Genomic DNA, 216,143 nt, shown 5'->3' on the forward strand with positions numbered 1-216,143 from the left:
ATGCCAGGCAGCCCTCGGGCGGAGGTTGGACTGCGTGTCCTCCCCAAGGGCCCCTGGGCCCGGAGTTCAAAGCTCCTCGGTTTGCAGACGTGCTCAGTCTCTTGTTTCAGCATTCCTACCACATTCTAGATTGTTACTGCTGTGTAAGCGCCTAAAATAATGATGATAATTGGTTTTGTTTGCTATGGCCCAGATGTGTCCTAGCGTTAACTCATTTAAGTATCAAAACAGTGAAGGAGGTTCTACTGTTATTTCCATTTTATAGACAAGGAAAGTGACACACAGAGAGGTAAGTGATTTGGCCAAAGATGCACCGAGGCTACCAAGTGATGGACCAGGATTTGCACCCTGTGCCAGCAAGTTCACACTGCACTGTTTCTAAAACAAAGTGCTGATGGTTAGTCCATCACGACAGAGTCAAATTAAACAGACCACGCGTGTTATCCTTTCTTTTTCATTTTTGTAAAATGGGTAGACTTACCAGTTCAGATGCCTAATGAGTTTTGCTTCTATCTCAGAAAGGCATTCAATTAAGTCTCCCAAAGAAAACAGAAAATGTGCGTTGCTAGAACAGTCTAGATGGGGGTAGAGTGTCCCTGGCACCACGATAAGGCAAGATGATTGCAGTCAGCACCAAACAGAGGCACAGCTCAGTGGAGGCCCCGGCCCCTGGGCGTCCTCCTCTTTGGAGAACGTTCAGTTACCGCTTTTCCACCAGCTCAAGGTGAGGACAGAGATTATACACTGTATGATAGGATTAGGCTTCTGAAATACCTGACAGGCTCACCAAAGAGGTTAATCAAAACTAACAAACACAATGTAATAGAAACAAATATACTGCACCTAGATTTTAAAGAACCAAATAGCTAAAAACCGCAGATCAGGAGAAACCAAGAACAACTGCACCAGTAGAGACTGGGGAGATGGAGAGATTTTTGCGGACTGAAAACGCAGAGTTGACTGAGAACGTGACGTTGGGCCAGGAAAGGCTAGTGAGCGCTTCGGCTGGATGCACAGAGGTATGTTGTCTGGAGAGGGGAGGGGGATGGGCTCGTGCCACTCTGCACATCACAACCACGGCACAAGCTCTGAAGGGGCAGCCGCGGTGGAGCTGGGGCTGGAAATTTCCTCCCATGAAGGGTTAGGGGCCGGGAAGTATTTAGCCCGAGAAATCATACATACCCACCCACACTCAGACCTATGTGACCCAGAGGCTGGGCACTCGCTGTGGGCCAGAGAGTGCCGAGAGATTTCCATAAGCCGCCTTGTTTGCTCATTTATTGTTCAGTGTTTCCTAGAGTTGGAGGGCTTCTGTGTTAAAGGGGTCCTCCACCTAGTTCTGCCTCAGCAGCTACAATATCCATCCCCAGGGGGCAAATGCCCCGCCACCCAGAACAGGTTCTGCTCAGCCTAGGACAGACTCTGTCCGGAAAACACGGGACAGCCAGCGCCCAGAAGCCATCACTTTCTGGGGCAGAGGTGGCCTTTCAGGGACAGAGGGGTGGCCAGGCTCTGATATTCACTGAGTGTTTCTATGAAGAAAAAAACCTTCTTTCCAAGGTCTCGGTGTCCAGGCTCAAGCTGGAGAGGAACATCTTCGTCGTGTAAATGCACACGTGAAACAGCCCCTCACAGAGGCCGTCAGGATCCAGGACACACTACACACGCATCTGGCAGTGCCGGCCCGCAAAGAGCAGGCTCTCCTGGTGACCGGCCGAGCGTCTCCAGACCCCTCAGGTGCCCTTCCTCCGGGCTCTCGCGACCGCGCTCACTGGAGAGCCCCTCGCCTGCCCCTTTCCCGCAAGGGCCGCTTCCGCGTGTGGTTATGGAGGGGGCGAGGGTCTCTGCGCCTCTGGAGCCGCCCCTGCGTCGGTGGGCGCGGGGCGCAGATCGGGGTCCGCGCCTCGTGCGCCCCCGAGAGTTCGCCCTGAGTGGACACGTCCCTGGGCTCCCGGCCGGACCGCCGCGCCCAGGGGTCCGCTCGCCCTAGGGACACGCGGCCGGGCGCGAGGGGGCGCCGCGCCACAGCAGCCGGGCGGATCGCCGGGGCCGGGCCGGGCCGGGGGCGGTGCGCGGGGCGGTGCCGGACTCCGCGGGCTGCGGGCTCCAGAAACGCCGCGCTCCTCCTGGAGGAGGCCGCCGGCCCGGCGAGCCGAGCGGCAGCCCGCGGAGTCGGGGGCCCCGAGGTGAAGCTGCGCGTGCGGTGGGGCCGGGGACCCACAGGGGAGGGTCCCGGGGCCGGAACGGGGCCGGGGGCGCGGGCTTCCACACTGGAGGGTGCCGATGCCGGAGCGGGGCGGAAGGGCGCGGGGCTTCTGCAGTGAGGGCTCCGGGCCGGAACGGGGACAGGAGACGCAGTAGGACCTACACCGGGGGGTCCCGAGGTCAGAGGGGAGACGGGGGGCGGGCGCGGCGGGGAGAGAGACCTACGCTGGAGTCTCCCGGGGCCGTAGCGGGGACAGGGGGTCTACACCGTGAGATCCTGGCGCGGGGGCGGGAGGGGCGCGGGGGTCTACACCCGAGCGTCTGGGCGGGCGCAGGGCAACGGGGGCGCAGGCACCTGTCCCGGAGCGGCGACAGTCGGGCGCGCGCGGTCTCTGCTCGGTTGCGCAGGGGGCTGGGGCCAAGGAGATTGCGGGAGGGACATTTAAGCGCCCCTCCCCCACCCCCCGGCCACCGGAGCGGCGGGCGGGGCTGGGCTGGGCGCCGCCCCCGGCCCCCCGTCAGGCTCCAAGTCCCGCGCTGGGCCGGCGCCCGGCCGCAGGCGCGCGCAGGCTCCGCCAGCTTCGTGCGCTTTCATGGAGGTCCGGACGGCCTTGGCCGGAGCCTGGTTCCAGCTGCCGCCCCGTCTGTCTGTGTCGGATCTGCAGGAGCACAGGTGAGGGGACGGAGGGGTGGGACAAAGCGGCGTCCGCGACCGGGAGCGGGGCGGTGACCTAAGCGGAGACCGGGGTGGGGGCACCCGAGTGGGATGACCAGGGATCTCCCAGGCACCCTCCCTGGCTGGCTGTGGGCGCACCCGGCCCCGCGAAGAGGGCGCGGGACGTGGGCGAGTCCCCGGCGCGCGGGTGCCCTTTCCTCGCCCCTTCCTGCCGCCCCTGCTGTGCAGAGGGGAACGTCACCCCGTATACACAGCGGTGCGCGCAAGGGTAGCCTTATACACACACACACACACACACGCGCGCACGCACGCACGCACGCACGGCCGCCCTCCCAGCATTGCCTTCTCTGGCCCGGGCGCGGAGCCGGGGCGCGGACCTGAACCCAGGAGAGGGTCTGCGAATTCTGCCAACTAGGATCCTAAGCGCTCCCTGCGCCCTTCCCGTCCGAGCCGAGCCCAGGGGGCTCCCACACTCGCCCTCTGAGCCCAGATCGGGCGCCGGGGTTGGGGGGCTCAGAGAGCAGCCCGGGGTCCGGATAGTGGCTCTGGAAATGAGGGGGGCGGGTGCTCAGGGGGTCCTGGGCTTCGGCAGGGATGAGAAGGACGTCCAGAAGGGCGAGCTGGGGTCTCTCTGCGCCCCTAATGCTCCCCCAAGCTCCCGAGTCCCTGGGGACCCTGCCGTGTCCCTGCGCCCACGCGGGTTTGCTCTCGAGGGGTTTCGGGTGACCTGTGGAGCCCCCTCCCAGCCCGCTGGTCCCAGCAGACTCGGTTTCTGATTTCCGACTCTCCGGGCAGGGCTCTGATCGTGGGCTGTGTCTCCTTTTGTCACCGTTTGTCACCTCATCTGAAACTCCAGGCCAATGCTGGGTTTGAGCTGGGTGGATTCTACTTGGCCTTTGGAATTCCCTGACTGGGCCTCCCCTTCCCTTCCCTCTCGCTGGGCTGCAAAGATTCCAGTTTCCTGAGTCCTGTACTCAAGGCCAAGATTTGGAGCCAGTGGCAGTGACCCCGCTGGGAGGTGGCCTCGCGGAGGCTGCGGTGGCAGCTGGTTTGCCCCCACTCGTTCCCTGGGGCAGCTGCCGAGGGGGTCAGTTCGGAGAACCCCCAAGGTCTCCCTGTCCACCAGGGGTGAGAGCACAGAGACTCTCCGTCTCTGCGGTGACCTCCAGGGCGATCCCACAACCCAGGCAGTTTAAGCAGAAGAGGGCGCCGTCCTCCCCCCACCGCTAATCTCTAGATGGTGCGGTGTATGCAGCAGGCCTCCCGAGGCTTCACTACATCTATGATTCCCCATTAGTCAATGGATGCACTCGTTCTGGCTTCCCTTAAACTGAATGCGGGGGGAGCACTGTGTCTCATCTGGGGCTGGAATCCCCTTGCTGTGGATCCCCGTTGCTTACCAGCCACACACACTCAGGATGACACAGTTTTGCCAACGAAAGGCTAGTATATCAGCACCTTCACTGGGGACAGGTTAGGATAAAACTCCCAGACCCCTTCCGAGGCCAGGGCCAAGTGTCCTGATCCTTTTCATCTTACAATTGTGTGTGTTCCCACTTTGCAAAAGTTTTTTTTTTAATACCTTGAGATTTCCATAATTTAAGAAAAAAATTGGATGTTTTTGTAGGCATGAGAGAAAAGGAGGGACACGAGCTCTTGCCTGGCACTGAGGCCTGCGCACGCCAGATGCTCAGAAAATATGTGCTGGTTGATTCATTGTTTGAGTTTAATTAAGAGTTTCTACCCAGAGTATGGCTGGGACCCGCACTCTCATAATTACAGGTGTATGTGCGGTGATTAATAGGTCGTGTGGAACACATGGGTTGGTGGGAAGTGATAACATGTTGGGTTTTGCCCTGGCAAAAGCAGGTGGGGTCTGTGTCCCTGGAGGATTTGACAGCCAGGGGTGCGGGCAGCCCCGCTCCTGCCCCAGCTCTCCCACCCAGGCACCAGGAGGGCAGGGCGGGCTGAGGGGCGTTTGGAGCCGGGGGTGGCCTCTCAGCTTCCACGGCAGCGTGGCTGTGAGGGGTGGGGGTGATGGGGGCAGATGAGGCGGCGCCAGATGCGAGGGCCCAGGGGGTCCGGGAACAATGGCCACGTGCGTCCGAATATCTGAGCACCGTGTCCTAATGGGCAGGTTCCCGAGGAACAGGGACATTTTAGGAGTGAGGCGCGGAGCCCGCACTGCCCGCGAGGTCACTCCGGGTCAGACTGAAGAGGGCGTCACTGGGTAGCTCCAGGCCTAGGTGGAGGAGGGTGCCGGGTGAGAGCCGCTCACACCCCAGCACCCTGGCGACCCCTCCCCCGCCGCCCCACGACGGCCTGGAAGCCGCAGCGTCACCCCCGGAGCTGGTCAGGGCTCAGGCTCTGGCCCCAGCCGGCCTTTCAGTGGGTGATTAGTCTGCACGTCACAGCTGAAAGGGGGTCCGCTTGGCCGTTGAAGAAACAGCCGTGTCATATATACAATGGAATATTACTCAGCCATAAAAAGAAACGAAACTGAGCTATTTGTAATGAGGTGGATAGACCTAGAGTCTGTCATACAGAGTGAAGTAAGTCAGAAAGAGAAAGACAAATACCGTATGCTGACACATATATACGGAATTAAAAAAAAAAAAAGTCATGAAGGACCTAGGGGTAAAACAGGAATACAGACACAGACCTACTTGAGAATGGACTTGAGGATATGGGGAGGGGGAAGGGTAAGCTGTGACAAAGTGAAAGAGAGGCATGGACATATATACAGTGCCAAACGTAAAACAGATAGTGGGAAGCAGGCGCACAGCACAGGGAGATCAGCTCGGTGCTTTGTGACCATCTAGAGGGGTGGGATAGGGAGGGTGGGAGGGAGACGCAAGAGGGAAGAGATATGGGAACAGATGTATACGTATAGCTGACTCACTCTGTTATACAGCAGAAACTAACACACCATTGTAAAGCAATTATACTCCAATAAAGATGTTAAAAAAAAAAGAGAGAGAGGTTACTCCAAAAAAAAAAAAAAAAGAAAAAAGAAAGAAAGAAACAGCCGTGTCTCTGTCACCTCCCAGCGGCTCTCCTGAGAGCTTCAGCGCTTCTCAGCCGAAGCAGACGAGACAGAGGCCTGCTCCCCGCTCGGCGTTGCACCTGTGGGCACCTGCCAGGTACAGACGGTTACTCGGTGCCCTGTGCCATTAACGCACGCAAGCAGGAACGGGTGCGCGTCGCTGTGAGGTCAGACACACGCGTACTGGGCCTCCTCGATCGTGAGCCGGTGGGCAAACGCTTCAGCTGCTGCTGTTTTATCTCTTCTGATCCTCCCGTGTCAGACGAGAAGGCTGGACTGAACCATGCCAGCTCTCTGACTTTCGGGGGAAAACTCGTTTCCGTGAAACAGAGCCGGGCACACATTCATGCAAAATGAAACTCCCAACACTTTAATTTGATTGTCTGTTTAGAAAGAAGACAAATTGAAATGTCACGTATAAATAGTACAGGAGACATTACGTTGTTTTTTAAATTAATGAAGCTAAGAAGTAAGAGCAGACGGCGCACACCGGGGGGCAGACGGTGCCCTGGGCCCCCGACGCCCTGCGCTGCTCCCGAGGGGCTCAGGCTGGGCCACGGCGCCCTGCCCCCACCTCACCCACCCGACACCTGCTCTGTGCCCCCGCCTCGGCCTCCCTCCTCCCTAGACAAGCCTCCTGGGGAGGGAGCAGATAAGCTCCAGTGGCGGCGGAGCCAGAGCCCTGGGCTGCAGTTCCCAGAATTTAATGACCTTCCTGGATATTTTTAACCTTCTCAGATATTTAAACGATGGAGTTTAAACCTTAGATTAGACTTGGGAAGGGTTGGGCCCATGAAAATCGAGGCTAGGATTATGGGGCCCAGCAGAGCCTCAGAAACCCTCAGGCTGATCTGACTGTTGGGTTTTTACTAACTTCTAGCTTGACAGAGGCAGCTTTAGTTTGGTAAAGGATTTGAGCCTTTTCCGGTGGGAACGCTGTGGTCTCCGTGTTCCTGACTCAGTCCTCACCGGTCTGCAGCCACCCGGCCCCAGCAGGACTCAGGGAGGGTGTGTGCGGACGGAGGGCCTGCCCCTCGCTGGCGTGGCCTCCTGGGGCCTCCGCACTCCCAGCCGGGGGTCTCCACATGCGCCCTCACCCCTCCCATCCCCAGAGGGTGCCTGCCTCCGTCCGGGGTTCTGTCCGGGGGCTGACATGGGGCCTGGGGTTCGGAACCTCAGCCGGAGGCCAGGTGATTCCTATCACTAGGACAGGGGGAAGCTGGTGTGTGGGTTGTGACTGGCGTCTTTGTAGCAGGAGTGGAACAGAAGGTACCGGCATGTCACCTATTATGAGTGCAGTTCTCTGAGTTCTGGGTCACGACGTTAAACGGGTTCAAAATAACGGAAAGGCCCTGCCCAGAACGTGTGTCTAGAAGCCAGATCTCCCCGCTGAGCTCAGCGTAGCCGGGCAGCGGAAAGGCCAGGCTCACAGCAGAGCGCAGGGCTGCCCACTGGGGTGGGGCCGGCCCGGGGGGGCGGGACGCTGGCTCAGGCCCCGCCCCTTGCTAAGCAGGCACCTGCCGGACTCCCTGGTCCCGGAGTCCCATCCCCAGTGCAGGTCGAACTCAAGGGTGCCGCCGCCAGCCCCTGGGGCAGAGTCCCCGTGCGCTGTCTGAGCCCCTGACCTCCAGGCCAAGCAGATTTCAGGTCATCTCCTTGAACAAACAGCGGCCAAACCGGGTCTGGTAACAGCCAGGAAGAGGGTTCCCTTCCTTTCCGGGGGTCGAGGAGGCGTGTAGATTAACATGGGAAAAAGTGCATGACAAGTGTTAAATCCGAATGTTTTATGTAACATCATAGCAATTAATGCAATGGAGTGTAACGCTTCCGTGAAATAAAACGCATTAAAAATTAATGCCCGTTATGTAGATTAGCTACTTCGTCATGGGAAGGGAACAGTCTTGCTTCTCAGCCTCTGATGTTTGATTGTGGTGCTGTAATGTTGTGAGGCCCCTTTCTGGAGAATTTAGCTAGTTCACAGTTACTTCAAGAAAATGACCGCTTCTGACTGTGAACAAATTTCCTTGATTTTTTTTCCACCAAAAGAAAAAAAAAAGACATCTTTTAGATGAGGAAAGATAGGAAATATGTATCGTTGGCTTCTTGAATACTCACCAAATTGGAAGTAGAAAAATTCTAGAGTCTCAAGAAAACGCAGAGGTGTGCGGGGCGACAAGCATGATGAGCGAGGTAGATTTTTATCTTCTGGAATCCCGACGTGTTGTTTTAACAAGAAACCTACAACTGGGGGGCGGAGGCTTGGCGAGTAAGAGGCTTCCGAGGGGCTGTCACTCCCGGGAAACACCTGCCGGCCTGCTGGGGGTCGCGACGCATCTGAGCCCACACCTGGTCCCCGGGGAGGGGGGGGTGCCCGGTGTGTCCACCAGAGCAGAGCTGCAGGCAGACAGGCCGTTGGGAGGGAGAGGGGCCCGCTCTGCTCAGAGGCGTCATGGGTGGGTCACGTCTGGGCTAACGCCCTTTTATGTGAAGAGATTATTTCACACCAAAGGGAACGCGACCAAAGAGAAGCCCGCTCCGAGCCCGATACATGTTTCCAGATACAACAAATGCAACTAAAAATACCTGCTATTGCTTTTCCTTCACCGTGGAAGAAGTACATTTTTATCATAGAGGAACTGGAAACATAGATTAAAGAGAAGCCTAAGTTTAAGAAAAAGCTTGTGTAATTCCACTCCTAGAGGGAACGGCTACTGATTTGTTAGGATATGTCCTTCTTTCAGGGTTTATATACAGAATTACCACCCACATGCCCATGTACACACACTCTCACACAAGTATTTGGGATCATTTTATGTCTTCATGTTTTCACTTGTTAAATTGAATGTTTTTGGGTGGATTTGTCAAAATGTGTTTGTGTTTCCTTCTATTGTTGGCCACGTGGGTTGTTTCTCATTTCTCAATATTCTATAATAGACATCTTTATCTTCAAAAAGCGCTTCATTTGGTCACAGTGCATGAGCTCTCTCTCAGGCTTTTTTTTTTTTTTTTTTTTGGCTATACGCGGGCCTCTCACTGCTGTGGCCTCCCCCGCCGCGGAGCACAGGCTCTGGACGCGCAGGTTCAGCAGCCACGGCTCATGGGCCCACCCGCTCCGCGGCATGTGGGATCTTCCCGGATCGGGGCACGAACCCATGTCCCCTGCATCGGTAGGCGGACTCTCAACCACTGCGCCACCAGGGAAGCCCATCTCAGGCTTTTGATACAGGACACCAAATGGTTTCTCGGGAAAGTTGTGCCAGAGTTCCCAGCACATCCCCTTGACTCTCATCACATCTTGAATCTCAGTCTCTACGTTTCCAATGTCAAGGTCTTTCTGTCGGAAGGTACAACGGGGTCGTTACAAAACACTCGCGCAGGAGAAAGTGTGAATCAGGACGTGTGCTGCCACCGAGCTGGCCGGCTCCTGGGCTTTTTGTCACGCATGTCCCTGCATGTCCTGCACCGGGAGACGCCTGGTTTCCTGCGTGTGTTTTCAGGGATCATTGCTGCCTCGGTTGTCCCGTCTGTCTCCCAGGAAGGCTGAGCTGCTTCCCCCGCTGCTTTTTCCTCCTGTCCTCTGTTTCTCTGTGGCGGCCTCGCTTCTCCCATTTTTGGCGTGTGCTTCCTCCCGGACCACCGTTTGCCCACGCTGTTTGCATTTACCTCCAGCCCTGCAGTGGGCCACCAGCCGTGTGAGCACCAGCACTTGGGTGCCCACCCTCTGGCCTTGGCCACATGGCTGTGTCTGTGCTGCAGGGCCCAGCACGCATTAGGTCAGCAGACATCTCTGAGTGTTCACAGTAAGCTGGGTTCTGTGCTAAGCATCAGAAAGTATATCTTGAGCCTCTAAAATCTGGAGTCTAGTTGTGGAGGAGGAGGTGTATACAGATACAGAAGGATGGACGCAGCTCCACACACATGCACATCCATACACACGTGTACACACCCACATATACACCTACACGCATGCACATCGACACACACGTATACATGTATACACACATACATACCCGCCCACATGTGTACACACCCACATATGCACGCATTCACACATACACGCATGCACAAGCCTGGCGGGCAGGGGAGACCCTTAGAGAAATCTCCAGGCAATGCCCCGTGAGCCATGCGGCCTGGAGACCTGGAGTGGCGCCCAGGGGTTGGGGGGTCTGAGCTGGGTGGCCCGTGTGCGCTTGTCTTGCTCACAGACCTCTTCTTGGTGTCGTTACGTGGGGGAAATTTAGGCGACTTTGAGACGTGTCCCCACTGAGCGGCATGCGGCCGTCTTCAGGCCACACGCCTGCCCTGGGGCTGCCCCCCGTCCCCCTCCACTCCGCGCCCCCAGTGCAGGGCGGCTGCCCGGTGAGGCCCTTTGTCCGCGCTCGGGACTCAGTCGGCCTCTCGCGGCACCTGCCCTGCAGCCCTTGCGGCCCTGGGCCAGGTGTGGGCTCCTCCCCGCCCACCGCTGCGGCCCCGGGGAGCAGGAATCATATTCTGTCCCCACACACACAACGCGTCGCCTAACTCGGCCTGGAGGAGAAGGACCCCAGAATCGGACGTCTGTTGGCGCCATTCATGGCTGCGGGGAGGAGGCCTTGGCATGCGGCTCTCCCACCACCCGGCCTGTGAAGAGATGTCCCGCTGTCCCCTTGGTGGTGAGACCAGAATAAGGGCTCACAAGCCTCATTTCAGGCAGGTGAAGGCAATGCTAGTGGAGGGCAAACAGCACAGTTGTGGGCATCTGTCTTCAGAACTGCCATTGGCTCGGGGCCAGAGTTAGAAGTTACTGACCTGAGTTTTGCAGCGTTTTCTTTCTTCACCCTCCCCGTGGGTCTAGGCTCTGTGTAGAGTCTCAAGGCTGAACTCCCTCGTCTTTTTTCATGTTTAAATATTAGAATTAGCCCCAAACCTGGGCCACCTGAGACTCCCAGGTGTTGACCTGGAAAGAACTCGGGGAGACTCACCCTAAGGACAAGGAAGCTGACCTGCCCGCGATCAGTCACGGCCCTGGGCTCAGACCTTGACCTTGGGTCGGCGCCTGGGGTCTGCAGGCAGGCGGGCGACCCTTCTCTGCTCACTGTCCCCCAACAGCAGGGCCTCTGGGGGTGTGTTTTGAGAGGTCTGTGCCCCCCGGGGCTTGTCTGTCCTCACCGTCCATGTGACTCCTGCGTCTCGGGGCTCCGTCTGCCTGGGGGTGTCGTCACCCAGATGTCCTCTCGCTGGGGGGACAAGCCCTGCCGCCAGAGTTCCTTGGGTGGGTTGTTTGCTCTGTTGCATGATGAGAAACATCTGAGTGATGAGCTCAAGGCCACACAGCTCCCAACTGAGGGGCCAAGGCTCACATTTTCTGACTCACAATCCTTTCTAGCCTCCGTGGTTGCGAGGCCCCAGACCCGGGCTGGAGTCTGCGCTTGAGAGCCTGGTGTGCGGCCCCCAGCCCCATGCAGACACCCCAGCACACGGGCACCTGATGGGGCATCCCTGCCATCCCTCCCTCACAGCAGGGTGGGCACTCAGACCCACTGATGACACCTCCAGATGGCACCTCTAGGCTTCCCAGCCTAGAACAGAAGCCTTCACTTCTCCTAGTCACTGTTAATAGGAGTCTCGCCAAATGCCTGCTGACTTGGGGCCCAGCCTCCCTGCCTCTGTGATTCACTGCTGTGGTTTCCAACCCTTCGTCCTGCATCATGGGCGCCCAGCCTCCAGGAGTCATGAGGTCGCTGAGCTGGTGGCCAGTGTCCATGTCACTCAGGCACCTGTGGTTGGGTTCAGTCTGGTCCCACACGACTGCTGTCCCTGTCTGTGGCATGGAAACAACCCCCATGGCCTTGTGGGGAGGAGAGCAGGCAGGAAGCACCGTCGGCACCCAGTGTGGAGCTTCTCAGGTAAAAGGCCTTTCTGTCTTAGGGCAGAAGCTGATATTTCAAAAAGAGGAGGAACTTGGAAATAGTCTAAAAGAAAAAAATCAAAGTGAAGAGGGACAAAAAGAGAAACTTAGAAAGGAAGCGTTGGGAAAGAGACAGGAGAGGCTAGAGAAAGACGCCCATGTCGGCAATGTGGCATTTGTGATGGGGCACAGGATCTCCTGGGACATGGGGTGGGGCTCCATGCAGTGAGGGAGGCTCATCCTGGCACTCCAGGGAGCAGGGCAGGCTGACCAGGACGCTGGGACCGTGGCTCAGCCAGTAAGAGGAGACCGACTTTGATGTCATCCAATACCAGATACTGAGTAGAGGCAGTACATACTGAAATCAAGCATTTTAAAACAAACTAGAAAAATCTAGAAGTTACTATTTGAAGTCTCTGGAGGGACAGGACTTTCCAACCTCAGAAGTGGTGGGTGATATCCATCAGCAATGACTGTAATAAAAACAAACCAGAACTTAAACAATACTCAAAAGCTGGTTGTGTTTCTATACACTAGCAGTGAACAATCTGAAAAGGAAATTAAGAAAACAACTCCATTTATAACAGCATCAAAAAGAATAAAATACTTAGGAATACATTTAACCAAGGAAGTACTTGTACACTGAAAAATACAAAGAAATTAAAGACCTAAATAAATGGAGAGACATCTTGCGTTCATGGATTGGAAGGCTTAATATTATCAAAGTGTCAGTACTCCCCAAACTGCCCTACAGATTCAGTATGCTCCCTGTCAAAATCCCTGCTTCCTGTTTGCAGAAATGGCTGGTCCTAAAATTCATATGGAATTGCAAAGGACCCAGGTAAGTCAAAAAAATCTTGAAAAAGAAGAACAAGGTTGGAGGACTCACACTTACTACTTATTGAAACTTACTTCAAAGCAACAGTAATCAAAATGGTGTGGTCTTGGCATAAGAAGAGATGTATAGATTAATGGAATAGAGTGGGGAGTCCGGAAATGAACCCCCAAATCTGTGGAGGTTGATTTTCAACAGAGGAGCCAAGACCATTCAGTGGGGAAAGAATAGTTTCTTCAACAAATGGAGCTGGAACAATAGGATTCAACATGCAAAAGAATGTCCAAAAGTGTCTCTGATACAAAAAAAAAAAAAATCACTCATCATACCAAGAACCAGAAATATCAAAACCTGACTAAAAAAAACCATCAATAAACGCTGAGATGAATCAGATGTTGGAATTACCTGACTAGTCTTCTAAATCAGCCTTCACAAAAATGCTTCACCAAGCAATTATGGGTTTTCCTGAAACAAACAAACAAACAAAAAACAGAAAATTTCAGCAAAGAAATGCAAGTTATAAAAAAAACAAAGAAATTATAGAAGTGAAAAATACAATAATTGAATTTAAAAACTTGCTGCATGGGGTCAAAAGTAGAGAGGACATAACAGAGGATAAAATCAGTGAACCTGAGATTAATCAAAACTGACCAGTCTCAACAACAGAGAGAAAAAAAGACTGAAAAAAAAAATGAACAGAGTCATAGGGACCTGTGGGAAAATAACAAAAATATCAACATTTTTATCACCAGGCCTCAGAAGGAGAGAAGAAAGGCAATGGGACTGAAAAAGTGTTTGAATAAAGGATGCCTGAAAACCTCTCAAACTTGGCAAAAACTACAAACCTACAGACTCCAGGAGCAGAGTAGAAAACGACAGAAACATCTCTAACTTCTTGGGAATTAGAGAACCACACACACACAAGTCACATGTCACAGAGGAAGCCTCAAAGTTTAAAGTATATAGCACCGAAAGGACATGAAGACACAGCAAATCAAAACATGTGGAGTGCAGCCAAAGCAGTGCTGAGGACAATGGAGAGCACTAAAATGCTTACATTAGAAAAGAGGAAGGATCTCTCTATATGATACTATATCAATAATATAACTTTTTAAATTGTGTTAATTCTTTAAGAACTCCTAAAAAAAAGAAATCTCCAGGTCCTGGGGGTTTCACTGGAAAATTCTACCAAACATTCAAAAAAGAATTAATCTTACCAAATATTTAACAAAAAAGAGGGAACACTTTCTAAATCTCTTTGAGGTTAGCATTACCTGGAGACCACATTAGACAAACACAACACACAAAAAAGAGAACTACAGATCAATAGCATTCATGAACTTGGACACAAAATCCTAAACAAAATATTGGCACTTTGAATCTAGTGATGCATAAAGTTACTGGACCAACTGAGATTTAATCCAGGTATGCAAGTCTGGTTCAACATTCAAAAATCAGTCAGTACAATTCACCTTATCAACAGAACAGATATATAATCACATCAATTGATGCAGAAAAAGCATTTGATAAAATACAACACCCACTAATAATGAAAACTCTCAGAAAACTAGAAATAGATCCTCAACTTGATAAAGAGCACCTGAAAAAAACATACAGCTAACATCATACTTAATGGTGAAAGGCTGAATGTTTTCCCCCTCAGATCAGGAACAAGGCAAGGGCGTCCCCGCTCAACCTAGTACTGAAAGTTAAATAAAGCAAGAAAAGGAAATAAAAGGCACACAGTTCAGAAAGGAAGAAATATAACTACCCCTCTTTGCAGATGCCATGATTATCTGTGTAGAAAATTCCAAGGAATGTACCAATAAAGCTCCTAGAACCAATAAGTGAATACAGCAAGGTCACAGGGTAAGATATTAATACACAAAAATCACTCACATTTCTGTATACCAACAATTAACGTGCGAAACCAATTAAAAACACAAGACCATTACAGTCACTTGAAAGAAAATTAAATACTTAGGTATGAATGATGCACAACACTTACAGGGTCCATATGCTGCAAATTATAAAATGCGGATGAAAGATATCAAAGAAGACCTGAACAATAGAATGACATACCATGTTCACGGATTAGAAGGCTCTACACAGTACAGTTGTCTATTCTCCTCAAACTGATCTATGGGTTTAATACGATTTCTATCAAAATCCCAACAAGAATTTTTGTAGACATGTACAGCTTATTCTAAAATTCATATGGAAAGGCACAGGCTCTAACATAGCTAAAACAATCTTGAAAAAGAAGGATAAAGTGGATAATTACTCTACCCAATATTAATGCTCACTATATAGCTCCAGTAATAAGAGAATGTGATGCTGGCAGAGGGACAGACAGATGCATAGAACAGGGAACCCAGTAGTGGACCCACACAGGTACACCTAACTGATCTTCAACGAAGTTACAAAACCAATTCAGTGGAGGAAGCGTAGCCTTTTCAACAAATGGCAGTTCAGTTGGTCATCCACAGGAGAAAAAAAGAACTCATCCTTAACTTCACACCTTCTATAAAAATCAACTCAAACACAACACTGTAAATCAGTTATACTTCAATAAAATAAATGTTTAAAAAATTAACTCAGAAAGGGATCACAGACTTTAAAATGTAAAACCATAAGACTTTTAGAAAAAAATAGGAGAGAATCATCTGGATTTAGGCTTAGGCAAAAAGTTATTAGACTTGACACCAAAAGCATGGTCTGTAAAAGGCAGACTTGATAAATTGGACCTCATCAGAATTAAAACCTGCTTTTCCAAAGACCCTTTGAAGAGCATGAAAGGAAAAGCTACAGAGTGGGAGACAATATTTGCAAACCACACATCCAATAAAGGACCCAAATCTGTAGTATATAAAGAATTCTCAAAACTCAATAGCCAACAACAACAACAAAATCAAAAATATCCAATTAAAAATGAGCAAAATATATGAACAGCTGTTTCACTGAAGAGGATATAAAGATGGTAAATAAGCACATGAAAGGTGTTCAGCATCATTAGCCATTAGAGTAAAGCAAATTAAAGCCACAAAAAGGTTTCACTACACACTTATCAAAATAAATAAAAAATATACACCAAATGCCGACAAGGCCGTAGAGAAATGATCTCTCATACATCGCTGGTGGGGATGTAAAATGGTACAATCACTGTGGAAATTTGTTTGGCGTTTTTTTATGAAATCGAGTATGCAACTACAATATGACCCAGCAGTTGCACTCCTGGGCATTTATCCCAGAGAAATGACAACTTCTGTTCACCTAACAGCCTGTACATGACAGTTTATTGCAGTTCTGTTTGTAATAATCAAAAACTGGATACAACCCAGATTCTTTCTATGGGTGAATGGTTAACAGTGGTCCATCCATACCATGAAATACTACTTGCAATAAAATAGGAGTGAGCTATTGATACACGCAGTGGTTTGGATGAGCCTCCGGGGAATTTGCTTAGTAAAAACACTTTTTTTTTTTTTTTTTTTTTTTTGCGGTACGCGGGCCTCTCACTGTTGTGGCCTCTCTCATTGCGGAGCACAGGCTCCGGACGCACAGGCTCAGCGGCCATGGCTCACGGGCCCAGCCGCTCCATGGCATGTGGGATCTTCCCGGACCGGGGCACGAACCCGTGTCCCCTGCATTGGCAGGCGGACTCTCAACCACTGCGCCACCAGGGAAGCCCTAAAAACACTTTTTACAATGAAAAATCTTTGTGTGTTAGTTAGTAATATCCTTTAATATATATTTCTCGTGGGGGTAGGGAAGCTTCTCAGAGAAAATGACTTTAATATGCAAAAGGGTGTTCTCTGCAGCCTTCATACAAGTGTCTAGCTGTAAAGTAACAGTAAAATAGTGTCCAGTGATAGGGCAGTGCTGAGGGAGGGGTAATGGCCCATCCTCGGGATGAGATGCTCCCCAGTGTCCACCCACACGCTTACAGGCAGTCAGAAGAGCGTAGGTAGGGCTTCGAGTGGTGTCAAAGAGCCAACGTCCTATTTCCATGGGGTTCCAAGGGCCAAGGAACCACAATTTAGCAAAACTGTGGGCGTTTCCTTACAGCCCTCGCTGCCCACCGACCCCGGCCCACCAGCCGGACCTCTGCGTGGAAGCCTTGCTCAGCCTTCCTGTCTGACTGGGACGGAGCAAAGAGGAAAACTGTGGAGTCTGAGGACGTGTGAGCTCCAGTGCTGCCCCGGGGGCTTTCTTGCCTCTCCTGCTGTGGACGCGGGGCCTGCAGGCACACACCCGTCCATCTCCCTCCCCGCCGGGCACCATGCCCACCGCAGCTGGCAGCAGCCAGAGGTCAACTCAGCCAACTGTGTCAGAATACGGAAAGAAAGTGGGGGAGGACCCCCGGATCTACGTAGGTTGTCAGTGGTGATGGGATTAAAGGTAATCCTTCCTTCTATGCTATTGTACTGTCCAATTTTCCACTTTTCCCATGGCTTAGGTTTATAATTGGAACATTATTCTTTATGAAGATGAACGTCTAAGACTCATTTATGCAAATTAATGTAGAGATGAATAAGAAACATCAAAACATATCCTTCTTGTGGCTGAAAAGAAAAGTGTTGCGTCCGTGGTGGGAAGTCTCGTCCCACGCCTTTCTGACAAACCTCCTCCGCACCCAGCAGCTGACCAGTGACACCTGGGGCTTTTGCGGGGTGGACGAGGCACAGATGCCTCCCTCATTGCTGGGAGCTGGATCGCAGTGGGATCCTAGTGCTCTGTTTGGGCGAAATTAACCCTCTAGTGCCGTCGAAGCAGCTGGACCGAATGGGGCGGGTTGGGCGGGAGCTCAGGGGCGGGGCGTGTCGTCTCGGGGACTCGGGATGCCGGGAACTACGTACATTCACATCCTCCCGTGAAAAGTTCGGAGCCTCCTTAGGACCCTGCGATGCTCAGGATGCCACGTACCTGAGACAGGGTCCAGCCGCCCTGCGTGTCCCCCTGGAAGGCGGCTGCTGGAAAGGCCCAGTGCCGGGAGAGCTGCCAGGAAGCTGCTAGGATCAGGCTGTGTGGGCTCTTCCCTGACGGAAGGTTCTGGCGGGAGCGGCCCCCAGCCCCCTACCCCCTCCTGACCGGGGCTGCTCCGAGGGGCCTGCTCGCTGCCTCTGCCACACACCCCCAGGAAGACTTGGCCGCTGCTTGGCCGTCATCCCAGTCGTGAGTGTGAGGGGCAGTGGACCCCCATCTGTTCTCCCACCCCAGGTCCATCCGGGCCACCCTACGGAGGTGCCGACGGAACCCGCTGGGTGGGACCCACAGGTGAGGCGCCCAGGTCGTGGAGTCCCCTCCCTCGGGGCTGCCCTGGGCCTGTTGAGCCCCACCCTGCTTCCTCCTCGTCCCCACCCCCCCACCAGCTCTCCCGCCCTCTTAGAACAAGTATGCATTGTTAAGGTAAGAAACTATTTGGGGGCTTCCCTTCCCTCGCCTGGTGGCGCAGTAGTTACGAATCCGCCTGTCAATGCAGGGGACGGGTTCGAGCCCTGGTCTGGGAAGATCCCACATGCCGCAGAGCAACTAAGCCCGTGCACCACAACTACTGAGCCTGTGCTCTAGAGCCCGTGAACCACAACTACCGAGCCCACGTGCCACAGCTACTGAAGCCCATGCGCCTAGAGCCCGTGCTCTGCGACAAGAGAAGCCACCGCAATGAGAAGCCCGCGCACCACAACGAAGAGTAGCCCCCGCTCGCCACAACTAGAGAAAGCCCGCGCGGCAACAAAGACCCAACGCAGCCCAAAATAAATAAATTTTAAATATATATACATATATATATTTTAAAAAGAAACTATTTGAACTGAAGAGAAAATGTTCTTGAAGCAAGTGGCACAACTGTTTATTTTGGGGACTCTGTTAACGGCAAGCTGTATAAAAATTAAATGATACCAGTTCACCCCAAGTAGATCATGGTGTGCGGCAGCCCCTCCCCAGTCAACAGTTTCCTGCTGTGCGTCCACACAGCCTCACCTGATCTGGACGCCTCATTCAGAACTGGCCCCAGGGCCTGGGTACCCCTGGGCCATCGGAGAGCAGCTGCCCATTGGCAGGACCTGCCTGCAGTCCCACAGGCAAACACATGGGCTTTGTTGTCATCGTTGAAATGGTCACATCTGGGCTGCAGGAAGGTGATGGCACTGCCTGAAATGAACAGCAATGGCCTCGCTGGTTCCTTACCCAGTGACACGGGTGCTGTCACTGCCCCTCGCCGTCACGGGTGGAGAAACGGACACAGGGCAGGCAGTCGACTTGCAATGTCACATAGCTCTCGAGGAGCAGGCCTCGACCCTCGGACCCCGGGCTGGAGACAAGAGCCCTTACGTCCTTCTTGGCTGGGTTTCTGGAACCGAGCGGCAGGTGTTGACCTTGATGGGAGGAACACCAGGTGTGACGCCTGCGGAGCCGTGGCAGCCCAGCTTTGGGAGCAGACAGGAGGGTTGAGACTCGGGGCCTCCGGTTTGTGTGGCTCTATCAGCTGCGCTCCTTTATTATTTATCCTGAATAATTTCAAAAGAACAGGGCACTTGTGCTCTTGTCACTGATTAGTTACTCAGACTGTAGGGGTCGTGGTGAAGGGGCTGACACGTTCATCTGTGGATGATCCCACGGGTTAAAGCTCAAGTATCTGGACAGGTGCCCGACCCTGGCAATTCCCCAAGGGCCCCTGGGCACAGCCTCAGTGGGAGCAGGAGTGTGACCTGGGGAGGGGGACGCAGCTGGGAGGGGAAGGAGGGGGTCTCGGGGTGCACGCCAAGGAGGAGCCCAGGGACCGGAGCTGAACCTGTCGGCAGGCTGACCCCTGCGGGAGACCCTGAGGCCTCCCAGAATAGCCTCCTTTGTGCTGAGTCCAGGTCAGCCTCCAGCCCCGGTTCCCACCACCTCCTGGGAGAAGTGGCACAGCTGCCAGCTGTGGTCCCACAGGGATATCCTCGTGCCCCTCAGACGCCGCAAGCTTGCGAGGCCCCCAAGAGAACAGGCGGGGGGCCCCCTAGGGAGGGGGTAGTTGTCAGTTTCTGGGAAGCTGAGAGTCCCTGCTTGTGACCTCACAACACAAGACAGCGGGTTTTTCCAGCGAATCTAGCGCGCATCGCTGCGAACGTGAACTGTGCACAGTCTGCTCTGGGTTTTCTGAAGCAGTCTTCTGAGAGGGACATTTTAGCTGAGAAAAAAGAATGGAAATAGGAAAGCTTGCGGAACCACCGGGTGTACCAAAACGAAAGTACAGCTGCCACGGCCAGGGCTCCTTAAACATGACCAAAGTGTCACGTTTTGGGCGTCTATAAACAGTGCTTTCTTCATGATCCCTGTAATCTGAAAACTAATCAGTGATAAGATCTAGGCAACTACATGGCTCATTGCAGTAAACGATACATAACGTAAAATTTACCATTTTAACCATTTTTAAGTGTACAATTCAGTGGCATCAGATGCATTTGAATTCCTGTGTAACCATCCCCATCCTCTGTCTCCAGAACGTTCTCGTCTTCCGGTTGACGCTGTCCCCGTGAAGCACTCACTCCTCTCCCCTCCCCCGGCCCCCGGCCCCATCCTGCTTTCGGTCTCTGAATTTAACTCCTCCAGGGACCTCCTACAATATTTGCCCTTTTGTGACTGGCTTCTTTCACTTAGCACGTGTTCTCAAGGTTGGTCCACGTTGTAGCGGAATTTCTTTCCTTTTTGTAACGTAACATGATAACATTCCCTGTGTCTGTCACCACCTGCTGCTGATCCACCCGTCGGCTGATGGACACCTGGGTTGCTTCCACCTTCGGCTGTTGTGAACAGCGCTGCTGTGAACGTGGGCACACAAGTATCTGTTCGGGTCCCTGCTTTCAACTCTTCTGGGTAGATACACAGAACTGGCATTATTGGACCATACAGTGACTCTTTAATTTTTTGAGGGATCCCTGTACTGTTTTCCACAGTGATTGTACCATTTTATATTCCCACCTCCAGTGCCCAAGGGTTCAAATTTCTCCACATCCTCGCCAATACTCTTTTTCTGTTTGTTTGTTTTCTTTATAATAGCCACCCTAATGGATGTGAAGTGGTATCTCGTGGTTTTGATTTTCATTTCTCTAATGATTAGTGTTGTTAAAGCATCTTCTCATGTGCTTATTGGCCATTTATATTTTTTTCTTTGGAGAAATATCTATTCAAGTCCTTTGTCCGTTTTTAAAATAGGATTTTTAGGTTGTCCTTGAGCTGTAGGAGTTCTCCATATATTCTAGATACCAGTCCTTTATCAGATATGTGGCTTGAAAATATTTTCTCCTTATCATCTGATCTGTGGGCTGTCTTCCCACTCTGTTGATAGTGTTCTTTGGTGAACAAAATTATTTAATGTTGACGAAATCCAGTTAATCTACTTTTCCTTTCTTTACTTGTGCTTTTGATGCCATATCCAAGAAATCATTACCAAATCCAATGTCATGAAGCTTAGAAGAAAAGCTCTGTTTTCTTCTAAGAGTTTTATGGTTTTAGCTCTTATGTTTAGGTCTTTGATCCATTTCGAGCTAATTTTTTTATATGGTGTAAGGTAAGGATCCAGCTTCCTTTTTTTTTTTTTTTTTTTTTTTGCATACAGATATCCAGTTTTCCCAACACCATTTGTTGAAAAGATGGTCTTCCACATTGAATGGTCTTGGCACCATTTAACCATGTATTCAAGGGTTTATTTCAGGGTTCTCGATTCATTCTGTTGGTCATAAATCCGCCTTTATGTCAGTGTTTGCTACAGTTTTGTAGTAAGTTTTGAAATCAGGAAGTGTGAGGCCTCCACCTTTGTTCATTTTCAAGATTGTTTTGTCTATTTCGGGGCCCTTGACGTCCCACATGAACTTCAGGATGGCTCTCCTATTTCTGCAAAAAACCTCATTGGGATTTTGACAGGGATTGCACTGAAGCTGCAGATTGCTTTGGGTAGTGTAGGTATCATAATCATATTAAGTCTTTCAGTCCATGAACATGGGATATATTTCCAATTATTTGTGTCTTCTTTCATTCCCTTTAACAACCTTTTGTAGTTCTCAGGGAACGGGCTTTTACCTCCTTGGTCGGGTGTATCCCTAAGTATCTTGTACATGGAAGTTTCTTTCATTTACAACGGCCGGGCCTGGATACAGCCCAGCTTGTAAAGCAGGGGCCGCACCAGCAGCCCTTTCAGGCACTGTGCCCCCGCCCCCGCCCCCATCCCCGGCCCTCCCCACACACGCCCCCTCTCCTGGGGCCCTGCTGCCGAGCCTCCCTCCCGCTGCTTCTGCCCGGAGGTCCTCTGGGCTTCCGCTGCAGATGGAGCCCCCCTCCACCTCTGGTCTAGCCGTGTCCCCGGTGAACTCTGTCCAGTGAGGTGGGACCACGATTGGGACACATCCTTACTGCTAGTGCCCTTTGCCTCCGAGGAACTGACTTCCCAGAGGAGAAAATGTAACCAACACAGATGTTTCCCAGGAAGGGATCTCCTATCACTGACTGATGCCTGGTCCCTTCAGGAGCCTCATGGCTGGCGCCCCATTGAAGGGGGGCGCACGGGGCCTCCACATGGCAGGGGGCCTCCACGTGGCAGGGGGCCTCCACGTGGCAGGGGGCCTCCACGTGGCAGGGAGCCCTTGTGACTCTGCAGGAGCAGGATGTCAGTTTTTACTTATTTTGACCCATTTTTATCTGTAGCAGCTGTGGATAAAGGAGAAGGGGGAAGACGTCTTCCCATCGCTGACAGGAAGCAGCATTTCTTCTAAAGATGTTGTTTTCTGAAGGCTGAAGTCACAGCGGGGGCTCCCCCACAAAATCGCTTAAGGGCTGCGCAGGCACCTCCTAAGGGTCCTCATCACGGAGAATGCGGGTTGCTGTCAGGGCAGCTAAGTCGTCACCTCTGGGGACGTGCGATGCTGAACCCGCCCAAACCTGCAGAGCCTCTGTGTCCCCAGACAGAACCTCGTCCTGAAGACTCCAGAAGGCTGGCGTGGCGCTCTGCGTGCCGCTTTCAGGGTGAGCCGCTCCCAGGGAGCAGAGGTGGGCGTCCAGCAGCCCGAGGTCTGGCCAGGCTGCTGGGATCACCTGTGACTCTCGGTCCAGCCCCTCGGAGCCCAGGGCCCAGCCCGGTGCCTGGCGGTATAGCACCTCAGCGAACGTGTGTCAAACAAGAAACTGAGGCATCTGCAAATACTCAAGAGATGAAAGAGGCAAAGTAAGAAGAGCAGAGAGGTCACAGCCATGGCAGAGGGGGGTGTAGGTGAGACGCCCTGGACTCGAGGCCAGCGAGGGGCAGTGGCCACGTGGGGAGGCCAGCGGAAGAGGCCACATGCCCACAGGGCACTGGCTATGGGAGAAGCCGGCAGAGGGACGCTGGGCAGGACAACGCAGGCCGTGGCCACCTGGGACGGCTCCTCCGCCGGCACCACCTGGCTGTCCCGGGCACCTGCCCTAGGGCAGGACACTTGGCCTCACTGTCCTGGGAACTTCCTTGGTGGCCAATCGGGTACAGCTGGGACTCAGGCCACAGCGTTGTGAGCAGATGGGGAGGGCTCCTGCATACACACCCCAGGTCCCATGACTCACGGATGTGAGTCCACCCCGGGTACCACGCTGAGCACATGGTCTACACAGGCACTGTGCAGCTGGCGACTGCTACCTGCTCTGGTGGGGCTGCATCGGGGCTGTGTCACCGGTCGGGGTCACGAGTCAGCTCAGGCCACAGCTGGAGGCTCCCCACCATGTAAAACGTAGACTTGGCTGTTTAAACCATTTTAAATTGTACTATTGTGGCATTAACTACACTCACCATGTTGTGTGACCATCACCACTATTTTCAGAATTTTTTCATCACCCCAAACAGACCCTGTGCCCATTAAGCAATAATTCCCTATTTCCCTTCTTCAGCCCCTGGTAACTTCTTTTTTTTTTAAATTTATTTTTATTTTATTTATTTTTGGTTGCGTCGGGTCTTCATTGCTGTGTGCAGGTTTCTCTAGTTGCGGTGAGTGGGCTTTTCATCAAGGTGGCTTCTCTCGTTGCGGAGCACGGGCTCTAGGCGTGTGGGCTTCAGTAGTTGTGGCTCGTGGGCTCTAGAGGGCAGGATCAATAGTTGTGGCACATGGGCTTAGTTGCTCCACAGAATGTGGGATCTTCCCGGACCAGGGCTCGAACCCGTGTCCCCTGCATTGGCAGGCAGACTCTTAACCACTGCGCCACCAGGGAAACCCCATCCCCTGGTAACTTCTAATCTACTTTCTGTCTATACAAATTTGCCTCTTCTAGCTGTTTCATACAATATTGGTCCTTTTGAGTCTGGCTTGTTTCGCTTAGCACAATGATTTCAAGACTCATCCATGTTGTAGCAGGTGTCAGTACTTCATGTTTTCTGTGGCTGAGAAATATCCCCTCGCATGGATGGACCACATTGTTTATTTGTTCATCTGTTGAGGGTTGCTCCCAATTTGGCTATTGGGAATAATGCTGCTGCAAACATTGGCTGACATATAACTGTTGGAGTCCCTTCTTTCGATTATTTTGTTATATACTTAGGAGTGGAATTGCCGGGTCATATGGTAATTCTGTGTTTACTTTTTTGAGAAACCATCAAACTGTTTTCCACTGATTGAGAAACCATCAAACTGTTTTCCACCGAGGCTGCACAGTTTTACATTCCCACCAGCGCTGTGTGGGCGTCCAATTTCTCCACATTCCAGTCAGTGCTTACCACTGTCTGTCTGTCTGACTAAAGTCATCCCCATAGAATCTCACTGTGGGTTTGGTTTGCATTTCCCCAGGGACTAAGGATGTGTGGCATCTTTTCATGTGCTTTTTGGCTGTTTGCCTTCTTTGGAGAAATGTCTATTCAAGGGCTTTGCCCATTTTAAAACTGGATTTTTTATCTTTTTGTTGTTTAATTGTAAGAACTCTTTATATATTCTCGATATTAAACCCTGATGAGGTATGTGATTTGCAAATATTTTCTCCGGTTCTGTGGGTTGTCTTTTCACTCTGCTGATAGAGTCTTTCAATGCACCAAAGTCTAATTTTAATCAAGTCCAATTGATCTATTTTTAGATTTTATTGTGTATGTTTTTTGTGTCATATTTAAGCATTGCCAGATTTAAGATCGTGAAGATTTGACCCCATTCTTATTTAATTTTTATAGTTTTAGCTCTTAAACTTAGATCACTGACCCATTTTGAGTGAAGTGTTACATGTGGTGTAAGGTAGGGGTTCAAGTTCATCCTTTGGCACGTGACTGTCCAGTGTTCCCAACACTGTTTGTTAACAAGACTGTCCTTTGCACATTGAGTGGACCCGGCACCCATGTCCAAATCAACTGACTGTGATTGTGAGGCTTTGTTTTGGGTTCTCGATTATGTCCATGTGCCAGGACCACACTCTTAGTTACTGCAGTTTTGTGGTATGTTCTGAAATTGGAGTGTGAGACCTCCAACTTTGCTCTTCTTTTGTAAGATTGGCTGTTCAGAGTCTCTGGTGTTTCTTGTGAATTTTAGGATGGTTTCTGATTTCTGCAGAAAGCGTTGTTAGGATTTGATAGGCCACACTAGAAGTGGGCTGAGCGTCTGGAGGTTTTGCCTTTGAGGAAATCCCAGCGCTGATACCTGGGGAGGGGGTGTGAAGGCTTAAGTGAAACTCATCAAATTCAGACTCAAGGTGCTTTTCATTCCAGTGCCTCAGGGTTTAAACAGAAAAAATTAGATTAAAAAAAACCCTTCTTATTTGAACTATTTTAAACTTCCAGAAAAGCTGAAAAATTAGCACAGAGTTTTCCTGTATCCCCACCGAGCTTCCCCTCATGTTAAGATCTTCTGCAAAAACACAGTGAAACCAGGGAATCAACCCTGGTCCTGCACGGTGACCGCGCTGAAGCCCGTTCCGGCGTCGCCCGTTCTCACTTGCGCTCCAGGACTCTCGGATCCCCCCCACGTCTCGGTTGTGTTTCTCCTTCATCTCCTGAGTCTGCAAGTTCCAGTTTTTCTTTGCATGTCGAGTTGCTGGCCCTTCAGAAGGATGTTCTCAGCCTGAGAGTTTACCTACTCGACACAGCCTTTCACGCCCAGCTCTTTTGTCTGTGGCCTCACAGCCATCAGTGCTGTTTCCCAAGGCTTCTCGGGCGGTTCGTGTCCTCCTCCCACCCCTGCTGTGAGGCTCTTACTGTTTTCTCTCCCACCTGACTGTTGGTCGTTGGTGGCAAAGGGAACGTGGAGCGTGTGGCTCTGGGAGCTCAGGGGAGGCCTCCGCCCTGTCCTCCCCACCTGCCCAGCCGGGGACCAGTCCCTGTGGTTTCTGCTTATTCTTCCTAAATGTCTCCTGCCCAGGCAGGCCCTGTGCGTGTTACGTTATATGCCTCGGTCTCACTAGCCTGTGCGTCTCCCGATGTGCCTTTGAACACACGTCCCGGAAGGCATCACGCCCGGCTGCAGACATCGTCCTCGTTCTCTTTGCAGCTGCTGGTCCCTCACGGTGTGGACCACGGTAGTTACTCGGTCACTCTCCTCTGTGTGGGCAGTTAGTTGGGTTGTTTCTGATATTTTGCAGAAACACCGCGGCTGAACCGGAGAGAGAATTTCTGGTGCGTGAGGTCTTCGCAGTAAGGCAGTCGCTTCAGACTTGGATCGAAGACTTATTTCTGCAGAGTAGGCAGCACCCCCTCTCCTGAGGTGCACTGCTCCTTCCGTGAGGGGCTCGGGGTGCACAGGAGTCCCCTGCTGTCGGGACTCCCTGGAGAAGGAGACAGCACAGCGGTGTCCCTCAGCCTCGCAGGGGCTCACACGGACGTCCAGTTACGTGCATCACGTCCTGTTGCAGAAGGTGTGGGAACGATTAATTACTTGTTTAATAAAATCGATTTGAAGAAGGAATTACCAATTAAGAATTGTCCTGACTAAAAAGTAAAAATTCAATTATCTAGAAACTTTGCTTTGTTCACTTCCTGCTCAGGGAGCTGAGATCTGATGTTTGGAGCCTGTGAGGAGGCCGCCTGCTCTTACTGGGATCACTGGGGGCCTCTGGTCTTTTATGGGGATGCAGTGGAGGCCTTGAGCCTCCTTCTGGGGACCAGCCTGGGGACCCTCACTTAAGGCTCCAGAGCGTCCAGGGGCCCCGGAGCTGGAGTTGGAGGGTCTGGGGGCTGGTCTGGGCCAGCCCTGTGCCCTCGAGCTGCAGCCCCTCCTCTCAGGTGCTGGGGATACTGGTCCACACAGGGATGCCCCCCCCCGACCCCCTGTGTGATGGGCAGAGGGCGGTAGCGGGTAGCGGCCGTGACCCACGAGAATTTCAAACCATCATCTTTCCATTCACTGCAGTTTCAGTAGCTCCGTCCTATACAAACATCTGCTCTGGGGTCGGTGTCCAGGGCCAGGCTGGACCGCAGGCTCAGGCTCTTAGCTCAGGAAGCCCCCCGGGGCCCAGCGAGAGCTCAGGCCCCCACCAGCGGGGCAGGGCCAGGGGCCTCGCTAGCTCAGGACAGCGGCTCTCAAACTTCGGGGTCTATTTTAGACCATTCAAGAGCTTTTATTATGTGGGTTTAGAAATTGATAGGGGTGGGGACGAACCCACTGGGAGCCCCTTGACACACTGAGGGTGCATTCATCGTCCCCGAGAGATGCTCAGGATGGATTTGGGAAATGCTGCAGAGAGACAGAATGCCAGTGTGAACCCCTCCCACGGGGCGATGTTTCCTCCAAATCACAGGCTGGAAACCAGGAAACCACGCGTAAGGGATGGGGCAACTCCCTTCTCCCCGCTGGTGCCGCAGCTCCGAGGCTGGGTGGAAGCCCCTCTCCTCTGGGCTCCAGAAGCAAAAGCACCTATGCAAATAGCTATTTCAGAGAAAAAAATGGATGTAACGGACATCTGCATACAGATGTACTAATTATAATCCTCTCAGCTACGCACTGAAGCAGACTTAGCAGTTACGGTTGTCCTGGAACACAAGACGCTCTTCCAGCCCATAGGCTCATGGCACAAGGAGATGCACTGAAGCCCGTAAGGAGGTTTGTGCTGAGGATCCAGAGACCCTAACCCTGCTGAGGGTGAGGCCCGGGCCGCCTCTGAAGTGACCGTTCGTCCTGTGAATCACGCAACAGAGCCCGGGGCCTGAGCGCGCCCAGAGGCCTGGGCCACGGGCAGGTGCTGCAGTGCACACAGGGGTCAGCTGGGCTCCGGGCGGCCGAGAGCGGTGGGCAGGTGGCCTGAGCCCTGGTGACCCCTGGGCTTTTGCTCTGGCGGCTCCTCCACTCGGGGCCAGCTCATTTACAACGTGCAAGGGCATAGCTCACGGTCGTCCAGGAGGGCGTCGGGCCTGTGGGGGCAGCGGGGAGAGCCGGGAAGCCCCAGGTGGGCCCAGAGAGCAGAGGCTTCCAGAGGGACGCGCTGCTCACCCGCCGTGCGCTCTGGGGGGCGGGGGCAGGTGCGCGTGGTGCAGACTCTCGCCCAGCAGCGAGGGCCAGAAGCGGCTGTGCTGGGGGCAGGGGTGTCCATCTGTGAATTGTTCTTCTGCTGATTAGAAAGAGCCCACGGGGGGCTTGGAAGAGGGAATAACTGGGGGGGGCGGGTGAGGCGGGGTGAGGACACAGGATGCACACTGGCCTCCAGAAAGAACCCTCGCCCTGAAACAGGGAAGACGTGCTCAGGGGCCTGGCGTTTGAGCCTGGAGATGACAGATCCTACATTTATAGAGCGATACGCCGAGTGTCTGTCTAGGTCACTGATGGGAGACCGAGAGGAGGTAAGAAGGGAACGAGTTCTGAGAAGCGATTATGTTTCCATTTGTCTTGTCAAAGCCCTGCACTCAGAGCATCTGCACACCTTGGAGACGCGAGTGAGAACGCTGATTGGGGAAAAGTACAATAACCATCACGGTGTCACTAAGTGGGTAATTGGAATAAACATAAACATTCCCCTGGGATCGTGGGGCCCTGTGACCACGGCAGATTTCAGAGGGTCCTCAGAACCCCAGACTGACCGTGTACTTTACGAGGCAGTGAACCGTGCTGCCTGGATTCTGTAAGGAGTCCATGACCAGCCAAGGTCCGGACACAGCGCCCTAAAGGAGGGCCGACCTGTCGTTTCAGGGGTTGGAGAAGCCCCGGCAGACGGCCTGGGAGATAGCAGCTCTGGAAGAGGGCTCCCTGGGGTGAGCCCCGACGCGGGGAACCCAGCCCACGGTAAGAGGGTCCTGCGTGTGGCCCAGACGCCCCCGGGGAGAATGGGCTCATCGAATTAAAACCATCGCCTAAAGAGTCTCAACATGTGGACACCTGAAAACAGCGATTTCCTCAGAGGTTAATGCACAAGAGGGAGGAGGATAGAGCTTTGGGGAAAGAACCAGCGGGTGGGCTGGCCGCTCGGACGCCTGTCCCCGCCGGACAGCTCCCCGGAGCCTGAGGCTGTGCTGGGGAGGAAGGAGAGAGACGGAGACAGAGAGAGAAAGACAGAGAGAGAGAAAGACAGAGTCAGAGACAGAGACAAAGCGAGAAAGACAGAGACAAAGCGAGAAAGAGACAAAGCGAGAAAGACAGAGACAAAGAGAGAAAGAGACAGAGACGAAGAGAGATGGCCACGAGGAGCTCTGAGTAGAGAAGAGTGGGGTGGTGGCAAAATGAAGAACTCGGGGCCCCCAGAGAGCCTGTGTCCACTGTCCCATCCCATCCTTGTCCCCTGGGTGCCCCAGGCCCCAGCCGACCTCATTCTCCTCGGGGCTGCCTTATCCCAGGACACAGAGGCCACAGGGGAAACATCATTTCATCCCAGGACACGGACTGAAAGTTGGGCTGGTGGTCGAGGGTGCTAGCCCCCCGGTGGAACTGTGTCCACCTTCCCCCAGGTGTCCCCCACCTGCCCAGGTCTCTCTCTTCTTCAGGTGTTGCTGCTACACGCCCCCTCCATCTTCCCGCTCTCTTTTGCTTTTTCCCAAGAGGCCAGGCTTTCCATCTTTTCCACTCTTATCTGGTATTTATGGACCTTGAGTCTGGAAGAGGCCTAGGGATCATCTCATCCAATCCCTTGATTCACCAACCGGACCCTGAGACCCTGAGAGATTTTAAGTAACTTTTAAGTAACTGGCCCGGCCACCTGGCTTCTGGCTCCGTCCCGGGTTTTCCCGCCTACATGCGGGAATCTCGCTGTGTGCAGCACCTGGCAGGCTTACGAGGTGTTCACACATTTATGTGTGTTGTTTTCAAAGAAATACGGTCTTGGCTTGTCCCCTCATCGCAGCACGTGCCGGCCCTGCAAGAGCTGGGACGGTTCCACCTCACCTGCTCTCCTGCCAGCTGGCACCTCCCCGTTGGTGGAGCAGGCATAGGCCTGATTTCCCTCAAACACTGGCCGGGAAGGATGTTGTATGACTTTTCTCAGTGTTTCTCAAGCTTATAATGAACTGAGGCTGTCTCACCACGTAACCTAACTCTCTCCTGCTCCAGTTGGATGTGACTGTTACGGTCCTTGGGAATTTCCATTGTGATTCTAATTGTTTTTCTTTCGACACCCACGGTGTAAGTGATGTCTGCAAAGTGAGAAATTAGTAAGGACGAGTTTATAGAACAAAACCCAGATCTGTGGCCACCATACCTTAAAAGAAACAAACTTTCACGGAAATCCCCATGGACGGACAGGAGCCATTAGGAGTAGGTCAAAGTGTGCTGTAAAAGTGAATGAATAATGGACAAGTCAATATATGTAAGAGAGTCATTTGGCCCATGTGGTCAAGACCAGTGTGGTCGGTTCTGAGTGATGGTTCTGACTGAAACAGCACAAAGGCAGATCCACACAAGCAAAGCTGAGTCCTTGACCGGGGCCTCTGTGTCGGAGGGTGTGCAGGCTCTGTCCTAGCGCAGTTGGCAGACGCCAGGAAGGGAAAGGAAGGTGGGGTGACCCACAGCCGATGTAAGCTGCCAGCCCAGAAGCGCCACCAGCAGCAGAAGCAGGGTCCCGGCGTCAGGCGTCGGTGGAGCAGGGACCTCGCAGGGCTGAGAGGCAGCGGGCTTGGCCACATAGCAGGGTTCTTATCTTTAAAAACCTTCATGCTAAGACATAAGATGTAAGACACCCACGTCAGGGAGGGCAGTCTGCTTTACTCTACAGATTAGATGTTAATCTCATTCAAAAACGCCTCGGTGGAAACACCTGGAAAAGTGTTTGACCAAATATCTGGGCACCCCGTGGCCCAGACTAGCTGACACAGCATAATCATTATTAATGTTTCCATAAATAAAAATGGAGGTGTATGTTGTTCTACGTCCTGCTTTGTGAGGAGAAAAGTAATGTCATTAGAATTACGTTTTGTTGGTTTTGGCAGGGGGCTGCTTTTTCCTAGCTCCTTTTTAAAATGTATTTATTTTATTTTATTTTTGGCTGCGTTGGGTCTTCATTGCTGCACGCGGGCTTTCTCTGGTTACGGCGAGCAGGGGCTACTCTTCGTTGCGGTGCGCGGGCTTCTCACTGCAGTGGCTTCTCTTGTTGCGGAGCACGGGCTCTAGGTGTGCGGGCTTCAGTAGTTGTGGCTCGTGGGCTCAGTAGTTGTGGCGCATGGGCTTTGTTGCTCCGCAGCATGTGGGATCTTCCTGGACCAGGTCTCGAGCCCGTGTCTGCTGCATTGGCAGGTGGATTCTCAACCACTGCACCACCAGGGAAGCCCCTTTCCTAGCTCTTTTTAAGTGAAAAATTTCAAACGTACAAAGAAGTTGAAAGAGTAGTACAGTGAAAACCTAGCCATCTGTGTGGAAGTATATATATATATATATATATATATATGAAATGTGTGTATACATATGTGTGTGTGTCCATATATATATGAAATGTATGAACCATTTGGAAGTAGTTTACAGAAACCAAGACAATTATCCCTGAATAGTTAAGCATGCATCTACTAAAAATAAGGTCATTCTCTTCTGTAACCAAATTCCACTGTAACACCTAAGAAAGTTAACAATAATGAATATATCAGGTCCAAATTCAGATTTCCCCAGTTGTCCCAAAACTGTGTTTTGTAGGTTTTTTGGATAAAATCTAATCAAGGTTTATGTACTTCATTTGGTTATGTCTCTTGATCTCCTTTACCCCACATTCTAGAACATCCCTCCCACCTTTTATTTTCCCTGGTCATTGACTCTGAAGACCCCAGTTGTCTCTCCCTCTTCCCGTATCCTCCAGACACAGGGACTTGGGTCTGGACACCTGTTGGAGCTCGTCCTTGCCCAGGGCAGAGCTGGACGGCTGCTGGAGACTCTGACCGCTGCACCTTCACCACAGCCCAGACCCTTGGCACCAAGTTCGGCTACAGGATTAGGGGTGGACATGGTTCGCACCCGTCGTGAAGCCCGCCCCCCTCTCGATGACCTGGTAGCCAGCACCGTGCAGATGTCTTGTTTTCCGACGGTGAGTGTTTTTCCTCTTTCTTCCTCTCTTTGTCACTGTGTAGACTGTATGTACCATAGACTCGAGGGCTTTACTGCTCGTGTTTTAAGTCCAGTCACTATGTGTTTAGACTTTCAAAGTCTGCCTGAAGGACTGTGCCACCCTCGACCTTTGACACATGCCCTTTCACACTGGAGCTCTGCTTTGCTTTCTGGCACATGGTGTCTGATCTCACGTTGGACCTGGCCTGTTCCCATCAGAAATGAGCCGCTTCTGGTGAGAAACGGTTCTTCAATGGGAAGAAGTGGTCCCAGGTGCTGAAGTGTGATTGCAGTAGAAAGAGAAAGCGTTTAGCTGTACGAACCTACAAGATATGCTGGGCGTGTTCATGTCCACGCTCTGAGCAGATCAGATATTTCTTTCCTATTTATTCAGTAGAACTATCTGAGCTTAATAAACACTTAGAGGTAAATTAACCCAGTCTAGGCTTATTGATTTCAAATCCCCAAAAGGCAGAGGTTGAACAGAGGGGTTTGAGTGAGAACTGGCACATTACTGCCACCAGGTACCGGTACAAGGTGGGTGGCGGGTGTCACAAGCTGCTAGAACCAAGGCCGGATGTTCCCTCAGAATTGGGTAGAATGTAGGTGAAGATTGCTATTAAAATTCTGAGTCATCCTGGGGAGACTAGAGCCACTTTCTGTGACTGCTCGTCTAAGAATAATTTTAGAAAAAATATTTGTCTAGAAATCAGAGTCAATGGACACCTAAAACATCTGTTTACATATTTATATTTAGACGCAGCTTCCAAAAAATTTGTAAGATACTGAGCACCTAGAACATGAAGACACACTAGATGCTCCATGCATATGATTTAAGTAAATTGTAAAATTTTTAGAGGAAAAATTACATTGGTTTTATTTTGTTGTAACTTGTTTCCAGAGCTGGCAGAATTTCTTCAAAATGACTCTATTATAAGTCACAAGATTAGCGAACATTTTATAGCTTGCTTTCAAAATCTTTGGGGGCTTCCACTTCTGGGAAGTTGGTGTAGATGTCTTTTCCTGCTGAGCACCTAAGTCCCACACCTTATACAAAAATTAAGTCAAATTAAGTCCAACTTAAACGTAACATGTAAAACGATTTACTTTAGAAAAATAACAGAAAATCTTGGGGATGTTGGATCATGCACATCATTCTTGATACCAAAAGCACAGTGAGGAAAAAAAGAAATGTAAATTAGACTTTATCAAAAGTAAAAACTTTTGCTCCACTGGCTATCTAACCCAGAGAGGGGAAAAAACCTTTATGGAAATGTTCATAGCAGCTTTGCTCATAACAGCCAAATCGTAGAAGTAACCCAGCTGTCCTTCACCTCGTGGGCGGTTAAGGAGCTGTGAGCATCCACACCACGAGAGCTCGTGGAGTGAACTGTTGATACAGCAACAACCCGGTGAATCTTCAGAGAATTATGCTGAGTGAAAAGAGCCAATCCTCAAAGGTTACATAACAGTGCGGGTCCTTTTATACACCATTCTCAGGATGACAGGAGTACAGGGACAGAGAACAGACCAGTGGTGGCTGGGTTAGGGTGGGGCTGGGAGGGCTGGAGGTGGGTTGGGGGGGGCCGTGGTGGTGATGGATGCTCTGTGTCTGGACTGTGTCCGTGTCTGCACCCTGCGGTTTTGCGAGATGCTACCACTGGACAAATTGGGTAAAAGGATCTCTACAAGCTCAAAATTGAAAGTTTAATTTTAAAAAAATCTTCAGGGCATTATATGCAGCTCTGCTGTATATATACATCATGCTTTGTGAATAAGAGTTATTAGTTACCAAATGTCTATGTGTCTCACAGATTTGGAGATTATATGTGGTTCTCATAAGTCATAACTGAAAAATAATCCTCCATCTTTGTGTCAACAACACGGCTGAACAGTGGATCTAATCAGCAAGTCTGAGCTCTGTTCATACACACACTTTAGAAGCCTTTTGTAATTTGTGTAACTTTGACATATAGAAAATAAATGCATTTCGAAACAAAATAGTTGAGCACACTGGAGTTTAACAACTGGAAAGAAATTATAGAAATGGTCCTAAGAGTACTTATCTTTAAGGCTGAAATTTCCTAAGAATCATGTTTTATTTAAAATTAGTTCTTTGCCTTTGGATCTTTGTTTTTAACCCATAGATGATTTTTATCTTAATTCATATGATGTTTGTCTTGGTAGGACAATAAGAATTGAAAAACAAAAAATGCAGTGGCTCACCAAATATTAACCTGTGTTCTCTTTATTGTCAGGAGGTTAGATGCATTTTTATTTTAAACTAGCTCAGCCACAGTCATCTGCTAGTTGGTTGGTTGGAGAAAAGCATTTCTTATTTAGATCACTTTTTCCATACTGTCACATGGCCTGTTTTATGTGTTCGTTCTCGTGAACCTGTGTCAGCTCAGAGGTTAAGCGTTTCAGCTGTAAAGCAAAGCAGGTACCTGGAAGGAGAGACCAGCCGAGAGGCTGGAATGGTCTTTGTGGACGGGCCAGGTCACAGCCCCCTTTTCCTGCAAACCACCGGGCGGCTGACGGTGAGAAGAGGTGAGGGAGGAGGTGGCGTGTGAACTGAACTAGTAAAGATTCCGAACCAGAACTGAGGCAGGGAACAGTTTATCAGAGCCTTTAATCACTGGATTCACTATCTGGCAACATTTACGGTGTGAAATAATGTTTTAGATCCTAAAGCCACTGGCTTTTAAGCTGAGATCAAACGCCCACCTTTTGGACGCATCTGGGGGCCTCCTGTGCCCTCGGGGCGCCTGGTCCCCCCACCCTACCCCCATGCCTCACCCTACTCCGATGCCCCACCCCTACCCCAGTCCCCAATCCCCATCCCCACCCCCTACCCCACCCTACCGCCCACCCCACGCCCCACCCTGTACCCCAGTCCCCACCCCCAGTCCCCAGCCCACCCCATGCCCCACCCCCTACCCCACCCCACGCCCCGCCCCCACGCCCCACCCCTACCCACACCCCCACACCCCACCCCTACCCCGGAGTCTACACTGAGGCCCCTCCCGGGACCGGGGGCTCAGGGGCTTCATGTCACCATGGCAAGAGCTGCCCCGGGGAGCACGAAGGCTCAAGCGTCTGTGGCCTGTGCTGGGTAGGCAGGCAGAGGGAGTCCGGCAAAGAGACAGGTGCTGACAGCTGGGAGTCCACCAGTGTGTGCACAGGCCGGGGACGTGGGGGCCACAGGGGGTGCGGAGTGCCCAACAGCATGGATCCCTTGTTTCACGTACAGCCAGGGGTCTCATTTTAAAGGTCACCTTCTTCAAGTAAGAAGCTGTCTGTTTTGTACAAGGAAAGAAATCTCTCCTAGAGAATACTTCGCTTGGTGACACCCAAAACTTTATCTTTGCTAAAGAGGTTTTAGTCTGTTCCAGTTCATGTTTTTAAGCCTAAATTGGTAAATTCAGCTACAGAATAAATATTTCCTCCACTGTGGGTTGACCTTCTGGTATTTGGGAACCCCTTCCTAATCATGTGTGTTTTTCCCCCTTTTCAGTTTCATTCACACACGCCCCTCTGCCGCACTCCCTTGCAGGCCCCCCAGGAGACGCATCCCTAACCAGCCTCCCTCCTGCCCACAGCTCCAAGGACCCAGGGACGGAATGCGGGGGTACCAGCTGGGGCAGGACCCGATGGGCGCACAGTTTGATGGGCAGACGCCTCCCTCTCCTCCGGCCACAGCTGCCTTGGAGGCAGTGGACCAGGCCCCTGGCCCTTTCTGCGGTGACCGCTGAGTGTGTCCAGCCCCAGTTACAGTGTCACGGGGCTTTGAGCTGAGAGAGCGGGAGGGAGGCTGTGCCGGACACGGTGGCGTCTTTCCCTAGAGTAGCTACGAAGCCAAGTCCCACAGCACACATTCCTTTTGAGGACTAAAGCCCCCAGGTCTCCCTGTAAAGCGCCAGGCATGGAATCTCCTCGTCCTGTTGGTCACTGAGCCTTTGCAGCTGGATGTCTTCCATCTTCACCACATTTTCGTCACTTGGTTTATTTTCACCTCTTCTCTGGGATTCCTAGTAAACAGAATTGATCATTTTCCTTTCTCCTTTGCTTGCTTTATGTGTCCTTGTCTGTGATGTCTGTCTTCCATTGACCCCTTTTGGAGGGTTCCTGGGAGAGAATGCCTCCACCTGACCCAACCTGACCTCAAGCTGACCCAACCTGACCTCAAGCTGACCTAACCTGACCTCAACCTGACCCAACCTGACCTCAACCTGACCCAACCTGACCCAACCTGACCTCAACCTGACCTCAAGCTGACCCAACCTGACCTCAACCTGACCTCAAGCTGACCTAACCTGACCCGACCTGACCTAACCTGACCTCAGCCTGACCCAACCTGACCTCAGCCTGACCCAACCTGACCGAACCTGACCTTAACCTGACCCAACCTGATCTCAACCTGACCCAGCCTGACCCAACCTGACCTCAGCCTGACCCAACTTGACCTCAGCCTGACCTCACCCTAACCCCAACCCGATCTCACCCTGACCCTAACCTGACAGACTCTACTTTCAGTCTCATCTGTTCACCTCTGGAAACTACTTTCTTATTCAGATCCTCCTGGACTTTGTGATAATGTCTTTCTTCCTCTGGGGTTTTAATTCCTTCTTTGATGTCTGTAAAGATTTTTGATAATCCTATCATCTCAAATTCCCAGGAGCCTGATCCTATTATTCCTGTGCCTGCTGGTGTTTGCTCCCGTAGGATTTTGCCCTGTGTATTTTATAATTTCGGTTTGTAAATTCATCTCAGTTGAGGCTTCATCAGCGGGAAGCTATGAGGCTTGAGTGGCGAGTCGTCCCTCCAGACCAGGGGTGATGATGGCATTGGGCTGGGTCTGCCCTTGTTCTGGGGTGTCCTGCACGTGCGCTGTAGGGTTTCATGGCACCCCTGGCTCCTTCCCACCAATGCCAGTCACACCCAGTCACGACAACCAAAAATGTCCCGGGCCTTGCCAGGTGTCCCAGGGACAGAGTCACCCCAGTTGATTATGTGTGTCTCCAGGATATGGCCAACATGGGACCACCTTTCACGGGGGATAATTTCCTAGCTTTGAGTTTCAGAGACAAAAGTTTCAACCTCAAATCCATTGTGCAGGTAGGCTTTTCGACACATATTCTTGTAGAGCCAGGCAGAGAAATCTTGTAATCCTCCTATCCCATAGGCAGATGTTTTTCTAGTTTACCCTTTCACTAGGGTGTAGGGGCAAACATTGGTGCTTCCTGTAGGATTAGTTCAAACCCTCCACCTCCTGTCATGATGGTTTACCAGTTTACTATCTACCAGAAATGAACACGTCCAAGAGACCCCATATCCTTGGCAATAACGTGTGTCATCAAACCTTCCCACCTTACAACGTGGTAATTTGAGATGTTTATTTTTGCTACTAGAAACGAACTGGAGGGACTTCCCTGGTGGTCAGGGGTCAAGAATCCGCCTTTCAATGCAGGGGACGCGGGTTCGATCCCTGGTCGGGGAACTAAGATCCCACATGCCGTGGAGCAACTAAGCCCATGCGCCACAACTACTGAGCCTGCGCTCCTCAACTAGAGAGAGAGAAAACCCGCGTGCCACAACTAGAGAGCCCGTGCGCCACAACAAAGCCTTCTTGCCACAACAAAAGATCCTACGTGCCACAACTAACCCCCAAGGCAGCCAAATAAATTAATAAATTTAAAAAAAAAGGAAATGAAGTGGAGCATCTTTTCATATATTTAAAGTCTGTGTTTTCCCTTTACTGTAAACTCTGTGACAATTTGCCCATTTTTTCTATTGAGCTGTCAGGTTTTTTCTTAAAATCCACGGCACTTGAATGCCTCTTATGCCCCACACAGAAGATAGGGATGCACTTCAGGGCTCTCAGCAATGACTGTCAGTCTCTTAAGAGAGAACCTGACTTAAAAACATTTAGTAGGGCTTCCCTGGTGGCGCAGTGGTTGAGAGTCCGCCTGCCGATGCAGGGGACACGGATTCGTGCCCCGGTCCGGGAAGATCCCACGTGCCGTGGAGCGTCTGGGACCGTGATCCATGGCCGCTGAGCCTGCGCGTCCGGAGCCTGTGCTCCGCAATGGGAGAGGCCACAACACTGAGAGGCCCGCGTACCGCAAAACAACAACAACAACAAAAAAAAACACTTAGTAACATGTAAGTTATGTTTATATTTGTAAACGTATATTCCGGGGAAGAAAACCCTTTACAGGAAAGTTGTAGGATCTGGCTGATTACCCAGTTATTTTAATGATCAGTCATCCCTACCTACAAAGAATTCGAAGCACACATTTGATGTGGCTACAAAAGGAGTTGATTAACCTGTGCTACAGACTTGTCACGTGGCTCCACGGGGACAGGAAGACGTGGAGGACCCCAGTCTAGCGCAGGCAAGGTGGGCTTTCCCACTCCATACTTGTCTCTGCCCCTCACGGTATTCCAGGCAGAAGCTGCCGTCAGCTCTGGTTCTGACAGTTACGGGAAAAAGACGTGAGGTCACGTGGCACTTTCCCTCGGGCACACCTCGGCCTCAGCCCAGAAACTTGTGAGCCTGCCCTGGGGGCTCCATCCTTCCCGGTGGCCTCGCACAGCTCCGGAGAGTGGGGCGCCTCCTGTGAGGACCCCCGCCTGCCTCCTGGGCAGATGCTGAGTCCCCTCTGAGCTGCCTGGGAAGGAGGTCGGCTGTGAGCCGCTGGTGTCCTTGATGTGGAATCCCGAGCCGCTGTCCCTGGGTCTTTGACGAAAAGCGGCAGCCTGGGGGATCTCTGCAACAAGTTCCCGCGACCTGAACAACTGACTGCATTTAGGAAAGTAGGATCTTCCTTTTCAGCATAACCTCCTCAGATTTCCCCGACCTCCTGCCCGGCCAGCGAGCCTGCAAAGCCCTCGGGGCAGCCTCTCCTCTGCACAGAGCCCGCCTCGCGGTGTTGGAAGTGCCGGTCGTCCTTGTGCCCCGGCTCCCCCGCCATGAGCTCCAGCATTGCGTGTCCAGCACCAGCAGATGTTACTGACATTTGCTGCATGAAACGCCGATCCTGAGGCATCAGCAACACAGCTGGGCCCTGAGCGCCTTCGCCCTCAAATCCTGCAGTGACTGCGCAGGCACGCTGGCTCTCTCCCCACGACCCCTTCTATCTGGTTTTCTCCCCCTCCCAAATCTCAGGGTCAGTGGGCATCCGGGCTGCATGCCGAACACCCCTTGGGCGCCCCCCGCTTTACGGTTTGTGAGTCGCCCTGGTGGTAGGTTTGCCTGGCAGTGGTTAGAGCATCAAATCCTTAACAACAATGAAACGTCTTGATTTTGGCAGTTGAAGCAGTGGTTCTCAGGCTTTAGCGCACTACACCTGCTCATTGACATGCACAGAACCGGATGTCAATTTTTTTAATTGAAATGATAATGTCCATTTTAATGTGTACAATTCAGTGTTTTTAGTATTTTAACCCTCTCCACTACCTAATGCCAGAGCATCCTCATGACCACAAAAAGAAACCCTGTCACCATGCATCGGTCACTCCCCCACCCCCCAGCCCCTGGCAACCACTAACCTACCTTCTGTCTCTGCAGATTTGCCTGCTCTGGACAGTTCCTTTCTGTCCGGCCTCTTCCACTTACACCATGTTTTCAACGTCCATCCGTGCTGTGTCCTGTGTCAGCACTTCATTCCTTTTTGTGGTTGATTGTGTCCCAGTATGTAGATGGAGCACATTTGCTTATCCATTGGTCAGCTGATGGACAGTTGGGTTGTTCCCACATTTTGGCTATTGTAAATAACGCTGCTGTGAATATTCACGTACATGTTTTTGCGTGAGCCTAGGCTTTCATTTCTCTTGGAGTAACATTGCTGGATGCCATGGTAAGTCTATGTTTAACTCTTTGAGGAACTGCCCAGCTGTTCTCCACAGCAGCTGCACTATTTCACACTCCCACCAGCAGCGTACGGGGGTCCTGAGTTCTCCACGCCCTCGCCGACACTCCTTTTTCCATTTGTTTGGTCGCAACCAAGCTGATGGACGTAAAGTGGTACCAAGTCGTTTTGATTAGCGTTTTCCTGATGACCGATCACACTGAGCATCTTTTCAAGTGTCTATTAGCCATTTTTGTATCTTTTTTGGAGAAGTCCTTCAAATCCTTTGCCCACGTTTTAATTGGGTTGTCTTTTTGTTTTTGAGTTGTAGGAGCTCTTTATATATTCTGGACACTAGACCCTTATCAGATATATGATTTGTAAATTTTTTCTCATCCCATGAGCTATCATTTCATTCGCTTGATAATGTCCTTTAACGCACAAAAGAGTTTAAGTATGACAAAGTCCAGTTTATTTATTTTTCTTTTGTTGCTTATGCTTCTGTTGTATTTCAGAAACCATTGCCTACTCCAAGGCCATGAAGATTTACTCCTGTGCTCTTCTAATCAGATTCTTCCCCTCCCCAGGGTTTGGTGTAATTGCTGCTGTTTGTTTGACTTTTCTGGATGAATTAGGCAAAGTCTATATGTTTTTGTCTTGTGTGGCCACTGATATCTCTGTCCCATTAGCTTAATGGTCAGCAAGTGACTGGACAGAGATTCTCACATGCCTGGAACAAAAACAAAAACAAACCAGTCTTTGCAGACGGGCCCTGTGTGTCAGGGCCCCCTCAACACACAGCAGGGCTGTCCCTTGCCTCCCCCTTTCACCTCCAGCTTGTGCAGAGCTGCAGGTCAGCTGGGGTCAGGGCATGGGGAGAGTGTAGGGCCTTCTCAGGTCTTTCCTGAGCATGTACACGGCCCCAGGCACATGAGCAGCACTCTAGATTTCGAGCAGTTTGTTGGAGCATTTCCAAAGCATCTCATTCCCCAGCCTCTTCTCCCAAGCTTTCTGGTTAGTCTATTTTTTGCCCCAACTATAATGTTCATCCATTGCCTCAGCAAACATTTTTGTGTAAGTGATTTCCACAAACTGCCCGGGTGGCCACTTTAGCCCTGGGAGAGTCCCGAGTTAGGGGAGGTACAGGCAAGCCTTCTGACGGGTCTTTCGGGGGAGCCACCAGAAGGGTCCAAATAGTTATGGTTCCTCCTGAATCGGGTCCACTCTCCTCTTCCAGTACCAGTCCTGGTACCAGGAACGCAGGCTGTCATCTTCAAGGTGAACGCTGAGCTGGGAAGCAGGTTAAATAAAATGCTAAGAGCTCACTGTTGTTACCAAGATTCAGCTGTTTTTTTTTTTTTTTTTTTTTTTTTGCGGTACGCGGGCCTCCCACCATGGTGGCCTCTCCCACTGCGGAGCACAGGCTCTGGACACGCAGGCCCAGTGGCCACGGCCCACGGGCCCAGCCGCTCCGCAGCATGTGGGATCCTCCCAGACCGGGGCACGAACCTGCGTCCCCCACGTCGGCAGGCGGACTCCCAACCACTGCGCCACCAGGGAAGCCCTCAGCTGTTTTTACTCAAGTGTTCCCCTGGGTGCTGCTCCCCTTTGGTTAGTGTCCAGAGTTCCAAAAAAAAAGTTGATTCTGATGGTTTTTTACCGGTTTTCTCATTGTTTTAATGGGGGGATATTTGGGGGTCCTTACTATGCAGTTTTCCAGTCACTCAGAATTTTAAGTGTAGAGCCAGGAATATACTTTTTTTTTTGCAGGTTCCCTTGATAATTTTGGTGCTGTTGGCCCTCAGTCTACACTTTGAGAACAAAACTGGAACTGTGTCCCTCCGCTCCAGATTACTGCCTAGCCGATGTCTAAGATATACTCCCTGGTAAATGGGACCTTTGGAGTTTATGTCCCCGGATTGGTATTTGCCTGTTTTCTCTGCTCTGTCACTGTTGCCACAGGGCAGAGAAGTGCGTGGTGCCAAAGCACTGACCCCATTGTGTTAACAAGTCAAGGGGGACCATCCTGAGCAGGATTTGGAGGAGGAACAGAACCGCCCTCCAGCGGTGTGGAAAAGAACCCACAGGAGTCTCTGAAAAGGACAAAGTCATCAGTGTTACTTATGGACCCTTTTTGATGTGGTTCCTGAGTCAGGGACCCTGTTTGCAAACGGATACATAGATGTTAAGGGGTGACCCAGCACTGGGCAGAGGAAGGAATGTAAGGTGCAATTGTGGGTAAATACGCCACGAAACTTTAAATGTCCACATTCAGGACAAAAATGATTTTGTCTCAGTAACATATTTTGTGACACGTCCTTTTAACAAGTGCTAAGTAAACCAACACATTTAGGAATTTTGGTTGCTGGTCTATGCACAAGCTATGATGAGATACTCATTAAGAAGAAGAATATGGGACTTCCCTGATGGCGCAGTGGTTAAGAATCTACCTGCCAATGCAGGGGACACGGGTTCAAGCCCTGGTCCGGGAAGATCCCACATGCCGCAGAGCAATTAAGCCCGTGCACCACAACTACTGAGCCTGTGCTCTAGAGCCTGCAATGAACACCCAACGCAGCCAAAAAAAAAAAAAAAAAGAAGAAGAATAGGATTTCTTTTGTGAGTTTCTTGAACCCTGGTCAAAGAATAAAACAAGTAATCATTCATATAAGAAACTCACCTGGAATCTTACCTTTGCCAAGCATTCTTAAGAAGGCATCCGACAACAAATGCCAAAGTGCACATGCCCACCAACCAGTGTGGGTGATCCATGTTCAAAATATTTTAAAGGAGATCCGGGCTAGCAATTCCCACTACAAAGGTATTTCCCTCCCTTATATGTTTGGAACTGTGAGCTTCATTAAGCTTTGGAGCCACAGATCCCTTTGTGACTCTGAGGATCCTCTATTGGGAAAATGTGTACACACACAAGTTTGCATCTAAGTTTAGAAGGCTCATAGATCCCTGAAGAATTCCCATGGCCAACAAATAAAGAACCTCTGGTTTAGAGAATCAAGGCAACCGAAGCATCGTGAGTTTCTCTACATCAGTGCCTCCCAAACCCCGCTGTGCAGGAGAATTATCTGGAAGCTTTTAAAAAGCAAAACAAACCCGTTTTTATTAGGGACGTTTGTAAATGTACATAAAAGCAGAGAGAAAGTATAATGGCCCCACTGTTCTCATCACCGGGCTCCAGCAGCAGGTGAAGTGTTTTGTCTGCCCACCACCTTGAGAAAGATTTGCTTAACGAAGATCCAGACCTCATTTCACGTGAATACCTCACTGTGGACCTCTAAGGGGTCGAAACCCCCTGTTTTTCACGAGTGCAGTACCAGTCTCATGCCTTTAAAAAGGCTTTAAAATCATAGATAGTGCTGGGATTTTCTTATTTACTCTTAGATGTCTTTTTATAGTTGGTTCCCTCTAATCCGAATCCAAATAACGTCCACAGGCTGTTCTGGCGGTTTGGCTGGCGCTTCTTAAGGATCAACACATCCACAGCAGCCCCTCCCCCGGCCCCCGCTTGTTAACCAGCCGGAAACCCCCCAGGTCTGGCCTGGCCATCATCTCCTGAGGCAGCATCTCCAGGGCGGCCCGCCCGCCTCCCTCGTGCTGCCCCGCGCTGGCCGCGTCCCTAGTCTCCAGGCAAGAAATTAAGGCGGGTCCCTTGTAAGCGGGGCCTGCTGGAAAGCTGAGTGGCGGGCTCCTGGGACCACCTGCAGGCGTCAGGGATGCAGGAGAGAGGAACCGAGCGGCCGGGCCAACGGAGCCCTTGGTTTGGTTCGCTCCCCAAGCCCCAAGGTCGTGCGTGGGCGGCGGTGTCCCCGAGCTCTGCGGCCTAACGCGCGCTCCCTTCCTTCGCAGGCCCAGCCTCCGGACCCTGGTGCGGCGCATGGGGCCACGGCCCTGCTCCCCGGGCATGCGGAGCCCCCGGGCCCCGAGCCCCTGGTTGGCGTTGGCGGCGGCGGCGGCGGCGGCGTTGGCGGGGCCCGCGCCCGGCACGTTATCATCAACGTGGGCGGCTGCAGGGTGCGCCTGGCCTGGGCCGCGCTGGCCCGCTGTCCCCTGGCGCGCCTCGAGCGCCTCCGCGCCTGCCGCGGCCACGACGAGCTGCTGCGCGTGTGCGACGACTACGACGTGAGCCGCGACGAGTTCTTCTTCGACCGCAGCCCGTGCGCCTTCCGCGCCATCGTGGCGCTGCTGCGCGCCGGGAAGCTGCGGCTGCTGCGCGGCGCATGCGCCCTGGCCTTCCGCGACGAGCTGGCCTACTGGGGCATCGATGAGGCGCGCCTGGAGCGCTGCTGCCTGCGCCGCCTGCGCCGCCGCGAGGAGGAGGCCGCCGAGGCGCGCGCGGGGCCGGCGGAGGGCGGGGCCCCCGGCAGCCCGGCCTGCGCCCCTGGGCCCGGCGGCGGGCGGCTGGCGCGCGGCCGGCGGCGCCTACGCGACGTGCTGGACGACCCGCGCTCGGGCCCGGCCGGCAAGCTCTTCGCCTGCGTGTCCGTGGCCTTCGTGGCCGTCACGGCGGTCGGCCTCTGCCTCAGCACCATGCCCGACATCCGCGCCGAGGAGGAGAGGGTGAGCGCGGGGCGGGGGCGACTGGGCCGGGCAGGGCTGGGGGCGGCTGGGACGGAACCGGGGAGGGGCGGCGGCAGCTGGGCCGTGGGGCGCCCGCTGGGTGGTGGTCTTAGGCACCGCGCGACCCCATTGGTCGCTGAAACTGCAGGCCCTGGACCCCCCTGCACCCGCCCTGGGCAGGTTCGCCGGGAGTGAGCCCCTGGCGCAGCTGCCCCGTCAGGCCGCCCACTGTGCGCTGCCAGCAGAGGCTCCAAATTCCAGCCAGTTTCAAGAACTCGGCAAGGCTGCCAGGCGGGCGGGCCTTCTCACTGAGCCTCTCTGACGGCCAGGCCTTGAGGCTTGGACAACTTGGAGTTAAAACGCCCAGTCTAGAGAGTGCTGTGCTCTAAACTCAAGTCCCGTCGTCCTGAACCACAGGGACAGGACCTCTGAATTCTTCCAGGCGCCCAGCTGTGGCGCACCCAGGGCCGGCTTTGTGGAGGCGCTGGGGCTCGTGTCTGAGCAGACGGTAGACTTCCTGCCCCCTCTGTCGTCCCGGGAGGCTGCGGGCAGAAGGGTCATCCTGGGGTTAGGATGTCACCCGAAGCTCAGCAGCGTTTGTGCGATGCACACACTACGGAGTGTCTCGGAAACACTCGGGGGAGGCCCGAGTGGGTGTCGTCCGGGTCGGGCTTAGACGAGAGGAGGTGCGGCGGTATTTGAAGGATGTGGCTGCGTGTTGCCCTCAAAGCGTTGCCTGTGTTTTCTCACGGGGTGGTGGCAGGGGCGTCCTGCCTTAACCTCCGCAGCTCCAGCTTCCAGGGGTGGCCGAGGCTCGGACTTGAACCCCACGGCCCCAGGCAGAGCAGGGCAGAGCTCACGTCAGCCTCTCAGTGAGAGCCCCTCCGCAGTCCGGGGTGGTGCCCGAGCTCGCCCGCTGCCGTCAGCTCTTATTCAGAGACACAGAGCTCGGTTCTTCTGGAACATTAGCTGTGAGAGGTCTCGACCAAGAGCCTGGTGATCCTGACGGCAGATTAAATTTAAATGTAAATTTTAGGAACTTGGTTTGGCTTCCTTCATTGTTTGGGTGTCTGATTGCTGAGCTGCCATTTCCAGTTGTCTTAACTAGGCCCCAGCTGGGGATTCTGCTTGTAAAGACACTCGACCTGTTTGGACTTTCTCAGTAGCAGTAACTCCATACAATCCGAGGAAGGAAATCACTTACACAGGAATCAGGGAACAGAAGTTAGGGCTGTGTCAACTAATGACAGCGTCACCGGAGGTCGAGCTGACCCTGAGACTCCTCGAGGCGTCATCTGGCCCCCACGTCACCCACCATCACATCCGTCACCCACCTCTTCCCCATATCCAGAAACACTGCTTCACACCACCCAGACGCTGTCTCACCAGATCAGTCATCAGATTAGGAAGTAAGGATCCCGGTGTTGGTGAGCACGTGGTGAGTGTGGCCATGTGCTTGTGAGGGGTGCTTACGAAGCCCCTGGCCCACTGCACACAGTAGGTGCCGAGTAATAGTAGGTGTTGTCACTGCCACAGGAAGAAGTTTTATGTTTCATCAACTCTGGGTGTGTGGTAAAAAAAAAAAAAAACCATAAAATTCACCATCTTAGCCATTTTTATGTGCAGTTCAGTGGCGTTAAGTACATTCACAGTGGTGTGCAACCGTCACCACCCTCCGTCCCTAGAAGTCTTTCCTCTTCCCAAACTGAAACTTTGTCCCCATCAAACACTAACTCCCCAGCCCCTGGGACCCAGCCTGTACCTTCTGCCCCTGTGAATCCAGCTACTTCAGGGACTCACTTAAGTGGAATCACACAGGCAGCATCTTTCTGTGACTGTCTTGTTTCACTGAGCACAGTGTCCTCCGGGTGCATCCGTGATGCAGCAGGTGTCAGACCCCTTCCTGTTTAGGGGCTGAGTAACACTCCCTTGTATGTATCGCCTCACTTTGTTCATCCATCATCCGTCCGTGGACACTTGGGTCGCTTCCTCCTTTTGCTGCTGGGAATAACGCTGCTGTGGACACGGCACAAACATCTGGTGAGTCCCTGCCCTCGGTTCTTTGGGGTTTATCCCAGGGGTGCACTAGCTGGATTCTGTGGTGATTCTGTGTTTACTTTTGCGGGGAGCCTCCCTGCTGTCCCCTGCAGCTGCACCCTTGACGGTCCGACCACAGAAGTTTCCAGGCACGAGGCCATGAGGGATGGAGGGCAGAGAAGAGAAAAACTTGGAATCCTTCATTATTTTCTTGTTTGTTGGGGTTTTTCCAGTAGAAATTTTTTTTTTATTTACTTATTTCTTGTCTGTATTGGGTCTCTGTTGCTGCACACAGGCTTTCTGTAGTTGCCACGAGCAGGGGCTACTCTTCATTGCAATGCGCAGGCTTCTCATTGTGGTGGCTTCTCTTGTAGCGCAGCACGGGCTCTAGAGCGGAGGCTCAGTAGTTGTGGCACGTGGGCTCAGTAGTTGTGGCTCACAGGCTTTAGAGCGCAGGCTCAGTAGTTGTGGTGCACGGGCTTAGTTGCTCCACGGCATGTGGGATCTTCCCAGACCAGGGATCGAACCCGTGTCTCCTGCATTGGCAGGAGGATTCTTAAACCAGTGCGCCACCAGGGAAGCCCTCCAGTAGAATTTAGCTTGAAAGTCACAAGGCTCAAGTATTATCTCTGTGTGATCTCTGATATTAATTAAGTGGCTAAATAATTTCTTTGTGAGATTTCAGGCCTTCTCTTGAAGGCTCCAGAAAGCAGCCTCTGAGAGGCACGGCACCCACAGCTCCGTGGGCCTGAGGTCCTCATCCTCCACCAGTGACAAGCAGGGACACTTCCCCAACGCATCCACATTCTAGTTGGCACTCCAGTTAAACGCGCCCAATTCCCTCCTGAAAAACGATCTTGGGGGAGCAGGGGGTGTCATGGAGAATCAGGGGTGAGCTGGTGCGGCTCCGTTTTCATCAGTCTGTCTGGTGACATCTCTTGTCATCTCTGGCAGCATTGGCATTGGTGGTTATTTTTGTGTGTTGGTGCAGAAAAGCATCGAGGGAGAAAAGAGATTATTATCCTCCGTTATTCAGGGGCTCAGAGGAAAGCTGATTCCTGCTGCCGATCCATGAAATGCCCCTTGAGGGGCCGGGCCCCCGCCTGGGCTGGAAGGAGGTCCCCACTGCACAGAAATCCCAGCCCCCGGCTCCAGGGTGGCCGGGACGCGGCCTTTGGGCACAGGGACCAGCTCCCTTCGCCTTCTTGTCTTGGCCCCAGGGCAGACTCTGCAGCCAGACGTCCAGGTCCCCTCTGGCTGGTGACGTGGCCTGAGCCCCAGGGTGGCTGCAGAGCTCGACAAAGCCCCTGTGCTCCCGAGGCCACTGAGGCGCCGTGTGCTTGTGGGTGGGCGTCCTTGCGGTCCGCCCTCCCCTAGAATCCAGGCTCTCACTGTCCAGCGCTGCCCCTGTGTCTCCTCGGTGCCCTGGAAGTCCCCGTGCCCGGTGGTGGCTCCATCCAGAATCTGCTGTCATGCGTTGTAATTGAATGAGAGCTAGGTCTCCACTTTCTACGGTTTATAGGAAGAAGGATGGTAAAAGCATAACCTGCGGGATGAATCTTGAGGACGTTTTGCCGAATGAAACAAGCCAACTGACAGTTCAGTAGGATGAATCCTGTCTGATTCCACTCATAAGAGGCACTTAGAGCCATCAGATCCGTGGAGTCAGAGTGTGGACGGGACGGGCAGGGGCCACAGGGATCCGCAGGGCGCAGGCCATCCCAAGTCAAAGCAGCTGGGGCTCCGGTGCGTCCAACCGACTCAGGAGGCCCCGAGGACCCTCGGCCAGGAGGGGCCCAGGACTCCCCCCCATGCTTAGCGAGAGCAGGGCAGCCCCAGGCTGAGCAGACCCGGCATGGCTGCGGCAGGAAAGACCACGGGGCCCACAGCCACACCGGGACTGCTTGCTGCCTCCTGCGCCCCCGTCAAGGTGCAGCGGGGGACCCGGGCAGAGCCGCCCCTCCGACTCCATGGCCGTTCGGTGTCCAGGTCGGCGCGCAGGTGGGGGCTGGGTCCCCAGGAGCGTCTGAGGGGCAGCCCAGGGCTAGGACCCTCACGGCCCGTCCTCTGGCTCCTGCCGTTCTGAGGGTGACACGGGAGCAGTTAGGCCTGCTCCTTGTTCGCGGTGGGGCCTTGATGGCTCCGGCTCCACCGTGGACCGCGTGTGTCCCCTGCTGCCGTGAAATAAACCACCATGAACTGCCTCATGAAACGGCACGACTCGCCCTCGAGGTCCCGGTGGGACCCGGGCCTCACGTCCAGGGCTGGTTCCTACGGAGGCTCCGGGGGACCCGTCCCCTTCCCTCGTCCCTCGGCCCCTCCTGTGTCCTCCCAGCACGTCTCCTGGTTCTCCTCTCCCACCACTGTCCCCTCCTCGTGATGGGCTGTAAGGACCCTGTGATGACACTGGCCCCGTCACCAGGATGCTCCCGGCTCTGGCCTCGCTGTCATCCCACCCTCCACAGCCCCTTCTGCCATCAGAGGCGACGCAGCCGTGGGCCCGAGGACCAGGATGTGGACGTCTTCCAGGCATTATGAGGCTGACCACCGTCATGAAACCACTTGAGGGAGAAACTCCTGCTGCATGTCCCCAGGTCCCCGCCCCGGTCGGGGCCACGCCGGCGCTGCCCAAGGAGCTGTCTCCCTCCTACACTGAGGTCTCAGCCAGGAGCTGCTTCCAGCGCTCAGCTCTGCCCTCGTGGACGCCTGTCCTCAACCTTCCGTGTCGTGTGCATAACCTCAGAGCCAGCAGACGTAAGGATCCCACCCCTGTCTGAGGGCTTCCGAGGGTTCGAAACCCCAGGTGACATCAGAGTTGTCCATGCAGAATCTCCAGGCCCGGATGCTGGTTTTGCTCTGGAGATGAAGACAGGTGTTTGCAGGGCGAGAAGCTGGCCAGCGGGAGGGAAGGAGACCGCCACCCGGAAGCCCCATGGAACACACGCCAACCCTGAGTTATCTTAGCACAGCGTTCGCTGTGTGTCAGCAACAGCTCTTAGGAGCATTGCTCTGGCGTCTCGGGTGTTTACTGGGTCAGGAGCACAGAGAAGAAGGACCAGGGGCCCCCCGGCCCCCCGACTGCTGCACCGGTGTCTCCCCAGCCGAGTGAGACTTCTGGGGCCATGGCTGCTCTTACCTCCGCCTGCAGGACCCAGGGGCAGGGGTTGGGGGCGTGCACGCGGGACCCGCTCTGTCCTGTCCAGGGAGGCCCCCGCCGGAGTCGGCTCAGTCCCCAGTGTCTGGTCCATGGCAGGACCATCCATGCAGGAAGGAAAGGCTCCCTGGCATCCAGCGGGTCTCATGTCCAGGCCTCAGGGCTATCTGCACAACAGTCCCTCCTTGTCTGCAGAGATGAAGATTAGTAATACCAAACCTCTAAACACCGTGGCCACAGAAAGTTACCGTGACTTCTGAGCCAATGCACTGCCTGGTTCCTGGGAGAAACGATCACAGCAGTCACCACCCTGAGATGCCCCCCGTCTCATACCGGGCTGGACAGTCTCCCCTTGGCACGCAAGCAGAAGTTTTAATGCCTGGCTCAGAGGGAGAGGGAGGGGTCTGTGCCCCCCGACCTGGTGAGGTGAGACGGGGGGCCAGTGCTAGAGGGATGCCCCCCAGCTGCTGCGGACGGCCAGGCAGCCCCACCTCCAGGGCTGACCCCAGACCCCACCTGCAAGTCGCTGTGGGAGCCCCAAGCCCGACGGGAGGCGAGGCCCCCGACCCGCTGCCTCAGGGGGCTCCAGTGGGCCTCCGGCCTCACTCTTAGGGTACTGGGGGCTCTGTGAAGGAGACAGCGATTCTCCAGCCCTCCCCACCCCGCCCCCCATCGGGCAGCACGCAGGCCCAGGCCCTGGGCACCAGGCCAACCCAGAGCCCACGATGGCTGCAGGATGATCCATCCTCCTGAGGCTGTGTCGGGCGTGGTTAGGTGACCGCGGGGACAGGTCGTGCCATCGGGGCCCTCCCCGTGCTGGACGTCACCCCATGGCGCCTGCCCAGCCATCAGATGCTGAGGACAGGCCTTCGGAGCCGCTGGGAGGATGGGACGGAAGCCTTTGTTTCAGCAAACAGCTCGCAGATTCCTTCACGCGGTGGCGGCCGTCGTTGCCTGGAGACAGGGCTGAGCCTGGCGTTGGGCTGCGAACCGGCCTGGGGGGAACAGCGCGTCCTCACGCAGGCTGCGCTCAGAGCCAGCGCTTCCTTTCCACGGAGGCTGGTGTTTGGCTTGCGAGTCGATTTTTTCCTTTAAGCTCATATGATTAAATCAAGACCCACATAATTAGTTATGGATTTCATGACTGGGGCTTCAAGTATTGAATTCACTAAGACATTTGGCAACAGCATCGGAAGCTGGTGACAGAGCTTCTGCTGCGTGTGGGCACAGACACACGCGCCGAGATTGCCAGCCTGGAGCTGGGGTGAGAGCTTCGCTGCCTCCGTGCTGTGTCAGTCAGGGTTCCCGGGAGAAACGAACGGAACCAGCGCAGCAGGCTGTCTCTCCTTGGTTCTCCCCTGTGGGACCCCTGGCCCGCCGTGGTGTGTGGAAGCACGGCACCGACTGTTCACAGGCTCAGGGCTGGAGGGGCTTTGCCTCCGATGACTTGGCCTGGAGTCCCCCACCCCCCGCCCCCGGCCCGCCTCGGATGATGTCAGGCCTTAGACTCTGGAGTTGATGCTGAAGTGATTTAGACTTTGGGGGCTGTTGGATGGAATGCAGGTGAGAAGGACATGAACTGGCGGCGGCGGGGTGCAGAATGCTGCCGGCTGAATGTCACGTCCCCCAGATTCACATGCTGAATCCTAATGCCCAGTGTGTCGGGGCCGCGAGGCCTGTGGGGGTGACGAGGTCATGAGGGTGGAGCCCTCGTGATGGGATTAGTGTCCCTGTAACAGTGACCGCAGAGCTCCCCCGCCCCTTCGCCACGTGACGACACAGTGAGAAGGCGCGTCCACGAGCCAGGAGCAGGTCCTCAGCAGACACCGATTCTGCCTGGACCCCACGCGTCTGGCTCCAGAGCTGCGAAGGATGGACATCTGTTGTTTCAGCCCCAGCAGCAGCACAAACGGACTGTGCTGGTGGCAGAGGAGCCCCTGAGCGTGGGGACCTGGGCTTCTTTCCAACTCCTGGCAGAGCGTCTCCTGTCCACGACGGTGTAAGAATGCTGCATTTGGGCCGCTGCCACAGGGCCGGACCACGGGGCTCTCCCACCAGCATCCACTGGGCACTGGGGCTGCACGTGACCTCCACCTCGTCCCAGGAGGCTCCGGTCCCCACCCAGCAGGGGAAGGTGGCTTCCCTGTGGAAACGCGGCCCGTGACCCTCTGTGTCCCATCGTCACACGCATGAGAACGGACTGGTGGTGCTGTCCTGACCTGTTGGCCACGGGGCCCAGTGAAGCTGACAGGAAAAAGGAAGGATGGAAACCGGCCAGCAGCCTCTGCCGACACAGCTGCCCCGGGGCTGCCGGGAGGGCCCCTGTGACCCCAGGGTCCCCAGGGACTGAGCTGGGAACAGAGGCTCCCAGGACCCCTGAAAACGGATGATAGGTTTGGCTGGTTTATTTTCTTGTTTGCAAAGATCTGATCCAGGAACCACCAAAATCTGGTGGCAGATATTCTGCTGTGGGCAAAACCTCCTCTGAGAGCCAGGCGTTCCCGGTTCAGGCCCTGACCCTGATCACTGTTCTCTTCTGTAAAATGAGGGTGACGGCTCCAGGGCTGCTGCGAAAGGCAAGGCTCCGGCCCCTCCCCCGACGCGTCCCTTCTCCCCCCACCGTGCCCCCACCACGCCATCCAGAATTGTCGTCCAAGGCCCCTAGCAGTCATGGGCCGCCACGTTGGAGGGACCACTGCCTGTTTTCATGGGAGACCCTCTTACGAGGCTCTTAGAGGCGCTGGAAACCAAGCCAGATGTGCCAAGGGATAAACATGAAGCTCAGGGCACTTTCCTCTACTTTCCATGTAAATTTGGCAGGAAAAATAGGGGATTTTTGTTTTGGATTTGTGCTTTAGTCTGAGGGGAAAAAAAGACTTGTGCTCAAATGCCTAGAATAGAAGCTACAAGACTTTTTTTTTTTAAAGACAATTTGTTAGAGCAGTTTAAAGTTCACAGCAAAATTGAGAGGAAGGTACAGAGATTTCCCATATGCCCCCTGCACCCCCCCCAGATGCACAGCCTCTCCCAACATCAGCATCCCCAGAGTGTGGACCTTCGTTACAAATGATGAACCTACGCCACATGTCATAATCACTTAAAGCCCACAGTTTACATGAGCGTCGTTCTGGGTAGTGTACGTTCTGTGGGTTTGGACAAATGTAAAATGACATGAACCCACCGTAATAGCATCACACAGAATCGTTCCACTGCCCTAAAAATCCTCTGTGCACCCACCCCCCTGTATTCATCCCTCCCTCCTCTTCCCCAGGCCCTGGCACCACTGAGCTTTTTACTTTCTCCATAGTTTTGCCTTTTCCAGAATGTCCTATAGTTGAAATCCTCTTCAGATTGGCTTCTTTGACTTAGTAATATGCATTTAAGGTTTCTCCATATTTTTTTCATGGCTTGATAGCTCATTTCTTTTTGGCCTTGAATAATATTCCATTGTTTGACTGCACCATAGTTTATTCATCACTGAAGGACTGAAGGACATCTTTTGTTTGCTTCCATTTGGCACTTATGAATAAAGCTGCTATACGCATCTCTGTGCAGGTTTTTGTGTGAACATAAGTTTTCGTTTCCTTTGGATAAATACCAAGGAGTGCGATTGCTGGATCGTCTGGTGAAACTATGTTTAGTTTTTTAAGAAAGCACCAAAGTGTCTTCCGAAGTGGCTGCACCATTTTCGCGTCCCCACCAGCAATGATGAGAGTTCCTGTTGCTCCACATCCTCACCAGCCTTTCATGTTTTCAGTGCTCTGGGTTTTGGCCATGCTAATAGGTGTGGAGTGGTGTCTCGTTGTTGTTTTACCTTGCATTTCCCTGATGACATATGATGTGGAGCATCTTTTCACGTGCTTATTTGCCATCTGTTTTCTTTTTTTTAAATTTTATTTATTTTTTACACAGCAGGTTCTTATTACTTATCTATTTTATGCACATCAGTGTATACATGTCAATCCCAATCTCCCAATTCGTCCCACCACCGCCCCCACCCCGCCACTTTCCCATACGTTTGGTGTCCATACATTTGTTCTTTACATCTGTGTTTCTATTCTGCCCTGCAAACCAGTTCATCTGTACCATTTTTCTAGGTTCCATACATATGCGTTAATATACAGTATTTGTTTTTCTCTTTCTGACCTACTTCACTCCATATGACAGTCTCTAGATCCATCCACATCTGTACAAATGACCCAGTTTCATTCCTTTTTATGGCTGAGTGATATTCCATTGTATATATGTACCGCATCTTCTTTATCCATTTGCCTGTCAATGGACACTTAGGTTGCTTCCATGTCCTGGCTATTGTAAATAGTGCTGCAATGAACATTGGGGTGCATGTGTCTTTTTGAATTATGGTTTTCTCTGGGAATATGCCCAGTAGTGGGATTGCTGGGTCATATGGTAATTCTATATTTAGTTTTTTAAGGAACCTCCATACTGTTCTCCATAGTGGCTGTATCAATTTACATTCCCACCAATAGTGGAAGAGGGCTCCTTTTGTCCACACCCTCCCCAGAATTTGTTGTTTGTAGATTTTCTGATGATGCTCATTCTAACTGGTGTGAGGTGATACCTCATTGTAGTTTTGATTTGCATTTCTCTAATAATTAGTGATATTGAGCAGCTTTTCATATGCCTCTTGGCCATCTGTATGTCTTCTTTGGAGAAATGTCTATTTAGGTCTCCTGCCCATTTTCTTATTGGGTTGTTTGTTTTTTTAAGATTGAGCTGCATGAGCTGTTTATATATTTTGGAGATTAATCCTTTGTCTGTTGATTCGTTTGCAAATATTTTCTCCCATTCTGAGAGTCGTCTTTTCGTCTTGTTTGTAGTTTCCTTTCTTTTGCAAAAGCTTTTAAGTTTCATTAGGTCCCATTTGTTTATTTTTGTTTTTATTTCCATTACTCTAGGAGGTGAATCAAAAAAGATCTTGCTGTGATTTATGTCAAACAGTGTTCTTCCTTTGTTTTCTTCTAAGAGTTTTATAGTGGCTAGTCTTTCATTTATGTCTCTAATCCATTTTGAGTTTATTTTTGTGTATGGTGTTAGGGAGTGTTCTAATTTCATTCTCTTACATGTAGCTGTCCAGTTTTCCCAGCACCAGTTATTGAAGAGACTGTCTTTTCTCCATTGTATATCCTTTCCTCCTTTGTCATAGATTAGTTGATCATAGGTGCATGGGTTTATCTCTGGGCTTTCTATCCTGTTCCATTGATCTATATTTCTGTTTTTGTGCCAGTACCATATTGTCTGGATTACTGTAGCTTTGTAGTATAGTCTGAAGTCAGGGAGTCTGATTCCTCCAGCTCCGTTTTTTTCCATCAAAATTGCTGGGCTTCCCTGGTGGCGCAGTGGTTGGGAGTCTGCCTGCCGATGCAGGGGACATGGGTTCGTGCCCCGGTCCGGGAGGATCCCACATGCCGCGGAGCGGCTGGGCCCGTGAGCCATGGCCGCTGAGCCTGCGCGTCCGGAGCCTGTGCTCTGCAACGGGAGAGGCCACAACAGTGAGAGGCCCGCATACCGCAAAAAAAAAAAAAAAAAAAAAAAAATTGCTTTGGCTATTTGGGGTCTTTTGTGTCTCCATACAAATTTTAAGATTTTTTGTTCTAGTTCTGTAAAGAATGCCACTGGTAATTTGATAGGGATTTCACTGAATCTGTAGATTGCTTTGGGTAGTATAGTTATTTTCACAATATTGATTCTTCCAATCCAAGAACATGGTATATCTCTCCATCTGTTTGTGTCATCTTTTATTTCTATCATCAGTGTCTTATAGTTTTCTGCATACAGGTCTTTTACCTCCTTAGGTAGGTTTATTCCTAGGTATTTTATTCTTTTTGTGGCAATGGTGAATGGGATTGTTTCCTTAATTTCTCTTTCTGAGTATATAGGAATGCAAGAGATTTCTGTGCATTAATTTTGTATCCTGCAACTTTACCAAATTCATTGATTAGCTCTAGTAGTTTTCTGGTGGCATCTTTAGGATTCTCTATGTATAGTATCATTGCTGCAAACAGTGACAGTTTTACTTCTTCTTTTCCAATTTGTATTCCTTTTATTTCTTTTTCTCTGATTGCTGTGGCTAGGATTTCCAAAACTATGTTGAATAATAGTGTGAGAGTGGACATCCTTGTCTTGTTCCTGATCTTAGAGGAAATGCTTTCAGTTTTTCACCATTGAGAATGATGTTTGCTCTGGGTTTGTCGTATATGGCCTTTATTATGTTGAGGTAGGTTCCCTCTCTGCCCACTTTCTGGATAGTTTTTATCATAAATGGGTGTTGAATTTTGTCAAAAACTTTTTCTGCATCTGTTGAGATGATCATATGGTTTTTCTTCTTCAATTTGTTAATATGGTGTATCACACTGATTGATTTGCATATATTGAAGAGTCCTTGCATCCCTGAAATAAACCCCACTTGATCATGGTGTATGATTCTTCTAATGTGTTGGATTCTGTTTGCTAGTGTTTTTTTTGTTTTTTTTTTTTTTTTGTGGTACGCAGGCCTCTCACTGTTGTGGCCTCTCCCGTTGCGGAGCACAGGCTCCGGACGCACAGGCTCAGTGGCCATGGCTCACGGGCCTAGCCGCTCCATGGCATGTTGGATCTTCCTGGACTGGGATACGAACCCGTGTCCCCTGCATCAGCAGGCGGACTCTCAACCACTGTGCCACCAGGGAAGCCCTGTTCGCTAGTATTTTGTTGAGGACTTTTGCATCTGTATTCATCAGTGATATTGGTCTGTAATTTTCTTTTTATGTAGTATCTTTGTCTGGTTTTGGTATCAGGGTGATGGTGGCCTCATAGAATGAGTTTGGGAGTGTTCCTTCCTCTGCAGTTTTTTGGAAGAGTTTGAGAAGGATGGGTGTTAGCTCTTCTCTAAATGTTTGATAGAATTCACCTGTGAAGCCATCTGGTCCTGGACTTTTGTTTGTTGGAAGATTTTTAATCACAGTTTCAATTTCATTACTTATTATTGGTCTGTTCATATTTTCTATTTCTTTCTGGTTCAGTCTTGGAAGGTTATACCTTTCTAAGAACTTGTCCATTTCTTCCAGGTTATCCATTTTATTGGCACAGAGTTGCTTGTAGTAGTCTCTTAGGATGCTTTGTATTTCTGCGGTGTCCGTTGTAACTTCTCCTTTTTCATTTCTAATTTTATTGATTTGAGTCCTCTCCCTCTTTTTCTTGATGAGTCTGGTTAAAGGTTTATCAATTTTGTTTATCTTCTCAAAGAACCAGCTTTTAGTTTTATTCATCTTTGCTATTTTCTTTGTTTCGGTTTCATTTATTTCTGCTCTGATCTTTATGATTCCTTTCCTTCTACTAACTTTGAGTTTTGTTTGTTCTACTTTCTCTAGTCCCTTTAGGTGTAAGGCTAGATTGTTTATTTGAGATTTTTCTTGTTTCTTGAGGTAGGATTGTATTTCCCTCTTTCCTCTTCCCTCTTAGAACTGCTTTTGCTGCATCCCGTAGGTTTTGGATCATCGTGTTTATGTTGTAATTTGTCTCTAGGTATTTTTTGATTTCCTCTTTGATTTCTTCAGTGATCTCTTGGTTATTTAGTAACATATTGTTTAGCCTCCATGTGTTTGTGCTTTTTACGTTTTTTCCCCTGTAATTGATTTCTAATCTCATAGTGTTGTGGTTGGAAAAGATGCTTGATATGATTTCAGTTTTCTTAAATTTACCGAGGCGTGATTTGTGACCCAAGATGTGATCTATGCTGGAGAATGTTCCGTGTGCACTTGAGAAGAAAGTGTAATATGCTGTTTTTGGATGGAACGTCCTATAAATATCAATTAAATCTATCTGGTCTACTGTGTCATTTAAAGCTTGTGTTTCCTTATTTTCTGTCTGGATGATCTGTCCATTGGTGTAAGTGAGGTGTTAAAGTCCCCCACTATTATCGTGTTAATGTCAATTTACTCTTTTGTAGCTGTTAGCAGTTGCCTTATGTATTGAAGTGCTCCTGTGTCGGGTGCACATATATCTATAATTGTTATATCTTCTCCTTGGATTGATCCCTTGATCATTATGTAGTGTCCTTCCTTGTCTCTTGTAACATTCTTTATTTTAAAGTCTATTTTATCAGATATGAGTATTGCTACTCCAGCTTTCTTTTGATTTCCATTTGCATGGAATATCTTTTTCCATCCCCTTACTTTCAGTCTGTATGTGTCCCTAGGTCTGAAGTGGTTCTCTTGTAGACAGCATATAGATGGGTCTTGTTTTTGTATCCATTCAGAGAGCCTGTGTCTTTTGGTTGGAGCATTTAATCCATTCACATTTAAAGTAATTATTGATATGTATGTTCCTATTACCATTTTCTTAATTGTTATGGGTTTGTTTTTGTAGGTCCTTTTCTTTTTTTTTTTTTTTTTTTTTTGGTCGCATTCAACTTAAATGCTTTTATTGACAATGTCTTTGAACAATAAGCAAACAATGCTTAAATTTTTCATTCAGATTCACTTTCCACATGTCAAAAGACCTCAAGGTAGAAAAAAATAAAATAAAAATATAAATATCTGAGAATCCATCTTAATAAATAAATTAAAAACACAATAAAACGTTTTCATGGAAAACTGTTAATGTCAGAACATTCAGACCACCTCAACAATGCATGATCAGTAACGTTACAATGAACATTGATGTTGAAGAAAAACTACAGTACATGGATATAGCTATTTATTTCTAACTACCAGAAAATAAAGTCATATCTTTTCTTAGTTTAATATTGGTCATTGCTAATCAGAACACACAATTGCCAGGAACACAGTAGTTATTGTTAAAATCAGCTGCACTAGATACAATTTGAAAATATCCAGCACCAGGTTAATTCCAAAACGAACCCAATAGATTAGTTAATGCTATGAGAAGACTAAAGAGAAAGAGAAAAGAGACACAGACCCAGGCCTGGCTCGACATGCTACTAACTACCAGCTCTCAGATGTGTCACTGGGAACAATACACACTCCATGCGTTTTGCTACATCTCCAGAAGAGGTAAGGACTTGAGTCCACACATGGATGTTGTCAAGTCCTTGAGGCCCACAGCCTGGTGTGTTTCACGCACAGGTAAGTTCCTCCCTAGGTCTATGGGAACCCTCGAGGGAAGACGTGTTCCTCCTCTCTGTAATGCACCGACTCGGGCAGTGGCACGTGCGTGCCTGCTGCCTCCCCTCTCTGCCTGCTCACAGGGCCAGCAGCGTGGGTGAGCTGAGCGAGTCAGAGGAGGGCTCGTTGCTGCTGCTGCCCTTGCGGTGGGCAGCCGCACAGCTGGGGAAGGAGTCAGCCTCAGGGTAGGTGAAGACGAAGGAAGACGTGTAAGTAGTGCAGCTGGGTGTACAGGTGACCACCGGGGTGCACAGGGGTTCCAGCTCTGTGGCCATGGGCCCCATCCCCAGGGAGCCACCGTGCAGGGGCTCCCAGTCTGCTGCATAGAAGGAACCAGACAGGTCCATGTCTGGCACAGAGCGGGCGGTCTCAGAGCCGCTGGGCCTGGACGATGCTGGGAACAGGAAGTCATCAAAGGGCTCAGCCTTCAGCTCCATGCTGCTGATGCTCTTGACGGGCTCCACTGAGGGCTTGGGCTCAGGGTCATTAAGGAGGGGTAGGGTGAAGGCCTCCTCAGATTCGGGGGTGGCAGCTTCAGGCAGGCCCCCGCTCAGATCAAGGGAAGCCACAGACATTTCTTCTGGGAAGCCCATGTCATCAGGGATCTTGCAGGCAGGTCGGTGAGCTGCCAGGATGAACTCTAGTTTTTCCTTCTCCTTTAGCAGGTTGGCAATCTCAGTCTGCAAAGCAGACTTCTCATCTTCTAGTTGGTCTGTTTCCGCTTGGAGTGTGTCAGTCAGCTCCCTCCTCCGGTTCCGGCATTTGGCTGCAGCCATCTTATTCCTTTCCCTTCGGATTCTCCTTTTTTCCTCTTCTTCTGGGGACAACTGTTCCACCTTGCCCCTCCTGCCAATGCTCTGAGCTCTGCCTCCGGTCATGGTCTTCATGACTCCAGCCCTGGAGTAAGCCCCAGCCGAGGGGGTGGGGACTCCATAGGGGTGGGGGGCTCTGGTCTGGGATGGGGCCACGGAGGAGACCAGGGTGGGCTGCACTAGCCACTGCAGGTCCGGGCTGGTCGAGATGGCGGTCACTGTTGGGATGAAGTTGGCACTGGAGACGGCCAGATCGGTGCAGAAGTCCTGCGCATTGACGGGAGAGCCCATACTGGAGAAGGAGTCGGCCGGTGAGTGGTAGTAGGAGAGGCTGTCCCCGGCCGGGGAGGCGCTGCTGCAGCGAGAGGATGACGCCTCGTAGTCGGCGTTGAAGCCAGAGAACATCATGATCGCGGGTAGTCAAAGCCGGGCGAGGGGCTGAGGAAAGGAGGCAGGTAGGAGCTGCGCGGCAGAGCTAGGTAGGAGCGCTGTTGCTCGCTCGCTGCGCCGCCGCCTCCGGCTCTGTCTCAGCTTCTTAGCTGCTCGCTGCCGATGCGGTTGCTGTAGGTCCTTTTCTTCTTTTGTGTTTCCCACTTAGAGAATTTCCTTTAGCATTTGTTGTAGAGCTAGTTTGGTGGTGCCGAATTCTCTTAGCTTTTGCTTGTCTGTAAAGCTTTTGATTTCTCCATTGAATCTGAATGAGATCCTTGCTGGGTAGAGTAATCTTGGTCGTAGTTTCTTCCCTTTCATCACTTTAAATATATCGTGCTAGTCCCTCTGGCTTGTAGAGTTTCTGCTGAGAAATCAGCTGTTAACCTTATGGGAGTTCCCTTGTATGTTATTTGTTGTTTTTCCCTTGTTGCTTTCAATAATTTCTCTTTGTCTTTAATTTTTGTCAATTTGATTACTATGTGTCTTGGCGTGTTTCTCCTTGGGTTTATCCTGCCTGGGACTCTGCACTTCCTGGACTTGGGTGGCTATTTCCTTTCCCATATTAGGGAAGTTTTCGACTGTAATCTCTTCAAATATTTTCTTGGGTCCTTTCTCTCTCTCTTCTCCTTCTGGGACCCCTGTAATGCGAATGTTTTTGCATTTAATGTTGTCCCAGAGGTCTCTTAGGCTGTCTTCACTTGTTTTCATTTTTTTTTCTTTATTCTGTTCTGCAGCAGTGAATTCCACCATTCTGTCTTCCGGGTCACTTACCTGTTCTTCTGCCTCAGTTATTCTGCTATTGATTCCTTCTGGTGTAGTTTTCATTTCAGTTATTGTATTGTTCTTCTCTGTTTGTTTGTTCTTTAATTCTTCTAGGTCTTTGTTAAACGTTTTTTGTATCTTCTTGATCTTTGCCTCCATTCTTTTTCCGAGGTCCTGGATCATCTTCACTATCATTATTCTGAATTCTTTTTCTGGAAGGTTGCCTATCTCCACTTCATTTAGGTGTTTTTCTGGGGTTTTATCTTGTTCCTTCATCTGGTGCATGGTCCTCTGTCTTTTCATTTTGTCTATCTTTCTGTGAATGTGGTTTTTTTTCCACAGGCTGCAGGGTTGTAGTTCTTCTTGCTTCTGCTGTCTGCCCTCTGGTGGATGAGGCTTTCTAAGAGCCTTGTGCAAGTTTCCTGATGGGAGGGATTGGTGGTGGGTAGAGCTGGGTGTTGCTCTGGTGGGCAGAGCTCAGGAAAACTTTAATCTGCTTGACTGCTGATGGGTGGGGCTGGGTTCCCTCCCTGTTGGTTGTTTGGCCTGAGGCAACCCAACACTTGAACCTACCTGGGCTCTTTGGTGGGGCTAATGACAGACTCTGGGAGGGCTCACACCAAGGAGTACTTTCCAGAACTTCTGCTGCCAGTGTCCTTGTCCCCACGGTGAGCCACAGCCACCCCCCGCCTCTGCAGGAGACCTTCCAACACTAGCAGGTAGTTCTGGTTCAGTCTCCTATGGGGTCACTGCTCCTTCCCCCTGGGTCCTGATGTGCACGCTACTTTGTGTGTGGCCTCCAAGAGTAGAGTTACTGTTTGCCCCAGTGCCGTCGAAGTCCTGCATCAAATCCCACTAGCTTTCAAAGTCTGATTCTCTGGGAATTCCTCTTCCTGTTGCCGGGCCCCCAGGTTGGGAAGCCTGACGTGGGGCTCAGAGCCTTCACTCCAGTGGGTGGACTTCTGTGGTATAAGTGTTCTCCAGTTTGTGAGTCACCCACCCAGTGGTTATGGGATTTGATTTTATTGTGATTGTGCCCCTCCTACCATCTCATTACGGCTTCTCCTTTGTCTTTGGATGTGGGGTATCTTTTTTGGTGAGTTCCAGTGTCTTCTTGTCGGTGATTGTTCAGCACTTAGTTGTGATTCCGGTGCTCTTGCAAGAGGGAGTGAGCGCATGTCCTTTTCCTCCGCCATCTTGAACCAATGCCCGGTTTGTTTTCTTTTCTCCCATATTTACTGTGAGAACCTCATCGAGCTCCTGGTGGTAAATCTCACAATATTGAGGGCCTCCCCTGACAGGGTCCCCTGGAGCTTATAACTCTCAGACGTGTTCACACTGAGCCTCCAGCAATTGACAAATCACAGTTCAGGTTTTCCTACCTGGCACTGGTTCCCATGGCAGCTTCAAGTCTCTGCCCCGGGAAGCTGGACTCCCTGCGTTCACCCATCTGTCTCTCCAGTCTTGGGGGCAGTGATTTGCCCTGTGAGCTCACCTCTCTTACGGACCCAAGAAGAGTTGCTGACTTTTCAGTCTGTTCAGCTTTTCAGTTGTTGTTTGGAGGAAGCAGCGACTGCCAGGCTCTTGACGTGCAGAACTGGAAGCTGGTCCCAAGGTTCTCTCTGTCATAATCTAGCCAAGGCCTTTGGTTCACCTTCTCTGTCACCAAAAGAGGCAAAACTGGGTGTTGGTTAAGTTCTCAGACTTAAACGCAGACCAGGGCTCCCGCCCCAGCTCTTGTGACCCACTGCTGAAGACCCGACAATGCTTCCATGTCCTTTCAGAGCCAAAGTTTCCTCGTCTGTGAAATGCAGATACTTCAGAGCTGCTGAGGTTAAATTGAATAATGCTTGGAAACTGCTGTGGACGGTGCTTTGCACACAGAATTAAGTGACAGCTTTTTACCCTTTTGCAAACAAGATGCTAAAGCCCGTGCGGGCTACGGGGTGGGCGGCGGCGGCGAGGCCGCGTCCAGGCACTGACGCTCCTTCTCCAGACACTGGTTTCTGTCAACGACGCAGCGGGAGTTGTCGCTCACAGTGGGAGCAGAGGGGGAGCCAGGCCGAAGGGGCGGCTGGGGAACCAGACGACCGGCCCCCGCGCGGCTGTCAGCAGGCATCTCATCACCCTCGGGTTGTGACCCGGGCCCGTGGCAGGGGCCTCCGTCTCCCCAGCCGGTGTGGAGACCGCGGGGCAGGGCAACCAGGAAGCCGCTGTGCCAGGAAACAGCCCTCTGGTCGCCTCCCCACCCTTCCTCCTGGTGCCACCGGGGGTCCCCATGCCATCCCCGCACCCCAAGTCTGCACTGACCCCCTCTGGCCTCCAGGGGAGAGACTGGCCACTGCCCTCGGCTTCAATTGAGGAGGCCTGAGTCCTGGTCCCCCGACACAGCCACCTCGATTGGGCCCTCGGACAGCCCCTCGCTCCAGGACAGGGCAGGGAGAGAAGCGGACAGAGAAGAAAGTGGTGGAGCCCAGCGGGCCTCCCTGAGCCCGTCCCCACCCAGCCCGTCCCCACGGAGGCCCGTCCCTGGGCCCAGGCGGGGAGGACGGGCGTCACCTTGTGTTGCAGTCAGTGCCAGAGGACCCCGTGCCCCCCTCCTCCACGGCAGCCGGTGTCGGGGCGGCTGTGAGAACATTGAACGTGCCTGGAAATGAGTGGGGATCAAGGGTCTCTCCCAGTGTACGCGAGGCCATGGCCTCAGCACTTCCCTCGCGGGGTTGAGGTATCTTGCTTTTTATAAGCTGCACGTTTAAGGCAGCAAAATTCATCCAGCACCAGCCAGTTTGCGGGAACAGACCTGAGCATTCAGGTGATTTTAGGCTCGCTTGAGCCTGAAATATTAAGTATAACATGAAGGAATGTTTTTAACGAGAAGACGTTAGCTATTGTAACTCAGCAGACTGGCTGTTCCAGGATGAGGAGCTTGTGCTGTTGATTTCACCCCAAGTTCTAATTTATCAACGCCCATAAGATCTTTGGTGAGTGAGGGTCAGAGTTACTGCAGTGGGTCGGCTTGGTTTGTGAAATCCCCACGTTGGCAGCTCCTGGGGAAGCGGGCTGTGCCCCAAGGAGCAAGGTCTCAGCGGAGACGGGGGGATTGGGAGAGCTACTGTTTTCTGATATGACCTGGCAATGAGCATCTTGAGAAATAAACCCTGCTCTCCTGTGAGAATGGCGGCCATGTGGGCTCAGTTGGGTGCAGAGCTGGGAGAAAACAGCCACCAAACCGCAGATCCTGTCCTGGATGCGGTCAGCCAGGCCCCTCGCCCGCCCAGCGTGCCTGCCAGACGGCCTGTCCCTCTGCTTCCCACCAGCCTGAAGCGTACCCACTCTTCAGAGCGTTTTCCTGGTTGTCAGCGTGATGCTCCTTCTTTACGGAAGCGTGGCAGGTACAGAGCCGTGCACAGAACAAAGTGAAGATAAAATGAGAGGTACTTGCTGAAGCCTGAGTGCATTTCAGTGCCCCTGCTCCCGAAGCCTCTTCGTGAAATTGTAAAGGTGGTGCAGTAGCCGCTTGGTTCCTGTAACAGTAACGTCAGAGCAGTCCCGTTATTTGGTAATTTGAAGCGTTCCCTCCCTGCAGCTCTTGTTTCCAGCCCTTCCTGTCACGTGTGCTAATGGATCTTCCACCACTCGGCCACTCTGCTCATTAGGTCCTCGGCTGTACCCATCGGGCGGCGGGGCCGTGAGCCCACGCCCCGAATGCTGCCCCAAGGGGGCCTTGCGATGCCTTCGTGGGCTGCAGTCCCTGGACCCTGGGCCCGGCCAGTGCTGGGCGACCTGATAACAATTGGCCTGGCTCTTAAAAAAAAAAGCCATTTTCTGGCTTTCTAAATTCGCATTCGCTCACTAGCAGGCTTTTCGCATCTCCACCTCCATCTATACTTGCGACGATTTCCATCTTCATCCACCTGCCTGGGGTTGTTCGTTCTTGATTCGGTGTGTGCGCTGCGGACGTTCCCCCAGTGTGATGACACACATCTGCTGCCCCCCTCCTGAGCAAGAGGGGCTGCCAGCCTCCAGCCGGGGCCCCCTGCTGCGCACGCCCCCGCTCAACCTTCCCTGCTCGCCTGACCCTCCGTCCTCTGCCCCAAGGATGTCCGTGCAGTGTTGGCACGGCCCTGGGTCCTACAGAAAACCTTGGCTGGTCCTGCGGGTCCACAGCGCTGCCGCTGCTGAGGTGGCCATGATGGGCAGGGCCCTTGCCCCTGGCCCCGTGCATTTGTGCCTTTGGCTGCCAGATGGATGTGCTGAGGTCGGCAGAGAAGGGCTGCTTTCCCGGGAAAAATCACCTCCTGCTGAAGCCAGTCAGAAAGTGCGCGGAAGCCAGGGCACGAGGGCCCTTCTGGTCCGCACCGGGAGCCGCCTCCTGCCCGGGTCACGGGAGCTGGAAAGCGTTGCAGGGACAGCGCCCTGTGCGTAGCCTCTCTGCCCCTCTCGGAGGGGCCGCGACTGAACCCAGCAGCCAGGAGGGTGCGATCAAGCCGCTGCCGCCAAGGGCTCTAAGGGGGATTTGCACAACTGTGCGTCAGGGGCACCGCACAGACGGGTGGGACCAAGCCCGGCACAGGACAGAGAGGAGGAAGCACACCTGCTTCCCTGGAAAGAGCACACCCACCACTGCGGGAGGGCTTCCCTAGGAACAAGGACTAAGATTGGTGAACAGACGAAGAGCAGTGCCTGCCCACTTCGTGCCGCTGCCTGTGACTAGATGGAGTTCAGGTTCGTGGCTGGGAACTGCTCTCCCCTGAGATGGACGCCCTCTTCACTAATTCATGGGCGGTGTCGCTGTCTGCGATCATCTTGTTCGTCTGTGTCTGTCTGCGGCTCACGTGGGTCGCTCCCGCGAGGATGGCGGGGCCCTGGGGCCAGGATGCCCAGTGCTTACACTCAGCGAGCTGGTTGAAAGGATGAGTGAACATCCTGTTGCTCAGACGTGCTCGCAGCTGTGAGCACCGAGCGGTCTCAGTCCTCAGGCTTCCGAGTGTGAAGATGCTGGTGGCTGCGGGTCTGTCTGGTTCCTGAACCCCTCCAGCATCTGGGCCGGCACATCGTTCCCAGGAGGGACCACAAGATGCCGGTGGGTCCAACGGGGAGACAGGCGCATTCCAGCCAGGCAGAGGGTGGAGTACGTCGTAACCAAGGTGTCTTCATTTCTTTCCGTGTGACCCCACAAAACTGGTTCGTGGGCTGTTGCCAGGAAAGTGAATTGGCAGTTCTGCTTCAGTGCAGACGATTTGAAATTAGTACGTTCGTTATTTCTGTGTAAATGACTGTTTGATCTTTTTAACCATTTGTTCTCTTAAGTGGATTTAATATTCCTTCTCCTAATTATCCATTTGTACTACAAGAGCCTGTTACCATAGGGAACCGGAAAAAATAAACCTCAGTTCAGCTCAAACTATTATAAATTTGGAGTTGGTGAAATGAGTTCATAAGTATTTTCCTTAAGGTACTTATGGGCGGCAAAAAGGAGATCCGCAGACAAAGCTGTTAATGAGTGACTAGTTAGGACAAACCCTTTACCCTTTCAAGTGTCCAGTCTGTGACAGGGTGGCTTCGTGACCCTGCTGATGCCCCAGCTTCAGACGACAGCTTGGCTTGGCTGTTTTGCCAGACACAAGGTCCGCGATGGATGGAGGGAGGGATGAGAATCTGTCCAGAGCACACACAGGCAGCAAAGGGACGTGAGCATTTTAAGAGTCTCATTACACCCTAGATAAACACAGGGAGAACCTGCAAGCCTCGGGGTCTTTGGTGGAATGCTCCCTGGGGTCGGATCCCTCAGGCCGGGGCGACAGGCGTTCAGGCTGAGCTCAGCGCTGCCCTCACAGTTACGAGTCGGCCCGGCTCCTGTTCCTCTCCGCGTCCTCACGCCTGGGTTTATCTACAAAGAGGGATGGCACACGGTCTAAGGGTCAGCAGGCTCCTTAGCAGGACGAATGCTGCTGAATCTTTGATGCTCTGAAATGAGAACGAAGCAGGGGCTGGAGGTGCAGCCAGGCCTCTGCTGCCCCCCCGCTGGCCACCCCTCAGCCTCTGCTACTGAAGAAACCCGGCCGGCTGTTTATTTTCACTAGGAAATCAAAGCAGGGTCGGTGTCGAGTGAGGACCGGGCCGTGGGGGCCGCACCTTCCGAGAACAGTTCCAAAACCACTTGGTGTCCAGAAGCCCCTGGTGTGGAGCCAGCCTGACCTGTCCCCTGTGCTCCCACTGTCCCGACGGTGCTGCTTCCGGCCGCCTGCTCCCCCAGGAGCCCTGAGCCCGGGAGCAGGTTTGGGGTGCAGCCATGTAGGGTATGGGAGAGCCTGCCATGACCGACCTCAGCCACCCCGCACCCCGCCGCAGGCACCTGGACGACCCTCCTCTGGAGGCGCTTTCTCCCGACGGGGGCGAGTCCCACCTGCCGGCATCGGGACCTCGACGCGGCCGCCGCCCCAGCTTTTCACCTGCGAAGCCCGGCGGCCAACGGGCCCGTGGTGCAGGCAGCTTCCACATGGTGCCTCGGCCTTCGGAGGAGGAGAGGCCTGTTGGGAAAGGAAGCCCACGGGAAAGACGGGCGAAGGTGGAGCTTGAAGGAAACAGGAGACCCCAAGGGGCCTCACCGGTACCTGTGGAGGCCCGAGGGGAAGGGCCGCGTCCACAGAGCCAGCGGGGGTGAGAGCGGCCCTGAGATGTAATCGCAGCGCCTGGTTGGAAGGGTTGGCGCTCGTCTAGGGGGCGCTGAGAGACGACGTGGGGAGGTGGGGGGAGGGGAGGAGTCGGGGGTCGAGCCAGGAGGGCAGCCATCACCGGGAGGGGATCATGAGGAGCAGACCGAGAGGAGGACACGGGGACCCCGAGTCTCTGGGACGCGAGGGCCCGGGTCCTGGGTTGACCAGCCCCGAGAAGACACCCGAGAACTTCCGCAAGAGAGGGAATCGTGATGGGTGAACAGTCCCCACGGCGCTGGACCTCGGGGGAGGGAGCTTGGGGCAGACCTCAGGGTGGCCCTCAGATGACCTCGAGGAGGAACTCTGGGCGGCCTCAGGGTGGCAGGCTCGGGAGGCCCAGCTGGCCATGTTCGGGTTCCGACCTCTGCCAGCTACACGGTCCCTTTGGTTGGAAATGCATTGACTGAGATGTAAGCACTTCTCCGTGTCAGTGTTAAGCTTCACCAGCAGCACTGAAAGCTTGGACATCATGGGGCAGCCCCTTCAGACTTCCGAGTGGAAATGGACTTCCTGCCCATCGCCTACATCGGGCCAGAGCAGTCAAGCATGGAGGTAGAGTAAGGACTCTCCAGACATGCAAAGGCTCAAAGATGTAGCCGCCGGGTACCTCCTCTCAGGGGGGTGCCAGAGGACGCGCTTGGGCAGAAAAATGGAGTAAACTGAAGAGGAGACACCTTGTATCAAGGTGGACGGAGAGCCCCAAACAGAGAGGAGCTGAGAGCCGCTGCGGACCGCAGTGCACAGCAAGAGGGCAGAGGCCCCTGCAAGGGGAGGCAGGCCTTGGAAAGGAAACAGAACCGTCTGGTGTGTTTTCAATGTGGAGAAAATACCATGATTTACAGCAAGCTAAGCAACTTTAGAACAGGGCCATAAAACTTGAGGAAAAAAACAAAACATTTTACAGCGTAGCCCAACCTGGCTCAGCAGTGAAGCGTCTCCACCTTATCTTAGTAGCTACAGATTTTACCTCAAAGCATGTGACACCACTGTTTCTAGAGGAAAGGGATCATGGATGTGGTGGGGATGGTGTCAGAGAACCGAATCCTCAGCTACACAAAGTCATAGAAATGTATACAGTTAATACATCAATAAATAGTCAGGTAAGCACATTATTTAAAAGTATGGAAGTAACTATCAGAAGGAATAACTGAAAACTGTTGCCCCTGGGAGATGAGTCGTGGTAGGAATACTGTTTTTTCCTTTATAAGTCTATATTTTTTGTTTCATAAAACAAAAATATTAAAAACATGTTCAGTCACCAAAACTCATTCAAGAACGAGTAGATAACCTTGCTGATGACAGAAATTTAATTCATCGTTTAAAACCTTCCAAAAAGAAAACTCCAGTCCCAGATGGTTTCACTGGTGAATTCTACCAAAAGTTTAAGGAAGAAATGATACCAGTTCTGCACAAGCTCTTCCAGAAAATAGAACCCTTCCAGTATTATCCTGGCACCAAACCAGACAAAGACACCACAGGAAAGAAAAAAAAAAACACAGACCAGTGTCTCCCATGAACATAGATGCAAAACTCCAACAAAATGCTAATAAATCAAGTACGGCAATGTATACAAAGGGGAACACATCATGACTAAGTGGAATTTTTCAGGAAAGCAAGCCTGGTTCAACTTTTGAAAATCAATCAATGTAATTCACAATATTAACACAGCAAAGAAGAAAAACCGTCTGGTCATCTCAATAGACGTGGAGAAAGTGTTTGACAAAATTCAGTATCCATTCACAATTAAAACAAAAACATTCAATTCTAGAAATAGAGGGAATTTCTTTAACCTGCTGGAGAACACCTATTTAAAAAAACCTACAGCTGATGACATATGTAATGATGAAAGATAAATGACAGTGCTTTCTCCCTGCCATTGGGAATAAAGCCTATTTAGTCAGCATCGTTCTAGAAGTCCTACCCTGTGCAATGAAGCAAGAAAAAGAAAGACAAGTATACGATGGGAAAGGAAGCAATAAAACTATGAACACACAAAAAATTCCCAAGAAATCCACAAAAAAGCTTGTAGAATGATTGAGTGCAGTTACACGGGGTCAGCACCCCCCCTATGTATTTATCCAAGAGAAACGGAAGTGTGTCTCCACGAAAGCCCCCCAGCTGCTTGCATCAGCCCCAGACTGGAAAGCAGCGCCATGCACACCCACGGGTGCAGGGGTAACCGGCACATCCGTGCAGCAAGCCGCCGGCAATAGAGAGCAAAGCAGCATGAGTCTCAGGACACGACGTGGGAAAAGCAGACTCAAAAGTCTACACGCCGTGTCAGTCCGTTTATGAGGCGTTCTGGAAAAGGCAGAGGGATCCGTGGTTGCCAGGTTGGGGTGTGGGGACGGCCTGGCTGTAAAGAGGCGGCGCGGGGGCCTCGGGGTTGGCAGCGGTGGCTCCGCGGCTCCGCCCCTGGCCGCACCGGAGTGCGTGTCCGTCCAGGAAAGCCCGCGGGCACGTGTCTGGCGGTCCCTGAGAACCGGGCTTTCCAGGTCGAAGGGTACGCACCCTGTGAAGGCTTTTCAGACGTATCTGTGAGACGTTCGTACCGATTCATACTCTGCCCGGTGTTCTGGGCCCCTCTCGATCCTTGGCCTGGGGCAGTGGCCCCCGTGACCCTGGCCTGGTGGGGAAGCGGGTGAATTACGGAGCTCCTGAGGGGAACAGCTCAGCAATTTCTGATAAACCTGAAAATGTTCTTGTCCACCAGCCAGAGGCTGCCACAGCCCTGGAGGGACACTAGAAGTTCCGTTCGGTTGGTTTTTCGGTGACAGTGGCTAATAGCGTCCACGTAAGGTTTGCAGTCTGGCACGGAATCTGATGTGTGGCCTCGAGATTTCTGGATGTGCAGGGACATGGACAGTGTGGCCACACAGCCCGCTGCCCTGCGTCCACGTCTGTGGTCCGCTCAGACTCGACGCCGCGGTGACATAGCTGCTTCCTTGGGGGCAGCTGGCCTTTGGTTCTTGAGCCACAAGTAATTGAAGGATGCCCAGTGCCTCTTCCAGAAGCACAACAAACTGAAGGAGGGGGAGGGGCCCAGTGCCCAGGGCAGCGCCTGCCGGAGCATCACGCACAGACTCTCAGGCTGGTGCCGAGATCCCGTCCCGGGGGAGGGGGCGCGGTGTCCTGCGGCCTTTCCCCGGAAGGGAAGTCTCCCGTGGGACCAGACAGGACCCAGGGCCCTGGGGGAGGTGGCGGTGCCTCACGAGAGCCCTGGCGGAGCCCACGAGGGGCACCAGTGCAGGCTGTGCGGGGGGAGCTGCAGCCTGGGGAGAAGGCCCCGCCTCCAGTGCTGGGGGCCCTGCCCACCCTCATCCAGCTGCCACCTCAGCCCCACAGCTGTGCTTCTGGCCTCCTGCCCTAGAGGACGACCAGGCCACCCCAGGGCTCCGCAGCTGCCGAGGCCAGTCCCGGGCCACCCGCACCTCCCTGTCCCTTCTCCCCCCCTCCTCAGGAACCCCCTTGCCTGTGGGGGACCCTGCCTCCCACCCCCAGCCTGGCTCTTGCACCCCCAGTGAGAACCCCCTGCACCTGGTCCCGGTGAGTGGCGGGCCTGTGATGGTCGCGCGTGGTCCAGCCTGCGGAGCCCAGGGGTTCCTTACGGCAGATGCTGCGTCCTCAGCTCCCCGCACCCACGGGTGGCCGGAGGTGGAGGGGCCGAGAGGGGGTCAGGGCTCCAGTGTGGTAGCGGCCCAGCCAGAGAAAGGGGCTCTGGGTCCTGGGATTCCCTTCGCTGCTCCTGTGTTTCCTCTGCGGAGCCAAAAGGTGCTTGTGATTCTGAATGGGGAGCCCTTTTCCTGGGCTCTGGGGGTCGCTGGTCCATTTGAGTGGCTCTGGCACATTCCAGGCCGTCTTCCTGGGGTCAGAGGTGGCCCTGCAGTTCTCACGGGAACACCCCCGGAGGACGCGAAGGGTGGTGTGGAGGTGAGACGGTCCCACCCACTGAGACCAGACACAGAGGTCCCCCACCGCCCGCGACCGTCCCAGGGTGTAGGGCCCACCTTCTCTCCCTCCGGAAATGACCGCTCCGGAGTCTCCGTGTCCCCCCCAAGCCCCCGAGACCCGAGCCCTCCCCTCCCGCCCCGACAGCTGGGGGGGCGGCAGCCGTCAGCAGACGCCCCGTACGGCCCCGATTGTCAGCCCCCGGGGCAGCAGAGGGCACACAGAGCAGACGACGGGGCCCCAGCCTCGAGCCGGGCAGGCGGGGTGTGGAAGGTCCCCTCGGCTCGGGCAGGGGCGGCATCGCCCCGCGGCCGGCGCACAGCAGCCGGTGCGGGGCAGCCACGGCCTAATTACCGGCGTCAGTGAAAGTGCAGGCAGTGGGGCCTTCAGAAGTGGGTGAACCAGCGGAACATAGATTTACCGCTGACCCAGTTTTGGACAAAGAGGCCAGATGTGTCAAACTGTGATGAATCACTGTCATTTTCGGGACTACAAGGTCCAGAAATAGCTGCCTCCAGTGAGCCTCCTGGCTGGTCCTTAAGGGGGCGAGCGGAGCCGCTTGCAGTGTGCCTCTTCCCGGACCCTCCGGGTGGCACGGGTCTGGCTCCAGGCCGGTGCACTGGGGTCGCTCCTCCAGCACGGGGGTGGCGGGCGGACCGGGGCCTTTGTCCCTCCCCCCACCAGCACACGTGGCCGCAGCCCACCTGAAGGGGGGCCAGCGGCTGCACTTGGCCCAGGGATGATGGGGGACCCGGAGCCCAAGGTCGGCCCGGACGATGGGGCATCGTCGGGGGTGCTCCTGGGGCGGTGGGTCACGGGACCCCCAAGCACCCCTTGGGCTGAGGTCATCAGAGTCCTGAGCAGGTGAGGTAGGTACGACCCGGGGCTCCAGCCTCCCCTCCCGCTCACCGGCCAGAGGGTCCCCTTCCCCCACCCAGGGTTTCCAACCTGTCAGTCCGCGTGGCCCCAGCTGTGTCTTCCTGCCTAAATCCAGTTTTCCTGGAGCTGCTGTGTCCTAAGGCCCCAGGCCCAGCGGGACGCCCCTGCTGGCTCCCGTCCTGGGCCCGTGCCAGGGCGTCAGAGGCCCAGGGCATCAGCGCCACCTGGGAGGTGCTGTAACCTCTCAGAGCCTGACAAGGGTGTGCCCCAGGCTCACCCTCGGGGCTTGGAGCGCCCCCCCACCCCAGCTGCTCGGGAGCGGACTCGGCTTTTCCACCTGTGCGCCCCACGGAGTGGGTCCGAGACCCAGATGGGGTGGGAGCCCTTCATCCAGCTGGAGCCGCCATCACCTCTGTTTGAGGATGGACCTACCCAGTGACATTCAGGGGTTTATCCTAAAGCTGTGACCTTCCCCGGGGCCCACCCTCGTGTCCGGGGCCATGCGGGGAAGTAAGCACATGGCCGGTTTTTCCAGGCACACGACCAGGAGGGCGACTGATGCAGAGGCCAAGGCGCTGGGCTCAGACAGCTCATTAGTGAGAACGCCAGGCTCCGCTCGATACACGTAAATCGCCCTGGGCACTGGGCGGCTGGCTCAGAAAGTGCAAATCGGAGAGGTCTGCGGGAGTCGGGGCGCCCCAGCTTCCCCGTTGACAAGTTGGTGTCCGGCTTGGGGAGCAGCCCTGCGGGGTCCTGCTCACCTCTGCGTCCTCAGGGCACCGAGGCCAGCGCTGCACATGTCTTCTGAACCACGACCTGCTCCCTGTTGGGACCACCGGGCGGGTCCTCACCTCCAGTCTGCGTGGCGATGGAAGCTCACCACTTCTTGCTGGGCGGGGACTCAGAGGGACGTGAGCCAGGTGGGGGCAGTGCCAGGCCCCGGGTCCCCTCACGCCCGGGGGGAGCCGCGCCTTGTTGTTTGCTCTTTCATTCTGGCCATGCTGGTGGGTGTGAAGTGGGACCTTCGAGTGGGTTTGATCTGCAGTTCCCTGATGATTAATGGTGTTCAGCCCCGTTTCATGCGCTTCTTGGCCACTTGTGTATCTTCTTTAGAGAAAGATCTATTCAGATCCCTTGCCCATTTTTTAAATTGGGTTGTCTTTTTTATGGTTGAGTTGCAGGAATTCTTTCTATATTCTAGATACAAGTCCCTATCGTATGTGATTTGTAAACATACCCTCCCGTTCTGCGGATTGTCTTTAAAGACCTCGTCTCCAGAAAGTCACCTTCTGAGGTACTAACAGTCAGGGCTTGAACAGAAGGATTTTGAAGAGGAGCAGTTCAGGCCATGACAGTGTCCTTTGAAGCGATTACGTTTTAAATTTAATTAAGTTTAATTCATCTGTTTTACCTTGTTTGCTCCTGCTTTTGGTATCACATCTAAGAAGACTCTGAGATCACTGGTTTTCAGCCTGAAGACCTTCCTTTAGAGTTTTTGTAAGGCAGCTCTCAGTTTTGTTTATCTGGGCAAGTCTTTATGTCACCCCATTTTTTAATGACAGCGTTGCTGGATGTAGGATTCTCGGGTGTCTTCGGAGCACTTTGAACACATTGCCCACTGCTTTCTGCTGAGACGTAGGCGTAATCTCACCAGAGTGAGCTCTCAGGTGACCTATCGCTGTCTCTGCTGCTTCCAAGCTTTCCTCCTTGTCTTTGGAGGTCAGCATTTTTCCTGTGATGTCTTTTCCCTGCTGGAGCTCAGGGAGCTTCCTGGGTGTGTAAGGTCCTTGTTTTTCAATAGATTTGGAAGTTTTCAGCCACGGTTTCTCAAACACTCTTCTCCTCCTCTCCTCTCCCCCTCCTGCTGGTACCTGGATTCCTTGGTTCCAGCACGATCCTTGCGTCCCTCTGTTCTCAGCCTGCGTAATCGTCACCAACTGATCTTCAAGTTCACCAAACCCTTTTTCTCTGACAGTTCACATCCACTGCTGAGCTCCTACAGTGAATTTTTTGTTATTGTACTTTTCAACTTCAAAATTTCCACTTGGTTCTTTTTAAATGTTTCTTTATTGACGTTCTCCATCTGATGCAACGGATGGTCATCATACCTTCCACTACTTTTGTGTGTGTGTGTGTGTGTGTGTGCGGTACGCGGGCCTCTCACTGTTGTGGCCTCTCCCGTTGCGGAGCACAGGCTCCGGATGCGCAGGCTCAGTGGCCATGGCTCACGGGCCCAGCTGCTCTGCGGCATGTGGGATCCTCCCGGACCGGGGCATGAACCCGTGTCCCCTGCATTGGCAGGCATACTCTCAACCACTGCGCCACCAGGGAAGCCCTCCACTATTTCTTTAATCAAGTTCTCCTTAGTTCTGTGAATGTATTTATAATGGCAATTTTGAAACTTTTTGTTAAATCTGACGTTGCGTCCCTCTCATAGGCAGTTTTTGTTGCCTGATTTCCTTTCTGATGTATGGGTCATACTTCACTGTTTCTTTGCCTGTCCTATAATTTTTTATTGAAAACTAGACATTTTAGACAATACAATTTAGGAACACTGGATATTGCCTTCCCCTGCCCCCCAGTTCAGGGCACGTTACTGTCATTTGCTTGTTTAGTGATTGGTTGGATTATTTTAGTGAAGTCTGTTCCTGCCCTGCCCCCTGCCACACACACACACACACACGCACACGCACAGGTGTTCAGCCCTTGGCGCTGCTCCTCTCAGAGGCCCAGTCACCCTGGGAGGACACTGGTTTTGGTAGCACTTGGGTCTCTTTCCTGGACCGAACTTTGAAAGTCCTCTAATTGCTGGCTGATTGCTCTATTGTTTTCAACGGCCCTTGGGCATAAATTCCTCTAGAAACCAATCCAGCCACATTGTGGCTCTTAGGATGGAAGAGGTTCTGAGGTCAGTGCTGCTATTTGTTCTGAGCCCAGGAGGACTCCTCCGTGTACCCCATTCTCTCCTGCAGACTGGCCGCCCCGCAGCCTGGGCTGGGTCTGCATTAGGTCCCCAAACGTCCTCTTGTGTCCCTTCCCTGCAGCCTCTACCACTCCTGAGAGCACCCTTGGGTTTGAACTTCACCACTTTCTGTTGCAAATGAAGTCAGTTCCTCTGGGAGGTGATCAGGGGCATCTCTCTTACAGTCTGCGTCTCCCCTACACAACACCTCTGTGCCAGGGCTCTGGGCCTGGGGGTGGGGCAGTGGCAAGCTCCTTCCTTGGTGACTCCCATTCTCTGAGCTGAGTGCCCTGCAGAGAGACGGGGAGCCAGCGGGCCGAGGTCCTCTCTGTCGTCTCTCCTGCCATGGAACCACCCTCACAAGCTGGGGCGAGGGCTCAGGGGGTCCCGGCGTTCTCAAGGTACAGCCTCCATTCCACTGCAGGAGTGGGGGCTGTATGCGAGTAGGTGCCCCTTTTCCCAGCCACACTCCCCGGGGACTCAGCCCACGGGGACAGGGAGCCCCGTGTTCGTGGCTGCAGCCTCTGGACTGGAGCCCCCTCCCCGCTGAGCTGGGACGCCGGGGGAGTCTCGGTTCAAATACCAAAGACTCTCCTTTTTAAACCAATTTCCACAGATTTTCTTGAATACATTTTTCATTTTCTCTTGTCCTTAGGAGTGTTTCCAGAGGCTTTAAATGGTTGTTTTTTAACGATTTTCTCTGGTTTTGCTGGGGAGCTGGTCAGCTGAGCTCTGATTGCTCTCCTGTGGGAAGCCAAGCTCCCAGTCAATTTTTGTGTTGTTGGTTTTTTGTTTTTTTTTTTTTTACAGGAATTGGGCTTTTTTGGTTTGCAACCCTTGCCCTTGCAGTGGCACATGTGCACGGGTGGGCGTCAGGAGGACGGGCAGCCCGGGAGGGACGGGCCCCCCTGCCCCCAACACGTGTCCCCGTCTCCCCCCACCCAGGGCGAGTGCTCCCCCAAGTGCCGCGGCCTGTTCGTGCTGGAGACGGTGTGCGTGGCCTGGTTCTCCTTCGAGTTCCTGCTGCGCTCGCTGCAGGCCGAGAGCAAGTGCGCCTTCCTGCGGACACCGCTCAACATCATCGACATCCTGGCCATCCTGCCCTTCTACGTGTCGCTGCTCGTGGGCCTGGCGGCGCAGCCGGGCGCGGGCGGCAACAAGCTGCTGGAGCGCGCGGGGCTGGCGCTGCGGCTGTTGCGCGCGCTGCGCGTGCTCTACGTGATGCGCCTGGCGCGCCACTCGCTGGGTCTGCGCTCGCTCGGCCTGACCGTGCGCCGCTGCGCGCGCGAGTTCGGGCTGCTCCTGCTCTTCCTCTGTGTGGCCATGGCCCTCTTTGCGCCCCTCGTGCACCTGGCCGAGCGCGAGCTGGGCGCGCGCCGCGACTTCTCCAGCGTGCCGGCCAGCTACTGGTGGGCCGTCATCTCCATGACCACCGTGGGCTACGGCGACATGGTGCCGCGCAGCCTCCCCGGGCAGGTGGTGGCGCTGAGCAGCATCCTCAGCGGCATCCTGCTCATGGCCTTCCCGGTCACCTCCATCTTCCACACCTTCTCGCGCTCCTACTCAGAGCTCAAGCAGCAGCAGCAGCGCGCCGCCAGCCCCGAGCCCGCCCTGCGCGAGGACAGCACGCACTCCGCCTCTGCCTGCGCCTCTGCCGCGGAGGACGACGGCTCGCAGGGCCCCGACGGTGCCGGCCCGGCCGGGGACTCCATGGCCGGGCTGTGGGCATCCGCGGGGCCGCCCTGACCCGGAGGGGACGCGGCACCGGCGAAGAGGCTGCTCCCCCGGAGCTCCAGGACCAGAACCGCATTCTCACCTCCCGCTGCGCACGGAGGGACAGGGACGACTTTGGGGGCCCGACTCCCTTTGCCGTGCATGTTGCTCGCCCCGCACAGCCCAGAACTCGGCCCGGGGCTGACCCCGGCCTGAATCGGGGGTCACAGCCACCCTGTGCTTTGAGTAAAGAGTTGAACTCCAAGGAGCGTCACCAGCCTGTTCTCCGCTTTCCTTTTGTCTCTGGATTTTGGACTCCATGATGGCCAGCCAAAAGTAAATTCAACAATCCCAGAAGCTCCAAGCCTGCAGCAGATGCCAGAGGGCCACACTCGTCCCCAGGCCTCACCTTGACCTTCCCCTGCTCGTCACTGGTGGGGCGCAGTGGGGCTGGGAGAGGGCACAGCCCCTTCCTGCGCCCGCCGTGTCACCCACAGTGGGCCATGCCCGTCAGAGGGCGTCTCCCCATCACATCTGCAGAAGCCCACGTCGCTGCCAAGCGATAGGGACAGAGGTGTGACACTGATGCTCACAGCACCCCAGTTCCTTCGGGGAGGGGTGTCCCAGCCCTGACCTCTGACCTCCCTTCCCTGGCACGAGCTCCGTGGGGATCTTCCGGGATCCGTCCTCACCTGTTCGCCCCTGGACACGCCTGGCCAATCTGAAGGCCTGCACGTCAGCCGGCCCCGCCCTCCCCTCGGGCGCCCCGGCCCCGCCCTGGGTGATTGAGCTGCTGCTCTGGAGCCAGAGGAACCCGGTGCTGACATATCGCTTCGCACCAGCACAGCTGCTGGTCTGGGAAGAAACCGCTGCCTCCTGCGGGGCGGGGAGGAACCGAACCCTCCAAGGGTTCGGTCATCGGTGGAGTGACCCAAGGCAGCCGTCCTTTGTCCTCCCCCCCCTCGCTGCAGTGGCTCTGAGGGCACCCAGGCGCCCTGCCAGACCAGAGGCCACCTCGGGTCACGGGATGGGGTGCCCGTCGGCCGTCCTACTGGGAACCGCGGGTGTGTGGGGAGGGGCGGAGTACACCCACTGCCCACCACGCGGGCAGAGCGCCAGCCGCTGGCTTGTCTGTTCCATCTCCCCACCGCCACCCCGACCCCCCCCACCCCACGGTCCCTCTGTCTGCGCTCTGGCAGGCTCCACTTGCTGTGGCCTCGGTTGCCCATCTGGGTTGGGGGCCGGGAACTGGCCAGGTCCCCGCCGGCCTGCTCCCTCATGCACGCCAAGGAAACCCAGGCTGGAGACACCGCTGTGGAACAGCTCTGCGCCTCCTGCAAGACGTGGTGTTGCCATCGCTGCCTCCCTGGCCACCTGCTGAAAACGCTCAAAAGCACGGCAGGAGGGAGGACAGGAGACTGAGTCTGCGAATGCAGCCGTCTCAGCCCCCCTAGTGCTGTGCAGAGAGGGATGGTCAGTTCCCACCGACTCACGGCTCGCTGACGCGGGGGCACCGGGTTTTGATTGCTCTGGCCACCAAACCAGTGGGTAGGCTGAGTGGGCCAGGCACACTCCTGTGCACCTGAGTTTCCCCACCGGTAAAACCAGAGTGATCCCGAAGAACCCTCTGGCTCCACAGCCCCAAGATGCGGGATCCTGGTCCCCACCCGATCTCTCTGGGTGACCCCAGAACATCTGTAAAGCGTTTAAGGGGGTGACTTGTGTCTGTGACATTCCAGGAACCAGCCAACACTCCCCTTCCCCTCGGGGCTGCTTTCTGCACAGGCTGTGCATCCTCCCTTGGGGCCCCCTCCCCCACCCCCATCTGACCCGCGTGTGCTACTCAGACTGAACGGGGCAGCTCCAGGGCCAAACACGCTCCACTGTCAATGATGAGGGTCGGAAACCCCCATATTTGCTTCCAAAATAGCCCCAATTCCTGCACCCCTTATCTTCGGGGAGAATGCGTCCCCCCCCACATACAGTTTCTTCTTGGCCAGCTGGATACCAGGGCTGGGGTGGCGAGGGCGGCTCGAGAGCTGTGGGCAGGGTGCCGGCACCGTTTGCAGCTCTTGGTCTGCTCAGAGCTTTCAGAAGCTCAAGTGGATGAGAGGAACTTTCTCGCGCACCCCAGGAGCTGGAGCAGCAGCACCATTTTGTTCCCATTTCCGAACTGCTGTCCGTGTTGAGAGGAAGAGGTATAAAAATAAACAGGACATGTAGGGTTTGCGGGAAAAAGTGACCTTCATGTATTTGTTTCACGAGAAGCCCCACTTCTCGTGGGGCTGTTAAAACCGTCCGCCCTTTCCCCGGTGCGTGGCTGCGCCCCGAGCGCGGGGTTCCGAGCTCTCCTGGCCGCGCAGCAGCTGGGCCTGTGAAGCAGCTCCCTCTGCTGTGTCTGCCGGGCGGCTCCAGGGCTCGCTCCTCAGAGGACACAGGAGGCTGTTCAGTGCCGTTTCTTGGCTCGTTAGTGAAGTCCCCAGAAGGCAGCTTCATGTATGTTTTTGTTTTTTTAGTAGTTGAACTTCTACGGCATTAATTTTTTAATTAAAATAGTTATTTTCAATTAACACATTATCAGAAGGAAAACAGAATCTACCCCCAGAGCAGGACCCCTGTCCTGTGTGATTCAGTACATGGGCTCCAGGGTCCACACCGAGGCTCCCTGCTGCCTGGGGCGGCCACACCGGATGTCACCACCTTTGATCAGCTCACTCAGACTCTCCGAGGCCAGCGCTACAGGCTGGGGTGACTCACTGAAAAAACTTAAAATATATCACTTCCTTGTATTTCGACTTTTGTTGATTTTTTTGGTCTTGCTCTCAGCATACATACTCTCCGTGGAAAAAAAAAACTGCTCGGTACAAAGGGATCCAACCCTACTTGCTATACAGAATTACCGGTTTTCCTTGAAACACTTCTTTTGGCCTTTAAAGGAGACACTCCGCAACCTTTTGAGGCATCCCGTTGTTAAGGGAACTGTGTGAACTGGCAGAGACCAGGGCGCCACCACCTCCCCCCGCCTGGCCCTGCTGGCACAGGGCGGTCACTGTCCCCGGGGGCCTGAGGGAGCAGCCCCGGTCTCACAGGGGCCAGAACTGTCCCCCAAGGAGGAGACGCTGGCTCAGCCTTTCCCTGGGGTCCCCTGAGGTGAACGAGGATGAGACCGGTCCTTTACTCTGCCCTGGACCCCCCACTCCGACTCCACTCACAAGGCCACACTGGATCCGCGAGCAGTTTATTGCATTAAAGCTACCCGGACAGAATCACCAGTGCTCCCACACAAGGCATGTAGGTCACCCCTGCAACTGGTAATGTTTTAATTTGGAGGCAATGACTGCTACAGACATCTCCTTTCATTTTTAAAAAATAAACGTTTTCAAAGCATCTTGCAGGCCAGAGAACTAAGCAGAATCCTCAAACATTCAGGAGTTTTTGAGGAAAACTCAGGAGGAGGAAACGGCTCCGCACGCCTTCCACTGGCCACGGCAGATGCTGCAGCTTTGGCACCAGCCCCAGGACCGTGGACATTACAGAGCCACCCCTCTGCCTGGGGGAAGGGAGAGCGCCTGCGGGAGCCGTGTGGAAGCATCTAAACACTTGCCCTGCAGGGCCCGGAGTTGGAGCAGGGCCGCTGGGCACGGCTGAGATGCTCGTGTAAACCGAAGGGGACCAATGTCAGACCGGCAGCCCCACCACCACCACCAGGCACAGCGGATGCGGAGGGCTGCACAGGAAGAGGCGGGCGGCAGGGATGCCCTGCACAGCATGGGGGACACCTGCCTTGCTGTCCCCTGCCCTGACCCGCAGGCATCTCCAGGCCTGGAAGACAGACACATAAGGCCGTATCTGCAAGCACACGATTCCCAGAGGAAAGGGATGACTGTGCGGTAGCCCTCTGTGGGGATGGGCAGTGGGTCTGCCCGGCCCCAGGCCCGGGCCCTCGCCCTTCCCAGGCAGCCCCGGGGGCTGCTGCACCTGCCATGCCCCAGCACCCACAGAGAACCCAGGCCCCGCTCCTAACACCCCGGGACTCACACTGGCCGGAGCCTGGCTGGAGACGGTGGGTCCACAGCAGCCTGCCCAGGAGGGGCCAGCAGAGCAGCAAGGCCACTGGGGGCCCTGGAAAGGTACCTACCTAGGGTTTCACAACCAGAGCCCTGTGATGCTTTGGTACCTCATCCCACCGTGTCCCGGACCCGACCCTGCCGTGAGTCACCCCCAGCCAGTCTGAGGCTGCGGGCTCCGTGGGCTGGGACCTGGGCTCTCCTGCTGCCGTTTGTCACTCCTGCCCCCGTCTCGCCCATCTTGGGGCTCCCCAGCCCAGCTGCAGGCCCCCTCAGCCCCATCAGCCATGTCAAGGCCACGGGGGCTGAGATGTGGAGGTTTCCTGAGGTCCTCGGTCCTGCAGGGCCCAGGGTGGCCTCCTCCTGGTATGTGAACATGACCCAGGCTCCAGCCAGCAGTATTTTGAGCCAAAGTGGGAGAGGCCTGCTTTTCTGTCACCTTGAGAACAGCAGGCGCCCAGCCTGGGGGGAAAACCTGCTCACACAAGTCCTGGATAACAGAGCACAGTGTCGGCACCCAGGCCCCCATCACCCCCCGAGAGCCACAGAAGCTGAGCAAGATCCCAATGGGTGGGACCCTGTCTTGGGGCCGCAGCACCCACCTGCCCCACTCGGGGAGGACAGGTGGCCGGGCCGGAGCCCACGGCCCGTGGTCCTGCATCCTCACCCTCCCAGCTGCCTCAGAGGGCCTTGGCGCTGGCGGGGTGCGCCGCGTGGGCGGCCGGCTTTAGAGGGCGGCGGGTGAACACATAGGCCTGCCCCAGGATGGCCAGGTCCACCAGCACCTGCAGCAGCCCGCACACTGAGAACTGCAGGGGCGCGCCGTTCAGCAGGAAGTAGGCCGTCTTGAAGGTGTCACCACTCGTCCACATGAGGACCATCTTGATGCTGTGGAGACATAAACGGTGGTCAGGGGTCACAGACCATGGATCAGGGGTCACAACCCCGGGGTCGGGGGACATAATCCAGGGGCCAGGGGACATAGCCCAGGGGTCAGGGGACATGCCAGGCCTCGGCCCACCCTCCCATCCCTCCTGTCCTGTCCATGAAGCCACCGCGTGCATGGCCGCAGAGACAGGAAGGCCCTTCGGCAGGAGCAGCCTCAGCTCTCCGGAGCAGGGGAGGGGCCGGCACAGGGGCCGAGCCCACACGGCCTCACAAACGTCCCGTCCTTCCTGGCTGCAGGCACATCAGGTGTGTGTCCCTCGGGTGACATGCTGTGGCCTCAGACGGGAGAGGGAAGACCGCCACCTCCTCACACCACGTTCCACAGGCTGACCCTGCAGCACGAGAACTGGCCTGGGAGGGGCAGCCCTCTGCCTCACACACCTGCACCCAGGGGTGCTGAGCAGGAAACCAGAGGCTGCCGGGGGAAGCAGGGTGATGCGGGCTTCTCCCGGGAATCCCCCCCGCCGGCCAGGCCCCTCACTCAAAAGACAGCCTGAGGGCGATTCCAATCCTGGTCATCGGTGCCACTCCCAAAGTCTCAGATTGGTCCGTGTGGCACAGAGTGGCCCCGTGTCATCTATCGCTCACGTCTGCACACACCTCTCCACACACAGCATCTAACATCTGGCTTGCCAGGTAACGGGCATCAGCACCATCATGTTTTCCTGCATAAAGTGTTTAAATCAGACCCACTTCCACAGCAGGCGCACACTACATGGCTCACTAAACCAGACCACGGTTTGAGGCGGGGGGCTGCCTGTCACGGGGAGGAGGTGAGGACCCTCAGGGACAGGATGACACCAGGCTGGGAGCCATCTGTGCCACAGGCAGGATGGCCCCGGGCGGTTCACCCCAGAGCTGGGAGGCCTCCGACCCCAGGTCAGCTCTTATCAGTAAAACCAGGCAAGGGGCCCATGGCCCAGTGCAGGGATGTCCATGTCCCCTCCTCTGCCCACCGGAGTGTCAGCCCGACCGTGCAGAACCGGGACAGGAAGTGAACAGCTCGCCTGACCTGCACCCACAGCGTCTGGAGGCTTCCATGATCCTTAATCAGGAGAATGACTCAGGGCTCGGGGAGGCCCAGAAGGCTGGTTCCCGTCGACCCTGCAGCCGGCCCACCTGTCTGAACAGCCCAGTGCGTCTCACTTGGCTTGTTGTGTTGACTCACATGGCGTTTAAAGACTTTTGTTTTTAATTAGCTGACAACTAACTCTGCATTTAAAAACCCAGGTTATTATATATCATCAGTCCTTTTTCTCTGGCTTTCAACATTTATTTGACTTTGGTTTTTAGCAGTTTGTGATGTAATGCATGTTTGGGACTTGCTGAATATCTTAAATCTGTACGTTGATCTTGCATCAAATTTGGGAAGTCTTCAGCCATTATTTCTCCAGCATTCTTTTCTGCACCACTCTTCCCCTCTCCTGTGGTCTCAGGTGACACGAATGTTAGATTTCATGGTGCTGTCCCTGAGTCTATTCTCTTTTTTTCCCTCGATTTTTTTTCTGTTGTTCAGAATGGATGACTTTTATTGATCTTCAAGTTCATTAATTCGTCCTCTGTCATCACCATTCTACTACTGAACTACTGAAGTGTCGTTTTTATTTAGCTACTGTATTTTTCAATTTAAAAATTTCTAGTTGGCTTTTCTTATAGCTTTTATTTCTCTCCTGAGATGGTCTATCTTTGCATTGATTTAAAGAGTGTCTGCTGTTGCTCTTTAGAGCATAGTTATACTAGTGCCTTTAAAATCTGATAATTCCGGTATCTGTGTCACCTTAGTTGACTGTTTTTCGATTCTTTGTTGTCTGTTGATTGTCTTTTGAGAACTGCTGAGATTTTCCTACTCTTCCTGGTGAGTAATTTTGGTTTATATCCTAGACGTTTTTAACATTACGTAAGGAGACTCCGTCCTGCTTCAATCCTGTGGAGAATGTCGTTTTTTATGTTCTACCAGGGAACCGACATGGTTAAGTTCAAGCTGCAAGGTCTGGCTGGTTTTCAGGGGCTACGGCTCAATTTCAGTTCAGTTTTCAAAACCACTGCGGCGCTATTTGTATCTGCACCGTGTGGGCAGCCCTCGGTGGCCAGGCTGGGACTTGGGTGGTGGTCTGCCCCGCGGGTCCTGGAGGAGGGCCCTTCCTGCTCCTCAGACCAGGCAGAGCGGCTTCTCTCGGAGCTTTCTACCCAGCACATCGCTCTGGACTTGGGGCTGTGCTGGAGTCCAGGCTGGCAGATGTGAAAAAACAAAACGTCTCATGTCATTCACACGTCCTCCCGCGATCCGTCTGCTCCAGCACCCAGAGCTGCTCCATCCGTCCTGTCCAAATCTGTAGCTGCACCCAAGGGGAAAGACGGGCCCTTCACGGAAACGGTCTGAGACTCGTAGCATCCCACCGCTGGCCACCCTGTGCCCCGTCCCGAGTTTTGCTGGCCTTTGCTGGCTGGTCCCTGTGGACAGCTGACCGAGTAGACCCTGGACACTGGCTGCGCAGCAGGGAGGATGCCTCGCTGTCGTCTCTTCCACGTGGCACCTGTTGCCGCAAAGTGGCGCCTCCCCCTCCGTCTGAAGTCTGTCCTGCTCTGGTGCACCAACTCGGAAGTTTAGAGTGAATTAGTGGTGGGACAAATGGCCTATAGGTGACTCTGCATCACGGCCCAGGGACACAGGGGACGGGACAGGGGCCGCCCACAGCGGTATCTGGAAAGAGCAGCAGGTGGGAGCACAGGGGCTGCCCAGCAGCGGCTTGGGTCAACCTGCACACGTAGAACCCCGGGGGGGTTGCAGAGGCTGGGCGGGAGGGAGATGCACATGACGCGGTGGAGAAATGCACCAGAGTGACAGCTGTGGTGGGGGTGGTGTGCGGTGGGGGACTGGGCAGCAGTGTGGCTGGGTGGCACCAGGAGGCTGCGGGCACCTGGGCAGACCGGAGCCAAGATCCACCCATCTGAGCTACGGAGATGCCCGGCCTGCCAGCAAGGCTGCTCACAGCTTTCCACAGCTCGGAGCACCTCCATTTCAAAGGAAAACCCACACCCACAGAGCAAGCATTTCAAGGAGAAGCTCCGACAAGCAACCGCTATTTCTGCAAAAGGCCGTGAAGACAGGAAGAGAACCAACGAGGCATAAATGAGTCTAGTTCCATTTTACAGAATTAAGAGCTGAGGCACAGTCTCCCCCAGAGATACCCAAACTTAATAGGAGACCCAACGACCCTCCCTCCAAAAACAAACAACACGGAGTGGCCTGTGCGGCCCCTTTTATGGAGGAGAGGCTGAGGCACAGAGAAGTCGGGTGGCTCGCCCCAGGGCACACAGCGGGTGCCTCGCACTGTGGGAAGGGCTGCGGAGGGGACGGCAGAAGGCACAGCTGGAGCCTGTCTGAGGCTGGTGTCCCTCTGGGCCCTGAAGGCACAGGTGCACCTTCACCCCGCAAGTGGAGACATGAGGTCATTGCAGAGAGCTGGGCCCTGCCTGACGCACACAACATTCTTAGCTGCCTAGGCGCCTCCCCGGGCCTGGCCCCCAGTCGGCTCTCGCCCCGGGGGCAGGAATCCGACAGGCCCCACCACCAGCCCCACGTGTCGAGGGCCCGGGGCAAATATTAATCAAGCTGCTCCCGGCCCGTCTGAGCAGAAGACCAGTGCCAGCCTGAGCGATGTGAGCCTCGTGCGGTGTGCTCTGGACATACAAGTTCGTGCCTCGCACGCTCTGGTCACCCCAGACCCTCCGGTGCCCTGTGGACGTGTGCCGAGCCCAGGCCCATTCTCCCCACACGGGTGTTAGGTCATCCTTTACCCTCAACAGCTATCGGGCGGGGCGAGCCCCGAGGCTTGGCTACCACCGGCCAGCAGGCCAGGGATATCCTCGTGGACACCACGTCGGGAACTCACTGGCTGCGCACGGCTGGGTCTCCAGGAAGACCCCTCCTCGACAGAGGGCTCAGCTGGCCCAGGGCTCCGATGATGCCGGGGGGCGCAGGGCTCTCAGAACCTTGCAGAAGCCGGTCTGGGTGGGAGGGGAGATTGTCCCCAGGCTGCATTCCTCCAGCTCAGGGGCGCCTGGAAGCTGGGTTCCTTTTTCTAGGTCCCTCCTCACGCTGGTGCCCACCCCAGCTGCTGCCTCAAGTGCCTGGCCCTCCCCGCCCTCCTGCTAGTTTAATCCGGGCCCCCGTTACCTCATTCTTGGCTCCAGCATTTTTCCTCCCAAAGTGAGCAGGCAGATGACTATTCCTAAAATACCTCTCACCTCATCCTTGCCCCATCCGGCCGTCCAGAAAGCCTCCGCCTGGCCAGTGCCCACGAGGTGAGAGCCTCACCCCTGCACCTACCCCGGCCCCGCCAGCAGCCCACACACCTCCCCGGCTGCGCCTCAGTCCCACCTCCCGGCCCAGGCCACACCTACCCTCCTGTCCGCCTATCCAAAGCTCCCCGAAATTCAAACCCTACCCGGAACACATCCCACAGGAGTAGGTCTTTGTGACCGTGGGTCACAAGAAACAGTGGTTTTTGGGTGTGACATCCAAAGCATAGCAATTTTTTAAAAAGATACACTGGGCTTCATCAAAGTCAAATCTTTTGTGCAGCAATGTCAAAAGACAGCATACAGTGGGAGAAGATATTTGCAAATCATATATCTGGTAAGAACAGTTAAAGATCTCTACAACTCAATAATGAAAGACAAATAACCAAGTTTTTTAATGGGCAAAGAATCTGGATAGACCTTTCTCTAAAGAAGACGCACAAGTGGCCAATAATCGCAGGAAAAGGTGTTTGATGTCATTAGTCACCAGAGAAATGCAAATCAAAGCCCCAGGAGATCCCAATTCACACCCACGAGGATGGCTACAATCAAGAGGTCAGGTAACAAGCGTTGGTGAGGGTGTGGAAAAGCCAGAACCCCCGAACAGCCCTGGTGGGAACGGAAAATGGTGCAGCCACCAACTCAGCAATTCCACTGCTAGGTGTATTCCAAGACCAAGGAAAACATATGTCCACACAGAAACTGGTACACAAATGTTCACAGAAGCACTGTTCACAACAGCCAAAAAGATGTCGAACCCAAACGTCTACCAGCTGAAGAAGAACTAAGCACAACCTGATCTGTCCGTACGCTGAGATATTATTCAACCTGAGAAACGGTGGACACTGACACATGGTACGTGGACGGACCTTGGGAACATTATGCAGAGCGAAAGCAGGGAAAGACCTCGCGTCGTCTGATTCCATTTACGTGACGTGCCCAGAGCAGACAGAGCCGCAGAGGCAGAAAGCAGACCAGTGGTTGCCCAGACCTGGCAGCGAGGGTGGGGGACGTGGGGAGCACTAATGGGGATGAGACTGCTTTCTGGGGGACGAAAATGTCCTAAAATCAGATTGTGGTCATGGCTGCACAGCTCTGTGAAAGTCCTAAAATCCACTGAATTGCGTACTTTAAATGGCGATGTTGTGATAGGTTACAATCTCAATGAAGTTATTTTTTTTTTTAAAGTTCCAGGGCTTTTGCTGAATTCTAATTCCAGCCCTCCTCGTCCATCGACTGGACCCTGGGTGTGGCGTGTGCGCACATGTGCAGGGGTGTGTGGCGTGTGCGCGTGTGTACTGTGGCGGAGAAGCGTGTGTGGGAGCCCACACGTGCACTGTTACCACATGCGTCGTGCGTGGCATTCTCCTCTCACAGCATTGGGGGCTTGTTACGTGTCAAGGACGACAGAGGAAGATGCGTGGTGGGCTGAGGAGTGACGTACGCGCGGCCCCCGGCGGAGACACCGCCCTGGTACCCGAGCAGCCAAGGCTCCAGGCGCCGCGCTCCAGGTTCAAGGGCAACGCTGGAGGCGGAGCAGGTGGACGCTTCGTGGACGCTTCCCGGACGCTGCCTGTCAAGGCAGGAAGTGTCCCCGCTGGGATGAGGCAGCGGGCGGGGGCGGCCCCAGCTGCTGCTGCAACTCAGCATCCCCACCACACCACGGCGGTCACGGGGGACACACACACACACACACGCACATGCACGCGCACGCGCCCTCCTCTCGCGACCCCTGCTCGTCCCCGGGCTTCCCGCCTGCCCCTCCCTGTCCTTCGTAACCGGTTCCCCCGCTGGTTTTCCCCACAGCTGGCCTCCTCTTCCCGTCCCACCCGCCCCCAGGCTCTCCAGTAATTACTTGTTGGGGAACGTCTTCCGATCCGGCAGAACGCGGAGGAAGGAGGAGGGAACTTCTGCACTAATTAGTAACATGATTTCAAAAGCTGCATCACTTTCTATTACTGGTTCAGAAGCAACAGTCACTTAACATTTTGTAAAGGGAAATCATCGAGTATCTCTTGCATTTCCTCCAAGAAATGTACGTGTGTGAAAATGAGTGTGTGCATGTGTGCGTGTTTGAGAATCGGCGTTTGTGCAAGTGTGTGCATGTGAGCGTGTGCACACGTGTGCGTGTGAGTTGCATGTGAGTGTGCACACACCTGTGTGCGTGGGCTCACACCCTCTAAACGCGTCCACGGGTAGACCTTCCAGCAGGTCCGCAGGAGACGACGTTGGCCTCAGATAGGACCTCACAGCCCCTTCCCTCCTTACACTTCCTGACGGTCTTCTGCCTGAAGCAAGTTGAGGCTCAGTGTCCCGCAGCAGATCTGTGGTGGCCTTGACCACAGGGCTTTGAGAATCCCAAATCCCAGCGGGTCCAGGGCTTCTCCATCATAGAGAAGGTCAGGGGATGAAGCAGCCCTCCCGGCGGGCTCCCTGGATGAATGCCTGAGGATGCTGGGTCAGGCCACGCAGAGCGGCTGCTGGGAAGTGGGGACGAGGGGCAGAGGCAGCCCTGAGACCAAGTCCTGAGTCCAGGCCTGGGTGCAGGAGAGGGAGGAAGGCCTCTGGTCCTCTGCTTGGGATGGGAGCAGCCAACCTCAGGAGGCTCCTGTGTCCACGCCGAGGGGGGCTGACCACGCAGCCGGCCGGGGTGTCCCGTGTCAGGGCAAGTTCTGGTCTGAACCTGGGCTGAACCGAAACAAAACTGTAACCAGGCTCCAGCCCTGCACTCACTCTCTCTCCCAGCACTTGGTCTGTGCTCACCGCTAAGAAAATAAGGGTGCTCACCGCCCTTTAAATACACACAGAGCAAGGTCACCTCTCTGTTAACTCCAGCTGAGCAGAGAACCTGTGACCCTCCCATCACCTCCGGTCACCTGCAGGGCACACCACCCCACACCACGTGCGGAGGGCGGGACCTCGGCTCAGGGCCCAGCTGGCCCCCAGCGGCCTGGCCCTGCAGACCCACCCACGGAGCCCTGCCAGGGCACCCTGCAGCTCAGTGGACACGATAGCAACACTGAGCAGGCCCCGAACCCGATCACACCTCCACCCAGAGCCCGCCTCTGGGCGGCAGGGGCCATGAGCAGGTTAGTCTTCTTAACGAGCATGAGTGGCTCTTGAGAGGACCCTGCACTGCAAACCGATTGAGTTAGCGGCCCTTGTGCGTGTCCGTGACAGAGACGGGCCCCCCTCCGCCGGCTCCGGGCCCTGCTCGGGCCCTGCCGGTTGGCATGGAGCAGGTCTTCGTCCCGGCGCGGCCGGGCCTTCTCGCCAGACCTGCTCACGGCAGTGACTGCAGTGTCCTTCCCTTCCCTTCCGCCTTTGCCTCCTGTCTCCTTTACCCAGTGCCAGGCAGGCGGGTGGGCTGTGGGGGGGAGGGGCACTGGGGGAGAGGGGTGCGGTCACCGAAGGCTGACGACCACACACATCCTTTACGCCCTGAAGTCAGAATCTCAGGAGCGTGTGCACCACCCGGCCCTCACACAGGGCTTCCTCTTTTCAGGTCAAACGCCCCAGGTACCAGGGCCTTCTGTGCATCCTGTCACTCCCGAGGTCACCCTGAGACAGGAAGTGGGACGGCCACGCCCATGGCTGCGCTTCTACAGAGCAGCACAGACCTCCATGGTCCGGCCTGGCGTCTTTCCAACACTGCCTTTGCTGGATGAGTCACTGCAGCCCCACCAGGGACACAATTCCCACTGGGGCCTTCTGCAGCTTTTGCTGTTGTGCACAAATTCTCCAAGAATTAGCCCGATCAGCTAGGTACCCACACTGGTAAATCTTCCACATTCATGCCTGCTTCCCCAAGTGTTCTCCTATTTCCCGAAAGTGATTTAGAGAATCAACTATTTTAGTCCTTCATGAGTTCATTCAATAAATATTTACTGAACTGAACTGCTGTAATTTTCCAAGCATGTTGTCAGATGTTGCGGAAAGAAATAAACGGGATACAGTCCTTGCCTTCAAGGCTGTCAGTCAAGCAGATGAGCTGTGGGCCAATGAAAACATCAGCGCATCCCTGTCAGATGGCAAAGATGTTTCTGGAGAAACATGGAGACAGTGGTCAAATAAAGGGGGGTTTAGGAGGTCAGCCTAAAAGACAGCTGCAGTCGTGTGTCCCGTACCCAAGATAAGAGTATCGCACACAAAAACAAAGGGTTAGTTAAAATCAGGTGTGACACAAACTTCAGCTTCTTGGAAGACAGAATCGTCTCCCTGTTCCTCCCCTATACACCCTGGACATTACACAGAAACACAAGACTCTCAAAGGTGGGGAGAAGGCCACAGGAAGCCCAGGCTTGGAGCTGAAGAAGCAGGAAATGCCAGAAGGCCCCAAGAATAGGCTGCTCTCTGTGCAAAAGACCAGGAAGGGTGCAGCCTGGCACAACAGGCAACTTTTAGCCAATAACTGCCCTACTCCAGACAAAACAGAAAAAAAGGCAGCGCCACCACCACCCGTGATAGCAGAGGAGGGTGGAAATCCTAGACTTTTACTCCTGCCAGGCGTCCCAATCCTACTGCCAGGGTAGTGTCAAGAAAGCCAGCTAAAACCAAAGGTCTAAGTAAGACCCAGAGTCTTATAAATAACATGGAAATGTCCAGGTTTAAACTGGAAATCATCTGTCTTATCAAGAACCAGGAAGATCTCAAACAATTAAAAAAAGACAGTGTTTAGATGCCAAAACTGTGCGAAAAAGCAAAGATTTTCAAACAGCCACTTTAAAACTGCTTCAATGAGCAATTATGAATATGCTTGAAACAAATGAAAAAAGAGAGTCTCAGCAAACAAACAAAAAGCTTCACAAAAGAAACAAATATGTAAAGAAGAACCAAATGTAAGTTTCACTGTATTGAAAAATACAATAACCAAAAGGAAACAGTCAGTAAATGGGCTCTCAGAGCACAGTGGCTGGAACACTGGAAAGAACCAGTGAATCATAACAAAAAAAGAAATGATCTTAACAAAAGAATCATAGCAAATGACCTAACATTCCACATCATCAGAGTCCTAGAGAAGAGGGGTAAAGGGCAGGACTGAAAAAGGACTCAAAGACATAACAGCTGAAAACTTCCCCAAATTAGCAGGAAATATAACCCTAGGGATTCAAGAAGCTGAGTGAATCCCAAACAGGTCAGATCCACACCCAGACACACATCACAGTCAAACTTCTGAAAACTAAAGACAAAAAAAAAAAAAAATCTCAAAAGCAGCTAGAGCAAAGTAACACCTTACTTCTAGGGGAAAACAAAAATCACAGTGGGTTTCTCATCAGAAGCCACAGAGGCCAGAAGGAAGTGGCACATTTTTCAAGGGCTAAAAGAAATGAACTATCAACCTAGAATTCTATATTGGCAAAAATATCCTTCAGAGATGAAAGGGATATCAAGACATTCTCAGGTGAAGGAAAAGTAAAAAATCTGCCACCACCTGAAATACCCTTAAAGGCTAGTTACAGGAGTTTCTCAAAAGAGGAAAAAAAAAAAAAAACGAAAACAAGAAAAGAAGGTATCTTGGAATAGCAGGAAGGAAGAAAGAATATCATAAGCAAAAATAAGGGTAAACACAATAGACATTCCTATTCCTCTTCAGTTTTGTGCATTATGTTGATTGAAGCAAAAATTATAATATTATCTGATGTGGTTCTAAATATGAATAGAGGAGATATTTAAGAAAATTACAAGTGGAGGGAAACATCACACATATAAAATATACATTAAAAACATCACAAAGGGAGGCAGAGTGTCTACACTTCACTAAAGAAATCTACACAAGAGAGACCCACTCACAAACACTACAGATAAATACTCACTAAACAACAACTCCCCACTGTGCCCTCTTCCCAGCCCCTGGCAACCACCGTTCCACTTTCTGTCTGTGAATCTGATGACCCTAAGTCCCTCATATAAGTGGAACCATACAGTATTTGTCCTTTTGTGACTGGCTTATTTCACTGAGCATCATGTCCTCAAGATTCCATGAAGTAACCTGTGTCAGAATTTCCTTCCTGTTAAGACTGAATAATATTCCATTGTAGGAACAGACCACATTTTGTTTATCTATTCATCCACTGATGGACACTTGGGTTGCTTCCATGTTTTATCTGTTACGAATAATGCTGTTATGTTATGAACGTGGGGGTACAATATCTCTTCAAGACCCTGCTTTCAATTCTCTTGGTTATATGCCCAGAAGTAGAATTGCTGGGTCACATTGTAATTCTATCTTTAATATTTTGAGGAAATGCCATATTGCTTTCCACAGCAGCTGTACCGTTTTGCATTCCCACCAACAGAAAACAAGAATTCCAGTTTTTGCACATCCTTACCAACACTTGCTGTTCTGTTTTTCTGACAGTCACCATCCAAACGGGTGAGAGGTGGCATCTCACCGTAGTTTTCATTGTACAGGTCTTCCACCTCCTTGGTTAAGTTAATTCCTAAGCATTTTATGCTTTTTGATGTTCTCATAAATGGAACTGTGCCTGAGGGAGGCAGGGAGTGCCTGAGACCTGCTATTGGTGGTGCTAAGGGGGAGGAAGCTGCCGCGTCGTTTCCTACATTAAAGGACTTGAACCTTCTGCCTTCTGGAGACATCTGTGGACCCCGCCTCCCATCCGTGGCCTGCAGTGAGCTGCTTCACGGGAGGGTCTCGGCTTCCCCTCACCTGTTGCACAGGAACACACCTGCTTGCACCTCAAGAGGTCAGAAGACCAGCGTCCTAACCCGAAACTGCTCTTGAACTGGCAGCTTCCCAGCAGAACTGAAAGTGAAGCAGCAGATTTGCGCACGGGTCCCTGCCGCGCCCCTACCTCATGCCCTCCGTTGACTGGTGGCGGTGGTTGCGGCAGAGCTGCGGCATGCCCAGCATGGCCTCGGTCAGCACGGCCAGGAAGCCCAGGCTCTCCACGAAAAGGGCCGAGTCGATGGACAGGTAGGTGACACAGCCCGCCACACCGGTGAAGGCCAGGACACACTGCACGTAGTCCCCAAAGCTGTTCCAGTGCCAAAAGTGCTGGGGGTTGAAGTCTAGGGCAAAAGGGAGAGAAATGTGAACTAGGCGTGCAGGCCAAGGTCAGTGTGGGGAAGACGGGACCGAGTGGGGAGGTCAAGGTCAGTGTGGGGAGGACGGGACCGAGTGAGCAGGTCAAGGTCAGTGTGGGGAAGATGGGACCGAGTGGGGAGGCCAAGGTCAGTGTGGGGAGGACGGGACCGAGTGGGGAAGCCGAGGCCAGTGAGAGGAGGATGTAAACTGTGGGCTCCATCTGCCTCCATTACGGCATTTCTGAAGGAGCCTTGATAACAGATATTAGCTCCACATGAAAGACACTAAAACCCTTAAATTCTTCCTAAAATACTCTGGTAGTGTACCGTGGGCTGGTCCAGAGCCTCTGGAACCTCTTCTCCTGGTTAGAATCCCCGTTCCTTCCCTCTACAACTTTGGATTAATTTTGTTTCTCCATTTCCTCAGATGTAATAGAGGAACAATAGTCCCTACTTCCTAGGGTTGTTTTATTGGTTAAATGAGTTAATCTTATGAATCTCAAAAGTACCCAGCCCATAATAAGGGCCCAGCAAAAATGTACGATATCACCACACACTTAGCTGATATGATGTTATCGTTTGCTGCACAGACATGTCCTGCCAAAACCAAATTCACAAGCACTCACACAAATGAGCAGTTCACATGAGGTTCCTGGGCTCTGGCAGAGACACGCGGGGGTCCTGGGCACAGACGTGGTGGCCGGGAAGGTCAGGGAATGGGGATAAACACGGAGGGAGTCGGGGAGGGCGTGATGTGCCGAGCCTGACCCAGTCCTTAGACTGGTAGGGTCCAGAGCCTGGCACCCCTTTGGGAAAAGGCCCAGCAAGGGCTGTCAGCATGGGCGAGGCCACCAGGAGTCGGCCGTCCAGGGGGCCGGGAGGTGCCACGGGGGAGGGTCCAGGCTGCACCACACGCCCTGTCCCCCACATCCAGGTCCCCCACGTGAGGACACTGGGCATCGGAGCTGGGAAGGGGGAGGGCAGGCAGGGGCGCCAGAGGCGGAATGGACACGGCCTGCGGCTCTGAGGTCCCCTCCCCGAGGACCTCAGGGTCCTGAGCCTGGCTGCTCCCTGAAGAAGCCCCAGCTGCAGTGTGTGGGCCTGCGTGGGGGGGGGGGCGGGACACGGAGCAGCGGGCCCACGCACAGGCGTCCCAGACAGAGGGCCCGAGAGGGTGTGGCAGGGGAGGATTTGCAGGCCTGCCGAGTTAGGTCCTGTCTTTGTGCCCGAGGAGCGGGGAGAACATAGTCAGGGCTGAGAGCTCGGGCAGGACAGGGACGGCTGAGGACACCAGGTGAGTGTGCGGGGACTTCAGAAAGCTGGGTCTGTGGTCAGTCGATCGGAAGCCTTTCTATTTTAGGTTCTCAGGGAGCAAGTCAGTTGGCAAATGGCTACCAGAAAACCCTTGTCAAAAAGTTTCTGAGGGCTTCCCTGGTGGCGCAGTGGTTGAGAGTCCGCCTGCCGATGCAGGGGACATGGGTTCGTGACCCGATCTCGGAAGATCCCACATGCCGCGGAGTGGCTGGGCCCGTGAGCCATGGCCGCTGAGCCTGCGCGTCCGGAGCCTGTGCTCCGCAACGGGAGAGGCCACGGCAGTGAGAGGCCCACGTAACGCAAAAAAAAAAAAAGTTTCTGAGAAGAGACTGAGGTTGGGCCCCTACCTTCATGTGCGAAAATTAACTCAAAATGGACCAAGAACTAAACATACTAGATAAAACTACAAAACTCTTAGAAGAAAATACAGGGAGAAAGCATCATGATACTGAATTTGTTAGTGATTTCTTAGATATACCAAAAGCACAGGCAATAAATGAAAAAACAGATAAATTGGACTACATCAAAAATTTTTAACTTCTGTGTTTCTAGGGAAAAACCTCCTTGATATGGGTCTTGGCAACGATTTTTTGGATATGATTCCAAAAGCGCAAGCAACAAAAGCAAAAATAAACAAGTGGAATTACATCAAACTAAAAAGCTTCTGCAACTCAGAGATATAAAGAACAAACTAGTAGTTATTGGGGGGGGGTTCAATACAGGGGTGGGAGGGTGCAAGGTACAAACTACTGGGTGGAAGATCAGCTACAGGGATGTATTGTACAACACAGGGAATATAGCCAATACTTTGTAAATGGAGTGCAACCTTTAAAAATTGAATGAAAAAAGAAACAAAAAGCTTCTGCAGAGCAGAAGAAACAATCGGCAACATAAAAAGGCAACCTATGGAATGGGAGGAGATATTTACTATCTTATAAGGGGTTAATACCCAAAACATATACAGAACCAGACCACTCAACATCGAAAAACAAACAACCCAATTAAAAATGGGCAGAATGGGACTTCCCTGGTGGTGCAGTCGTTGGGAATCCGCCTGCCAGTGCAGGGGACATGGGTTCGAGCCCTGGTCCAGGAAGATCCCATACGTCACGGAGCAACTAAGCCCGTGAGCCACAACTACCGAGCCTGCGCTCTAGAGCCCGCGAGCCACAACTACTGAGCCCGAGAGCCACAACTACTGAGCCCGCGCGCCTAAAGCCTGTGCTCCGCAACAAGAGAAGCCACCACAATGAAAAGACCACACACCGCAACAAAGAGTAGCCCCACTCGCCGCAACTAGAGAAAGCCCGTGCAGCAACAAAGACCCAACACAGCCAAAAATAAATAAATGAATGAATAAATTTATTAAAAAATTAAAAAGAAAGTGGGCAGAGGAATTGAATAAACATTTTTCCAAAGAAGACATACAAGTGGCCGACAGGTACATGAAAAGATGCTAAACACCACTAATCATCAGGGAAATGCAAATCAAAACCATAATGAGATGTCACCTCACACCTGTCAGAATGGTCATCATCAAAAAGACATGAAATAACAAGTGTTGGTGAGGAGGTGGGAAGAGGGAGCCCGTGCACTGCTGGGGGGGATGTAAATTGGCGCAGCCGCTGCGGAAAACAGGACGGCAGTTTCTCAACAAATTAAACACAGAATTACTATTTGATTCAGCAATTCCACTTCCGGGCATACACCCAAAAGAACTGAAAACAGGTACTCGAACAGATATTTGTACACCCAGTCCTGAGGCTACAGGACGTCAGCGCGAGCTTGGACAGAAGAATGGTGCCCGGAGCCGTGCCAGAGTCACGGCATCTCTGCCCGCCCCCCACCCCCAGGGAGGGTCAGGCCTGGGGCTTCACCTTGGCTTCAGGGAGCCCGCAGGGGGCCCATGTGGCCACCTCCGACTCCTCGCTAGTTCTCTTCAGGCCATCCCGGGCCCCTGGTCTGCTGGTCCACATCCTGCTGCGTCACAGGCAGGTTCTGCAAAGCCGTTGTAGCCAAAAAATCATCCACACAGATGCCAGAAACAGGGTACAGAGAAGGTCGAGGTTACCCCACGGGCACTCGGTGGAGTCAGCATCCTGTCAAGCCCCCTGCTCAGCTGACGCTGAGGACAGGACCCCTCCCTCCCTGCATTCACCATGACGGACTCACAGGAGGGACATGAGGACCAAAAGTGGGGTCAAGACGAGGGGGGACGGCGTCCGTGGGAGCGCGGAGGGGCCGGGAGCCCAGTTGCCACCTCCAGAGAGCGCGGTTATCTGGCTGCCATTTGCCAAAGCACGTGACTGTATTAAGTCTGGCGCGCAATCTGCGTTTACACTCGAAAACACAAAGTTGCATTTTATGTAATTAAGCTCATCTGCGGCAGAAAACACAGCCTCTTGGATACATTTCTAAAGAATTCCTTTTGGAAGCAAGGACTGCGTACAGGCACACGAGCACCCGCCGGCTCTCCGCCCCCAGCGTGACGGACGGATCGGCCTCCTGCCATCAGCCTGGCACCAGCCAGGGGGCCCTGGGCGGGCGAGCCGGGCCAGGCTGGGGGGCGACGCGGGCCGGCAGGACACACAGCGCGCGCCAGCTCCCGGGACTTGATGCTCAGGAAACTGCCCCCTCCGAAGGATTAGGTGCCAACAATTCACTTCGAGAACGTAGGAGACACGGCCCTTTCCACCGTACCTCACTGTGATGACCTGTGGAAATGAGCGTAATTCCTGCCGTTCAGGTTTATAAAGCTTCAACCACGTGGGTCAGAGTCCGACAGCAGCGCTCAGGCATCACAGCTGTCAAATTCTCATCCAACAGCCCCTCACCCGAGCATCCACTGCTGTGGTGGTGGCGAGGGTCTGGGCTGCCCACCACAGCCACCGCAGTCGCTGGGACGTGCCCCCCTTCAGTAAACCCGACCTGCGACCAGCATCCGCCTTCTGCAGCCGAAGTGCTGTCCCCACGCGAGGACCACACTCGGAACCAGCCGGCAGCCGGGCGAGTGGGTGAGTGAAGCGGGCAGGTGCAGAGGCGTGCGGGGGGGGGACGTGAGGGCGGCCCAGCAGTGCCACCAGGCCCCGCATCTGAGTGCGAGGGGCTTCGAAACAAAAAGTCACGCAGCTTGCTCACAGGTCCATGCTCAGAAAGAGATGGGACCAAGTAAGCATGTTCTGAACAAGTAACTCAAGGTGTCTCTGCAAAAGGCCCGAATGACTGTAACAGGCATCATCGTCCGTAAGCGTGAATTCCGGACGAGGTGGAAAGCCGCCCGACTCAGTGCTCATGTGGCAAACAGCACTTTGCCGCCTCAGAGAACAAGATCCAAGAGGTCAGTGCCTCCAAGGCCACTGCTGCACAGTGACCGCCGCACAGTGACCGCTGCACGCCCTCCGGGGGGTGAGGACAAAGCTCCCTGAGAATGGGAAAGGGCAGGAGGAAGTGTGGCTCAGAGGAGGTGGGATAGGAGCTAGTCATCGGGGAGAGAGGACCTGTCATGATCGATGCCCACTTCCCAGAAGTCTGTCTGTGCCTGTATCACAGGCAGGGGGATCGTCTCTTCCAGGAGCTGTGTTGACCACTGTTTCTGAAGTTCCAGGAAAAAGTACCAGCACCAGGGAGCACCTGGCCCTTTACAAGATGATACAGCAGTGAATGCCAGAGGAAGGAAAAAGAACCCTCACATGCATTTTCACAATACTTATCACATATTTGAGACGAAAGAGGAAGGCAAAGTGTGATGAGATCAAGAAGATGAGAGGGGCTTCCCTGGTGGTGCAGCGGTTAAGAATCCGCCTGCCAATGCAGGGGACACGGGTTCGAGCCCTGGTCCAGGAAGATCCCACATGCAGCGGAGCAACTAAGCCCGTGCGCCACAGCTACTGAGCCTGCGCTCTAGAGCCTGCAAGCCACAACTACTGGGCCCACGTGCCACAACTACTGAAGCCCGCGCGCCTAGAGCCCGTGCTCTGCAAAAGAGAAGCCACCGCAGTGAGAAGCCTGTGCACTGCAACGAAGAGTAGCCCCGCCGTCGCCGCAACTAGAGAAAGCCCACACGCAGCAACGAAGACCCAATGCAGCCAAGAATAAATAAAATTAATTTAAAAAAAAAAGAAGACGAGAGCCCCACAGATGACCAGCTGTGTTTCCATGGCAACAGTGTGACTCGATGCCGGTGGGCTTCAGATGCAGTCACTGTCCCTCTCTGTGGCCCAGCAACTGAACTGGAACGTCCAACCCCATCCAAGCCTGTCAACTCACTCAGCCTACAATGTTCACTGAAAATCAAGGCACAGGGCCTTCCTAAAAAATAGGCACCGGTAAGCCAAGCACACCCTAAGCCACCTCAATTCATGCATTTACCACAAATGGAGCCATCTAAGGAGGGCCCCCCAGAGCAGCAGGGGGACAGCATGGGGATTCCCTGGGACACCCACAGTGGCAGCTCGCACCAGAGCAAAGGAGCGGAGGGAACAGCCCATCCCAGTCACCACCGCCCTGAGAAGAAAGGTTAATCCTTCCACTCTGGCAAATTCCAGGCTGTAGGACAGGAACAAAAACCCGTACTAGCTGGGCATTTACACCTAAGCGGCTAGGGGTGCTTAGAAGAATACAAAGGCTGGAAAAGTGAAAACTGAGCTGCCACTTCTCTTTCCAGCCAAGATGGGGCAAAGGGGCCACATTTACTCTCCCAAACAACCAAAACATGGTCAAAATATGTGGAGTTTTGGACCAAAAATGGGCAAAATATATCCTTGTAAGACCCTGGACACTGGGCAGTGAAGGACAGCGATCTGTGAGATGGGGAACAGGTGTGGTAAAGCCCCAAACTGTCCCGGTTGTACCCTGAGAGTCCCCAGGGCGTGGGACAGGAAGTGGGACCCTCACAGCCGAGCCGGCAGACACGCTGAGTGAAGGAGCTGGTCTGGGAATGAGCAGGTGGGGTGTGCAGGTCTCGGCGCTGGAGGGAGGGCCGCATGGGGGCAGAGGACCTGCAGAATGGCCCTCAAGGACTCGGCGGGGCCCCCACCAGTGAGGGAACCAAGAGGGTTCACACTGGCAGCCCTCACCCCAGCCAGCCTGGGAAACCTCTAAACGCACAGGCGTTAGGCAGAGCACAGGGGCAACCTGCCCCAGCAGTAGGGAACAGTTAGCCCAGACTGGGCACTGCTTTGGTTCCACTGAAATAATCGTAAAAACAAGATCTAAGAAGATCAAACTGGGACGTCCCTGGGGGTCCAGAGGTAAATAATCTGCCTTACAGTGCAAGGGACGCACGTTCGATCCTTGGTCAGGGAACTAAGATCCCACATGCCGCGGGGCAACTAAGCCCGCATGCCACAACTACTGAGCTCATCCGCCTCAACTAGAGCCCATGGGCTGCACGCACTACAGAGCGCACGCACTCTGGAACCTGTGCACCACAGCTACAGAGCCCACAGGCCCCGGAGCCTGCACGCCACAACCAGAGAGAAGCCCACGCACCACAACGAAAGATCCCGCCTGCCTCGATGAAGATCCTGCATGCTGCAACTAAGACCTGATGCAGCCCAAAGTAAACAAGATAGATAAATAAATAAATCTTTTAAAAGAATAAAAAGATCAAACTGTTTCCAAGTTACTTAACTGTACCCTAGAACAAAGCTCAAGAAAATTTATAGGCCCACAAAAATATCCATCACTCAGCAAAGTAAAATTCACAGTGTCTGACATCCAATCAAAAATGACCACTGCGGGCTTCCCTGGTGGCGCAGGGGTTAAGAATCCGCCTGCCAATGCAGGGGACAAGGGTTCCAGCCCTGGTCCGGGGAGATGCCACATGCCGCAGAGCAACTAAGCCCGTGCGCCACAACTACTGAGCCTGTGCTCTAGAGCCTGTGAGCCACAACTACTGAAGCCTGCATGCCTAGAGCCCATGCTCTGCTACAAGAGAAGCCACCGCAAGGAGAAGCCTGTGCATCACAACGAAGAGTAGCCCCCGCTTGCTGCAACTAGAGAAAGCCCGTGTGCAGCAATGAAGACCTAATGCAGCCAAAAATAAAATAAATTAAATAAATCAATTTTAAAAAATGACCATTGGAAATGGTAAATAAGTGGGTGGATATATATGATTTTTTTCTTATCATTTAAATCTTATTAATAGATAAGTGACTATTCAAACAAAATAAGAACAATGTAGCATGGGGCTTTAGCACATGTAAGTTAACCGTAGGACAGTTACACTAAGGTAGGCAGGGGATAAACAAAAGTATGCTTTTCCCTAAGGTCAAGAACAAAGCAAGTAAGCTCACTCTTACCACTTCTAATCAACACTGTGCTGGAGTTTCTATCCAGAGCAACCAGGCAAAAAGAAAAAAAAAAAAAAAGAAATAAAAGGCATCCAGGTGGGAAAGGAAGAAGTAAAACTACCCCTATTTGCAGATGACAGGATCTTATCTATTAGGTATCTAGGAACCCACTAAAATCCATTAGAATGAATGAATGAGTTCAGCAAGGTTGCCGGCTACCAGATCAATATACAGAAGTAAATTGCGGGCTTCCCTGGTGGCGCAGTGGTTGGGAGTCCGCCTGCCGGTGCAGGAGACACGGGTTCGTGCCCCGGTCCGGGAGGATCCCACGTGCCGCGGAGAGGCTGGGCCCGTGAGCCATGGCCGCTGAGCCTGCGCGTCCGGAGCCTGTGCTCCGCCACGGGAGAGGCCACAACAGTGAGAGGCCCGCGTACCGAAAAAAAAAAAAGTAAATTGCATTTCTACGTACTAGCAATGAACAATCAGAGACTGAAATTTAATAAACAATACCATACATGATACGGTAATAAAAAATATGAAACACTTAGGGATAAATCTGACGATGTGCAAGATGGGCACACTAAAAACTACAAAACGTTGCGGACGGAAATGAAAGCAGACATAAGTGGAGAGCTACACGGTGTTTCTGCACTGGCGGTCTCAACACCGCTGTGTCGGGAGTCTCCAAGACCATCCCCAGGTCTGATGATCTTTCAGGAGGACTCACCCAGCTGCCTCCAGAGCCACAGCCGTGATTATTATACCACAGGATATAAAGCAAGATCCACCAAGAGAAGGGCAGATGGGGCGGCGTCTGGAGGACTCCAGGTGTGAGCTCCCAGGAGCCTCTCCCAGGACCGTCCCTCGGACGAGCTGGATTCCTCCAGCATCAGACGATGACCAGGGAAGCTCATTAAGGGCTCGGTGCCCAGAGTTTTTACTGGGGGCGGGTCACGTAGACACCCTCTGCCTAGCACACAGCAAAATCCCAGACTTCCAGAAGGAAAGCAGGTGTCCAGACAGCTGAAGCATAGAAAGCCCCTCTCATCAGTTCTAAGAATGATGGGAAGTATGCCAAACTCCAAGTTCCCAGACATCAGCCAGGGGCCAACTTGGCAAGCAGGCTTTTCTAAGGACAGCAGTCCCAGGCCTGCTGTGTTAACACTTTCTACACAATCATAAAGATGTCAATTCTCCCCAAATTAATCTATAGATTCAAGATAATCCCAATCAAAATCCTACCATGCTTTTTGTAGAAAATGACAATTGATTCTAAAATTCATATAGAAATGCAAAGCATGTAGAACAGAGAACAAAGTTGGAGGACTAAAACTACCTGATTCCAAGACATAGTACCAAAAAGCTACAGCAATTAGGACAGTGTGGTGCTGGCACAGGAATCAAGAAATAAATATATGCAACAGAGCAGAGTCCAGAAATGAACCCCACACACCCAGACAGCTGATTTCTGACAAAGATGCAAAGGTGATTTAGTGGGGAAAAAAGATGGTCTTTGGACATCCATATGCAAAAACAATAAAGTTGGAGCCATACCTCACACTGTGGACAAAAATTAACTGACAGATAATTAGATCACAGATCTAAATGTAAAACCTAAAACTGTAAAACCACCAGGAAAAAAAAATAGGGAGAAACCTTTGTGCCCTTGAGTGTGACAAAGATGCCTTAAACCTGACACTAAAAGCACAACCGATAAAAGAACAAACTGATAAACTGGGCTCCATAAAAATTTAAAACTTCTGCTTGTCAAAAGAAACCACTAAAAGAATGAAAAGACAAACCACAGACTGGGAGAAAATACTGCAAACCATGTATCTGATAAAAGGACCTGTATCCAAAACATTAAAAACTCAAAATTCAATAAGAACAATTTTTAAATTGACAGAAGATTTGGATACTTCACCAATGAAGATATAAGGATGACAAACAAGCACATGAAAAGATGCTCAACATCATTAGTGAAATGCAAATTAAGACAACAATGAAATGCCACCACATACCTATCTGAATGGCTAAAAATTTTTTTAAAAAGGTCCATACAAAGTATTGATGAGGATGCAAAGCAACTGGAATTCACACACTGCTGGTGGGAATGCAAAATGATACAGAACTTTGGAAGACAGTGCAACAGTTTCTTAAAAAATTAAACATACACTTACCATATGATCCAGCCAGTCCACTCCTAGGTATACACCCAAGAGAAAAGAAAGCATATGTTCATATAGAGACCTGTATGCAAGGGTTCATTCACAGCAGTTTTATTTGTAACAGTCAAAAACTGGAAACGATCCAAATTTCCATCAACCAGTTAATAAACACACAAATTGTCGTGCAACCATATAACTCAACAATGAAAAGGAATGAACTATTGATATACTCTACAACCTGGACAAATTTTAAAACAATTATGCTGAGTGAAAGAAACCAGACAAAATAGTACATACTGTATAGTTCCAGTTCTGTCAAATTCTAGTAAACGCAAACGAATGTCTAGTGAGAGAAAGCAGATTAGGGCCTGGGGGTGAAGAGGAAAATTTGGGGGCTGACGGTCATGTTCACAGTCCTAATTTGGGTGAAGGCTGTATAATGCCCAGCCTGACCAAAACTGCACCCCAAGTGCGCTCATCATGCGCTGATCAGACCTCAGTAAAGCTGCTAAAAGAAAACGGAGCTGCTTAAACGGGGCGGGAGTTCAGGGGGGCCCAAGGAGCGAGCCCCGCGGCAGGGGGACAGGCCCTCCGTCCCGGGAAGCCCGCCCCCACGACTAAGTGTCCGGAGCTGCACGTGGGGTCGATGAGAACTGGTGCGGTTTCACCTGCCGTCCTGCTTGCACGAGGGAGGGGGTCTGCTTTCCAGTTCAGAGGTTAAGACCGAGGCCCCTCCCAGGTCCCGGACCGACCGTCACTGTCGCTCGTGCTCCCTCGGATGCGAGGAGGGGTCCGCACGTCCTCACACGAGGGAACTGCCAGTGTCCGGACCCCACGCGGGCTGCAGCCCCGGCGCAGAGGGCCTCACCGACCCTCTGAGGGGCTCCTCCCACCACAACCCTGCCCTCGGCCACTCCCCACACAGGCTTCGTCCAGGTCACGCAGCCACGAGAGAACAGCTGGAGCCCGTCCACTCCTCTGCCTTCTGGACTCGCAAGAAGTTAAGGAAACCCTCAGGGGATGTGCTCTCGGCACATCCTCAGTGCGATGGTCGAGGACCAGGCAACCCCAGAGGGCAGCGCCCAGAAGGCTCCTGAGGACCTGACTCTTCTAATCACTGGCCGTTACGCAGGGGCCAGGAGAGGAAGCATGGGGGCTGCTGCAGGGAAGACACACACGTCCCGGGTCACCTCCCGAGACGGCAGGGTCAAGAAAAGCTCCGAGGGACGTTAAATCAGAGAAATCTACAAAAGAAGCATCACTTACAGCTCCCGGGAGAGGCCGACAAGCACAAGAAGAGATGCTCAACATCACTAATGGTAAGGTGAACGCACGTCAAAACCACAGTGAGACATCAGGCCACCGTTACTACGGTGGCGAAAATAAGCAAGACAATAAAAAGTTTTGGTGAGAATGTGGAGAAAGTGGAAACGTCATACACAGCTGGTGGGGATGTAAAATGGTGCAGCCACTTTGAGAAGCAGCCTGGCAGATCCTCAAATGATTCCACAGGGAGTTACCACATACCCAGCAACTCCACTCCTACGTAAATGCCCAAAAGAACTGAAAACACATGTCTACATGAAGACTTCCAAGGAATATTCACAGCAGGACTATTCACAACAGCCAGAAGGTAGAAACAACCCAAATGTCCATCAGTGGACGAACGGATGAACAAAATGTGGTCCAGCCATACAATGGAATGTTACTCAGCCTTAAGAGGGAACGATGGGGCTTCCCTGGTGGCGCAGTGGTTGGGGGTCCGCCTACCGATGCGGGGGGCGCGGGTTCATGCCCCGGTCCGGGAGGGTCCCACATGCCGCGGGGCAGCTGGGCCCGTGAGCCATGGCCGCTGAGCCTGCGCGTCCGGAGCCTGTGCTCCGCAACGGGAGAGGCCACAACAGTGAGAGGCCCGCGTACCACAAAAAAAAAAAAAAAGGGAATGACGTACTGACACATGCTCCAAACTGGATGAATCTTGAAAACATTATGCTCAGTGAAAGAATCCAGACACAAAGGCACATACTGTATTATTCCCTGATGTGAAGTGTCCAAAACGGGCAAAACAGTTTAGTGGTTGCCAGGGCTTGGCGTGAGGAAATTGGAGGTGTGGGGTCTCTTTCTGGGGTGATAGAAATGTTCTGTTATTAGACAGTGGTGATGATTGCACAACATTGTGAATGTACTAAAAAACACTGAATTGTATACTTTCAAATGGTTAAAATGGATTACTTTGTGTAACTTTTATCTCAACTTTAAAAATTTTCAGGGTAAGTTTTATGGTATGTAAACTATATCTTAAAAATAAATTTTAATGTATAATAAAGTTTTTCATATATATGATTTGCTTTTCATAGAGAGATACAGACGTAAATACCCACTTTAGTAAATATATTTTCTAATGCTGAAATTAAAAATAGTTCTTTTAAACTTCAAGTTTTAGGTGCTATCATCTGCATCCTGGACAACTTAAAATACATTTAGTGACCCATCTACCCATCAACTGTAACTGACGTGTTGCGGTGAATTAAATCAAGCAGTAGGGAGAAAACAGTAGGAATTATATAAGGAAAAATGTCAGCTGAAGATACCACTGGGTAGATATAGAAAGCATGAAATGAAATTTGCAGAGTTTAGCCAGAAAAAGTTAGAGGAACACAGAAGCTGCTTAATAAAAAGTAGATTCCTGATCTGTAATCAGATGTGACCAAACATTTTTTCTACTTCTTTAGAGATTCCTGTGTCATAAGATTTTCTCATTAATAATTAAAAAAATAAGCTAAGAAAGAAGAGAGGTCTGGATTCCTTTCAGAAAAACTGGTGCTAGCCCAGGCACAGGGGAGGGCGGGCACCCCGACTCCTCCAAAGGAGCCACACCTTCCTCCCCTGGGGCTCCCGGGCCCTGCTGTGCCGGGGTCTGTCAAGTGCAGGTGCAGGCGTGAGCAGACGGTGCTCAGAGCCCAGGAACACGGGCAGGACACCGCCAGGAGGATGCCCGAGGAACCGGAGGTGTTAACATAAACTGCACGCCGTCGCCATTTCCGCAGCGAGCCCCAAACTCAGGCAGGATATGCTTTCTCCCGGGATGTGGTTTCCAGACAAAAAGGCAAGACTTGAAAGCAAGGCATTGAGAGCTGAAGGGAGGCGCCCCGGACTGGGGGCCGAGCCGCGTGTCGCCTCAGATGCCTCCAGCTCACCTGTTCCCTACCTGCCTCTAAAGACACCTGGTGGTGACGAGCACATCCCTGAAGCTTCCCAATGACTGAAACGTTACTCGGAAGGTCTGAGGCTTCCCTGGATCCACAAATCCATCCCTGCCTTGTTCAGTCCGATCGCTTCTGGGTTAAGACGTGATTTACCATTTGGAGAATCTGCACCGGGAGACGGTGTTCTAGTGGCAAGAAAGACTCGGTTTCTTATCAGATTGCGTTTTTATGCTCCAAACGAATATGGAAGACATCTGGCCTAAGAGGGTGTACACCGGCCACCGGTGAGAAGAGCAGAGACCCAGGGGAGGTTTCCGAATGCGGCTCCAGACACAAAAGCTGCTGCGCCACGGAGCCGACCTGGGCCGCCGCACTCAGCCTGGTGCTTTCCTTAGCGAGAGAAAAGCAGGAACAGCGCTCAGACACCCCAGGTACCGCCGCACGCAACCTGCAGCCGTGTCCGGGCAGCCCTTCCTGGGCCTCCGCTCCGGCCGGCACAGGGGCCCCTCCCCAGGCAGGATCGCGGGTCCTCACCGGGTACCTGCGAGGGACACGCACCAGCCGGCCGGCCCAGGAGCCCCCTGCGCCCCCAGCGACTTGTCTAGAGCGCACGCCCTCCAAGTGGGGCTCCGCTGTATGTAAACTGCACCTCCACGGAGTTGATTTTTAAAAGTACACAAACCGCTCACCTATCTCAATGCAACAACTTGGTCCTCTCAAATCGTGAGGTCACATTTCAAAGAGGAAGGAGGCTTCTGGGGACGCTGTGGGCACCGCCCTCTGACCCCGGACGCCTGGGCCTGGCCGGTAGCAGGGCCAATGCCGAGGCCGGTTTGCTGCCACCGGACTCGGCCGTCGCCGTCCAAGGCCACGGAAAACCGGCACAACCGGCACCACCGCCTCCCGGGCCGCCAGGGGGGCCCGGACCCGTCCCGCCCACAGCCCGGGGCCCGCCCCTCCCATTAAAGCCGAGACCCTATTCACCACTGGCAGTTACGGCTCCGCAGCAACTGACGCTCAATCCTGGCCTGGCGGCCCGCGCGCGCCCCCATGCGACCCACTCCCGGGAAGACACGAGTGACCGCCGGAGGGCCCCGTGCGCTCCAGCCCCCGCCCCATGGGAAGAGCGCGCGAGCCCCGGGGCGGGAACACCACCAAGGGGGCTCCCCACGCTCCCCACTCCCGGGGGCAAGACCACCCTCGGGATGGCCCCGTTCTCAGAAGACCCTCACGTGCCAACTTTCCATCCCTTCAAAGCCCTGGTTCAAACTGAAACGCGGCTCTTAACCCCACTGCTGGCCCATTCACCTGTTTATATGACTCTGAAGTGCCCGCTGGGTCCTGGGACACAGCCCTGACCTCCGAGCCCACGTCCAGGGCTCACCCTCCAGCAAAGAAAGAGGGTGTGCCAGCCCCCATGGGAGCACAGGGCCATCTGAGAAAGCCCAGGGCACGGTCCGGCTGGGTTCCAGGTAGGGGCTGACCTGGAGGGAAGCGCACCCAGGTGCGGACCCTTCCTGGCCCCCAGCTTCACTTTATCCAAATGACCAGGGACGACACAGGACTCAGCGAGGGTAGCCAGCGATCTGGTGCACGAGTATAAATGTCCTCTCAGCCTACAGAGCCTGGTTCACGTTTCGAACCCACCTTTCATCCTGTATGCCCCCAACACCACCCTCGCCCAAAGCAGGCAGGCCATGGCCCAGAGACTCAGAGACCCAGCCGAAAGCCCCACCGACCCCCTAGCTGGGCAGGACTGACCACTGAGAGGGGACACGCCCCTCATTCAAAAGTGCTACCTGGGAGGTGAACTCATCACGTCCCAAGGCGGCCCCGGGCAGGGTGAGCCTCCCCGTGGGAGCTGGTTGGTCGGCCTTCCTGGCTCCTGGCTGCAGGAGGCTTTTCGTCGTGTCCCGTCACACCTCCAGGCCCCACTGCTAGCTTCTGCTCGGACAACAAGGGAGGCCAGAGGCTGAAGGCCTGTGCTCCCTGCTCTGCCATTCTGCCCAGCGAGCTGGTCACTGGCTGACCAAACCAGCTCTGTGCTGAACCACAGCACCCACATGGCTGTACCCAGCTGAACTAGCACCAGAAAGGCCCTGACCCAGGCAGACTGGGATAAATCGTTTTCCCCAAATCAAAATAGCAGCTTCACTTTAAAAGTGAAGTTTTAAGGCTACTTCTCAAAACATAAGGGAGGGGGCTTCCCTGGTGGCACAGTGGTTGAGAGTCCGCCTGCCGATGCAGGGGACACAGGTTCGTGCCCCAGTCCGGGAAGATCCCACATGCCGCGGAGCGGCTGGGCCCGTGAGCCATGGCCACTGAGCCTGCGCGTCCGGAGCCTGTGCTCCGCAACGGGAGAGGCCACAACAGTGAGAGGCCCGCGTTCCGCAAAAAAAAAAACAAAAAAAAAAACATAAGGGAGGACATGGCCTTCCGGTAAGGTGAACCTTCCAGAACGCCCACTTGACAGTAAACCCACAGAGAATGCTCAAGTTCCCTGAGTTCACCCGTAAGTAAATAAAAACAGAAAAGCTGGTGAGTGCCCTCCTGGCCTGAAACATCCTCTGTAATTCGGCCAGCAGGGCTTCAGTGGGGTGAAAAGCAGCCGAGGGGATGGGCACGTCCAGGACAGGGGTGGCGTGAGTCTCTGGAACGGAGAGACATCTATTTGGGAAAAGAGCCTGGACATGGCCTGCTTCCTGCCCCGACCCCGAGTGTGATGACAGCATGACCCCAGGCGGGGGCAGCCCAGATGGGCCCCTCCCGGCAGCCCCCAGGAGCAGCAGGCACAGAACACCCCTCCTGCCTCAGTGCGCTCATGGGGCGGAGGTCCCACGACTGGAGGGGAAGCCGGGAATACCACGGGCCACAACCCCCAGTGCCTGCACTTCGAGCACTGCGGTCACCCCACCAAGGGCCACCGCTGCCCAGCCTCCAGCTGCAGAGCAAGGGTTTAGAGGGTCTGCCCTGGAAGTGGAGGGGTGGGAACAGAGCGCTCCACAGCTCCCCCCAGGGGGGTACCTTGCTTGGAACAGGTTCAAGCCTAAGGCACAGACAAAAACAATAGGTAACCTGCTGGAGGGGCAACTGAGGGGAAGCTGGCGGTTTATCAGAGAGAGACAGCAAGAGCGGCCCTCCTGGACACAGCAACTGTCAAAGGCTGGCCTCAGGCCACCCCTGCCTGACTTTACTGGATCAGACCTTAGAGCGCTGCATGGCCTAGGCCCTTATCAAAACCAGCAGAGCAATCAGTTGTTAATCAGTGGTGGCAGACCCGAGAGAAGCTTAACAGGGGGGCCAAGGAGAGTCAAGGACAGCTTGTCCACAGCCAGCCTGGCGGGGGAGCGGGGAGAGAGATTCTAAGAGGGCAGCCATCAAGCCAGGTCACTAAACACACAGACACGCAAAGAAGCCCCCCAACCAGGGTAGGGTCAGTATCCAGAGGTGCTACAATATTTTACCTAAAATAGCCAGTTTTCAACAAAATATGTATGGAAAGTTGCCCATACACAGAAGAAGAAGAAAGAAAAGAAAAAGAAGGAAACATTGCTTTTGAAAGGACGGAACTATTGGACTTAGCAGAAAAGACTTCAAAGCCACCACTACAAACACGTCTAAAGAACATAAAGCATTAAAGGAACGGGGCTTCCCCGGGGGCGCAGTGGTTGGGAGTGCGCCTGCCGATGCGGGGGACACGGGTTCGTGCCCCGGTCCGGGAAGATCCCACATGCTGGGGAGCGGCTGGGCCCGTGAGCCATGGCCACTGAGCCTGCGCGTCCGGAGCCTGTGCTCCGCAACGGGAGAGGCCACAACAGTGAGACCCCCGCGTACCGCAAAAAAATTAAAAAAAAAGAATTAAAGGAAGTATACTGACAATGTCTCATCAAACAGAGAATATCAATAAAGAGGTAGAAATCATTAAAAAGAGCCAAATGAAAATTCTGGAGTTGCAAAGTCCAGTAACTGAGGTAAAAAAAATGCACAATAGGGGCTCAACAACAGAACTGAGCTGGCAGAAGATTCAGCAAACTTGAACACAGATCAGTAAAGATTATGCATCTGAAGAACAATGAGAAAATGGAATTCAGAAAATTGAACAGAGCCTCAGAGACACACAGAACAATAGTCAGTGCACCAGCATGTGTGTGACGGGTGCACTGAAGAGAGGAGAAAGGAGAGGAAAACAGCCTAAGAAATAATGACCAAAACCTTCCCAGATTTGATGAAAATAGCAGTCTACACACCCAAGAAGCTTAACAAGTTCCAGAAAGGATAAGTACAAAGAGAACTACACCCTCACTGAATACCATAGTCTAAATGTTGAATGCTAAAGAAAAAGACAGACTCTTGAAATCAGCAAGAGAGGGAATTCCCTGGCGGTCCAGAGGGTAGAACTCCATGCTTTCACTGCCAAGGGCCTGGGTTCAATCCCTGGCCAGGGAACTAAGATCCCGCAAGCCGAGTGGCACAGCCAAGAAATGTAAAAAAGAAGAAAGAAATCAGGGACTTCCCTGGTGGTGCAGTGGTTAAGCATCGCCTGCCAATGCAGGGGACAAGGGTTCGATCCCTGGTCTGGGAAGGTCCCGCATGCCGCAGAGCAACTCAGCCTGTGCACCACAACTACTGAGCCCGCGCTCTAGAACCCTCAAGCCACAACTACTGAGCCCGTGTGCCACAACTACTGAAGCCCTCATGCCTAGAGCCCGTGCTCTGCATCAAGAGAAGACACCACATTGAGAAGCCCGCATACCACAACTAAGAGTAGCCCCTGCTCACCGCAACTAGAGATAGCCTGTGTACACCAACGAAGACCCAATGCAGCCAAAAATTTTAAAAATAAGTTAACTTTAAAAAAAAAAGAAAGAAATCAGCAAGAGATAATAAGTAACATATTCGAAATGCAGCAAAGAAACTGTCAACCAAGATTCTTACATCCAGCAAAACTTTATTTTTTTATCCTGGCTGAACAGCTTGTGGGATCTTAGTTCCCCAACCAGGGACTGAACCTGGGCCCTGGGCCCTCAACAACAAGATCGTGGAGTCCTAACCACTGGACCACAAGGGAATTCCTGCAAAAAAAATTTTTTTTAAAACAAGGGCAAAATAGAGACATTTCCAGATAAAAAAGAACTGGGAGAATTTCTTGTTAGCAGACCCATCTTACAGGGAGTACAAAAAATAAGTTCTTCATGATGAAAGCAAGAGACATCAGGCAATAATTATAATCCACTTGAGAAAAACAAAAAGTATAGGTAAAGGTAATTATGTAGGTAATTATAAAAGACAGTATACGTGCGTAGTTCTTCTCCTTTCCTCTCTTAACTGATTAAATAATTAAGTTAGTATAAGTCTGAAGTAGATTCTGGTAAGATGCATATCGTAAGCCTCAGAGCAACCACCAAGAAAATAACATAATATAATATAATGTGATATAATGTTGTATACACACACACACATACATATATACGTGTGTCTATATATATATTTAAGGCTCATTAAAGGAATTAAAATATTACACTAGAAAATGTTCACTTAATACAAAAGAAAGCAGTAAAGAAGGAACAGTTGGGGGTTAGGGTAGACATGAGGATAGAAAACAGAAACTGAAATGGCAGGTGTGAATCCAAACATATCACAATAACGTTAAATGTGAATGACTTAAACAATCCAATCAAAGGGCAGAATTGCCAGAATGAGTTTTTTTAAACGATCCACTATATGCTGTCTACAGGAGACATACTTTAGATTAAAAGATACAAAGAAGTCAAAAGTAAAGTGGAAAAGATATACCATACAAACAGCAATCATAGGAGATCTTCAGTAGCTACACTACTATCAGAAAAAAATTGACTTTAAAACAAAAAAATTACTAGAAATGAAGGAAAATTTTATAATGATAAAAGGGCCAATCTATCAGTATGATAAAACTATAAACATATGCACCTAACAACAGTGCCCCAAAATATAAAAAGCAAAAACTGACAGAAGTGCAAAGAGAAACAAATAATCTAAAGGTAGTTGAAGATTTCAATACACACTTTTAGTAATGGACATAACAACTAGACAGAGGAAAAAGGGAAGAGGAGACCTGACCACACTACAAACCTAACAGACACCCCTCCACCGCCACCTGACAACAGCAGAATATACATCATCCTGAAGTGCACATGGAACGTTCTCTAAGAGAGACCATCAGCCAGGCCATCAAACAAGCCTCAATTTTAAATGACTGCAATAGGGACTTCCTTGGTGGTGCAGTGGTTAAGTATCCACCTGCCAATGCAGGGGACACAGGTTCGATCCCTGGTCCAGGAAGATCCCACATGCTGCGGAGCAACTAAGCCCATGCGCCACAACTACTGAGCCCATGCTCTAGAGCCTGCAAGCCACAACTACTGAGCCCACGTGCCACAACTACTGAAGCCCACGTGTCTAGAGCCTGTGCCTCGCAACAAGAGAAGCCACTGCAATGAGAAGCCCGCGTGCCACAACAAAGAGTAGCCCATGCTTGCCCCAACTAGAGAAAGCCCGCAAGCAGCAACAAAGACCCAATGCGGCCAAAAATAAATAAATAAATACATTAATTTTTTTAAAATATAAAATAAAATGACTGGAATAATACAAAATATGTTCTCCAACTACAATGGAATTAAATTAAAAATCAATAACAGAAGGAAATTTGGGGGATTCACAAATATGTGGAAATTAAACAACAAACTCAAAAATAACAAATGAGTCAAAGAAGAAATCCTGAAGGAAATTTAAAAATATTTTAAGACCAATGCAAACAAAAACACAACATACCAAAACTTATAGGATGCAGCTAATGCATTCCTTACAAGGAAATTATGGCTGTAAATGCTATATTTAAAAAGAAGATCAACTATACTATATGGCTGTAATTATGGCATAATTAGAATTTTGGCTGTAAATGCTATATTTAAAAAGAAGATCAATTTAAAAAAAGAAGAAATATCTCAAATCAGTAAATTAATTCTATCTTAAACTTAAAAAACAGAAAGCAAACTAAACCCAAAATAAGCAGAAGGAAAGAAATAATAAATACTAAAGTAGAAATAAATAGGGACTAGAAAAACAACAGAGAAAAATCAACAAAACCAAAAGTTGGCTCTTTGGGGGAAAAAACCCAATTAAATGGACAAACCTTGAGCTGGAAGAACCAAAACAAGAAGGAGAGAGAAAGGGAGGAGAGTCAAATTACTAAAGTCAAGAATTAAAGAAAGATCATTACCACCAACTTTACAGAAATCAAAAAGATTATAAGGGAATACCAAGAACAATTATATGCCAACAAATTAAATAACAGATTAAATGGACAAATTCCAAGAAAGAATTTCTATTGAAACTAACTCAGGAAGAAATAGAAAATCAGAATAGATCTATAACAAGTAAAAGACTGAATTAGTACTTTTAAAACTTCCCACAAAACGCCCAGGCCCAGAGAGTTTCACTGGATAATTGTACCAAACATTTAAAAGAATTGGTGAACTTGCAACAAGCAGTAAATAAGCCCCATAGGTCTAATGCACAGTATAGTGAATATAGATAACAACATTGTATTATAATCATCAAACTTGCTAAGAGACTAAAAGTAATTATTCCAACTACTAAAAAAAAAGATAATTATGTAACGTGATAGAGGTGCTCATTATCACTACATGGCTATCATACCACAGTATATAAATGTATCAAATTAACATGTACACATTTAACTTACATAATGTTATATGTCAAATATATTTCAATTAAAACATTTTAATTAATAAGGAATTGATGGCAGTCCCTCACAAAGTCTTAAAATTAAAAACAATAGAAGAGGAAGGAACACTTCCCATTCCCACCTTACTTTATAAAGCCAGTTCTATCCTGACACTAAAACCAGTCATCACAAGAAGAAGAAAAAAGACCAATACTTCTTATGAATATGGACACAAAAATCCTCAGCCTAATACTAGCAAACAGAATCTAGCAACTTATAAAAAGGATTATACATCATGATCAGATGAGATTTATCCCGAGAATGCAAGGTTGGTTCAGCATACAAAAATCCATCCATGTAATACACTGTAATAGCACAATAAAGGACAAAACCACATGATCATCCCAACGGACACAAAAAGCATTTGACAAACTTAAATATCCTTTCATGATGAAAAAACTCAACAAACTCAGAATAGAAGGGCACTTGCTTAACCTAACAAAGGGCATCTCTGTAAAATCCATAGCTAACATCATGCCTAATGGTCAAGGACTAAATGCCCTCTCATTACAATCGGGAACAAGACAAGCACATGTACTCTCCCACTTCTGGCCAGGGTTATTAGGCAAGAAAGAGAAATGAAAAGCATCCAGATTGAAGAAGAAGGAGTAAGACTATCTCTATCTGCGGATGACATCATCTTTCATATAGAAAAGCCTCAAATATCCACTAAAAAACTATTAGAATAAATGAGTTCTGCAAAGTTGCAGGACACAAGATCCATATGTGAAAATCAATTTTATTTCTACAAAGTAACAATGAGCAAACCAAAGTGAAATCAAGAAAACAATTCCATTTACCATAGAATGAAAAAGAATAAAATACTTTGGAATAAATTTAACAAAAGAATTCCAAAACTTGTGTTCTGATCATTTCTCTTTCTTTCTACCTCTCCGTGCCCCTCCCTCCCTCTCCCCCCGACACACACAGAAAATGGGCAGGTTTCTAGGAGCTACTTCATGCTTGAAAACAGCAGGTATGGTTGGTTAGCTGGCTGGAGCCTTGGCCACACTGGGTGGATGATGTGCATGCAAGGTGAGGATGTGGCACAGATGCGAGCAGAGACAGAGAGGGACTGAGCTGCAGAGGAGGAAGCTCATGCAGTGTGGTATCTTCCCAGATGTGACCGCCTGGGGGGGCTCATGCAGCGTGGTACCTACCCAGATATGACCGCCTGGGGCGGGCTCTGGCTTCATCTTTATTATCTGCAGCTACATTTAAAGACAGAGAGAGAGAAAACAGGAAGGAAGAGGAGACAAAAACAGACTGGTTTTAACACTGGTAAGTCCTTGTTGTATTTCTTTAAAAAACAACAACAACAACAATGGAACAGGAAGACAGCAAGCTTTTGGTTTCGTGCATTAGGAAATCCACTTTCTGAACCATTTTTCTCCAGACCTACCCTCCTCCAAATAAGTGCTTGGGACAGGGGGAAGAAAATGAAAAGCCACCTCATTTTCACTTAATTTCTAAGGTCAGAGGTGCCGACAGAGATACAGCGGACCCTGCCTCTACTGTCCCCTGGGAACTCATCTGTACACAAGCCCTGGTTGCAAGATAGTTGTCTCCGGGTCCAAACTCTCCGGAAGGTTGCTCAATAGGGCTGTTTTCAGAGGACACGCAGCAGGACTCCCGCCGTACACGGAGAGCTAGCTCAGCACGTGAACTTGACCTCCCTCGGACATCACACCCAGTCAGGGGGCAGGTCTGGCAGCCGTCCCGCTGTGGCCCAGGAAGCAGTACCTGACCCAGTGTGCGACAATTCGATGGCCAGGTACCTTGCCCCCCCGAGCACCCCACCCCACCTGAGACCTCCCTAGTCTGGGCCACCCCAGGACAATGACTGACTGACCTACCGACCAGAGGCCCTGAAGACAGGGCACCTCCAGCTGGGTTCCACCTGCAGGTGGGGTCTGGGACGGACGGTAGTTAAAGAGGAGAGTCACTGAGGTCAGAGAGCAGAGGCAGGATCAAAGGTCGTGTGTCACCTGCCCCAGGCCATGTACACTCTACCCCAAAATGGAAATTTTGCAAGTAATCAGCTAAAAGCAAATACCAGACTTGCTGCCTAGACCCGGGAGGAGCTGGGGGGTCGGGGCAGAGGGAGTGGTTTATAAACCAACACAAATTGCGGTCTCCTCTCCTCACCCCACCTCTCTCCCCAACACGCCCTGCTCCTGGACCTTCTGGGTTCTGACTCCCCAGGCTTGGTCAGATTCTCTCAGCTTTTTGCTTCTATTTCTTTGATTCAGACCAATTTCACCATTCACGGGCAGCTCCTCTACAGATCAAAATCCCGAAAGAGGGAAGGAGGAGAGAGGAGGGAGGCTGCGGGAGAGAGCGCTCATCTCAGCTCCTTGTGCGCTTCAGACACGGTTTCCCTTCTCCTCTCCAGGCTTGATCACACAGAGCTGACAAGCAGAGCTTCGCACATGCAGAACCGCCGGGCACAGCTGGGAGACGCACAGGAGTGCGCTGGTGCAGAGCTGGGGGTCGGCAAGCAGAGGGCTGGGTAAGTTGGGGGGGAAGGTCACACCCCTGGGTGCTGCGCCAAGCCACCTGAGGTTCCTTGGCTGGAAAGCAACATGATCAGATCTACGTTTTAGAAAAGATACCTTTGCATAGGACAGATGGAGGAAAGCGGGCTCTGAAGCTGAGAGACGCTAGAAATGTTTTCAACCATCGTGGGCTGCCACAGGGCTGTGCTGAGGACACACTCCAGGCCAGGCACGAAGGTTCCAAAACAACTGCACTGGGACCTCCCTGTGGGTCCAGTGGTAAAGAATCCGCCTGACAGTGCAGGGGACACTGGTTCAATCCCTGGTCAGGGAACTAAGATCCCACATGCCACAGGGCAACTAAGCCCACGTGCCACAACTGGAGAGCCTGCGTGCTGCAAACTACAGAGCCCATAAGCCCTGGAGCCTGCGCGTCACAACTAGAGAAGAGAAAACCCGCACGCCACAACTAGAGAGAAGCCCGCACACTGCAACGAAAGATCCCGCGTGCCTCAACGAAGATCCTGTGTGCCGCAACTGAGACCCGACGCAGCCAAAAATAAATAAATAATAACTGAATCTTTAAAAAAACACACACTGTTCTCAGAACCTCCCCTCCCCCACCAGGAGGTGGGTCTTTGCCCCCCTGACTATAGGGGTGGGCCTGAGACTGCAGGTCTTCAGAAGCGATGCTGTGTGAGTTCCAAGACTAGATCTTCAAAAAGATACAGTCCACCCGGTTCTCCCCTTGAAACCCAGCGCCACTTTGTGAGGAAGCCCAGGCCACATGAGAAGGCACGCAGGGATGTTCCAGCAGGGCCCGGCTGAGGTCCAGCCAACGGCCAGCACCAACCCAGACACATGAGAGGGGAGTGAGAGAGAGAGACACACAAAGAGAGACAGAGATAGAGGGAGAGACAGGGCAAGAGACAGAGAGCTAGACAGAGAGAGAGGGGGTAAGGGGGAGAGACAGTGAGAGGGAGAGCAGGGACAGAGAGAGAGAGAAAGGGGGGACAAGGGGGAGAGACAGTGAGAGGGAGAGACAGGGACAGAGAGAGAGAGAGAGAAAGGGGGGAAAGAGGGGGAGAGACAGTGAGAGGGAGAGACAGAGAGAGAGAGAAAGAGGGGGTAAGGGGGAGAGACAGTGAGAGGGAGAGACAGGGACAGAGAGAGAGGGGGGGACAAGGGGGAGAGACAGTGAGAGGGAGAGACAGGGAGAGAGAGAGAGAGAAAGGGGGGGTAAGGGGGAGAGACAGTGAGAGGGAGAGACAAGGACAGAGAGAGAGAGAAAGAGGGGGTAAGGGGAGAGACAGTGAGAGGGAGAGACAAGGACAGAGAGAGAGAGAAAGAGGGGGTAAGGGGGAGAGAGTGAGAGGGAGAGACAAGGACAGAGAGAGAGAGAAAGGGGGGGTAAGGGGGAGAGACAGTGAGAGGGAGAGACAGAGAGAGAGAGAAAGGGGGGACGAGAGGGAGTGAATGAGACAGTGAAAAAGCAGCTCAAGCAAACAGCCAAACTGTGGAGTCCGAAGCAAAAATATCCTTTCACGTCATCAAGTTTTGGGGTCACTCGTCGAGCAGCCCCAGAGACAGGGACCAGAGGTGACAAGGCAGAAGTTCCAGCAGAGCTGAGACGGGAGAGTCAGCCTCCGGTGGCCAGCAGGAGGCTGGGGGGTGGACAGGAGGCAAGCCCTCAACTGCCCCAGGGGCTTTAGTCCTGTCACACTTTGAGACTCACTGCTGGGGGCACCTTGGAGGGAACACGCAGGGGCAACGGTGCCTGCGTGTGGTGGAGGGGACGACGGCTACAGGGGGACCAGGGGACCGGGGGACCGGGGGGCCGGGAGGAGTATTATCACAGTGGTCCAGGAAACACGGGAACAGGAGACCCTGTGTCAGCCCCGGGGCAGCGGGCTGAACTGAAGCAGGATCGTAGCCTGATGTCCGCGGACACCACGGAGCCCCTGAAAATGCAGGACGGTCTGTGGATAAACATCTTCCTGGGGAAGGGGGTGTCCTCAGCTTTCAGTCTCAGGATGGTACTTGACCCTCCCCACCCAACGTGTTTTTACAGCTTTACTGAGCTATAACTACACACCATAAAAACGTCACTCTCCCCGTGGTGTGTAGGATACTCACAGGTGTGTAGTGCAGCCACCACCGCTACGGTATTTTAGAACTTGCATCACCTCACAGGGAAACCTGTCCCCTTCAGCAGTCACCCCTCCCCGTCCACCTCCCCAGCCAATGCCACCCCAGTGCTGAGATGTGGGGCAAACCTCAGGTGAATTCATGCCCGCAGCCGGCTGGTGACACACCCATTGGGATGCACTATTCTTAGTGACAGTACAACACGGGGATCTGGCGGGAGGAACGTGTGGCCCTGAGGATGCCGAGGAAACAACTTCTCAGCAGCCTCGCTGTCGGCCGGCCTCATGACCTGGCCGGGAGCCACGAGGGAGGCGCCTGGTGGAGACGCAACGCTCTGTTATTCTTGGGTCCCTGAGCTGCAGCGGGAACGTCAGAGCCGACCAGGGCCCTGTGAAGGGCCAGCCTGGGAGGGGGCACTCTGTCTCCTGGGAAACCTCCAGACCAGGCTCCTCGGACACCTGGCTGACTGCAGGTCTGGGGCAGGAAACTGGACAGCGAGCTCAGTGTGCGGGGTCCACCGGACCAAAGGTCAAAGATCAAGAGCCGACGGCAGAGGCTCCCACTGGCCAGAGGTGGGTAAAGGGGCTTCCACCACATGAAACACAGGATAACGTACAAACAGACGTGCTCATTGCTGCAAGATGCTGGGAACCAATTCTGAAAAGTGGCAAATATAGAGGAATATAAGCAAGCCTTCACCTGGCTTCCTTTACAAGTCAAACCATCGGAAGACCAGGTAGCATTTGTGGGGAAGTTTCTCTACAGAATCTGAGGTGGCAGAGCCTCGGGGCTGGCGGCCCAGGACTGTCAGGACTGGGCCCTGGGCCCCTATGGCTGCCACCACCCAGAGAGGCCAGCTGACAGCCACACCTCCTAGAGGAAGGACGCAACAGTCCTGCAAAGACAAAGGGCCAGACCTGGGTCCAACTGTCTTTTAAAATGTTCTCTACAGGGCGTCCCAGACAGACCCGGCTCAGCAGCCTGATTCCGTCCAGATCCTGTGGGCCTGACTCGCTCTGGACACTGCTGCTGGCCCGCTGACCCTGTGCTGGGTGCACAGCGCTCAGCTCACAGCAAACGCCCCGTTTCAACAACGGGTAGTTCCAAGGAGAAAGGGGAGTTAGGGAGAACCTATAGATGAAAAAGACAAACCAACAACAAAAAGACACCAGCCAATCACAGTGTGTGCTGGATCCTGATTTAAGGAAACCAACTGGCCAAAAAGTCAGGAAACGGACAAGACAGCTGGAAACTCACACGCAGATGGTGGTTTCATGATAAGGAACCATTGATTTCTTATGGGTGATGATTTCTTTAGAGATACGTTACAGACTATCTATAAAGAGGCTACATCTGGGATTTGCTTCAGAAACTGCAGGAAAAAGATGTGAACGGGGCCTGGAGGTGGTTATGGTCCCACATGGAGCTCCGTTATGCTACTCTCCCTACTTCTACGTGTTTGAAATTCTCCACAATAAAAGGTGAAAAAGGAAAAAAACAGCACCTTCGAGAAGGACACCACACTTCACTCCTAGTTCACAGTTAAACAGCAGGCGCATATTAGTGTCTCCAGCTAATTTCTCCCTGAAACACGTGGCCTCGGTGGATGCCATTTCACCTGGGACAACCCGAGGAGGGGGACCCACACCCCTGGCCCTGCCCCCATTACACACAAGGGCATGGAAAAGCTGCCAGTAGAATGAGAGGTTTTAAAACGTTTGATCCTAATTTTGAAAATGATCCCAATTTTGTGATAGGAGACTGACTAACAAAGAAAAAAGAAACAACTGGAAAAATATACCAAAATGTTCAAAGTAGTCACCTCTGGGTGGTGGGAAGGAAGGCTTTTTACTCTTACTGTATATCCCGTCTTCCCTAAAGTGTCTACAATGAGCACATGCTGCTCTTCAGATAACAAATTAGATATTTAATTTTCTAAGTAACCAGCTGTTTCTCCTCACCGCCATCTATGTTTCTTTAACCTTAACTTTCAAGTTGAATTAGTGACCTTCAAAACTGCAAACCTCTATAAAAGATAGCTGGAAAACATTTAAGCTTTTTTTTAGGCTGCCTGGCCATCCTATGAGAACCGTGAAACAAAGCTCCCCAGACTCTCCTGGGGAGTTACTGTAATGTGCATGGTCAGTTCCCCACGAAGTCTGTGTCCCGAGGCCTCGGCTGACACGTCGGGAAGCAGAGGCCGGCCACCTGCCACGGAGGGTGGGGGGAGAGACGGGAGCCGCGGCACAGCGGCCCACAGGCTCTCAGAGCTTCCAGGCCCGAACCGCTTGGCATTTTCACAGCCCCACCCGCCTACTTCTGGCAAATGAGAGGAAATAAACCCACACATTCATTAAAAGCTTCCCGTAGTGGGGTGGTGAGACCTGTGTGTCTCATAAACAGTAGACACGGAAACATGTAAATCCGATCTGAATTCAAGTGTTGAATGCTCAGACTCTCAGCCGGTGTGGGCGGAGGTTAGGAGACGACTCTCCCTGAGGCCGCAGGGGGCCCAGCGTGGGAGGGCCGGGGTCAGGAGGGGGCCCAGAGGTCAGGGGGCACAGCCCTCCCTCCACCAGAGCCGACGGCGTGCACCAGCAGACCGGCCATCGCCATGAGCTGCCAATCAAATGTCCAACGTTAAACTCTAAGTTTGCCGCGTGACCCAGAGGCCCCAACACCTGCTGTATCTGGCACCCTCCGCCTTCACGACCCACGCACAGTTTCAAACAAGGTCACAAGCCTGGTCTCCCGCTGCAGAGCCTGAGGCATAGGACCACTAAGCCACCAGGGCACCGGGTGTCCTCTCCAGGCCTTCCCCCCGCCCTGGGTGAAGACGCACACCACTGACCACCCCACACGGCCCACTCTGCACTCGGCTGTGAGATCCTGCACCCGTTAAAGGGGAGGCTCGAAAGGGCACAGACCACAGAGGGCCGGGGCAGAGCCCGCCTGGGCAGCAAGCCCTCAACTCAGAGAAGGTTAAGAGGCGGCTCCTCGGCCCATAAGGGCTCCAGGATACAGAAGCCCTGCTTTCTAGGCAAGAGCAGCAGTACAGCTGGCACCACCTCTAGTGTGATTTCCTGAATCACAGCTGGCAGGACGGCGTTGATGGGAGAGAAAAAGCAAAAACACACCGGAAACAGACAGTGGCAGCTGGTCCTCTTTATCGTCTCAGTGACCCTGACTGATCCAGGCTACTCATCGGAGCTGAGGCTGACCCATTTCTACAAAGACTGAAGTTAGCACACACTCACTCTCACTCTAAAAACAGAAGCTACACAAGAGGAGAGGGGTCACTCAAAGGGAGAGAAAATAACCGCCAAGGAAAAAATAGCGGGGCAAGACCTCAAGTCTGCAGGAGTCCCAGAACCCGACAAACTCCAGAGAAAACGCTCCTCTAAGCAGTAGCTGAGATTGAACACACCCACATTCTCAGACAAAATCAAAGGGGAGAGTGGTCTTAGACTTAGTCATTAGAAAAACCAGAAGTACGGCATCAACCCTCCTGCACAGAGAAGCCCAGCAGCCCACGCGGTCAAACACAGAACATCAGCTCGAAAGAAACATTTTCAAAGGAGAAGGCAAAACCAGGGGCAGCATCTTCTATCTTCTGAGCCACCAAAAAGCTGTAGGGGCTGAGCATGGGATTCGCCTGCCCGAGCTCGTGGACCCCGCGTGCCCACCAGAGGCCCACAGAGCATGACGTCGGGTGAATGTTCAACAAGGTATGTGAGAAAGATCCCGGTTGACTCAGCCGCAGGGAACGGGAAAAACAGAGAGGCTGTGTTTGGTGCACAAGCCACACACAAGGTCAGAGATAAAACCGCCTCTGCAGGAAACATCTGTCTCCGGCCTGATCAAGCCAGAACCAGACCAGCAGTGCCGCCCTCCTGCCCCAGCTGAGGGGCCCGCGTGAGGACGGCCACGGCGGGGGACACGGTAAGAACAGGTTGTAACTCGCCCGAGGTCCAGTTTCACACGACATGGTGTCGACGCAGTCACCTACCTGACTGCGAACACCGGTGTCGGGACAGACACCTGCGCCACCTGGCGAAGCCAGCGCTGCTGGGGTGGCACTGGGTGGAGGCCCCCCACCGCGAGAGCTCCAGCCGAGTCTTGCCCATTGAGTTACGGGGCTTCATCCCCAAAGCTGCGGGTCACCAACCTGCAAAGACCCGGCGTTTCACGTTCAGCTCGCTGGCGGCGCGGACCTCGGTGCAGAGCTTCAGCATCAGCAGCATGGCCAGGATCATGACGACGCTCTGCCAGAGCAGCGGCGCCTCAAAGCGCCTCCCGAACCTGCGAGGGAAGGGCCGCGGCGTCAGGGGAGAGCCGGCCGGGCGCCCGCGGTCACAGCCTGAGCGGCCCGTGTGCCGCCGCCCAGGCCTCCAGACGCCACGGTGGGACGGAGCCGGGGCACGGAGGGGCCGGGCACCCCCCTGGACAGCCGGACCGGGCCTCCCCAGCCCCCAGAGCCAAGTCCTGGGCAGGCTGCTCCACGTGCTGCAGCACCCCCCCGCCAGGAGCCGCTGAGACCCTCCCAGGGCCGAGGGCCGGTGGGAGTGGGTCTCCTGCACCCGCCCCCTCACCCCCAGTCCGGCCAGCTGCCGTTGCCCTCCTGTAGAGGCCCAGCCGCCGCCAGGCGAGAAGCCCAGGTTCTGGAACACCTGCCTCCCCAGGGCTCGGTCCAGAGTCTGGAGACCGACGGCAGCCCTGACCCTGGCCGTGGGGAGTGGGGTCTGCAGGCCAGCACGGCCCCCAGTGTGAGCAGAGCAGTGGGGGGCCAGGCCACCCAGCCCTCACCAGAGAAGAGGAGACGGCAGGCAGGGCACGGTCCCCACTGCCAACCTCAGGCCCTGATGGCCGACCCAGGCCTGGCTGACCCGCACGGAGGCCTCCATGTCCACTCTCTTCTCCGAGCCCCAGCCCGCCCAGCCCTCCCAGCCACAGGCCCCAAGGCCTTCCTGCTGACTTTCTTCCAGTGTGTTGAGCATTTCAGCAACTCGGCCAAAATGTCCTGGAGGCCAGAGCCACAATCCAGTGACTGGCACCCGCTGGGCCCATCAGAAGACCCCAGCCCAGGGGCTGATCACAGCACTGCCCCCCCCACACCAGCTGGGGTGTCAAACGTGGCCACCAGCATCACAGGACTAGCCTGCAGAACTGTAACCTCTAAGGCGAGGCCTGGGCACAGCACCCTTCAAAGCCCAGGCCCCCATTCTAGCCTGGCTGTTCTGGAGCAGAGATCCCGCTGGCACCAGCTGCAGCGTGGCCTGACGGGGCCTCCCAAACCGAGTTAGTGGCCGACAGGTCACAGTCGGGAGGTCCTGGATGGCAGTCGGACCTCCAGCTTCTCCTGGAAACCAGGAGACATGGAGACACGGCCCAGCCCACCTCCCTTGGCCTCGCTCTCACACCCGCCCCTACAAGGAGAGGGTCACTGACGGATGGCAGTCGGACCTCCAGCTTCTCCTGGAAACCAGGAGACACGGAGACACGGCCCAGCCCACCTCCCTTGGCCTCGCTCTCACACCCGCCCCTACAAGGAGAGGGTCACTGACAGCTGGCTGATGGGGCCACACACGTGCTCCGCCACAGGCTGGCTCTGGGGACCACGCTGCCCCTCGGCCTTCTTGCTGTGCCCCACCACCTCCGGGCTTCATCTCTTCTGTAAAGTGCGGACACAACCCTACAGCTGCTTGAAGATGTTTCTAGCAGTTCTAGGAACTAGTCCCCACTGGTTACCTGACTGACCCCGGGGTCTGACTAATCAACAGATAATCCAGAGGAGAAGACAGAGAAGGTTCTGCGCCAGGCTGGGGAGACTGGAGCGGGTGGGCATCACAAAAAGTCAGTCAGTCTAGGGACCAAGCTCATTCCCAGTTAGTTACAAGGCTGAAGACATGGGATTTGGGCCTTTATGTAATAAACGCCACTTCATTATTTTCAACAGAAACAATGAGTGACTAGAAACATTGGGGGGGGGGAATGAAGGCTTGTGCTTCCCCTTATACCACACACCAAACATCGAATCCAGGTAAATTCAGTATTTACAGTAAGGAATGAGACATTTACAGTGAAGTAAGGGGGTCAGAGTGAACATTAAACTGCTTTTAGGGTGAAGACAGGCTAAACAAGACAGAAAATTTCAAAAAGCACAACTTTCCACAGAAGATATACAAGGGACAAAACAAATATGAAACAAAGTTCAACATCCCTTGTAATTTTTAAAAGCCAATTAAAATAGAAAGACACTATTTTTCACTCATCACGTTAGTTAACCTTCTGCCTTGAATGCTAATGGTCTGTGCTGCCAGAGGTGTCACGGGGCACCTCTTCCTCCCCTGCCCTGAGAATGCGGTTGGCAAAGCCTGGTCTGCTGCAGAGGACAGGACAGCCCAGCAGACGAGCGTGTGGCCTGCTGCTCGGAGCAGCCAGTGGAAGCGCCGGCCCCCGTGCAGCGCACACGTCTCCCTCCCAGGGCGGCGCACGCAGCAGAACACTGCCTCACGGAGCCTGAGCAAAAGCTCCCACAAGGAGCACCTTCCACGCGTCTTCAAAGTAGCAGAGAAAAGCTCGATTGGAAGAAAAGCTGTGTATCTACTTCCCTGACTGCTTCGCGAGTAGCAGACTGTCACCAGCCCTCCGGTGCGGTGTCACCACATCTACCGATACAGCTTTACTATACCTGCAATACAATGTCACCATGTCTCCGTCTCCGGTACAGTGTCACCATATCTCTGATCAGATAGGGATGGGGCTGGAGAACTAGCTCTGTGAATGCCTCAGGCCCTGGGTCAGACGGCCCTGCAGCACCATCCTTGCACCCTGGCCCCCTCCCTCCCCTTCTCATTTACAGAATCACTCCACCCTCTGGCTTCCGACACAACAAAGGCCAAATCCTGCATGTCAGCATTTTGTATGATCTGCTCAATGCTGGTTCTGCAAAAGGATGGGAAGAATCGCAAGAAATAAAGGCATTGAGTTCCGTGAATTACAGAAACGCAGGGTTTCTATAGCTTGGTCAGCCTTCCCCCACCCCACCCCCGACCCCCAGGACTGCAGAGCTGCTCACATGCCTCACACCACACATTTCCTTGGGCGGCTTCCCAGGCAGACTGGAGTTCCGAAGACTGAATTCCCAGCCAGCTTTGGGAAACGTACTCTTCATTTCCTCTAAGTCCATCACTGCTCTCGTCCCACCCGGAGCCTACCACAGCTCCCAGCCAGCGCTCTCTCCCTCCCCACCACCCATCACCCATATGCACGTGTCTGGCACGTTCCATACAGCACTTCTGCTGAAGTGTTAACCCTGTAGCATCTGCCCAGTGTCTGGCTCATGGGAAACCCTCAAAAACCTATTAAATCAAACGGGCTGCTAGGGGACCCAGGAGTAGGGGCTTTGGAGGCTCCAGAGAAAGGAAGGAAAGGGAGCACAGGCATCACCCTCAGAGCAGTGGGGCCTTGGGACCACGTGGGCAGAGACGCGTGTATTTGTTACAAGTCGTAGAGGGAGCCCGGCCTGGCTGCTGCGCTTCCCCACATGAACTACAAAGTACTGCCAGGTGTGAAACACAGGGAAAGCACAACCCCAGGTCTCTCCTGGAGGAGAGACCTCTGCCAGCCCTCCCTTCTTCCCATAGGGTCCCCCAGTCTTCTGGAATCCAGGCTGAAGGCAGCCCTGTGTGTTCACATGGCAGCCACTGAACTCATGGAGGGACCCAGGACAGCTCAGGCAGCTGATGCTGTGGGAAAGGGGCAATCAGATGTGCAGAAATAGACGTGCCAGTGGACAAAGTTCAGAATTCCACCAAAGACTCTTTCTTTCTCAAAGGCTCAGGCCCTACAATGGAGAGAGAACTCACAGTCCCAAAGCATCGAATGCTTGCTTGTTAAACCCAGAAACACTGACGAGATGGCATTCAAGAAACTGGTTCAATTTCTGATTTCTCCAAAACAGATAGTTAGAGGTAGATTAGATATCCTATCTTCTTTCTGCAATTCTGAATGATAAGCATAGCTGGGGGAAGACCTCTCAAAGGAACTATTTCCCGTAAGAAACGCAGCCTCAGCTGATCCTCCTCCACTCCTCCGAGAAAACCTGCCACTGCCTAAAGGAAACGCTGCTCCCGACCTAATGCCCGGGCCTGGGCTGGGAGCTCCGGGGGCCACACCCAGGGTGCTCACGGTCGGCAGCAGTGTCACACACGATTACAGTTTGGGACCTGCTTCTGTGCAACCTTAGACCCAGTGAGGGGCAGCTGAGAGCGGGAAGGGGAGAGTCTTGCTGCAGCGGGCGAGGGCCACCCTCAGCCACGGGGAAAGGAGGAGCCTTCAAATGCAGTTTTTCAACTTGTGATAAACAAGTTAAAAGATAAGCGCCCTCTGACCCCTCCTTCAGAAGCGGACTGGCCCAGAGACAGGGCTCACGGTGTGACAAATTCTTCCAGGAGAAGGGGTCGACTCGCCAGCTCGCCTTTTAAAACCTCAGACTGAGCAAAAACACGGTGAGAGTGACCAAGGGCTGCCTCAGGCCAGGTGGACAGAAGGAGAAGGAGCAGAGAACTTCTGGACTCGGGGGACTCACACCCCTGATGACCGCCAAGGGGACATCTGCCCAAACTCATCAAACTGCACACGTGCAACGGGTGATTTTCTTCCCTGTAAATCATGCCTCAGTGAGGCTGACTTAAACTCAATTAGCAAGAAAGCACGATTACTCCAAAAAGTCAAAAGGAGCCACAGCTGCCCGTCCCCAGGCTGTGCTGTCTGTGCTCACAGAGGGGCCTGGGACCGTCTAGAGGGAAGGAAAGTTCCAGGCTTTTTTGGCCTTACAGTGAGGCTGCGAGACTTCTTTTCACTTCCTCTGAAAGTGTACCCTCCCAATTATGTCTGGCTTCAACAACTGTTAAAATTAACTTCAAGTTCCTGACCAGAATGCAAATGATAAAGAGGAAGTTGGTCTGGGAGGGGCAAGAAAAAATAGTCTCTTAAGTAATATCCAGAAAGTTGACTTACTGTTAAAAAAAAACAAACAAAAGCAAACCCGCACACACAACGCGGAAGGCAGGAAGGGACCACCCTTCCAGGCAGACCACCCCCCAGCACTCCTTCCTGTCCGGTTCCCCCCTGAGAGCCTTTACTGGCGCGTGGTTTGCCCTTCCTATGCTGACCACCTTCTGTTACTGGTATTCATTAATTCCCTTCGTTTTCTCTCCACTACCCCAAAACCTCACCCAAATTCCTAAGGGCATGGACCCAGTCCTAGGACGCAGCCCCACAGAAAAGGCCCTGGGCAAGCGTCCAGTACGTGTACGAGCCACTGAAAATGAAGACGCAGACCCGGGATTATGGGAGATTCTCCACTTCAATCCCACCATTTTCCCTGGGAAAAAGTCTCATCCATTTCACCAGCTCCTTCCCAGGAAGTGCAGACACTTCCGCCCCCCCACCCCACCCCCGCCTCACCCAGAAAAGGAGAAAGCCATCCATCTCCCTGGGAGCAACTACAGTAAGAAAGCCCTCAACCTACCAGAAGAGGATCCGTAAGATATTGGCCAGCAGGAGCACGAGACACACGTAGGTCGAGAAGCCCTCGGCGTTCTGAGTCCTCCGGATGTCCCTGTACTGCGGGATGTACGGCACCACCCCTCCGAAGACCATGGCCCCAGCTGCCCCCCAGGAAACCAGCTGGTGCAGCGGGACCCAAAGCCAACCCAAGCCTTCTGCGTCCATCCCGAGCGCCCGGCGGCCCCGCCGGCAGGCTGACGTCCACCTGGCCCACGCGCGCTCCGCGCTCTCGGGCTACTGGCGCGCGCGCTGTCACCCTCCCATGCCGCCGCTGCCCTGGGCCGTCCTCCGTCGCGGGGCCTGGCGAGAGAGGGAAAGCGGTAAAGCGCTCGGGCCGGGCCTCCACGCCCAATGCGGGGCGCACCGCCGGGCTCGTGGCTGGGGCACGACCCCCTCCTCCGGGGCGCCGGCCCGGGGTGGACTTTCAGTTCGGGGAGGGAGCTCGGTTCCGGGGGAAGCGGTCGCACAGCCTGGGGGTCAGAGGGATGGGAGGAGGGGGGAAGAGGGAACACACTGCCCAGGGGGCCCGGCCCGGGGTGGACGCTCAGCCCAGCGCGGCGCTCGCGTCCACGCGCGCTGCTGACCCCGCCGGGCTCACCCGCGCTAGCGGCTCCCACCGGTCAGTCCACCGTCCTTCTGTCCGTCCAAGCGCCGGGCCCCGCCTCGGCATGACGTCACAATACGTGGCCCCGCCCCCGCCGGGCGGAGGGGCGGGCGCCGCTGGGTCCTAGAGCGCGCCAGTGGGCGGGGAGGTGGGGGCGGGACCCGGGATGAAGCCGGGTGTCGTGGGTCGTGGCCAGGGCGCTCCGTGGGCCCACCCGGCCCGGGTTAGGAAATCGCTGCCTGGCGGGGCCGCTCCTTCTGGGCCAGGGGCCCACGTGGACCCGGCTCCATCTGTCCCGCGGCGAGTGGCCTTGTAGACGCGGCGCGCCGCCAACGGGAGCAGAGGACCGGGTCCTGTCGCCGCCCCGAGGGTCGGCGCGAGGCCTGGGGACGCCCCCCTCGTGGGGACTCGGGCAGGGTCTGAGCGCCCCGTGATTTCAGGGGTCCTTCCACCGTTCATGGTCTGCCCGGGTCTGTGGGGCTCCCCATCCTGAGCCGGGGCGGGTACCTGAGGAGCGGCGTTCGGAAGTTTGCAGAGGGCCAGGGCAGTTTCGGCCAGGCTGGGGGGCCGGGGGCGCGACTCCTCCGGGGAAGCGAAAGCCCACCCCGCAGCCTGAAGCCTCTGAAGGTCCACTCTGGCTCTTCGGGGCCCAGGGCGGCAGCAGCTAGGACTGCCGTCCACAAGTGCGTTAGGTACCTTGTCACTAAAGACAGTGCTGGCCGGTGGAGCTCGGATCTGCTAAGGGTTTCGTGCTTCATCTCAACCGCACAATTCTGGCACTTACAGATAGAGAAAATAGGAATTCCTGAGTGTGTCACCTGACCAAGGTGAGCCCTCGGGAGCTAGGTGCTCAGAACCCAGATGCTGGTGGGCGAGGGAGGGGTGGCGGTCAGGGAGGGCCCTGTGAGAAGCCAGCCAGCCCGCCCAGGACCCTGTGCAGGCGGGCTCAGAGCAGAAAAGACCACCTGCAGGCCCCCAGGATTCTGTCTACAGAGGAGCTCCCCCAGGGCTCCCACCTCCACCAGAGCAAGCCCAAATCACCCCAAAAGGGAAGGCCTGGTGGGTGAGTGAGGGGGGTCCCCAGGGGCACACAACCGGCCAGCCAGCTTCCTACCTGGTATGCTTCGTGGGAAATCCTAAGAACAGGTACAACCTCACTTAGAGCAACTCCCAGACGAGCCTGGCGATAAGGAGAGCTCTCCGTGAAACACAGGTTGCTCTCATCCTCTCCAGCCTCTGAGGCCAGTGTACTGCTGAGTATCCACCAGAGAAGGCCGAGAACACAGCACCAGAAGTGTACAAGGAAATAAAACACAGGCGGAGAAGGAAGTCCTGGAGGGACTGGAGAAGAAAAGCAGGTGTTCCTCCTTAGCCAGATCCTCCCCCGAGCTCTGGAGCCTCCAGAATGTTCTGTCCTCTTTATGGTGGAGGTTGGAGTAGGGATATAGTCTTCCCTCCGCACTCACTGGAGCATCTGAGGCCACTGCACCTGGCCCTGTTTGTCCTGGAGTACATGGGCAAATTGGTGCCAGCCCGTAGCCAGCTGCTGCTCTGGATCCATCAGCTGTGCCAGGTGGAGCATGGACAGCAGCAAGCGCCTCCAGAGTCCTGCTAACTGGATACAATCTTGCATTCTTGATCCAAGATTTTGCCCCACAGAAGGGGCCTGTAATCCTTTTGAACCCCACCTGTCTGGAATAGAGGGGCACCCACTGGTCCAGAACCATCGGTCAGGCAGAAGGAGAGAGCTCATCTCGGCTGCTGCACATTAGCTGGCTTCCTGTGTTCCCAAACAAAAGAAGCCGACCAAACTGTGCAGTCTGAAAAATGATACCCAGAACGAGCACATCCCAGTTCCCGGAACCGGCGAACATCACCTTATGTGAAAAGAAAAAAATTGCAGATGTGATTAGTTAAGGATCTTGCGATGCAGAGATTATCCTGCATTATCCAGGTGGGCCCTAAATGCCATCACGTGTATCTTTTATTTATTTATTTTTTTTTTGGCGGTACGCGGGCCTCTCAGTGCCGTGGCCTCTCCCGTTGCGGAGCACAGGCTCCGGACGCGCAGGCTCAGCGGCCATGGCTCACGGGCCCAGCTGTTCTGCGGCATGTGGGATCTTCCCGGACCGGGGCACGAACCCGTGTCCCCTGCATCGGCAGGCGGACTCCCCAACCAATGCGCCACCAGGGAAGCCCTGTTCTTTGTCTTTAATTGAGGCAAAATTCATGTAACAGAAAATGAGCTCTGTTGAATGAACAACTCAGTGGCATATTACCTTCACAATGTGGTGGGAACACCATTTCCATCTGGTTCTGGAACATTTTCATCCCCCAATAAAACCTCACGCCCCTTAGGCAGTTTCTCCCCAGCCCCTGCCCCCTCCAGCCCTGGAAACCAGCAGTCTGCTCTCTGTCTTTTATGCCTTTGCCTGTTCTGGACATTTCAGAAAATGGAGTCACAGGATGCTGGCCTTGCGTCTGCTGCTTCTACCAGCATCATGTTTACACCAAGGAAGCAGGGGTGCAGGATGCTCATTCCCTCCAGGGGCCCCCTGAGCCTCCCTCCTGCTCACCTGCCTGGTGGCCTGCTTTTTAAATGATAATTAACGTGCTCGAGCTCCAGAAACATTTCAGGCGACTTAAGTTTTCTGTCATTCACATTTCCTCAAGTATCTTACCTCTTAAGACTGTGACCTGACCGGTAGCAAAAAGCACAATTTTTTATTTGAAAAGTCATACAGTAAAGGGAAAATAGACTGTACTAAACAGAATTTTTAAATACAAAGTGTGCATTAATTTGCAACCAATCACCCAGAAGCTTCTTGAATGTTTCCTCCCTCCCTCCTTCCGTCCCTCCCTCCCCCCACATTGCCTGAGAGTCTCCTGGGCCCTCACCCCTCGCTGTGGTTGGAACAAGCACCCCAGGCTCCCCAGAGAGCTGGACACTTCATCCAGCTGGACACTTTCTCTAAAGCTCATGCACGTGTTTCCTTGAGGTCCCTCATTGAGACTGTGATGTGATATTCCCTGGCAGTCCAGTGGTTAGGACTCAGCGCTTTCACTACGGGGGGGGGGGCGGAGGGCGGGGGGTGCCTGGGTTTGATCCCTGGTTGGGGAACCAGATCCCACAAGCCACGTGGTGTGGCAGAAAATAAACAGAAGATTGCGACGTGATAAAATTGTTTACCTGGAAAAGAAGCAACTTCATTTTTAACGCAGACTTTGGATTTTCTTTTCTTCCCAAGGCAACTGTGGGCCACGGACAGGTGCCCACTGAGAGGCTCAGAAGTACCTGTGAATGCTAACATGGGGCGGGGGGTGCCAAGAGCCAGCCCTCAGCCCCAGAGTTTCTACCTCTGAGGGGCTGACAGCAAGACACTGATTTTCCTTAAGTGGAAAAAGCAGAGCTGATTTTATTTTTACTCGGCAAAGAAAGCTACTTCTTCCTTGTGTGTTTTCCTTGGGGTGGCCTTTGAGAGGAGTTGCTGGCGTGGTGGGAACACCAACACTGGCACTGACCAATGCAGAATAAAAACCAGATGCTGGGCTGGTCAGAGCAAGAGTTGGGGCAACCTTGGAAGTAAGTATTAAAAAGCTTTTAAAGAAGTTTATAGGTTGGAGAGGATTCTGGGGTGATGGCAGAGCAAGAAGCCCCGGGAATGGCCCCCAACCTGGACCACAACTGCAGGGACAGAATCTGTCTGATGTAACTAATTTGGAATCCGGAGCTGGTGAAGGCTTGCAAGTTCCAGGGGAAGCACTGGATGGTTACTGCAGTCAGTTGTGGTGACTTTCAGGTCTTAGCATGCAGCACCTACCCGTCCCACCCTTAGCCACATGGCAGGAGGCCATACGTGTGTTCCTGGAGCAGCTTGCAGAAACCAGCGTGGACCAAAAGGACCTTGTCCTCCAATATCAGGAATCTGTGCTCTGATGCTGCTTCTGATGGCAGAGATGCAGCCAAAGAGGTAGATGGCCATTGTTGTCACACTTCCCCACTTGTTGCAAACCCCTCCCTGACCAAGTGGATTTCAAGGGCGAGTGCCCCCTTTATCCCCCTTTGTTTTTCTCTCTTCCCCCTTTTCAAGCCAGACATTAAAGACTAGGGCATTGAAAAACAATTGCATATAGGAGAAAATTAGAAAGTGAGTGCACATGCCCAAGGAAAGGCTCAGGAAAGACCTGAGCAGACATTAAGTTTCCACCTCAGGCTGAGCCTCAGCTCAGACAACCTACAACAAGCAAAGAACAAAAACAATAACAAAAAGCATCAGACCTTGAGGAAGGGGGAGAATCTGATTTCCAGAGTTACCACATTATTGGATTCAAATGTCCAATTTTCAGCAGCAACAGAATAAAAATCACAAGGCATACAAAGAAACAGGAGAGTATGACCTGTTCAAAGGGAACAATTAATTAATAGACACTGGCCCTAAAGAAGACCTGATGACAGATCTACTCGATGAAGACTTTAAAACAACTGCCTTAAAGATGCTCAAAGAACTAAAGGAACAGAGAACGTTGAGAAAGCAATGTATGAGCAAAGTGGAACTATCAGTAACGAGGGAGAAAACCTAAAAGAAACCAAAAAGAAATTCTGGAGCTGAAAAGTACAATAGCTGCAATGAAAAATTCACTAGAGAAACCAAAGGCAGATTTGAGCAGGCAGGAGAAAGAATCTTTGGAAAATCTATCTTATTTCAAGTTCTAAACAGCTGCAGTAAGACATTGGTCTATGTCCAAATTTGAGAAAATGAAGACCCTTTCTGCCTTTTGGGAGGTTTAAGCCAGTTCCTCCTTTTCTGTTTTCCTCAATCTGTTCATTCTGCAGTTTTGACCGCTTGTTCACACACCGAAACCACTGGAGGGCTTTAAAACCACAAATGCCAAGGCGTCCAGAGTGCTGACAAATGTTACGTGGCTCTATCGTGCAGCCAGGTCTGAGAGCCACTGTTTTAAAATTCACAACTAGTACAGGAAGTCCTCATGACTCAGGATAATTGCTTCTGGGAAAGGCCACTTACTGTAAATGGGGCCAGAATTGCATAATAAATACTTAGTGCGTTAAAAAATAGTTAATTATGTTGCATTAAAAATAAAAGTTAAAATTATGAAAACATTGCAACAATTTTAGAACCAATAAAAGGAAGCAAAAAATTCTATGCTCAAATCTATATCCAAATCAGTACCCTGAAAGAACCCTTCTTTTCTTACAGAATTATTATTATTATTATTATTTTGGTGCCAAAACCCGGGATTGAACCAGGTTCTTACGGAATTTTTAAGTGAGAATTTCAAACATACACAAAAGTAGAGATTGTAGCATGGTGAATTCCATGTACCCATCACCCAGCGTCAATAACTATCAAAAAGCTCTTTTAATGAATATAAAATAGAAACAGCACAGTCTAATCAGCAGCATTCCTCCCTTTCTTGGCAATAATGGTGCATCCTAAAATCAGCAGCATCTTAGATTTAAGGCCTTAGAAATGAAGCCATTCACATGGAATCAAAGGGGCATCTGGGCACTTCCACTGGCATTCACGCTTCACGGGATAGAACTTCCTCTTATGTTCGGTCACCCTATAATCTCATCTATCAAAGTTAAAATGGTACTTTTCTAATTTAAAGTTTTGTTTCATATGTAGCTGCTGCTCTTGTGGTCTGTGTCTTTGATTCCATTATGTTCTTCTTACCTAGACTCTATTTTCCTCCCCAAACTACCTTTGCACCATTAAAAACATCATCTAATTTCTGCAGCTTCACAGCACACTTGAATACTCTCCTGTTGTAGATTTGCAAGATGAATTGCATTCGAGAATTTTTCCCCTGAACCTAGTTCCTGAAATTTAATATCCTTAACAAAATGAATTTTTGTTGAGTGATTCTCGCTTCCATATTAGTGATTTTGTCCCCCATGGATGCAGAACTAAGAATTTGATCCCTAATTAGGCAGCATAGGTGAAAAACCATTCGGGTGCTAGATGTAGAATGACAGATTCTGTTTCTCCATTAGAGATTGGGTTCTCAGGGTTATCAGAGAATGTCTGAGTAGGTTTCCACTGGACCACAGAGATTACAGTTGAGAAAGATAGACACATACTAAAAAACGCAAAGAGGTAGGGAAAGAGAGTCACAGGTTTCCTAGCTCCTGGAATTCTTTGTTCAAGTCCCTGTTTTCACTTCTTTGGGGTTTATACCCACGAGTGGAATTGATTCATATGGTAACTGTATGTTTGATTTCTTGAGGAATTGCTGTAGCATCCTGATTCCCGCTCTTAGGGAGCCCGCCAGGCTTCAGCCTCAGGTGTTCCCGAGGCTGTGCCTCCCCAAGGGTGGACCCGGGCCATCTCCACCAGATCCACCTGGGGAGACCCCTGTCATCCACCCCTACCCCTACCCACTCTGGGCGAGGGCCTGGGGCTTTGTTTCCACAGGAGAATCCACCTCCCCAGTGGCCCGCTGTGCACATCTGATGCTAGTCGCCCTGGTCGGGCTGTTCTGGAAGCTTGAAGTGAAAGAACCTCAGGCCAGGCGGTGGCCACACAGAGAGGCCCCTCCAGGGAGGGGGCAGCACTCACGGCTCTTCTTAGCATCTTGCCCCACAGAACAGTGGCAAGACGGCCATGCGTTTAAAAGTTATTGTATTTCTCCAAAGAAGACATGCAGATGGCCAACAGGCACGTGAAAAGATGCTCAACATTGTTAATTATTAGAGAAATGCAAGTCAAAACCACAATGAGGTATCACCTCACACTGTCTACAAGTAATAAATGCTGGAGAAGGTGTGGAGAAAAGGGAACCCCCCTACACTGTTGGTGGGAACGTAAATGAGTGCAGCCACGATGATAAACAGTATGGAGGTTCCTTAAAAAAAAAAAAAACTGAAAATAGATCCAGCAATCCCACTCCTGGGCATATATCCAGAAAAGATGAAAACTCTAATTTGAAAAGATACAGGCACACCCATGTTCATAACAGCACTATTTACAATAGCCAAGACATGGAAACAACCTAAGTGTCCATCAACAGATGACTGGTTTAAGAAAATGTGAGATCTATATAGAGAGATATAGATATACAGAGGTATAGATACTCAGCCATAAAAAGAATGAAATATTGCCATTTGCAGCAACATGGATGGAACTAGAGATTATTATACTGAGTGAAGTAAGTCAGAGAAAGACAAATATTATATGCCATCACTTATATGTGGAATCTAAAAAATAATACAAATGAATGTATATACAAAACAGAAACAGACTCACAGACATATAAGACAAACGTATGGTTACCAAAGGGGAAAGGGAAGGAGGGATAAATTAGGAGTATGGGATTAACAGATACCACAATATATAAAATAGATAAGCAACAAGGATTCACTGTATAACACAGGGAACTGTATTCAGTATCTTGAATAACCGATAATGAAAAGGAATCTGAATATAGATCTAGATCTAGGATAGAGATAGAGGTAGATATCTGAAGTGTTTTGCTGTACACCTGAAAACTAACGCGATATTGTATACTTCAACTATACTTCAATAAGAAAGTTACAATTTTAACAACCCTACTGAGATGTAATTCACATATATATGAGATACAATCCACCCATTTAAAGTATACAATTCAATGATTTTTAATATATTCACAGGGTTGTGCAACCGTCGCCACGATTTGACCTTAAATATTTATTTATTTATTTTGGCTGAGCCAAGTCTTAGTTGTGGCACGCGGGATCTTTAGTTGCGGCCTGCGGACTTCTTAGTTGCAGCATGCGGGATCCAGTTCCCCAACCAGGGATTGAACCTGGGCCTCCTGCAGTGGAAGCACAGAGTCTTACCCACTGGACCACCAAGGAAGTCCCCCCATGATTTGATCTTAGAATATTTTTGCCCCCAAGAAGAAACCCCTTAACTATGGCACAGTCTCTCCCCTTCCCCCTCAACTTCCTGTCTCCATGGATTTGCCAATCTGGACACGTCACGTGAGTGGAATCCAACCATGTGTCCTCTTGTGATCGACTTCTCTCACTGAACATCACGTTCCCAAGGTTCATCCATGTTGTGTCATGTGTCAGGGCTTCATTCCTTCTTATGCCTGAATTATATTCCATCGAGAGGAGGGACCACATTCTGTTCATCCATTCATCTGCTGATGGACATCTGGGTTGTTTCTACCTTTTGACTATTGTTAATGATGCTGCTGTAGACTTTTGTGTACACGTGTTTGTGTGGACATATGCCGTCATTTCCCTTGGGTACACACCTAGAGGTAGAACTGAGACTCTATGGTAACTTCACGTTTAAGTTTTTATGGACCTGCCAGACGAGCTGCACGACTTTACATTCCCACCAGCGTGTGACGTTCCAACTTTGCCACACCCTCGCCCACACTTGTTATTGTCTCTCTTTTTTTTTTTGCAGTACGTGGGCCTCTCACTGTTGTGGCCTCTCCTGTTGTGGAGAACAGGCTCCGGATGCGCAGGCTCAGCAGCCATGGCTCACGGGCCCAGCCGCTCCGCGGCATGTGGGATCTTCCCGGACCGGGGCACGAACCCGTGTCCCCTGCATCGCCAGGCAGACTCTCAACCACTGCGCCACCAGGGAAGCCCTGTTATTGTCTCTTTTGATTTTAGCCATCACAGTGCGTGTGAAGTGGATCTTGTGACGGTTTTGATTTGCATTCTCCTGATGACTAAGGATGTTGGGTTTCTCTGCATGCAAAGCTGTGTTTCACACACATTCAACAACCAGGTGTCCCCACGTAGTCACTTGGCTGGGCTCCCGGGATGTTGGCAGGACCCAGACAGACACAGCCCTGCCCCACAGAGGGGTACAGACATGTAAACAAAGCAGGTACTTGCTAAGAACAGGGTCCTGGGACATCACCCATAAAGTGCCCCATGAGCCACAATCCAGACAGGCCTAAAGGGCACCAGAGGGAGGGAAAGTCACAGTGAGGTCTTCCTTCCAGATCATCGATAAAATCAGAGCAGAGATGCGAGTGTTGTCAGCCTGTTGGAGTTGGTCACAGAACATAACTATTCTTTTTTTTTTAACCATGCAGCGTGCTGCTTGTGGGATCTGAATTCTCCCAACTGGGGACTGAACCTGGGCCTTTGGCAGGGAGAGCTTGGAGTCCTAACCACTGGACCGTCAGGGGAGTCCCAGAGCATGAATATTCTTAATCTTAAAGTTGACAGCAGACATGGCAGGGATCCAGAGGGATGGCCGAGCCTCCTGGATGATGACAGGTCCCAGGACCGCGGTGCGAACTTGGGCTGTGTGGTGACTGCAGCCAGATTCCATCCCCACCCCTGCCTCCAGGATCTCCCATTAGACAGGTGACAACCTTGCAAAAGCACGACGGGACACAGGGGAAGGGCGAGTGCTAGGGGTTGGCAAGGCCGGGGAGCCGGTGTCTCCTGGGTGCAGAACTTGGTCTGGAAAGCTTAGGAAGTTGGGCGGGGGGGGGGGGCGGTTTGCACAACGGTGTGAAGGTACCTAACGCCACCGCACTGCGCCCTGAAACGAGAATGGCAACTTGTGGGTTGTGTGTTCTTTGCCACAATGATAATGAAAAGGTCGTGCTCACTCTGGGCTCTGACGCAATGAAAACAAAGCCAACAGCGTAGCTGGGATCGGCTGGTCCGGCGAGGTCCCGCCCCGCGCAGACGGCCACCTGAGCCCCGCTACGGCCTCACCTCCGTGCCCGGCTGCTCGGCCCGGTTCGGGCGCACAGCCCGGGCCGCGTGGGTGGATCCACGGCCATCGCCGCGGGAGCCGGGGGCGGCGGAGCGGAGCCGACAGGGCCACCGGCCCCGGGACCAGCCGACCCACCTGGACACCCCGCACCCCGGACCCGGGGGACTCCCCCATGGCCGCGCGGGGCCCCGAAGCCCCCAGCGGGCGCGCGCTGCGGGACGCGGTGAGTCGGACCCCGCGCGCGCCAAGCTTCGCTCCCGGGCTGGACACCCTCCCCTCCCCCTCCCCTCCCCTCCCCCTCCCCTCCCCCTGCCCCTCCCCTTCCTTCTCCCCTTCCTTCTCCCCTCCCCCTCCCCTCCCCCTCCTTCTCCCCCTCCCCCCTCCCACCCCGCCCAGCGCCGGGAGGCCCGCGGTCCTGCTTCCCGTTCGCTGAAGGAGCCGCAGCGCCGGAGAGGAGACACCCAGTGATCAGGACTGAGCAGTTTGCCTTGTTAAACAGAATTGGTTAGCTGTGCACACTCGAATCCACGTTTTCCTGGCCTGATTGAAGGGAAGAGCTCCTGACAGAGGGCCTTCTTCATACGTAAAAGCAGGCTCCGGGTGGAGATCCGCCTCCACATCCTGGGCTCTAAAAGGGAGATAATACACGGGTGCCAGGAGTGACCGGTGTCGTAGATGGTATGAGATTTCAAGCTGTAAACTGTAAGGCGCCTTGCAATACCGCCTGCTGTCAGTCACCACAGATGACGTATCCGTATGGCCTGGTAGACAATTTCTGCAACCGCAACCCCAGCTAATAAATACCCACAAGTGTAGGCGAGCCAAGAGGCCCACGGTGGGTGTGTCTGGTGATTGTCTCAGGCCTTCTTAAGAAGTCTTTGAGGAGCCCAAGGTTAATAAGATTTTCTCCTACGTTATCTTCTAGATGTCTGATAGTTTATTGCTTATATTTAAGTGTATGATCATTTTGAGTTAATTTTTGTGAATGGTGTGAGGTAAAGGTCGGGCCTGCTTATTTAGTGAGTTATGCATTTGGCTAGCACTGTTCCAGTGCTGTTGGTTGAATAGATCTTCCTTACCCTTTGAGTGGGAAAGCCTTAACACCTTGTCAGGAATCAACTAATTGTATATATAGATGGCTCTCTTCCATGGTGCTTAGAATGCTCTGCATCACAAGTAAATATATATTCACTTGTGGTTCATTTTTCAGGCAGAAAATCTATTTCAGGAACTTCAAGAACACTTTCAAGCTCTGACTGCAACGTTAAACCTCAGAAATATCCTTTTCTATCTCATAACAAATACTGCAATGCTTTTGGACTATTGAACTGTCATGGACTATCTTGTTGTTTTCTGCTATTAGTGGATAATTGTTGACCTAAGACTTCCTGATGTTTGTATCTGTGCCTTTACATGGCATCCTGATGTATTAATTACCGCTCACAGGTGATTACTTCCGGCTTGACCAGCAATACAGGGCACTTCATGAGGCAAGGATAAAACACAAGGACACGCCTACAGTACACACGACCCAGTGGGGCTTTCCAGCAAGCTCTAAATAAATCTGGTCAGTCTGCTCAATAGCATTTATACTCCCCCAAACAGTCAGAGCCCTGCACATGTACTGGTTAGGTCTCCAACGTAGGGTACGCTATCTGGCTCTCCTGACCTTGTTTTGTTTTGTAACTTCTGCAGCTCGCCGTTTGGTAAGCCACGGATTCAAACAGAGTTAGGTGGAATGTTTGTTTCCGGTTTAAGAAAATCCAGAAAAGGGGACACTTGCCCTAAGACTCGCCCAAGTGAACTCACTTCACACAATTAAACTCCTGCCTTAAAATGTGTGCAAATTGTTTGCAGAGAGATCCTGTAGATGGGCTCCCACAGGGAAAAGGAGATTCCGAAACAGGATAAAATTAAACAGTAGGAAAGTTTATTTTAAACACAGTTAATTTTCATTGTATTTACATACTTATTAGAGTTTGGTTCAAACATAGTTAAACATACCAGACAACCTCATATGCCCGAATCCATGTCCACGGAAAGGGAGCCAAGGTTTCAGAACTGGGCAAAGATTAAAGGCACGTACAAACCCTCGGGGATGTGATTCATGTGCACTGACTTAAGGTGTTAGTACACGTCTGCTGCCTTTGATTCCCTCATTTTAGATGCACCACAGGGCATTTTTATCAGCCCTGGTGATGCAGTTTACGTGGAGGCTTTGAGGGACCTGGGTAGGTGCCCATATTCCATGTGCTGTTCTCCTTAACCTTGTACTGGAAGAAATGGGAGGTCGCATTGAAGACTTGCAGAAGAATGTGAACGACTTGATGGTGCAAGCTGGGATTGAAAGTTCTGCTCAAGAGCAAATGGCGAGGCCGTATTAAGGCACTAAGATGTTCACCATCTACATATCTTCTGCTTTCGTCTTGAAGCATTCAAGCCCATATTTGTTCACTAAGGGAGCTACTGCTTCTGCACTACATGAAAACCCTTCAGGAATAATAAAAAAAGTCGCAAATGCTCTTTTCTAAATAAAACAGAAACACTCTTTGTCATTGTTCCTTAAAAAGTGCGCATTTTAAAGGAAAACTATTATTTAAAACTTGGATTTTGTTAAAGTACTTTTCACCCTCACCCCTCAAATTAGTTTTCAATCAAAACACAAGTCACAATGAATGAGTGCTTGGGGATGACAACTAGTGGCTTCTGTTTGAGACATTCATGGCAGGATTTAAAGAAGACACACGTGCATTACCTTCTCACCCCATTTCATGAGTGGTTCCTGAGGATCCCACCCCGCCCCCCAGAATGCAAATATTTCTTTTACAGTGGAATTTTGCATTTCATCTTTTTTTTTTTACTATTTTATTTTTAATTTTTAGTCTCAGTTTTATTTTTTAATTGAAGCTTTTATTGTAGTTGACGTACAATAGTATATAAGTTACAGGTGTACAATGTAGTGATTCACAATTTTTAAATGTTATACTCCATTTATAGTTATTAGAAAATATTGGCTGTATTACCCATGTTGTACAATGTATCCTTGTAGCTTTTTTTTTTTTTTTTGGCGGTACGTGGGCCTCTCACTGTTGTGGCCTCTCCCGTTGCGGAGCACAGGCTCCGGACGCGCAGGCTCAGCGGCCATGACTCACGGGCCCAGCTGCTCTGCGGCATGTGGGATCCTCCCAGACCAGGGCACGAACCCGTGTCCCCTGCATCGGCAGGCGGACTCTCAACCACTGCGCCACCAGGGAAGCCCCTTGTAGCTTAGTTTATACATAACCGTCTGCACCTCTCCATCCCCACCCCTAGTTGCCCCTCCCCCTTCCCTCTCCCCACTGGTAACCACTAATTTGTTCTCTATATCTGTGAGTCAGCTTCTTTTTTGTTATATTCACTAGTTTGTTATATTTTTTAGATTTCCCACATATAAGTGATATCATACAGTATTTGGCTTTCTCTGTCTGACTTATTTCACTTAGCATGATGCCCTCCAAGTCCATCCATGTTGCTGCAAATGGCAAATTTCATTCTTTTTTTATGGCTGAGAAGTATTCCATTGTATGTACACACCACCTCTTCTCCATCCGTCATCTGCTGATGGACACTTGGGTTGCTTCCGTATCTTGGCAATTGTAAATAGTGCTGCAGTGAACACTGGGGTGAGTGTGTATCTTTTCGAATTAGTGTTTTTGTTTTTTTTCTGCACTTCACCTTGAAGATGCAGATAAATGCTTGGCTTCAGGTCTTGGACTGAACATGTATCTGTGTGACGTACCTGGAGACACAAACCTTTTGTCTTTTATGAAGATACTCAAGCATGTTTCACTGACATAATATTCTGATTCTATGAGCACATGCTAATTTTAGTTGAACAATTCGATGCCGTTGTTTTCCTTGCTTTCGCATTTCTCTGTCAGTTGTTATCCCAGGTCAGCTGGCAGCTCATCCGTGCTTACCCTGCTGAATCAGAGTGAGTTCACTTGTCAGTGACTTATTTATAAATTTCGACATCTGCTGTCCTGGTAGAAAAGGTAATTGGAATCTGTGTCCTGCACACACGAGCTGCAGATCTCGGGGAGGGTGCTCCAGTTCTGTCTGCAGGATGAATACTTAGCTCTACCCAGGGAGGTTGCGTCAGACGGGTCCACCTGCCCTGGGGCCTTGTCCGCCCTCCACCCTCTGGGTGCCGAGGACCAGGTTTTGCAGGGCACCAAGCCCAACTCTGGGCACGCTGCCAGGAAGGGGATGGCGGCCAGTAACTTTGTTCCTTCCTGTCATCACCCAGACTCCAGCTGGCTGTTTTAAATTTGGTCAAAACCCACCATATATTAGGCATCAAATTAAATGGATGAGTGGGTATCAAAACTTCACTTTTTTGATGCATGTACAGCCATTATGTAAAGCAGCATGAGAGGTCAGATATCTAAAAGTGTGTTTAAAAGCTGATAATGCCTTTTAAATTAAAAGAAGGACCTGAGTGAGTCTAAATCTGTTTGGCTAAATCTGTGCTTGTAGGTTTTGCTTCGTCAAGGATTCCTAACACAGTGCTGCGGATTTCAGGGGATTCGGCAAACCCCCTAAACTTGCTGTGTTCCTGCTGTGGGGAGGGGAGTCCATGACCCCCAGATGGTAGGAGCTACTGTTCCGTATTCCAGCGGATTTGGCCCGCTGCCCCGACTTGGTACAACATCTGAACACCTTTCCCGCTGTGAGGAAGCAGGCAGGCTGTTGTCTGAGGAGAACTTCTCCACACTGTTGATGCAAAGTAATGTTTTGTCACTTGAAGAACACACCCCTTAAGTTGTGAATCCACACAGACTCCATCTGACTAAAATGAAAATCATTTAACATTTATGTTTTTCTATATTCCGAATTTTTCCTATACAGAACTCTTGTAGTAATTATGGGAAAGTAAGCTAATTTTATTGATAGCTTTGGATTCCAGTTTACTTAACTGTACATTAATTGATATATAGATCAATCGTTACTTCTTTCAACTTTTTTCTTACGGACTTGAAGACAGTAGACCAGTCATTTGAAAATGTGAAAGAGTGAAAACTGTACTTTTTGAGTAATAATCTACATAACACGAGTTCTTATTTTTAGTATTTAAGAATTCATTTTAGTAAAATAAAAGATTAAAAGAACAAAGGCAATGCAATAAGAATGTAATTAAGAAGGTGATTAACCACTTAACAAAGATGGTTGTAAAATGGCAGAACACTTTTCAATGCATACCTAATATTTGTAAATCATGGAGGAAAAGCATGAGTTATATTAGGTCAATTTTTTTCCCAGAATTAAGTTCTATATAGATCCTTCTTTAAAATACCACAAGCAGTTTTCTGATAGAAGTTGCTTTTTTTTTGGCCACTGCAGCATGTGGGATCTTAGTTCCCCAACCAGGGATCGAACCCACGCCCCCTGTATTGGAAGTGCAGAGTCTTAACCACTGGACTGCCAGGGAAATCCCAGAAGTTGCTTTTTTAATAACTGCATTCCAATTCAATAATTCCAGTCACACAGTTTTGGGGAAGACTTGGTTTAATCTGCCCAGTCCAAGCAAATTCTAACAGTATGTTCTCCAAACCAAAGGAAACCAAATCAAAGGACAACCAAAGAAACAGGTGATGCAGGAGCTCCATGATTGCTTCCTGGGACACCCTCACCCACTCCAGCCCCCATAGAGGTAGCTACCAAGGAGATGCACAAAGATTGCACCTAAGTTTACTTTGTCAGTTAGAGATGCTTTCAAACAATTGTTCAATTCACCTGTCTCTGAGCCGAAGTACACATAGAGCTCTGATCACCTAAAAAAGGCTCTCATTGTAAAATATATATTCCTGCATATAAAATAAATCACACTCTTTATACAAAAGTCAAAATCACTCATAATTCTACTATTTAGAATTAACCACCGTCAATACTTTTTTCTGTGCAGGCACTTTTATATAACTGATCATATTGTTTATAATCTAATATCCTGTTCTCATATCGTAAACACTCTTCCCCAGGTGAAAATTTCATACACACTTTTTATGGTTACTAATACTCTATTATGTGGTTGAAATAATTTAACCATCCCCTTAACTATTCCTTGGACTTTGAGGTTATTTCTCACTTCCTTGCTATTATAAATAATGCTTTAATGAGCATTGTTATCCACGAATTCTCTGCACATTTCACTAGGGCCAGAAGTATGACCACAGGCCAAGCACACTGAGCAGAATGCACCTAAGAAAAGGAAAGAAGGTTCATTTCACACCCCCGACAGTGATGCAAACCCAAAGTTTAAACCCAAAGTTTTAAAATAGCATCATTTAAATTCAATATTCTTGGTGGTTTAAAATCACGATATTTCCATTTGATTATGTGAAAAATCTCAAAGCATCTTAGCCATAATCATAATTTTAGCAGAAACTGGGGCAAATACTTGAATTAAAGTAAACTAAACAGATTTGAGTCTTCATCAATAATATAGAACACAATTTAAAGTCCAGGATTTTTAAGAAATTAAATAAGTAGAAAAGAAAGCTTCTATTAGTTATTAACTAAAATAAAAACATTGATATTGTCAAAAATATACTAACTTTGGACTTCCCTGGTGGCGCAGTGGTTGAGAGTCCGCCTGCCGATGCAGGGGACACGGGTTCGTGCCCCGGTCCGGGAGGATCCCACATGCCGCGGGGCGGCTGGGCCCGTGAGCCATGGCCGCTGAGCCTGCGCGTCCGGAGCCTGTGCTCCGCCACGGGAGAGGCCACGGCAGTGAGAGGCCCGCGTACCGGAAAAAAAAAAAAAAAAAAAAAATACACTCCTTCGTGTGAGTGTGTAGCTTATTTTGTATTTGTTGATTTCAGTCTTTGGCATGTACTCCTCACGTTTCAACAATGAGTCAGTCTGACGAGGCAGTGGGTGTCTTCACTCCACGGAGGGCCCACCAGGCACTGTTCTACGTGATCTGCGTGTAGCAAGGGTCGGACAGCAGACACCGTCAGCCCCTTCACACGGGAGCAAACGGGGCTCTGGGGTCCGCTCGCCCAAGGTCCTCAGGAACGACACAGCCTGGCGGTGGAACCAGCTCGGGGCTCCAGGGTGCGCCCCACACGGGCCCCGGGCTGCGTCCACGCCGCATGCCCCCTCCTTCACCTCAGAGGCCGTGTGCCCTGACACGAGCCCGTGAAGATTCCAACCAACAGCATGCTGCTGGGGTAAGAGACGCAGGAGTGAAACTTGAGATTGTGATAAGGAAACTAGCTACACGGACTGAAGGGTCATGGTTGCTATGGAAAACACGATGCATTTAAGCGTGTTAGATACAATCTTAGGAGGAATGAGAAACACCTCTTACTTTTTATATTTAAAGGGAATCCAAAAATCATTATCGCACTGTTTTTATAACCAGAAGAATAAAAGATGATTTTTCCCTGTTCCTGAACTCAGACCTTTGGTTCTGCTGTGGGTCAAATTGTGCCCCCTGAAAGTTCGCATGTTGGGAATCCTCACCCCAGGACCTCAGAATGTGCCCTTTCTAGAGACGGGGCTGTTGCAGGTCTAACTAGTCGAGATGAGGTCATGCTGGAGCAGGGTGGCCCCCACCCAGTGGGGACACTTGCACACAGACACGCACACGGGGAGAACACTGCGTGAAGACAGAGGCTGGGACTGGGGTGAAGCATCACCAGCCAAGGGACGCCAGAGATGCCAGAAACCACCAGGGCCAGCAGGGGGGTAGGAACAGACTCCCCGTCAGGCCCCAGAGGACCAGCCCTGCCAACACGTGGATCTGACCCCAGCCTCCAGAACTGCATCAAGTCACCAGTCTGAGGTCCCTAATTACAGGAGACCCAGGAAACTCAGACTCTCACTGACAAGTGTGCAAATCACAGCAGCCCCATGGGACCCACACCTGAACCTCACTCAACAGTGAAGAGTTAATTCTTGACTACCAAAATCGCTAATCTATACACTACTTTTCATAAGAAATAAATGATTGTGACCCCCATCACCATGTATTTTATTTATTTCAGCTAGATATTTACAGGTATTTGCTGATACAAAAATACAAGGACCAGGCAGACTGAAAGTTGAGGCACTGCCACCCTCACTGCAAAACCCTCCAGCTCCTTGAGCTATGTGTACTTTCCCAAACGCTTCCTCAAAGGCTTTAAATAGTTGAAAATATCTCCACGTGAGAACGACTCCACGGCACCGTATGCACCAGGACCGGACGAGGGCTCAGTATCTGTACTTGGTGGAGTAGTCCTTCGGGGACACGACCAGGCCGCGGCCCTTCCGGGCCCCCCGGTACACCGTCTCGATGATGTCGATCATCTCCTGCTTGTCTTCCATGGCCCAGTTGATCTTGTTGTTGTTGCCAGTGCCCAGGTCGATCATGATATGCTTGTTCCTGTAGGTTGGGAAAAGGGGGTCAATGCTCATAGAAATCCTTCTGAAACAGAATCCCATGAAAAACATACCTGTATCTCCCACTGTGAACAAGGACACACACAGTCAAGGGGGTCCGCCACTGTGTAGCAGGCTGGAAACCACCTAAATTCTGCTTAAAGAAACGCACAGCGCCTTCCGCCTGCTCTGCGCTCCCTAAGAAAAATAACCTACAGGGCAATCCAGGCCGAAGGACACAGCTTCAGTCACCTGGAAAGACAAAATGCTTTCCAGAAGGCTGCGCTAATTTACCTGAAAAAGGCAATGTATGCGTTTGTCATGGTGCTCTTGCGAGCACTTGTAAATTCTATTGAAAGCCATACTAATTGTGAAATAAATATTATACTTTGCATTTCTATAATTCTATAATTATAATTCTATAATTATAGAAATTGCATTTCTATAATTCTTCGTAGACTTCGTAGACTTTTCAAGACGCTTCTTTCTGAAATGAATTTATATGTGCACTGTATAAAAGAAAGACATTAATGCTTGTTGTACCAGCTGCACTGACTTTTATCAATTTAGCTTCCTGTTTCTGCAAGGTTGTGCGTCTGGCCCCCGGGTGCTGTTCCGTGGTGCGTGCCCCATCCATCCTGAGGTCACAGCGTGGCCTCCTTTCAGCCAGGGCGAGCTTCCAAAAGGCAGACCTGATGCTTCTCTCTTGCTGCAAACACTCACTTCCAGGAAGCTTCCAAGTCCACACACTGGCCCAGGAAACCGGGCATCCGGGCCCCGCTGCGCTCTCCCCTCAGCGCCCGCCACCCCCCGGCCCTCACCTGTCCGTCCTCCCTCACCCTTGCAGGTCCCCAAACGTGCGGCCTGCGCTGCCCCGTGCCCCTGCCTGCGCTCGCCCCTGTTGGGATGCACGTGGCTCAGGCCAACCTTATCCAGCAGCCTTTGAGCGTGGCCCATCACCCTGTTGCACTCAGTGTTTGTGCCTCTGTAGATACCTGGTGCAATACTGTGACTTATAGGAAAAATATATACTTGGTCACTCAGAAGAATATATTTCTCATATGTATTTGGTCTTCGCCCACAGATCCTGGCTCACAGCTGCCAAAACCTTCGGAATTCCCTGCAATAAGAGTGATGGGGTATTCCGTTCCTGAGGACACGTCAGGGCCATGAGGGTGAAGCGGGTGCATAAGCACCCTTCCGGTCACAGTGAGTTTGTTCATGAAGGTGACTTCTAGATCCCACCAGCAGGGCGTCCGAGAATCGCCTGTTGGCACAGGGGAGCCTGCGCACACGCGCACACGCACACACGCTGCAACTGGGCCTGGGAACCCCTTTATCACCTGTCCCCTTGCATCTCGCTGGTTCCCTGTGCTGTCGCCAGCAGATGACGGTCTGTGATAGGAGGAACCCTGTCTTATCTGACTTAACGTCCCAGCACTAGACATAAAAGCCAGCAGGACTCTCTACGTGTATATATACTTGGTGAATAGATTAATTAAAATACTGTTACTACTTGTCTTAGAATCCTGGGTCGCAGACACAGTAGAAGGTTCTGTCCCCTTTTCCAAGTGCAGCGTCCGTCCTAAACCATCAAAGCGCACGGTGGCCGCGGCGCCACTCGACTCCGTTCTGCAACCCCCTGTCCCCGTCGGGGCAGCCCCGCCCAGGTGGGCCCTGCACAGTGCGGTGCCCACGGCCCACCTGGAGGGCTCTGGGAAAACGTGAGGAGCACAGCAGAAAAGGCCGAGATTGCCTTAAACAGCCTGTTAGTGGAAACGTGGGCTTGGAAGGAGGTGGGGATGCATTTCGGGGAGCGGAGGAAAGGGATCCTTGCTGCACAGCGGCAGAGTGTCTGTGACGCTCCAAAGTGGTGAGCATGGATACCAGCCGAGGACACGTAAGCAAAGTCTTGAAGGCGCTGCCTGGGTTCGTGCTGCTTATAGTAAAAGGAGGGAGACAAACCGGAGTAAGACCCGTTAACCCAAAAGATTTCTCAGTCTCTCCAGATAGCAAAAGATGCTGAAATCCAGAAATGGCTGCTGAACTGCTGACACAGAGGCCACACCGCCTTCTGCTGAAACCTAGAAAAGACCTAAAAGTCAGAATTCAGTCACAGGACAGGATCTTCCCCAGGAAGCAGCCATCGGGCAGAGGGCAGCCCCGGTGCCCAGGACAGAAACCCGACTGGCTCAGGCTGCGAAGGACAGAGCGCGCAATGAGAGGGGCTGACGCAACCCCAAGAGGCTGCTGGCAGGAAGCAGGTTGAAAAATGAACCGGCTGCAAATGGCTTTCATAAAAAAGGCAGAAAAACCTGGGTAGGACCCTCCCAGGGGTAGGCACCGGGCCAGGACTATGATCCCAGCGCTGCATCAGAGCCCCCTTCCGAACCCTGACGCCCCCCCCCCCCGCCGGTGAACACAAACTGCTTCCTATGCCGGTCCCACACTGCATCCTGGAGAGGGGGCCCAGATAAGGAGCTGTATCCAGGAGCTGTGCTTAATGGGTCACCTGAGAAGCCTCATCCACACCCAGTTTTGCACATGGGAGGGATGTGAATCTTTTGGAGCCGGAGGGCAGGCTGCAGTTGGAAAAATGCTAAAATACCCCCTGCTACTTCCCACCCTAATCCCTGGGACTGTGCTGTGATGAGACACCACGCCTCTGATCAGTTACACTCCACTGGCAAAGGGAATTCTGCAGATGTCCCTAAGGTTACTCATCAGTTGATTTTTTTTTTTTTTTTTTTTTTTTTTTTGCGGTGCGCGGGCCTCTCACTGTTGTGGCCTCTCCCGTTACAGAGCACAGGCTCCGGAAGCGCAGGCTCAGTGGCCATGGCTCACGGGCCCAGCCGCTCCGCGGCATGTGGGATCTTCCCGGACCGGGGCACGAACCCACGTCCCCTGCATCAGCAGGCGGACTCTCAACCACTGCACCACCAGGGAAGCCCCATCAGTTGATTTTAAAATAAAGAGACTCTCCTGGATTATTGGGTGAGTCTAATCCAATCACAAGTGCCCTCTGAAAGCAGAACAGGAAGTTGGAGCAGCTGTACGAAAAGGACTCAACTCACTGCTCAGGGCTTCGAAGACAGAGGGGCCTCTAGGAGCAGAGAGGGGCCCCGGCGGAAACAGACCTCAGACCCCCAGTCACCGGGAGATGGATCCGGCCCACAGCTCCCGTGAGCGAAGTGGATTCTCCCCTGACCAACTGCCTACATGACAGCCCAGCCTGTGACTCCGGCCTTGTGAGACCCCGAGGCAGAACCCACTGAGCCTGCCTGGACTCTGCCCTACAGACCTTGAGCTCATAAATGGTGTTGTTTTCAGCCACCAAGTTTGTTACAGAAAATAGAAACCGAATACACACCCTGCACGCTCCACCCAGACCTCCCTCGACCATTAGGGAGCTCTGCTTCTGCAGTATGGCCGAATGTTTATATTGCTACTTACTAACTTTTGTAGTAACAATAAACAGTACGAAACTTTGACAAGTAAAAACAGTATCAAATGGTGATTTCTTTCCAAATTAAACCTCCACAACAGAATTTGTTTTTCACTCATGATGTTACTTAACTTTATTATATAAATACCATCAAAGGTATTTGTGTCTGCATCAGACTCTTGTGTACCTAACCAGTAGCCACTCCACGTTTCCCTTTCATGCAAAGCCTGTCAGTCATGGGTACAAATTAATTTAAGGTGATTAGGGAGAGTCTATTCCTTGAGCCAATGACCGACTGACTAGGGTACACAACAGAATTTTTCAGCTGATAAAAGATTTTTTACAAGGTTTTGTATTCATAAGCAAAGTAATTAAGTACAGGTTTTCCTCTTGGATATCACAAAAGGCTGCTAAATAGAGTCACCGATACATTTTAAAAGTGAGTTATTTTAAAGACATTTTTCATCAACAGATTAAATTTAAAGGTATCTAAAATTTCAGTGAGAATGTCTTCCATTTAATAACACTTCCCCTAGGTCCCTGGACAGTTATTTCAAAGGGTAATTTGTTACTGAGTAAATGCTAAAACTGGAATTGTTACTTTGAAAATTATTTAAAAGATTGATTGCCTGGTGATACAAACTATATTATAATATGGCTGCATAACTGACTTCCTCCTAAATAAAAGAATCTAAAGATACCTTGATCTCCTTACACGTTCAGACCATCTATTCAATTTAAACAACAACTTTAAGATAAGAGAACGTACCTGAAGAAAAACATAACAGTGCACGGATCGTATAACTCATACATTTTGTTGAAGTCGGGTACTTCTGTAATATCCACAAGATAAATGACTGCGAAATTTTTAACCTAAAAGTAAAGGAGATTGGGGGAAAAATACTAAAATAACAGATCAACTTTTTATTCTGTAAAAGCACATTCAAAAACAAAAACAGAAGAATTTGTGTATAACAGGACAATTTGCAAACTGGCTCTGCAACATTGTTTCCCAGTAGAGCTGCCATGTAGGAAATTACTTCAAGAGGATCAGGGTCCTGAGCAACTGTCCATTAACAGCTCATTTAATGTTTTTCAGAACAGCAAGTTCTGAGAATACTGCAGAAAACGTCCACAGATACATTATTCACGCTGATCTAGTAATAATCTATGTGAACTTTTCCAATTTGTACTTTCACAAATACTGAATTACACGCATTAAACAACTGCTTTAAAACATGCCTTTGGAATTCAGCCACACACTCCCCTCTTACTGAGGTCTGGACACTTGCACATACTAACAGCCTAACACCCCAAATCACACTGCAGGTAACTAAGGTTCTTTAACTTCTTCCATAGCTGCAAGCTCATCAGACAACATCTGGAAAACCCAGAAAACCATAAATAAAACAACCTTGAACCCCAACACCCAGAGCTGACTGCTGAGAATATACTTTTACTATATTCTTTCCCATTTTTTCTGGTATATATGTTTATACCCTTTTAACAAAATGTGATCATAGAGTGATCACACTACAAGATTTTGCATCCTGCTTTAATTATGAGCATCCTCTTATATGAATCGTATACTTTACATAAGAGAAAAACAAAAACAAAATTTTATGGCTACATAACAGTTCACCAAGTGGCTATGCCAGTATTTTTACCATTCTTCTGTTATTTTCTTTGACTTTTCATCAATATAAATAATTCAGATTTTCACTGATATCAATTATTCACATGTGAACATTATTACCCTTAAATTCATATACATACTTCATTATTTCCTAAGGATAAACACCTAAAATAGAATCTTTAGAACAAAAGACATGACATTTTAAAGGCTCCTTGTAAATACTGTCTCAATGCCTTTTAGAAAGCTTATACCAATTTATATCATGGGTTGAATTATGTCCTTTCACCCCACAAGAAGATATACTGAAGTCCTGACCCCCAGTACTCAGAATGTGACCTGATCTGGAAAAAGGGTGCCTGCAGAGCTCATCAGTGAAGGTCAAACGAGGTCATACTGGAGTCTGACCCCTAATCCAATCTCACTGGTGTTCCTACAGGAAAAGGGCCATGTGAAAACACACCAAGGGAGAAGCCACGTGAACACGGAGGATTGAAGTGATGCACACCTATAAGCCAAGGAGTGCCACAGATCGCGGAAGGCGCCAGGAGCTGGAAGAAACAAGAGGGGATTCTCCCTTGAGGGTTTCAGAGGGAGCACGGCCCTGCTGACACCTTGATTTCGGACTTCTGACCTCCAGGCTGTGAGATAATAAATTTCTGTTGTTTTAATCTGCCTGGTTTGTGGCGCTTGCTACAGCAGCCCCCAGAAATTCACAGAAAATGCACAACGTTTCTTCATATAAAACTAACTCTAAAAACCTAACTGTAATTTACAGATGAAATAATATGGTATTTGGGATGTGCTTTCAACACGGCAGCACAAAAAGTGTTTGAGGGGTTAAACGGTCCAAGACTGACAAAATACTGGTGATCGCAGTAGGCACAGAGGAGTTCACTGTTCTCTCCCCTTTACTCGGGAATGTGAAGAAGTATTTAATACGGAAATTTAAACCACCATCACCCAGAAAAAGGAGGGAAGGAAGTTTACATTTAGTGGGCGCTCCTTTTGCGGACAGACCTCGGTGCTGAGGTGGGGGAAGAACAGGTGTCTCTCCCAGCCACATGCCCCTTTCCTGGTGAAAGGAGAGAACACACCTGCAGAAGGTGGAGAGAGTGAGCTGAGCGCCACGTGTTCACGTGGCCGCAGCGGACACCGAGATGGAGGACTGGGCAAGCACAGCCACGCGCCGGCGGAACGGCTTCCTGGCAAAAGTTACCCCGCTGGTTTTTAAGGTTCGGCCCACATCCAATTTCGCTAAGCAGACATATTTTATTTCTTCCCACATAATAAAACAGATATTATAATTAAAAAGATAGATACTAACATCACAGTATAACCAAACACAAACACACACACACACATCTGCCTCCAAAAGCATAAAATGACAACCCAACAAGAGTCCCAGACACCTTTCAATCCAACGAAAGCCAATTGGTTCTGGTTCCAAGAACCTCCAAATCTCCAAGTTAAAGCAGAAATCGACCGGAGAAACCACAATCTCTTAAAAGTTACTAGAATACATCTCAACTAGTTCATGTATGAGGACATTCAACTATCCCAACTCAATGTCATATAATTTTCACACTGTAAATGCTGGTTTTTATGTGAGACTTTCTAAAAAGGCCTTATTTTCTTTTGCCTTCAGTGATGAGTAAGGAAACCGTAGCTCATTCAGAAGCAGAAAACAACTGACACTACAGGATTTCATTTTCTCTTCCCCTCCACATAAACCACATCATGGTAAATGTGAAGCCTCACAAGGTCGGGAACCACACCTGAGATATTTATTGAAAGAATGAACTTTAGAAATAAACTTACATTTCAAAATTCAGGAAATATATTATTGTCATTATGGACTTAATTACCTAATCCTGAGTTCAAACAGACCTGCCTTAAGAGATGGTCTGGTCCCGCTTCTTCCTTAGAGGAGGTGCCCTGACGGGTCCTCCAGCCCCTGCAGCTCTGGGAGGAGAAGGCCCACAGCACCAGCTGGCCTTTCTCTAATTCTGTGACCCTCCCAGCTTCTCTCCTCTGGAAGAGCTTCTCCTAAAGGGGGTTGCACGGATTCTATCATGATGCTTTCTACATGGGCTGAACTATTTCTCCTGAATGTTTCACATCCACTAATGAATCTGCAATTAACACTTGTGTATTTTTTATATAAAACTGAAATAAGCAATGTGTCTATGATCTTTTCTCCATTTAAAAAATGTCCATTTTGAAAACATAGAAATGGAATGGAAACATCACTGCTTTGTTTCCAGCCCAGTATTTTTAAAACAAGTTATATAATTTAAAAGTACATGACAATCAGGAAATTCCCTGGCGGTCCAGTGGTTAGGCCTTGGCGCTTTCACTGCCAGGGCCCGAGTTCAATCCCTGGTTGGGGAACTAACATCACACAGCCACGCAGCCCGGCCAAAAAAAAAAAAGTATATGACAGTCAAATAAAATCAATAGTATATAAGTGCTTTAAAATGAAAAGTTAATGTTTCCCTTTCCCCAGACCCACGTTCTCTTGTGAGAAAACTGCATACATTCTGCTTTTCTCCAGCTAATGTCATTAACCAATGTTTCCCCACGTTACTAAATAAAGCTCTTAGGAAATCATTTTTAATGGTCAAATAATATCCCATCCAGGGGAGAAGATGTTCCACTTTAAATCCTAACGCCCCATTTCTGAGCCCGGACAAACTACTTCGTGGCACCTGCCTCGGGGACCTGCCGTGAGGACCACGCCGGGAGTCCATTTCCCACCTATCACCGTGACTGGCCTACGTGCCACACACTGGAGATTATGGTCATAAGCATGCTCCCCCTTCACTGGGCATCACGGTTCTTTCCAGTTTTGCTACCAATCACAGCACCAGTCTCAGGGAGCCTAAGGCATGGCTGTCCTTAGGGCTCTTCACCCAATGCCGAGCTGCTTCCCAGGGGCTGTACCAGCTCCACTTCTGCCTGAGTGTTAGATTGGCTTTCAACATACGCCCTAAGAGTTAGACCTTTGATACACCTGAAAAATGACAGTACACTATTTTAACGTGTGTTTCTTTGAAGTTTATTTAACTATTGGAATTTCCTCTTTTTTTCCAGTTCTGTGCCCATATATCATCCACAGGGGTCTTACCTTTTAAAATGGTACTTCAAACTGACCTGCAGGAGTCTACGGTATCTACAATAATATTTTGCCCACTATATTTGCAGTAATGTTAAGCAGCTGTTGAATAGTTTTTTTTTTTTAAATCAAGAACCAGATGTACAAACTTCCCTTCTATTATCAAGTTGTTCTCTAGTGTATGTTCTTTTGATTGTCTAAACTAGTAACTGTCCTTTCCAACCCACACATTTTACACGCAGGCTGCTTCTTCAGCAAGTCAGTGATTACGCAGTTCGTGGTCCTGCATGCTGCCAGGTGCCTCCAGGTTAATGTAACTCGTGCAAATCACCAAGGCTGAAGGCCGTCGGTGCTGCCAGCCACCCCTCCACCCTCCTCCACTAGCTAAGAACCCACCTAAAATTCTGGAAAAAATGTTCTTGACTGTCAATTGGCACTATGTATTTCTGAAGTGTCAATTTTTACATTTTTAGATAGTTCACTTCAAAGCCATCAAAAAACTTCATGATAACTTTATTTTCTCAAATTACTGTTTGCCCCGATTGGCTGTTGGTTCCTATGAGATTCCTCACTTGAGCATAAATTTCTGCTGATTCAACCTACTTTATCTCATGCTTAAGAATGACCCCCTGAAGTCATTCCTAAGTAGTTCCATGAATACATTTACCTTATGTACAATCTAATTAGCACTTACGGCTATGAGATAGTATCACTGAGGTTTTGCATATTTTAAACTCCATCTGTATGAGCTTTTTAAACAGACCAAAATTAAACAGCCCACTTATTCTTACATATAATGGGATTTAGAAACAGTGAGCTGTGGCCAAGTGCGTTCCTACAAAACGGCAGCTCAGAAGTACACAAAATAGTCTCACTTCGAAGCTGTGCGTAAAATCACCCACTAAACAGGAACCTTTATTTTGGTTATCACTCTACCAAACTCCAGGCATCTGTCAAATTTTTAAACACATCTCTGTGTTTTCCGTACAGCTCAAAACGAGCGCAGCATGCGGCGGGGCTGGAGCTACCAAGCAGCGAGTCGGTGAGTCCCGTTCCAGGAGGGACCGAGCAGTCAAGTCCAGCCTCAGCACTGGGACTCTTACTCACTTTAACACAGCTGGGGTATCCAAACAGGGCTCGCAACAAGACGAGGAAGATCCCCCATTATCTGCCGTTTCTGCAGAGGGAGATAGACAGTTAAATTGTTCTTTATACTAAAACCTTAAATTTCAAAAATTCCTATCGTGCTTCCCCAAAAAAGGGCTTCCAGAATTATAAACTCATATTCTGCCCTTATACTAAGTAGCAAATAAAACATTAATAGTCTTGTAATGCATTTCAAGCTCGCATTCTGAATAACTATACTATAATATAGTACTGAAAGTTTATTAAAATAGAAATCCAAGTTTTGGACAAAAGACATGGAGGAACTTAAAAGACCAAAGAAAAGCACTCAAAGTGAGCCCAGTTAAACTGTACCAAGAGAGCACGTCTGCTAGTACTACAGCGATTTGGTCTCTGACTGATATATAGGAATTGGAAAAGAACAATTCCGGTAAAAGTCCCTAAAAACTACAATGACACAAAATCTGCCTCCTAGCTAAGAGTATCTTGCTGAGTTTTGCTCAGATACGAAGAGCAAACAACCCTCACGCCTCTGCCATCCTGGCCTCGTGCTGGGGGCAACCGGGTCTGGACATCCCCTGGTGCTTATGCGCCACCTGCAAGGCAGCATCCAGAACACACACCTAAGTGACTTCAGAGTCAACACAGCAGTGATTCGCTTATTGAAGTTTGTCTTTGTCCATCTTCACTGAAGTCTGCAGTCTCTGCCCTTGACTACTGTAGCTTAAGCCATGTAGACACGACTCCCTGACACCACCTCACTCTTGACCTCTGACGGGACTGGGAGGACCCCTGGGGGAGAATCCCGCTCTCCTGAGTTCCCCAGGCACCTCCTCAAGTTCCTTCAATGTCTTGGCGCCCAAGAGAAAGAAGAGGGGAATGGCTATAATCACAGCACTCCTACTCTGACCCTGACCTCGTTGAGGGGATTCTGAAAGTCATGTCAGAATTCCCTGGGGGAGCTTCTTTAAAAAGCCGTTTCTGGACCTCGCCCCAGACCTGGAGAATCAGGATCTCTGAGATGCACTTTGGTATTCCAAGCGATACTTACGCTGACAGACACAGAAGGACGGTTCCTGATGTTCACAAGGCCACCTCCCCCAACTCTGCCTGTCTCACCAAATAGGAGATAGTGAAAATTACCGATGGCAGGTCAGATAATTTTTCCTTTCCTAAATACAAAATATATCCTTACACCTGTTACTCTTTACTCAAAGGCATTATTTTAACCCAGCCCATATTAGCATATCCTACTCCTGTGAAAGAAAAGATGGCTTCAATGTTTCTTACTTTTACTCTTCCTTAAAATGAATAACCTCTCAAATTATTATGGAATATTAATAAGTTAAATATTTTATTAGCATCCTTTTGCCTTTTGCCCTATTGCTACACCTGCAAAAATCTAAATCAAAGTTATCTTAGAATCCCTATGAGACAATTATAGAAAAAGAATTAAGCCCTGGTTATTCAACAGTGCCCTACAATTGCACTTTATTGTCAGCAAACAAAGGCCACAGACAATCCAGTGTACTAAATTTAAGAATTAAGAAAATTAGCTCTAACAAGTATAGTTCTACTTTCTCCCAATGTTTCCTGCATTTGAGTCACTCTAAGCTATAAATCGAGTCACTTAAAAGAGCACCGGTGGGGTAAAGAACCGACCCAAAGCAAAAGAACGGGATTTACTATGCTATCAACATAAATGTTCTGCTTTATAAACGCAACAAATAAACATGATACAAAAAAAAAGGACAATTCTTTTAAACTAAGCTATTCAAAGTAAGCTCCTACGCTCCTGCCAAAGCCTGCAAATGTGTTTTGCTCTGGGCACTACAGATGTAAATTTTTGAAAACACCCTCTCAGTTAAAACCCCTGTACGTTAATAGGAATTATGAACTTCTTTAGGGGGGAGAGATCACGAACTTCTTAAAAATTTGAAAATCTATGGAAAATTCTCCCAGAAAAGAACATAAGCTATTCTGACCAATTTCAGGGAGGCCATCCTCACATCCCAAGGGAAGACTGTCCGTTTGTGAAGCTTACTGCTTCTCTTTCACCGGTGAACGTGCCGCACTTTTAAATCTTACCGGCAAAGCAGTCCAACACGATGAAATGACCAAACGGAAGGCGGGGCGCGTTGTGAGGCGGGGCTGCGTTACCTTTTCAGCTATGCTGTACAGAACCTCGTCCATCTTCATACAAGTAGGGTCCCAGTCGTGTCCAAACCGAATGACGACCACGCGGTCTTCTTCCGAGAGGATGGCCTGATCCACCTGCCAGCCATTGTGTAGGTGCGGGAGCATGTACGACATCTTGGGGCCGACGGGTCTGCGGGAGGGAACCACCGGCCAGCTCCTCCCAGCTCCAGCGCGGCGCACCCACGGGGCCCCCACACCACGGAGCCTCATCCCGCGGGGACCCCACCCCACGTGGCCTCACCCCGCGGGGCAGTCGGTGCGCTGCCGGGAAGGCCAGGCCCGCGTCCACCTCGTCCCCAGACCCCGACCCCACCAACGGATCGCCTCCGCCCCGCGGCCCAGAACCCAGGGCGAAGGGAACCTTGGGGTCGTACACCCACGCCTCCCTCGCCACCCCCTCCGGCCCCCGGCCCGGCACGCACACTGGGCCCTGCGGCTCAGCGTTCCTTCCGGGCGTGAACGCGCGCCCGCAGTGCGTGCGCGCCGGCGAGTGCGTGCGCGCGCCCCCAGGCGGCCTGGGGGCCGACTGGGCGCCGCAGTGATGGGCGTGGCTGGGAGGTCCTTACAGTGAGCGGCTCGGAGGCGGTTCGGCTGGGTAGGGCTGGTCCAGACCTGCTGTCTCTCCGGTCAGTCCATCGGAGTGTCAGCTCCTACGGTGCCACCGGGGCCCGGGGTGGACGGACCGGCCCGCCGGGACCCCGGGCTGGACGGAGAGGATGGCATCGCTGAGGAAGGGTTCGTCCCCGTTTACTCCCAGACGAAGTCCCCCAAATTAATCATTTTGGCGGTCACGCTTTCCAGACGTAAACACAGTTGCTTTACTTGTCAAAGCACGTAATTAACAGAAGAGTCCTGGTAAGACTCACACGCGCCCAAATAATTTATTTAAATTAGTATTTCTAAACATTTTTATTGTGGTAAAATATATATAATATAAAATTTACCATTTTAGCCATAGAGTTCAGTGGCATCGTTGACATCCTTGTACAGCCATCACCACTCCATATACTTCTTTTGTTAAAAAGCTTTGTTGAGGTATTATTCACATACCATAAAGTGATTCCCCCATTTCAAATAAGATGGTTTTTCCCAGAGTTGTGGAACACTACAGTCTGATTATGGAAAATTTCCATCACCCCAAATCCTGTAGTCATTAGCAGTCAGTACCATACTCCTCCCATCCCTTTGGCTTTTGTCAACTACTAATCTATCCTAGACATTTCACGTAAATGGAAGCATAAGTATGTAGTCTTTTGTGACTGACTTCGTTCACTTAGCCTAATACTCTCAAGGTTCACCCACACTGTAGCAGGCATCAGCACACTTGACGCTTGAGCAACAGAGGTTTGAACTTACACATGTACTATGTGTACTACATGATCTGCAATTGGTTAAATCTGCAGATGGGGAACCGCGGATATGAAGGGCCAACTGGAAAATTAGGCGTGGATTTCCGACTTCACAGAGGGTCATGGTTGAAGGGTCAACTGTACTTGGTTCCTTTTTGTTGCTGATTAATCTATTGTTTGGATATATTGCATTTTATCTCTCCATCAGTTAATTGACATCAGGGTTGTTTCCACTCTTTGGCCGTTATGAAAAATGCTACTATGAACATTTGTGTACAAGTTTTTGTATGGATTTTAAGTCTTCATTTCTCTTGGGTATGCAGGTGGCGTGGTTGAATCATGTGATAATTATGTTTACTGTTTTGAGAAATTGCCAAACTGTATTTAAAAGCGGCTATACCATTTTACATTTCCAACAGCAATGTGGTGGGGTTGGATTTCTCCACATCTGTGTCTACTCTTATTTGTGTGTTTTTGTTTTTGTTTTTTTACAATGATATCCTGGTAGTTGTGAAGTGATGTCTTATTATGGTTTTGACTTGCATTTCCCTAATGGCTAGAGATATAGAGCATCTTTTAATGTACTTATTGGCAATTTGGAGAAATGTCTATTCATCTCCTTTGGCCACTTAAAAATGGATTAGTTGTCTTTTTATTATTGAGTTGGAAGAGTTCTTTATATATTCTGGATAGAAATTCCTCATCAAATATATGATAAGAAAACATTTCCTCCCTTTTTATGAATTGACTTTTCACTTTTTATTGGTATCATTTGCAGCATAAAACTTTTGAATTTGGATCAAGTCCAAGGTATCTGTTTTTCCCTTTGTTGCTTGTGCTTTTAGTATCGTGTCTGAGAAACCATTGCCTAACTCAAGATCATGAATATTTATTCCTCTTTTCTTCTTAGACTTTTAAAGTTTTAACTCTTACTTTTAGGTCTATGACCATTGTGAATAAATTTTTATGTATGGTGTTAGGTAGGTGTCCAACTCTATTCTTTTGGTTTTTTGTTTTGTTTTGGCGGTGCCATGCGGCTTGTGGGATCTTAGTTCCCCCACCAGGGATTGACAGCTCTATTCTTTTGTATGTGGATATCCAAGTGTCCCAGCACCATTTATTGGAAAGAGTTTTCTTTCCCCATCAAATTGCCTTGGCTCCCTTGTTGGAAATCAATTGACTTTAAATATAAGGATTTATTTCTGTAGTCTCAATTCAATTCCATTGATCTGTATGTCTAGCCTTATGTCAGTACCACACTGGCTTGATTAGTGTAGCTTCGTGATAAGTTTTGAAATCAGGAAGTGTAAGTCCTCCGACTTTGTTCCTTGTCAAGATTGATTTGGCCATTCTGGGTCCCTTGCATTTCCATATGATCTTTAGGATTTGTTTGTCAATTTCTGCCCCCCAAAAAAAAAGCATCTGGGATTTTGATAGGAATTGTGTTGAATCTGTACACCAGTTTAGGGAGTATTGCCATCTTAACACTATTAAGTCATCCAATCCATGGATATGGGATGTCTTTCCATTTATTTAGGACTTCTTTAATTTTTATGACTTTTATAGTTTCCAGTATTCATGTCTTGCCCTTTTTATTAATTTTATTCCTAAATATTTTATTCCATTTGATGCTATTTAAATGGAATTGTTATTTTAAATATTTTCAGATTATTCATAATCAGTGTATAGAAATAGAATAGATTTTTTTGGGGGGAGGGAAGAATCATTTTTTATTTTTATTTTATTTTTTGAATCTTTTACAGTTGTATCAACCACACATAATTCAATGGAAATCTTTAGTGATGCATCTTTATTGCCTTTCTAAAGCAAATAACTTAGTCGTCATAGATATAAGCATTCTATGCCTTTTGCACTCATACTTCATAGTTTTATGGGACATTTAAATTATGTAACTTCAATAATCCACAAAATTTGCATAAACCGGTTTGGGATTAAATTCGATCACATATAATTCAACTGGTGACAGCAAAAATGCACAGATGTATAGGGAGCCGCTTGAGCATTCAGCTTGGTTTGTGAAGAGAATGAAGAAATGCAGTTACTCCTAAGAATCTATTAGGTAGAGGTCAATTTGAAGATCTTTGAATGTATATGGAAAGTGATGTTTGCATGCTTGTAGATTTTACAAATCTATGTTATCACACGGAATAAACATAGTAATACGGAGACTGCAAAATAGAATCGATTTTTTTCATTTGTTTTTATTTATTTTGTTTTTTCTCCCAGTTTTATTGAGATGTAATTGACACATAGCACTGTATAAGTTTAAGGTGTACAGCATAATGCTTTGACTTATGTACATCAGGAAATGATTATCACAAGAAGTTTAGTGAGCATCCAGTATCTCATATAGCTGCAAAAGAAAAGAAAAAGAAAAAATACTTTTTCCTTGTGATGAGAACTCAGGATTTATACTCTCAACAACTTTCATACATAATATACACCAGTATTAATTATATGAATCATGTTGTACATTACATCTCCAGTACTTATAACTGGAAGTTTGTACCTTCCGACCACCTTCTTACAATTCCCCCTCCCCCAGCCCCCCACCACTGGTAACCACAAATCTTATCTGTTTTTCCATGCATTTTTTGTTTGTTTTTTGAAGTATAATGGACCTACAACACTATGTTAATTCCTGGTGCACAACATAGTGATTTGATATTTCTGTATATCACAAAATACAATTGAGTTTTGTATAGTGATCTTGTAGTCTGCAACCTTGCTGAATCATTTATTATTTTGAATAGTTTTTAGTGGATTCCTTGGGATTTTCTATATATAAGATCATATCATCTGCAAATAGGGACAGTTTACTTCTTCCCTTCCAATCTGGATGCTTTTTATTTTTTCCTTGTCTAACTGCCCTAAAACATCCAGTACAATGTTGAATAGAAGTGGCAAGAGTAGACATTTTGTCTTGTTCCTGATCCTAGGGGGGAAGCATTCAGACTTTCACTATTAAGTATGATATTTACTGTGGGCTTTTCACAAATGCCCTTTATGAGGCTAAGGAAATTCTCTTCTATTCCTACTTTGTTGAGTGTTTTTGTTTTTTTTTTTTTTAAATCATGAAAGGTTGTTAGGTTTTGTCAGGTGCTTTTTCTAATGCATCTATTGAGATGATCATGTGAGTTTTGTCCTTTATTCTCTTAATATGGTGTACCTCATTGATTTTTGTATGTTAAACCAATCTTGCATTCCTAGGATAAATCCTATTTGGTCACAGTAACTTTTCAAAATATGTCGCTGGATTTGGTTTGGTTTATTGAAGATTTTGTGTCTGTATCTCACAAGGGATATTGGTCTGTGGTTTTCTTGTGGTATCTTTGTCTGATTTTGATAATAGTGGCCTCAAAGAATGAGCTGAAAAGTCACCAGCCCAGACAAGAAAAATCGATTATTTGACCAAGACTCCGCATTTCTACTTCCATTTCCTCCAAAAGTATCTGATCATTTAGAAAATGGGAATAAATAGGCTAAATCATCTGAGTTAATCAAACTTCTTGAATTACATTTTTTAAAAAGATTTATTATTTATTTATTTATTTATTTATTTTTGGCTGCGTCGGGTCTTCGTCGCGGCACTCAGGATCTTCCTTGCGGCATGCGGAATCTTTCATTGAGGTGTGCGGGCTCTTGGTTGTGGTGCACGGGTTTTCTCTTCTCTACTTGTGGCACGCAGGCTCCAGGGTGCATGAGCTCTGTAGTTGTGGCGCGCGGGTTCCAGAGTGTGGGCTCTGTAGTTTGCGGTAGGCGGGCTCTAGTTGAGGCATGCGCGGGCTCAGTAGTTGTGGGACACGGGCTTAGTTGCCCCTGGGCATGTGGGATCTTAGTTCCCTGACAAGGGATTGAACCCATGTTCCCTGCATTGTAAGGCGGATTCTTTACCGCTGGACCACCAGGGAAGTTCCTTGAATTACATTTTGTCTTTAGAAATTGAATTCGTCATTTAAAAAAATGACTAAACATAAGCATTAAATAATGCAGTCTCATATTCTCAAGTAAGAGCAAGACAGATGTTTGGTGGAAGATGTCCCTGTGTCTCCTAACTGGGAAAGGATACACATGTCCAAACAGAGTGCCCATTTCCTGCAGAGCAACTGGCTTGAGTTAAGTTGAGAAGGAGGCAATTTGACTGAACTAATTGTTACTAATAAAAAAATCACTGGAGAGGCTTATAACTTTTCTAGAGGGATTTGCATTTTTAAAAGAAGAAATGTTTTAAGTCATATGTAAGACAATGTTACAGTGAGACTTTCCTCTCAAATTTCAGCAGAGGCCCCAAATTGAAGATTAAATGATTTAAAATGCCATATTCCAAATAAAGAAGGCAGACCAGCTTTTTCCAGATTTTGCAGAGGAGAGAATAGTTTACACACTCTTTGTCCATCACTCTTGAGGATATGGAAGAGGAGGTAAGAAAATGTGTTAGGGAAAAATTGTGACATCGTTTCTTTGGAGGAAGTTGTGGAGTGATGTACAGTCCCATTCTCGTTCTCTTCTCTTTGGGAAAGAGAGGGATGCTTCCATCCTGCCTCAAGCCAAGCAAAGGAGTTCTAAAAGATCCCCTCACTTGGGTGGGAAATGGTCAGGAGGCAAAAGACCCTGTCACCCAGGACTGTATGCTTAGCTGAAGAAATTTCTACATCCAGGCCTGCTAAAGGGACCAGAGTTGAACTCTTGGGAGAAACCCTCAAATTTATGCAGTGTGCTCTCTTTGAAAGTGGCCAGTGCTCAACCTTACTTACCCTAAGAGCAATGCAAATATCCGACTGCAGAAAAATAGATAAACTGAGGTGTACTTATTGATATTATATAGCTGTAAAGATGAATGACTACACCTCCATGTATAAACGGAGATGAATCTCACATACTGACAAACTTAGAAAAAAAGGTTACCAAAGACTACATAAGGTATAATTCCATTAACATAAAATGCAAAAATATGCCAAACCAGACAATATATTATTTAGGCAAATTTTCTATCTATCTATCTATATCATAAAATTCAAGATAGGAGTTATATCTGGAGCAGCAGGGAGTGGCACAGGGAAATTCAAAAGTAGCGGTAATGGTATATTTCTTAAGTTTGGTGGTATATAACCAGGGGCTCATTTTATTGCTGTTTTCATAACATGCATATTTTATAACATTGTGTATTTATAACGTGTATTTAATTTAAAAGTTAAGGCCAGTTTTATCAAATTCTAATTTTTTTCATTATATTTACTTCCAACTGAACACAGCAGGGGTTCTGGCAATTTGTGAATTCTTCTTGCTGGACCAAATTCAGTAGAGGCCCTCAGTCTAGGTAGCTGGTTGGTAATAAAACTCCAAATAATCTTTTGTGACAGGTAGTATTCACTTTTGCAAGGCGATGCATTCTCAAGAGATTTTTAAGATCTTGAGATAGAATAGTAAAACTCTATGTCCTCTTTCAGTCTAGATTTTCCAAACAGTTCTAAGACGCTTTCCTCCCTTATTTGTATTTTATTGATTCTTTAGTTTTTGAACAAATATTTATTGGGCATGTACATGTGCCAGACAGGATATCAGGTGCTGTTATCAAGAAATAGAACAATAACAAGACTGAGTCCCTGCCCTCATGGAGTGTAGTCTAGCAGAAGGCCTGACATTACACAGAAGATCGTACACTGAATTTGGATTCACAACAAAGTCCTACAGGTAAAGAGTTTAGGGTATTAAGAGAACATTTAGCAGGAACACACTTAGTTTAAGGAGTTCAGCAAAGGCTTCCTTAAGGATATTACGCTTAAATGGGGACCTGCAAGATGAGTGAGAACTAGGGGAAGAGCTGGGGTCCAGTCCAGGCAGCCAGGGAACAAGTCCAGTGCCAGGAGCATGGCAGTTTGGGTAAATGTGCAGCTGAAATGACCAGCGCACACTAGTGGTTTGCTGGGTGGACAGGCCAGATAATGGGACCTCTGTGCTTAGGATTTTGTACTTTACCATATGAACAAGGCGACCTGTCAAGGGGCTTTAAGCTGGGGATTAACATGTCAGATTTATATGTCCTTCAGGCATCTAGGTTGCCATGTACAGGAGAAAGGATTGCAAAGGGAGTACTTGAAGAGAGGGAAGTAGGGAGACTAGCATCAGGGTAATGAAAGCTGCCAGAGAGGAGTTCTGGGCTGGAGATAAAAATTTGAGAGCCATCAGAGTAGAAGGCAGCAAGTGAAGCCAGGACACTGGATGAAACACTCATCAGTGTTTCCTAAAGAGGACTGTAAGTGTTCCATTACCTGTTCTCAGTAGTACCATCTAGTCTAATTTTACAAATACCAGAGATATCCCCAGTTAGTATTATTTTTGACTAGTTAAGTAAACACTTGAGTTGATTTTTAATTTACTTAGGGGGGAAAATGAGTAAATAGCAACACAGATGGTGTGTGACTATGAAAAATGACTGAATTTGTGACACACTGACCCAGAACCGTGGAGACACAGGAGTAAACCCTCGCGGGTGACTTAGAGCAGGGCCTAGGCAGTGCCAAAAAGGGGAAGGCCTCCTGCCGCAGGGAGGGCCTGCGTCATCCACTGCCCACTTTCCCGGGAAGAAGGCAGTCCTGATCTCAGGGTGAGATTGCTCTTCACAGAAGCCAGCCAGGCGCCAGCGTGCAGACCCTGCCCAACAATGCGCCCCCGCAAGGTCCCCCCACCCAACCACCTAAAACAATAAATAGCTGATTACTAGCAGGATGGGTTTATTCAGGAACAGCAAAAAACTGCAATTTAAAACGCTCAATCTATGGCAAACCACAGGCAAGTCCAGAGAACACAGCAGGGGAAACTTTTATAGAGGAGAGGGGAAGTTGGGCGTGGCTGCTTGTTAAAAACAAAGAGGCCATTGGAGGGAACCCCGAGTTGGAAGTGTAGTAGCTTCCCATTGGCTGGGCTGTTTCCAGACTCGGAGAAAGGCTTCCTTCCCCGCCTGTAGCGAGGTTGTGCCCTTTTCCCTGCTGTATCTCCAGTCGAGGGGGAGTGGTGCCAGAGCTATCCGTTCTGGACTCCCGGCTGCATCTTAAATGAGGTTTCTGTGTATTAATTTTCACACTCCCCACGCTGAAGCAGGTCAGCAACCTTCCCCGCCACACAGGCCCCACACTCGACCACCCAGACTCCGCTCCTGAAGGAGGCCCACCCGAAGCCCGCCCGCCAGGCACGGGGCCTCGTCAACCTGCCCTCCAGGTGGCTTCTCGCATGAGCACTCCTGACGCCCAGAGTTCTCGGCCGCGAACCGAACGCCGGAGATGTGGGCGCGGCCTAGTTGATTGGGCGGGGCTAGCACAGGAGGACCAAGCTGTGGGGCTTGGGGCGTGGCCTTGGGCACGGCAGGCGGGCTTAGGGCGTGGCTGGAAGGTGTGGTCGGCGGTTTGGGGGCGTGGCTGGGAGGTCGGTCGACGGGCTTTGGGGCCTGGCTCCCGCGTGGCTGGCCGTAGGGCTGGGGCGGGGGCAGTACGCTCTTTGACCTCGCGCCTTCGCTGTCCGGGTCTTGCCTGGGAGACTGGGCCTGCTGGAGCGTCCCTTAAATCTGGGGTCTTTTTAAAAGACCCGGATGTCTAGGTGTGGGCGGGAGACTGGACTGAGCTCTGCTGCGTGGTGTGACTGACCTCGAACTTTACTTGGGGCAGCATTAGAATCCTAAGACCCTTCTGGGCTCGCAGGGCACGATCCTGAAGAATTTAATAAGGCAAATACATTGTTGTTATTTATATCTGCCTTGTTCGAGAGAAGACTTAAGGCGGCTTCAGACATAGCCAGAATCTAAAGGTCATTTTGGACAGGTGCTTACTTTTTTCTAAGCTCCAGGTAGTGTCAGATTAAGCTTTAAATCTATAGATTCAGGTATCCCCATCAGATTTTATAGTTTATTCCCCTGCATGAATCCAGGTTTGTTTGTTTTTTTTAATATATTTATTTTTGGCTGTTTTGGATCTTCATTGCTGCCTGGGCTTTCTCTAGTTGTGGCGAGCGGGGGCCACTCTTCACTGCGGTGCGCGGGCTTCTCACTGCGGTGGTTTCTCTTGTGGAGCACGGGCTCTAGGCGCGCGGGCTTCAGTTGTGGCTCACAGACTCTAGAGCGCAGGCTGAGTAGTTGTGGTACATGGGCTTAGTTGCTCCGTGGCACGTGGGATCTTCCCGGACCTGGGCTCGAACCCCTGTCCCCTGCATTGGCAGGCGGATTCTTAACCACTGCGCCACCAGGCAAGTCCCTAAGTTTTTTTTATTTTGTCTTTCTTTTCCTTAATGTTTAGCAGGCCCTGACAAACCATTTCTTAGGAGGGAAGCAACTCTTTTTGCTGAGACACATTGTGACAGTATTGGTTTTAAATTACATTGGATTTGTTGATACCTGGTGACTGGAGAAACCTCACATAAAGGGTGTAAACAGTGCAGTTCTCATTAAGCTAGAACTAGCAAACACACCCTCAAGGATATGCCCTTTGGTATATCTTAAATTTTTAGGTATTCTTATCTAGTCATGAGTGACCAGATTTTTCTCCAGCAAATCCAGAATATCAAGCTAAGGATGATTATAAAAGCAGAGGGGCTAACCATGGCGTCACCTACCCCTCATTACGGAGAATTCTTTTTTTTTTTTCCAGGCTGTTTTCGGAGCCTCTTTAGAGCAGAATCTGGGCCGGGGATCTGTAGAGGACAAAAACCAAACAACTTTAATTTTATCCCATAGGCAGGGCTGGGAACTGCCTGGTGGGTGAGATGACGATAGACTTTTAAAGGGATTGGAAGGAGGGTAAGAGGACGGAGTGGCAGGGAGAGAAGATGAAAGTCAGTTGGCGCCAGTTTGAAGCAAGTCTTGGCACGTTGGGTATGTGAGGATGATGGCCGTGGTATTGGACTCACCTCTCAAATATTAAGAGAGGAAGCTTCATGAGGAAATAGGATTTTTTTTTTTTTTTTTTTTGCTGTACGTGGGCCTCTCACTGTTGTGGCCTCTCCCGTTGCGGAGCACAGGCTCCGGACGCGCAGGCTCAGCGGCCATGGCTCACGGGCCCAGCCGCTCCGCGGCATGTGGGATCCTCCCGGACCGGGGCACGAACCCGTGTCCCCTGCATCGGCAGGCGGACTCTCAACCACTGCGCCACCAGGGAAGCCCGAGGAAATAGGATTTTAAGAAATGTTACTGTGTTGTACGAATTCAGTCTCCCTCTTTGGTGTAAGTTTGTTTCTAGACACTTGGGTAAATATCTAACTTGTTGTTCAGATTTAAACATTAGTAACTCCCATTCATTGAAGGCTTGCAGTAGGTTCTCCAGGCTCTGAATGTTCTCTTTCACTGTCAGGGCCACCATGCCAGGCTGTCTGTTCCCCTCACTTTACGTTGGAGGATAGCGAGTTTCAGAGGGAAGCACAGCCAGGCAGAGCAGCCTGAACCCAACGCCCAGCTCCTCCTTTGCACTTGGTCCTGCTTTGTCCTCTTTCTGCCCTCACCCCATCTTTGTTTCTTTCTCTCTGTCCCAAAAACTAAAACATATTTTTATTGGTTGCAGCTGGTTTTTATTTTCATTTTTGCTTTTTAAGTTAAAAATACCTTCCTTACTCCCCTGCCCCTTGCCTGCCCCCGTCCTTGCCCCTTCTGTGATTTGAATTTGTTCTCTCTGTACTTGTGTTACCCCAGAGCTCCTCCTACCCTGTCCTCCTCTGGGCCCAGAGTCCAGCTGGGCAGTCACAGTCACTGGTCACGGGTCTGCATGCCTCCTTCCACACTTCCCTCTCGTGAGTGCTCTACAAACGTCGGTCTTACTTTCCTTTGAAAGAAGAGGTTGGAAGTTCATTCTACTTTATTTTTCTTTCTGGGTCTCAATTTTACAGGGACTTTAAAAGAAGAAAATCCTGAATTTAGAGCCTTGGGTCTGTTGAAGGCAATTTCAACAAAGTTAATACATATTCTTTTATTTTTTAATTAAGCAATCATTTCGCAAGGAGAAAACTAATTTTTAATCTGTGCTATAGCAGTTCACATTAAACAGTGTAAGGAGAATGCACATAGCAGTTAGAAAACGGAGTCTAACTACATTTTCATGTCTGAACTATCACTCAGTTAACCAAAAACAAAGCTGTAAAATTTTTGACTTTTCCAAATGTCACACATGGGTTTATCTTTTGACTTAGACAAAATGCAGTTGTGTAAAAATACACCTACTTTGTGGTGAGTTCCTCTGTTGTCAGTATGCTCCCAACCTAACCATCATGTCAGTACTGTGCATCCAAGGACACCTGCCAGAGGCGTGTCCACTTAGCTCTCTTTATGCAGAAATTAGGAGAGGAGAATGAAATGTGATCTTACGGTGCAACTAGAAAACACTACCTGTTGATATCACTCCGGTTTCACCAAGAACGCAGGAAGCCTGGGAGACATTTGATCAGCCGCAGAGCTGTGCCAGAGCCAAAGTTCTCGTCTTTCGGCCCTGCCTGCTCCTCTGAGCACAGGTCCTTTCTCAGGAGGTTGTGGATGGCGGGTCCCACTTCCTATCTCATGCTCCTTTGCTGGACTCCTGGCTGTGAGTGGAGATGGTCAGAGGCTGGTGCTTGTGAAAGGAATTATAGAGCAAGAGACAGAGCCCAAGGATGGAGCAAGCCCTTGAATCTGCCCGGTGCTCCCATCCCTGCTGCGTCTATCTGTCCCAACTGGGACGCTCTCCCTCTTCACATTTGGAGCAGCCACGAGTCATTTGGAGGATCTTGGATCTTTTCCATGTACGACCACTGACAATAATGGTGTGATGGATGTGTATCATTGCTCCACAACTAACGTTAAGGCAGTCAGGAATTGAGACTCCTTTCTATAAAAATAACTAAAATCTTATCTTGAATGAAACTCTTTTAATCTTTTACTGAAAGTCCAAAAAGTAAACACAAGTTTTTTAGCCCATTATGCTCTGAGCTTTGAACACATTGTAAACATTTTTAGCTAAGTTTGTGACCCAAAGATAAAATGCATTCACTAGCCTCAACTCTTGAAAGCAACTGCTTTTCTTTCTGGAAGAAAGCTATAAAATGTTAAAAAATATCTTCTGTTTAATTAGGAACAAAGAACTTAAACATTATTTAATTTAATTTACTTTCACAGTGAAAGATGGTCAGTTTTATTTGTTAGTTATTGTTGCATAAAATTACCCTAAATTTTAGTGGCTGAAGACCACAAACCTCTGTTACCCCCTGTGTCTTCAGGTCAGAGTCCAGGAGTGGCTTACCTGGGTGGTTCTGGCTCAGGGTCCCTCGGGAAACTTTAGTCAAGGTGCTGGCCGGGGCTGCGGTCATCCCCAGGCTCCCAGGCCGTTGGCCAGCCTCTTGAGTCCTGCCTCTCACTCACTTGGGCCTTGGCACAGGGCTGCCTCCCAGCACGGCCCTGGCCCCCTGGGAGAGGGGGGAGCAGGGGAGAGCAGGACCCCCCCCCTTCGCTTCTGCTGCGTTCTCTTCATGAGGAGTGCACTCCAGGCTGTGGGTCTCACGAAGGCGTGATCACCAGGAGTGGCCATCCGAGGGGGCGCGGAGGCTGCCACCACAGCCGAAGGGCAGAAATAAAGACCCCCGTCGGGTGGGGAGGAAAGTGGCAGTGATGGGAGCATTGGCACCTTCACAGTCCAGCTCTGCTGCGTTACAGGTTTTACAGGAATTTATCCAGGAAATAAAATGAATTCCAGTCCTGTTGTAATTTAGAAAATCTGAAGAGCAGTAGAAGAGCATATGGGTTGTTCTCTTGAAGACTCTTTGACAGCAGAAATTGCACCTATCTTTCTGCAGGCCACGGGCGATCAGGACCCACCTGGAGTTTTGGTGTCTGGACTTGAAGGACAACATGGTATATGTGAAGGTCATGCTGGAGATCTGCAGAAACACTTTAATCTCATTACCATGCAAGAATTTTTAGAAAATAAAACACAGCTGGGTCCAAAGACCCAAGCCGTGTACGTCTGGGGCGGAAGGCCGGCCGTTAGCCAGGAGCTGCTGCGCAGCCTGCCCTCCTTGAAGATCATTGCCGGCGTAGGGGCGGGGCTGGACCACCTGCACCCGGGACTCGTTGCCAGCTTTGGTGTGAAGGCGGCCAACATGCCACACGCCGTTTCCAACCCCACAGCAGACCTGGGGATGGCCTTGCTGCTGGCCGCAGCTCAGAGAGTCGTGGAAGGTAAACAGCCAGGAGACGCTTGTTTTCCAGAGGTCAGATGACAGATACTTAATATCACACCTGATAAGGCCCTGATCTCTTCACACTGCGTCCAGGACTTTGTTGCCCTGGACTTGGAGCCACTTTTGGTTGTTTCAGCCTAGTCAGGGCCAAGCTCGGCACCCAGGCACATGCAGTCCATGTGATCTGTCTGATACACTGTTTTCTCCTCCACCAAATTCCACTCACTACGCAACGTGTGAAGTACTTTCAGCACCACTGTGGAAATGCCCTTGGGGTAGTTCACTGGCCGGTCAGCATGCTACCCTGGGGTGAAGGCCCACAAGTGAGCAGGCAGAACCCTAGCTCCCCACACACTGGACATTAATTTTTAATTTCTGGCTGCGTTGGGTCTTTGTTGCTGCCCGCGGGCTTTCTCTAGCTGCGGCGAGCGGAGTCTACTCCTTGCTGCGGTGCACGGGCTTCTCACTGCGGTGGCTTCTCTCGTTGCGGAGCACGGGCTCTAGGCGCATGGGCTTCAGTAGTTGTGGCTCGTGGGCTCAGTAGTTGTGGCTCGCGGGCTCTAGAGCGCAGGCTCAGTAGTCATGGCGCATGGGCTTAGTTGCTCCGCAGCATGTGGGATCTTCCTGGACCAGGGATTGAACCCCTGTCCCCTGCATTGGCAGGAGGATTCTTAACCACTGCGCCACCAGGGAAGCCCGAGCCGGTTCTCTTTCTGACTGCTGGTTCACATGTGCACACTCACAGACACATGCACACACACATGCACACACAAACATATGCACAGTCACACACACATACACATACATGTAGTCACAAATATACAGACACTTGCACACACCAAAACCAACAAATTTTAACCAGAAATCCTCCCTTAATGTGAAAGAAGTTGCTGGGTTTTTTTTTTAAATATTTATTTATTTATTTATTTGGTTGCACTGGGTCTTAGTTACGGCAGGCAGGCTCCTTAGTTGCAGCTCGCCTGCTCCTTAGTTGCAGCACATGGGCTCCTTAGTTGTGGCATATGAACTCTTAGTTGCGGCATGCATGTGGGATCTAGTTCCCTGACAAGGGATCGAACCCGGGCTCCCTGCAATGGGAGCCTGGAGTCTTAACCACTGCACCACCAGGGAAGTTCCAGAAGTTGCTCTTTTAAAGCATTCTGCCAGGAGGCTGGGGTTTGTTATGAGGAAACTGCCCTGTTCCTGTCATTCTTCCCTTGCAGAAACATTTTGCTGCCGGATGGGAATGAGTGAGCGCCCAGGGTCTGCCCTGGACTTCCTGTAACCTAGTCTCCCCTTCAGGCGGCCCAGTGAGGGTTGTGGGGATTTTGTGTGTGGTGCTGTCCCCACTGCCCACTCCGCATCGTGTTTATTTTAGGTCATCAGTTGGCTATTTCGCCACATACGGAGAACTTTTCTACAAACTGGATGGGTTAAGAAGTGACAGGGACCATTCTGGGAATTATGGCCGTGGGGAGCATTGGCTATAAGATCGCTCAGAGGGCCAGAGCATGTGAAATGGAGATTCTCTACCACAACGGGAAACACAGGTAAAATTCAGAAAATGGACTTGAAATTAACTGAGCAGAACTTGCACCATCACTGCCTTAAATATAGTTTAGATATATTATTCCTCCACTTTTCATACAATTGCCCTATTCTATTTCTCCAAAAAGTAGGATTGATGATCAAGGAAGGGACTGTTTTTTTATGATCACCCAGAAATGCAGCAGATAATCTTCTCTTCATTGAAAAAATTTCACCAGAGAGAAAAGAGATTTTGGCTCACCTACAGCTGTGCTCTCTTTCAGTTTGTACAGTGATTCTTTCTGACCATGGGAGATGCTGTCCACACCTGAACACACGTAACACACAGGTGTATGCTTCCCCCCCACAGTATTCAGCCTGAAACCCTCTTCCTCATACTCCACCGGCAGCATTCAGCCCAGCACCCAGTCCTGTTAATTTTGTCTCAAAACAACCCTCAGACCTGCCTGTTCACTCTCACTTCATCGCTGCCACCTGCCAACGGCCTAGGCCCCCGCTTTCTCACCTGCCGTACCTGCCCTCTAAGGGGCTGCTCTCGGCTCTCGAACTTCAGCCCCGTCTGCAGACCGGCCAGATGATGGCGCTGTTCACAGCCTTTCAGTGGCTTCTGTTGCCACGGAATAGATTTCCACTCCCAGAGGCAGGGTGAGCTGGGAGACTTCACATCAGGACTGCCCCCTTTTCAGTCACCCTGTTTGCACAGTGGATAGTGGCGAGGCTTCGGTAGCTGTCACAGTTCCCAGTGCGGCGAGGGCCGCCGCAGAGGCCGGCACAAGGCGTGTGAGGTGGGCGGGGCGTTCACGGTGGCAGCGTGTGCTGGCCACCCTCTTTCCTGCAGGCGGTCCGCTGGCCAAGATGTGTAGAAAGAATTCATGTATTTTTGTATTCCATATTTGTAGGGCAGTAGCGCCTACCTGGGATGCTGTGACCTCCTGGAGCTTGGAATTTCTGTTGAATAATCAGCTGTCTGGGGTGCCCACAGCAGGAGTTAGGACTGGACCCAAAACAGAGCATTCAGTCCTGCCTGCACCAGACCCTTGGATCCTCGCTCTCTGTTGAACAGATGGCACTCCCAGGCTCTCTCCCGTTGTGTTGTTTTTCTCTGGAAATTCTGATGTTTGCCCATATGCAGCAATGCTGGACGTCACTGAAAGCATGTCTGACACCATCGGCCTTGTACCAGACTCTGGGGGCTCCAAGTTGAGTGAGAGGAAGCCCCTGACCTCAAGGGGCCCGCAGTCTGGTGTGACACCCCACAGACACGGGGCTCAGAGCACCCAGAGACGCCCACGGCGTTTCCATGGGTGAGCCCTGGCCTCGGGGTCCAGCCGCCTCTGGGCCCAGGTGGGGGTCTGGCCCACGGGAGGACAGACCGAGTCCATGGCTCCCCTCAGGAACTCCTTCCCGGAGTTGATGAATTTCTAACTAGAGAACGTGGTTTTTCTCCCTTGTTCCCTTCATAGAAAATCGGAGGAGGAGGAAGACATTGGGGCCACTTACTGTGAGAGGCTGGATGACCTGCTTCAGCGATCGGACTTTGTGATGTTGGCTGTGGGCCTGACGCCCCAGGCCCAGGGCCTGATCGGGAGGCGCGAGCTGAGTGGCATGGAGCCCACCGCCATTCTCTCAACATCGGCAGAGGTGCCTGCTCCACCGCTGTGTGTAGGCTGGGGGGCTGCGCAGGAGGGCCGCGCCCCCAGCCCTGGCCATCCTCTCAGCATTCCCAGCCAACCTTTTCCCTGAATGGTCTGAAAAAGCCACTTAGGCTGCTGGGTGGTGAGTTAAAGGGGTTTTACTTTATATTTAGAAATACGACTGATTTTTGTCTTCGCATCATTTTGAACCTCAGATTAGTAACAAAAAGAATGAGAATCGTACACTGGGCGGTTTTCAGATCCAAGTATGGGCATCTCCTTGGGTAGCGGAATCACAGTTTGACCTTCCACGTATAATCAAGCAAAATTTATGGGGATGAATTTTCTGAGCCTCAGTTTAAAAAAATAACTTTGGGTTGGTTTGTTTGGTTGGTTCTCTGACATTTACGTAGAGCTTTGTGTGTTGGCATACAGGAGGCTTTAGGCCCCGTGCGATTTTCTGGTGGGTTGGTGTGGCATTTGTGAAGAAGAACTTGTCGGAGTGCGCGACGCTGGGGGTGCCAGCACATGTGAGGATCGGTGCTGGCCTCAAACGTGCAGGCGGCTTGCCTTTGGGCTCGGGGGCCAGAAGACAGGTGAGAGCCGGCATCACCAGCAACCACCTGTGTCTCTCATCCGGAAAACAAGGAAAACAGGGCTTGCCATGAAACCCCGCAGGGCCAAGCTAGTATGCTTGAAGGTTTTCTGAAAATTCAGACCCTGTAGGTGAGCAGGAAGGACCAGTGCATTATATGGTTTTGGTAATGTCAGAGGTCGGTGACAAAGATTCTGGAAAAACAAACACCCCAGCAAAGAGCTTGGGACTAGGTTTCTCCACCAGCAGCACAGGCATGCTGGGTGCTGTGTCTTGACCTGTAGGGCGGCTCAGCCCGCCAGCGGGAAGGAGGTTCCTTGAAGGTCTCTGCTGGGAGGAGGGGGTTTCCTTCTCAGCTGCTGCTGCTATCTTGTATTTGAAGTGCAGCTATGGGTGATGTTTGTGGCTGTTTGGTTTAATGTGTGCCTCAAACTACTACCTGGGGGCTGTTTCCTGGAACCCTGCAGTGGCTTTGGGAGGCGGTGTGGTGAAGTGGCAGGGCCCAGGCTCAGGGTCAGACAGACGTGGCCTCAGATCTGGGTAGACGCTTTAGAAGCATGTGACTTTGGCTGAGCATGTCACCTACCAGCCTCACCTGTAAAAAGAGTATTGACTTTCGCTGGGTAGGTGGAGGAGGTGGCCAGACAGCATCTGTGAAGGGTTTAGTGCACTGCCTGGCACGTAGCAGGCCCTCAGTGTCTGAGAACGAAGTGGCAGAATGAAGTTCACATGCTCCCTGTCAAACCTGTGACAAGATCAAGACGTGTTTGAACAGTAGTGAATGTGACCAGAGTGCACTGTCTAAACTGTGGGACCTACCGAGGAGGGGTCTCGTCCACCCAGGTCTGTTAGTTGATCAAGACGCCCCGGTGGAAGCCCTTCAGACTGGGGTCATTAAAGCAGCAGCGCTGGATGTGACGAACCCAGAACCCCTGCCCGGGTAAGGAAGCCACACAGGATCTACGGTTTTCTCGATCCAGGTTGGGCAGTCCTCAGACAACTGTTGCTTTTGGCTTTTGCGACCATGTTGAGCCACGTGTTGTAATCGTGTAGGGTCTTGGCCTTGGAGGGGCCTCAGCAGGCCCCTGGTGACCTGTCTAGTTCCGCAGTGGGTCAGGCCTCGGCTTCAACACCTCCGCGGACATGGTGCTCAGGGCCCTCAGGCCCCAGACCCCGCGGATGGAGACTGCACAGAACAGTCTTTCTCAAATCAAGCCAAGTAGTCCTCCCTTTACCCAGCGACCCTGATTTGCCTTCTGGAGCATCAAAGGCGAACTCTGATTATTCTCCTCTTTACAAACCTTCACGTATTTTAAGACCACCACTACATTTCATCTCAGTCCTTTTTTTTTTTTTGAGGCTCAGTATCTTCATATCCTTCAGTTGCAGCCTAAATGATGTCATTTCCAGACACCTTGCCTTCCGGCACTTTAGATTGTACAGTCCTTTGAAGATGCGCTCCTGAGAATGGCACGCGGTGTTCATGTTGTGGCCTGACCACTGCGGAGACAGTACACAAAGGTTGTGCTGCCAGCACCTTCCTCGAAGCCTCACTGCACCTTAACTCGTTGGTTTTAGTCGGCGACACTTGAAATTGTTATGCTCTCCATTGCTTTTTGAAGTTGATGTGTGGAAGTTTACATTTATTTGTATTTCATTTCATTTGCTTGTGTGTGTTGACCCAGTGACCCAGCCAGCCTGTTGGGACTGGAGTCTTGGTTCTGTGATGTACTTTGAATCCTCACGCTGTCATTCATTAACCCGGCTATTCCTAACTCTGAGTCCTCCAGCTTTGATTTCTATCCAGCAAGCAAATGACTGTCGGATGAATGTTTGACATTATGACCAAATTGAATACCTAAGTTTATCAAGATTGGTCATAGTACTTACAGACATTTCTGAGAAAAACAATAACTTATTCAGAACAGAGTTTCTCAAAATGTGGTCTGGAGACCCTTTCAGGGGGGGTCTGTGAAGTCAAAACTAATTTTCTTTTTCTTTTTAAAGGTCTAACTGGATTTATTTAATAATTCATGAATCAGGCAGCATCCTATCTAGCAAGTAGGAACTTCGAAGTCAAAATTATTTCATGATACTGTAAGATGTTCTTTATTTCCACTCATGTTTTCTCACACAAGTGTACAGTGGAGTCTTCCAGAGACTTAAGGACATGTGATGACATCATCACTCTGACAGCTAATGAAATGTGTGCTTCTGTATGACTGTATTAAATTTTTTTCAGTTTTAATTTCTAACACAATAAATGTTGACAGGCATCACCGTCATAAACACATGTTCTTCGGGGTTCTCAAGTTTTAAGAGTGTAAAGACCAAATACGAGAGCCACTCATCTAGAACGAAAAATAATTTCAATACAAATAAAGAAGCATGACCATTGTAGACAGTTGTCAACTTACTCAAAAATGGAGAAGTCATGTTATCACCCCTGTTGCCTGCTAAAATGAACTTTTACTCACAAGTCACAAGGCAAATACCAGGGTTATATCCCAAAGCTTAGTTTATTCTAATAGGTGATGCACTCCCAGTGTCCCACGTGAAATCATTTTTGTGGCCAAGAGGTTTAACAACTATTTTATGAATAACTTATATTCAGATACCCATGTTAATTTCTAATCTGGATATTTATCAGATAGGTCTGAGTTTTCATCTTGGTTTTTCAGGGAGACATTTTGATGCCACCTACCGTGAAAAAAGTAATTTAAAAAGTAGGAAACCTGTGGTTATTTAGTCATACTACATAAGTATTCTTTGCTTGAAAAAAGGATTTACTGTGTATTATTATTTTTATTTTTTATTTTGTTGCAGTACGCGGGCCTCTCACTGTTGCGGAGCACAGGCTCCAGACGCGCAGGCTCAGCGGCCATGGCTCACGGGCCCAGCCGCTCCGCGGCATGTGGGATCCTCCCGGACCGGGGCACGAACCCGTGTCCTCTGCATTGGCAGGCGGACTCTCAACCACTGCGCCACCAGGAAAGCCCCCTGTGTATTATTTTAAAAAGAAAAAATTCATTTGCCAATAGCGCCAGGAGCCCCCAAGATCACCTTGGGCCTTAATGATTTGCTAACAAGACTCGCAGAACTCAGAAAAGCTTTTCTACTCACAGTTACAGTTTATTACAGTGAAATGATATAGTTTAAGATCAGCAAAGGGAGAAAACTTATAGGGGAGTCGAGGAGAACCAGGCCTGCACTTCCGGTTGTCCTCCCGATGGAGTGGTGTGGACAGTGCGCACCACCTCCAGCAATGGTGGGTGACAACACACGTTAAGTATTTCCAACCGGGGAAGCTCATCCCAGCGTTGGTATCAGGGGGTCAGTCATGTAGGTGTGGACTGCCCACATGTCTCGACACTGGCTTCTTAGTCTCCAGACCCTGCAGAGGTCAAACTGATACAGATTGGCCTAGAGCCCTAGGCGAACAAAAACAGGCATTCACCACAAATTAAATCACTAGCATAAACTATCTGGCTTTGCTCAAGGCCCCAAGTATAAGACACTCTTACCAGGCAGTATATCTCAAGGGCTCACAGATTATCCTCCAGAGGCCAGTCAAAGGCCAGTCCTATCTTTGGAATGTGCAGCGTTCAAGAACTCCAAGCCTGCCTGCTGAGTTAATTCTTTACTACACAGGCCAGCCACTGGCCCTTGGCCTTAGCTGTCTCAGAGCAAAATGATATTTATTGGATTATCTGCATTTATTACAGTATTTATATGACAGATACAGCAATAGTATCAGTATGACTTCGCCTAACATTTGGAGGAGCCAGTGTGGGGCAGGGATAGATTTAAAGAAACTAACTCGTTGTATTTTTGTACTAATTTGATTACTTGTTACCCCCAACCCCTTGATCTACCACTACTTGTACATTATGATGAACTTGTGTAGCACTATTTAGTATATAAATTAGCTGATATTTACCTAAATCTAGTATTTCCTCAGGCCAGTCATTTCCCATTGATCGTCAATGTCAGTATTATCATCTGACTTATTTATATGAGGTACTTAAATCTTACCAACAATGCCAGTGTTATACCATATTGCAATACTGTCATGGCACAATGCAGTTTCATTACATAACAAATCGATAACAATTGCAGAGGTATTTGCTATGCCTTCTCAACAAAATTGTCTCTTGCCTATACACCAGATATTATTATGGGCAGGTGTTGGTACAGTTGGCCGTGATTCAGTTTTCTGGGCTCCAAGTCAGTTGGGACAAAGCCAGTCACCCTGTCTCAGTTCGCACCCTTGTCCTGTTTTTCAGCGTGTGCTGGTATGTAGTATGGCCCACCTCCTTCGTAAGGGGAGGATGAGTGTTTTTCAGAATAGTTTCTACCACTGCTAACCGTACCACAGGATATGTCTTACTTCAGTCATTCCTGGAGGTGAGGGCAGTCAAACTGCATTGATATAAATTACAGGTGCCCCCAGAGAACTTCCATAGGTTTGGGGGTCCATAAGATTCTCAAGGGTGTGCCCCTTGAGCCTCAATATCTATGATGGGGGACCACTGCCACATGCCTACTTTGGCCTCTGTATTAAAAGAGTCAGGATGCCCGTTGGGCCAGGTCATAGCACTTTCCCAACCCTGGGTGCTAATATTATCCATCATTATGCTTGAGTCTGCCTGACCTACTTCACTAAAACCTCATTATCTTTCCAGGCTAACTCCCATCCTTTGCCTTCTTCCCGGAAGAGAGCTCCCTCTAATCTGCTAATTCTAGTTAATAAATCTTTCCCCTCTGAATGCTATTCCCATTAAAGGCACATTCAGCTTGTCCCATGATGCCTAGATCAACACCTAATTCCCCAAGGCCCTTTCTTGTCTTGTGGGTCAGTGTCATTTAATCCATCATGCATGTTGTGCAATTGTGAACTAATGGCCTGGGTGCAGTTAGGATACGTATTTTACACCCAGAAATGTTGGGTCACCCAAACCAGGGTTAGATGAGCAGTGGTCCTACCTAGGTGTCATTAAGAGTACGCCATAAGGCTCCCACAGCCTTCCCCATCTCAGGGTAGGGGATATGAAACCATAACATGACATTAAAGAAATGAAATGACTCTGAATAGTTTTCCTCAATTAATCTATTTCAGAGATCATCCTTTGTTGGAGTTGAAGAACGTCACTCTGACACCTCACGTTGGAAGTGCAACTAACTCATCAAGCAAGACGACAGACAATGGAAAATTTGGTTGAAAGCATCCTGGCTTCTCTCAATGGCCCTCCTATTCATAATGAAGTGCTATTTAAATGACTGATGTGGGCTGAGACTTCAATGGGATGAAAACATGGCAGATTAAATGGGCTAAAAAACACTTACTTTGTATGTTAAGAGTCCATTATATAGCTTGCATTAATACTACTTAGATGAAAAACTTAAGGAATAGTAATAATAGTTACCACCCGTTGAGAGTTTGTTAAATGCTTTCCTTACAGTCTCACTTCATCCTCAAGGCAGCTGTATGAGGGAAGTTATGTTGTTATGATTCGTAATGAAACTGAGCACAGAGAATTACTTGTCCGAAGTCCAAAAGCCTGCACTAGGTCTACGGATTTCCCAGTGAGCTATGTTGCTTTCGATCCTGATAAATTCTGATACTTTATTGGATTACATAGTCACCCTGATACTCTAATCACTATCCATTTGTTTCAATCATTCAAAAAAAAAAAAAAAAAGGATTACTGAGCACCTTCTATGTGCCAAGTCCTGTTCTAAGTGCTGGGGCTGCTATAGGAAAAAAAGTCCCCACTGTCAAGCGGTGTACTTACTAGCGGGGGAGAAGACCAAGCAGTGCCGGTAGGGCTGGGAGCCAATGATGAGCGCGGGGGAGACAAGGAGGGAAAGAGTGCCCAGTATGGAATTATCAGGGATGACCATGAAGAGGGGTCTGAGGTGACTATGCCTCCTTTCTGGAGTCGTTTGGAAGCTGTGTCTTTCTCCACGTAGACTGGTGAGGAGGTACTACAGGAAGTGAGCAAACGAACTGGCAGCGTAAAGAGGAAGAAACTCGAGTCCTTCCTAGGGGTGCAGGCAGAAGGGGCTCTGCTCCGGGACGCCCACCCAGTTAAGACCTCTTACCTCCCTGCTCTTCATTTGATATTCTGTGGCAAGGGAGTTGAAATGCACCCTTCTCTGTTAGCTTCGGGCGTTTCCGTAAAGTGTACTCCTCGCTCCGCAATCTCCGCATCGGGGTGGTTTGTGCGCTTCCCCACCATCGAGTCCCAACCTCCCCTGCACTCGGCGGCCTCTGGCTGAACCCAGCTCGCCGTGGGAGAACGGCGGGGGTGTGGCCCAGTCGCCCCGCCCACGCGCCAGCTGGCCCTGCCCCCGCGCAAACGTCATCACGTCCCGTCCCCGCTCCTCAGTTACGTCATCAGGCTCCGCTCCCCACCACGTGTCTCTGGCCCCGCCCACAGGCGTCCCGTCCTTCACGTCACCCGGCCCCACCTACTACCCCACCCACGCCGTGTCTAGCCACCCCTCCCTCACGCGTCGTCACGCCTGTCCCCGGGCCTAGCCGCACGTCGCTCCGCCCCGCCGCTTCACGTCCCGCCTACCTGTCCTCCAGCTGCCGCCTCGTCCTCTCGTCCCGCCCACAGTCTCCCGGCGACTTCGCACGTCGCCTCGCCCCACGTCGCCCCGAGCCGCCTCACGTCGTTCCGTTTGTACGTCTTCCCGCCCCGCGTTTCCCCGCCCCACGTCTCACCGCCTCGCGTCACCCGGTCGGCCGTCGCTCGGCGGACATGTGGGCGGCTCTCGGCGGGGCCGGGGGTCTCCATGTGGGGCTCCTTCTGGGCGGCGCTCGAGGCCTGCACAGCTCGCCGGTCTCCTGCGGCAAGAACCTACTCAAGAAATTTGCTTCGAAAACCAAGTACTGTTACCCGCGTGGGGGCGGGGGCGCCGGGGACTGTGGCCCAGCGTGGTGGCTCCGCGGGCGGGGAGCTTGGCGGGGCAGGGGGTTCGCGGGCGGGAGGCTCGGCGGGGCGGGGGCTCGGCGGGACGGGGGGCTCGGCGGGCGGGGGGCTCCGTGGGACGGGGCGTCCGCGGGCGGGGGGCTCCCTGGAGCGGGAGGTTCGGCGGGCGGGGGGCTCTGTGGGCGGGGCGCTCGGCGGGGCGGGGGGGTCCGCAGGGGGGTCCACCGCCGGCGCATTGGCCGGCGCCCGAGCTCCCAGCCGCGTCAGTAAGCGCAGCTTCTGCCTGTTAGGTTAATGGCTGTTGAAAGCTCACCAGGGAGCCCACCTCTGACAGTTAACGTTTTTCCCACCCAGCCTTTTTTCTGTTCTTTTACACAGCTGTGACGGTAAAGTTCTAAGTCTCCTAAAAGCTAAGAGTGCCTCATGAATTTATGAAGCAAAGTGATGTATACATTTACAGTCCACTCTGGGGCCGAGGTTCCCAATCCTCGGATTCAACCAACCTTGAATTGAAAATGTTCCGAAAAAACTCCAGAAAGTTCTAGAACACAAAACCTGAACTTGCCTTGCTGGCAACTATTTACGTAGCATTAAGTAACCTAGAGATGATTTAATGTATCCGGGAGGATGTGCGGAGGTTATATGCAAATACAGCGCGTTGAGCATCCTCCAATTTTGGTATCTTTGGGGTCTTGGAACCAATTCCCCACAGATACTGAAGGATGATGATTCTTGTTACTAGAAGCGTTTTTCGGGAGAGTAGTTGCATCACATAAAGAGAGAAGGAAGAATTTCCTTTCCATATTAGTGCGTTCTCTGTGGGGTTAATTTGAGGAATAAAGAAAGCTTGTCGGGATAGTTTTTTTATGACGAGAGGTAAGTATAATGAAATATGTTGACTTCATATTGTTAATTCAGTTGTAGATATGGATATATGTATGTTTTTGTTTTAATACACTTTTTTAAAACTTTAAGTTTTACAGAAAAATTGGGAAAGATGAGTAGAGTTCCCATGTAAGCACACTCAGGTTCCCTGCTATTAACCTCTTATGTTGGTGCAGCACATTTGTTACAATTGATGAACCAGCATTGATACATTATTATTAACTAAAGGCCGTGCCTTATTCACGTTTCCTTAGTTTTTCCCTAACGTCTTTTTTCCGTTCCAGTATTCCATCCAGGGACCGCATTACATTTAGTCGTCATCTTTTTAGGCTCCTCTTGACTGGCAGTTTCTCAAACTGTCCCTGTTTTGATGACCTCGACAGCTTGAAGAGTACTGGTTAGATATTTTGTAGGATGCCCTTTTGTTGGGATTGGCGTGATGTTCTTCTCTTGTGTATACTGGGGTTTGGTTTTGGGGAGGAAGACCACAGATGTAAAGTGCCATTTTCATCACATCCTGTGAACACATACATGCTCTCAACATGGTGTATCACTGTTGATGTTGGTCTTGATGACTGACTGAGGTCATCTGTGTCTGTCAGGTTTATCCACTGTAAAGTTACCGCCCAGCCCCCCAATTCCATACTGTCTTCTTTGGGGGGAAAGTCACCGTATGCAGCTCACACCTAAGGAGTGGGGAATTATTCGAAATTCATGAATTATTCGAAATTTTGCAGGGGAGATGTGTCTCTTCATTTATTAACTCATCAGGATGGTCTCACGGGTTATAATCCAGTACTACTTAATTTTGCTCAAGTTGTTTCAGCTTTGACCACTGGGAGATCTTCCAGGTGGCTCCTATATCCCTTTGACACATCCCGTTGTTACGGGGTTTTGAAGTAGTTTTTAAATTAGAAAACTTTTTTTTTTTTTTTAGCACCTCCTTACTTTCTGGCACCACAGGATGCCTCAGCCCTAGAATCAGCCATTTCTCCAAGGAGCTCTGGTTCCTTTATTGGAAACAGGCGTCAGAAACCATGATCTGAGAGCTTAGTATGTTTATTGCTACTGGGGTGTCTGTCTTTTAGACCCTTTCAGATGGCAAAGCAAAAAAAAAAACAGTGTTTATGTTAATCCCTGTGTCTGTGCTTATCTAGGAACGTTTCTGCGTGTCACCACCTGTAGCTGTAACAAGTGAAACTTGAGTTCATACTGATCTCCAGCCCTAATCCACTAGCACACGAATCATTCTCACTTCCTTCCCTTGCTTGTCTGCAACAGTGAGGGGCCTGGATCCCCCATCTGCCTTCTGTTTACTTAGCTGTTCAGTCCCAGTTGTTGTGTGGCGGTATCAGTCGTTAACCCTCCCCTGGGAAACAGCTTTATTCAGTAGAGGACAGTGCTCATGTGCAGTTTGGTAGGTGTGTTTTTAAGGTTCTCGTTCTCTACCTTTCGGACTAGAGGTGGACTTTAGGTAAAAGTTACGAGCTTGAACTGAAACTGTTGTCTGTCCCCACAACCCATGCTACTGTTCATTGGGTATCTAAATCTTTTAGGCCCCTAGTAACCTAATTTCTGTGTCCAGGGCTAGCCCCTTAGAAACAGTTACGACATTAGCTTTTGTAACTGTTTCTTATTTGATTTGCCATCAGTATCCAGCATAGTTCTTATTTTCTCCCCATAGGAAGAAGTTTTGGTATGAAGGTCCTTCTTTGGGCTCTCACTTGGTAAGTATAGAGCAGTAGCGATGAGCCACTTGAGAATCTCGGTGGGTGTGAGGCTCCAGAAGTCGGCACCTCTCCGGCCCTTCCATTTCAATATTGGAGGGGACAAGGTCTGTAGAGGAGGGACTAGGTACACTGGAACCACAGAATTTTTACCTTTAAAACAAAATTACACTAGGGGACTTCCTGGCAATCCAGTGGTTAAGACTCTGCACTTCGGCTGCAGGGGGCGTGGGTTTGATCCCTGGTTGGGGAACTAAGATCCCACATGCCGCACAGTGCGGCCGGAGAAAAAAGAAAACAAAATTTACGGGATGTCGTATCTGTTATCAAATTCTAATATGGTAATGTCCATTCAGTTTGTGTGTGTGTGTATGTGTGTGTATGTGTAACACAGATATGTGTAGATACACAGGCATACCTTGTTTTATTGCATTTCCCAGATACCGTGTTTTTTACAAATAGGTTTATGGCAACCCTGCATTAGCAGGTGATGTTAGCATTTTTTAGCAATATTTTTAATTAAGGTATGTATATTGTTTTTAGACATATTGCTGTTGCACACTTTAATAGACTATAGTATAGTGTAAACATAACTTTTATATGCACTGAGAAACCAAAAAATGCGTGTGACTCACTTTATTGTGATATTTGCTTTATTGCGACGGTCTGGAATGAACCTGCAGTATCTCTGAAATATACCTGTACTGTGAGAGTTTATGTAATGAATGGTTCTTGATAGAAAAAAATACACTGTATATACTAGAAACCACTGAATTGTACTTTTTAAGAGGGAGAATTTTATGCTATGTGGATTATATTTCAATAAAATTTTGGGGGGGAAAATAATATATGCTTGGCAGTACTCTTGATCTTTAAAGGATGGTAGGTAAAATCTAGAAGGGTCCTGGTCTGTAAAATAAACTATCTTCATGAAAACTAAGATGGCCGAGAATGACCTTTATCGTCAGTTATACAAGTTTATGTACAGTTGTAATGTTGCCTGTGTGTCTGCCTTTCTTCTTAACGGAGACTCACAAGCCGTCTCAGTTGGCATCCCTGACAAAGAGCACCTCCAAGAGAGCCAGGAGGGAAGACCACGTGCGCCTGAGGGCCCTGAACGGCCTCCTCTACAAAGCGCTGACTGAGTTGCTGTGCACCCCGGAAGTGAGCCAGGAGCTCTGCGACTTGAATGTGGAGCTCTCCAAGGTAGGCCTCGGGGCCAGGGAGGGACTGCGGGCCTCGCCCCTCTGTCGCCGCCTGACAGTTAGAAAAGGCAGGAGGGATGCTCAGTGTGGCCATCTGGGTATTAAGGAGAGGAAGGTGCTTGTGGGGTGCCAAGGCAGGAGTCTCGCTATGCACGGTGGGGGGGGGGGGTGGCCAGACAGCACCGAGGGTGCTCAGAGCCCAGTAAGTAATGAAGTGGGGCGTCTGAAGGTCTGGGGGTCAGGTGAGTGGTGGACGATCTGCCTTTATCTTGGTGTAAAGACACAGGAGGCGGCTTCTGCCGTCTGTGCCCCCAGGGCGGAGTGCGTGCAGCCAGAGGGAAAGGAGGAGGAGCAGTAGCAGCAGCTGAGGCGTTTCTGTGCGTGGGGCCGAGGCTGGGCTCCGCTCAGGGAAGGGGACGTTTCCCCCTTCGCCAGTGCTGTGCTTGGGGCACTGGCCCTGGCAGCGGGAGCCTGAAGCCAGGACTGCCTGTGAGTTAGTGCTCCTGTCCCGACGCACTCTGTCTCCAGGAGCCCAGGTGAGCTGAGGGTAACTGGGGCTGGGCTCAGGTCTCTCTGACTTCAGACTTCTCCGCCTGCCGCGTGTTCTGGAGGATGACTGTCTCTGAGGCTCAGAATGCAAACATGGAGGCCGTCCTGCAGAGGAGCGCTGCGCACATGAGGTGAGGCCTCTCCTTGACCCTGCCTTCCAGCTGGTTTTGTTCACTATTTTTGCTTTAAGGAAAATTTGGGAAGCATTTTCTTGAATTTCAGAGCAGAACTTAGGCCTTCATATAAGCCATAATCGAGGTCAGCAGTTCTTGAAGTGTGGTCCCGGGTCCCCAGGGACCCCTGAGCTCCTTTGTAGGGGGAGGTTGCTGAAGTGAGAGCTTTCTCACAACGAGGTGTGGTTTTCCGTTCTCACCGTGTTGACATTGGTACTGAAGTCATGGGGCTAAAACTGCTGGCCCGGATGTCCTGGTGGTCATTGTAGCTTCAGCACGTGCTCACGGTAGTGCACTGCCAGCTTTATTTAAGAATATCCGTGACGCGTATCTCGACCCTTTGGCCGAGATACATGTTTTTAGTGTCTGTGGTGGGAAGTGTGCAAGAAGCTCTGATGGTTGTCTCGGAACACTGCAGTTGCTGATTGTGACCCAAAATCGACACTTCACTTGACAGAACAAGTGAACCAACTGTGGTGACTCAGATGTGGGTACAGGACAGACATTTTCTCCAAAGTGAGCAAAGTGAACCTGTCACTTCAGGGGCACAACTGACCATATTTGTTGCCAGAGGTAAAATTGAAGCTTTCATTGAAAGTCAAAATTTTAGAAAACGTGTATCCACCACTTTGAGTTTTACGGCCTCATGGTATGTAAGACCCTTTTGATGAGATTGGAGGTGATGTATTGTAAAATACATCATCACTCTGAAAATCTGTGTGACTTGGTGAACCAGTATTTTCTAAAAGACCAAGGCATGAGGTTACAAAATCACACACGGGGAGAGATCAATTCAAAGGGCAAGAGGGCCAATGGATTTTAATGTACAGAGAATGCTGTTCATTCATCTGGTTTCAAATTCCACATTGAAATCTTTAATAAACTACTGTTTGTTGAGTTTTTGTGTAGCATCAAAGAAAATCTACACTCTTCTGAAAGGCTGTTCATATACTCTTTCCTTTTCAGTTACAGATCTGTGTGAGGCCAGATTTTCTTCTATTTTAAACAAAATAACAGAACAGATTGAATACAGATACAGAGATGAGAATCCAGCTGTTCCATTATGCTAGGTATTAAAGGAATTTGCAACTACATAAGCAATGCCACTCTTCTCATTAATTTCTTTTAAAATATAGTAGTGGGCTTCCCTGGTGGCGCAGTGGTTGAGAGTCTGCCCGCCGATGCAGAGGACACGGGTTCGTGCCCCTGTCCGGGAAGATCCCACATGCCGCGGAGCAGCTGGTCCCGTGAGTCATGGCCGTTGGGCCTGCGCATCCGGAGCCTGTGCTCCGCAACGGGAGAGGCCACAGCAGTGAGAGGCCCGCGCACCGCAAAAAAAAAAAAAAAAAAAAAAAAAAAAAGTTACTTTAAATGAATTAATAAATACACATATTTTTCAGCTTTAATTTCTAGTCTGGTATATACTGGTAGATGTAACCCACATAAACAAAAGGTCTTTGGCGTCCTCAATAATGTTTAAGAGTATAAAGGGGGTCCCGAGACGAAGGATTTTGAGAACCGCTGAGCTGGGTGAGAGTAAAGAAGCTACTCGGTTTTCTCCTCAGTCTTAAAGATGCAGAGACCTGGCAGAGCAGCCCTCGGGACTGGAGTTCCTGCTGTTTTCTGGTTAGTTTTTAGGTAACAGGAAATTCAGTTGAACAGAATGTCCCTTTTCCCAACTCTTTTGATCACCAAGGTTTAGTGTAAAGGTTTTCCCATAACTGCGTCACTGAGCACATGTGCTGTGTGTCACAGCAGTGTTTTCACTGGATACTTGTCGCCCCTGGATCCGCGTGTATTGCATGAGTGGGTAATGTGAAGATGGTTTCTGTGTCTGACGGCCGGCAGCCACGCTTCTGTGGTGCTGTTGCCGATGAGTGTCGGTCGGATGGAGGGACGAAGCACTGGCAGGTTGCTCGTGCCCAAACCACAGAGCCCAAGGCCACAGTGATGCCCAGGAATGTCCCAAGTTCACGTCAGACTATTTATAAGGCTCTCAAAAGTTGCATTTAGAGAATTAAAAACAATTGTGATCGTGCGTTTTGTATCCCTGTTGAAATGTGGCAGTTAGTTGGCTAAGGAAGACTTCATCTTTGAAGAATGTGATAAGCAAAACTCATGCCTCGGGGCTTCCCTGGTGGCCCACTGGTTGAGAATCCGCCTGCCAATGCATGGGACACGGGTTCGAGCCCTGGTCCAAAGATCCCACATGCCGCAAAGCAATTAAGCCCGTGCGCCACAACTACTGAGCCTGCCCTCTAGAGCCCACGAGCCACAGCTATTGAGTCTGTGTGCCACACTACTGAAGCCCGCGCGCCTAGAGCCCGTGCTCCGCAACAAGAGAAGCCACCGCAGTGAGAAGCCTGTGCACCGCAACGAAGAGTAGCCCCAGCTCGCTGCAACTAGAGAAAGCCCACGCACAGCAATGAAGACCCAATGCAGCCAAATAAATACAATAAATGAATGAATTAATTTTTAAAAAATCATGCCTCACCTCTTTGTGAGATGACATTTTCTGTTTCTGGCACTGTCAACCCTCCACCAAGTGTCACCTGTGACTGCACAAATCTCTTTCCCTCTCCAGGCACCTTTTGATGTCCCAGCAGACCCTGAGGAACATGCCGCCAATAGTGTTTGTTCAGGACAAAAGAAATGCAGCTTTAGTGGAGGTAAGCCTTTTACATAATTACCTTTTTAGGATGTAAACTTTTATATGGGTAAGATTTTAAATTTAATTTTTAAATATTCAAAAGATAACATATACCGTTTTTAAAAGGTAATAGAAGGGTACAGATGAAAAGTAAGGCACCTGTGCCCTTGTCCTCAGCCCTGTTCCCCAGAGGTGACCACTTCGTATGGTTTTAGTGTTCTAATGCTTGTCAGTACAGCCCTAACTAGGAAAGCAGACCCCTCTCTCTCTCAGTTCACAAACTTGAAGCAGTCAGAGCTGCCCTCCTGTGCTTACCTCCTTCTCTCACTTCCCTAGATTTCAGTCCGTCTATGGTTACTTTACACTGTTAAGGCTGACACACTTACATCCTGTCCTGTAACTGTAGTTGTTTCATAATTATTTTCCTTGTTTTAGGTATAGATTGATTATAAAGGTTAAAAACCTGTTAAAACATACGTATGCCTTAATCTGGGTGGTGGTTACTTCGTGGTTATTAAGGTATGTTATACCTTTAAAAGGTTCACTGAAACAACCAGTAGCATTTACGGGGTTATTACTAGGTGGCTGTTACTCACTGTAGGACTAGGTAGTAGTTAGAGTCACAGGGGGGAAGATCTGATTGTACCCTGTTGTCTTTGTTATTCACGATGCGGGAACGTGGATAATAACTTTGATAGATGTGTGAGTTCCTAGCTAGAAAGGGGGACAGGAGTGAAGTTGCTGTGCCACTTACAGCTCAAGTGGAGTTTAGGTCATGGGTGTGCTGTGCAGATACTCAGCAGGAATCCCCGGGCACGTCAGGTGGGGCTGGTGGGAGGGCCCACCTGTCTCAGACGATGAGCCCTCAGCTGGCTTGTCCCTCTCTCTGTGGAGGAAGAATTCAGAGCTGCAAGGTCCTACCTGGCTGTGTGGGTTCCTTTCCAGAAAAAGTCACTGGAGGGAGGGAGGTGCATGCACGCTTAAGCGTTTCTGAGAGGGCCTTATTCTGGAGGCTGTGCTGATGGGTGTTTGCCTTGGAGACCTCTAGCGTCTGTCCTGCCCCGTGTGCTCTGGGGAAGTGGCCAAGGGTCAGACACGTGCCACGCGGTGATGGTGGGTCCTGCACGTGCCCAGAGCTCAGCTGTTGACCTGGGGGCCAAGGGTCGGTCAGGCCTCGGCTGGCACCTCACTGTAGTTAGAAGTGAAGGCTGGACCAGAGGGGTTTCTGATTTGGGTAGGTGGTCATTTGAGGGCATGGTCATTGCTTCCCCTGGAGTGAGTCAGGGCAGGGTTTTTCAAACACTGGGTATGTTTTTAATAGATTTAAAGTCAGCCGTTGATAAAGCACTTGGCTAGAGACAGAAATTTGAAATTGGGGGTCCTGGACGAAACTCTGAGTCTTCTGTCAGTCCGTTTATTTCTGTCTTATATTGGTTGCACCAAAAATCACAGGTAGTTGCAACTGCTAACATTTACCAGTTTCAGCAGCTTACTTTGCATCCTCAGGATAATCTTCAGGTCACTGGTCTGGACATTTGAAAGAGGACTAGTAATAAGCTCTGTCCAAACTGAACCCTGAGTAATTCAGCAATCTTGATGGTACTGCCAGTAAACACACGCAGAGTTGCTCATCAGGAGAGCAAGAACAAAAACCGGGTTCCAGCGCACACCCCTCCGTGAGGGCTTTCCTTACAGGAGTGAGGGTGCGAGCGCCGAGGGGTGGGGCCTGGTGGGAGGGCGGCTCACAGCGCCCCGTTGGAGACTGGCCGTCCCCAGGGAAGCCGAGTCTGTGACTCTCGAGGCCTCGCCCGCAGTACCCACGGGCACGGCCGGGAATGTTGGCACAGGGTCTCTCGCGAGTGCAGTTAGCAGAATGGACGGACGTGCTCTGGAGCAGTCACCTGACCCACCTCCCACCGGACGTGGAGCCAAGGAAAGGCCACGCTCTGAGAGCTTCTGTTCATAAAACGTTCAGGAAAAGCCTGGCTAATCTTTGGTGTTGGAAGTAAAAGTAATGGCTGTCATGGGGAGGGGAGTGAGCAGGAGGGGCCTGAAGGAAGCTTCTGGGCTTCATCTTCTAAGTGTCGCGGGGATGTCCACAGGTGTGTTCAATTTGTGGAATGTCACTGAGCTACACTTAATGATTTGTGTACCTTTCCCATAGATGTTGCACTTCAGTCAAGAGGTTTTTAAAATATTGATTTTTATTGTAACTATAGAGGAAAAAACTTTTTTTATCTGAATTTTTAAGGGAAACACATAAACTCTGACACCAGTATTCTGGTACATGCACACTCGTCTCCCCACTGACGGTCAGGCTTCCGAGAGCAGGTGTCGGGCAGCCGGTGCCCACCACGCAAGGGCACCCACTGCCCCACTGCGCATGGTCTGGCCCCACCAGCTGAGCTCAGAGCTCCCCTTCCACACAAGAAGTTAGCCCGGTGTTAGAGTGCGAGGTTGTGTTTGGATTTGGTTCTTTGTTAATAAAACAAGCTTTACCGAGGCTTAATTTACGTTGAGATGTGCCTCCTTTGACAAACGCATACCTTTGTGTCATCGCCACCCCTGCTCACCCCGGTCAGCTCTCCCCTACCACCCGTCTGATTTCAGTCACTGTAGGTTAGTTTTGCCTGGTGAGATTTCTGCAATTTCACATGAATAGAATCGGGATGTTGTCTTTTGCATCTGGCTTTGCTCAGCACAGTGTTTTTGAGATTCATCCATGTTGTTTCATGTGTAAGTAGTTCCTTTTTTATTGGTAAGCAGCATCCATTGTACAGCTGTACTGCAGTTTACTTACCCATTCACTTTTTGATAGACATTTGTCTTTTTTCCCAGTCCTTGGCTATAAAGAGTGAAGCACTGTGAATACTTGTGTACAGAATTTTGTGGATGTATGTTTTGTTTCATTTAGGTCAGTTCCTAGGAGCAGCAGGCGTATGTTTAACTGTCAGAAAGCTGCCAGGCTGCTTTAACCACGGCCGGGCTGTCGGCACCCCCAGCATAGCATCAGGGTCCCTGATCCTCCACGTTCTCGCCAGCCCCTGGCGTTGCCATCCTGATGGCTTAAGCTTGCATTTTCTTTTTTTTTTCTTTTTTTTTTTTTTTAATTTTGGCTGCTGCTGGTTCTCTGTTGCAGCATGCCGGCTCTTCGTTGCGGGCTTCTCTCTAGTTGCAGCGTGTGGGTTTAGTTGCCCCGTGGCATGTGGGATCTTAGTTCCCGGACCAGGGATGGAACCCGTGTCCCCTGCATTGGAATGCGGATTCTTAACCACTGTGCCACCAGGGAAGCCCCCTAAACTTACATTTTCTTGATGACTAATTATACTGAGCATCTTTGCATGTGCCTACTGGTCATTCCTCCTTTTGTGGATCAGTTAAAGTCTCTTGCCCATTTTTAATAAGGTTTGCTTATTATTGAGTTGTGTAGGTTCATTGTATATCTGGTACAAGTCAGTTGGCAGAAATCTTCATTGTGAATGTTTTCTCCCACTTTTAACTTTGGAGGAGGCCACTTTGTCCTTGTTTTGTAGCATCGTCAGTCCTGTTCCTGGTATTTTCTGTGGACTGATTTGTCTCCAGTTCTGCTTCTTTTCACCTTTGTGGTTTGATTGGTGTGTCACCAGTTGCTGATGATGCTTTAGTTCTTGCGTATGACGGGGCCTGGTTGTGGACCAGGCTCGCCTGGGCTTGCACTGAAGCAGGAGGTCGGGTCTCAGTGCGCGGCCCCAGTAGGACGACCTGGCGGCCGTCCGAACAGACGCGTGCAGGTGGAGGGGCCCTCGACGGGCCCTGCTGAGGGGCAGGGTCTGTCCCCAGCGTCGGCCCCTCAGCCCCTGCAGGACCGGAGCCACACGCTAGACTTTGGACGCTCACGTTACCGCATGGGGGGGTTTCCCCGCAAATTCTGTGGCAAAATTGAAGCATTTTATGAAACTTCGTTAGAAACCAGTAAGCGTTAGTAATTCAGCTAATATTTAACTGGTTTCTTTGTAAATTTGACTAATATTTACAAGTTTTAAGTGTAGTTTTTAAAAAGCTTCAATTCATTATCAGAGGAAGTGTGATTAAGGTAGCGGGTGTGGGCAGTGTCACCGGAAGGAAGGATGTCAGGCGGGCTTGAGGCCTGTGGTTGAGCTGGCACCGGGCAGCGGATGCTCGCGCTCAGCTGGCGCCCGGCTCCGACACAGGCAGTGGTGTGGCTCGAGAATCACCCTCTGTCTGTTCCTTTTCAGGTTGATCGGTTACTGGCAATTGCCGATTTTGGACCCCCGGATGAAAAAGACTTTGTGCAAAATGATTTCAGGTGATACGCGTGGGCACATGTTTTTGATTCGGGCAGACACCCAGGTGTGGACTTGCTGGTTTCCACAGCAGCTGCACAGTCCTGCCTGTCCCCAGCCAGGTGTCGAGGGGCAGCGGGCCCTGCTTTGTGCCCTTGGGTCTTGCCCTGGAGCCCAGCGTGGTGTCGGCACGCAACTGGTGAACTACCCAGCACCTGGGCGAGGCTGTCAGGAGGGCCTTGGGGGTCCACACAGAAGTGCTGGGGCCTGGACTCTGAGTGCTGGCAGTAGCGGTTCATTCTCTCCACTCCCTTGTCACACTGCTGCCTGGCAGGCCCTGTTCTCGCACTTAGGGAACATCTGTGAACAGTAAACGTCAGGATAAGGCCTCTGAGAAGGTGACGTGAGGATTCGGGGGTGGGGGGAGCCCCATTCCAGGTGAGGGAGCAGCTGCACCACGTGTCTGGCCTGTGTTCCATAGATCAACTGTGTCAGTATCATATGGGTACCGTCAGGGCCTTGGGGTGGGGACCCCCAGCCACCCTGCCAGGGGATGGGCTGCAGCACTCAGAGCCCTGAGCTAGAGCAGAGGCCCCAGGCGGCAGTGAGTCCCTGGCTTCCGGATCAGCAGTGAGTGGACGTGGGGAGAGGCAGGTGGGGAGCCCTTCCAGATCACAGAGTTAGGGTTAGAGGCATGATGTGGCCAGATCTGGGTTTTGAAAAGATTGCTCTGGTTTTGCTCTCAGAATAGACTCTTCTCTTTTGGTTCATCAAGTAACCTGAGTGACAGATCTAAAGAACCCTCCCCCGTTCCCCCGTCCCCCCAGTAATTCTGTTTAACTAGCTTAGTGTACTAGCCATGTTTAAGTGGGGAAAAAATGAAAACGCATTTAATGTCAGTACACAATGGCTGCACCAGAAGTATGCTGGCCTGAGCGACACATGGGCTCCAAGAGTGCTGGCCGAGAGGTTCTGGACTGGAGAACGCCAGACCAAACCCCCCTTCTGTCCAGTTTCCACAGTTTCCCTTAGAGAGGTGTTAGGACAGTGCATAAGCAAATGGCTATAGGAAGTATTGTGCATGGTGTAAATTTCTTCTCCCCTGCAGTGCCCCCGAGGCCCTGGACACTACATTGCCGTGTGATACCCTGGGCCCTGCCGCACCCTCGAGTTTGTATGGGATCGACCACGAGGCTCTCAACAAGCAAATCCTGGAGTACAAGAGGAGGAGAGAGAAAGGGCTTGGGAGCGTGGGCCCAGCGTGGCTGGAGCACACGGCTGAGCTGATGAGGAAGAGGAAGGCCAAGCCCCGCATGGACGATGACCTGTCTCCCAAGGACTGCCTGTGGGAGACGGGGAGTGACGAGCCCCTGGACGACGGGGCCCTTCCCGAGGAGCACACCCCGGGGTATGCATGGGGGCTCCAGGGGCAGAGCAGGAACCAGAGGCAGAGAGGAAGGATCGCGGATCCTGACCCGCTCCCGTGAGCACACGGAGACCCGCGCTGCTGGTGTCCCACCGGGATTCCCTTGTGCAGGTGCAGGCTGAGCTGTGTGGGTGTCATCTCTGAGCCCTTCAGACCTATTGCTGTGCTGCAGTGAGAGATGGGGCGAGGCTGTGGAGAGGATGTGAAATCTCTTAGGTCGATGGCGTACGGTCTGCCCTCCATATTTGGGGTTCCAGGCTTGCATGTTTGCTTGCTCACTAGAGTTTGTCCACGGCCCCCAGATCCATACTTGTGGCACTTTCATGGTCGTTCTCGGACACACACAGACCAGTGGGATGCACACGTGACCTTGTGGTCACACAAGCCACTGCTCTGTCTGCTTTGTTCATCTCGGGCTGTGAGCAGCCACCCTCTCTGATCGGGTTAGCGCCACGTTAGTGCCTTCTGACAGAGATTTCACTCACGGTGCCTAAGTGCAAGAGGCTGTGATGTGTCTCCTAGAGAAAGCACGTGTTAGATGAGCCTCGTTAGGAAATAAATAAATCATTTAATTCTGACACAGAAACGTTGTCCTGGGCTTGGGGCATCTCCATTTCCCAACTATCATCAACCTTGAAACACTGAAAATGATAAAAGTTCAGATGATTGGAGAAAGGTACACTATTAAGGTAAAGCAAGGAAACCTGTAATGTGGCTTTTCAGGGAGAGTAGTTTCCCTTCTTGTAAACTGTTTCAGGAAGGAAAGCATCGCCTTGCCTCTGCAACAGTGGCAAGCCCCAAATGCCACTTTCCCTGTCGGCATCTGGGACCAGGTGCGGTGCCCCAGCAGGGATATGGCACCAAGAAGCTCCGTCTTTGCCGGGACAGTGCCCCCCCCCACTGAGGGAACAGCATCCCGGGACGCCCCTGTGGATGCTCCAGGCGTGTTGCTGTTGGAGTGGGGCTTGTGGGATCCTGCCCCAGAAGGGTGCACATAGCCTGTGTTGGGGCTGTTTCCATTAGGAGTGTGGGTTGCTTACACAGCCCCTTATGACCAGAGAAGAAATGTCCAGAGGGAGGATTGACCTGTGTTAGAATGTACACGGGGTGTGTCCTGATCAGGTGTGATAAGGTGACAGACTTGGAAACCGCTGCCTTGAAAGAAGAGTTCTTGACTCACAGCTCCCGAGAGGAGGGGTGCACCACGCTGCATGGGGCCCACGAGAAGCACCAGGGTCTGTGAGCAGGCTGAGGGCGAGGAGGAGGCGTGGCCGAACCCGTCTGGTGGCTCCTGGAAGACGGAGTGGGCGAGGTAGGGTGAGCAGGTCTGCGCAGGCCTGGGGTTGGGCAGCTGGAGTCATTCCAGCAGGCTCGGCTCTAGGGGTGGCTTCCACTTGTCCACTCCCTGGCCCTGGGGTGACTTGGGGCAGAGGAGACACTGGCCTGGGAGGGTAAGAGCTGGGGAGGGCTCTGGCTTGGCTGGTTTGCGTGTGAGTTGCGTGCTTACAGGTGTCCCCTGTCATCCCGGGGAGCTAGCCAGCTTGCGGAGGGGTCTCTCCCCAGCCTACAGGCCCCCAAGATGTCAAAACATTACAGAAAACAAACAGCGTGGTTAATACCCGACAGCACTGAGCAGTCTTCTCCACTGACTGTGTCTGGGTGTACACTGCAGAAAGTGCCCAGATCCCAAATCGCGAGGGGCAAGCATGGGGGCAGGCGCCAGTCAGCAAAAGGCGATGAGTGCAGCGGCCCTGTGAGTGCACGAAGCCGGGACCATGGGAGAGGCTGAAGTTAAATGGCAGGAACAAGAGTCTTGCTCAGACCAGGATTTTTGGTTTTGCTGCATACTCTTACGGGAAGGGGTTACAGTGGTTTGTTAGGTACAAGAGGGACCAGGAGTCGGACGGTGTAAAAGGAAGGGGCCTGGAGCGTGGCAGTGCATGTCCTCCACAGGCCCTGGAGTGCCGGTGCTGGGACAGCTGATCCCTGACAGCCCTGCTCCTGCCCCAGGCACCTCTCCACAAGTGCAGATGCTGTCTGATAGCTGCAGGCACGCTGCACATTTGATGTGAAAAGAGACAAAACTGAATACAGCACGCACCCAGCTCACCTTTCGTTTCATTCAGAGGGCATAGCACTTTGCTTCCTCAGAGCACATGGAAGGAGCTCCCAGGCAGCTGGACACGTGGAGCTGGGGAGTGGCCGCTCAGACATGGGGGGAAGCTCCGTGCCCTCCCCGGTCCCTCGCCCTGTGCACCTCTTCCATCTGGCTGTTCCCGGGTTACATCCTTTCATAGTAAACCAGTGACCTGCAGGTGGAGCTCATTAGCAACCAGATGTCCTACAACTTAAACTTACTGAAGACAGAACAAAGGGCCTGACTATGGATATCTTAGAAAGGGCCGTCTGAGCAGCCAAAGAACAAAGCTGAAAATGACCGAATATTAAACATGTAAAAACACCCAATAGGAAAGAAAAATTGACAGTCTTCCAGGGGAGCGCTGCCCACGAAAGACAGTTACTTTTAGTCTTGAAAAACTTCATGTTCTTGAAAAGGGTTTTTCTACCTTGAGTTTTCCTCTGATGTCTTGGCCTTCCAAGTCCTATCAGTAAAGTTCAGAATACCTAAAATTTTCTTACAGCATCTTCTGCTCAAGAGCTTGTGATGCGTATAGTTTTCTGTTTTTTCTTTTTTAATAAAAAGAGTAAGTAGTTTTCATCATATGTTTTAAAAAGCATAGTCAAGTCATCACCATCAAAAGTGATGTATCTCAGCTCTAGAGTAAAAGATGGGGAAAGCCTAAGCAAGTGAACTGCCCCATCGTTTACCTGCCTGTGGGTTCAACACCAGCCTGTTGAGAGGTGTGGACACCCGTGTCTGAAGGTTGCATTCCAGAGTTTGCTCAACACTTAATTGAAGGTTATCAAAGCGATGTAAAATGGAACACTGGGAAGAATAATGCATCATGTGACAAAATAGAGCTCAGATTTGCCTTTTAGGAACAGTTCGAGATGAAGAACCAAAATCTACCAGATGAAATTTGACAGGAATACACATAAACTCCTATGTTTGAGATTTAAAATGTACTTATTAAACTACAGGATTGTGGGTTAGGTGAAAAGGGTCCGGTGGTCTCACTGTGAGTTCTGGCTGAGCTGAGGCGGGCACGCTGCTGAGGGTGTGGATGGAAGCTGCGGCTTGGCCGGGGGTGGCCGTCACTCTGGCATCTGACACTGGAGCCGAATTTAAACAGGACTTCGATGGTAGGGGACGATGCCCTGGGAAGGGTTGGCTAAGCCTGTTGTGAGACACGCAGGGGAAGCTGCAAGGTTATTCCGTGGTAGAGGGGAGCTGAGGCCAAGACCGGCAGGAGCTGCCGAGGAGGAGGCCTGAGCTCCCCGCCTGGGGTGCCTGCAGGTCAGCTTTGAATCTGCATTTTTACCTTGAGATGTTACCTCTGTTAGAGGCAAAGGCTCCTTGCTAAGTGTTTGACTTACATTCATCCCTCTTTTCCCCAGCCTCCGACTTGTCACCCGCCTGCAGGCTTGCTTCTCTGCAGGACCCCTCAGCACAAGAGGCCACTCAGGCCACAGCCCCGTGGGCAGGGTCCACACCTGCGCACAGCCTCCCCTGCCGGTGCCTCACTGCGCTTGCTCCTGCGGCTGCAGCGGGGCTCACGCTCGTCCCGCTACTCCCGCCTCTCCTGGTGAAGAGCCCACATGCCCATAACCCAGTCCCCAAGGCCCTGAAATGTGAGCGTCAGCCTCTCGGGGAGAGCCACGGTCCTCAAGACCTGCTAGGCAAGACTGAAGCACGTGTCCATCTGCCAGCAGTGGACTGCTGTTCAGGTTTGCCCCAAGGTTGAAGGCAGACGTTCTTGCTGCTCAGAGGAAGGAGAAGACAAACAGCAAACGCAGGAGTGGCTTTGAGGCTCTCACCCTGTGCCTGAGAAAAGCAGAGAAGAAACAGATGAGGAGCCAAAAAACCAGACAGACGTTGGTCATTTGGATCACTGGAAACAATCAGGGTTTGAGGGTGAGTGGGAGAGGCAGAAAGAAGACAAGACACAGATTCTCTGCATACAAGGAGGACGGGGCCCCGGGCCATCCAGGTCCGACTGAGGCGGAAGTGGCAATGTGCTGCGGAGAAGGGCTTTTCCGCCATTTGGCTCTTAGACCTGTCGCCCTGGGTTCAGTACTTGGATCTGACACTTGGTGGCTGAGTGGCCTCTGCTCCGTTTTCTCTGTGGTTAGGGTACTGGTGGCATCCACCTCAGAGGTCACGGGGAGGACTGTCTGGGTGGCACGTGTGGCAGCACTTGGCAGAGCCTGGCACATGGTACGTGCTCCACGAGTCCCAGTTCTTGATGCCGCCTTCCTAGGGCTTTGGTTTCAGTGACAAAGGGATTGAGGGGGGCAGTTGGTTCCGTCATGTCCTTTGGTGGAGATGCACACAATCTACCTTGTGAGGACGTGCAGAGCAGGACCGTAGGTGCCCCTGGCTGGAGCTGGCTAGGCCTCTGCAGGGTGGGCCCACAGACGTGACTGAATTGTACACGTGGCCAGGTTTTCATGTCCTTGGGACACGAAGATGAAAGGAGGAGATCAAAGTGTGCCTGTTAGAAGTGAAATTTGTTGATCAGAACCCTGATACACCTGAAGAGCCTTATTTATGCAAACATCTCTGCAACCCCAAAATAAATCCTGTTGGGAAAGCAGAAGCACAAACAGCCTTCTCTCTCAGGTGTTGTCTTTGGAACATGAGTACCCCTGTGTGGCTCTTCTGCATTAGTTTGAATACCGTCCAGCACTAGACTTGAATAAAACCCAAACAGGAAGCTGAATGTTGACAAGTTGTTTTCATTCTGGAAAGTGAAGCTCGGTGTGATTCTTAGGTGTGGACTCCTTATAATCTCCTATGTTGAGATTCCCAAGCTGTGGGCACAAGTCCACCTGGTTAAGCCCTCAGCTGGTCATGGGGTCTCAGGAGCCCCCTCGGAGGAGATGGGACTCAGACATCCAGGATAGACAGTATGGAGGAGATGAAAAGATGCAACAAAGCATCACACAGTCCAAGGCCAGTGGTCAACAAAGACCCATCAGGTCCCGTTAAGGACTTCTCTGTTTCGTTTCCAAGCCTCTCTCCCCAGCTTGGCTCGTTTGCAGGCCTCAAGCCCCACGTGCTTGGATACATTGCCTTGTCTTTCTGGATGCCTCCTGAGCGTTTCTGATGCTCCTGTCTTGCCAGGCCGAGGCCAGAACTCACACTCATGCCCTCAGAGGCTGAAGAGATGATGTCTCAGTTCTGCATGAAAATTCATGGCGCTGCAGTAGCATTCTCGTTGAAGAAATGACAACGTCTTCTACTGCTTGCGTTGGGAGGAACTCCTGCTTTGCAGCGGTAACAGCACCAAACTGGCCAAATCTAGCAGGATGACAGCAGAATTCCAGCTTTCCTAGATCTCGGGGCACCTTCCTAATCCCCCCCCCCCAACACACACACTCTCAGTGCAGTGTCTTAGTGCAAGAGTCTTGGTAGCCTTCCCTGCCACCGGGCCTTGGTTTCTGAAACTCTGAATCTTGGTGTGACGAGGGTTGGAGGCAGGGTGGAGGGAATCATGCTTCTTTCCCTTCTAGAACAGGGACTATGCAGATTGGCCCATCTTCCAGGTTTCGGCCATCCAAGGTGTCAGGAGCGATTCTCTGTCCCCAGCTGCAGAGGGCAGGTGGGAGGTACTGTCACATTCCCCTGGGGATGGGTGCTCCGGGTGCCCAAGGACTCACCTCTAGAAACATCCAAGCAGCAGCTTCTCTCCCTGAGAAAACTTAAGCTCTGTCTAACCAGGCACTTGGCTGTACATGCTGTGTGGGAAGCAGTTCTGACTCAGCCTTTCACCGTCTCCGTTTACCCTCCGTGACGTGCACACAGGTAGTCAGACCAGCGTTAAGAGAACTCCCTTCCCTTCACAGCTCTGAGGGATCTTTGCTGGAAGACGGATGTGGGACGTCTTATTGCGCCACGTAATCCAAGATGGCATGCAGTCACTGTACAGCTACTGCTGAGGTCAGAATCCAAGTGCTCCTGGTAAATGTGGAAGCAATCTAATGTACATCTATTTTTTAAAAATAGGTTTTCAGTATCTGAAGGAAAAAAATGTAGCCTACAATATATTTTGTTTAGCTCTGGATAACGGTTCCCAGTTTTATAGAATGCAGGTCCCTGCAACAGTTTACGTATTTTCAGATTCACTTATGCATAGCACCTCTCAACATGGAGCATGACATTACTAGGTACAGCTTTTTAAAGTAAGCTGTTCTGGGAAGAATGTGTATAGAAGGAACTCTCAAATGTCCAATAAAGCCTCTTCACTCAGCCCCAAACATAAAATTCCCCTCTGTGCCTCCACTGCATGCAGATGGCTCATGCACTGGCTTTGGAGAAGTGCTTGATGCAGGTTCTGCAAAAATTAGTGAATTAGTGAAGTGCAATGGGGAGAGATGCCCCTGCAGCTGGCAAACATTCGTGGGGGCTGGGGGCTGGTGGGCAGGTGCTGAGCTGCGTCAGTAGAGCAGCCAGCTGTGTTCATACCGTGACCAGCATGATGGTGGCATCTTGTGTTGCGTAGGCTGGTCCTTCCATCTGGATAAGTGGAATTCTTGATGTCAGTCCCTGCTCAGGCCCACAACTTGCAACTTGGCTTCTGGGCTGGATGGCTGCATCACACATTATTGGGATCAAGAAGCCCCACCTGGCTCCCATGCTCAACTACTGGATCTTCAAAGCAGGTTTCATCAGAGATATATTAATTTTGGTCACAAAGCCAACAATGATTGTGTGTGAGTGTATTTTAGTGATCAGAAGAGGAAAAGCAGAGAAAGAACCAACCATTGAGAAATGACAAAAGATTCATTGCAAAATCTTACCTGAATTATATCTGTGTAACTCTTTAGAGGCTGGCAGTGTAGTACATATAACAGAGCACTGTACCCTAACTTTTCCCCCCAAAAAAGAAGAGGCAGGAACGCTTTCCACCTTATTCTAGAAGGCCAGTATAACCCCAATACCAAAGGCACACAAAGACACTATGAAGTAAGAAAAGTAAAGACCAATATCCTTTATGAACATTGATGTAAAAATCCTCAACAAAATACCAGCAAACAGGTTTCAGCAGCATGTTGAAAGGATTAGGGCTTCCCTGGTGCCGCAGTGGTTAAGAATCCGCCTGCCAATGCCGGGGACACGGGTTCAAGCCGTGGTCCGGGAAGATACCACATGCCACGGAGCAACTAAGCCTGTGTGCCACAACTACTGAGCCTGCATTCTAGAGCCCACTGTCCACAACTACTGAGCCCGTGTGCCTAGAGCCCATGCTCTGCAACAAGAGAAGACACTGCAATGAGAAGCCTGTGCACTGCAACCAAGAGTAGCCCCTGCTTGCCTCAACTAGAGAAAGCCCACATGCAGCAATGAAGACCCAATGCAGCCAAAAGTAAATTAAAAAAATTTTTTTAAAGCTAGCCTTTAAAAAAAAGAAGATTATACACCATGACCAAGTGGGATATATTCCTGGAATGCAAAGTTCAACACAGGAAAGTCAGTGTTACATGCCACATCAACAAAATGATAGGAAAAACCACATGATCATCTCAAATCATGCAGAAAAAAATGAGACGAAATTCAACACCCTTTCATGAAAAAACACTCAACAAAATAGGAATAGGGGCTTCCCTGGTGGCGCAGTGGTTGAGAGTCTGCCTGCCAGTGCAGGGGATACGGGTTCGAGCCCTGGTCTGGGAAGATCCCACATGCCGCGGAGCAACTAGGCCCGTGAGCCACAACTACTGAGCCTGCGCGTCTGGAGCCTGTGCTCCGCAACGGGAGAGGCCGCGACAGTGAGAGGCCCGCGCACCGCGATGAAGAGTGGCCCCCGCTCGCCGCAGCTAGAGAAAGCCCTCGCACGGAAACGAGGACCCAACACAGCCAAAAAAAAAAAAAAAAAAAAAAATAGGAATAGGAGGAGACCTTTATATTTATAATAAAATCTGTATATGAGAAACCCACAGCAAACATAATAATGGTGAAAGACTGAAAGCTTTTCCTCTAAGGTCAGGAAGAAGACAAAGATATGTGCCTGCTTTCACCATTTCTGTTCAACATAGTACTGAAAGTTCCAGCCAGAGCAATTAGGTAAGAAAAAGAAAAGGCCTCAAATTAGAAAGGAAAAAGTAAACTGATCTGTTTGCAGATGAATGGTCTTATGTGTAGAATATCGTAAAGATACCACATACACACAAAAAGCTGTTAGATCTAATAAATGAATTCTACAAAGTAGCAGGATTGGAAGTCAGCACACAAAAAGCAGTTGCATTTCTATACATGAGGAATGAATGATCTGAAAACATTACAGAGAATTCCCTGGTAGTCTAGTGGTTAGGACTCAGCACTTTCACTGCCAGGGCTTGGGTTCAATCCCTGGTTGGGGAACAAAGATCCCACAAGCTGTGTGGTGCAGCCAAGAAAAACAAAACAAAAAACCCCCCACCATATTACAATAATAATTACATTTATAATAACACCAAAAAGAATAAAATACTTAGGAAATAACCAAGAAGGAGAAAGACTTGTACAATGAAAACTACAAGACATTCTGAAAGAGATTAAAGAAGAGAAATAAGTGGAAACCCCCTATGTTCACTAATTGGAAGACTTACTATTAAAACACCAATATTACTCAAAAGTGTTCTGCAGGTTCGGTGCAATCCCTATCAAAATCCTGATGATTTTTTCTCAGAAATTGTAAAACATACTAAATTTCATAAGGAATCTCAAGGGATCCTGAATAGTCAACACTGTCCTGAAAAAGAACAAAACTGGATGACTTTCAGTTCCCAGTTTCAAAACTTACTGCAAACTAGTGAAACAGGGTGCTACTGGCTTAAAGACAGACATATAGACCAATGGAATAGAGAGCCCAGAGTGAACCCTCACGTATATGGCCAGATGATTTTTATTTTTGTTTTTTAATATTTTATTTATTTGCTTGTTTATTTATGGCTGCGTTGAGTCTTAGTTACAGCACACAGGATGTTCGTTGCGGCACACAGGCTTCTCTCTAGTTGTGGTGCGTGGGCTCAGTAGTTGTGGTGCACAGGATTAGTTGCCCTGTGGCGTGTGGGATCTTAGTTGGATTAGTTGCCCTGTGGCATGTGGGATCTTAGTTCCCTGACCAGGGATTGAAACCATGTCCCATGAATTGGAAGGCAGACTCTTAACCACTGGACCACCAGGGAAGTCCCTGGCCAGATGATTTTTGACAAAGGTGCCAAGATCATTCAATGGGGAAAGGAGAATCTTCTCAGTAAATGATGCTGGGAAAACTAGATATCCACATGCAAAAGTATGAAGTTGGGCCTTTACCTAACACCCAATACAAAAATTGACTTAAAATGTATCAAAGACCTAAATGTAAGACAACAGTATAGGGAGTAACCAGGCGGTCCAGTGGTTAGGACTTCATGCTTTCACTGCCGAGGGCATAGGTTCGACCCCTGGTTGGGGAACTAAGATCCCAGAAGCCATGCAATGCAGCAAAACAAACAAACAAAACCCACTATAAAACACTTAAAAGAAAACATAGGACTAAAGCTTCAGAACATTGAATTTGGCAATGATTTCTTGGACATGTCACAAAATGCACAGGCAAAAAAAGAAAAAATAGGAATTTCCCTGGTGGTCCAGTGGCAGGGGTTAAGACTCCATGCTTCCAGGCTTCCCTGGTGGCGCAGTGGTTAAGAATCTGCCTGCCAATGCAGGGAACACGGGTTCGAGCTCTGGTCCAGGAAGATCCCACATGCCACGGAGCAACCAAGCCTGTGCGCCACAACTACTGAGCCCACGAGCCACAACTACTGAGCTCACATGCCTAGAGCCCATGCTTTGCAACAAGAGAAGCCCATGCACCACAATGAAGAGTAGCCCCCGCTTGCCACAACTAGAGAAAACCCGTGCATAGCAACAAAGACCCAACGCAGCCAAGCAATAATAAGAAATTCATGAATCCTGATTGGTTCATAGATAAAAAAAAAAAACTCAGTGCTTCCACTGCAGGGGGTGCGAGTTCAATCCCCGGTCGGGGAACTAGGATCCTGCATGCTGCATGGTGTGGCCAAAATGTAAAAGAAAAAATAGACAAATTGGACTTCGTGAAAATCTTAAAATTTTGTGCAGTACCAGTATCAGTAAAATAAAAAGGCAGTCCACAGAATGGGAGATAATATTTGCAAATCATATATCTGATAAGGAATTAATATCTAGAATATATTAAAAATGACTACAACTCAATGACAAGGACAACAAAACAATTCAGAACAGACAAAGGACTTGAATAGAAATCTCTCCAGAGAAGATATACAAGTGACCAAAAACCATATGAAAAGATGCTCAATATCACTAATCATTAGGGAAATGCAAATCAAAACTACAAGATACCAACTCACAACCATTAGGATGGCTACTATTTTAAAAACTAACAAAATTACAAGTGTTCTCAAGAATGTGGAGAAATTTGAACCCTTGTGCACTGTTGGTGGGAATGTAAAATGGTATAGCCATTGTAGAAAACAGTATGGCTATTCCTCAAAAAATTAAAAATGGAACTGCCAAATGATACAGCAATTCCACTCTTGGGTATACACACAAAAGAATTGAAAGTAAGGTCTCAAAATCATAGTAGCATTATTCACAATAGCTAAAATATGGAAGCAACCCAAGTGTCTTATCAATGAATGAATGGATAAACAAATGTGGTATGTCCATACAGTGGAATATCATTCAGCCTTAAAAAGGAAGGAGACTTTGCAATATGCTACAACACTGATGAACCTTGAGGACATTATGCTAAGTGAAATAAGCCAGTGACAAAAACACAAATTACTGTATGATTCCACTTATATGTAGTACTTAGTGTCCTCAAAAATCATAGAGACAGTCAGTAGAGTAGTGGTTGCCAGGAGCTGAAGGGAGAGGGGATAGGCAGTTAGTTTTTAATTCTTACAGAATTTCAGTTTTACAAGATGAAAAGAGTTACGGAGATGGATGACGGTGATGGTTGCACAACAATATGAATGTATTTAATACCACTGAACTGTACACTTAAAAATAGTTAGGATGGTATATTTTGTTTCACATATTTTACCACAATAGAAAGTTGGAAAAATGTGTGCAAATAGCTGAGATACAAAGATTCAAGAAAGACAAAATTTTATCTTATTTATACTAGTAACCCCTCTGAAAAATATCCGTAGGCCTGTGATCCCGTATCTGAAATCCTTAAGGTTTGAAGCAGCACACTGTATCAACAACATTAATCTTTAGGCAGTTAAGCATTTAAATATCCACACGAAGTAGTTTAAGTAGAGGACGGCCCTTGGGAGAAAGGAGGTAATGATAGTTGTAGCAGCTAACATTCACCACACTCTGACCGAGCGCGGTCTCGGGTGTTCCTTAACAACAACCCGAGGATGCAGGCGCTGGCAACCCCACATGACAGAGGAAGCTCTTTAGCTCTGGGCGCTTCAGTAACTCGTAGCAGTAACTCTGCTAGTAACTGGCAGGTCTGGACTGTCCACCAGTTTGACTGAAGTCCCACTGTTCCTGGTGGGCTTCTTGGGGTCGAAGCATCACAGCATGTGGGGGTCATGGGGTCCCCCCTCTTCCTTGCTAACCAAAATCCTCCTGGGGCAGCATGTGTTCCCTGCTCTTCGTGCCAGCACTGGGTTTAGAAATGGACACTCGGCTGATGAGAAGTGGGGGCCAGAGGAGACCGCCCCTTTTTCTGCCTCTGGACGCCGTGGCTGAGGTGTGCTGGGCAGATGTGACGCAGCACAGAGAACCGTGGCCTGGGCATCTCTGCCCTTTTCTCTTGTTAGTGAGATGAGGAGTATCTGTACTGTTAAAGCACATTCACTTTGTCCTGTCAGTTGCGTCCAGACGTACCCTGACAGACGTAATCCCTGAGAATCCCCCAACTGAAATCCAGATGCTGCATGGAGGGGGACAGGCTAACTCACTACTGGCCATTAACACCTCAGTAGTAATGAGTTCATCAGACAAAACCTATCACGTTTGCGAGCTGGAGCATATGGTGCCGAGGAGAGTAATAGAGTGCTTTCGGCATCCTCGGAGGCAGACTCCATTACCGCCTTTACTTTATAGATGAGGACACTGAGGCAGAGGCTATGTAACCAGCCCAAGGTCACAGAGCCAGAGGCAGCCTGCCATCCGGACCTCCGCTGCGCCCCATCATCTGTGGGCGAGGAGAGGGCGCTCTGATGCCACCTTTAGTAGGGGAAACGTGCATCCTTGGACACATCTAAGATGGGCAGGCTATTTTCTTGCTACCAAAGATATTGTTGCCTTCGTTTTGTCTCTGGGGTCCTTTCCAGCGTGTGACAGGACTGTTGTGTCCCGGGGCAGTGAGGCCGGCACACTAGAGAAATCCAGGGACGGGAAAAGGCAAAGGGGGGTCGGTGTGGAGAGCGGGGCAGAAAGGCGTGGGCTTGCAAGCGCAGTCCTCATCTTACAAACAGGGAAACAGGTCCAGGCAGAGGTGAAATGCTGCGCTGGAGGAGCTGACCAGTGTCTGGGTCAGAGCCGGGCTCCTACCAGCGCGTGCTTCGTGTCTCCAAAAGGGCAGCAGTGGGCACGTCTCCGAGATACTGTCCTAGATCTTGCTGTTCGCAGAGTGAACTCAGAGATGCAGAACCTCGCTCCCTGTCCTGCGGGACAGTCCACCCTGGGGTTTTCCCAAGACCCCCGGATACCTCAGTCCACAGTAAGCACGAGAGGCTGGGAAGTGCTGATCTAGTGAAGTCCTCAAACCAGCCTTGTGAGCACATCCATGAACCCATTCTCTGCAAACACCTCTTGCTGCAATATGGCTGCTGAAACGCGAAACGAGTCTACGCGTTTCAGTCTAAGAAACTACTGTATCAGCGCCTGTTGTTTTGTTAGATAGGTCAGCGGTTCTTAAGCTTCAGTGTACACCCCCGGGGCGCTGGTAAGATCAGACGCAGGCCAACCCTAGCCCTCCGGATTCGCAGCCCTGAGGCCCGAGCACCTGCACTTCTGTCGAGCTCCCTGGAGATACGCATGCTGCCCAGGAAGTACACTCTGCAAACCACTGAGGCATTTCCAGGAGAACTTCTCCCAGCAGGCAGCACCACTCGGCCGTTCCCCGCTGCACCACGGGGGCTGCGCGCGGACCGGCTGCACGCGTGGACCGAAGCTCTCATGGGCAACACTGGCCGTCTCGGGGCCGCCCGGTCAGCGCGGACCGCCGCGCAGTGACCGAGACACACCTGCGTCCGGACCCAGGCTCAGGTCTTGGAGACCTGGGCGAGCCTCTTCCCCTTGCGAACCTCCGTCTTTCGTCTGGGTCGGGGGACAAGGCCCCCAGCCTCCGGCCAGCGCTACCGGCCCGGCAGAGGTAGCGGGTAGGAGTTGGCGCCGCGTCCCCGCCGCCCTGAACCGCAGCCCCGGCCCAGGACGGCCCCCTGAGCGCGCACAGGTGTGTTGTCTTTGGGCCTCATCCCCGGCCCCCTCCCGCCGCCCCGCCCCTCTGGCCCCTCCCTACCGCCCAGCCCCTGCCTGTAGTCCGAGGCCCCCCCGGCCGCCTCCCGCACCTTTCCCTCCTTGGCTCCTGCGCCGGGAGCAGGCCCCGCGCCCCGCCCGCCCAGGCTCCGCCCATGCACGTGCGTGGGTCTTGCGCACCGAGGCTGCCCGCCAGGCTTCCCTGGCCCCGCGGCTCCGGCTCCGCCCGGCTCTCAGGATGGTGGTCTTCCATCGGCCTGGCAGCCGTCCACCTCTCCCGCGCCCCGGGCCGGGGTCGCCTGCAGCGGTGGAAGGAAGGGCGGGAGGAACCCTGAAGCCTCGCCTGCTCCGAGGTCTGAGGAGGAAACGTCTCGAGCCGCCGAGCCAAGTGGACGACCTTCGCTCCGGCCCCCTCGTCCCGGCCCTTTTCACCTGCAGGCGGACCTGGGAGCTCGCGCAGGTGCGGCACAGGGTGGGTCCGGGACACGGCGCGTGCGGGGCTCAGTGGCAGTGGCAGGGCGCTGCGGGCCGGCGCAGCCTTCCCCCCAGCCGAGCGGGAGCAGCTGCCGGTCCCGCCCGATGCCCTGGACACGTGGCGCCGGCGACCCCATGCTGTCCCCTCCCCTGACCGCGGGCGGGCAAGTCCGAGGGCGACGTGCTCTGGCCGCGCGGGTGCCGGCGGAGACCCGGGTCTCCAGCTGTTGCAAGTACCGCCCACCTCCTCAAGTGTGAAGCCCGGTCTCTGGTGCTCTCGCCAGATTCCTGAGCGACTTTGAAGGGACTGGATCATTCGTCCTGGGAAGCAATGCGCCGAAGGACGGGGTAGTGTGGTCTTTTCTGAACTGACGATTATAACATCCATTTGCGTTTTCTTGGTCTGAGAGCCAAAACCCAGGAGCCCTCTGCTCAGCTGTCCTTGTGAATCCCATGAAATGGATTGCTGGATCTTACGGTAGTTCTATGTTTAATTTTTAAAAGAACTTCCATAGAGGCGGCACCAATTTACATTCCCACCAACAGTGCATGGGGGTTCCCCTTTCTCCACACCCTCACCAACATTTGTTATTTGTTGTCTTTTTGATAATAGCCATTCTTCTAACAGGTGTGAGGTGACCTCTCGTAGTTTTAGGTTGCATTCCCCTGGTGATTAGATGTTGAGCATCTTTTCATGTGTCTTTTGGTTATCTGTATGTCTTCTTTGGAAAAATGTCTATTCAGGTCCTCTGCCCATTTTTTAATTGGGTGGCTTGTTGTTTTGATGGGGGAAGATCAGGGAGGGGCCCTGGTGAGCATCTGTCTTGGACTAGAAAGGGGTGCGGGAGGCCCAGGGACTCCTTTTGGCAGCGGCTGTGCCTCCCTGTTCTGAGTCTGAGGGGCTTTGGGAGGCTGGGGCCCTGGAGGCCCCTCTAAAGGCTGGAAGCAGGCACTATCGTAGGACATCAAAACAGGACTCCACTGCCCGCTGGTCCTCACCCTCACCCTCACAGCAGCTGCTGTTGGGGGCGCAGCTGTTCCCCAGGACGGCCAAGAGCTAGTGCAAACCCAAACTGTCTACAGGGCAGACGATGTAGGTTCCTGTTTATGATTTTTGAGCATTAGCAGTATAGCAGGGCAAGGCCAGACACAGATTTTACTTCTAATTTTATAATTTGGAGTTAGATAAAGGACAGTAAGACCCAAAAGAGAAGGGTAGGAAAAGATCACTAAGGAAGAAAAAAGAAGTGAATAGACGACACAGAAATCACACTACGTTGTGCAGACAAGCTTCTGTGTGACACGTAATGCTGGAGACAGGGGACATTGCTTTTATCTTAAAGCCTAAGTTTCAGGCTTTGTGCCTTTTTGAGGAATGGTAAGCATCCTGCTTTTGTAGGAAAAGGAGTAAAATTTATTAAAACATGACAATTATGATAAAGGAGAAATTCTGAATTAGGTATTGTACTGTTTTGTTTTCTATATAAAATATATAGTTTGAATTTTTGTAAATGTCTACTTTTAAAGCTTCCTTCACTGCATTCCATTTCATCTGCACCTGCCAGGGTGCTCGGCAGAGTAGGTGTGACTGTATGTATGTTACCTGGAGAGCCATCCTCTTAGCTGAGGTATAGAGTGAGTTCGAGTGAGTTCTCAAAGTGAGCCTCACTGACATTTTATTTTAAAATGCAGTCATAAACTTTTCCTCTAAACAATTCAGAAATCACGTTTCCCATGGCTTTTTGAAAGAAAGTGTGTCCTGGTATGTAAATGAACAAGAATCATCTCCATTTCCAGCTGGTTGGGACCAACACTTTATGAAAGAAAAGAAAGGCAGTGACAAAGGCGGGAGTGGAGAGGTGTGTCCGGCAGTAAATGCTGTTTCAATCACAGTGGGGAGAATGCGGAGGAATGACTTGGCAGACGCAGTCCCAGTGACATTAAGTGGTGGCTCTGAACTTGAACAAGACCCAGAAAGTGAACCTAAATTAGATATGGAGGGAGAAGATGACCAAAAATGAGGTTTAGAAGACCTCCGTGTTCGGGTAGTTCTCCACTCAACTCCCTTGCCTCATTGGGGGTTTGCACTCCGCCGGCCGCGCGGGCTCTGTTCCGGTGTCGGAAGGTGATTATGATACCTGTGGCAGTCGTGCAGAAAAATGGAAAGGACCAGGAGTGTGCAGCTGGGTGGCCTGTCTCCGCACACAGTTGGGGTGTGCATTCAGTCACCTCCTTCGTCTCAGTTGCCTCACCTGTAAAATGAGACAATAACTTCTCTGTGATTTTTGAGAATTAAGCATTAATTCTCCTTCCCCTTTGCTACCTTTTATGATAACTGTGTGTTTGTTTTTTACTTTGGGAATAAGTGTGTGTAAACCAATTTTTAAATGATGACTTTTTTCCCCTAAAAATACTTGCATTTCTTTTTTTTTTTTTTTTTTCGGTACATGGGCCTCTCACTGTTGTGGCCTCTCCCGTTGCGGAGCACAGGCTCCGGACGCGCAGGCTCAGCGGCCATGGCCCACGGGCCTAGCCGCTCCGCGGCATGTGGGATCTTCCTGGACCGGGGCACGAACCCGTGTCCCCTGCATCGGCAGGCGGACTCTCAACCACTGCGCCACCAGGGAAGCCCTGGAAGGCGGGTTCTTAACCACTGGACCACCAGGGAAGTCCCACTTGTATCCCTCTTCTAATAAAAACTTTAAAATGCCACTGGGAGGCCAGAAGTTCCCAATGTTTTGCTATTTCTCCATTATGGTGGGATGAATCTGATTAAAACAGCTTGTGAGACTTAATTCTGGGGAACCTGAGAAGCAGAAGGAAATGACTGGAGGAAAGACTGGAAACACGAAAGGAAATGGTGAAGCGAGGAGGGGCTCGGGATGCAGCCACTCTGTGCTCTGTTAACAGCCTGCTCTGTGCTGGGACATTGTTGGCTGTGTTCTCTTCCGTCAAAGCGGCAGAGGGTCGTGCTCTGCAGGGCACCACAGGGGCACATACAGTTGATTCTTATGATCTGAGGTCCTTACGCACAAAAAGCCACTGTGAACCCCGAACCCTGGCTCCTCGGGAATTACCCGGGCAGCTTCCCCCAGGCCTCTGGTCACAGCATTCTCCTCACCCGACCAAGAGAACCTTGCTTTATGTGTGCTTTTGTTTAAAGATGCCACATTTTGTTGAGGCATTAACATTGACCTCGTGGCCAGCAGCGCCTGATTCGGCCTGAATGCAGCTCATCTAACACTGCGTTTTCTCCTCCTGGGCTCAGGAATCCTGAAAACACAAAGAAAAGGCACCAAAATGCAAAAAAATAAGTGTCACTAAATGGACCACAAAAGAATACATGTACCTGTGAGCTGAAACAGGAAGGCAGAGTGTGGCCTGTGCCGCGTCAGCTAAGTCAAGGTGTCCAGAGCATGCGGCGGATACTCAGAAGCCAGCCTTGTAGTCAATGGCTGCAAGGCTCCCGGGAGGAACCAGAGAGGGTGCCGCTCTCGAGACGCTGGCTGGGTGGCCCAGGAAGGATGCACACCTAATACCTCACTGGTAAAAAGCCTCCTTAGTAACAGCAAGTTTTTCTTTTTATTTTTTGGCCGTGTCACGTGGCTTGTGGGATCTTAGTTCCCCAACCAGGGATTGACCCTGGGCCCTGGCAGTGAAAGCGCTGAGCCCTAACCACTGGTCCGTCAGGGAATTCCCCTTTACTTTCTATTTGTAAGCAGAATAAACCCAACAAAGTAAGCCTTCAAGGAGCAAGAGTGGCTGCGTTCTTCTCTGCATTTGCTCCTTCTCTTGACCTTGAGCCTGCCCGAGGCTTCCGCGGGCCTCCGCTCCACACCCTCCAGCGTATTTCAGCTCTGGTCTGTGATGCACGTGTGAGCTGCGGCCTCCACACCTCTGTGCTGTGAAGGTCCCCACTTAGCTTCTCCCATCTAAGCCGTCACTGCTGTTTTCCGAAACACCAGACAGTTTTGGAAACTTTCTCCTCCTCCGCTTCTCTGAATGACGCTGTATTTCCTCATTTTTTTAAAAATTGGAATATAGTTGATTTACAATGTTGTGTTAGTTTCAGGTGTACAGCAAAGTGAATCAGTTATACATACATCCACTTTTTGGTTTTTTAGAATCTTTTCCCACATAGGCCATTACAGAGCATTGAGTAGATTTCACTGTGCTCTACAGTAGGTCCTTATTATCTATTTTTCAAACACATTTATTTATTTATTTATTTATTTATTTATTTTTGGCTGTGTTGCGTTTTCGTTGCTGTGTACGGGCTTCCTCTAGTTGCAGCGAGCAGGGGCAACTCCTCGCCGCAGTGTGCGGGCTTCTCACCATGGTGGCCCCCCCACTGTTGCGGAGCACGGGCTCCAGGCTCGTGGGCTTCAGTAGTTGTGGCATGTGGGCGCAGCAGCTGTGGCTCATGGGCTCTAGAGCGCAGGCTCAGTAGTTGTGGCGCATGGGCCCAGTTGCTCCACAGCATGTGGGATCGTCCCAGACCAGGGCTTGAACCCATGTCCCTGCATTGGCAGGTGGATTCCCAGCCACTGCACCACCAGAGAAGTCCTAGCTATATATTTTATACATAGTAGTGTGTATATGTCAATCCCAATTTCCCAATTTATCCTCCCTACCTTATCCCCTGGTAACCATAAGTTTGTTTTCTACCTTTGTGATTCTATTTATGTTTTGTAAATAAGTTCATTGATACAGTTTTTTTAGATTCCACATAGAAGCAATATCATAATGATATTTGTCTTTCTCTGACTTACTTCACTCAGTATGACAATCTCTGGGTCCATCCATGTTGCTGGAAATGGCATTATTTCATTCTTTTTTATGGCTGAATAATACTCCATTGTATATGTGTACCAAATCTTCTTTATCCACTCCTCTGTTGATGAACTCTGAAGTTGCTTCCATGTCTTGGCTATTGTAAATACTGCTGCAGTGTAAATTGGGGTGCATGTATCTTTTCAAATTATGGTTTTCTCAAGATATATGCCCAGGACTGGGATTGCTGTGTCATATGGTAGTTATATATTTAGTTTTTTAAGGAACCTCCATACTGTTCTCCATAATGGTTTACATTCCCACAAACATTGTGGGAGGGTTCCCTTTTCTCCACACCCTCACCAGCATTTATTGTTCGTAGATTTTTTTGATGATGGCCATTCTGACTGGTGTGAGGTGATACCTCATTGTAGTTTTGATTTGCATTTCTCTAATAATTCGTGATGTTGAGCACCTTTTCATGTGCTTTTTGGCCACCTGTATGTCTTTTTTGTCTATTTAGATCTTCCATGCATTTTTTAATTGGGTTGTTTGTTTATTTGTTTTTTGATATTGAGCTGCATGAGCTGTTTGTGTACTTTGGAGATTAATCCCTTGTTGGTCACTTCATTTGCAAATATTTTCTCCCATACTGAGGGTTGTCTTTTCATTTTATTTATGGCTTCCTTTTTTTTTTTTAAGAGCAGGTTTTTTTTGTTTTTTTGTGATTTATTTATTTTTTTAATTAGTTTCTGCTTTATAACAAAGTGAATCAGTCATACATATACATCTGTTCCCACATCCCTTCCCTCTTGCGTCTCGCTCCCTCCCTCCCTATCCCACCCCTCCAGGCGGTCATAAAGCACCTAGCTGATCTCCCTGTGCTATGCGGCTGCTTCCCACTATCTATCTACCTTATGTTTGGTAGTGTATATATGTCCATGCCTCTCTTTCGCTTTGTCACAGCTTCCCCTTCCCCCTTCCCATATCCTCAAGTCCATTCTCAAGTAGGTCTGTGTCTTTATTCCTGTTTTACCCCTAGGTTCTTCATGACATTTTTTTTTCTTAAATTCCATATATATGTGTTAGCATACGGTATTTGTCTTTCTCTTTCTGACTTACTTCACTCTGTATGACAGACTCTAGGTCTATCCACCTCATTACAAATAGCTCAGTTTCGTTTCTTTTTATGGCTGAGTACTATTCCATTGTATATATGTGCCACATCTTCTTTATCCATTCATCCGATGATGGACACTTAGGTTGTTTCCATCTCCGGGCTATTGTGAATAGAGCTGCAATGAACATTTTGGTACATGTCTCTTCTTGAATTATGGTTTTCTCAGGGTATATGCCTAGTAGTGGGATTGCTGGGTCATATGGTAGTTCTATTTGTAGTTTTTTAAGGAACCTCCATACTGTTCTCCATAGTGGCTGTACCAATTCACATTCCCACCAGCAGTGCAAGAGTGTCCCCTTTTCTCCACACCCTCTCCAGCATTTATTGTTTCTGGATTTCTTGATGATGG

The 216,143-nt window shown here is 50.8% G+C and overlaps 6 protein-coding genes and 1 pseudogene across 15 annotated transcripts; 4 read left to right on the forward strand and 3 right to left on the reverse strand.

The window, feature by feature from the left end:
* Nucleotides 1-2,561: 2,561 nt before the first annotated feature.
* On the forward strand, nucleotides 2,562-77,976 carry KCNG2 (potassium voltage-gated channel modifier subfamily G member 2). 3 transcript variants are annotated; one of them, XM_081252252.1, is made up of 5 exons: nucleotides 2,562-2,878; nucleotides 28,735-28,827; nucleotides 31,814-32,038; nucleotides 43,776-44,486; nucleotides 76,259-77,976. In XM_081252252.1, the coding sequence occupies exons 3-5, from the start codon at nucleotides 31,958-31,960 to the stop codon at nucleotides 77,057-77,059; spliced, it is 1,593 nt and encodes a 530-aa protein (XP_081108378.1). In that variant the 5' UTR covers nucleotides 2,562-2,878; nucleotides 28,735-28,827; nucleotides 31,814-31,957; the 3' UTR covers nucleotides 77,060-77,976. The 3 variants fall into 3 exon arrangements, 2 of the variants coding, with proteins under 2 accessions (XP_081108378.1, XP_081108379.1); XR_014017300.1 differs by lacking the exons at nucleotides 43,776-44,486; nucleotides 76,259-77,976 and adding an exon at nucleotides 37,470-37,750; XM_081252253.1 differs by lacking the exon at nucleotides 28,735-28,827.
* LOC308626795 (protein c-Fos) lies at nucleotides 58,083-60,164 on the reverse strand. Its single transcript, XM_081252254.1, has one exon. It carries the CDS (start codon nucleotides 60,020-60,022, stop codon nucleotides 58,880-58,882), a length of 1,143 nt encoding a protein of 380 aa, XP_081108380.1. The 5' UTR covers nucleotides 60,023-60,164; the 3' UTR covers nucleotides 58,083-58,879.
* A 2,271-nt stretch (nucleotides 77,977-80,247) lies between the features above and the next one.
* Nucleotides 80,248-129,032, reverse strand: SLC66A2 (solute carrier family 66 member 2). Of its 3 annotated transcripts, XM_081252467.1 has the most exons (6): nucleotides 128,969-129,032; nucleotides 128,333-128,670; nucleotides 122,966-123,099; nucleotides 115,312-115,362; nucleotides 93,156-93,372; nucleotides 80,248-81,981 (listed from the first exon to the last, which is right to left on the reverse strand). In XM_081252467.1, the coding sequence occupies exons 2-6, from the start codon at nucleotides 128,533-128,535 to the stop codon at nucleotides 81,774-81,776; spliced, it is 813 nt and encodes a 270-aa protein (XP_081108593.1). In that variant the 5' UTR covers nucleotides 128,536-128,670; nucleotides 128,969-129,032; the 3' UTR covers nucleotides 80,248-81,773. The 3 variants fall into 3 exon arrangements, with proteins under 3 accessions (XP_081108593.1, XP_081108594.1, XP_081108595.1); XM_081252468.1 differs by lacking the exon at nucleotides 115,312-115,362; XM_081252469.1 differs by lacking the exons at nucleotides 93,156-93,372; nucleotides 115,312-115,362 and having other exon boundaries at nucleotides 81,785-81,981.
* A 9,585-nt stretch (nucleotides 129,033-138,617) lies between these two features.
* HSBP1L1 (heat shock factor binding protein 1 like 1) lies at nucleotides 138,618-141,678 on the forward strand. The gene is made up of 3 exons (XM_081252605.1): nucleotides 138,618-138,907; nucleotides 139,895-139,961; nucleotides 140,959-141,678. Exons 1-3 carry the CDS (start codon nucleotides 138,857-138,859, stop codon nucleotides 141,066-141,068), a joined length of 228 nt encoding a protein of 75 aa, XP_081108731.1. The 5' UTR covers nucleotides 138,618-138,856; the 3' UTR covers nucleotides 141,069-141,678.
* A 5,011-nt stretch (nucleotides 141,679-146,689) lies between these two features.
* On the reverse strand, nucleotides 146,690-159,086 carry TXNL4A (thioredoxin like 4A). 5 transcript variants are annotated; one of them, XM_081253073.1, is made up of 5 exons: nucleotides 159,033-159,086; nucleotides 158,572-158,740; nucleotides 151,305-151,408; nucleotides 149,056-149,174; nucleotides 147,029-147,094 (listed from the first exon to the last, which is right to left on the reverse strand). In XM_081253073.1, exons 2-4 carry the CDS (start codon nucleotides 158,722-158,724, stop codon nucleotides 149,087-149,089), a joined length of 345 nt encoding a protein of 114 aa, XP_081109199.1. In that variant the 5' UTR covers nucleotides 158,725-158,740; nucleotides 159,033-159,086; the 3' UTR covers nucleotides 147,029-147,094; nucleotides 149,056-149,086. The 5 variants fall into 5 exon arrangements, with proteins under 5 accessions (XP_081109196.1, XP_081109197.1, XP_081109198.1 ...); XM_081253070.1 differs by lacking the exon at nucleotides 149,056-149,174 and having other exon boundaries at nucleotides 146,690-147,094; XM_081253071.1 differs by lacking the exons at nucleotides 149,056-149,174; nucleotides 159,033-159,086 and adding an exon at nucleotides 158,852-158,976 and having other exon boundaries at nucleotides 146,690-147,094.
* A 9,475-nt stretch (nucleotides 159,087-168,561) lies between these two features.
* On the forward strand, nucleotides 168,562-181,217 carry LOC308627016 (glyoxylate/hydroxypyruvate reductase B-like; annotated as a pseudogene). The gene is made up of 6 exons (XR_014017911.1): nucleotides 168,562-169,185; nucleotides 171,774-172,158; nucleotides 173,539-173,710; nucleotides 175,172-175,349; nucleotides 176,781-176,877; nucleotides 181,057-181,217. The product of XR_014017911.1 is annotated as a glyoxylate/hydroxypyruvate reductase B-like (transcript).
* Nucleotides 181,218-182,635: 1,418 nt separating this feature from the next.
* RBFA (ribosome binding factor A) lies at nucleotides 182,636-196,362 on the forward strand. Its single transcript, XM_081251879.1, has 7 exons — nucleotides 182,636-182,835; nucleotides 185,448-185,490; nucleotides 186,520-186,696; nucleotides 187,263-187,375; nucleotides 190,002-190,086; nucleotides 194,303-194,373; nucleotides 195,459-196,362. The coding sequence occupies exons 1-7, from the start codon at nucleotides 182,708-182,710 to the stop codon at nucleotides 195,835-195,837; spliced, it is 996 nt and encodes a 331-aa protein (XP_081108005.1). The 5' UTR covers nucleotides 182,636-182,707; the 3' UTR covers nucleotides 195,838-196,362.
* The last annotated feature ends 19,781 nt before the right edge of the window (nucleotides 196,363-216,143 follow it).

The sequence above is a fragment of the Mesoplodon bidens genome (assembly GCF_964165515.1).
Source record: "Mesoplodon bidens genome assembly, chromosome: 13".
Lineage (NCBI taxonomy): Eukaryota > Metazoa > Chordata > Mammalia > Artiodactyla > Ziphiidae > Mesoplodon > Mesoplodon bidens.

Bases quoted from the DNA above. Each gene is read 5' to 3' on its own strand.
- KCNG2 (XM_081252252.1), top strand. From the start codon at position 31,958: ATGGTTCGCACCCGTCGTGAAGCCCGCCCCCCTCTCGATGACCTGGTA. The intron at 32,039-43,775 runs GTGAGTGTTTTT...CTTCCTTCGCAG, and splicing joins AGATGTCTTGTTTTCCGACG to GCCCAGCCTCCGGACCCTGG. The intron at 44,487-76,258 runs GTGAGCGCGGGG...CCCCCCACCCAG, and splicing joins TCCGCGCCGAGGAGGAGAGG to GGCGAGTGCTCCCCCAAGTG.
- LOC308626795 (XM_081252254.1), bottom strand. From the start codon at position 60,022: ATGATGTTCTCTGGCTTCAACGCCGACTACGAGGCGTCATCCTCTCGC.
- SLC66A2 (XM_081252467.1), bottom strand. From the start codon at position 128,535: ATGGACGCAGAAGGCTTGGGTTGGCTTTGGGTCCCGCTGCACCAGCTG. The intron at 123,100-128,332 runs GTAGGTTGAGGG...CTTCCCTCGCAG, and splicing joins ATCTTACGGATCCTCTTCTG to GTTCGGGAGGCGCTTTGAGG. The intron at 81,982-93,155 runs GTAGGGGCGCGG...ATGTCTCCACAG, and splicing joins CAGTCAACGGAGGGCATGAG to CATCAAGATGGTCCTCATGT.
- HSBP1L1 (XM_081252605.1), top strand. From the start codon at position 138,857: ATGGCCGCGCGGGGCCCCGAAGCCCCCAGCGGGCGCGCGCTGCGGGAC. The intron at 138,908-139,894 runs GTGAGTCGGACC...TTCATTTTTCAG, and splicing joins GGCGCGCGCTGCGGGACGCG to GCAGAAAATCTATTTCAGGA. The intron at 139,962-140,958 runs ATATCCTTTTCT...TTAACCTTGTAC, and splicing joins TGCAACGTTAAACCTCAGAA to TGGAAGAAATGGGAGGTCGC.
- TXNL4A (XM_081253070.1), bottom strand. From the start codon at position 158,724: ATGTCGTACATGCTCCCGCACCTACACAATGGCTGGCAGGTGGATCAG. The intron at 151,409-158,571 runs GTAACGCAGCCC...CTTTACTTTTAG, and splicing joins TGTACAGCATAGCTGAAAAG to GTTAAAAATTTCGCAGTCAT. The intron at 147,095-151,304 runs GTACGTTCTCTT...CCCAACCTACAG, and splicing joins ACTGTTATGTTTTTCTTCAG to GAACAAGCATATCATGATCG.
- RBFA (XM_081251879.1), top strand. From the start codon at position 182,708: ATGTGGGCGGCTCTCGGCGGGGCCGGGGGTCTCCATGTGGGGCTCCTT. The intron at 185,491-186,519 runs GTAAGTATAGAG...TTCTTAACGGAG, and splicing joins CTTCTTTGGGCTCTCACTTG to ACTCACAAGCCGTCTCAGTT. The intron at 186,697-187,262 runs GTAGGCCTCGGG...GGCTGGGCTCAG, and splicing joins TGAATGTGGAGCTCTCCAAG to GTCTCTCTGACTTCAGACTT.